Raw genomic sequence first — 288358 nt, 5'->3', positions numbered from 1 at the left:
CCACTGGAGGGGAGGAGCGTGTTGGGAGGGGAAGAGCATAAGCCTTAGAGCACAAGCCTCTTGGCTCTGTCCCTCTGTCCTAGAAGGCAGGGAGCAGATTCGAAATGGCACTAAGGAAATAGTGAAATGTCCCATAACACAAAATCCTGGGATTCGTTTCTTACCAGGCAAGATCGATGCCCCACTGGTGGGGGGAGGCATACTTTCCCCGTACTGGGCTGCACTGCTGTCCTGAGGACGTTTCTGGCCAGGGCTGCTTTCCTCTGGGACCGGGCCAGGGAGGCTCAGCTTTCAAGGCTGCTGAAACAGACTGGACTGGGAGCCCCACATGAGGCCTTGCCCCTCCCTCACCTTCTAGAAATACCAACAAGGTTAAGAGGACAGCAGCTCCTCTCTGCCCCTGAGCGAGGCCTGCTAAGCTGGAGTTTGGGGGGAACAGAAGGGAGAGAACAAGGAGGGGAGGGTCTCCCTCCATGGGGCAGGAGAGAGAGGCTCCCCAGGGAGAAAAGGAGTGGTCAGGGGAGAGAGGGCAGGACTTGCGAAGGCCTCGGTGGCTGGGGAAAGGCCCCCTCTCCTGTAGGACATGGTTAGGACCGACTGGCCAGTAAATCTTTGCTGCTGAGCCTCCTCCATGGCCCTGCTCAGTGAAACCTCCCCAGTGGCACAGGGTGGTCTTTTGGGGATACAGAGTTGGGGGCATGTCGGCTGGGGGTGCAAGGTGCCCCAGAGGGGAGCGTCCAAGCCATTGCTTCAGCCAAGTCTCATCAATGACCTCAAGGCCTCTGAGGCATGGCCCTCTGTGTTCCCAGGCCTGGGTCTCCCTGGTCACAGGCAAAGTGTCCTTGACCATGGTGGCAGAGGAGACCCGCGTGTCAGGCATTAGATGATGCTTGAATGCCCTTACTGCCCAAGAGGCTTCAAAAGTGGGGACCCTGCCGGAAAAAGGAAAGAAGGGCAAGAGGGAGGGAAGAAACCCACCTGAGTCTGATACTAAGCTGTGGGCTGCAGACTCCGTGAAGCCCCGAGCCAGACCCTGGGCAGGAACCAGGATCTCCGGCTTCCAGTCTTCCCACCTAGATCTGCCCCCGGGGTAGCCTCAGGAGGAAGAAGACACACACACACTGCTGGGGACAACCCAGGCTCTGGAACCAGAACACCTGGGCTCAGAGGCTGGCTCTGCCACCTGGAATCTGTGAGTCTGAGAAAGTTGTGTAGCACTTTCTGCTCTACCTCCTGTCTCGCGGATGGGACTCCCAACCCTCCCCGCAGGCTGCTGAGTTGCTGGGAGGCCTCCTAGCACGGCTGACGCACAGACGGCTCTTAGCCTGCCACAACATCCTCTCTCCAGACTGCAGTTTAGTCTTGGGCCTCAATTTGTTCAGCTACAGGATAAAAGGGTTGCATCAAATGGTCCTTAAGGTGCCTGCCGACTCTGGAATTAGCAAGCCTGTGTGCATCGGTTTGGTGACTTCGGCTGCACTCAGCAGACTTGCAGCTCCAGCTCTGCTGTGCAGAAGGAGATTTACAGGATGGAGGTGGGCAGAGGGGACCTCACGGAACTGGGGGGATGGGATGGAACCAGAGAAGGGTCCCAGATCAGGGCAGCAGGCACCACCGGACACCTTCTCAGGGAACCGGCACCAGGAGGGATCTGCAGGGTCACATCGACCTCTGGGGCCCCCACTCTGGGTCAGGAGGGGGAAGGGCACCTGGTCGGCAGGCCCAGCAGCTGGTGCTCAGGGGACAGGAAGTCCTCCTGCCCTCAGAGGAACAGACACCACAGGGCAAAACCAGCAGAAACCCCCGCCCTGGGAGACATGAAGGAAGTCCAGAAACGCTGGCTGTGATGCCAGCAACACCATAAACACCTTGACATGCCCGTGGTGTTGGGCTTTCCCTCATCTCCATAAAAAGCACAGTCTTGAAGGGTTCCACTTAATTGTGAGGTCCTCCGGGATCAAGTCCAGAACCACACACAGTGCTCAGCACACAGTAGGCCCTACAGATGCCACCAGTGGAATATTCCACTCGGCTTCAGGTCTTGCGTTAGTCAGGAAGGGCTGCCTGCTGCGGCGGTTGCAGGAGGTACGGTACCTTCACATAGTTTCTGGAGCCTTTCTCAGGAAGTGTTATGACTGTTGCTCTTTTCTCATCAGTTCACTTTTTTACATTTAAATGTGTATGACTGAGGGTATAGGGTGAGTTTTTCTTAAAAAGTAGTTTCTGAAAACACTGTATTGCAATCCAGAGAGCTCAGTTTCTTTTAAATTTCTTGTGGTGAAATTTCCAGTAAGGTAATGAGGGGTGTGACACTGTGTGTGCTGAGGTCTGACCCCTTTGACTCTGCCAGAAGAGGGGGTGGACCTGCCACAGGACCCCAAGCATTACAGGGGATGTGGGTGATCGGGACACCCCCATCCACCAGCTTGCAGAGGGAGAATGTGCAAGCATGGCTGGGAAAACACACAGCAAGCATCAGGAAAGCCACTGCTCCCACCTCCAAAGGTGACCAGGGGTCCCCGCAGCAGACCGACATGGGGTGCAGCAGCATCTGGCTGCAGAGAAGAGAAGTGTAGGGGAGAGGGTGAGGAGCTTCCAGCCAGTGCTGCAGGGGCTCCAAGGCCAATGTCTAAGTCAAGGTGTTCAGTTCTGGCAATGGACTTAACTTTTCTGTACCTCAGCCTCTTTATTTATAAAGTGGAAACAATTCTAATAGCAACTTCATCAGGGTTGTTGTGAGGTTTGACAAGTTAGTCATTTGCTGAGCACCTAATACGGATGGGTTGCTATTCTAGGAGCTTGAATGATGTCACTGATCATAATGGATGCAGACACATGTCCTCCTAGAACTTACATCACAGTGAACCCAGGCAGAGCTGCTCCCACAATGTAAGTGCTCTAGTTCTTATTCAAGTGGGAGCAACTTTCTTTTACAAACAGCAGCAGCAGCGTAGACGGCTGGCAGCTCCGGACCACTTCTGTCTGGATGCATTTATTAGGTCTGTTCATAAAGACTCCATTTCTTCCCTTTGTAGACAATGAAATTAGGGGTGAACATATGCCTTGGTTTGGCCAATGTGACATAAGCAGAAGTGACAGACAAGTGTCCTGGGTGGAAGCTTTAGGAGCTAGAGCATAGCTTACCGTATTCTCCATACCTGCAGTACTCAGGGACACATGTGCCCAGATAGGTGCCTGGGTGACTGAAAGGTGCAGATCCCCACCCCCCACCCCATGTAGACCTGCTGTGGACATGTGTCCTGCGTGAGAAATGGACTTTTGTGGCATTTGACCCCTGAGATTTGGGGGTTGGTTGTTACTGAGCATCTCACAATGGATAAAACTGATGATCTCCCTCATGTGAGCCTTGTCAGAGTTTTCCATTGTCCAGTCTTTGTAGTTGTATTTTAACAAATCACTGGAAGCATAAATGTAGGTCACCAAGCAAAAAATGCAAATGTACCAGCTCTGCCCCATTTCCTCCCTCTACACATTGAGCACTCTGGACCATTTCCACATCTTGACATCACTCTGCGTGTAAAAAGTGCCTGCCACTCCGCACCCACTTGCTACAGCAATCAAATGCCTGCAGGTTCCAGGCTGGGCTGGTGGCAGCCAGGGCTGTGTCCAGCATCCCTCTTCCCTCCAGCCTATTGAAGTTTCCAACTATGGATCCCTTCTAGTCAGGCCTCATATCACCCTGTCACCCTCAGGAAACCAGGAAGCAGCCTCCCTCACCTCTCGTCCTTTTTCGGCTCAGCTTCTCAGCACTCACTTCCTGCCTTCTCTTTCTGCATCTGTTTATTAGGCTCCCTGTGACTATTATTTTAACTCCCTTAAACCCCCTCAGCCTCTTCAAAGATAATTGAAGTCTGGCCAGAAAAACAGGAACCCTTCTGAGTATTTGAAACAGAAAGAATTTAATCTAGGGGATTGGTTACACAAGACAGGAAGAGCTGAGAAGTCGAACCATTGATAGTAAGGCAAACAGAGGTCAGCACCCGCAGGAAACCCCCATCATTCCTTGTCTGGAGGGACAGGAGGCAGAGGGCCTGGGGCCAGCCAGGGAGAGGTGGAACCACAGCAGGCTGGAGCTGGAGACTGCAGGAGGTACAGCACGGAAGACGGACAAGAAGGGAAAGAAATACTTGGACTTCTCCCTGCCTGCAGCCCTCCACCTCCTTGCAACGACTCCTACTGGCTGAATGACCTGGGGGCCCTACAGACCAAGGGAAGGGCCAGGAACAGATCTGAGGACTCTGGGTTCCTGCCATCCATCACCTGCTTCTCCATAACTCTCCCACCCCAGGGCACAGAGCTATGCTGGCTTTTCCTTTTAACTTTTCCATCCCAGTTGGTGGACACCACTGACTCAAGACCCATCTCCAATCCTTTTCTTCCTTATCTGCCTCCAACACTTTACAGGTGCTAGAAAAACTTAACAATTCACTTTCCCAGTCTCCCTGTAGCCAGGGATGGCCAAAGTTTGTGTTTTCTTGATTAATGGTAACAGACATGGCTTCAGTCACCTCTTTTCCCTTCTTATTGCCTTGAATGCTATGAAAACGTCTGGAGCTGCAGGCGCCATCATGCAACCATGAGGTTAAAAGCCATTATATTAAGGATGGTAGAAAAGCAGAAAGACAGACAGACCCTGGGTCTTTCTTTAATGACACTGTTGAGACATTAAAGCATCCTAGAAGTTTCACTTCCAGGCTTCTCCATTTGTGAAATAATTAAATGCCTTCATTGCTTAAGTCTCTGCTGGGTTTCTATCTCTGACAGATAAAAGCATTCCTAAAACAAAATCACCACCAGGCCAGGATCCAGTTCCCCAAGCTGGGATCCCAGGAGTAAGATTTACTGCCTGCTTCTCCCTCACCCTTCACGTCTCATAAGTCACAAAGTCCTGGAGATTTTTATCTCCTTGGTTTCTGCCCTCCTCCCCTCCTCCCATCCTCCCCCTAATGACTGCTCACATAATAGGTCAGGTTCTTATGGCTCCCAATCTATCTATCTCCCCCTTCAAAGTCCCTCCCACTGTAGCCGGAGGAATCTTTCTAAAATGCATATGTTGCACATTGGCTAGTGTTTCCTTTTGGCTTAAAAACTTGTGCCAGCTCCCCACTGCCTTCGGAATTAAACTGCTTAGCGAGGCAGAGCCCTCACGAAACCTCAGCCATTCCTCTGGAACTTCCCACTGCAGCCACATAGGCTGCTGTTAGAATAGTTCGCCAAAGTTACCTTCTGGTTTCACACCACAAGCCCACCCCCAACCCTCGCCCAAATGCTCCTTTCTGAAGCCTTCCAGATCCCGGCTGTCCCCACCCTGCTCTGGGGACATTGCTGCCATCACATGCTCCATGCTCCGTTGCTCTTTTCCTTCCTCCCTTACCAGAAAGTCAGCTCCTTGACAACAGGGCTGTGAGTGTTCTTCATCTCTATAGCCCCGGCACGGGGGACTTGATGAATGCATGCGGAGTAAGAGAGTGAATGAATGAGGCCGTGCATTCGGGAACCTGTGAAGTCAGCTGCAGGCAGGAGCCCATGTGCTGTGTTTTGCAGGGAGGACAGAACGGCGATGACCTAAGTCTTTGAAAACCAGCCTAATAACCCAGCTTTCTGGAACTTGGCCCAGCCAGCTCCAGGGAGGAGGACACCCTGCTCGCGAGTCGTAGATGCAGCCGGGTCCCTTCTCCTGAAATAAATTTTGTCTTCTCCTAAAATAAATTTTGTCTCAAGCCACCTGCCACTGGGGAACCATCTCCAAGCACAATTTTCCCAGAAACGTTCCATTTGTCTTGGAATGCCCCAGGAAAGGTGGCTGTGATTTCAGAGTCATCTCTGAAATTCCTTAGAGGCCTCCCGTTCCCTCCTTTCTTCTCAGAGGGTAAGACGGGTTTGCCTGAAGCTCTGAGATTGACACACCTGTCTCCCATGGGAAAAGCAGGGTGCCAGGCGATGGCCGAGTAGCCTCTTAAGGACACAAGGCACATTTGTCCTGCTGCTGAATAAATGATTATCGTGTGGATTACACAGCCCTCCTGTTATACAGCAATCGGCGCCAAAGCCTCCCAAGTCATAAAGGAAGGCATAATAAAGAATTATGGGACCCAGTAAAATGAAAATTGGAATCAATTAATTCCCTTCAGATGAGAGCTGCTCATGGAATATCCATTATCTTTGCTCTGCTGGTTGGGGGAGGAGCGGGGGTGCAGAGGAAACCCGTTTTCTTACAAGTGGCTATTGTGGCCTTCTAAAGAGCCCCCAGCACAGCTCTTGGCTTTCTCCTGTGTTCGGGATACAGGAGACGCCAGATTGCAGGCACGGTTAGGGACTCCGTGCCAGTCCCCACGACCCCCGTGCCCTCTCCACTTATGCGCTTAGACTGCTGGAGTGAAGTCCTTCTCAGCTGCAGCTGTAAAGTCAATGCAATTTTAGGTTTCATTCGGGAAACAGCAGTTCCTTAGCTGATATAGTAAATCAATTATACACCGGCAGCTGCAGAGGCCAAGCCAGCTTTCCAGGCCAGTGCAGGTACAGGGATCATGAATCACACAAGTGTCAGGAAGCTGTTGCTTGCTCAGTGGCAAGTGATGTGTCCATGAAACCTCAAGAATGGCCATGCACATGCACAGGGCTCTCAGAGCCAGTGGAGACTGGGAAGGGGTCTGGAATATAATTGACCACTTTCCTGCCTCTGTTTCTTTTTTAGTTCAGTTTTCATGGAAACTTCTGTCTGAGAAAAACTCCCAAAGCCACCTTCAAATGAGTGAAAGTCTCTCCCCACCTCTCCTTCCCACCACCCCTGCTCTTGCCCAGGCCAAGACCCACAGGCTGCCCGGAGCCCTCGAATCTGTGCCCCTGCCGCGCTGCCTTCATCCTTCCGAAGGGCGGTTTGCTCATCTTGCTCAGTCTCCAGCTTTGAAATTCCTTCAACAGCACACCCTGGCTTTCCAGAAGAAATGCCACTCCCTTTGCGACCCTGCTCTTGGCTGTCCTCCAGCCTTGGCCATTTGTTCCCACAGAGCCATTCGGGGCTCTCCCAGATGCTCCTGCACCCTACCCCTAGTCCCAGCAGGTGGCTACATGTGTGCTCCTGGCCCTGGAGGCTCTTCTTTGCTCTTCTCACCATTTTAGGAGTTTGGGTAAATGTTCTCTCCTTTAGCAAGTGGCCCCTGCCTCTTTAGACTGGAGAACGAGCCCCTTCTCTGGGACCCCCGCACCCCTGTGCATTTGTCACGTAGCATAGTCACCTGTTTGCTTGGGATTTATCAGGACTTTGACTCTGTATCTTCACTCAGTGCCCAGTAATGGCAGGAGCTTCACCGGGATTTGTGCCAGGGACAAATGAAGGAACAGGGCTTCAGGTGAAGCGCGATTTGTATTTTCTGGGCCTGATGCTAGAGGGTGCAGGTGAGAGAGGCATATGCCAAGTGGAGAACCGGGAGAAAGGCTGGGGAGGAGGGGTCCAGGAGCCAGGAGCACAGCCAGCCCTTTCATCTGCACTTTGCTGTTCAATTTGGCAACCAGGCAACGGATCTGGTCCAGGGACAATCCAGCTCTGAAACCAGCCAGGAAATACTGCTTCTCAAAGTGGCCACACCAAACCAGAAATCTCCCCATTTGGTTTGAGCAACCCCACCCCAGGATCTGTCCAGTGAGAACCCTGGAGGACAGTGGCCAGTGACATGGGGAAGAGATTGACTCAACAGGCCCAAGATCTAGGATTGAATCTTGACCCTGCCACTAACTACGGATTGGTGGGGAATCAATTTTAGCTCTTGAACCTCAGGCTTCACATCTGTGAAATGCAAACAAAGTGTGGTTGTTGAGGGGATTGAATGAGATGGTGTTTGTAGAGCATGTACTATAGTACTTGGGGGCATGGTCAGTTTTATTGAATAAAATGTCATTGTTGTTGTCATCACCCAGGAACCCAGACAAACTGGAAAAGGAATAGCAAGGCAGGACCCAGCTAACAGGGCTAGAGAGGGACTCAAGGACTAGGGCAGATGTAGGGGCCCCAAAATCAGTCATGAGAGGAATAAACTTGGGCTCCTCTTCAAGTCCACCTACCCTAGTTCTCAGCCTTAGCCACAGGGTCAAGTATGTGTGTGTTTGTTGGAGAAGGGCTCTTGGGCTGGGCTGAGAACAAGGAGGCTTAGCTAAGTGTCTGAACTTGACCTCAACCTTCCAGAGCCCAGATTCTTGTCCTTCACCAACCTCCTACCTCCCCAACTGGCCATTACGTAAGTCCCAATATGAAGCCAGAGCCATTCTGAGAGCCCAGCCAAGCCCCCAGGTGGTGCAGGGCATCTCCCCCTGCCCTGCAGGTAGCGCAGGCCTCAGCCCATCAGAGACAGGCTCCCTGCTCAGGGTGGACCCACCCATGGGGGTCACGTGCTGTGCAAAGCCAGCACACTCCTGCATGGCCTGAGGCAGCTCCTAGTTCCGCAGGGACGGCTTTTTCTGCTAGCTCGTGAAATTAATTAAACGCCTCTCTTCATTCGGGCACCGTAATCCATCACAGCATTTGTTCCTGCTTTTTTATATTAGAAAATAATGGAAATGATTCCTCAAATAATCAATTTTTACAGTTTACATTTAATTTATGAAAGGATGACAGGCCCAGTGCTGTGCCTGTGACCATGACTTTGTTTTCCATCTGCCTTTTTTTCTTGGTGCCCTTGCACATGGAGGCGAGGGGGGTGGGGACAGGCTCTGCCCATTTCTTTGAAGCAGGCCAAGCAATACCCAAGGGATCCAGGCTCAGACAGGGGCAGGGTGGAGGGGCAGGTGGAACCTTCTTGAGAACAGCCTGGGGCTCCAGCCTCTTTACTTTCTTCCAGGCTGGTCGTCCCACTCAGCCCAGTGCCCCAATAAGCCTGTGTGTTTGATCCACCTGCCTCTATTTTTGAAATGCTCTGCTGCCTGGCTGATCTCTGCAGTCAGGTTGATCAAAACATGTCAGTCCCCTGCTCAAAACCCTCTGGAAGCTCCCTGGTAGCTCTCAGGGTGAAGCCAAGCTGCTTAGCTCAGCTCACGGCTGGCTGGAGCACAGAGCTGCTTCTCACACTCTAGCCGCCCTGCAGGCTTCACACCAAGGCCTGGGCACATCTGTCCCTTCTATGTCAGATGGCTTTTCCCAGGCCCTCCTTCTGTAGCCAATCCTTCAAATCCATCCTTCCAAAGTTGGTTCCAGGAAGTCTTTCAAAACACAGTCCTCAGCCACAGCTGCCCATAGCACCCCACACCTCCGCTGCCAATTTCCCACCTGCGCCCCTCTCTGGACTATGAACCTGCTAAGGGTAGGAACCACGCCTTATTTGACTGTGTCCCCTGGTGCAGGGCATGGCATTCAGAGGGTGAGTCAGGGTTCAGGGGACTGCTGCAGCAAACTTCCACAAATGCAGAGGCTCGCAGCAACATGAAAGCATTAGTTAATAGGTCTCACCGGGCTAAAGTCAAGTGTAGGCGGGGCCAATTTCCTTTCTGGAGGCTTCCAAGAGACTCTCTTTCCTCATCCTTCCCATCTTCTAGGGGCCTGCGTTCCATGGCTCAGGGCTCCTTCCTCCATGTCAAAGCCAGCAAAGAGTGGGTCAAGTCCTCCTGTGTCACATCACCCTGCACCTTCTCTCCTGCTCCCCTCTGCTTTTAAAGGTCCCTCGTGATTACAGTTAAGCCAGAGTAACCTCCTTATCTTAAAGTCAGCTGATTAGTAACCTTCCTTTTGTGGGCCAGTTTCATCCCTCTTTACATACCACGGGATCTGGGGTTGGGACGGGCATCCTCACGGCCACCATTCTGCTGACCACAAGGATGCAGTAAGTGCACGTTGAACAAAGATGAACAAGTGAAACGAACCTATAAACTTCACAGACCACCAATATTTTTGCATCTTTTTGCCACCATGAAAAATGGTTATTGAATTCCTTAAAAGTGCTTCTTTGGAATCACATGCTCAAGAGGTGACCAGCTGAGGCTGATCTGCTCACCTCCCAAGGCCGCTGCTTTTCATCTCACATCTGCGCAGGCTGTGGTGTCTCATACGTCCCGCCTCAGCCCCACACCTGGTGCCTGTGGCCACCTCTGTCCCTCAGAAGTGGATGCCATCCTTCATGAACCCCAGAAGCACCATCAGGTGTCATCTCTGGGAGTTCACACCCCACTCTGGTGCCTTCGGTGAACTCTCTTAGCACAAGTAGGTGGATTCCACTCTAGAAACCATATATAGATAAAAATGCCAATTTACATGAAGGGGCTCTTAGAAGTTGATTACTCATTACAGAAGGACCAACCACGGGGTATCTCTAGAGGGGAGGTTTCCTTCCGGGAGCCCTTTAACGTGGAGCTGGCATGCAACTTTGAGAGTGACGGGAGGCATTGTCTGGCAGGCGTCACACACTCCACCACCCACAACAGCCAGCCAGGAAGGCAACAGAAATGGTGAATCAGGCCTGGCAAGACAGTCTGCTGCCCAAACTGAGGCAAGCATGCAAAACATCATTTTATGCTGGTAACATGAGATGTTTTGCAAGGTCCCACAATTCCATTTGGACAGCTCCTTTTACACCTAGACCAGCGCTAAGTGACTTTCACCCCACCCCTTGTTCTATGTTTTTCTTCTGGGGGAGAATTAGGACTGGTTGCTATAGCAACCAAATTATTTCTGCAAGTGCATTTTAACTTCCCTCAGATGTTCTGTTTGACAGGAACTTTTCCCTTTTGGGGGTCTGACTTAAGCAGCACTCTCTTTTTAAGCCTGCAAAGACTTCCTTTTCTGTTGCCTAAGGGTTAAGACAAACATTTACTCAACAGGGGAAAAAAATAAACTTTAAAAACAAGGCTTTTGGAAGACAGAGAAAAACAAAGTAATTACATTTCCAAGCCTGTTGACGTGCGATATTAAACTTGCAGGATCTCGGGAGCTGAGAAGTTTAGCACAGAAGTGTTGGTTCTTCTTTACTCTCTCCTATCCCGTATGGCTCAGGAAATAATGTATATTCATTTATTTTCTCACTCAGCAAATACTTACCGAGTTTTGCTGTATGCCTAGCTCTGTGTGTTAGGTGGTGGGGAGTCAGAATTGAGCAAAACAGATGTGGGCTCAACCCTCTTGGAATTGGCCACAGATGAGAATAACAGGCATTTAAACACGTCGACATTCCAACTCCGGCTTTAATTATGGGAGCAAGAGATACCAAGAAAAGTGCATAAGAAAGAAAGGGGCACTCCAGGCAGATTGGTGGTCTGGAACAGCCTCTGTTGACATTTCAGTGGAGACCAAGAGATTGAAGTTGAAACCAAGAATGTAGATCCAGGGCAGCGCCCGTAGCTCAGTGGGTAGGGCACGGTGGGTTTGAGGCTGGCCTGGGCCAGCTAAACAACAATGACAATTGCAACAACAACAACAACAACAAAAAATAGCCAGGCTTTGTGGTGGGCGCCTATAGTCCCAGCTACTTGGGAGACTGAAGTATGAGAATTGCTTAAACCCAAGAGTTGGAGGTGGCTGTGAGCTGTGATGCCGTGGCACTCTGACCATAGTGAGACTCTGTCTCAACAACAACAACAAAAAAAGGAATGGAGACCCAATAATAGAATGTCTTGGGAGACAGAGACAGAGAGAGAGAGAAGGTGCCATGTTGAGACTGCTCTGAGCAAGAAGAGAGCTTGGGAGGTCAGAGAAAGGGAAGGTGGAAAGTGTGGCCAGCTTCTCAGGAAGAGGGAAGCTGAGCGTGAGGTGGGGTGGCAGACGGGCCAGATCATGTGGGCTGGGCCAGATCCCATGGGCTAGGCCAGAGGCGAGGGCCTTGCTGCTGGGTTCTCAGTGATCTGGGCCAGATCCCATGGGCTAGGCCAGAGGTGAGGGCCTTGCTGCTGGGTTCTCAGTGCACGGCAGGAAGCGCTGACGTTCTCAGCAGAGGAGTGAAATAACTGACATTTGCACAGATCTCTCTGGCTGCTGAGGGGAGGACACATCGGAGAGAGTGTAGGTGGCAATCGTGAATGAGGAGGCTAACGGAGCTGGCAGAGGCTTTTCCAGTCATCCAGAGGAGGGATGATGGTGGCCTGTGCAGGAGGAGGAAGCGAGACAGGGACGGAGGTCGGGTTCAACACAAGTTTTGGATGTGAGACTGGCAGAATTCGGTGGTGGGTGAGCATGGAAGTGCTGGAGGGTTTGTGGCCTGAACCGTGGGCCAACAGCAGAGCCACACTGAGATGGAGAAGCTGGAGATAGGGTAGGTTCAGAAGGAGGAAATCGGTTCTGCGGCCACGGCCTCCTCCACAGAACCCTTGGATGGGAAGTCCCATGAGAGCTGGGGTCACATCTACTCAGGTCTCTGCTGTGTCCTCAGTGGTGAGCCCAGGGCCTGGCACCTGAGAGCCCTCAATTATCTGCTGTATTAATTTCTAAGGGTTGCCATGACCAATTACTAGGTGGTTTAAAACAACAACATAAACTTATGTTCTCACAGTACTAGAAGTCAAAAGTCTAAAATCAGGGCAGCACCCATAGTTCAGCGGGTAGGGTGCCAGCCACATACACCGAAGCTGGCGGGTTCAAACCAGCCTGGGCCTGCTAAAGGACAATAGCAACAATGACAACAAAAAAAACTGCCAGACGTTGTGGTGGGTGCCTGTAGTCCCAGCTACTTGGGAGGCTGAGGCAAGACAATCGCTTAAGGTTGCTATGAGCAGTGACGCCAGAGCACTCTACTCAGGGCAACAGTTTGAGATTCTGTCTCAAAAAAAAAAAAAGAAAAGAAGAAAAAAAGTCTAAAATCAGGGTATGGACAGGGTTGGTTCCTTCTGGAAGCACCGAGGGAGAATTCATTCCAGGCCGTTCTCCTGGTTTGGGTGGCTGCCAGCAGCCGTGGTGTCCCTGGCTTGTGCCTCTGCCCCCATGGTCACCCTGCCTTCTCTGGGTGTCTGCTCCCCTTCCTTCCTCAGTGGGCTTAGGGCCTACCTTAATTCCAGGAGCTCTCATCTCCAGGTCCTCAATTTAATGATATCTGCAAAAACCCTTTCCCAAATGAGCCTCATTTGCAGGTTCTGGGCATTAGGAGACAGGGATATCTTTGGGGGGCCACGATTCAGCCCACTATGCCCACCTGCATGGATGAATGCAGGCGACTGCTGCTGGACTAAGAGCCAAGGGCAACTCCAATGCTGCGTCAGAAAACAAACCCTTTGCTTTTCAAGCAGCCTTCTTTGGGGGCTGTTTGTATTAACCCTCAGTTTCGGTAAGTTGGTCATTTAGAAGTATGTCCAGAACACAGCATTGCAGGTAGAAGTGACTCACAGTTGATAAGCTGGAGAGAACTTGAGTCATAGTTAAAAGCAGACTTAGCGTTCTGAAGGTGAACATCGATTCGGCCTCATGGCTGAAGCACTCTGGTGCCCCTTTCTGCCAAGACAGACACAGAAATAAATACCTCAGCTGAACCGAGGTTGCACGGCACGGCCTCCAGGCCCGCTCCACTCTCTGGCCTTCTGTTTGGCCACACCTAACTCCTTCCAGGAGCAATGGCTGCTCCCAGCACTGAGGAGCAGCCGTGTTGCTGGAAATGTCTTGCTCAAGTTTGCTGTGACTTCCCATCCCATGCTTGGGGACAGACATCCCACTGCACGCACTGTTTCTCCACAGCTGTGCTGAAGGCCCCTTCCGGAACTACAGGGGATCAGCTGCTAAAGAGAGGGAGGTTTATTTGTGAGTCCCCCTCTCTGCACCTTTGGGCAAAGAGGCTGCAGAGAAGAGGGGAACTTCCGCAGGTCCATGGGGCCCCTGGAAGGTCCCAGGACACCCCTGCTGCCTCTCCAAGGTAACGATAGGCACTGACACTCAGGAACCCAAGGAAGCCCTCCTGAGGTCTTCTAGAAACCCCATCCTACTGGCCGTCCCCATCCAGGGTGAAGAGTCTATCTGCCCTGATTCAAGACCTCCCCAGAGAGAGGAAGGTGACGTTGCAGGGGGACAGGCAGGAAGACATCTGAGGAGCCCAGATGCCAGGCACTCCCACCGCTAGGAACAGTGGCTCCCGTACAGGGATGCACGGAGGTGGCAGGGAGGAACTGGGGCTGTCGCCAGCAAGGCCAAGGCACCCTTCCTGGGTGGTGAGTCTCTCTGATAACCAGAGCTGAGAAAGGCCCCTTCAGTGGAGTCTCTGGCTGAGCCCCCCAAAAGTGGGTGCTGCGCCTGCCGGGCTTTCCAGCTAAAGTTCTCCTGTCATTGTGTGGGCACCAGCGCTATTCTGTTAGTGCCCCAGCTCCCTGGGGCCTCATAACTCGGCTCCCAGGGGCTCCCCTAAAAGCTGCTTTGGCCTGTGCTCAGCTTGTAATAAGGTCCCAAGGCAGCTGAGTTTAAAGACACAATTATGCATTATGGATAAAGGGCAGGTCGCCCTCCCCTGCTGGCCAGCTCGGCATCTGCGCCTGCTCAACGCCTCTGTCAGCGGGCCCTGGCAGGCCTGTCCTCCCCACTGGCGCACAGGGCAGGCCACAGCACCCCTTGATGCCCGCAGTCCCAGGAACGTGGAGAGGCGCCCGCGCTGAGATCCCACTACAAATTGATGAACGTTACCGACCTGCTTCCTCCATCTGTTAGCGGCAATCACTGAGATGCTCCCAAATGCTGGGACTTGGGGGTTAGTTCTTTTTTTCTTTTCCTTTTTGCCTTTTTTCAAATATTTATGAAGAGATTTTCCATTTATCCTGACACGTCTTCTCCACCGTGGGTGTCAGCTGGGAGGGCTCAGACAACAAACTCCAGAAGGTATTTTCCCCAAAGCAGCATCTGGCTGCATTGGCAAGTGCAGCGGGCGGTTTGCTGGGAATTGGCCGAGGCAGAGGGAGGAGGAGCCACAGGCTGGCAGCCCCTGGCCCGGGCTCCCTGGCTCTGGGGTGCCCCTGGGACAGGACTAGGGCTCCCCAAGGTCTGTGCTAGCCAGAACAAACCTGCCTCTCCCCATTCAAAGTCTTTGTCTAATGCCAAAGCTCCCCCACTCTCCCATCCACACCCCTGGGTGGTGACTAGTCTGCCACAGCAGACCTACGAGTCTTCTTTGATGACAATTCTCAGTGGGGCAGGTTGGTGCAGGAGAAGGTGCTGGCTTGGCCCCCATGTGCCTGAGCTCTCCTATCCAGGAGGGCTTCCGGGGGCAGAGCCAGAGCCTCCCTCCATCTCCCAGGTGGGCATACCCTGCCTGCCTCAGGGGAAGGCAGGAAAATGGCAGCACAGCACAACCAGACCAATGGCAGAGGGAGTCAGCTCGGCAGCGGGTCCAGAGATGGCAATGGGAACCTCGCGGGATCTCCCAGGTCACTTGAGCTTAATAGCTGCTTTCTGCACTCACCCAGGGCACAACCAGCCACACTGATGCCAGAAGACCCCAGCCCTCTGTGCCCTGCTAGTGACCAGGGCCAGGCCATATCTGCTGGTGATGAATTCTGGTGAAAACCAAACACTTCCAAGGAGAACATGAGTCGGAGGCATCATGGCCTTATGCCTGGGTTCTTGCCTGGGTTGCCCATTAGGAATCACTTGGGAGCTTTAAAAAAATACTGATGCCCAGGCTCACTGCAGAGTGTCAGGACAGCTGAGAGTGGGGCATATATTTCCGCTCATAAATCTCCCCAGTCATTGTCAAGGGCATCCAGTGTTGAAAACTGTTGAGCTACGGAAAGAATATGTCCTCTGGAGACAATCCTAGACTGGAATCCTAGCTCTTTTCTTTACTAGCTGTAATCTGGAGTAAGTTACTTGTCTTCTTGAAGCCTCAGTTGCATCATCTTTAAAATGGAAATAACACTCACTACCTTTGTTTTGTTTTGTTTTGTTTTGTTTAGAGATAGAGTCTCACTTTTTTGCCCACGGTAGAGTACTATAGCGTCATAGCTCATAGCAACCTCCAGCTCTTGGGCTTAGGTGATTCCCTTGCCTCAGCCTCCCGAGTAGCTGGGACCACAGGTGCCTACCACAACGCCCAGCTATTTTTTGTTGCAGTTTGGCCGGAGCCAGGTTTGAACCTGCCACCCTTGTTATATGGAGCCGGCGCCCTACTCACTGAGCCACAAGAGCTGCCTTTTTATTTTTTAAGAAAAGATTTTTTATTTATTTTTAATTTATTATTAAATCATAGCTGTATACATTAATGTGATCATGGGGTACCATACATTGGTTTTATATACCATTTGACATATTTTCATCACACTGGTTAACATAGCCTTCCTGGCATTTTCTTAGTTATTATGTTGAGACATTTATATTCTACATTTAGTAAGTTTCACATGTACCCTTGTATTTTTTTTTTTTTTTTTTTTTTTTTTGCAATTTTTGGCCGGGTCTGGGTTTGAACCCACCACCTCCAGTATATGGGGCCAGCGCCCTATCCCTTTGAGCCACAGGTGCTGCCCAATAACACTACCTTTGTTATAAAGTGCCCAGCACCTGTAACTGTTCAACAAATTAGAGCTGCTATTAATCATATTCCATCACAATCCCATCTCCTGGGATGACAGAGTGTTGATTGGGGTATGGAGGGGTTGCCAAAAGCAGCTGGGTCCAGGAAGGCACAGAGCCTGCCCTACAGAGCAGCCGTGGGGCCTCACGCCAGTTACAGAAGCTGCTCAGTCACCGGGCAGTACCAGCCCCCTGGTGACAGCACTCCCCACAGATATAGCACCAGTCAAAGAATATTTCTCCTTGAATTTTTAAAGGATCTAGAACATTTAAAATATCTCCTCTGTGAAGCCAATTTATTCCCCATCCCATTTATCTGGAAATGGTGTGTTATCAGATTCAGCTGAGAGCAGAGCCAGATGCAAGTGTCTGAAAATTCTCTGTGCTTGGTGCTGCCTCGGGCCGAGGCAGAACGGAGAAGGCCCTGGGGTGCACTGCAGTCTGGCCAGGGAGCAGGTGCTCCTGGGCAGACACCCCAGCTACCCCTGCAAGAGGCCCCGATATCCCTGGGAGCATCGCTCACTCATTCGATAAATATTATTTATTTTAAATGATGTGCATGGACGAGGGATATCTGCTGATGTCAGACCTCCTTGCCTGGGTCCGTCACGCACTGATATCACCTTCAAATCTCACAACAGCTCCCCAGGGGTGGCAGGTGCCGCCATGCCACTATAAACGGGGGAAAGTGTTTAACTTGCCTTGGTTCCTCTCCTGAACCACACATTGCTGCACTTGTCTGCACAGGAGAATTCAAAGAGAGGAGTTTTGGCAACTGACAGCAATGATTTAGTAATGTCCTTGTCACCTGAAATACCCACATTCATAGGTTTCCAGGGGATAATATGATCCCATAAGGAAGGCCGTGTTGAGGAAAGAAACCAATATTTCTGGATTGGACAAATCAATGGGTTTATAGTACAAAGGGTGCTTGAGTCTGGTGATATCAGTGCTTGTTGGCAGATGAGGATAAGTAACTTAAATGTAATTATCAGGGAGCAAGATAATGAAAGCCATCATTTATTTAGTATGTACTGTATTTAAGTAGAAATTATAAGAGTGGAACATGTATAGAAAGAAGGGAAGAGGAGAGAGAGAGGAGTGGGTGTGGGAGGAGGGAAGGCATTTGGGGGAACCTCACTTAATGTGCGTGATGCAATGGTACATTTCAAAACTATTAGGAAATGAGTATTATTGTGATGGATGTCTTAGTTCAATGTCAGCATTTCACATTGTATATCGAAGCAGTACCCTGAACCCCATAAATGCATCAATGTACAAAGTTATGATTTAATAAAAAATTTAAAAAAAAAGAGTGGGACATGTATCCAGACCCCAAATCAGGCAACTCTTGGCACGTGGTTTACCTTCCCCAGGCCTTCGTTATGTCTTTGGTAACGTGAGTTCAATAATAGCACCTATCTCCAAGAATTTTGGGAAAAAATCAACTGAGTTCATATCCAGCAAAGCATTTATCATGGAGGTTGGCACATTTGAAGAGCCCGGTAAACATTCACTATTGACAATTTGCGTTAATGTTTTCCCTGGGCTTCTTGAATCTGCATAACGATCCCACGAGGCAAGCATTTTGCTGGTGCAGAGAGAGGTTCAGACACGAATCCAAGGCCACACAGCTGCAAATGGCAAAGCAGAACTGGAGGGCTGGGTTAGCCTGCATCTGATGATCTTCCCTTTCTACCTCATCAAAAGGCCTTAGAGAGAAAAGCAACAAAGACCCAGCAGTGATTCAGTGACCAAATCAATCAATCAATCAATAAATAAAATGAGCAGGACTACAGTGGGCAGAGAAGGCAGAGTGCAGAGTCCACAGACAGCTGTGATCCCGCAAGACATCTGCAGTATTAAGGGAGCCCTCCCACCCAGCAGCAAGCACAGCTCCAGGAGGGCCGAGAGCAACCCACACCCACCCCCAGCTGACAGGTGAGAGCCAGGGAGGCGGGACATGAAAGGGAAGGTGTGGTTCTGAAGGCCAGAGTATAGGACCGTCCCTGACCCAAACCTTTCATTCAGCAGCCAGGCACTTAGACCCAAAGTTGCACCTAAAATGCTTCCTCTTCTTTCAGCCCCTGCACAAGGCTGTTATATTTTAGGAATGAAAAGCTGTGCTTTGGTAAAAGCACAAATGACACACGTTCGTGGAAGAATCCACTGTCCCTGACCACATCCCTACCCGCCTCCACACCCCCATTTCAAACGCTTCAGCCTCTGAGCGCAGACAATTTCTTCCTTGGAGTCCTTGTCCACCCTGTGACAGTCGGCTCACTTTCAGAGGCTGGCTGTGGACAAAGGAACCTCTCGGCCTGTTTGTCCTGTAGGGTGTTTTGAAAAGAATGTTCTCAGAATAACCAGCTAACTCTTGAGCGTGCTGGGCCAGACCTTTGGCCAAGCCAGGCTGTTCGTACCAATATGCCCATCAATGTGGCTGGTTTCGGAACACACTCTAGTGGAGGAGACTGCCCAGAACAACTGCCTAGCACAACCCCAAATGGATCTGCACGGGTCTTGGTAAGCCCTTGGACTTTACTCACAATTCATAGGTTGTTGACTGGTTAACAGACAGGAGAAGGCACAGGTATTTCCGAGGGGCCACAAAGCACCTGGGCCAGGGCTAGTCCTCTGCCCTCTGCTGTGGGTCAGCACCAATTCAGCGTGGGGCAGAGGAGCCAGGAGGAAGGAGGCAGGGAGCTCCCAAAGTCGACGGCTTTTAGAACTTGTCATCAGCCCAACTCACTCCTACCTGCTCAGGAAAGAGAAAGCCTGCTCCACCGGACCCAGCTCCCAAGGTGTAGCTCTTTCTTAACTTTTCCATTCTCACATGACTTTGATAGTCATTTGAACTTGATTTCATCTGGCTAAGTATAGAGAGAAGGCAGAGGTGGGCAGAGTGGCCTCTGCACCTTTTGGGGAGTGGGGTACAATATATTAGTGGACAGACCGTGGCTACGCTCTAGCTCAGATGTTTGCACTCTATTTAGCTCCAAGTTCATCATTGACAAAATGGGGGAAAAGGTGTCCACCTTATACAATGGTTATGATTAACTAGAATGAGGCCTATGAAGTGACTGGCACCCAGAGGGCACTCAGTGGACACTGCCTCCCTTCCCCTGCACTGCCCGGAGCTGACCTGGGGTGAAGACAGTGGGTGTGCCACCTGAGCTGGGAAAAGAATGTGGGTCTCCAGCTAACCCTCCCCCCCCAAATGAATGGGCTATCCATGCTAGGCAAAGGAAATGGAATAGGCTTGAATACATAAAGCCAAGTAGCATATTCTGATCTGCACTCTCCCTCAAAGGGACCTACTAAAATACTGAAGAAAAAAAGAAAGTCATTCTTGCAGAGTGCATAATCTGGTGGGGGAAAGGCTGTCAGTACCCAGACTCTCCGGCATTCTCCTTGAATGCTGAGCAGCCTGGATGGGTTGCAGATAAGCTTCCACGCAGAGCCAGGCCCCAGCACCTTCGGGGACGCATCCCCCAGCTTTAGCTAAAGAAACCTGAAATCACTATATGTCTATCCACCTGCAATATCACCCAGGCTCCCCAAATCCCCTCTTTAAGCCCTCTGAAATCACCAAAGCCATCTGCTTTGGGCACAGAAATGAGATATTACAAAAAGTTGCCGCACAGAGGTCATTATTTCTAGAGGACAAAGGGGAAAACAAACCTTTTTAATAAAGGCTTTTGGAGCTGCAGCAGAGAAGGACCTCACTGGAGGAGCTGGTGGAGGGCCTCTCCCTTCTCCCCTGCGTGGCCCTGCTACTCTGACGTGCATGTTATGCAGCGTAAGCGGCCTAACGCTATGTTCCTCTCCCACAGCTGCTCGGGCCGCTGCACCCTGGGGTTGGGATTGTTGAGGGTTCTGAGCTCATTAAGTCTCTGTCTTCACAGGCAAAATAAAGTGAAGAATCGAGGCAATTACCCAAATGATCTGGCGAGGAGGGAAGAAACCACCTTGTGTGGAATAAGCCAGATTGGGGGGACTGGTCCAAGTGACTGGCAAATACGCCTACCCTTTCAGCTGTCCATAGAGGTAATAATGTATGTGACTACTTGTACCCTCCCTGAAAAGTCACATTTACACTGGGCAGCTCTCTGGGAAAAGATGGCAAATGTCCAGATCCTCCAGAACAAGACCAGTCCAGAGCCTCCTCCTAAGCAAGGGAAGGACACAGCCCTGCCTCAAATCTGGAAGTGTCACACAGGAAAAACTCCAGGGTCCTCAGGCAGCAGTTAAATACCATCATTTAGAGTTCTCTAATCCGGCTGAGCAGAAATTTCCAGATTTAAATTGTGCTCACCCAGGCATGATGAATGGTCTCAGACAGTCTTGGGTCTGTTCCAACTCCCTTTGCCGGCGGTCAAGTCCTTATTTGACTCCACAGTCTACACCTTCGCCACCTCAGGACCAAGCGTGGCTGCCAGCAGGGTGTTCAGAGAGGGGCAAACTGCCAACTCTCCAGTGGGGTCCCCCGAATTAACAGGTAGTAACACCACCACAGCCAGGCAGTGCTTGACCATGGCCAAGAGGCTATTTAGCATCTTTGTGTGTGTGTGGTTTTTGGCCAGGGCTGGGTTTGAACTCGCCACCTCTGGCATATGGGACTGGCACCCTACCCCTTTGAGCCACAGGCACCACCCTGTTTAGCATCTTTTAAAAACTCTGGCCTCAAAATCACCCAGACCTGAGCTAAGATCTGACCCCACAACCCTCTAGGTGTGGAATCTTGAGCAAATTACTCAATTGCTCTGCACTTCAGATTCCCCAGGCATGGTCAGGGAGTTCCATGAAACATAGTGTGAGGATTACTTGAGCCCAGGAGTTCCAGACTGGCCTGGGCAACATAGCAAGACCCCCATCTCTATAAAAATAAAAAAAAAATTAGCTGAGCATGGTGGTACATGCCTGTAGTCCTAGATGCTGGGGAGGCAGTGGCAAGAAGATCATCTGAGCCTAAGAATTGGAGGATTCAGTGAGGTATGATCACACCACTGTACTCCAGCCTGGGCAATAGAGGGAGACATCGTCCCTAAAACAAACAAAAAGCAGAGCAGCAGCAACAACAACGAAAATCTTAAAGACAACCAAACAATGAATGCAATATATGTTCCCTAGACGGTGTCAGGCTCTACTATTAAAAAAGGTAGACCGGTAGACCATTTACTGCTTGTTCTGCAAATGGCTACTAAGTGTAAGAAATGTGCAAGGCCTTCTTGACCCTCAAAACAACTCTGAAAGATGGGCTAAAGAAGTGTCTTTCTCCTGGGGGTTTGGGCTTGTTCAGATCACTCTTCCAGTTAGACCTGGAGCCAGCACCAGATGGTGACTGTCTTGGCTCCTGGTCCAGTGCTCTCTCAACTCTCTTGCATGCTCTTCTGAGAGTGGACAGGTGATAGCTGGTCACCTGCAACTCTGATGAATGAAGTTTTCTGGTTTCTCTCCCATGGGATCAAAATGAGGATTGCTTGTTTGAAAGAGGGTCCCGCCACCTGTGCGATATCTCCTCCATCTCATAGGAGCTTAGAGGAAGCTACTGCTCTTCACTCCCTGAACATCAGACTCACTTCCATTTGTTTCTCCCAAAGTCCCTGGGGAAGGCTGCAGGCGGGACCGGATGGAGGGGATGGTCCTGAGTAAGCCAGCAGCTGGCTTAAGATGTCAGTTTTCACACCATGTTTCCAGGTGCCCTGTGGGCTGCAGAGGTGGTGTGGGTGGATGGGTAGCAGCAGTACTCGGGGTCCCTCATTCAACCAGAGCAGTGCCAGCTCCTACCTACAGGGCTAACTGGTAGGAGACCTAGTTTATTTATCTTGGACTTCCATTTATAATTTAATTTGAAACAAGGATTCGATGAAAGAAAGAAAGAAAGAAAGAGAAAAAAGAAAAGAAAAGCTTACAATTCATCTTTCTGGGAGCTTCTGAGAACAGAGCCTAGACTTAATCCTTATGGATGTTAGGGACAAAGGTGGCAGCCTTTTTCTGAGCCAGAGCAAGCCATCTCACATCTGATCCACTCAGACACACACTGGGCAGCTGCTGTGTATAGAATCCCAGACCCGGTGGCAAGTGGGTAAAAGTTAAAAAGAGGTGATAACCTTTGTCCTTTGAGACTTGAAAGGCAGAATAGATATTCCAAAGGCAAACAGAGCCAACGTGTGCTATTTGAAAGAGCCAGTCTGGTCTGGGGTCCTCAGGTTATCTTCCTGTGGTGTTTTTTCCCTTTTATTTATACAATCCATTCCTTCCAATCAAACTATAATTTTTCAAGGGGCAAGAAACACCCCTCGCTCTGCAAACACATGTTTAGCACTTATCATATATGCCAGACACAGGGAAGGCTCAAGATCCAGTGGAGGAGAGAACAGTGACTCCCGGGGATCAGGGGCCCAAGGAGGTGCCACAGAGGGGCTGTGAAGTCAAGGACACCGGACCTCCTGCGAGCCTCCTGGAGGGAAGGGTTTGGAGCTGGGTCTTGAAGGGGAGGAGCCTGCAATAGCTCCCAGAAGAAGGGAGTTTGCCTAGGTTGGGACCCGGCCAGCAGCAAAGGCAATTAAGTGAAGCCAGCAGGGCTTGGGGCAGAGGCTGGCAACAAGGGGAGGAGGTGAGGGAAAACCAGCGAAGCTCCAGTACAGCGAAGGCTAAAGGAAACGAGGATATGGAGGAGGGAAACGGCTGGGGACTGCAACATTCGAACCTCATACAACATGGGTGTTCCTGGACTCTAGCGTAATGTCCCGCCAGCAGTGTGATCACTGACGAGACAGCCCCATCTTCGATGCTAACCTTGCCACCCCTCTAGAAAGCGGAGATCCTCTGTTCTCCCGAAAACTCCTCTCACTGACAGCTCCCTTCTCCCTCAACCCCAAAGTCAGGGAATCTGGAAGAGCTAGCCAGGCAGGAGCCACCTGAGTTGGGAGGTGGGTATTCGCAGGCTGGGTTGGCTTGCAGTGTCTCCCAGCTGTGACCCACATCTGGGACTTCTGGAAATCTGCCCCCAACACTTATTCCCACACTCACGCCTTTACCTTTATCGCCAGGTAAAGGCACAGATCTGCGCAAGGGTTAGGAGTGACATTCTCCGCCCCCCTTACTCCCCCCCCCCCACATACACACAGTCACACTGCACTCATTTAAGAGTCCCCAGGGCCATCTAAGGGAAGGCTGGGTGTCCCGGGTTGGGTAAGAGAGGTGGCAGGAGACGCGGCTCCCTTCGGTCCTACCGGGAACCCTTCCCTCGGCTTCCTTCGCTCTAATAACGTGAATGAATCCTGGGAAGGGAAGAGAGCGCGCGCGAGCGCGTGGAGGGGGGCGAGCGGGAGAGAAAATCCGGCTGGGGGCGAGGGGAGCGCGGGGCCGGGCGGGGGCCGAGGCGCGAGGGGCGGCGCCGAGAGGAGCCGGGAGCCGGAGCCGGGAGCGGAGCGCGGGCCCGGAGCGCGGCGGCGGCGGCGGCGGCGGGGGAGGCGCGGAGGGCGCGGGGCGGAGGCGCGGGCCGAGCGGGGAGGGCGGGCCGAGAGGGAGGAGCCCCCGGCCGCCGCCGCCAGCCCACCGGCGGCCCGGGCAGCCCGCACTCGCTGCCGCGCCTCGGAGTTTGAGCCCCGGCGCGGCCCGAGCGCGGGGTCGGAGCGCGCAGCGCGGCGCCGCCCCCCGGCCCTCGGCCCCCCAGCCCCGGCGCCCCGGGAGCGGCGCGCGGAGGGAGGAGGGCGGGCGGGCGCGGCGGGCCGGGCCGGCGGGCGGCGGACTATGAGGCGCCCACCATGGTGCGATGCGACCGCGGGCTGCAGATGCTGCTGACCACGGCCGGAGCCTTCGCCGCCTTCTCGCTCATGGCCATCGCCATCGGCACCGACTACTGGCTCTACTCCAGCGCGCACATCTGCAACGGCACCAACCTGACCATGGACGACGGGCCCCCGCCCCGCCGCGCCCGCGGCGACCTCACCCACTCGGGGCTGTGGCGGGTGTGCTGCATCGAAGGTACGGCCGGCCCCAGCCCTCCCCCCAACACACACGCACACAGAGAGAGACACACACACGCACACAGCCCGGGGCGCGGGCCGGGAGGGGGTGGGCGCGGCGCCGGCTCCGCGCGAGACACAAAGAGCCGGGGCTGGCGGGCGGGTCCCCTCGCGGCCAGCTGTACACCAGCTCCGGTCCCTCCATCCAGGAGACCTCCCCAGCACACCGATCCCACAAACTCTCCGCTCGCACACGCACACCTCCTTCCCCGCAGACACAATGAAACACGCCGAAACTCACACGCGCGCGCGTATCCCGGGACCCGTGCGATCCCCAGGGGCCGCGCCGGCGCCCCCGGGGGAGGTGGAGGTTGGCGAGGGGGCGGGAGGAGGCTGGGGTTTGGGGGGAGCGGACCGGAGAGGAGGGGAGGGAGGAGGGGGAGGGGTTGCTTGGCAACCGGTGTCTGTGCGATTGCTATGGGAACTGGCCATCCTGGGGCGGGGCCGGCCGGGGGCGGGGCGCGCCGGGGCCGCTCAGCGCTAGCTCCAGGCCCCGCCGAGGGCTGGGAGCGCAGGTGGGGGCTTGGCTCCAGCGGCTTTGGGGGGCAGCCGGGTCACCCGAGCTTGATGCTCGCCACTTCTTTCACAGGGCCGTGGGCCCGCTCCTCTCGGCACGATGGGGGCGGGGGGACAGTGAGGGGAGCGCCACCAAGTCTCTCCCAACTGAAGCAGCGAGCCCTCAGTTGCGGCCCCAGGACAGGGAAGCTGGGGTGACCTCGGCAGGAAACTGGGAGCGCTGGGGCGAGCTGAGTAGTGGAGACTGCCAGGGAGGGGCGTGGTCGCCCGTCGGGGCAGGGCGTGCGACCCCAAGATGCGGTTTGAGGCGGAGTAGCAGATGTGATAAGGTTAGATCGCCTCTGCCCCCTAGGTTGCGTCCCTCGCTATCGGATCCCTCCAGGGGAGGGGCCCCCAACGCCTCCAACGCGGAGATGCGCTCGGCTTCAGCGCCTTCCGGGCGCCCTCCCGCCCGGCTGCGGAACTTGCACTAACAGGTGGCTGTGGGAGGGGCCGTCTTGTCCCCGCTAGGTCGCGCGCAGGTCTGCCGCTCGGTTTGGCTCTCAGATTGGGTACGGATGGTGCGAGTTGGCGGAGCAATCCTTTGGTTTTTAAAAAATCCTCGGACAGAGTTTCCTCTCTTTTTATAACCTTTTCCCCGTGTTAACTCCGCCCCCCCCCCCAGTTCTTTGGGGGAAGTTCTCTCTTATACCTAGCCTTGCTTACTGCAGCCAGCCCCTGCAAATAGTTGAGCGTGGTTGGATCTTGGCGGAGGTTGTAGGGAGCTCTTTAAGCGATAGCCCTTTTCTGGCCGGCTTTGAGCCATCTGAACAGAGGCTTTGTGAAGCTGAGTCTGCTGAGCGAAGTCGAACTTCCTCCTTCCCCCCACTCGAGGCCACACTTGTTCTCATCCAGAATCTTTTTCACCTCTGTCTTCTAGGCCCACTCCCAAATAGGCTGCTTTGCCGTTTGCAGTTTGGAGCTAAATGCCAAGGCTAAGTAGAGACTTTAGGCAGCAGAAATGCACCGTCAGTAGTTCGGGAAACACAGCCACACAAAGGACCGGGTGGGCCCACGATCACACCCTCCTCTTTTCTTTTGAAAAATATCATTTTTGGTGCGCAATTGCTCAGATCACGAACACCTACTCCTCTGCTCTGGAGAATGTACCCACGTCACTACCTGCCACAGCACCAGAGTTGGATACAGAGCAGGGGCTGCAATGCCCCCATGTTCTACCTTCCAAGCCCCACTGGGGGCCATCTGCCCAGTGCAGTCAAGCCACCCGTGCCATCCGAAGGCACACGTGGACCCAAGGCCTTCCAGTTTCCGGGAGGAAATTGGAACTAACTCCTCTACTCCAGCAAGCCAAGCCTCTTTATCAATTCCTCATCCTAATTAGGATTAATGCTGCACTTAGCATCTTGCCAGCTGTTTAGTGCCGTTTGCACTCCTGTGTTCATCAAGAGAGCCCCAAGCTGATCTGGGCAGCTGGCTCCTCTGGCAGAGGGAGCCATCTGGGGGGACTTCACAGAAAGAACTGGGCTGCCTCTATCATTTCCCAAAGCTCAGGGGTCCTGAGGGCCAAACCAGGCCAGATCTGAAGGCCAGAACATCCTCCTAGGTCCCAGGGGTGGGAGAGCTGGTTCAAGGTTCCTTGTTGAGGCTAGAATCATCATGGTAGTCCCTCACCCTGGGTGGGAGCTGCCGGTTTATCTCATAAAAGCACATCAGGAGAGCAACAGCTCTCAGCTGTCTGGCACCGCCTATGAAGCTTCCACCTGTCAGCAAGTGGTCAGGGCTGAGACCTGAGCAACACTTTAACCCCAGTTCTTCCTGGGGGCGCGAAGGGAGGATTACCTCCGTGTTCAGTTTGTGGATAAAATGCATTAATTACACCAGTCCTCTTACACAGTACCCCAAAATATAATGTCCAAACCAAAATTAAAAAAAAAGAAAAGAAAAAGCGGAACTGAAACTGAGCAAATATTGCAGCAGGCAGCTAATAAAACTGTGGATGCAACAGCAGAACCCTGAAGGGTTTGCTGGCAACTCAAACACAGCAGATTCAGTTTCCTGGTTGTTTCTCATAAATGATGTCAGGCCATCAGAGCCCAGCCCTGGGTGTACTGAAGACGCCCAAGCAGACTGGCAGGGCTGCGTGGAGACTGCTGCTCCCCACTTCTGCAGGGCTGACCTCACCTCAGACTCTTTCTAGCCCCCAAAGCTGTGTCTCCCCTTCTACCCACCCCTCTGTTGGAAAGTGTCGATGCTCAAGTACGCAGAGCCTTGTGTGCGCATTGCTGTGTGGTGTGCCCACGACAGCCCTGTGTGGGTGCTGCCTTCACCCCCATCTGCAGATGAGAGAACAAGGTGCAGAGAGGTTCGGGGACTTGCCCAGAGGCACCCAGGTAGGGGGCAGCTGGGCCAGATTTGAGCCTTTGTCTCACTACAAAGCCTTTCCCACCATATCATCCTGCCTTTCCCCAAACAGCTTCTGGGTTGCCATTAAAAATAGAATGAAGTACTTGACTGCCCAGTGGAGCCCAGCTCTGAGGTCGGCTGGCCGAGGCACGAAGGCATTTAGAAGCGAGACTATGCACAACCAATACACAAATTGCATAACACATTCTTCTCTCTCTCTCTGTCTTTGTGTCTCTTTCCATCTCTCTATCTGCCTTCTCTTTCTGTCTCTTTTTCTCTCTCCTGTGTCCTGCACTGGCCTATCTCTGCTACCTGTCATCTGCCCTTCCTCCTCCTGAGACCTTCACCTCAGTCTCTATGTCTCTGGTGACACCTAGCCAGGGTTGAAGACATAGGAAAGGGATGATTTATCTTTCTTCAATCAAAGGCATCATCAATCAACATTTGTTCAGTCGCTAATGCATTTTTTAATTAGATGGGTGTAAGCATGTAGACAAACAGCAAAGAATGTACCCTGTAGGCCAGGAACAGAAGACCCCACATAGACACAGAGAGGAAGAAGAGACTTGGCCCAAAGGGCAGCGGCTGTGACCACATTCTGAGCCCCCAACACCTGCTGCTAACTCTGGAGTGCTTACCCAGTTACTGTGCTGCCATGAGGAGGGCAAACAAATGGTTCTAGCAAATCTCAGCCTCAGCAGTGCCCGTCCACTCACATGTCCCCCACGCCACCTAGCTCTGCCAGAGCATTAAGATGGCAGCCTTGATACCAGGGGTGGCCCCTGTTCCTGCTCTGTGCCAGATTTGTGTTGGGCACTGCAGGGGAAGGTACAGAGAAGGTTCTAGAACCTGAAAGTGAGAGTCCCCCAATCATGTTCACCTTCCTCACCTGGGCAGCACCCTGTACACCAGTACACCCTTTATTCACACCATGTCACACAGAGAAAAGTGAAATCTTAGCACTGTACCCTGGGGTTTGGAAGGAGAGGACAGCCATGGATGCCCCACTCCCTGAGGGCTCCAGCTGCCCCAAGCCCTGCCCGGGTGCTCACAGGTGGAGAGCTCACTCTTCCAGCAAACCTGGAACTATCAGAGTAGATCACCTGGGAAGCTCAACTTCAAACCACATGCCTGACATGGGACCATGCAGAGAGGTTTGATCCACCCACTCTAGGTACATGCAGCATGGGGCCAGAAATTTTCCTATCTGTACTGGCTTCCATTTTCTCTTGCAGTAACCCATAAGCAGCCTGTTCATTCAGGCCCAGGTGATGACAGAACAGTACTCTGTTTCCATGTGCTGAGGGCCACCAAGTTGTAACTTCCCTCTCAGGCCTTCCTTTGCCCTCTGGTGTTAATAAGACATGTAACAGCCATCACTTATTAAAGACCTTCATGCAATACTCACATTAGTTCATGTAATTGCCAACAACTCTTCAAGGTAAATAATAATTATCTGCTTTTATAGGTGTAGAAAATGAGGATTAAGATGTCTACCGCTCCCGAGTATTACCTTCCACTGCCCGGATCACAGCTGAGGTTGATCATATGAGCCCTTCTTTCCACTGCTCAGGGGTAATTCTTCATTTCAATCTTTATTTTACACAAATTTGGGAAGGGTCAGGTAAGGGGAGGGATTGTTACAAGTCAGCGCAGGACAACATTATAAAATATGGTAGACTCGGTGGCTTAAACAACAGATATTTATTTGTCATAGTTCTGGAGGCTGTGAAGTCCAAGATCAAAGTGCCGACTGATTCAGTTCCTGATGAGGGCTCTCTTTCTGGCTTGCAGATGGCCATCTTCTTGCTGTGTGCTTATTTTATGGAGAGAGAGGGGACTGGCTCTTTGGTCTCTTCTAAGGGCACGGATTTCATCATGAGGACACTTCTACTACCCTCACAACCTCATCTAAACCTAATTACTTCCCAAAGTCCTGTCTGCAAATACCATTGTTCACATTGAGGATTGAGCCTTCAACATATGACTTGGGAGGGATACAAACATGAAGTCCATAACAGGAGTGTTCCCCCTTCCTATCCCTGCTCCATAATTGGTGCTCACTCTCCAGTGGTTCTGGATGGGGCCCTGGAGGTCCCTTCTCAGATCTGTCTTCTTTTTTTTTTTTTTTTTTTTGTAGAGACAGAGTCTCACTTTATGGCCCTCGGTAGAGTGCCATGGCCTCACACAGCTCACAGCAACCTCCAACTCCTGGGCTCAAGCGATTCTCTTGCCTCAGCCTCCAGAGTAGCTGGGACCACAGGCGCCTGCCACAACGCCCGGCTATCCTTTGGTTGCAGTTTGGCCGGGGCCAGGCTTGAACCCGCCACCCTCGGTATATGGGGCCGGTGCCCTACCGACTGAGCCACAGGCGCCGCCCCAGATCTGTCTTCTCTTAATGGTCTACTCTCCATCTCTTTTCTTCCCTCCTCTATTCTTTATTCCTTTCTCTCTTCTGGAGCTAGTTGACTTAGTGACAAGAAGCCAAGCATCTAAGTCAGAGGTTCTCAACCTTCCTAATGCCATGACCCTTTAATACAGTTCTTCATGTTGTGGTGACCCCCAACCATAAAATTATTTTCATACATCTGTATTTGTACGGGGTGTATGTGATGGTTTTAGGTGATCCCTGTGAAAGGGTCGGCCGACCCCCAAAGGGGTCACAACCCACAGGTTGAGAACTGCTGGTTTAAGTGGACCCCAGGCTGGGAACTGACTTGATGGTGCCCCCTCTGAGCCAGCTTTGGAGGAGCCCCATGTCGGGGCTTCTGAAAGGCTCAGTAGGAAAATCAGCAGGTCTTCAAAACAAATCCTCTATACCAGTCTCCACAGATGGCTCAAACTCTGAGGGTTTCCAGAACATAGTCCCAGAAGTATAATATCTAATAAGAAGGGGGCTCAGGTCACCTGCTCCAGGGTCTCAGAAGGGAGGGAGACAAAGAACAGCCCAGCAAGACTGGAGCAGCAGTGTGCTCAGAAGACAGCCTGGTGGGCCTCTCTGTCTCCTCATTTGAAAATGGAGCCCGGCTGGCCTGGAGGTTTCCTCCCATCTCTGACTTTCTGCCACCCAAGCCCCAGAGAGTCCCCATGCATAGCTTCCATGCTGAATCTGGTTCAATTTGGTCTTATTGAAGGTTCATGCACATGGAGAGGGTTTTCTCCAGCTGGAAGAGCTTTCGAGATTACTGAGTTCAGTGGTTTTCAGCTTTTCCTCTCCTGAGACATGAGTGGGATGTAAGTGACCTGCCTGCCAGGCGCATTTCTACTCATTCATTCATCCATTCAGTACCTGCTCATTGAGCACCTGGTCCATGTTAGACATGTGAGCCTCCAGGTCACAGCTGTGGACAGGACAGACAGGTCCCTGTTCCTCTGGGACTGACATTTGCACAGGCACTTCCTGGTGTTGACTGGGTTCATGATGAAAGCAGAGCAGGGGTGTGTGCACCGAGGGGTTGGGGAGAGCCACTGCCAGCAGTGGAGGGATCAGGAAGAGCTATTAAGGAAGCTTGTGTTTAAACCTAAACCTAAGCCACAAAAAAAGAGCTGAAGGAAAACCTTCCAGAAAGAGGAGGAAGCAAGCCAAGGTCCCCCAGTCAGGGAAGAGCCTGGGAGCTGGCTCCAGGGAGGTTCTGAGGTCAGGACCAGGGCGAGGGCCTGTGTGATTTTACACGAGACTTCTGCTGTGGGGGGTCAAACAGGTGGGGAAAGTACTCTGAGCTATGTTTTTAGAAGACCCTCCAGCTACACGTGGAGAGTGGAGAATCCAAGTGGCAGTGGGGCCAAGAGGAGACACAGCTGGACGTGGCTGTAGGTGACCAGACTGCAGACCAGGGCTGAACAGCAGCAGCAGACACGGGAGAAGTGGGAGGGAAGACTGGAAGGGGAGCAAGGAATGAAGGGAGACTGTCCAGGTGTGGGGGCTATGTCAGGTGGTGGCACCACATCCCAAGGGGGTAAGGGAGAAGGAGTGATTGTGGGGAAGAAAATCAAGGGTTACTGACCTCGTGGGGGGTTCCCAGATTCTGTTACTATTACCTGACACTCAAATGTAGACCAGAAAGTTCCAGGGGGCATGGAACTCAGGAGTGCCATGATCTCTCGAGGTAGCCCCAGGGGGTATGGGTCCATCATCAGCTGCCCCTTACCACTGGACAGGTCTCTCTGCTGAGGTTTGGGCAGGACCATTCTTCACTGTGGGGGATAGTTGGTGTGATGTAGGAACCAATGCCCCAGTGGCACTCGTCCTTCAGGCCTGACAACCAAAAATGTCTTCAGACGTTGCCACATGTCCCTGAGGTGGGGGACACAATTGCCCCTGTGAAGAAACATGAGTCTCGGGGAAAGCGTCATTTAGCTCAACAGAGGGCAGAGTGGGAAAGCCCAATTCCTGGGAGCTGCCAGAAACACCACTCATTTCAACCTTTCAAGAAAGCATTTTTAACACAAATAAGGGGCTGCAATCCTATTATCGAGATGACCTGGTGTCTGCTTCAGGTGCTGGCTCGATCCGATATTAATAACAATACTTGCCCGGCCTGCAGCGCCCAGCACACGTCGGTGCTGGGGCTGAGAACTGCTGATACAGTCCCATCCTTACATTGCAAGGCCAAGGAAACTCAGGACCAGCAAGGCAGAGTGACTTAGCCAAGGTCATAGGGCTTGTTAGCCACAGAGCCAGGTGCAGAAGTGGATGTGGGGCTGCCCGGTTAGGGCTCCATCCCCCATATTGTCTCCCCTTGGGCAGGTGCCTGGGCCAAGGTTGGACATCAACCAGCCACCATAACATGGGACAGCAACAAAAAAGTGCAGAATGAAGACAAACTCACTCCTGCCGGTCCCTCTGTGCCACGCTCATTGCCCCTACAACCGGTGTCCTGAGTTGGGGTTATCCTGCACACACTGTCATAGAAACAGCCTCTCCCTCGGCAAGTACATTCTTGCCGTCCCCCAGGGATGTGAGGACAGCTTCAAAAAGGGAGCAAACTGGTTCTGACCCCCAGGGAGGGGCCCCAAGCACCCCCCCACCCCCGATTCTCACATGAGACCCTCTTTTCTGAACTGCAATTCAGGTCATGGTAACAGATGAAGAAGGCCTTTTTCCCTAACATATCAATTTCTTTTTTTTTTCTTTTCAGTTTTTGGCTGGGGCTGGGTTTGAACCCACCACCTCCAGTATATGGGGCCAGCGCCCTCCTCCTTTGAGCCACAGGCGCAGCCCAATATCAATTTCTTCATTTGAAAAACTTTTCAAAGCTGGGAAAATTGCATCCCATGATTTTACTCTGTTCTTCCTGCTTCAACCATAAAAGAAAAAAAGGAAGAAAGGGATAAGATAAATAATAAAAGAAGCAAGGGGCTGGGGTGGATGTAAAAATAAAAGTAGGAGAATAAGGTGGTGAAAGAGTCCCATTAGTGTGTGCAAACCTGCGGCCCAGCCAGGGGGTGGTGGCTGAGGGAGGCTACAGATTTGTCTCTGAGTGTCCTGGGGGCCAGGACAAAGAGAAGGGAATGACCAGACAGAAGTTTCACAAAGTACATATAATGAAAGGGAAATATTTCATAAGAGAAGCTCGGCTCTTTCTGATGCAGAGGCCTGGAAGAAATGATGTCCTTTATACAAGGGACATCAAAGGACATTCTATCACAGTAAAAGGGACTCCATGGAAAAGGCAGCATGAGGCAGGGGAAAGAGGCCAAGTTTGGGAATCAGACACCTTGCGTTCAAATCCCCATTTTGCCAGGGAGCTGTGTAGCTTTGGGCAGGTTAGTTACCCTCTCTGAGCTGTTGTCCATGTGTCTAGAAAATGGGTAATGAGGCAGCAAATGGGAAAGGACCCAGCGCACACCTGCAGAGTGTTTGTGAGGACATCTCTGGGTGGAAAGGGCACTGTCCCTGCTGTCCCTGGCACCTGCATTCCACGAGGCTCCTGGGGGTAAGTGGGATGTGTCCAGTGAGGTGGTGCCAGAGAAGGGACTTAGCTGCCCCCCACATTCACAGGGGACCCTTCTAGGGAAGCTCTCAGGTCTTTGCACAGTAGACAGTACCATCCCCACAGACTGGGCCCTCCAGTGGGCTCCAGAGCAGGGTAGAGGGCACCGTCATGCTATCCTTGGCACCATGTCCTCAACCCCACCCCACCCCCCACCCCCACCAAACTTCCCTGGAGTCATGCTGGGATCCAAGAGACAGAGAGGTAATTGGGTCCAAAGAATCCTCCGAGTGTGTCTTCTGCCCTAAAGTATCAGGACCACTCATCCTGGTGTGGGATCCCACGTCCACCCCCTCCCAAGATGTCTCTCCATCCTTCAAGCCAGCATCCTCTGTGGAGCCAGCCCCAGCTCTTTTCTTGGGTCTTTCAAATGTCCATGTCCCCATGGCTTCACTGCACCTGGCCTGGGAGGGCTCTGGATTCTAACTGAAGCTGCTCTTCTCCTACCCTGACACCCCACCCCCAGGGCTGCAGACCAGAGCAGAGTCTGCATTCACCACATCCAGCCCATAGAGGCTCAGCAATGCTGCTCTGCTGTCCTCCCTTGTCTCCACATCGCCCCATTTCTGAAAGAGAATATGGAAAGGCCAAGGCCAAGGTGGGTGGACTCAAGCCTCAGATAAGGCCTAGGAAAAACCAAATATCTAAAAATCATCAGTCTCCTTGGCCCACCCACCACCAGACTCTGTCTCCTCCTGGCCCCAGGGACACGGCCAAGGACTAGATGCTTGTCCCAGCTCACTGTCTCTGCCCCCCATTGGTCCACATGGAAGCATTAGCATCCAATGGCCAGCCCTGAAGTTGCAGGGACCCGGATTTGAGTCAGGGCTGTGCCACTTGTGAGTGGTGTGTATTCAGACAAATTGCCTAACCTCTCTGAACTCCAGTTCCTTCATTGTAAAGCCGGGGCATCACTGAATCAACCCTTTTGTTGAGAAAGCTTATTAGAAAATGTGCAAAATTCTCCGTTCTAGTGCCTGGCACCTTGTAAATGTTCAAAACATTTCATCACTCTCTCCTTTTTCCATGTTTCCTGAACCTTGGAAGTTTTCCCAGAGAAATAAGTTGCCCAAACTCTGGAGCCAACCTGAGCAAAGCCCATGTCAGCACACTGACCTCCAGGGTCCAAGAAAGGAGGAAGCTGAGCCTCCCCCAGTGGGGACCCTGGTGCCGCTCATCACTTCTCAGGGGCAGGACCTCTCTGAATGGCTGAGGCTGTCAATCAGGAACTGAAATAGGGGCCAGCACCATGCAGAGTCCAGGGCAGTGTGTGCCCAGTGTAACATTTTAGGGTGTGGCAAGCCTGCCGAGTACCCTAGCATGGCCCTGAAGAGGCCAAAAGGAACTGGGGAGCTTCCAGTAGCCTTGGGGCCCATATTGCTGCCCAGAGACAGAAGACAGAGCTGAGGGAGGGCAGGTGTAGCTCAGTCCACGCATCGCACCAACACTTACCGACACCTGCTGCTGCGAGCATGAGGCTGCAGCTGTGAGCTCCCCGCATGGCAGGATAAGGCCCAAGACATGGGAGGACAGTGCCAGGGTATGAAAACCGGCAGAATAGGAGTCAGGGGACCTGTGGCCTGGTCCTGATCTGCCACTGGCCACCTGGATAGACTTTGGCGTGTGCCTTATCCTCCTGAAACCTCTGTTTCTCTGCTGTCACACTGGCAAATAATACCTGCCCTTCCCTCCCTTCTCCCTCTACCCACTTCCCTTCCCTTCTCCTCCATCACTTCTCCCTCCTCCCTACAGCTCTCCTCCCTCCTCTCTCTACTTCCCTCAGCTTCCATCATCCCTTCCTCCTGCCTCAATCCCTTCCCCCTCCATCCCCTCCCTCCTCCCTCTCTTCTCCTTTCTCCTCCCTCCACCCTTCTCTCCTCCATCCCTTCCTCTGACCTCCAACCCTGCGTCCTCTCTGCATCCTCCAGCCCTCCTCTTTCCTCCTCCGTCCTTCCCTCTAGCTTCCCTCTCTCTTCTCTTCATTCATCCTTTCTCCTCCCTCCCTGCATCTTCCATTCCTCTCTGCTCCACCCCCCCCACCAACCGCAGGGTCATGTGAATTTCCAACCAGAGGACATTTGAGAAGTGCTGTGAGCAGCACAGTGGCTGTGCTGCCACAGAGGGACTCAGAGGAGATGGTGACTTCAGGCTTGTTTCTTGGAAGCACTCTTGGCTTTGGCCTCTTTTCCCTCTGACACCTTGGCAAGGATGAGCTTGCTCGTAGTAGCCTGGGCCCAGGAGGCTGTGCTACCGGCTGGCGTGATCTCATTTGGAGAGCATCTCCCCCTTCCTCCCTCACCTGGTCAGTCACTAGACCATCCCACAGGAAAAGTGAGCCTGCTAGCGCCCAGCACAGTGCTGACCACTGCAGAGGCAGAGGGAGAATCCCTTTCCAGTGACACGCCCCGAGGGTTCCTTGCACCCTCTCCATGCAGGGCTCTACCTCCGGGGCCCACTCCACCCTTGCCCTCCCCTTCTCTTCACCTCACCCCACCCAGCCCTGCCATCTCGCCCCAGTGCCCAAAAGCAGTGTCTGGCCTGCCTCCCCTCCCCACTGCCAGCTCTCTCCACACACAGCCAGGAAGACCATGGAAAATATAAACCAGAGCCTGTCATCCCCCAGCCACACACCCTTCAGAGAGGCTGCATAAGGTCATTCATTCCCTAATAACCGGTGCCCCAAGCTCTAGCTCCACCCTGCCCTCTGACATCTCCCCCTGGAGCCCCGCTGTGCGGAAGGGAGTTGGAAGGCAGCATCTGACAGTTAATAGGACAGGGTGGGGCGGGTCCTCCTGCACCCTCTGCTGGATCTGTGACCCTGTCCTCAGTTTCTCTGTGCCTCAGTTTTCTCATGGGCAACATGGAGATATGATAGACTCACCACCACCACCACCCTACTAGAAGGTCCCAAAGAAGAAGTGAGATTGCCATGGAAAGTGCACAGTGGGTGGCTGTCATTTGGAGAGCTGTCTTTGATGTCTGGGGGAGCTGCACAAAGGGCCTTCCCTTCCCAGTTCGAGAGGTGACTCAATTCTACACGCAGTAGGCAGCGTTGAGGGGTTTATGCTGAGACTCCTCCGTGGGGCAGTTAGGTTGGAGCCTAGAGATCTTCCAAGAGGCCACTGTGGTTGTCCCCGGAGTGCAACGGGGAGGGGCTGAGCTGAGGCAGTGGTGCTGAGGAGGCCATAGCTGTTGGATGTCCAACAAGAACGGGTGGATTCCAAAGACTTCAGGGTGTGGGGCTGGGGGAAGGCAGGTGAGAGAGGCAGGAAGCTGGAAAGATGCCCCGAGCCCAGCCAGCCTAACTGGACAGTGGAGCTGTTTCCCAAGACCCAGAACAAAAGAAGGGAGCTTAGCTTTAGATGAAGTGGTAACAGCGCACGCCTGTCTACAGGGCGCAGGCCGGGCTGGGGGCTCAATGTAGGATTCACCTGCTGGATGGGTGGACACCATTCCCTGTGATGAGCCACCAGACTGTCAAGGCTGAGTGCTTTGGGTTGCCTCGTGGGACAAACGGCACCGTGGCAGTGTATTTTCTGAACCAAATCTCAGGGTTCAGACCAGGCAATGGAATTATTGTTGTTGTGGGCACAAGAGGCAACCCAGGGGGCACTGGAGCCCAGATTGCTGAAGTGTTGGCGCTCAAGAAGTTGGAGGAGGGATGCTCTAGAAATGCCCAGACCCTGGTCATATGTCATGTGCAAAGGATCTAAGATGACAGGTGTCACCAGGGCTGGGACTTGTGCAGTCACACAGAGCCCTGCGCTTGGAAGGCCCCAGCTCACTTCATGCTGTGCTATCACTGTCTGGAAATTTTTTATCATTTTTGGACCAAAGAACCCGTATTTTTATTTCATACCAGACCAGCTGGTTCTGGGGACCCTGTTCTACCCTGAGAAGACTGATCAGGAGACGAGTAAGAAAGCTGGCCCGGGAGGGAGGAAGCTGAAACCAGACCTCACCTCCCTCTTGCTTTTTCTTTTCTTTTCTTTTTTTTTTTTTTTTTTTGAGACAGAGTCCCACTGTGTCACCCGTGGTAGAGTGCAGTGGCGTCACAGCTTACAGCAACCTCGAACTCCTGGGCTTAAGCGATTCTCCTGCCTCAGCCTCCCAAGTAGCTGGGACTACAGGCACCCACCAAAATGCCCAGCTATTTTTTGTTGCAGTTGTCATTGTTGTTTTGCTGGCCTGGACCGGGTTCGAACCGCCACCCTCGTGTGTGTGGCTGGCGCAGTAACCACTGTGCTATAGGTGCCGATCCTCTCTTGCTTTTTCTAAGAGCCACCCTCAGGGCCAGGCATTTAGGGGACCCCTGCTGATTGCTTGGCTTCAGACTGGATGTGGTGGGTACAGAAGACCCCAGGCACGCACACACTGTCTGGTTCTGGAGGCTCTGGGGTGCCAGCAGGAGGAATGGCGGAGGGGAGAGGGAAGCCTCAGACACACCCTGGATGGCAGGGACCCCTCCCAGGTGCTTTAACAAGACTGTCCATCTCATTAGGGCAGAGTCAGGCGAATCAAAGGGAAAATACATGTGGGGCCCCATGCACATCTGTCTCACCACAGGCTTAAAATAAACAGCAGCTCTTGGACTGGAAAGGAGGCAGGACCGGGTGGTGCAGGGCCCAGCGCCCAGAGTGAGTCAGGGTTTGAACCCAGGCTCTGTCCCTACTAGCCAGTCATGGCACCCCTGAGTCTGGGTGCTCTGTGCACCCTGTTATGCGCCTTTCCATGCTGATTTGCTGGAAGGAGTCCAGATAAAATATGCAAGTGCTCAGCGTAGGGATGGAGTAAAAAACGTTCAGTGCCTGGTGGTTCTTCTCATCAGCCAACCCCAAGAACACACTGCACGTGGGGACAGGGAAGGGGCCCAGCGTGAGGCTGCGTCTGAGAGGGCTCTTCTCTCTCAGGAGGGATCCTCCTGCCCTCTTCACCCCCAGCCCACACACCAAACCTCATGCAACGACAAGAACACGGGTCCCCAAACATTCCCCGAGGACATTTCAGGACACCCAGGCTCCCTTCCAGGGGCCAGACAGTCCGGCCAAGGCCGAGTCACCAGCTCATCATTAACATGCGGCAGGGGGAGGGCGCGCCACACTTGCTTCCGGCCCTCAGCTCTGAAAAGCCCTGATAACAAGTGCACATTGACGGCCCAGGTTCCCCAGGGCGAGCACGCTGTCCTCGGCTCGCATCTGAGCCCTCGCCTGAGACATTTTCTCGCTTCAGCAGTTTGGCATGTCATACAAAGGGGCTCTGATTTTTCCTGATGTCCAACTCCTCTTGCATGAAAAATGGCTTTGGTTGTCTTTCTGCCCACAGATTTCAGAGTGTGAGTCAAGGCCAGATGCCTGGTGGGTAGAGAGGCCCCTTTTGCTTAACTGTTTGGAAGGTCTCCCATCGTCTAGCTTGATGGCCACTTGTGGCCTGTGGCTTTGGCCCCAGGGTCAGTCTCTCGAGAGTTGCCTGCTGGCCTCAGGCCCATCCACACTCTCATACTGGTCAGTTTTTAGGGCAGAGTCAGGCCAATCAAAGAGTCAGTTGGTGACTGTTTCTGATGTGTCCCAGGGGTCCCTCCTGGGGTGGCTGCCATTCCTGCTGTCCTTGTCACCACACACACCTGGCCAGCCCTCAGCCACACAAGTCCGCCTTTTCTGTAATCCCCGGTGCCTTCTTCCCTCCTGTCTTCTCCCTTTCTCTCCTTTCTTTCTTCCTCATATTTCTAATTATTTCTTCCCCTTTTCCTTTCAAGGCAGCTGTACTTAAGCCACACCAGCCCTCTCCTGCCTCCTGTTCACGAAGGCCTTTTGAAAGTTCTCGAGGCATTTCCTAGATAAAAATGTATTATTTTAACTCTGCGATTATTAGGAGGGTTATTAAACATGAGGAGAATTCTATTAAATAGCAAATTGAGTGAGTCAAAAACCCACAGATGTAGAACCTTTAAAGATCATCTGGTATAAAATAGATGTGACTATGGTGATGGTTGGGCAAAAATACTGGAAGGAAATTTACCAAACTGTTAAACGGGTGGTCGTGGAAACCCGGGAGTGAGTCATTTCATCCTTTATCTTTTTCGAATGTTTTGTGATGTTGAAGGGGAATAATATAAGCCTGATGAAAAGAATCCCAGGCCCAGTCTCCAGATGGGTGAATGAATGAATGTGCCCCCCCATTCACCAGTGAAGGTGTTTGCTGTCTTTATTCTTGACTGAATCTAGGAATGTACACCCAGGCACCCGCCCACTCACTTCTTGCCAGCAGCATACTACAGGGCTACCTCTGACTTATAACCAAATTGATTCCTGGATCAAAGCCTTTGAGAGCCATCCACAGTTGAATCTTTATTTCCTATCAGCACAATTTACGCATTGGGTTTCCGTCCCTAGAACTCCATCTCATACAACAAAAGTGCCAAAACTGACCACAAAAGTAAGTGAAAACCAAATAAAACCCGGATATATTCCCTTATAAACTTTTATCACGTATGTAAAACTAAGTACTTTATAGAAAAGCTGTGTCGTAAGAAGTTCCCTAGGGAGAATTTTTTTGCCTGAGCCAGCCTGGCCAAGATATCTTAAAATATGAATACAATGAAGTTTGAACAGAAGATGCTTTCTTTTTATTTTTTTCTTCCCTGAGAGATCTCCCTGTGGCAAGTTTAAGTACATGCTTCATTGCACCCAAAATCCTTAAACTCTTTAAAATAAAAGATTCTTCGGTTTCAAAAATTTTCCATTGCCAATTCCGTTTGTGTAAATTCTTCAGAAAAGTCTTCGGATCATGAATACTGGAGGAAAGACAGTTTCTACTGCCCCCCTGAAATGATCCCTTGCTCTTGGTGGCAGTGAGTCAGTTGACTCTGCAAATGCCTATTGATGCAAAAGTATCAGCTCCCCCGAGTCCTTGTCACCAGGTGCCGAGAATGCCACTTTTAGAGGTGCATAGTTCAGGTAAAGGTGCAAGTTGAACACATATGGAGGGACACAGGGCACAAGACCAGCACCCTCCAGCTGAGATTCTCAAATCTTGGACTAGAACATTATTCTTTAAATTTAATCAAATTCACTGTGCTTCCGATAGTAACGTCTGTCCCTGTCTTCTTGTTCAGTGTTTCCCGGAGCTGAAAACAAACCACTCATCCCTGGCCCTTAAAAGCCCTTCGTATTCTGAGAAGCAGTTACGTCCTTCTTCAGTCTTCCCAGTTCTGGAGGAAAGGGAATGAAATTTACCTTTTTATTTTTTAAAAAAACCTGGTTACTTTCTCCAGATTGTTTCTGGCTTCAAATGCACAAGCCTTTGTGCCAAGCACCATGAAGGTGCTGGGTCCAGAGCCCCAAAGGAGACTCTTCCTCCCCACTTATCAGGGCCAGCCTTTGAGTTGCCCATAAGCAGGAAGGAGCCCGGGCTGGCCCTGCACGCTCCCTCTCCCCTTAGCTGTTTATCCATCCCAAGCTCTTGTGCTCACTTCTCTGTTTAAGATCCATAATTATGAATCATTTAAAAATAAGAGTAAATGTCTACTGAGCACTCACTGTCAACCAAATGCAATATGCATGATCTCAAGAACTTTCCATATAGCTCATGTTATTTTCATAACAGTGAGGAGTTCATGCTATTTAATTAATTAACCATAATTTAATCAGGTGCATTAGTACAGAACAAGAGCTGACACTTGCTATGGCTCTTACTGTGTTCCAGGGTCTTCCCTGAACCCTTTATATATATGTGAACTTGCTTTATCTTCAGTCACACAGGGGAGGCAGGTGCTGTCACTGCTTCCATTGTGTAGATGGGGAAATAGAGATACACAGAGGTTAAGGATCTTGCCCGAGACCCCAGAGCCAACAAGTGCTGAAGTCAGGTTCAAACCCAGGCTGTCTGGCTTCAGATTCCATTCTCTTCGTTCAGCTATAACACCCCCCAGTTGGTCACCGTGGTAGCTGTGACGTACTGAAAATCTCTTCCGTCCAGGCTTTTCAGAGTTTGCCTCGTCATCACATCGCAGCATGAGTGACACTTCTCTGGTGGGAGACTAGCCAGACTGTGACACCCACCAGCATCTGCTCCAATGTCTCTGGCTCCAAAGCCTGTTTTGAGGCCTCTCCAGTGCTGTGCTAAAAACAGGAGAGGGTGTGGGGTAGAACCCAGGGCCACAGTGCCAGAGGAGGATGCAAAGGGCAGGACCTGCCTCACAGGTGCATCCCAGGGGTCGCCAGGCACTGGCTGTGGGCTGGGCTGGCACAACAGGCTTCTCAGAGGAGGCGGGCACAGCGTCGTGACCAGAGCAGCGCACGATGCTGGGCCCCAGGTCTGACTCATGCGTACTGGGGAGGAAGGATTCTGCTGTCAGACTGTGAACAGCTTTTAAGATGGGGTGCTCTCACCAGAGAAGGTGAAAATCCCTCTGCTGAAGGCAGCTCCTTTAAGAAGACATTAGCCGTGCACTTCAAAGCCCCAGAACCCATATTCTGCAGGGGATGCCACCCGCCTGCAGGCTCTCACACCCAGATTCTGATTGTTGCCATTCACGTGGTGACTCCCAGCTCGCACTAGGCAGCTAGAAAAACGGCCTCATGATACGGAGTGCTTCCATTCATGTCCTGTTCAAATGCAGGCGGAACCTACTAGGGCGACGCGGTTGGGAGGTGGCTGCCTTCGTGGGGTATGGACTGACGGGGCACAGGAGGGAGCCTCCGGGGGAGAGGGCATGTTCTACACCATGATCTGGGTGCTCGTTTTACACATGTAAAACACTTGATCTTTGAGCTGCACTCTTAGGATTACCCTTCATATATTATCCTCAATAAAAATTTAAAGCAAATTAATATAAGTCTGAGGAAGCGAAGACTCCCAGGTGGCCTGCCACCAGCCCACGCCTGCCCCTCCAACTGCTGGCCCGTCTTCTCTTCAATCCTAGTTAGTAAAGCAAATCCCCCTGGGAGTGTATGCCCCTAGTCCTGTGCTGAGTGCCAGGAACTCCAGCATCCCAGGAACGCTGTTTGACCCTGGAGAAAAAGATGTCACTGTGTCTGTGGATTCTGTGACTTGGAGCTGTTCGGGATGACACGACCTCCTCCTTGCTCCTGCCTTGCTGATCCCTTGAGAAGGGGATTCCAATAGTCCCAGAGGGCAGAGCAGCAGAGGCAGAGTTTGACTTGAATTCACCTTGAGCCTGAACTCACCAAGAACAGCCCTGGCTACTAGGCTGGAGTCCATGCTGGCAATAAGCCAAGCAAGTTCTGGGCACCCAAAGAGTCATTCATTCATTCACCCAGAAAATCCTTATTGATGGCCTGCTACTTACCAAGCAGCATTGCAAGTGACAGGAAAGTTATTTACACAACAGCGAATGAAACAGATAGAAATTCATGGCATGATTATATTGTCGGGGGAGGGGCACCGAGTTGAGGTTTATGGTGTTAAACTGGCGCTTGTCACTCTAGGGTGCTCTCGATTCTAGCCAGGGAAAGTCAGGGAGAGCTTCTCAAAGGAGGTGGCATTTGTTCTGTGTCTTGCAGGATGTATAAGAGTCCCGGGCAGGGACTTGCACGTGTCATTCATGTACACACACACACACACTCACACACTCACCTTTGCATACTTTGCTCATTCAGCATGGAGCACCCAGATGAAAAATAGAACCCCATCCTATCCCTCAAAGAAATCAGTGTCCAGAAGGGAGAGGGGAGACAGGCGGACAGCCTACTGGTGCAGTTCTACACAGAAGTGTGATGGCCGAGAGCAGACGCAGCACAGAGAAGAAGGCCCCTAGGCCTGGGGGGTGGCCTTGGGAGTGTTTCTGGTGGCAGCTCAGTGAGCAAGTTGAGAAAGATGAACACACCTTTGCTATGGAAAGAAGGAGGAGGACCGTGTCCCCACAGATCCTGGGCAAAGGCATGGACATACCGCACAGGCTCTCAGACATTCCATGGTTATCCAGCACACACCGTGTCTCAGAACACAGGGTATGTTCCAGAAGGCCTAAGAAATTTGGCTCTGTGGAAGCAGAAAGCCCCATAGGAGAGGAGGCCCAGGAGCTGGGGATGGGGAGGTAGGCAGGGCTGGAGGCTAAAAGGCCCATCCTGCCTCCACACTGTGCCCCCTTGGCCAGTGTCTCTGGTTGAGGCTCTCACCAAGAGGGTGTCCAGAGTCACTGTGTCCTGAGAGCCCACTGGACTCTCCCCCATGGGGTGACAAGGGCAGCAGGGCGGAAGACAGGAGACCTGTCAGGGGGACCCTGGATGAGCCAGAGCAGGGGAATCAGGACAGTGAGTGGAGGAGAGGGAGACTTGCGGTCAGCACGTGGGAGCACAGAGGATTCAGATGAGGCTGGACGGTCAGCTTCAGGATGAGGGTGCAGGCTGGGCGGGCCTGACTGCTGCTGCACCAGTTAGAGTAGATCGCTCGAGGCTCTCAGCTCTTCTTAACTCATTTCCTCACTACTTAACTAACCTCAATGTACAGAGGAGGAGACCAAGGCACAACCTGTTACGGGAACCCCCTCAAGCCGTGGAGCTGGGCCGGGGTTTGAATCCAGGCAGTCTGGCCCCAGGTGCCATGTCCCAGAGCACCACACATTATGCCTCTCGTGGCAGGCAGGCCCCGGCCTTCTAGATGCAGGCTGAGAGCCACAGACTTCTTTGGGGTTGTGGGAAGAGCCACGCAGGCTGGTGCCTGTTTCCAGCAGGTTATGGGGCAGCTCTGTGCCCCAGGCCAGCTCCTCCCTGAGGCCTTCTCAGCTCCTTCCTGGTGGGACCACGTGTGCCAGCTGGCCGGCCTCCCCACGCTGGCCATGTCTCCATCCTGCCGTGCTGGCTGGGAGAGACCTTGCTGCCCACTTGCTGTCTAGAGACCACTAGCTGTCAATAGCCCAGGACTAAGCCCTGGAGGACCAAAAACACAGTGATAAGACACGCTACAACATGAATGAACTTCAGAACGATCATGTCACATGAAAGATGCCAGACACAAAAGCCCACTATGAGTGTGCTAGGGTTATTGTAACAAGTTTACACACAGTGTGCGGCTTAAACAACGTGAATGCATGGTCTCATGGTTCTGGGGCCTGGAAGTTCAAAGTGTCCCAAGTGGTTAGTTTTTGCCAACGGCTGTAAGAGAAACCCTGTCCCTTCTGAAGGCTGCGGAGAGAGAATCTGGCTTTCGGTGGGCTGCTGGCCATCTTTGCTGTTCCTTGGCTTGTAGAAGCATCTCCTTCATCTCTGCCTTCTCCTCGCGTGGTTTCTCTCTGTGTGTGTTTCTCTGTGCCCAAATTTCTCTTTTTATAAAGACACCAGTCACACCGGATTAGGGCCCACCCTAGTGTCCTCATCTGAGCCGTGACTTCAATGACCCTATTTCCAAATAAGGTCACATTATGAGCTACTGGGGGTAAGGATGTCAACACATGAATTTGGTGGGGGGGCGGGGAGAGAAACGATCACCCCTTAACAGCCACATCTTGTATGATTCCATTTGTATGAAATACCAGATATATTCACAGAAACAGAAAGCAGATTGATTAGTGTCTGCTGGAGGCTGGGGAGAAAGGCTGGTGAGGATGACTTCATGAATACAGAGTTTCTATTTGGGGGGATGAGAATATTCTGGAACTAGGAAACAGGGGCTTAGGAAGATTAGGTAACCTGCTTGAGGTTGCCTAGCTGCTAAGTGGTTAAAATGGGATTTGTTCAAAAGTTTGTGTTCTTTCCATTACAGCTGAGTGTGAGTGGAGGTTTCTCCTTGGACAAATTATTCAGATTCTTTGAGTCTCGTTTTCCTCATCTACAAAATGGATCAAATATATCAACCTCATCTTCCATCCATGTGAGAATTTGATATGTGTTAAGAGTCATGGTACATTCTTCGTGCTTATTTAATGCTCATTATTGTTACTCCATCAGTCAGTCTATCCAAGAACACAGAAACCACTCTGTCTTTCAGACAGAGGAATTTAATACAGGGAGTTGAGCACCCAGGTGGGGGAAGCACTGAGAAGTTCAAATGGGAGAACCAGGCGGTACTCAGATATGACTACAGAAAGCCTCTCCCCTCCCCCTGTGATGGAGAGGGAACAAGCGAAGGCTGTTTTACTGGAGGCAGAGGCCAGGGCATCCAGCAGGTGCTTGGCTCATGGAGAGAGGTGGGACCACAGAGGGTGGGATTTTCCAGAAGGAATCAGACCCCCTGAGAAGATACAGTGCTTCCAGAAACTGTCCAAAGAAGAGGGGGAGAAATACCCTGACTTTCCCCTCCTCTCACTCTCTCTTTTCATCAGAGCCTCCTACAGCCCACACCTACCCAGAAGCACAGGCAAGGGAGCCTGGGAGGTGCGGCTCCAGGGGTAGAGGGGAGCTCTCAGCTGTGGGTCTGGCTGGCGAGCCATGTCATGGCTGGTGTGATATGTTCTGCATGACACTGGCAGGTCCAAGATTGGACACAGCCCTGGTGTATGCACACCACAGGTTTGCTTCAAGAGAGGGCGGCAGAGTTGCAGCACAGTGTGCGTGCCTCATGGTTGCACACCCTTTCTGTCTGCATATGGCACATGCAGCTGCACACAGTGTGGCCACAGAGCCTCAACCCTGATAGTATCCAGCCTGGCTGCATGAGTCCGTGGGCAGCTCCTGGGAGCATGTGAGCCATGGCACAGCATCTGAAGCTGCATCTGCCTGTGGCCCAGCCCATCCTGTTGCCGTGATGGGAAGGCCGAGGTGGAACCACATGCACCAAGGCTCACAGTGCTCCCTCCTGGTGCCCTGTGACTCGGCAATCTGGTTACCTGAGCCAGTGTGTGCACACACGTTTCTCCTCCGAATTGCTGCCATAGAGAGAGAGGACAGAGCAGCCACACGGAGAGGAGGAGAAGGCCCTTGGAATCTTCAGCACTGGGTTTTCTTTGAAGTGGGGAAGCAACTTTCCTGTCCTCCTGAGAAACCCAGCTCTGTCATTAGGGACGTTGCTGCCTCTGCCTCTTGGCTTTGCAGGTCAGCCTGGCCTCCTGCAGGGCCTGCCTCCCACCACCTGCGTCCTCGCCTCCATAATTCATTCGGCTCTTACATCTCTCACCACGCAGACTGCACCAAGCAGGTCGTGGTCCCCACAGCTCTCCAGATGAGACTTCAAAGGGGGCTCTTTGCCTCTCTCAGGCCAGAACATTACAGAAATGTGGGGGGAGAGGGGCTTCCATTTCTGGTTCCCTCATATATAAGGCATTGAAAAGGCGGGCGAGTTAGTTGAGAAAAGGATGCTATTGAGGACTTTGTGTTCCCTTCCCAACATCTTTAGCACTGGGGGTGTTGTAGATGCACTTGTGTCCCCCCAGGAGAGATCATGTTGAGGCCCTAACCCCTGGTCCCTATGAAAGGGACCTTATTTGGAAATAGTGTCTTTCAGGTGTAATCAAGTTGAGATGAGGTCATACTCCATTAGGGAAGGCCCTAACCCAGTAGAGTCGGCCATTATGGAAAGAGGAGGAGGCCACAGCCCAGAGGGAGGAGGCCACAGCCACAGAGGGAGGAGGCCACAGAGAAGATGGAGGCAGAGATTGGAGGGATGCACCTGCCAGACAAGGAATGCCAAGGACTTGGCAGTGGGATGGGGGGACACCAGATGCTAAGACAGAGGCATAGGATAGATCCTTCCCCAGGTCTTTCAGAAAGAGCACGACCCTACTGACCTTGTTTTGGGACTTCTGGCCTCCAGTACTATGAAAGAATACATTTCTGTTGTTTGAAGCTACCTGTTTGTGGTACTTGGTTATGGCAGCCCCAGAAAATTAATACCAGGAAATTAATTCAGCCTTGCAAGTACCTACCAAATTAACCAGCCTCCTGAAATCCTTTCCATGTTGCTCTCCAAAAATGGGTGACCTCAAGTGAAAGAAATGTGATTTTTGTTAGTAACTGTGTTGACAACTGCAAGGTAGGCTACAAACATAGATGCCTCTGTTTATTTAACCCTCCCATCAGCTCATGACGTAAGTACTGTTACTCTCTCCATTTATAGTTGAGTCTTAGAGAGGTGAATTAGTTTCATCAAGGCAACAGGAGCATTTTTATTTCTTTCTGGGTCAGTGGCTATTTTCAAAGCTGGACTGGACTCCTGCAGGCAAAATGAACTTGTTTGGGTGAGATATATATTCATTTCCTATACTTAACAAATTACCAAAACTTAGTGGCTTAAAACAAACACAGATGTATTATCTCACAGTTTCTGTGGCTTGGGAGTCTGGACACACTGAGCCTGCTCAAGTGTCCCAAGGCTGCAATCACAGACAGTATCAGCCGTGTTGCTTTCCTTTCTGGAGCTCTGGGTCCTCCTGTGAGCCCACAGGAATTCTGTGGCAGAATTCAGCTGGTTGTGTTGTGGCACAGAGGCTGCATTCTCTTGCTGGGTATCAGCCAGGGGCCTCTCTGTCCTAAAGGCCACCCACAGTCCTTGCCACACAGCCCCACTTGCGGCTCACAGCATGGCTACATGCTTTCTTCCAGGCCAGCAGGAAAGTCTCTCTGGCTTCTCCCCCTCCAACCACCTGCCACAGCAGAGTCTCACATTACATAATCTAATCATCATATTCCCAGGTTCCACCCACACTCCAGGGGTGGGCATTATACAGGGTGTGCAGCAGGGGTGGGTGTCTTGGGGTCTATCTTAGGATTCTGCCTGAGCAGAAGGGGCTTTGGTGAAAAGGGTGAGCTCAGGTTAGATGAACTTGACTTTGAGTTCAGGCTCTATCCCTCAGAGGGGGAATCTTAAGGAATTTTGTTCTGTACTCTTTAAAGCCGAATCTCTTTATTTTTAAAAGGGGGACAGTAATACCAGACTCACAGGGCCGGTATGAGGATCAGACTAGTTAAACCATAAAGGGCTGGCTGTTGCTAGGAGCTCCGTCATGGCAGCTCCGCCTGTCCCACTGTGGTCCAGTTGGAAGGCACTTGGTCCTGGAGTTGGACAGCCTGCCCAGGCTCCAGCCTGACCTCAGTGCCCCTTCCCCCTTTTGCCCCAATGCTAAGATTCACAACAGCTTTCCCTGGTGAAAGAGGAAGATGAACTGAGATCCCCAAAGAAAATCACTTTAGAAAGGCCTCTCCTTCCTGTACTGTGTGAGGCGTAGCTCTCCTCTTCCCAGAGGCCAGAGGGACTCCCCTGCCCCCTTGGAGCTGAGCCAAGCAGTGGGGATAGGGGTGCGGTGTGCAGGGCAGTGGCAGATGTCTCTGCTCCTCTGCAGTCACTACATGGGTCTTTTAGCAGCTTCACTGTGTTCTTTCTACTGCAACCCTTGGGAGAGTCTTCAGTAGTCTCGTGATGGGCAGGAATGCCAACCTACAAGGGTGTGTTTTGGTTGTTTTGGTCCCCATCCTGATGTGACGCCTTCCAGACCAGGGATGGACCGGCCCCCATGTGTCCACCCTGGATATGGCCTGACAGCTTCCAGCCATATATATGTGAGCAACCAGGAAGGCAGCTGCAGCTCCAGGCCAGAAACCTTGTGAGTTTCATGGCCAGAGCCCTGATGGCCTGTGCAGGGATCCTGGAACCAGGGCGGGGATGTGCAGGCAGAGCTTTCTTCAGCACAGCAAAGCAGAGTTCTGGTTGACCTGCTGTCTGCTTTCCATTTTCTGCCTCATCCCCACCACCTTTCCACCCACTGGAATGCCACTGGCCCCTCCCCGGGGGAGCCTCCTGCCCAGCCCACTCTGTCCATCCCTTAGGACTCACCTTGAAGCCCCCTTCCCCACGGAGCCTGGTCCATCTCTGGCAGGAGCTGTGCCTCCCTTCTCTGGACTCCTGCAGCACTGGGTCTTCTGGACTGTGGTTCAATGTGTTGTGCCATGTCACAGGGTACCTGGCTGCCCCCACCAAGCTCCCAGAGGCAAGAGACAGCTTGGAGTCCTCTCGGGCCCCCAGAACACCCAAGTCAGTGCTCTCAGAAAACGTTTGCTGTGTGAACGAACAGATCCAATGGATTGGGAACAAAGCAAGAGTGGGGACCCCACATTGGGCCAATCCAAGGGTCTCTGTGTGGAAAGTTGTGACAAATTGAGCAACAAGAGCTTATTTGGGTCCTAGCCCCATACGTGCCATTCATTCATTCAGCTGGCCACGAAGCACAGGCTCTGCCAGGCACCAGGATGTCAAGTTGGGCGGTTCTTCCAACCACACAAGATGGACCTGGCCCTGCCCACCACCACGTCCACCTTACTCGGAGGAGACTGGGTCTAAAAGACAGCTCCACAGCAGCCGTGGTTGGACGGGGTGGCAGGTGGGAGCTGACTGTTCGGGTGGGTTTCTGGAGCCTGGTTCAGAGATCCCTGGCACAGTGGAGGTTTCCTGGCAGGGTGGGGGCCCGATGTAGGGTTTGCACAGCTTTCTCAGTCCTGGGGCCCAGGATCCCTGGCCGAGGACAGCATCACAGGCCCTTCCTAGTCTCTGAGTCTCATTTGTATTTGCCTTTCTGCATCATTTTTCCTTAAGAGGATCTGTCTAATTACAAAAACTTCAGTGCTCAAGAGAATCAGGATTTGCCTGCATTTGGGCCATAGATAAAAATATCACCCAAACTGGCTTTCTGGAAGCCCCTCTGCATGGGGACTCATAGTGGAAAGGTGGGTCCTTAGGCAAGGTGGGTTTCTGGGACTTGAGCAGGGCTGGTCCACGGGGATAGAATCAGGGTTTCCTCCTGCGTGAAACTGTCCCACTGTCCCCAGGCCAGTCCAGGTCCCACAGTACGGTTTGCATTTCCCCTCCTTTCTGCATTGTCCAGCTCCCTAGACTGTTGGAAGATGTGCACATCAGCCTAACTTTCTCGATCCCGGCAGTCCTAATGCCTATCAGCAGACGCAGAACCCTCAGAACCCAGCTCCTGCTGAGTTTCCCAGAGGGAGCACCCACGCCTACATCCATCACCCCCACATTGGCAGCTATCCTGGCTCATGTCTGATTGGGACTGGCTGTGAGAGCCCTGGGGGTGGCACCTGTAGCCCTCAGCCAACACCCACTGGGCTCACCAACCCTGATCCCCCACCCGGGGCCTAACAGGCTGCCCTGGCTCCTGTTTGCATGGGCCTGAGGCCTGCAGTGGGCTTGGCACTTGCCGGGAGGCTCCCTGTCATTATTAATGAGCATTGGCAGCAGCCTCACAAATTAGGGCTCAGTTGGAGACACGGCTGGGCAGGCAGGGCCGCTGGCTTGCAGGGCTGTGTCATCCTCGATGCTGGAAGAGGTTTGGTGCTGCTTCTGCTGTCGTGACCACTACAACCACAAAGGGGCTTCATCTTCCCAAAGCAGAGGTCATACACTGGGGGCAAAAGGCCACTTCTTCCCTTGCTGAGACCAGGTTGTGGCCAAGAGGCCACGATCATCTGTCGACTTCCTTCCCATCCTGTGTGACTTACATGCCTATCCATGCACAGGCACGCTAGCTGGCCCTGTCATTTCAAGAACAAATGCATTAAAAAGTAACCATGTGAGGTTAGTAATAATTGCACTATCTACATGCAACTCTTAACATCTCCTATAAACCTCCAATAACGCAATAACATTTATCTAAAAAGAAAAGGGGCCAAAGCATTTCAGAGGCACTGAGGCTTCCAAAGTGGACATGTAGGAAGCACACATGGGAAGAGGAACTGCCAAGTACACACAGCCCATAATGGTCTGAGCCAGACTGCCAAATTGACCCCCGAGTGGCCCAGTCCTGGCAGCCACTGAGCATGTGAGCTGAGTGTGGTTTAAGTGGAAAGCATGCCCTTTGGAACCAGATATTAATAATGAAGTTCATATCTTGGCCCTCTCCACTTGCTCTTCATATCACTTCCCAGGGCCAAAGTTTTCCCCTCCGTGAAATGGGAACAGCGGTACCGTCTCCTGGATTTGGGGGAGGATTCATTGAGAGGACAGCAAATGTCATTGTCCATATACAAAGTCTGCTCTCAGCTTCTCCTCTGTACCTTCTTTGGGGCTGTTGGAGGGTCGGGAGTAAGTGGGTGAATGACCCTTCCAGGACAGGGTAGCATGAGGAATGGGGGAGCCATGGTGTTGACATGGGAGGGCAGAAGGCTTTCGCCCCCTGCATTATCCAGAAATCCAAGGCCTTGGGATGTAGGTGAAGAAGCCACCTTGCAAAAGACTTTAGACTCCATCTAACATCTTTTTCTTTAACAAATTCCTCCCGGGTTCAACTTCAAATCAAGTTTAATCTGGTGTCTGAAAATATAAAGGCCAGAACTCAGAATCATTAGACACAGACGTCTCAGGCCTCTGAGGATGTGCTCTGGCTCCCTCCCACGCTGCCCTGGGTCGTGGCACCCTGACAAGCTTCATTTTCCGGCTGTTATTTGCGCCACTGGAAATGGGGTGTCACTGGCTTCTGTCCACTGACAGGGAGTTCCTGCTGACAAACTGGAGAATGTACTGTTCATACGTCTAGATCCGGATTTCAACTGGGAGGAAGAACAGAGTAATGAATAATGAAAGCTTTGTGATCACACGGTAGCTTCTCATGGAGCCCAAGCAACCTCAACTTTTGGTCCTGGCTAAGCAAAGGGGGGGTCCTGGGAGGGTGGGTTGGAACCCTGCAGGGCTAGGGTCTCCTGGGTTCAGGCCAGCACTCGGGGTGAGCCAGAATTTCTTTGGAAATATATGGACTGTAGGAATTTATGACAGTGAGTACCATGTTGAAAATGGGATTGATACAGACCTCTGGGCTTTCTTCTTCTTCCTTGTTGCCAGTAGTCCCACCTGTTTACAAGGTGAGGATTTTTATGTTTTTTAGAATCTGTTGAAATAGAACTTGTCTGACATTTGGGCACCTTGGATCCCTAACTGTAGTTTTCAGAGTGTGGCCCATGGATTCACCCCTAGAACACTCACATTTATCATGTTACATTCCAGCCATGCTTCCCGGAGTGACTTGTTGACTTAGGAGGCTGAAGACAAGCAGCTCATTCATTCCACCGGCCCCTCGTGGACAGCGGCATTGCAGGCCCTTGCCATTGCTTCTCTGGTGGGGAGGAAGGAAAGGGACAGAGTGGACTTTTTTCTGCCTTTTCCGTGTGGACACAGAGCCAAGGAGCCAGGAGAGAGCAGTGTCTCCCCCACCCCCCAATGTCTCCAGCCCCACAGAAACCCTCACTGGAGAAAGAACAGCAGTGCAATTCACCCAACGTGAATCAAGCAGAGACTAAGTAGGAGCTTGAAGTTCAAACATAAATAAGCCTCCACCTCTGGCTCAGAGATGAGACACAATTCAAATGTGATGCAAGAGGCTGCTGTGACAGGGGTGTGCACAGAGTATTGTGAGGACTCGAACGGGAGAGTGGGACAGGTCCAGGCAGGCTCCTTGGAGGGGGAGGCTTCTGCCCTTCTGAGAGTTCATGTGGTTCAGAACATGAATAAAGGACCCTGAAAGGCTCAGTGTTGCTGGAGAGCAAGACCGGCAATCAGACACAAAGGGTCAGCTGAACCGGCCGTGATGGCTGGCATGCCCGGCTTCAGCCTGTAGCATCTGGAACAACGCTGATGGCACTGTGGCCAAAGTCATCGGATCCCACTGGCAGGTGGTTTTGCAGGAGGCGGTGACAGGGATACCAGCAAACCCCAAACTAGGGAAGGGTGGCATGGACAGGAAAGAGGAATGGATCTGGGCATCTTTAGGAGGTGGAATGGCAAGATTGGCTGGAGGATGACATACAGGCAGGAGGGAGCGGGAGGACCAAAGACACCCCCAGTGAGGACAGTGAGAGGAGGCTGAGGGTCCCCGGGGCAGATGGCAGTTTAGCTCAGGTCTTCCCGAGTCTGAAGTCCCTGTTGGGCATCTAGGTGGAGATCTCCTTGCGGGGTGGAGTGCCAGGGTCTGGGAGGAGGCCATGTACTAGGAGTCACAGGGCAGATAGAATGGTTAGAACCATGCCTGTGCAGAGGTCACCTGCAGGAACCAGGGGATGGAACAGAGGATAAACTGCACACCCCGTGCCCCTGAGGAAAGTACCAGACAGGGTGTGATTAGGAGAGCATGGGCGGGAAAGGCCACGGTGCAGGAAAGTCAACACATGTGAGAACCGCAAAGCTCGAGGATATGGTTGGGCTGTTTCCCTTGCAACGTCAGGGTTCAGGATGCTTCAGGGCTATTCTTGACAGAGCGGTATTGGGAGAAGACTCCATCTTGGCCACAAATTTGAAGGCCCTGTGAGCTGAGGCAGAGTCCCAAGGCAAGGTCTCAGATGTCTCACTGATCGCCAGGGCACCTGTTTAATGGGAGCCTTCCTGGGCCTCAGATTGAAAACCACTGGCCAAGTGCAGCAGCCTCAGCCGAGTTTCTGCCCTTCAAAAGGGCACTCACTGCCCCAAGTGTCCCCTACACCCACAGGCAGGACACTCCTTTGCAGCTGCCCCTAGCCCCGCTTCCTGCCCTTTGGTGGGTATCCAGGTCATGGTCAAGATCAGTTCATTGGCAAACAACCTGCACCACCACCCCCCGTCCTCTACCCCATCTCTGCCTGCTCACCTAAGCCTTTCAGTGCACATTTCCAGGGAGACACGTCTATCATGGGTGTCCAGGGTGGCACAGAAACCTATAAAGGGGAAGGGTGCTCCCAAGTGGGTCTCGGGGGTTGACAGAACATTCTGTCTTGTGGCCTGGGCCTCCGTCAGCCCTCACATCTCCAGCTGGTGTACGTATGTAGTTATTTATGTGTAGTTCTTGGGGTGACAGAGCAGAGCTGTCCGGACAGTCAGGCCCCAGACCTGCACTCACTACCCAGACAGCCCTGCGCAAGCCCCTGAATCTCTCGGGGCCTTGGTTTCTTCATCTGTAAAATGAGCAGGTGACAGTGGTGGCACCCACATGAGAGGGTTGTGGTGCAGACTAGATGAGCTAAGACATAAAGTGCATAGGACAGCAGTGACCTCAGGAAGTGTCAGCTGCTGTCATTATTGTCCTTGTTAATAGCAGTCGCACCTGTGGTCATGGGAGCTAATAATGGTAGTTAACAGCAGGGCAGCTGCTTCACCCCAGTGGGCACACCCCAACAGGCTTCAGTCCCGGGTGCCTTCCTCATCTCTGAAACTAGCAAGAAACAAGGACAATTGCTAGAAATATTAGTATGGACAGGGCCCCACATTTGGGGTGTCTGGCTGGAAGGCTTCATCTAGAACGGATTAGGGAGAGCTGGCCTCTCTCTCCCCAACTGGCTTTCAACTCACCTGGCAAGGGACGGTGGGTAATAGATTAAGAGAATTCAGATGAAATTAGTGATACCCGAACCTTGGTCTCTTTCCTAATCAAATGATGAATGTGGCTCCCACCACCTTGTTCCACCTGGCTGCCACCCCGCCTTCCCCAGCAGAATCACGCAGCCTTTGGGAGTCTCCACTATTTCTTTGTGTCGTTTACCAGCATTTCTCTTGCTTAATGGTGGGGAGCTGGAGTAGAGCTTCCCATTAACTTTTATCCTCACCATAAACAGCCTGCTTAACTCATAGTGGCAATTGTTCTGCACTGTTCCCGAGGGTTCTCCGCCGTCTCGCTCCCAGCCAGTCTGCTCCCGCATGTCCCAGCCTACGAAGCCCCGTGCATCGGTGCCCTGCTGGACCTGTGGAGGGACGGAAGCTGGCTTCTATATTTTATTTACTTTTCACTTTTTCATGCAAACAAAATCCCCAGGCCTTAGCTGCAAACCTCCAGGAGAAAGCTGAGCGGAGTGGGCTGGGCCAGCTCCTGCTGGGTGCCAGCAGCTCAGGCTATGGGCGTGGCTGTTGGGATAGACTGGACAAGGGACATGGGAAGTCAAGTGATAGCCAGTGGCCAAGGCCCCCAGGCCAGGAGTTAAGTGGCCCAAGGAAAGCTACCATGGAAGGGGGCTGATGTCTCCAAGCTAGTACTGCTTCCAGGGATAGTGGTGAAGGAATGATTAGTTTGAAGATGGTTGTGATGGCAGAGACAAATTGGCCTTGGAGAATCCTCCCTCTTTGCCTCAAGTCAGCAGATGAACTTGAGTGAGACCTTTGTCACAGAGACAGGATTCTGACTGGCTTCCCAGCCTCCACTCCGTCCTCCACCCAGGAGGGAAAAAACCTTCTAAAACGCAAATCTGATCCTGTCAGGGTGCTGGCTTCACACCCTCACATGGCTCCCAGCCCCCAAGCCTGCCACCTCTGTCCCCTCCCCAGTTCTAACCCCACCCCAGGGGCCTCCTCTTACATCCTCAGACAGGCTCTGACCGTTTGCCCCTGTGCCTCTGTCTGCAACAACCACTGTCTCTTCACTTTGCTGATTCCTGCTCTGCCATCGGGGGTGGAGTGTTGATTCCCTGATGGCCTCCCTGACCCGGTGACAGGCTCCCCCAGGCTCCCTCATGCCATGAAGGCAGAGATGGGATGGCTCTGGCTCCGTCGGCACCATAGCTGGTGCCCAGCACAGTGCTGGGCACCTGGCAGGCCATCGATGTGTAAGTGTGGCTTGAATTGAAGGTCAGACTGGATGACAGTGTCCACAGCCACTCTCCCAGTCCTCAGGTGGCCCTCGGGGTGGGGGCGGAGGAGATGAAACTGACGCTTCTCTTTGGCTCCAAATGGAATGAAAAGTACATGGTCTAAAAATAGCAAAACTCTTCCTGGAAAGCCCCCAGTGGGCTAGGTATAGGCAGGACATCGGTGCCCCAGGGGGCTGGAACAAAAGGATAAGGACATCAGGTATGGCCACTTAGGCTGGGAGCTCCACGGTCTTGCCTAAGCCGGTGATATGGTGGCTCCCCACCAAGTGACCTAGAAGCACCAGTTTCTCCAGGAGGTGATGGAGAATTTTCACCCGGTGTCTTGGACTACAGGTGTGGGTGGTAGGGGGAGGGGTAGCTCTGAAAGAGCTGTTTGCATCCTCTGGGGTACTCGTGGAGTAGACATGTGCTTCCAGGGCCCTGCCGCGCTGCCAGAAAGCACTGGTGACCTGGCAGGTGTGGACCTCTCTCTACCTCCATCTTGCCCCTCTTCTCCCATCCTCATGTAGAATAGGAAGGGAGGGAGCAGCACAGTGGTGACAGCTCTGCTTCTCAGTCTGACAGAAACAGGTGACAGTCCTGGCTCTGCTACCTGGAGCAAGTTGCTTAACCTCTCTGAACCTTGGCTTTCTCATCTGTAAAATGGGTTTATAGGAGCTCCTACTTCATTAAGTTATTTCTGAGGCTTAAATAAGAAAATGGAAAGAGCTTAGCGCAGAGTATTTCAGGGAGCTTAGTCCTCAACAGAAGCCAACCCTTATTAGTCCATCAGAAAGGGGACAAAGGGAAAAATAGGCTCACTTTGCTGGGCCTTCTAAGAGGAAGGGAAATTTTGCTCATTTTGGAAGCCACAATGTCACGGGTGTATGAGAACAAGAAAGAGTCTGTGTCAGTCCTGATAAGGGGACAAACCTGGCCTGCTCCCTTCCGACAGTAAGACCAGCTGCCTCTTTGTCACTAGAGCAGGGCTGATTATAATAACAGCTTACATATTTTAAGCACTTACCAGGCATGGTGGCATTTAAGGACTGCATCAACTTGTTTAATCCCACACACTGCCCCCTCTGGTGATTTCCATTTATGATCCCCATTTCACAGATGGAAAAAATGAAGCAGGGGTCATCTTGGCTAGTCCCTGAGTAGAGCACTGTGCTAAGAAAAATTTAGTCTGTGACCAGCAGGCAAAAGCCCTGTGATCAATTAGCAATGTCTGTCACAGGCATGGGAAGGGAGGATTCAGCTCCCCGCAGACCATTTATTCACCATCAACCACCCACGGCACTATCAACATTTGGGGCTAAATCATTCTTCACTGAGGTAGGTGGGGGCTGTGCTGTGCACTGTGGGAGGTGCCCACAGGATGCCAGTAACATCTTGCCCTGCCCCACCCCAAATTGTGGCAATCAAAACTGTCCCTAGACATTGCCAAATGACTGCTGGGAGGCCAGCTCACCCCTAGTTGGGAAACTTAGAATCAAGAGACCAGCATTCAGGGGGTAGCTGTGTCAACCAGCCTGTCACTGTGGAAATGGCACTTTACCTCTCCAAGCGTCAGTTTCTTAATGTGTAACACGAACGGGATGAAACAGATGGTCCTAAGGGTTCCTTCTGGAAGTTTATACGATTCTCCACTATGATTTGCCCTCCCTCACCCAGTCCTTTCAATTAAAACTCTCAGGTTATTGGAGCATAACTTTCCAGAGATCTGCAGAGGCAAACCAGCCGAAACGCCTTGGATCTGCAGAGAGCTATTTCGCCTCTTGTGGCTCCATATTTGCTCCTCATTAGAAGGAAGAAAGAAAGAAGCAAAGAAAACAAACCAAAAAACCCCTCCAACCCTTGTATTGAGATTTCATGCAAGCTGCAGTTACCAAGTGGATGTGAGTACAAGAATCACAGGGACAATAGCTGAACGCCCATTTCCCTGTGTTAGAGCAGGAAATGAGTATTGGTTGGGGAAATCTCCCCGGCTCTGTTCAATTATGAATCTCGGCAGGAAGCCTGGAAAATCCCGGCCCACTCTGGAACAAAGTGGTGCAGGAGGTGCAAGGTTGGCACGGTGGTCCTTGAAGAACTTGCTGAGCCAGATGAGGACCCGCGAGAGAGCAAGGGGCAGGGTAGGTGGGACCCAGAGCCAGCTCCAGGGTCCTCCCAGCAGGTTGTTTTACAGAATGGCAGCTCTGGTGCAGGGGGAGACTTCCCAGGACTTGGGTCATTGATGGCCAGCTAGTGGGAAGACTTTTTTTTAAATCAAGATGGAAGAGAAACTACCATTTCTGGGGACTCTTCTCCCTGCTGGGCACAGGGTGCCATTCTTCCTGTGGCAACTGCATTAGGCCTATGGATATATAGACACAGCAGCAGGGATGCTGTGAGATTGGCCACCTGACCCAGCAAGTGCTTTCCCAGTACGCCCTTCAGCCCCTCAGGTCCCTGAGACCTCAAGACATGGGTCACACAGCTCCCACGTGGGGACTGGAGCTGGCTTCTAGCATTCCTGTCCTCTGATAGAACATCTTGCCTCTCCGCTACACTCTGGGCCTCTCTATGCTCATTTTTGTGTCTTCTAAAGTGTTACAGACCTGCCCTGAGGAGTGAGGTAGAGCCCCGGCTGCTGCGCCAATGGCAAGTATGTTGGAATCGCCTTCTCACTAAGGTGTGACTGGTTAGGGTCAGGGCTCTTCTGGTTGCAAGCACAGACTGACTTCTGCAGCCGGATCCAGGACTTTATTGGAAAGATGTGGAGGGGTCCCAAAGGATGGAAGGGGAGTTTAACAGCCAAGGCTTAGGAAGGCATGAGCCAGTAGCTTCTGTAGTTGGCGTCATGGACCACTGGGGAACACCCATTTTTGACCCTGGGTCTCCTCTGACTCTGATCCAAAATCCAAACTCCCAAGGGGAGTTGGTCCCAAGGGGCATCTGATTGATCTGACTTAGGCTAGAGGTATGCCCAGGGTCCTGGCTGAGGGCAGGCCATGAAATGCAGGGCTGGAGGAGGTTCTTTGTGAGGGACTCATCCCCAAGAAGGGAGCTCCCTGTGGGCATACCCCAGAGGGGCTCCAGAGTCCCAGGATGGACGGAGTGCCAGGCACATGGTCCACTCCTCCCCCCCACTTTCTGCCCCTCTCAACTGCTGCCCAGCTACCCACAGCACAAGATCCTTAGAGTCCAGGACCTAGAGAGATGCCTCTGTTTGCCAGACTAACTTTCATCTCCAGGTTATAGGGAGAGTTCAGAGGCAGAAATTGATTCCCTCCAAGAATCTCACTAGCTAAGGGAAGATGCTTGAACCAGAATGGGTCCCCTAGCTGACTTTGTGCCACAATCCAGCCCCATCAAAATAGGTGCCATCTTCCATCCACTGCTAAAGACAAGGGTGAGTTCTCCCCCAAATCCCCAGCCCATCCCCGCACCACTCCAGCCCACCCTGTTGTGGGGAGACGCCTCTCACACCCATGGCTCACCTGGAGATGGGGCACCTGCCCCACCACCTGCTTCTACAGGAGAGAGCTGAAGGAGGAGACTCGTGGCCCAATCACTGTGGACCCTGTTCTTTACTGTTGGGTCTGAAACAAGGCAACTTAGGCCCCAAGCTGCTCAAGCAGCTCTCTCCTATGACTGGCGGAAGTGAGGAGCAAGGTAGGCTGCACCCCAGTAGGCTGACACCATCCCAGCAATGCCCTTCCCAGGCCCTTGTGCTCACAATGTGAAGGAGGTGACCGGAGAGAGCTTGTGGTCTCCAGGCAGCTGCTGCCCCTCTAGGCCTAAAAGAGGACACTTAAGGCCCAGAGTGGGGCCCTCAAGCCTTAACAGCCCAGATACCACCCAGCCAGCCTGGGAATGGAAGCCTAGACATCTAGAGCCTAGAGGGTCTGGAGCTCCCTGTGTGAGTCATGAGTGTGAGGAGACGTTTCTAGCTTCAGCAAAGCTCCTGGGGACACCTCAGCCCACAGTGTGGTGTTCAGACCCCTTACTGGGCAATTCAGGCCTGCTCCTGGACTGCAGCCCCCAACCTGCTTTTTCAGCCTCAGTAACCTGGGTCCCATCTGTGAAATGCTCTGCAGCCCTCCCAGACGTCTCAGACACCCATCCAGTACCTACCCTCATTCTTTAAAACCCCACGGACCTGCTGCTTCCCTCATAGTGAGTGTCAGTAAGTCTTTTGTTCTAAGGTAATGTGTTCACTCCCCTCCCCAGCTAGGTCAGAGCTCCCCCAGCCGGATCCACAGGGCCTGGCATCCATAAATAAATACTGAATCAGAAGAAAGAATGGACAGAGAGTGGAATGGATGGACCATGTTTATATAAAAAATAGAAAAACCCAAACAGAGCCTAGAGGGACCCTGAGCGTCTTGATGACTTTAAGCTGTGGCCGTCAAAAGAGGAAACAGGTGTGTGTGGAAAAGCTTCCAGCAGCCACTGGTGTGGTTGGTGGCATCATTTGTCCAAAGAGACTTGGGTGCTACCTCCCAAGCATCTGGCCGTGCAGAGGACATGGAGGGGCCTTCTAGCTCCAGTCAGAAAACAATCTGGTCTGAAGGCATCTCTGAGAAATGAGGTATTGAAAACTATATACTCACTCTCATGATACCGTCATAACTTATCCTTCTCAAGGTGCTTTGACCAACGTGGGACTCTTGGGTTCTCATATCAGCTCTGAAAAGTTGTAAACGTATTTCTGCCACTTTCTGAATAAGAAGCAGCTTTTCCTAATCCCTGCTCTGCAGCCTGGACCAGGATCCTTGGGTAGATGCTGTCTGAAACTCTGGGCTTCCCCTTAAGAGCCCTTTCCTCAGTCATCACTGGATTCCAGAAGGACAGGCCACATCTGTCTTATTCCCTTATTATTAATTATTGCTGCAACAGAAACATGCCAAAATGTATAATGCCTGAAACTTAATAGGACTTGATTTCCTGCTCACGTAATAGCCTGAAGTGGGTGGCCCTCTTAATGGACAGCTGCCCTCCACGTGTGATCAGGAACCCAGGCCTTTCCCATCTCATGGCCCCACCATCCCTGTGGCAGGTGGGGGAAGTTAGTAGGGATGGAGGGGCACTCCCACTGCTCTCAAGCCTCATCCCAGGAACAGATCACTTTCTATTGGACAACTTGGTCACATGGCACATCTAGCTGCAAGGGAAGCTGGAAAATAAAACATAGCCTCATGTCCAGTAAGAACAGGGGATACCTTCTGGAGAACAGATAGTCCCTACATCTCTGAGTCCTCAGGATGTAGCACATATTTATTGAGCAACTGGTCCTGGGGGCAAGTAGCACATATTTATTGAGCAAGTGGTCCTGGAAGCAAGTAGTACATATTTATTGAGCCCGTGCTCAATAAATTAGATTGAGAAACTGTAGGTCATAGTGGCTTAACAGGGTCTTGCAGAGAGTCACTAATGATCAAGAAGCTAGGGTGCCCCCCGGAACATCCAGCCCAGCCTGGACTGCTTCTCCACGCCTGGAGTTTTTCTGTAGCAGAGGTTTTCCCAGCAGTCACCTGGCTGTGGCTGGAGAGTGGCCAGCCTGTAGGAGACCTGAGTGCTCCAATGGGGAATTCACAGTTATTGGGGGGTTCTTTGGAGATAGACCTGGAAGTAGAGGAATTATGAGGGGGACCTCTAGAGGAGATTATGTGAAGCAGGAGGAAGGATGGGGTGAAGAGCTGAAGGGTAGGAGAACTGGGGGGCCTGAGGTGGTGGCAGCAGTGGGGAACGCCATCTCATGTGCCTGAACATGCATTTTCCCCTAATCCCATGCTAGGGCCCTTCCTCTAATCCTTATGCTGAAGTCCTAACCTCAGCACTTCAGAACGTGATCTTATTTGGGATAAGGTCTTCATAAAGGTGATCCATTAAGGTGAGGCCAGTAGGGTGAACCCTAATCTAGTAGACTGGTGACCTTATGAAAGGAGGAAGTTTGAACACAAATGCACACAGGAATAATGCTGTGTGGAGAGAAGGCTGAGGTCGAGGCGATGCTTCCACAAGCCCAGGAACTCCAGGCATTGCCGGCAAACACCAGAAGCTAGGCAGACACGTGGAGAAGACTTCTCCCTCATAGCCCTCGGGAGAACCAACACCATCTGCACCTTGACCTTGGACTTCCAGCCTCCAGAAATGTGTGACAATACATTTCTGCTGTTGATTCTCCACTTCATGTTAAAGCAGTCCCAGGAAACTCACACACCCAACCTCTCCATGCTAGAATGATCTTGGCCAAATCACTTGGCCTCTGGTCTGTCGTCTGTAAACACATGTAGGGCAAGAGCCAGGGTCTCCACACCATAGGCATCACACGGCCATGTGACTCCCTGGCATCATGGACCAGGGGTGGTTTCACGCCTCCTTGCTGCCTTTTTTCCCCATGAAGGTCCCTGTAGGAATACATCCCGAGGGTCTTCTGACCTCAGGTCACCCCATCTGAGTCTGCTCGGGCTGCTATAACAAATACTAAAAATCGAGTGACTTATCTATAACAGAAGTTGTATTTCTCACAGTTCTGGAGGCTGAGAAGTCCAAAATCAAGGCACTGGCAGATTCAGGGTATGCAGAGGGCCTGCTTCCCGTAGATAGTGTCTCTTGCTGTGTCCTCACCTGGTAGAAAGGCCAGATGAGCTCTCCAGGGTCTTTTTATGATGTTACTCATCTCATTCATGAGGGGTCCACTACTCTCCTTCCAAGGGCCCCACCTCCTAACACCTAACCTTAGGGGCTGAGATTTCAACATATCAGTGGGGCAGGAGGACATAAGCATTCCAACCACAGCACCCCAAGGAGATGGTAAAGTCCCATGTCCTTGGCTTCCATGAGAGACCCTCACCCTTGCTCCAGCCCTTCTGCTTCCACCTCCCTCATTCTTACCCTCCAACCACACCAGGCCATCTGTGTTCCTAGACGGTCACACGTTTGCTGCCACTTTTCTCTTCATTGACATTGTCTGTCTTAGCACCTCCACTACACACAATGGCTCCTACCCAAATCCCAGCCTTCCCCCACAGCCAAGAACCACCCCGGTGGCTGCACTCGTCCTCCCTGAGCACTCACTGTCCTGCCTGGTGCAGGGCCCAGGTTGCCACCCCTTTCTCCAGAGTCTCTGCCCCCTAATGAGGGGTTATTGCAGCCTGAAGCACTGGCCAATACCCTTAACCCAACAGTCCGATCATAGTGTCAGAAGCCCAGCTCCAGCCAGACAGAGCTGCCTGTAGCTCTGAGAGCGTACTGTGTCCTCCCGGGTGAGCAAGGTGAGGGTTTGGGCTTGAAAGGCAGGTGGGCCGAGTTCAAATCCCAACTAGGGCACTTAGTAGCAAAGGAGGTTAGTAATCCCACCTACCTCATAGGGGTAGTATGAAGACTGACTTAATAAGCGCCAGGTGCTGAGTACCAAAGCTACTCACTGCTGCTCTTCCATCTCCTCCTCACGGTCAGCCTGGCTGAAGCCCTGCCACCTCCTCCACCAAGGTCATTTCTGGAATGGTCTGTATTCAGTCCTCCAGTCCTACCAGGCTGTACCTCCCCTTTCCCACGGGAAGAGGAGTGGAGTGGGGTGGGGCCCAGACCCGGGTGGTTGGCTGAGGACAGGAGGGCCCAGGTTCTCTGAGCACCTATGATGGGCTCCCTCTGAGACACAGACTTGGTCCATCAGACCCTTGGACCAGGGCTGTGACCCAAGTACAGCCACTCACTCCACAGCGTATCGTCTGTGAAACCTCTAACGTGGAGAAGTGAGATGGCTGCTGTAAATCATGGCGAAGTCACATAGGTAGCTCTCCAGAACGATAATCATCCTTTGGTTATTTTCAGTTCCTAAGAGAATCCAGATGAAGCAGGTGAAATGGTTGGCCCTCACGTGGGTCTCATCCTGCCATCCTCTGGTCTGTGTGGCCTTGGTAAGCCTTCCTTCCTGGTCCTTGGCTGTATCAGGGGTTCTTTTCCTCTCCTCCTCTCCTGTTGACCAGGGAAGGAGGGATGACAGGGAACCTTGAAGGGGGTGTCTGTCTCCAGACATGGGCTCCACACCCTCCTCTCACGCTCAGCTTTGAGCCCAGCCACAAATTCAGGCCACAGTCTGCAATGCCTCATGTCCCTTCCCCTGCCTTCTAGCCCACGGTACCACCTGAGACACTGGTATGCATTTATTTTATCTTCTTGTGTTGGCAGCTGCCCCCCAGAATGGGAGCTCTGAGAGTGTGAGGACTGTCACTCAGGCTGGTAGCCCCAGCACTAGATCAGTGCTTGGCACATTGTCATGTGCTCTGGAAAGATGCTGTCAGAGGCTGAATGAATGATGCTCAAGCTGAAAGTCTGCTGAGGACGAATGAATGGCGCATGAGTGAACAGAAAGGCCCCGCTCAGTCTCATGCCCTGCTTGCCCCTTTTGCTTTATATCCACGTTCATCCCACCCTAGACCGGAAAGGGGTCTGGAAATGACAGCCCCGCTGATCGCGAGCCGCCTTCCTTCCCAAGGCCTGGGGATTCCCATTGCCTCCCTGTCTCTGTCAGGAAGCCATTTTCTTGACGCTCACGGGTGTCTCTTGATGGCCCTCTGGTTTCGCTTCCTGTTCTGTCTTGAGCAGATGATCCGCAGGGCCACACTGCTTGTGGAGCCCCTGTCCTGCCTCCGTAGAGCATTCTTGGGAAAGCAGCAGCCTCGAGGCAGCGAGGGAAGAATGGACAAGGATTCGGGAAGCTGGGCTCTCAGGGCCACCACTCTGCACACCAGGTGTCTCCAGAGCCTCACTTTCCTCTTCTGACAAATGGGGCCAAAACAATGTTGTTTCCAAGCTAGAATGTTCATTCGCAGAGGGCCTTGGGGGAAGCAGGTCTTTGATATCCCTACACCTCTTCCTTCCATCTTCAAAGGTGCATCAGTGTAGAGGTGAAAGGGGCCAAGCCATGGAACATGCTCAGCACATCCATCTTCATCTCAGCCTGCCCAGGGCTTTCCGTGTGTCCAGGTGGCCATCCTCGGGGACAGGCATGGGGGAGGAGAAGCAGCGCAGAGGACATCTTCAGTTGAGTTGATCACCGCCTGTCTTGGTCCTGCAGGGACTCACTCCTTTAGAAGCAGTGGAGAATGGACTTCAGAACGGCCCACCCCAGGGACCAGTCCTGTTCTCCACTGCTCAGAGGTTGCCCCTGGGGTTGGTAATCCCTCCAACTTCAGATGCACGGTCAGGGCACTTCCCGCAGGCAGGCTGCTCAGTGCCAGGGGCAGGAAGCCAGAAAATAATTGGTGCTGCTGAAGTGAGGTGTCAGAGCACCTGCGTGGAGGTGGCTGCTGCAGCTGTGTGTGGCTGGGAAGAGAGGTGGGCTCAGAGATTCCAGGGGCACTCTCAGCAGGGGCCTGTTTATGGGGATCAAATGAGGTAACGCTAAGGAAATGCAAATGATAAAGGATTTCAGGAATGATTGCCATTAGTAAGTCATCCTCTGACATTCTTCCCTCCAGGATTCCCTTAATTACATCGGGCCTCTGAGGAAGCCCATTACAGAGGCTTATGGCAGGTGCCAGTGGCCCCAAAATGGCTTAGAGGGTGACCAGCACGCCATGGTTTTCCCAGAACTCTCCTGATTTAGCACTGGAAGTCCTGTCCTATGTGGTAACTTGAGCCCAGAGCTCGCCTGGAGGTAGCTTATCTTGGGTGACCTCCCTGTGAGTCCCCCAGGTTGGTCACCTTGCTGTACTTGGGGGCTTAACCCCAGGGCATGACCTTCCAGAGGTCACAGAGGGAGAAGAGGCTGGAAGACTCACCCATGAGAGACTAGCATGTCCCCAAGCGCTCCGCGTGGTTCACATCTCCACCACCAGCTCCCATGTCTGAATACCTCTGTGGTCATTTCAGACCCACCACCTCATCTTCACTTCCAATCAAAGAATCCAGTCTCTTTTCTTAGTTTCTTTTATTGATTCATTTTCAGACAGTGTAGAAAATTCAGAAAACACAGAAGAATGCCAAGAAGACATATGTAATCCATTCATTCCCCTTGTCACCCAGAAATAAAAGACTGGACATGTTCGGGGATATTACTTTCTGGATGTTTCCTGTGCCCACAGAAATCACTCTAATAAAAGCGGCCCATTGTGTGTGGAGATGAGATGAGTGGGCGTGCACATATGCATACTCACTCCTGTTCCTTTTCTCCACAAAACAGTCACAGGGCCTTAAAGCAGGAGCTGCTCCCTCTGGCCCAATTCCTGGGTTTTATAGGTGATGGAACAACTTGCCTGAAGCCATGTGACTAACTACAAAGGCACACACTGGTCATTTCCTGACCCTCAGGAAGGCCAGGGCCACAGCGTGCTTGGGATCATGGGCCAATAGCTCTACTATTCAACCACTCAGGATCTCAGAATTACCCACCTTACATAGCTCTCAATAGATAACACAGCAAACAGCCGGTATGTGGAGAGCGAACGCGTGTTGTGTGGATTGGAAATGGCTTTCTCTCTTACTTTTTGCATCAGCCATTAATTTCCTCCCTGTTAAATGCCTTAGGCCAACACTAACAAAATTAAATGTGACAGGGATAAATGTGAAGTTCTTAGAGCTTAACACACCACTCCACAAAAACAGAGCCGGGGGGAGTGAAGTAACTCTCATGCAAAGGTCCTAGGAGACTGAGTCCAGGGTTATACCATGTCCCATCAACAGAAGTATGGGGAGCTAGAGAAGAGGAGGGCGGTGCCCATGCGCTTTGGGCTGGCCAGCCCCGGCCTGAATGTTGGGTTTGGTGGTGGGAACTGCACATCTGGCACCAAGAGTTGGGAGCAGACCCAGAGGTGGCAGCCAGCGTGAAGAAGGGTCTTAGAGACAGCAGTGAAAAATGGCTGAAGGTGTTTGACCTTTTAGGGGCCTATCCCTTATTCTTACCTTTAGGGGCAGAGAATAATCCCGTTCACTCTCCATGAGGCCAAAGACAGCCCATGCCCTTCTCCTCTGCAGGCGTGTTGGTAACTCATTCAGGGGCGAATGAGTGAACAAGCACGGGGACACTGCCCGGCAATAAGGCAGAACAAGTGATGGATACACACAACCGCTTGGGTGAATCTCAAGAGAGTTATGCCAAGTGAAAACAGTCAGTCCCCAAAGGTTACATGCTGTATGATTCCATTTGTAGAACATTCTTGAAATGACAAAACTACTGAAATGGAGAACATCTTTACAACTGTCTTGGGTCAAGGAGGGAATGAGGCGGGAGGGAGGTGGGCAAGGCCATGAAAAGGTCTCAGGAGGGACCCCTGTGGGGATGTGAATGTTCTCACTTGAACTATCAAAGTCAGTGTCCCTGGTTGGGATATTGGACTATAATTTTGCAAGATGTTTCTATTGGGGGGAACTGGGTATAAATGGTGCTTGGATGGCTCCAGTATTATTTCTTACAACTGCAGTTCTCTCAAGAAAAGCATAATATTTTTAAAGATGAGGGGACCTCATGTATATGTGTGTGTGTATGTACAACTTCCCACAAAGATGTGGGAAGTTACATGGCAACTGAATGGTCTTCCACTGAAGAACAAATCTGAAAGGAGAGATTATCTACTTTTTCTTTTGTAACCTCTTGCAACTTGTTCAAGGTTTGTAACCTCTTGTTTGACTTGCCCCAACAAGCATGTGTGACTTGGTCATTCTGTTTAGACCCATGAAGTAACCAAATAAATAAATAAGTAAAGTGTGAGGGGAGCGGAAGGAGTGGTGGAGAGAACGACCTAGCCCTCCCTATCTGGGGAAACACTTATTCCGGGTCCGCAGACATCTGGGGTGTGGAAGCCAGAAGTGAGGGAGGTATGGCTGGCCATGCTGGCCTCTATGTCCAGCCTGTCTGTCCTAGCGGTGCTCTTTCCTCTTACTCACAAACCCTCATTGTCCTCCACCAATTCAGCTGCTCACGAAAGAACAGAGGATGGGTGATTTCTGGGTCCAGCCGAAGCAAATCTCCCCTGAGCCACCACTTAGGGCCAAAAAGCACCTGAAGTGACTTTCGATTGTTAGCTCCTGAGATCCCCAGGAGATAAGGGCTGTGGTTATGCCCATTCTGCAGATGGGGAAACTGAGGAGTTAACTGTGTTGCTCAGGCCGGATCCCGCACAGAGGACGCTGTCAAAGCATGTCCCATAGGCATCACCTCTCAGGCCCTCACTCTGTCTCGTCACCACCCCTGACTAGGCCTTGAGGCCCAGGTGCATTGAGGAATCTGGGTTGGACTGAGCACCCCAGCACCTGCAGGAGCCCAGAAGAGGGGCGTGCTCAGGGACAGCCATCTAATAACCAACAATTTTGTGACCAGGTGGCAGAGTGGCCTGCTCCTGGCTCACCAGGGATCTCTCCCAGCTTCTAGCTAGACGGTGTGTGTCTGCAGCAGACCTGGCTGCCAAGACTGTATGCTCCTGACCAACTGAGAGCAGGGGTGCTTGGGGACTGCTGCAGGAAAAGAATTGGCCCCAGTTGGAAACTGTCCCAGTATAGGCCACCCAGGACAGAAGGCTGAGCCAGCCATGCAGAGTGTGGCTGGCAGACGGGGTGTGACAGAGACAGCCTGTGACCACCCACTTTCCACTGGCATCCAGTTCTGTGCTGGGCATCCCAGACTGAGGGAAGCAGAGGAGTGGAGAGCTGAATTGAAGATTCTGAAGGGAGGTCTGACCTGTCCTCCTGCAGTGACTAAACTACCCAGGGGGATTTGCCTGCCACCCTGGGAAGGCCGCGTCTCAGAGTGGAGAGGAGAAAAACAGGAAGGAGATGGTCTCAGCCCTTCCAGAAGTTTCTCTCACTCCCTCTTCTCTTCCTTCAATCACATTGAGTCAGGGGCCTGGAACCTGCACCCGCTTGAACCTTAGGAGGCATTCCCTGTAACGCTGGTTTGAGAGAGAGAAAGAGTCTGACCCTGGACCCTTGCATGCCTCACTCCACTGCCTAGAAGGCTCCCCAAGCCCCATTCCTAGCACACAAATTCTTTGTTGTTTTTCATGATGGAGACGAGAGTCCCCTTGGTAGGAGATCCCACCTCCTGCTTGCTTAGGGCAGGACTGCTTAGCTAGCTCCTTGTCAGTTATCATGGTGTGACCCTTTACCCTCCCGGGTGTCTGGACTTGGACCATAAGCGATATGGTCACCTCTGGGGGATATCCTCGGTCTGTATCTCTCCCGTGCCCCCACCAGACCCGGACACTGCAGCTGGCCTCTTCTCTCTCTGTTCCCAGGGCCCACACAGAGCTTCACAGGAATGAATGGACCAGAGAGCCCGCAGTACATTTACAATGTCCTTTTCCTCTTCTTCCCTCTAGGGATCTACAAAGGGCACTGCTTCCGGATCAATCACTTCCCTGAGGACAATGATTATGACCACGACAGCTCGGAATATCTCCTCCGTGAGTGTCAGGGAGGCCTGGCTCCCTTTTCACATGTCTGGGGAAAGGGTGGTGGATAGGCAGCTGGAGGAATGATGGATTTTTAGAATGTGAAGAGGGTGCTTTTCTCAGGGTGCTGTAGTCACTCTGGGATTGAGAAGAGGTGAGTTCAGAGACTGGGAGAAGAAAGCTTTGTTTAACACTACCTGGAACACTGGGTATCCCAGTGGGGTTACTTGGCTGAAGGGCCCATGCCTGGGGAGACCCTCGCAGAGCTGGGAGGATACTGAGCGTGACTTTCCCCCTCCTGGGGCTGCTGGGCAAGGCTTGCTTCAGAGTTGCTGATTGGCTGAAGGTATAGGCATCCCAGAGGGGGTGTGGCACCTCAGCACATTGCCCTGCTAGGGCTGGGCCTGGCCACCTCACCCCTCCATACTCCCCAGCACCCTAGTCCTGAAAATCAGATAAATTCGCACACCAAGACAGCTTCATGGGGTGCTGAGATGCCTGAGGAGGAGCAGAGGAGGGTACAGGGGCAACCTCTGATATGTGGGCCTTAAGTCTTTCATGACACCCCTTGCCCCCTCCTCCTGCCTGGGTCGTGTGGCTGGGTGGGAGCCCCAGACTAGAGCTGAAAGTCACAACGCATCCTGAACTCTAAAGGATACCCCAGCCCACACCCTAAATCCAGATCTCACCCCTGGGCCTGTGAATACCTCTCTGGGAGGAAGGAGAGAGCTATCGCTGAGCAGGAGCCTGGAAATAAGAAAAACAGCACCATGTGGAAGTCATTTTCCCCTTTCGCATTAGCCAAGACACAGGAAGAGCTGCTCCCAGCAGCACCTCTGGGGCTGGGGCCCAGCCTTATTTATGGAGAATAGATACCAGCGCCCTCAGAGGGAACACAGTTCACCCTGCGCCTGCTCATGGATCGCTTTTTTCTAAGAGAAAGGATTTTGATTCTGAGTCATCTGGTGAAACAGAACAGCGCAAGGTTCCCATGGCGCCTGGGGCAGTGTTAGGCTGCTCCGGCCAGGCCCAAAGCCTGAAATAATTTGATCAGCGCTTTGCCTCCCGTCCCTCCCCACCCCCACCTTCCCCTCCTCCTGCCTGTCTTCTGGTTCTGCTTACTATGGGCCCATGCTGAACCAAGCAAACGAGATTCCCACAGGGCCATCACAGATAGTTACGTGGGGCACACACTGCACAACTCACAGGATGTCCCTTGACATGAAGGTATGAATGATACCCTTCAAGTTGTGGAGTACGTGGCTTGCGCAGCCATCTCCAGGGGCCCTTGGCGCTCAGCCCAACTGGGTTGGCTCAATTGGAAATCAACCCTAACTCAGAATCTGCCATTCTTTGCCCAACCCAGCCCCGTGGTGGGGCTGCCACGAGAGAGCCTGTTTCTGTGGTGGCTCCGCCGTGTAGGTGTGGTTTAGTGCCAGCCCGGAAAGGCCCAAGGCTGTGCTGCTTTGACACGCCCATCCTTTGACAATTCAGGAAGAAAGTCACCTGCCCGCCATGCATCCTGTAGCCTTCCAGAGAAGCCAGGGTTGCGATCTTTGTCACAGGGCTTCCTGAAGGCCTCCAAGTTCTTGTGATGCTCCTGGGATTCTGAGGAAGGAGGTGCTGGGAGAAAAAACTGCTCCCTCTCCGTCTCCCATGGGAACTGGCCAGAGGTTAAGGGCATTGGCACTGGCTGTTCTTTACCTGTCTGTCCCTGTCCCACTCGTGGCCCCAGAGCTTTGGGATCTCTTTCTGGATTGGCCTCAAGACGTATCAGCACCCTCCCCCCCAAAAAAGACACATCAGCCCAGAGGTCAGCCTATTTGCTTCTGGGGTTCCCAGTAGGAAGCAGACCTTATGCCCAACCAGGGAAACGAAAGGCAGACCATTTGAACAGGTATGGGCAAGGTTAAGGGAAAGCCAGGAGGAGCCCTTACACTGCCCGACCTGCACAGGGAGGGAGGCACCTGTGGGAACCTGCAGGAGGGGATGTAAGGACAGGGCCGCCTGGCAGGGCTGTGGCCATTGTGAAGAAATGCCACCACTTCATCCGCAGTCTGGCAGCGACAGTGGAGGATTCAGACCACACACCCAGTCCCCTGGAGTCCAGGGCAGGATGGAGAAGGGTGGAGGGAGGGTCTGGAGGTCCTCGGGGAGCACACAATCCTGGGAGATCTGCTAAGTGATTTTCCCAAATAGAGTGATGGTGACAGCACAACAGCAATTAAAGCTCATTTGGAAAGGACAAGTTTCCTTAAGTGTATGCTGTAGGGAGAACAGCCAGGTTCATTAACAAGTCCAGAGATGCCCACAGTAGAGCCCGGTTGACGCCTCCTGGCCTGTGGTCTCCAGCTTCTGGTGGAGCTGGGGGCTGTGGGTGCAGAGCTGACTTCCCAGGTGGAGAAATGGAAGTGTGTTTCCACTCAGGGGCTGCAGAGACAGGGATGTTTAGCCCTAAAACTGAGCTCTGCACGTGTCTTTGATGGCCCTTTACCTGCAGAGTGCAGGTGCCTGTGAACTTGGAGCTGGGGGTGGAAAAGGTCAAGGTCATAGTCATCCTGGGCACCTGGCTTGTGTTTCCCAGGACACTCAGATTCTCGGCATTCCAACTTCTGATCTATCTCTGTCCAGACTGTGGATGCCAAAGATACGTAGAAGCACAGGAGAGGGGTCTCTGGGGGCTGACATGTGCAAAAGGTGAGGGTTCACAACAATTCATTTATTTACTCATTGAACAAGTTCCCATGGGCCTACCATGTGCCAGGCACAGCATTAGACACACAGGCTACATCAGCAAAGCGGACCTCTGCCCTCACAGTGCTGATATTTTGGTGGAGAGCAGGTGTTCTAGAGAAGGTATAACAGAAGGCTCCACCGTGGGGCTGTCCGCAGGACAGCCTGTTCCGGTGGCGGCTCAGCTATGCAGGTGTGGAGCACCAGCCCGGGCAGCCCTGTGCTACTCATACCCAGAATTTGACAATTCAGGAGAGAAGTCGACTGCCAGACCCATATTTTGTAGCCTTCCAGAGTATCCAGGCTTGTGGTCTTTGTCACTTGTCACAGGGCTTCCTGAAGGCCTGCAAGCTCTTGCAATGGTTTGCAGGCTTACGGCCCAGGGCTTGAGGGGGCCACACCCCATATCCTGCCTGCCAACTCTCCCACAGGCCCCGCTACTCCTCCCCATCTGGCCCTGGTGCCCCTTTCCAGATTCCACAGTTCCAGTTAGTGGATAATTTCTGTGCTAAGCCACAAACTGCTGGTATCAGAACTACCAGGAGTCCATAGTGTGCCTGAGGGTGAGTTAGGAGGAATTATGGGTCTCCGACTGGACAAAGATCCTCACCAGGGCTTAATATGGCCAGTGGGGCAAGGGCTGGACTTCAGCCTCTCTCATCCCTCAGCCACCTGCTCTGTGCCCAACCTGGACCACTGTCCACAGCACTCCCAGCTGCCTCTGCATATCTAGAGCTCAGGAATAAGTCTGTGTGGCAAAGGACAGGTGCTTCCATGACTTACCTGGGCAGATGGATGGCTCTGAGCCTGGCCCAGGCCTCTTGTGATCTTAGAGGAACTAGTCTCCCTTCTCTGGCCCCTCTGATCGTCTGCAGAACAAGGGCATCGTGGGGGATGGGAAGACTGACCCCAGCTTTTCTGGCCAGCACAGCTCAGAGGCATATTTCAGAAGCACACAGGAAACCTCTTCCCAGAGTCTGCTGCTGCCAGAGGCAAAGAGAGGACCCGGGGAGGAAGAGGTGCAAGAGAGAAGAACTTTATTTAGCGCCCCCAGACAATCAGCTCTTTATGAAGCAGGCCACACATTGGTGTGTTCACAGAGGAGACAAACCCTGCCTTCAGAGGCTGAAGGGCCTGAAACCAGCTCAGCTGGCTCAGGAGGGCGGCACCTGCCAGTCCTCCCCCGCTCACTGTCCCCTGCTGGGGCCATCAAGGGTCCAGGCAGCCAGATTGCCACTAGGCTGGGGGACAGCAGGTGCAGGGGGAGCCTGAGCCTGGGGCTCCTCCTTCCCAGCCTGACCCACACCCACCCCAGACACTAAAAGTGGAGGGGCAGGACCCTCTGCTGTGTGCTTTGTGGTTTCCCACAGTGACCTTCTGAGGGGTGTGTTTCACTTCCCAGCACTGCCGTGAAGAGTGACCACAACCTGGGTGGCTTATAACAGGAGTTTGCTGTTGCAGTGTGGAGGCCAGAAGTCCAAAGTCAAGGTGTTGATTCCCAGAGCCTTTTCCCTCTGAAGGCCCTGGGGGAGGGCCCTCTTTGCCTCCTCCAGCTCTGGTGACTGCCAGCTCTCCCTGGCTTGCAGCAGCATCACTCCAGACATCTCCGTCTTCACATGACTTTTCCCTTCAGGGGCTCCTCTGCTGCCCGTGTCTTCTCCTCTTAAAAGGACACTTGCCATTGGGTTCAGGGCCCACCTGATTCACCCAGGACAAGCTTATCTTAGAGATTCTTTTTTTTTTTTTTTTTAAAGTGTGACACATACCAAGGCCCCATCTTGGAGATTCTTGACATAAGCACATCGGCAAAGACCCTTTTTCCAAATAAGATCTTACTCATAGGTCTAGGGGTTAGGATGTGGACATATTTGGGGGAGGCACAATTTAGTCCCATATGGGGAGGTATTACTACTATGCCCAGGTTACAAAAGAGAGGACTGAAGGTCAGCTGGTCTGCTGGATAACACAATCTACAACCTCCCATTCTGCCCAGCCACCTCCTTCCCCATGACCTCAGACAAGTCGTGAACTTGCACACCCTCGTCTGTCACGGGGGAATGATGAAGATAATAGTCACTTAGGGAGCACCTAATACAAACACAGCCCAGCGCAGGATGCTGGCGCTGCCATGAGCCTCCATCCACAGGTGGGAAACTGGGTTTTAGAGCAGGAAGAGACTTGACCAAGGCCACACAGCCGGAGTATCGGGGGTAGGGCCCACACTCAGACCCACCTATGGCCACGGTGTGCCCTCGACCACTGACACTCTGAGAGCTGCCGCCCAGGGATGCTGCTTCCCAGCCTTCTGCAGGCTTCATGGAGACCATGTCCATGAAAGGGCTTGGTGGCCAGTCAGGTGTCATGGGAAGGCCACACAGTGCAGTGTTTTCATGGCTATCACTGGGACCCCCTGGTGTCCCTATTTGGGGAGAGGTTCATTGAGACGTGGGCAGATGTGACTCTGGGCCACCTGGCATCGGGAAGGTCAGCAGCAGGCCTGCAGCCCTTGCTTGTATCTGGTCCAGGTGCCCCCATGAGCCTCGCGTGCAGGGCTCCTGTTTGTCCGGGAGGACAGCTGGTCTCACTGCCCTCTCTGCTGTCCCCTCCCGGCCCAGGCATCGTGCGAGCCTCCAGCGTCTTCCCCATCCTCAGCACCATCCTGCTTCTGCTTGGAGGGCTGTGCATCGGTGCCGGCAGGATCTACAGCCGCAAGAACAACATCGTCCTCAGCGCCGGCATCCTCTTTGTGGCTGCAGGTGAGCACCTGCCTGGGCTGCCTAGCTGGGGCAGGAGCTGGGGACACCGTGGTCCGTGGATCCTGGGGGGAAGTGGTCCGTGCATCCTGGGGGGAAGTGGTCCGTGCATCCTGGGGGGAAGTAGCCGGAACATGCGAAGCCAAGACCCAAAGGAGTTGGCAGGTAAAGACAGGGCAAGGGCGCAGAGTGGGCGTGAATGACCACTGCACAGCAAGATCCTGGCAGCCCCTTCCATCCTGACTGCCCTGACCCTCCTAAGGGCAGGTTAAGGGAAGGCTAAGGGAAGGGGAGCAACAGAGCCACACCCACCGCCCTCAGAAAGAGTGACTGAGAAAACTGCCAGAGACTATGGGTGACAATGACATGCCATCTGCACAGCAGGTCCAGAGGGTTTAACACCACCCACTCCTCTGAGCCTCAACAGAGGCTGAGGTGTGTCTTGCAGCTGGTTCGAAGGTCATGGCCAGTCCCATGAAGGACCCCGGTTTTCTGCCCTGAGTCCCTGGGGTATGTGGGGACCTTCTGCAGTCACCTGCAGGCAGAGCCCCTTGCTAACTCCTGATGGGTGAGTAGCACCGGGCAGGTCAGAGAAAGGCACAGTGGGGTCCCCAAGAGGAGAGTCAGGAGCTGCTGATTTCTTAGGCCTTGTCCTGAAAATTAAGTGTGAGAAATGTTGCAGTTTTTGGCCAGGGCTGGGTTTGAACCCGCCACCTCTGGCATACGGGGCTGGCACCCTACTCCTTTGAGCCACAGGTGCCGCCGAGTGTGAGAAATGTTACAGAGCTCATGATTCTTTCCCAAGTTCTTAGCTCTCTGCACGGTCCTCACAGGTTTTCACATTCAGAGCATCTTTTTATCTTACGCCAGGCTCTCCAGCCCAGGAGTGTCATCCCTGGGTCTTCACAGGGAGAGGTCCATTCGTGCCCATAGTGGTGGTCGTGGTCAGAGCAGTGGTTGTGGTGCCCGACCCCCCTCTGCTGAGGATGGGGCAGGCCTGGCCTGGGGCTGACACAGGTCCTCAGGGACACCCCACTCCCACCTCATGTTCCCCTCAGGTTTCACCTGGGGAGGGAGAGGACGCCCTTCCATGTACATCCTGGAACTAAGTGCCAGTGCGGTCAGCTCTTGGGCCAGGGTGGTGGAGCCAGGCTCTGGGTCCCAGTTCTTGGGCATTTCCTTCCACACCTGTCAGCTGCCGTTTCCTTCCAGTGCCATAAATAGACATGTGCGCAGGGTGTGTGTGTGCGCGCGTGTGTATTTGGGGACAGGTGTATGTGTAAGGAGTTTGGTATATGTGTGTGTGTGTCTGAGGACTGTGAAGGGTCAGAAAGGTAAAATCCAGGTTAGTGGTGATGTACCAGAATAGCGTCTTCATGGTGACAATTGTTACATGGTAACACAAGATATTAACATGAAGGGAACCAAGGAAAGCATGGTGGCTCATGCCTATAATCCTAGCACTCTGGGAGGCTGAGGCAGGTGGATTGCTTGAGCTCACAGGTTCGAGACCAGCCTAAGCCAGAGCAAGACCCTGTCTCTAATAAAAATAAAATAAAAAATAAAAAAACTGAGGCAAGAGGATCTCTTGAGACCAAAAGTTGGAGGTTGCTGTGAGCTATGATGTCTCCATGGCACTCTACCCAGGGCTACAGCTAAAGACTCTGTCTCAAACAAACAAACATTTCTGGCCACACAGAAATGCTCACAAGAAATGCTTCACTGCAACGACAGCCAGCAAGGATAGGATGGGAGGTGGGCTCAAGTCTGTCTCCCCGATTGAGAGTCAAGTTTGTGACTGGGAGGGCAAGGGAGAGGGTTTAGGGATGTTGGTGTGGCTGGGACTGATTGGAGGGCTGAAAATTGGACCATTTGGTAACGGATATTGAGGTGGATTTTAACCCCTGGTCTTCTGGGCCAGCAGACCCCTCATTTTTGAAAGAGTTCTGGTAGTCAGGCTCTAGTCCTGCCCTGGTCTTCTTGGTTCCAAGAGGAGGAATAATCCGTTTCATTATTGCCTGTGCCTTGCGATCTGGGGCTCTGTTATACCTACAACAGAGTAAGTCTCATAGGGCTGGTCCTGCAATGACACTTGGGCTTTCTTTGCAATTTGGGGGTAAATCAAAAATTATTCAAAAATGAAAGTGTATTTTTTTTTTTTTGGCTCAGCACCTATAGGTCAGCAGCTAGGGCGCCAGCCACATACATTGGGTCTGGTGAGTTCGAACCTCGGGTTCAAACCCAGCCTGGGCCTGCCAAACAACAATGGCAACTACAACAAAAAAATAGCCAGGCATTGTGGCGGGCTCCTGTCCCAACTACTTGGGAGGCTGAGGCAAGAAAATTGCTTAAGTCCAAGAGTTTGAGGTTGCTGTGAGCTGTGACGCCACAGCACTCTACCCAAGGTGACATAGTGGGACTCCATCTCAAAAAATAATAATAAAAATAATAAATAAATAAATAAGTAAATGTGTATTTTAGGTTTTTCAATGTAGATATCCCATGGCCAGCAGTTTCACTTCAGGAACCACATCCCATAGTTGTATTCGTGCGTGCATGCAATGCTAGGGACACAAGGATGTCCAAGGCAACGTCACAGCAGAGGGCAGGGCGCCACCTGAACGTCCCCCAGCAGAGGCCTGGTCAGATGTCCACATGGGGGTGACCTGTGCATTAGATAGACAGGACAGCTCTTCATGTACTGATAGGGAACCATCTCCCTGATTACTACTTTTGTTTTGTGACAGAGTCTCACTCTGTGCTATGGTGTCATAGCTCATAGCAACCTCAAACTCTGGGCTCAAGCGATCCTCCTGCCACAGTCTCTTGAGTACTGGGACTACAGGCACCTGCCACAACACCAGGCTAGTTTTTCTATTTTTAGTAGAGACAGGGGTTTTGCTCTTGCTCAGGTTGGTCTCAAACTCTTGAGCTCAAGCAATCCTCTTGCCTTAGCCTCCAGAGGGCTAGGATTACAGGTGTGAGACACTGTACCTGGACCCCCTGAAGTACTAGTAAGTGAAAAACCCAAGGATATTGAGCAAAGGCAAGCATGGTGTGTGTGTGTGTGTGTGTGTGTGTGCCAGACAGAGATTCTCTCTGAAAGGATATAAAAAAGAAGGTAACAGTGGCTGCCTTCAGGAGGGGAACTGGATGGTATGATCATTTCAAAATTACTTACTTAAAAGAACAATTAGACAGAATGGGGAATGGCTGCCCACTCCCTGGCCCATCAGTACAGAGCGGATCTAACTTCAGCCTCTCTCTCTCCCTGGCCCCTCTCCCTGTTTCCCTTTCAGGCCTCAGTAACATCATAGGAATCATTGTCTACATTTCCAGCAACACAGGCGACCCAAGTGACAAGCGAGATGAAGACAAAAAAAACCATTACAACTACGGCTGGTCTTTTTACTTTGGAGCCCTGTCTTTTATCGTGGCTGAGACCGTGGGCGTCCTGGCTGTAAACATTTACATTGAGAAAAATAAAGAGTTGAGGTTTAAGACCAAACGGGAGTTCCTTAAGGCTTCTTCCTCTTCTCCCTACGCCAGGATGCCGAGCTACCGGTACCGGCGACGGCGCTCGAGGTCCAGCTCCAGGTCCACCGAGGCCTCGCCATCCAGGGATGCGTCTCCCGTAGGCCTGAAGATCACAGGGGCCATCCCCATGGGTGAGCTGTCCATGTACACACTGTCCAGGGAGCCCCTGAAGGTGACCACCGCTGCCAGCTACAGCCCTGACCAGGAGGCCGGCTTCCTGCAGGTGCACGACTTCTTCCCGCAGGACCTGAAGGAGAGCTTCCATGTCAGCATGCTGAACCGCAGGACAACCCCCGTGTGAGGCCCGGCCCTGCCTGAAGCTCCGGCCTCTCCCCAGAACGGCTCTTTGTGTCTCACAGGAGGGCGTGTGAGATGGACGGATGGACCATGAACTTCAGCCAAACGCAGCCCTCCCTGGTCCCCAGAAGGCATCGCAGGCTGGCTTCGGGCAAAGGAAGCACCAGGAGACTGGGCTTGGGCTGTGGCAGAAGCTGGAGGCTGACTTGATCCCCAAAAGGGGGGAATCAGATGCCCTGGGGTTTCCAAAATGTCCCAGGAGCTTTCTGGAGGCTGCCCAGCCTTGACTAACTCGGGAAAACAAAATCGAGCCATTACCTCTGCTTGGAAACAAATTTTGCCAGAACAGGATTTCAGGGCTTTCCCGCCCTGTCTGGGCGCCAGGCCACAGGAAGGCTTTGCCAGGCACAGGGGGCATCTGGAGTTTTGTCAGCTGCTTTTGAACCAGAAGATCCTGTGTCTTTGAGCCCAAAATGAGGACACTGAAGCTCACCCCCGTCCCCCTCGTCTCACCTTCTCTCTGGCACTTTGGCAGCAGCCTGTTGTTGAAAACAGTTCTTTGGAGGAGGAGAAAGTTCTGCAGCCAACTGGTGCTTCAGCCTCTGCGCCGTCCTTGGGCTGCTTCCCGCAGGACTGTGGAAGAATCTGAAGTAAAGGCTGGGGGCTGCTGTTGGCTCTCCTGTCTGCTTCTGGAAGTTTCCTCCTCACTCAGCATGGGCAAGTGAGACACACTGATCAGACCTGGGAGTCTGGAGGATCCCACAGGTCAAAGAAAGGCTGCGTCTCCCTCCCCACTGACCTGAGGAGCAGCCCTGTCCCTAGTGGTGGGAGCCCCAGGGCACAGGTGAGACAGACCTCTGACTAGCATTTGGCTACATTGCAAGAAAGGAAGACCCAAGGGCCAAAAGCGACCAAAAAAGAAAAAAAATTAGGGAACAAACATCTATTTGCTAGGTGATTATGAATCATGATTTATTGCAAGTCGACGCCAGGAGAGCAAGTTACATTCCTTTCCTCGTCCTAAAAATTAAGCAGTAACACGTCCCCTGACTCCTATTAGTGTAATTTATTCAGCCACCTCCTAACAGGACACAGTGGAGAAAATTTGGATAGAAGGGCCGAGCTGGGCTTTTCTTCCTCCCCAAAGAGGGAAATCTCAGCACTTTGTTCAGAACTGAGGACGTGGGCTCTGTGTTTTATAGTTTTTCCAACCATTTTTTTCCCCTCCTGAAATAAGCAAAGAGCATGGAAGCCTGTCCAGGTTTGGAAGAAAAACTCTCTGGAACATGGAACTTACCCTCTTTTATATAAAACGTGCTTTCTAAAAATAAATCATTTCTTACTTTTTGAGACTTCTTGACCAGATCTTGGGACAGTCATCTGTGATCCCAGTAGCTGTTGTACTTAGAAGTGACGAGCAAATTCTTACCTCAGCCACCTGCTCACGGAGCCCATGGGTGGACTCGGCCCCTAGGAGTTCAGACCGGGGTCCATGTGGCCTGGTAATGACATCATCGTCCTTCCCACCTTCCTTGGCCCCCAGGAGAGGACATGTCCACCTGTGGTGGCCCCAGCTGACTGCCCCTGTGTGCCAGTGAGCTGGGATGAGAGGCGTGCCAGGGCCCCTCCGTGCCTGCTGGAGACCCTTTGCTCCCGCTGCAGTTGGCTTTGTGTGGTGGTGTGTCCAAGCATGCAAGTGGTGAACACTGAAGCGTCAGGGCTCGTGGCCTGCCCCTGCCATTGACCAATCCTGTCCCCACCACCACCCCACGCCATGACACAGCCTTGCCAGGCTGAAGGAAGGGCGCACCATCCACAGCCCCATGGCCAGCGAGGCCCTGACAGTCCTGTTCTTTCCACCGGCAAGGCGGCCTGGCTGCTTTGTTCCTTTGTTTCCTCTCCACACCACAAGCCCTTCCCCACTGCCCTGGAAGTTTCTGTAATTCCATAGAGAAAGCTGTGTTCCAGTGAATCCTACCTCTCGCCAGTCCCAGGCAGAGAACGCACGCAAGGCCCGCTCTAGGGACCAAGGAAGACGACAGGGAAGAGCAGGGAGCAAAACCACCTCAACGCTGGGGCCTTCACAGCCTCCGCCACCCCAGCCGGCCTGTCTCCGGGGCCCTGGAGTCTGGGCCGCCCCTTCCTCCCGCTGCACCTCAGACCTGGCGCCTCTCCGCCCACCCCCCCCAGGAGCGCGGCCTGTGCCTGCCTCCTGCCCCTCCTCCCATGCCCTTCTGCCCCTGTGTGTTCTGCAGTTAAGCCCCTGTGAATCCTGTACCGACTACTGGTTTTGGGTTGTTAGTTCTGTCTTTTTTTTAATTAAATAAAAACATTTTTAAAACGTTCTCTTCTTGATGTGGGGAGGCGGGGGAACTGTCCTTAAGTCTTTGTGGGTGTTTAAGGTAAACAGTGTCCCTGGGTCTGGGGTCACTGTGGGCCTCCCAAGAGGGAAGCTGGGGCTGGGGAGAGGTGGACTCTGCCTGGCCGAGGCCAGGTTTTCTGGCTTTATGCTGAGTCACTGGCTCCCTGGTACCATGGCTGGTTTTAGCTTCTGGGTGGTGCCATCGAGGTCATCAAGGTGCCTTGTCACCAGTGAGCTGGGAGACCAACAGGCTCCCTGCATATAGTGTGGGTGCCTGGACAGCTGAGCAAGCCAGGCCCATCCTTAGAACCTGAGTGGGGAGGTCAGCTGGACAGAACCACAGCCTCGAGGCCCTAAGTTGCTGGTGGTGTTCCAGAGGAGCTCACTACCCAGCGCCCCCTCACCCCACCTCTGCCCGCCCCGATTCCGAAATGATGAGGAAACAGCAGAGCCCTAGCACTAGAATGTGAGCTTCCTGGTGGGTAAAGACAGACAAAAGGACATGGCTCTGGTTATGGGCCAAACGGGCTTCCTCCTGCTGTCCCTGGACCAAGTTACCCAAATCTAGGCCGGGCAGCCAGCCACCTCAGCCTCTGGCCACAGGAAAGAGGTAAAGGACAGAGAGAGACACCAGAGTGACCCCTCTGACACTGCACAGCCCTGGCCAACACCTGCTGTAACTGCCAGGCTGGACGTCAGCCTTCCCTGGCTTAGAGAATTGAGGAGGGTGATAACCAGTGACTTCTCCCAGTTTTGCAGCCCTGGGGACCTTTGCTTCCATTATGTGTTATCTTGTCTTCCAGGACTATGACCTTGAGTTTTTTCCTGAGAGCCACAGGCTTCGCAGCTCCTCGTAGAATCAGAAGGCACCAACTATTGAGTCTACTTCAAGAGAACCTAGGTCTCACGGAGGCTTTCCCCACCGTGGCCCTAGTAAAAGGTGCTGAGCCAGGAGGCAGAGGCCCTCTGTGGAGTCCTGCTGTCCACACCCCCATAGCAGCTGCAGTGAGAAAGATTGAGATCAAAACCCAGCTCTGCTTCAGCTCAGAGAGAGGCAGTGCTGGGCAGGTCACCCAACCCCTTTGAGGGCCCCATTCCCTCAGGTGAGGAAGGTGACAGCTCCCACCAGGGCTGCTGGGAGAATGAACTAAACTTTAAAACAAACAAGGAAGCATTCATGAGTACCCCGGCTCAGTGACATGCGTTAGAGTGAGTGTTCAAGAATGCTTGTTGACAGATGACCCTCAGTCCCAAAATGGATTGTTCTAGAACAGCCCTAAGAGGACATGCTCTGAGAGCCATACCCATGGGGTGCCTGTACCCACTGCACTTTGTTTTGGGAGAAACCTGTCCGCCAACTGTGCCCAGAAGAGGCCCCCAACATTTCTGGGGGGCTCATTTGTTTCTACCCTCAGGATCCCCAGACTGTCAAGAAGAGGTGGGCAGGCCTTGGTGAGTGGTTAGGCAGATTCCTAACCTTACTGAGGTTCCATGAAGGTGATGCAGGCTGCAAGAGTGTACTCCCAACCAGCTCCTGGAGGCCCTGGGAGCCTGGCTGTACCAGAAAGGGTCCTGTGCTGGGTCCCTATGGTGGGACCACAGGAGCTAGCACCAAGGAAATGCCTGGGAGAAGAAGGGGGCCTGGGGATGGGGGAGGGGCAGGGCAGGCCTCCCTGTAGGGAGCTCAGAACCAGCCATGTGCCTCAGCTCCCCACATTGATACCCAGTATAGCACCCCTAGCTGCCTAGCCCTAGAGATGAGGGAAGGTGAAAGGGCAGAAAGCTTGTTCAGGAACCTTCCAATCAAGAAGGGAAGGTGGGGCCGATACACCTGAGGCAGGTATTTTTAAACTTGCAGCTTTCGCCAAAACCGCTGGTGCCACCTCAGGAACAAAAGCCTGCAATTGGACCAAGTCACATCGTTGTTCTTACAACTGCACAAGAAGGGGCTTGGAGGGACCTTTGTCCCCAGTAAGGATTCTGGGACACCCAGCACCCATAAATTGAATTGCAATAGCCAGATCCACTAAAATCAAAACAACACCTGTGCTTTCCTAATTCTAAGATTAGTAAAATTTACTCTTTAAAAAAAACCCTGAAATATACAGAAAAGCAAAAGAAGAAAAATGTATCGGCCAAAATCCCACTACCCAAGAAATCAGCATCGTTAACATTTCAGTGCCCCCACATGTAGGGGGTATGGCTTAATACCTCGCCTCTCCCACCGTGCTTTCATCAGGAGACTCTTCCTGCATCTCTAAATATTCCTCCAAAACATATTTTTAATGGCTCCATAAAACAGAGATGCCACCACTTATCTAAACAGTGTCCCATTGCTAGACACAGCTTATTTGTCCCCACACCCTCCTCACCCAGATCTTAAGTGGCATCTGAATGGGGCCAAGGTTCCACGATGCTTCAGCTGCTTTCAATTAAAATCTGGTGATTTGTCTACTAGGAACTTCTGACCTGACTTCATCAGGGCTCAGCCGGGCACAGTGGCTCACTCCTGTACTCCCAGCACTCTGGGAGGCCGAGGCAGGAAGACCACTTGAGCTCAGGAGTTCAAAACCAGCCTGAGCAAGAGCAAGACATCACCCTCCTATTAAAAAGTATAAAAAATTAGTGGTGAGCCCAACCCAGGAATGGATTAACAAGCTGTGGTATATGTATACCATGGAATACTATTCAGCCATTAAAAAAAATGGAGACTTTACATCCTTCATATTAACCTGGATAGACGTGGAAGACATTATTCTTAGTAAAGCATCACAAGAATGGAGAAGCATGAATCCTATGTACTCAATTTTGATATGAGGACAATTAATGACAATTATGGTTATGGGGGGGAACAGAAAGAGGGAAGGAGGGAGGTGGGTGGGGCCTTGGTGTGTGTCACACTTTATGGGGGCAAGACATGATTGCAAGAGGGACTTTACCTAACAATTGCAATCAGTGTAACCTGGCTTATTGTACCCTCAATGAATCCCCAACAATAAAAAAAAAAAATTAGTGGTGGGCACCTGTGGTCCCAGCTACTCTGGGGCTGAGGCAGGAGGATAGCTTGAGCCCAAGGGTTTGAGGGTGCAGTGAGCTGTGATGAGGACACTGTACTCTGAGATGACAGAGTGAAACTCTGTCGCCAAAAACTTAAATTAATCAAATCCAGTAAAAAAAGATTGGGTCTCTGTGTCTACCCCCAAACCCAGCTAGAAGCTGGTCCACAAGTACTCTGAGTATCTGGGCTATGGACGTGGCAGCCTTTGCTCCCCTCCTCCAACCCTGCCTGGAAGCCAGTTCCTCTCAGAAGGCTGAGGCCGCTTCATCCCACCAAACCCCACATTTCACCAACTTCAGCCACCAAAAATGGAATTCCCTCCAGTCACCGCCCAGTATATCAGTTAGTAGGGCTGTGTGACAGATTATCCCAAAATGTGGTGGCACTTAAACAACTATCAAATATGCTCAAGGATTCTTGACTTTGCTTGAGGGGGAGACAGGGCCAGGAGGGTTTTTCTGAGCATGGTCAGGGACCTCAGCTGGAAGCCTCCATGGCTGAGGGCTAGGATCATCTGGAGGTTCATTAACTCACATGTGTGAGGGTTGATGCTGGTTCTTGGCACAGACCTCAGCTGCTGTTTTCAGCCTGAATGACTACATGTGGACTCTCTGCGTGGCCTGAGCTACCTCGCAGCATGGTGGCTGGGTCCAAGGGCAGGTGTCAAGAGGATGAGAGAAAGGTGGCAGTCTCAGAAGTCACATAGCATCACTTTCACTTCATTACATAAGGGCTGGAACAGGCCAAAGTCCACTTGGGTTCAAGGGAAGACGAATTAGCCTCCACCTCTTGACAGGGAATGCCAAGGGTCTAGAGCAGCGGTTCTCAACCTGCGGGTTGCAACCCACAGGAACTGTATTAAAGGATCGCGGCATTAGGAAGGTTGAGAACCACGGGTCTGGAAGAACATGTGGGAGCAGAAACACGGCTGTGTCATTTTCTACAATGTGCCCCCTCATCTCTGGTACCCTCACCTGGCTCTAGGCCAGTGGTTCTCAACCTTCCTAATGCCGCGGCCCTTTAATACAGTTCCTGTGCATTGCAAACCGCTGCTCTAGGCCCTTCTGCACCCTCCAGCCTCCCTTCCATCCTCCGTCTCCACTGTCTGGAACGCCCCACATCTCCAAACCTCTTCGCTGAGGCCTCCCTCCACCTCAACCAGAGACACTGCTCCCCCTGGGTCCTCCCTGGTGACAGCTGCCCTTTCTTGTGGAGAGGCTCCCTGCCCGAATTCCAGTGTAGACTCCTGGTGGCCAGCCCCAGACTTAGCCCCAAGAGGTACATGGGTAGAGAGAGAGCAAGGGTCCCGGGGCCCTTGGAATCCAGGGAAGGGCTGGGGCTGACATACCTGAAACAGATATTCTTAAACTTGCAGCTTTCTACAAAACTGACCACTCTTGCCTCTGAGGATGTCCTCTGTTCTTGACTCTGAGACATGACCCTCCTGGTTTCCTCTTTTTCCCTGCCTTTTCCTTCTCGTCTCCTCAGGGGCTTTGTCTCCATTCTCTGTCCCTCAAACCTTCGGCCTCAGGGCTCCTGGAATCCTCTCCCCTGTGCCTTTCCACACCCCCTGAGTGACATCATTCTCTCTCACAATTACAGCTACTCACTTGGGATAATGACCTCTAAGCCCATATTTCTAACTTAGATCTTTCCCCAACTTCCAGACCTCCTCTCAATGTGCCTGCAGCAAACTGCTCTTCTCTCCCAAAACCTATTCTTCCTTCTTCCACGGGAAGAGCTTTAGCCTGTGACATGGCCACCCAGCTAATCTCCAGGCCCTTGGGAAGGGTCATAGGTAGGAGCTCTTGTCAATTCAAGTGCTTTGGAGAACCCTTTTGTCCAGTGCTTATAAGGAAATCATTTGACTTAAACTCCCATTCTTTCCCCCTTCTTGTGGTCTAGAACCTACCACATCAGTGGCCCACCCTTGACCTTGCACATGAGGATGACCCTAGAAAGGGTGTCCAGTCTGTGGCCCATGGGCTGCATGAGGACTGTTTTGTTTACCTGTGGTGTTGGATATCACTCCCAGAGTGAGAATAATAAGGAAGAGGGTCATTAAGGATTTCCATGTGCTTATAAAACGATTACTCTCTTGGCTAAGAGAGAATCACCATTATCTTGTCATTCTGGTCCACGCAATGACAAGATGTCTCCTGGTGCCGTCCAGACCACAGGCACCAACTCTATAGATGCCTTGCCCCTGTGAAGTCCCATAGGCTTGTTCTGAAGCAACAGACATCAAGTCTCTGTGTATGTGTCCCATAGGCATGCATACATTGTTGCATTTAACTGTCATTATAACCCCCAAAGGAAGAAAGGATCCTCCCTCCTGAGTGAGCAAGAAAACAGGGGAGAAAGGTGACCTCTCACAAGGCACAGTTGACACAGTCAACAACCAAGCTGGGATTCCAGGCTATGACTGTCTCTTCCACAAAGCCTGTGCACTTTCGCTAGCAGCTGTGTGCTCCAAACATCCGCCACTCTACTACACTGGCATGAGATTTGCCACATCCTAGGTAGCACCTGTACAGTTGTTTAACTTTTTTTTCTTTCTTTGGAAAGACAGGGTCTCACTCTGTCACTCTGCTGGAGTGCCGTGGTATGATTACAGCTTGCTGCAAACTCAAATTCCTGGGCTCAAGTGATCCTCCTACCTCGGCCTCCTAAAGTGCTGAGATTACAGGCACGAGCTACCCTGCTTAGCCAATCTTTTTCTTTAAATTGATGGTTTTCATTTTGGTCTTGCCCTAAAGAAATAATATTAACAGAAGCATGGTTTTGATGCTTCTGATCCACATGAAAAGATGTACGAAAGTCTTAAAATAAAAAATACTTGTTCCGGTGTGTTCGCCTCCCCTAGGGGTGAACAGGTGCACTGTGAGAAATATGCCTGAGGGCAGAGCCCTCAGGAGGGGCTCCTGAGATTCAAGTGCAGCCCCTAGCCATCACCTGTACTAGGGCCATGTCCTCCCCAGAGCTTCACTCCCCACGTCCACTCAGGGTGAGCTCTGTCCCAGGACAGCCTTGGTCACCTCAATAGTTTATAGACTCTGCAAGGGCAGGGAGAGTGGCTTTCCCTGCTTTGGGGAGCAGGAGCTCAAGTGGAGGCCTAAACTACACCTCCAGGCAGGCAGCTGGCGGTGGCCTCTGCAAGCAGAAACAGTCTGTTTGAAGGAGCTTTTGGTAAATAGGGAAAAGAAAGTAGGCTTCCAGACAGTCCCTGCAGTTGCCAGGCTGAGTAGTTTGATTTACACAAAGAGAACTTCAAAAGAAAAGGCCATCAATCTTTAATGCTTCCACTGTGCGGGAGGACTGGGAACCCCTGTCTGGGGCACAAACCTGCCCCTCACTGAGGGGAAGTGCAGCAGCTTTGCTCAATTGCTGCCCCCTGCACCCAAGGCGTGGGTCTTCTGATGGGCCACAATGTCACCAGGGCTGTTGTGGAGTGCCCATTCAGGGCACTTTCCCAGACTATCAGAGCCTCTTAGCACCGGAGAGCTTAGAGTGTCCACCCCTACCACACCAGGTGATCCAAAATACATTTCTCCAAATGACACCATATTTACTTGTAATGCCAAAATTAAATAGCTTCTTGTGAGATATTCTGTCTTAAAACACCAGTACCTTCTTCTGGCTCACAAGCTGCTGCTTGCCTAGTATGAGGACCCCAGATGCCTGGGTCCTGAAGCTGGGACCACTTGGGTGGCATGATGGGTCCCAGAGCCCATGAAGGCCCACCCATTGTAGACAGTCATTCTCTGAGCTGAAGCAGGGGTAGTGATAGGTGCCTATAGAGGTGGGGACCAGGAGGGAGATAGAGGTGAGGAAGGTGGGGAGTGAAGCTCTCAAGAGAGTATAATCTGGATGGGAGACAGGTTTTGGAAAAGCAAAAGTTCAGATGAACTGTGATGACCAGAGCCTGTGGCTGGAGGAAAGAGGCCTCAGCTCAGCTCAGCTGCTGTCCACTGGGTGATCCTGGTTTGTCACATCTTCTGTTTGGGCTACAGATTCCTTGCCTGTCACAATAGATATGTTAAGGTTCCTCCCAGCTCCAACCATCAGTTAAAACTCTGGGCTCTGGGTTCTGAAACCTGGCTTTACCATTTTCCTGCTGTGTGACCTTGGATAAGTTACTTTGTGTCTCTGAGCCTCCATGAGAATACGAGTGGCGCTCATCTCGTGGATTGGCATGAAAATTAACTGTGATGTAAAGTCTTAGCAGGGTCCTGGTAGGTAGTACGTCTGCACTGAAAAATGAGTTACTATTACTGTTATTGACATTCTGTGATTCTAAGGCTGGCCAGCTGACTCTACCTTGTGGGTAGAGTCTTTCTGTCAACTCTGTCACCTGGGGCCATGATTTAGATCTCAAGGCCCTGCCCAACGCAGGGATCTATCCCTGGCCACGCTTCAGCCTCTCAGATGCACACAGTGAGGGCCACCAAGAACAAAGTGATGGCAGAGCCTAGAACGGATGTAGGATCTAGGTCTCGACCCACAGGAACTGCATTAAAGGATCGCAGCATTAGGAAGGTTGAGAACCACTGATCTAGAGCCTTGGGACCAACCTGAAGGTTGGTGGGCAGGCAGAACCCTCCTAGGATGGTCCCGAACCATCACATGTTCTCTGTTGTATTTGTGCACCCATGAGCCTCCTAATTGTCACCTGCAAATCAACTTTCTCATTCTTTTTTACTTACATGCTGACTGTGTGAATGAAAACATGCCTGGAGGATTGTCATCACCCACCTTTAATGCAAGGCAGAGCTAAAAACAGCACAATGAAAGCAGAACTAGCGTCAAGTCCATCGTCTTCGAGCTGTTCTCTCTTGGTTTCAAAGGGCAGTTTGTGAACCTTAAAGACTCACGGGGCCCCAGGTAGAGCTTTTCTTCTGGACCCAATTGCAGGGATAGAAAGAATTAAGAAGAAGGTCATGTTCTCCACGTTGGGTAAGGCCAGGGCCGGCAACCCCCTGAAATCTTCCTGCAATTTAGGGCAGGGCAGAGGATGAGATGAGGCTTGACTGAGAGGTGGGCTACAGAGATCCTGGGCAGGGTCCCTGGGGTATCCTGAGACAGGATCCTGGGTACCCTGGCCCCCAGGATGAGAACTCATTCACCTTGTCCTGGTGAGACAGGAAGACTGTGTGGTGAGTGTCCTTGGAGTCCCCTGGCTGGCCAGGTGCGGCCCTTCCTCCTTCATCCCAGAGTAACAAATTCTCACAAGTCTGGTGTCTCTGGTGTCACCCTCGCCTCCTCCCTACTCAGGAAGCCTGAGCTGTCACTCCATGGAGGTCTAAGTCACCATCTAGGGCCTTCTTGCCTTGCCCCACCCTGGATTATTTCTGGCTCCAAGAATGGAAGAAAGCTCTGAAACCAGAGCTGCAGCCATTCTCAGAGACACGCCTGGAGGCGAGCATTAATAGAAGCCTCCCTCAGGCCCCTGACGCATTTGGGCAGCTGCTCGGCCCAGACCAGTATCCCTCAGCCCCAAGGCCAGCCCCTCTGGCTCAGCTGGGCACACTAAACTTAGCTTCCACTCCCAGCCCAGTAACCTCTGTCACTGCCCCAGCTGGGCTGCCACCTGCACTAAGAGACACTGCCACCAGACACTGCCTCGGCGACCACCATGTCCCAGACCGAAACACTAAAAGTCCGCGTGACCCTCTTCTGCATCCTGGTGGGCGTCGTGCTGGCCATGGCAGCTGTGGTGACTGATCACTGGGCCGTGCTAAGCCCCCACATGGAGCACCACAACACCACCTGTGAGGCGGCCCACTTTGGCCTCTGGAGGATTTGCACCAAGCGCATTCCCATGGATGACGGCAAGGCCTGTGGACCCATCACCCTGCCTGGGGGTAAAGTACCCACTCCCTGCCCTTCCCCAGTTCCTGCCCATCCCAGTGCCCCAGGAAAAATGGTCCATGAGAAAGAAGACAGGTTTCTCTGCCTCAGCCCAGAGCAGCCGCCCAGCTCTTCCTGCCCAGGGAAGATCCGAATTGCACAGGGCCAGAGCCAGGTTGTAAGAGGAGGGCAACCTGCTCAGACTTGGGGCTTTTCGCCCAGAGCAGGTAGCTGGGCAGATGGGACAAGAAGCTTGACAAAATAACTGCGGGCCATCAGACCAGGCCCTTCTGGGCCCAGCCTGGCCACTCTCCCCCTGCACAGACAGGCTGGTGACTCTGTGTCCTCGGGGTGAAAGGACCCACAGGGCTGGCAGGTATGTTCCCCAGCAATCAGGCAGGAGGGGGGACAGGATTGGCTACAGAATTTTCAGTGACCCCAATTATGAAAACGCAAGGTCCCTTGAATTTCAGGGATTTGGAACTTAGCCATAGCAGAGCATAGATGCCGGCCTGAGCCCCTGTGGGCCGGAGGTCTGCAGCAGCTGCCTGGGGTTGCACGTCTGTGAAGCAGGAGGTGGGTCCTCTGTGCATCCTCCCTCAGGTCAGCCCCCTTTGGAGTTACAAAGCCTCTCCTCACACTGTCATTTAAGCATAGTCCTCAGTTTCCCACCCTGTGTCCAAAGCCCAAGTTGTAGGTGAGCTCCTTGTCGAGGGTGCCTGGCCTCAGCGTGACCAGCCTCCATCCTGCAGATGGGGAGCCCTCCACATTCTCAGCACACCAGGGTGCGTGCTAGAGGAAAGAGCACTGCTGGAGCAGGGGAGGCCTGGCCTTCTCGTCCCTGTTGCCCACTGGGCCCCTAAACAACCATTCACAGAGGTCCCTCCAAGGTGGCAGTGGACCAGGGTGTGTGTGACGTCCCGCCTGATTCTCAGAATTATCCCCTCTTTGATCAGACCAGGTGTTCCTTGAAACCTGCCCTTCACGGGTTCCAGAGCTGAGTGCCCAAAGCCCCTGCAGTCTGCATTTCAGGCAGCGAGCCCAGGTCCCACCCGCTCATTTCTCTGCTTCTTCTTACTTCCCTGCTTGCTCCAGGGAGCCCCAGCCTCACTCACCTCCTTGGGCACCCTGAAGGCTCATAAATACACAGCTGTCTTAGAAACACCGAGTCCTGGTGCTGAGGGCTTTGACAGGCATGGGCATGTGCTTGCAGGGTATCATGTAGCCCAGACACCCCTGCCCCTCAGCCACTGTGAGCGCACCCGTAAACAGATGCACCATCCAGCCAACTCCCCTGGGCAGGGCATGGCATGGCAGGGCAGCTTCTTCTGGGACAACGTGGGGGGACACACTGTTATAGTTCTCCCTGCAGGTCCGTGGAACCAAGTGCCTTTTAAAGTCAGAGTAGATGAGCAAGCAGTGAGCTGAGTCCACACAAGGAGGAGACAGGCAGGTGAGAGGTGACTGGACCAGCTGCAGGGGACCAGCAGGCATTTCTTGGCCCTGAGTCTGACCAGAATCTGTCTTTGCCCTCTCATCCTAGGCCAGCCATGAATCATACTTCCCAAGCTTGTGACACTAAGCACTACTTTCCCCTAATAATCTTCCAAAGTGGGTTCCTGCCTTTTTTCCTCTCCTTTTTTCTGCAAATGGATGTCTTTGTCCATCCCCACCTGCCCTTCTTGTTTTCCCTGGGACCACTCTTTTCTGGAGGAAGGATGAGCATTTATACATGTTTGCTCATTTATTATTACCAACAACAATTTGGCACACAAATGTCGCACTACGTGCCAACTATTGCTGGAAGTGCTTTACATGTATTAACTTTAGATGGCATCAGAAAAAAAAAAAATGACAGAGTAAGAACTTCCTAAAATCTTCTCCTCCGTGAAAGCAATGAGAATGTTGGCAAAAATTGTCAGAATCAACATTTTCAGAACTCTAGAAAATTGCAGCAATCCAGCAAGTGCTTATTCAAGAAAAATGGGCAAATCTTAGGAAGACTAGTGAGCTTTGTGGTATTTTAACTCATCCTATTCTCATCTCCCCTCCCCCAGCTCTGTAGTAGCCTTGAAAACAAACATCTCACAATCACAGTGGAGCTGATAGCCACTGAAGGGGACAGAACAGGTGTTGAGTCTTTTTGAAAGCCACATTCCCAAAGGAGTGTTTTGACTTGACTGGTAATTCCCTAGACATCCCCCATGCAAAGCTGTCTCTTTTTGATCTGACTCCAGCTCTTCCAGGGCAAATAGTTTTTCTTCCTAGGCAGGCATTTGTTGAAAACAGTTAGAGACAATTGCTTAACGTCATGGCTGCCTGAGGCAGTGCAAAACAGGTGGGGCAAACAATAGGCTAAACAAAAAGCTGGAGAATAAAATGTCTCTAGGTCTCAAAACTTCAACATATTCCTGGAAATCTAGGAGGCCATGTGTAGGTACAATGCTGTGTACTGCTCAGGAAGGATCTAAAAAGACCCTAAGCTCTCGCCTCTGCCTTACCTTCAGACTATGTAAGCAGAAAGTGAAGGCTAAGACAGAGGTGTAGACTGTTTGGCTGAATGTTAAAGTCATGGTCCAACATGTGCCCAGAGCCCCACAGGAAATACTGGGGGATATTGGTTCCAAGCATTTGGGATATCTTAGTTAATTGGCCACTAAACTAGGTGAATAGAAATTTCAGTGGTCACATGTAACAAAGAAGATAGATTTTACAAAATTAATTCAGAAGTATCACTAAACAGTAATAGGAAAAAACCCTCAAGAAGGGGGAGCATCTGATTTTCAGAGTTATTACATTACATTGTTTAAAAGTACAAGGCATGCAAAGAGCTAAAATAGTATGGCCCAAACATAGGGAGAAAAAGAAGTCAACAAACCCCTAGGGAAACCTAGATAGTGAACTTACCAAAGACTATAAATCAGCTATTTTAAGTATGTCTGAAGAACTAAAAGAAAACCTGTATTAAAAAACTAAAAATGAAGATGATGGTTCTGAGTCATGAAATAGAGAATATTGAGAAAGAGACAGAAATTATTTTTAAAGGACCAAATAGAAATTCTGAAGTTGAAAATTATAGTAACTAAAATGTAAAGTTCACTAGAGGGACTCACTAGCATATTGCACAGGCAAAAGAATGAATCAGTGGACATGAAGCTAGGTCAATTAAGATTAGCCACCTTGAGGGACAGACCAAAAAAAAAGAGTGAAGATGGCCAGACAAGGTGGGAGGATCACTTGAGGCCAATAGTTTGAGACTTGCCTGGGCAACATAGCAAGATCCTATATCTAAAAAACAAAAATTAACCAGGCATAGTGACATGCACCTATAGTCCCAGCTATTTGGGAGGCTGAGTTAGGAGGATCACTTCATCCCAGGAGTCTGAGGTTGAAGTGTACTATGACAACACCACTGCACTCAAGCCTGGGTGACAGAGCAAGACCCTGTCTCAAAGGAAAAAAAAGTGCATATAAATACAGTTCCTAAAACTTCTGACCCAAGTCAGCCCAGAGTCCAGCTAACATGGCATGGTTTGGGGCAGCTGGGCCAAGACCTCATGCAACTATAGAGGTGTCCCAAGGTCTTATTCAGCCATAGTTAGAATGCCAGAGGCTCTGAGGACAGGAGTTATCTACGAGTGATTTTTCCACTGTGCCCTAACAAGACTCAGAAGAACTTCCATATAAAAGACCAAAATCTGAGGTCAATTCCAATGACTCCAGAATCAGAGTAGAGACTTCCCCAGAATACCATATGTTTGAAATCCCAAGTGAATCCCAGAGAGGTCATCCCCTGTGCTTAGGCAGTAGTGTGGTCACAGCTCAATGTAGCCTAAAACTCCTAGGCTTGACCCTCTCAAAGTGCTGGAATTACAACCATGAGATACTGTACCCAGCCCAGGCTCTGCCTCTTCAGAACAAGGCAGCAGCCTGGCCCAGTGTCCCCTTAATCCCTAGCAGTCCACCTTCTCTCCCAGTCTTGGTACAGGGCCTGGGGCTATGTGAACAAGCCTAATACTCCCAACCCTACCAATTCCAGGGGCTCCCATCACCTCCCTTGTGAGCCCATGATGGAGGCCAGGCCTTGATCAGACTTCTCTCCATAAAGGAGAATTGCTTTGAAGCTCTAGGTCAGGTGCCAGGACTTCTCCTGCCCATTTTATAAAACTCTTCAATCAGTAGGGTTGGGAGAAGTCACAGCCCACAGAAACCACTGTCTGGAGCCGATAGAACTTCTTTTATCAAAAAGCTAAAGACAACCCTGGTATCAATGCAAATAAGAAGCTTCTTCTCATCTCTAAAGCACCATTCCGTTGGTTTTGAACAAATTAACAGATTATCGGACTGGGTGCAATGGCTCATAACTGTAATTCTAGCACTCCAGGAGGTCGAGGCAGGTGGATTGCCGAGCTCAAGAGTTTGAGACCAGTCTGAGCAAGAGCAAGACCCCATCTCTACCAAAAATCAAAAAAGTAGCTGGATGTTGTGGTGGGCACCTGTAGTCCTAGCTACTCTGGAGGCTGAAGCAGGAGGATCACTTGAGCCAAAAAGTATGAGGCTGCTGTGAGCTATGAGACCATGGCACTCTACCCAGGGTGATAAAGTGAGATTCTGTCTCAAAAAAAAAAGGATTATTTTTAAGTTATTAAAAATCTCCACCACCCACTAGGGCCCAGTATACTGACTCAGTCTCAGTGGGAACCCACAGGTACCCCTAATCCTACAACCTAATCCAGCTACCAAAGAAAGATCCCCATTAACTCAAGTTCAGCTTGGAGCTAGACATGGCTTCTGCTCCAGTTCTTTGAAATTAGCACACAAGGGTGGCTCTGAAGAGCTACCCTGTTTTCCCAAAAATAAGACAGTGTCTTATTTTAAGGTGTGCTCCCAAAGATGCGCTAGGTCTTATTTTCGGGGGACGTCTTATCTTTCCTGTGAGTAGGTCTTATTTTCGGAGGATGTCTTATTTTCAGGAAAACAGGGTAGTAACTTTCTCCACCAGAACATTTGGTTTGCGAGACTACTCCATCCAGGCAAGCCTGAGAGCTGAGTTCTCCATATTTTTTCAGGAATAACTAACTTAACACTTTTAGATCACTCTGTCTTACAGAAGCAGGAGGGTTGACATCACCATAAGCCATTTATGAAGATAAAGGGAGGCTGCAGGAACCCAGGGTTCCTATCATCCAGATTGTCGCCCCGGAATTACTGGAAGGGCTTGCTTCTTCCACCCTGTGAAGGGGCTAGAGACCATGGAGGCTAAGCCATGGGCTCTGAGCTTTGCACAAGTGTCATGGAAACTAGGGGCCGGGGCAAAGAGACATCAGGGAGGCAGAGGCAGGCAGGCTCCAGCTCTGCACAGGGTCTGCACAGGACTGTCACTGTCCCTTCCTCCAAAGCCCCTCAGGGTCTGTCTCAGATGTCCTTCCTTTTTAAGTTGTCCTCAATACTCAGTACCCAAATACCACCCACCCAGTCAAAGGAACAGGAGCAGGGAAGGAAGGGGGCTCCCAGCGGGGTCTGCCCATCTGAATGGGACCCTATGCCTTTCTTGAGTGATGCTGGCAGAAGTCTGGCTAGATTTGTCCCAAATGAGACTTGGGTCAGATGTGCCCCCTACCCCACGGGGGCCACTAGGGACCATGAAGAGACTTGGGGTGTCCATATGGCCCTGAAGTAGATGCTTCTCCCAGGTTCAAGGCCTTGTTCATCTGCTGAATCCAAGAGAAGAGATAACATTGCCCATCCTTCCCCAGGCCTCAAGTTAGCCACACCAGAGTGAAGCTGAGGTTTCCCAAAGCTCTGAGATGGAATCTCATCCACGGGGCGCTCTCCCCAACCCCCATTCAGGGACATTTAATAGAGGGGAAAAGAAAAGGGGAACATTGCAGCTGCACCTGCACACATCTGGCTCCTGCAGACATAGTGTCCGAGCTGCTGGCAGCAGCGCCAGTCAGAGCCTGGTGTCCATGTGGCAGGGGGCTGACAACCCAAATACCTCCTCTGCAAGAGTCACCTTGGCAACCCAGAGGGCCAAATAGCTGTGCCCCAGCAAGGCCTTCAATGCCCCTTATCTCATGGGCCTCCTCTGGAAAAGATTTTAACTCATAGATTGCAAGTAGTCAGGGAGGCAGCTGACCGTGAAATACACTTGAATTCAGTCAATTCTGACAACTGGAATTGGCCCTTAAAGAATGAAACAGAAACGCTCCTTTGTCCAGAGGGAGACACGTGGAGACTTACGACATAGCAGGGACCAATTTGAAGCAGTGACTCAAGGGGATCTATAGCTAATAACCTAACAAACAGAAAAGGTTTGCATTATGTTTTAAAATAGCACCGGATACTGTGAGAGAGAATAAAGCTGCCTGAATTCTGACATCACCACCAGCAGTCAGACACCCCAGGTAACTCGGTTCAAAAGGAAAGTGATTTAAATATAGAAGCTCACAGAGAAAGCTGTTTACTGCGAGGAAAATTTACTGCTGCTAAACCGGACCCCATCTCCAGGGGTCATTTCCTCCCTCAGCCTCAAGAGAGGCAGCCATCCTCACTCGGGAGAGGGAGACTCGTAGGAGACCACAGGATTAAGTGGCACGTAGAAGATTTAAGTCAGACAGAAGGAAGCCTTTACCCTGATGAGAATGACAGCTTTGGCACCTCTGGTGCTTTTCCAGAAGAAATTAGGCATCAAGTGCCTTGTGATCATGCAAATATAGCCTTGAGGGGAAAGAAATGGATTCACAAACTAATCACCATCTAAACTAGAGGAGGACGTGTTTTTCTATTGAGGGTTATGAGCCCACAGGAAAAAGAAATCAATGAAGGGCCTCACATAAATAAAAAGCAACCTAATTTAGTTTTTTCAAAAAACATAATATTATAAAGCCCACCCATCTACTTTCTAAATCAGAAATAAAGACTATTAAACTACGTTCAATAAGCAATAAGAACAAGCTTTGATTTTACAGTACGTCTATCTAGTTTGAAAGCGAAGTTGTATTTTTAAATCAGCGTGAATTTCTTTGTACTTAGGCCTTTCCCTACAGCCATCAGATCCTGTTTTTTGGTCTGATTGGCCACACCCCTTCTGTGGCTTTAATGACCATCAAGGAGGCCAAGCAGCTTCCCAGGGAGGTCTTGTGTGGGCTGCCTCTACAGCCACAGATACCGAGGGCCCAATGACAGGATGAGATGGTGCCGTCGGCCCTCACATGGAGGTCCTGCCTGCTCCTCAGCCCATCCAGCCAGCCACTCAGGAAAGTCCTCTGCAGGGCAATTTTAGGGGCCTGGAGTAGGGGTTCCCAGCTTGCCTGAGCATCAGAAAACACTGCTGTCCAGAACCCAGTGAATCCAGGTGGGTCTGGATTCTGATAAAAAAAAAAAAAACACAGCCTGGATTTTGGGTTGATCCAGGGTTTCTCAGTCTTGGCACTCTTCTGTTTTTTTTTTTTTTATTGTTGGGGATTCATTGAACGTACAATAAGCCAGGTTACACTGATCGCATTTGTTAGGTAAAGTCCCTCTTGCAATCATGTCTTGCCCCCGAAGGTGTAGCACACACCAAGGCCCCACCCCCCTCCTTCTCTCTGCTTTTCCTCCCCCCCATGACCTTAATTGTTGTTAATTGTCCTCATATCAAAATTGAGTACATAGGATTCATGCTTCTCCATTCTTGTGATGCACTAAGAATAATGTCTTCCACTTCCATCCAGGTTAATACGAAGGATGTAAAGTCTCCATTTTTTTTAATAGCTGAATAGTATTCCATGGTATACATCGTTAATCCAATCCTGGGTTCGTGGGCATTTAGGCTGTTTCCACATTTTGGCAATTATAAATTGAGCTGCAATAAACAGTCTAGGATCTATAGAGAACTCAAATTAATCCACATGAAAAAAGCCAACAATCCCATATATCAATGGGCAAGAGACATGAATAGAACCTTCTCTAAATAAGACAGATGAATGGCTAACATATGAAAAAATGTTCATCGTCCCTATATATTAGAGAAATGCAAATCAAAACCACCCTGAGATATCATCTAACCCCAGTGAGAATGGCCCACATCACAAAATCTCAAAACTGCAGATGCTGGCGTGGATGTGGAGAGAAGGGAACACTTTTGCACTGCTGGTGGGACTGCAAACTAGTACAACCTTTCTGGAAGGAAGTATGGAGAAACCTCAGAGCACTCAAGCTAGACCTCCCATTTGATCCGGCAATCCCATTACTGGGCATCTATCCAAAAGGAAAAAAATCCTTTTATCATAAGCCTTGGCACTCTTGACATTCTGGGCTGGCTAATTATATGTTGTGGGGGTCTGTCGTCCCTGCTGTAAGGTGTTCAGCAGCATCCCTGGCCTCCACTTTCCGGAGGCCAGGGGCATACTTCTTGCCACCACAATGTCTCCAGGCATTGCCCACTGCCCCCCACGGGACAGACAGAATCAGGCCCGCTGAGAAACAGTGTTTGGCCTTTTGTCAGTCACACATCCTGCTCAGCCTGTAAAATGACCAGAGCCTGGCCCTCAGGTATGGGGCTCAGAACCGCATTGATTCTTCTAGCCTCAGCTCCCTGAAGATCTTCTGGCCTCTTCGGCAACTCCATTATCCCATTGAGGTGTTGTGCTAAGGGTCAAAGAAAGACATTTCAGTCCAGATTTAGGATTTGGGAAGAAGAGAGCCAGCCAGAGCCCCTGATGCCCAGGAGGATGGTATCACTCCCTCTACACCCAGCCTCTGTCCCACCTGCAGACCCCTTCTCTCGACTCACAGGCTATCTCCTCCTTTGCAGAGAAGAACTGTTCCTACTTCAGGCATTTCAACCCAGGCGAGAGTTCAGAGATCTTCGAATTCACCACTCAGAAGGGTGAGCCAGGCTGGAAAGGGGGATGTGGGACAAAAAGGAGCTCAAATTGGGAGGCGCCCGTAGCTCAGTGGGTAAGGCGCTGGCCACATACACCAAGGCTGGCAGGTTCAAACCCTGCCCGGGCCAGCTAAAACAACAATGACAACTGCAACAAAAGAAATAGCCGGGCATTGTGGCAGGCGCCTGTAGTCCCCACTACTTGGGAGGCTGAGGCAAGAGAATTGCTTAAGCCCAGGAGTCTGAGGTTGCTGTGAGCTGTGACATCATGGCACTCTACCTAGGGTGACATAGGGAGACTCTGTCTAAAGTAAAAAAAAGGTGGAGGGGGTTCAGGTCACCAGCCACTGAGCCAGAAAGCCCAGTGCTGACTTCCTATGCCCAGCTAGGAGCAACCCCGTCCTAGCGCTTTTGGGCAGCAGCCCTGTCACCTCCATCTGGAGGCCCTGAGACAGCAGCTCTCTGTCTCCAGGTGCCCAAAGTGTCCACTCCTCAGTGTGGGAGAGCTGGACAAGCACCACTTCCTGGTAGGCACCTACGTAGCACAGGAACACAGGCCCAGTGAGCCGAGGGCCACAGGCCACTGTGGAAGTGGAGCAGGAGCTCAGGATCCCATGATGGTCACCAGGCAGGTGGGCCAGAGTCTGCAGGGACAATCTGAGTTCCTCCTTGCCCAGAAATCTCTCCTGAGAACCTGGAGTGGGGAGGAGGAGGACAGAGTGTGCTCACCCTTGCTTGGAGGACTGCAATCACTGTGCGTGGGCATGCACACACAGACACACTAACACACACAGACATACACCAACACAGAGACACACCCACAGACACACACACTAACACATACTGACACCCAGATACACACACGGAGACACACACTAACAGAGAGACACTAGCACCCACAGACACACATTTATACACTAACCCCCTCCCTGACAGACCCACACCCAGCACAGACAAGGCTGCTTGTCAAGCCCAGGCAGGCCACCCACAGCGGAGGCCTCTCCTCCTGCCCTGTCACTGGGAAGAAGGTCACTGCTCAGCAAAGGTCTCAGGCCATGCGCCTCTGTCGCAGCAGGGACCAGTCACTGCCCGACCCACGCGGAACCGCGGGGCAGAGTGAGAGCTCGGCCTCTCGCAGGCGGCTTCCCCGCATGTGACAGGGGGCACTGTCGTGCCGGGCTACGCCAGTGCTGAGGGCCTTGTGTCCGCAGAGTACAGCATCTCAGCGGCGGCCATTGCCGTCTTCAGCCTGGGCTTCGTCATCGTGGGCACCGTCTGCGTCCTGCTGTCCTTGGGGAGGAAGAGGGACTACTTGCTGCGGCCCGCGGCCATGTTCTACGCCTTCGCAGGTGCGCGGGGCCACCCTGCCCCTGGGGCCTGGGGAGGGCATCTCCCGCTGCATCCAGAGCCACCTTGCTCGGGGCCCTCGGTGACTCGAGGGCACTTGGAGGCCGCGGAGATTCCCTGGGGAGCAGGTGACACAGTCCGGGAGGGACGCGGTGGGGGAGGGGCGGTGACATCAGCTAGGGACATGGGAGTGGGGGATGGGGACGGGGCGGTGACATTAGCAAGGGACACGGGAGTTGGGGAGGGGGCGGTGACATCAGCCGGGGACGTGGGGGTGGGGGCGGGGGCGGCGACATCAGCCCGGAGGCCCAGTGGGCGGCAGCGCTGAGTCCCGCCCCGGTCCGTCCCCAGGTCTCTGCATCTTCGTCTCGGTGGAGGTCATGCGGCAGTCAGTGAAGCGCATGGTGGACAGCGAGGACACCGTGTGGATTGAGTACTATTACTCTTGGTCCTTCGCCTGCGCCTGCGCCGCCTTCGTCCTCCTCTTCCTCGGCGGGCTGGCCCTCCTGCTCTTCTCCCTGCCTCGGATGCCCCGGAACCCCTGGGAGTCCTGCATGGACGCCGAGCCCGAGCACTAGCCCCGCGGGGGCCGAGGCCTTGGGCCCAGAACCTTCCAGAGAGGCGACGGGCGTTCTCCCGGGTCCCTGTCAGCCTGCGAGGCCACAGACGGTCGCAGGCCACTTCCCCTCTCTGAGCTCTTCTCGGGCTGTGACAGGCTCCTCCGGAGGGCGTGGACAAGGCCAGACCTGCCCAGGTGGACGGTTTGGAGCCCCCGCCTCCCGCTGAAGCTGGACGTGACCCCACTTGGCCGGTTGTCTCTGATCAGCTGGCTCCAGAGGTCCTCTGTAAACTTCCCAGGGAGGACCTGTGCTCACGTGGTAGTTCCGGGTAAACAGCCAACCCCTCTCACCCTCTCCTGTGAGCCCCACATCCCCTCCTTGGCTCTCAGGAGCCCTGAGTAGCATTTTTAACTGGGTAGAATCTGACTGTGGCTTAAAATAAAAGCTCTCAGAAAACTTGCTTTTTCCTTGTGCCTTGCATAGAAATTGCTCAGATCTCTGGTCACACAGCCCAGGGGCCCCTGACCTTAAAGAGGAAGGAAAATGTGTGGCCCAGATATGTTGAGGACTTTTGTGGGGACAAGGGGGGAACCCATGTGGCTTAGGGGTTCTGACTTCCAACTTGTATCTCTGGGTCCTGGAATTGTTTGGGGGAGAAACTAGAAACTTTCTGATGAAGCAAGGGTGTTAAAAATAGGAGGGATTATTTCGAGAGTCGCTGGCATACAGTTGCCAACGCAGCGCTAAAGCAGCCAGCCACAGGTGTCTGATTTCTGAAGCTGGATTTTTGTTGCAGAGGACATGAGGAAACAGAGCTTAGCAGTCAGACACTCAGGCCCAACCGGGGTGCCACAATTTGCACTCTTCTGCCTTCCAGAACCCCTTGGTTTTTAGCTAGCCTTCCGAAATGGTAGTTAGACGTGGTTGGCAGATGGGACCCTCGTATTCCTTGTTTGGAATGCCAGAGATTCCTTTTGGAGTTTATTCTTCTAGACCACAGCCCACGGGCTACACCTGGTCCACCACCTTTTATTGTGTGGCCCTCAATCTAAGAGTGGCTTTCACAGTTTCAATTTTTTCTTTTTTAATCAAAAGACAAATAGCCAGGCATGGTGGCTCATGCCTGTAATCTCAACACTCTGGGAGGACAAGGCAGGCAGGTTGCCTTATCTCAGGAGTTCAAGACCAGCCTGAGCAAGAGTGAGACTCTGTCTCTAAAAATAGCCAGGCGTTGTGATGGGTGCCTGTAATGCCAGCTACTCAGGAGGCTGAGGCAAGAGGATCACTTGAACCCGGGAGTTTGAGGTTGCTATGAGCTAAGATGTCATAGCACTTTACCAAAGGTGACAAAGTGAGACACTGTCTTAAAAAAAAAAAAACAAAAAAAACTCATGACACATGAAAATTATATGAAACTCAAATCTCACTATCCATAAATAAGGTTTTATTGGGTCCCAACCACACCCATTCTGTGGCTGCTTTCGTCATGACAGCAAGTATTTGCAACAGAGATCTTCCTGCCTGCAAAATCAAAAATGTCTGGCCCTTTATGGAAAATATTTTCTGACCGCCGTTCTGAAGTGAAGCCATACACTCATGAGCCCACCCATTAATCTTAGCTGCTCCCATCTGGGAAGTGAGGGAAAGTTACTTGTCCATTACTTCAACTTCCCTAGAACAACTGAGAAGAAAAAAGCACGAGTCTTGGGCAGTGGGCATGGTTGGGTTCACGAAGATTCTTCTCTGGGATCTCAGGGGCCTGGGCTGGACTTGGAAGGGTGGCAGAGGGACTGTCCCCAAGAGGCAAAGATCAAGTCTAGGCGCAAACTCACTCCAGAGAAAGGAGAACAGGAAAATGGAAGTCCCGGGCAGCTGGGGACTTAATGCTTATGAGTAAGAAGGGAGACAGATGACTTCAGCCCACAGACAGCCATCTGGGAGGTAGATACTGTCGCCACAGAATCAGACTGGTGTGCATGTTATACTTCCCCCTGGATGTCTGTGTCTCTCGTCCCCCTCCACCCCCCACACACAGTTCTGAGTGCAATAGCCACTGCTCAGAGCTGCTTACAGAATCTTGATGCAGACCAGAGAGTGGAGGGTGTCTTCCCCCACCTCTGTGGAGAAAACAAGAACACAGAGAAGCAAAACACACCCTGATACCAACAAACAAATCAACCGAATCAATGAGGGAAACTTTTCCCCACATCCCAGCCACTGCTGCTTGCCAGGAAGGATGTGGGAACCGGCAGTTGGTCAGCCTTGCCCCGTTGGGTCTGGCTGAGGACCACAGGCCTGCACATTGGGCCTCACAGGGGTCCTCAAACTTTTTAAACAGGGGGCCAGTTCACTGTCCCTCAGACATTTGGAGGGCCGGACTATAGTTTAAAAAAAAAAAAACTATGAACAAATTCCTATGCACGCTGCACATATCGTATTTTGAAGTAAAAAAAACAAAACAGGAACAAATACAATCACACCACCTCATGTGGCCTGCAGGCCGTAGTTTGAGGACCCCTGGGACTCCAGGCTCTGCTCTGCACACAGCTGTGGGCCGACCACAGAGCAACAGTGCAATCTGCTCTGCTGCCCGAGGCTGGCCTCACAAATCCATGGGGATCTCACTTCTTGTTTAAGTGTGTGTGAATTTAACAGTCACCAAACTCTGGTGTTCCATAACACTTTCACCTTCTTAGCATTTTTACATCCATTATCTTCCCCAAGGTAAGGAAAGTAGCAGATACAGGACTAGTAACTAGGACATCAAGATAAATATTGCAGTGTGATGTTGTTCAAAATTTGTGACAAAACACATAAAATTACCATCGTGTTAAGTACACCCTCGTGGTTGTGCAACTGTCACCACTGCCCATCTCCAGAACTTTTTGTCATCCCAAATTGAAACTTTGCACACTTTAAATACCCACTCCCGATTTTCTCCCCCTCACCCCCGACCCCCTGACCACCATTCCACTTTCTGTCTCTATGAACCTGACCTCCTAGGTCCCTCGGACAAGGGGAATCAGACAGTATTTGTCTTTTTGTGACTGGCTTGTCTCATTTGGCATCGTGTCCTCAAGGTTGTAGCAGGTGTCAGAACTGCCTTCCTTCTGATGGCTGAAGAATGTCCCCTTGTGTGTGGACACCACGTTTTGTCTACCTGTTCTTCCCTGGATGAACACGTGGGTGGTTTCCACCTTTTGGCTATTGCGAATAATGCTGCTATGAATTGCAGTGCTCTGAGTCTCCGTGTTCAGTGCTTTGGGATATATTCTAAAGGCAGTATTTTTAAAAATCAAAATTAATGTGAAATAGCTACCATGAACATGATATTGAAAATTTTTTTTTTTTTTTGTAGAGACAGAGTCTCACTTTATGGCCCTCGGTAGAGTGCCATGGCATCACACAGCTCACAGCAACCTCCAACTCCTGGGCTTAAGCGATTCTCTTGCCTCAGCCTCCCGAGTAGCTGGGACCACAGGCACCCGCCACAATGCCCGGCTATTTTTTGGTTGCAGTTTGGCCAGGGCCGGGTTTGAACCCGCCACCCTCGGTATATGGGGCCGGTGCCTTACCGACTGAGCCACAGGCGCCGCCCATGATATTGAAATTTTAAACAGGACGGGATCCACAATTGTAAGAGGGACTCTATCTAACAAATGCAAACATTGCAACCTGATTCTTCGTATCCTCAAATGAATGTGAAACAATAAAATTTTTTAAATTAAAAATAAAAGTTGAATAGAGACAGGATCCATATTACCGATTTTTTTTCCTTTTGTGTCACACTCCCATGAGTGGGTATAGCACTGGCAGGTAGCCATAGTTACCCCATTGTACAGAGGAGAAGCTGAAGATCAGAGCAGAGCTTGCTTACTTGATTAACTGGCACAGAGCAGAAATTAGAACCAAGGCTGATGGTTTCCTACCTGTCTAACCAGGCCTCTTATCAACCTTATTTGGCTTCTTCCCAGGCTATAGGGGCCAGGAAGGTGCAGTGATGTCTCACTCTTTTTCTGGCTAACATATGGTAGGGCCGCCCAAGTAGCTTGGCTCTTAATCCCTTCTAGACACTGAACATTTCAAGGGTCTCTGTGTACCTCTATTTCTTGCTGGCTGCCCTAAAGAAGAGGGGGTTTAATCACATCCTACTGCAGTATTTGCCCTGATGGTTTCTTGCCCCCCTTTGGACCAAATATTTTATCTACAAATCCATTTATAATTTATACCCTGCCTGCTTTCAGAAAAGATAAGCGGTGGAGACAAGGTGTTAATAAATCCATGGTGTGGAACGTATCTATTAAACCGATGATTGGAATTCAGGCTGGGATCCAGCTGCCCCAGCCTCCCCAAGCCTTCATTTCACACTCTCGCTCAATCACAGCCACTGAGGCCAGAAATTAACCACCACATGAAGCATTGATCCTACGCGGTGAAGAAAGTTAATTAAGGTCATTGCCATCACAAGGAATGACGCTTTCTGTTCTTTTGACTTTGCTCTCAATGAGAATTTTTGCCAGAATGTGAAAGGCCAGATTTCTTGGAAATTTTCATCATTCGGGGTTTAGAGTTGCCTATCTGGGCTCACAGGGTAATCCTGGGAGATGGGGAATTTGTCTGCAGAATCACAGCCTGAGAGTTCTTGGTTCTAATCATGAAGAACTCAAAAAGCATGCGTCCAAGGCCCTGACTTAAATGGCCAACCCCTTTCTCACCCCGCCCAGCTAGGCGGGTGTGGTCAGAAGCAAATTGATGCTACATTTCAGAGTCTCAGAGCAACCAAGCACATGTCCCAAAGCATGGATGAAGCCAATAAAAACAGGGACACAGTTTACCTAGAAGCGTCCAAGAGGTAAAGAGGTGACAATGGGTGACCCTCTCCATCGGGGGGAAACGAGAAAAGGGAAACAAAACAGCCACGGCCCATGTGGCTTCAGCGAGTGGGAGTCAGAGAACCAAGGACGGATGTGATAGCAGGCAAGGCAGAGACTCAGGAGGGGTTATTCACGTCCTTAAGCCCCTGCCATGTACTGGGCTGTAGGGCATGGGCCTGGTGGTAGAGTAGGAAGTGTTCTAGATGAAGGCTGTAAAACTTCTCTGGGCCTCAGTTTCCTCATCTGTCAAGGTCACACCAGCTCATGTTAGACTATACACATGGTAGACTGGCTCACGGTTAATGTTCCTCCAGCTCTACTGTTCTCTGGATCTATTAATACAAAGAAATGGTCCTATGGTCTGGGAAGAACCACCGAAATACACTTGCAGTGAGGTTGATGACAGCGTTTAACCTATACCAGGCATTAGGCGAAGCACTCAACCCCAAGTTCTCTCTTAACCCCCGAGACAACCCCGCACTTCGGGTACTATTAGTATTCCCATTTCACAGGTGAAGCAGCAGAGACTTGGAATGGCTGTGCATCTAACCCAAGGCCACACAGCTAGTAAGTAGCAGAGCAAAGACTCAAAACTGTGCTTTTTCTGCTTCTAGAACTGAGTCGTTAGCCCTTTGTCTGTATCATGTGAATTCATTGCCACTGGGTCCCAATTTTCCAGAGAGACTAAGGGTTCCCAAAGGTCCCTCATAAGCTGGGCAGAGATCAGGTTTCAGTTTATTCTAACTCATATGAAAACCAGCATGTACCTGTGTGTATTACACACACCAGCGTGGTGCTTTCATTTTGAGCCCTCCAAAGAGTTAAAACCTGTGCCATAATTATCTCCCAAGGAGACTAGTTCAAACAAGTTTCTTCAGCCCTTTCTCTGCAAACATTAAAGCTTCTTATATGTGGTTCAGAGATTAGAATTTTTGTTCTGTTTTGGTCTTTGTAAAATTCAGGCCTTTGCATGTCTGCTCAGATAAAATGGTACAAGCAAGTATATTATTGTTTGTTTTTATGAATCATAATATTTGCTTGTCCTGTCCAATCAAAACCAAATAGTGTCTGATTCAGCTATCAGCATCGCAGCTACTGTCTTCCATAAATTCCTATATCAAATGTGTGTTCTTCAGAATACCACGATTGCTCTAATGAATTGCTTTTATAAGAAGCTGTTATAAATTTGGATTTCCTAAGTAAATGTATAAAAGTAAAATGCCAATCTGCCTTATATATTTACGTTCCTAACACACGATTTTGTTAAAGAAAAAGGATCCAGTTGCCTAACATTTTTAAAAACCACAGACATTTGATCTTCGGATGATATTTAAGATTCTTTCTAGCTATGTTCAGTGAAGTCAATCATGCAATTAAAGCTGATAGGCGTTCAAAAACTAAAGATCTCCTTAAAATAAAGTTCACGATGTTCATCTTAGGGGTGGCAAGGGAAGGCTTCTGAGAAGGTAGTCATCTCTGTGAGATGGGTGATGGGGCAGAGACTCAGGCAGAGAGAGGCAAAAAGATGATGGGTGGGTGGTAAATGTCCCTTCTAAATCTCCCACCTGACCTTTCTTTTTCAATCTACCCCGTTTCCCCGAAAATAAGACATCCTCCGAAAATAAGACCTACTTACAGGAAAGATAAGACATCCCCTGAAAATAAGACCTAGCACATCTTTGGGAGCACACCTTAAAATAGGACACTGTCTTATATTTGGGGAAACAGGGTAGTTTCTGGAAGTTATTCTCTGTATCTCTGGTCAACGGGTTTACTTGGCTCTCAGTTCTCAAGCCAGGCAGTCTGTCTTCTGCCCCACCATGCCACTGAAACTGTCCTTCTGGTGGTCACCAGCCGCCTCTCACTGGCCAGCTACATCCTGCTAGACTTTTCTGTAGCAGTTCATATTTTTGACCTCTGTTTCCTTCTTGAAATTCTGTAAAATTTCATGCAAATTTCCATTGCACAATGTTTGACTCCTGCCCCTTCAGCTCAGGGGTCTTCTCCAAGGCGCCCTCTCACACCACAGTGACTAAGGAACTCCATTCATTCCCAGGGCTTCAGCGTCTATGATCATGGCTCCCAGCCCCTGTCTCTTCGCAGATAGCAGATCCAGTGTATGGCCTTGCTTTTTGCAGGCACTTTGCTCCCCAGGGGTTCTAAGCCCACCTCCAGTGCCTAAGTCCAAACCCAACCCATCACTCTTCTTAACCAAACCATCTCTGCCTCTTCTGCTCCCTCATGTCACTGGCGCCCTTATCCCTACTGCCCTAAGCCAGTGTGGCTGTAAATCCTCTGACTGACTTCTGTCTTGCTCACTGGGCCAAGCCTTATAGAGTCTACTTAGGAAATGACTTCCACAACCACCCCATCTTCTTCCTCCCCCAGAGCACTGCCGAGGGACTCTCTTACCCTCTCTGCCTCTCGAGACCTCTGGCCACCCTGGGGAACGTCCGTTTCTCCAACATACCAGCCAGTGGGCATCTCTCTCACACAGGATATCCGTGAGTTTGATCAATTCCTGCTGATGCTGTAACACAGAACACCAATTTAGTGACTTAACATAAATTTATTCTCTTATTCTCTGGAGGTTAGAAGTCTGAAATGAGTCTTACGAGGCAAAACCCAAGATGTCAGCAGACATGGTCACTTCTGGAGGCTTCAGGCTTCCTTGCCTCATCCAGTTTCTAGAGGATGCCAGCTTCCCTCGGTCTATAGCTGCATCACTCCTATCTCTGTTTCTTTTTTTTTCTTTTGTTTTCTTGCCTCAGCCTCCCAAGTAGCTGGGAGTACAGGCACCCGCCACACCACCCAGCTAGTTTTTTGTTGCAGCCATCATTTTTGTTTAGCAGGCCAGGCTGTGTTCAAACTCGCCAGCCTGGGTGTATGTGGTCAGTGCCCTACCCACTGAGCTACGGGAGCTGAGCCCTATCTCTGCTTCTTCTTTTTTTTTTTTTTTTTATTTTGGCCAGGGCTAGGTTTGAACCCGCCACCTCTGGCATATGGGACCGGCGCCGCCCATATGTCTGCTTCTTAATGACACCTCTACTTCTCTGACTCTGACTCCTCTGCCTACCTCTCCTAAGGACTCCTGTGATTACACCGCCCCTCCCCCAGATAATTCAAGATAATCTCCCTAAGATCCTTCTCTTAATCACACCTGCAAAATCTCTTTTTCCATATAAAGTGACAGATCCTGGGAGTAGGATATGGACACATATTCCCGGGTTCTGAGGATTAGGATGGGGACATTTTCCATCTACCACATTATCCATAGTGTGTGCTGGGCTAAGCACCGTGCTAGGCTAGGAGATAAAGAGGAATAACTCACGGTCTGTCCTTCAGGAACTTGGAGTTCAAAGGTAGATGATTTTAAAGTAAAGTGTGTTCAGATTTGGGAGGGGTCCTTGGAAGCACAGAGAGGCGTGTGGCCTGCCTCCTGTAACCTACTGAAGCCCTACTTCTTCTGCAGGGCCCAGCTCAGATGTCACCGGGTGACGCGTTCTCCAGCCCCTCATTACAGCGTCCATGCTGATCAATGCTTTGTTCATACTCCCAGAACTTACCTCATCCTGGTAATGCTTGTTGGACCCGTGTGCCTTGCTGATCATAAGCTCTCTGAAGACAAGGCCTGTACTATTTTCTGAATCATCCTTGCAGCTAGAACCTCCTCTGGCCCCGGGCCATGTGCCGCGTTGTGTAAGCGCAAGAAGGGTGGCGGGAGAAAGGCCCCAGAACGCTGCCTAGAAGACTCAGAAAACAGAGCAGAAAGGGCTCTAGAAGCAAGAAAGGAGCACGGAAGAGCTCACTGGGTGCTGTTCCCTGGCCGCAGGTGTCTGCAGTCAGGGTGACTTGTTGCCCCACTTGGCCTGAGTCGGATTAATGGCACTAAGCCAGGTGTGCCCACCACAGCAGAGCCCGCAGCTGCATCTCTGAGATGAGTTTTCTGAGCTAGAACACTGACAGCCTTAAGAAGACAGAGATTTCCCAGAAGGTAAAATATCATCTTTAATTAGACTAGATCACATTTTTCCCCCCAAACAGCTGATCTTCCAACACACTGTTAGCCAGACTAGCCCAGCTGGGTTACTGAGGTCCTCGACAGCCACCCTGAGATTGGATTTATGGAGATAAAGCCTATTCGCTTACCCACCTTCCAATAATTCCGTTACTTTTGTGCCCGGTGATGACTGCTTTAAACCGAGCTCCAATGCTAAGAGGATTGAATCTGCAGAACTTTCTCTAGGAAAAGAAGCCTGGGCCTAGAGTGCCCACTTCGGTTTAGCTTTGCCAAAACAGGCAAATGCCTGAATTCTAAACAGAGGAAAGGCTTAACCAGTTGGCGGGGTTGAGGACTTAACTGGGTGCCAAGACAAGGCCACCTACTCTTATGACTTCAAGCCTTTCCCTTTAGGCTCCTGTGCATGTGAAGGAAACAAAACTCAGGGGACTAAATGGAACATTTCCGAGTTTTCCTTTGCAAGGTCTCTGCTCCTGCATCCAGACAGTCACCAGTGTTTCTGTTCAATCAGGGAGCTAATGATGAAACCACATTCTCCCACGGCTCCCTCTGCAGGGGGCATCTCCAGGGAGCCCAGTGGCCAGCCGGCTCCACCCACCTTCCAGAACCCTTGTAGGCTCCTCAGGATCACCTAACCAGTGCCACTTTGTTGTCAGAGATTAGCAGCACAATTTCCGGAAAGGTTCAAACCAATTTGCAGAGCAGCAGTTTTAATGAGCTAAGAGTGGGATAATACCACGGGTTTTGCAAGCTGCAGCTTCTATTTGATTTAATTACCTTCCTCTGTGGATTTAAAATCAACCAGAGCTTCAGACAAAGGGGGATTTCATCACGTTCCCAGAGCTCTGCACGTTAGGTGTGTGCCCACGGACCAGGATATGCTAAAGCAGGCAGCATCCATCAGAATTGACATAACCATGGTGAAGCTGTCAAAGGAAGGGCTTCAGCAGTGATACGGGGTAAGACAAATACTCGTGAATGCTAATGCTTTGTTGCTGCGCAGAGAGCTGTGTGGAGTGGGTGGGGATGTCACCCCACAGGAAAGCTTGTTCCCCTTCACCCAAGACCATCACTCCTGCCAAGCATTGTCATCTGGCCACGCCGTGTTGGCAAAGGACGCCAGTGGGGAAGGGAGAGCGTCTTTAAGCTTTTCTCTCAGCTCTTTTCTCTCCCAGAGATCCTGGGCTCCAACTCAGGAAATGTTCATTGAAGGCCTGCCTTGTAAAAGGCACAAGGTTGGCACTGGCATTTAGAGGTCCGAGGACATGATCTCTGCCACCCAGAAGCTCACAGGCTCCATCACACAAAAACTGGAATAAGTTATAAAGCTTAACACAAAAACTGGAATAAGTTATAAAGCTTAACTCTAACCACAGAGACAAAAGGGGCTAATTTCAACTGAGGAGTACTTGGGTGGTTAGATGTACAGAATCTTAAATATTCATTGGATCTCTGCTAAGTGTCCCTGGGGTTTGGAGCTTTGAGGGCCAAAGGGCATGCTCCAAAGAAAGAGATGGACAAGAAGTCGGAGGGCTTGTTCAGGAAGTCACGGTGGGTGATCTGCTATAGCCTGGGGTGTGCAATGCTCAGAACAGGCCTTGGGGGCGGAGGGGACTCCACTAAGCTGAGACATTTCGGATGTGATGGAGAACCACTGATAGCTTTTTGGAAGAAGACTGGCAAAATCTGATGTTTCAGAAAGGTACTGGGTGCAGTCAGGAGGAGGAAGGGGAAGTGAGGCGATGCAATCAGTCATGGGCCTCTCCAAATCTTAAGAGGATTTCCATGCACCAGGGAGCTGATTTGTTAGGACAATACTATGTAAACCAAGCAGCAGAATCAACTCTAGACTAAAGGCTCCGTGGCTGCTTAAAGCCATCTGCAGGGGTATCTGAATGTTTCAGTTTAACTAAGTCAAGTACAAACAACACTCCACTCGCACACAATGTGTCCGTGGGTGTCTTTGCACCCCCATGCTTGGCCTGCACTCCACGCAGAATTTCCACCGTGCAGTTTTGATGAAAGGAAATGATTATCAATTACATTTTCACACTAACTTTCATACTACTATCATTCTCAGAAAAAAAATGCTTCAAAGGGTACCAATATGGCGTGGGGGCACAGGAATTAACCCCCGAGGGAGTCAGACTGGCATTTCCCACCAACTCTTGGGCCCTGGGTTACTTCATCTACAGCACAGAGCAGCTCAAGGAGTCCTCCAAATCCATTTGATTTATATGTAAGGAAGTGTTTTCCTTCCCAAAATCCAGAGAAGATTTATGTCGTATCCTATCAACTCAAAGAAAGCAAGATACCTAGCTTAAAATGGATTCACCACAGTGAATACAAATTATAAACTGTCTTTATAAAAAAAAAAAAAACTGGCCATCCTATCTACTTTGATTTACAAATTTTAAGCACAGTATATTCAAGCTTGATTTATGGTGCCATGTTAATAGGATGTTAAAAATAAAATAGCCAGGGCACACAAAACCTTCTGTGACCTGCTAATGCTTCTCAAAATCACATCACGGCAGGTGCAAAGATTATTTCCCTAACAAAAATAAGACCCTGACTCAGGGCAATTTTCTGCCAGCTAGCTTTTTTTTTTTTTTGGATAGTGTTGCCATACACTACTGTGAAGTACACGGTTATACACAAATAAGGCCTACATAATATATTGATAGAAGGTAGGTTGATGAGTTCTCAAATTCTAGGCCACACAAGTCCAATATTAAGTGACTTGCTAAGAGTAAATCATGACAATTTTTAAAAATTCATAACATCCAAGTTGAATGACGATTTGAAAAGGGCTCACTGACCACTGGTGATCTTGTAAACTTTGAGGCAGCACTGTAAGCCTTTAAGGATTATGCTCCTGCTGAAATGTGAGGATTTAACTAAAAACACAAATTTCTGGAGCTATAGATTCACAACTGAGTTCTCAGTCACATTAGTTAATTTTGCCATTTTAATATTATCAGTAAAATTAAAGTGCTGCCCTTAATTTCTGTCAACCCTTTCATCTTAAAAGTGAAAGGAAGCAGAGAATGACAATTCACACATAATAAACACATCTCCAAATTATTAAAAAGGCATTTTATTATAAATACATTTTAGTTGTAGCAGTAAAATACATTTTGTGTTACCATGAATCTTTTAAAACAAAAGAACTTCACTGAGACAATGATCACACTGTAGGAACTGTAGACCCCCAAAGTGGAAAACGTGTTCTATGGAACCAAAGTGGCTAACGTAATTCCAAAACTAAGTTAGAAAAGACAATGAAAGAAGAAAATAAAAACCCTAGAGAGTGGCTTTGGGGTTATTTTATGGTACAGAGTCATCTTTTACTTCTAAGGATAAACTCTTTTAGGTATTAGAACCTCTTAGATGAGGTATCATTTACTGCAAAGAAAAAAATAATTTTGTTAAAATTTTCCCATAAATTATGCTTAATTAGATGGCTGTACAACTGGTACTTTGAAGAGATGAAAAACGGACCACCTCAGTTTTCTATAGCTTCCCTTAGGAAGACTTTCCAAAAAAAGACCCAGTATGAATTTGCTAAGTAACCGATCCTATGAAGTTAGCTAACAAGTTTAGATAAGAACTATATGAAGCATTAAAAAAAAAAAAAATCCTGTGTCACTAATAGCAGGACCCTTTAATAAAATGTGAAACCCATTACCTTCATAATTTAGAGGAGAAGTGTTTTAATCACGGTATTTACCTAGGATACACCAACTACATATAACCAGTACCTTCATGGGTTTTCAAGAGTCAGGTGAAATGAGTGGCACAGAATCAGATACAGTACAATGTCACATACATGGATTTGTAGGAAGCTGGCATGGTCTGGACCAGTGAATATCCAGGTCACTTCCTCTGTAAGGGGGGAGGCTGAGAAGCATTCTCAGGTGTAACTGACACTTTAGGACTTGAACCCAGACCGAAGAGCCCTCTGACCTACTGAAAGATATAAAGAGGTCTTCACATACAAGGAATCGTGCAAAGCAAAATGTAAATAAACCAAAGCTCCCAATAAGCTGGGACTGCATAAAGGAACCTGTGCTGATATATAAACAATCCTCACCAAAGGTCAGCACGCCTTTGAAGTAGAAGTACTGTTCTAAGAATCCCAGAGCCGGGCACTCTGCGATGGCCATCTTGTGACTTCTACGCCTAAGTCATTCTATCTTCTGTTTCCTTGAAAATAATTTTTTTTCTTTCTAGTATCTCAGTAAATTCAACACCAAACTAAAAACCAGAAGCAGAGCCCAATACCCCCAAGGTGCAGCCCAGGGTGAATATTAAAACAACAACAACACGCAAACTCAAAAATACCCAAAGACCTGTCAGGTTTATTATACTATAGGCAGTTTCATTCTCAAAAATAACTTGCTCATACATGTGCACCTATGATTCATGAGCAACTCATGCTGTGTAGATGGTAGATCCCCCTAGACTGGCTTGCAAACATATATAGATTTTTTTTTTTAAGGTAGCGAAGTAATCAATGACAATTACTTATATTCTGCCAGGTGTACTTGACGCTCTCCCTAATACCTGCGGGCAGGGCACAGAGAAGCTAAGATAACTTTGTTAACCTGAGAAACACATAATTTCAAAAACAGATCTTTTGCTCTCACGTTCCCCCCAAGGCGGGGGGGGGGGCATAAAAGCTAAAGAATACATTATTGGGGGATTATCTATTTTTTCAATGTTCCACGTCACTGCCATCTTAGGACAGGGACTCCCGTACTTTAGTGCCTCGATAAATGCAAAGTGCATTCTCGTGACATTCTGATGGCTTCTTCCCAGGATTCTCGTTTCCATGTGTATGGGTCATCAATAGTGACTCTAAGCACTCCAAACAAGGGCACAGCTGCCCGGCCAAAGCCCAGGCAGCGGTGCACACAAAACCAAGCTCACCCTAGAAATCACAAAGCTCCTTCACCCGCTGTGGAAGAGCAGCACAGACCTCGGCAGGGGTGAGGAAGAGGGGTGGCAGCCAGTCCAAAGGACAGAAATCTTTCTTCATGAATGTTCTACTCATGGCATCAGAATTATAAAAATGTCTCAAGAGCTCAGTTTTTTACACTGAGTAAATAGATGACTGGTTGAAAAGACCTTCAGCCTTCCGGTCTCTGAGACCTTCAGCGTGGGAGACTCATCAGGTCAGTGATTCTCACTCCAAGTGTGGTTCCCCGGCCAGCAGCATCAGCATCACCTGAAAACTTGTTAGAAATGCCAATGATCAGGCTCAACCTAGAATCAGAAACTCTGGGGATGGGGTCCAAGCAATCTTAACAAGACCTCAAGGTAAGTCTGATGCTGGGTAAAAGTTTGAGAATCATCACTCTATCCTGTTCACAATTCTAAAAATCTTAAAACAGGACAGATTTATAAATGGATACTACTCAGTGACTTCTGCTCTGTGTTGATACCTACGGAATTTGCCACATTCCCCCTTCTCAAATATTAAAAAGGTGTTAGTGAAAACAATTGTTTCATAAATCAAAAATTTCTTAAAAGGTAATATTGATTTCCCCTCCTATACATAGTTCTAAGGCAGGCAATCACATGCTAGTATGCAAAATAAAATACAGAAGAGACCTCATATATGAGGTAGAAATAGCTAAGACTCCCCAAGAACATAATGAAAATTTCATAATATTGTTTAATGAACTCATAGAATTATATAAAACTTACTATGCTTTATGCTTAATATTTGTATCAAAATAAAATCTCTCTGTTGAACAAATTGCAAATAAAGTCTGGTCTAATACTCTGATTACTGAAACTATATGAATATCTCTGGGTTTTCTTCACACTCCAGTTTTAGAAGCTTTAGACTACCACTGCGTAACTGGGTTTGGGATTTAACCAGAATTCTCATTTCTAAGTCTAGATTCTTCTACTAGTGACCTCTCTTCAAAAAAATTTCAGAAACTCTGGTGACTGTTTCCTTATAGTTTACTCCAAAGGAGGTATTTTCAATCAGTTCAAAATTTTTAAATTTTAAATTGTTTTTAATCTGTTTAATCTCACATTCTACTTTAAAGTAATAATATAATGCCCTTTTCTGAATGTGTCTTATAAGAATGTTAAACATTATTAGTCAGATTTACTCCTTGGAATAACAGTCATGGAATTTGCTAATTAAACAGGTATGAGAGTAATAAGTGTGAACTTAGCAGCTTTATGGTAAAGTCTCAGCAAATAAATGTCCATCCTCCAGTAGATGGGAAATGCGAGGAGCCTATCACGACAAGCACTTTGCAGACGAACGTGCCACACACTCTTTCAAGATACCTTTATAATACGTGACAGACACTACCACGTGAGATTTTGAACAAGACATCATAGAACATCACCCATTCATTCTAATTTCTAGAAATTTTGAATGTGGATCAGATGGCAAAAAGGAAAGAGACAAATCAGATCCATTAAGACATTCACCTTGAGGTTCAGGAAGACACAGTGTGATGTTAGAAATGAAGGATTTTCACATATTAGCAAGAGATAACGTCTGGTAACTCATGAAGGCAAATTTGACTACCCTCGAGGAACGGGAAAGAATAAAGAGGATGGAGAACCTAAATAACATTTTAAAGCAGCAATTTGTATCTCAATATATTTACAGTTTTAACCTTGGATTTTTATAGACTTTTTCTGGGGTTCTCTTTTTAAAAACTGTAAGACAATGCTATAACAGGTGTCTCTTTTTAAAGAACGATGTCAGTAAATCTAATTTGTTTAACAATAGTCAAAATATGAAAATTCATCTTGAAATTGTTCTTCACAGCCTGACTCTTAGCCAAGGTGGCTAGAGATTCATTTTTTTTTTTTTTTATGTTTATAGCTTTGCTCTGGAGGTGAAAAATCTTAAAACACATAAAATCAGCTACACTAGAGCAACCTAATACTATGTATTAATTATCTCAAAGTTAGGAAATTCAATTAGTTTTCTCTGCAGTGTCAGTGTCTCTGCGAACAAGGAGAATATTTTCGTAAGTAGGTCTCAGAGACTGGCGTGTTTAATTATGTAATGCTTATTCAATGGGAACTCCGCCTGTTTTACTAGTTCTGCAATTCTTTGAAATGAGAAGAGCAGTTACTATTGACACTGCACCTGAACTTATTTCAGACTCTCTGATGAAAAAAAAACAAAACACACGCACACACAAAGAAGTTTGTTATTTCATGTGTGCAAAATGGCTTGGATGGAAAGCAAACCTGTGTGAAGAAAAGAAAATTAAGGTCATGTTAGTTTAAACGGTCAGTGATTAACTACTGATTAATCAAAAACAAAGCTCTGCTATAATCTGGCGATGCATGTGTCAAATTGACTACTAAAACTCTTTTTAAAAACACACCAGAAAACATTCATGCTAGATGGAATGAGGCTCTTCAAACTTTAAAAAAAAAATTCATTTTTAGATTGCTGAGAAAAAAAAAAAATTAGCATGATTACTCTTGTGTTATAAACTGTACCACCCAAAACAACTTCTGTAAGGTTAAAAAAGGAAAAAAAAACTCAAGTAGCACTGAAATCGAAAAATAAAATGAATAAAAATTCTGGTAGGAAAAAAAAAGAAAGGAAACTTCAGAGAAATACAAAGAACAAAGAAGTAAAAAAGACATCATCTGAACAATTAACCTCACTTAGAAGAAATCTATCTGTTCTGAAGAAAAGCGAGTTGGTAATACTTGGTGTTAGCCAAGAGTTACCAAATTTTCCAGAAAACAAACAAACATATATATAAAGGGTTCCATCTGGGCTCTAAGCTTGAACCTAGTATATAAAATAAGTTATGTTTTAATGACCTGATTTGTGGAACAGTTGCTAATACTTCTACTCAAATAATATCCAAAGAACATCAACTGTATTCATCATAAGCAAAGCCTCGTTTCAAGAGAAACTTGCGATGATTCTTTAAGAAAACTTGCTCAGAACTGTTCCAAGATACCATGTGTAAGTAACAGATTCTTAGAAGCGCAGTTGGAGAGATGGCATTGAGTAATGCTGAGACAGAGTGAGCTTGTTAGAGGTCAACATAAGCATTTCATCCTGAATCTAAAGAGGATCAGATGGAAACAACACCTAAGTCCTTGACATAGTGTAGCACAGGAAGGAAGTGAGGAACACTCAGACACGTACAGCAGAGCAGGGAACTAAAAAGTAGCTACGGTTTTTAGTTTTTTAGGAATAACTGCTTAGAATGAGGATGTCACAACAACTTAACAGCCTCCTTATCCAAAGCATCCATCATCAATATAGTATTTATATAAGGTGGTAGGGTGTACACATGACCCTTAACTAAATATAAATATAAATAATTTTAAAACTGATATTTTTTTTAAAGATTCAAGTATGGAAAACAGAAAATTAGGCCATAACCTCATGACAAGGGGTTAACTGAAAGCCCTAACTTTACAGTTCTATCCTGACACTATCAAAATGCTTTGAACATTTACCTGGCTTGTGTTCTTCTAGTCCTACTTACTGGGGTGGGATGGGATGGGGTGTGGGGATCACTACTGAAGAGAAACTTATTTTTCAGAGATATCCTCAGATCAGGGAGACCTAATTCCCATTCTTGAGTTTTGTCATAGAGTTGGAAATACACAGCTATATGGCAACACTTTTTCTTCTTTTCTTCCAACTACAGTATGTTGAGTGAGATTTGACACCGCTAAGTGTGGGGCTGTGACTTGCTGGCTCATTTTTCCATCTGTGATTAATGCTAACCATTAACATGTCTGCAGTCCACAGGGCCACGCGCGCCACCTTACACAGAGGCACAAGGCCTGTAGTATGAAGCCACACACGAGTGAGCTGCACACACGGAGCAGAAAGGCAGAGCTGAGTAACAGAAGTTCACCTATCCTGTCGCTTGCTAACCATTAACCAAAGGCACTCTTTTCATCCCAAATTGTCTAAGGGTTAAAGGGAGTTGAAGCTGGCCAACAAAAACTCGGTTCCAATCATAGAAGAGAAGTAATTTTTCCTTACCCCTCCTACTTTCAACCCAGTTTTTAAAATGTACTTTTTGAATACAGGATGGCCTATCAAAAGTAGTCTTCCAAAAACTATTTTTGAATGGACCATCATTAAAGTTGGGTTCATTTGAAATGTTCTTCAGTCTCGTCTTATTTTTTTAAAAAGTTTATATTGTAGTTTCAAGATATCTCTGAAATATAAAAGTAGTACTACAAGATCAGGAAAATGGTAAGGACATGCATTGCTTTGAATGTGTGACAAGACCACAAGTTTTAAGAGGGTAACATTTTCCTTTGGATTTTACCAAAGTTCATTCAAAACAATTTTTAGACTATAGAATATTTAAGATTGCTCTTTAAATTTTATATTTTTGTACAAGTTCAATAGGGATATTTTAGAAGAATCAAAAGACATGAAAAACAAGGGTAGTTTTCTGCCCCAGATTTTGATGAATTTTGATACATTTTTGACAAACATGTTTCTTCTTTAATGATGTTCTTCAAACAAAAAAGCTAGCAAAATATCTGAATTGCCATGTAGAATGTCACATTTTTAATGTAAACATCAAATAAGGTACCAAAATTTTCACTGGAAGGGGGGGAAAAAAACCCAAACCTTAAAGCGGCACAATTCTTTACCACTGGAGAAGGGAAAGCCAGGTTACGAACATTTACACATGCATAGTGAGAAAAAAGGATTTTACTAAATTCACGCATTTTTAAAATAGTTATCAAGTCTACTAAGCACCAACAATCCTAAAAATTTTTCAGCTTCATGATTTGTTTAAAAAAAAAAAAACAAAACACTATCAAATTAACATTAAAACCAAGCTTGAAGTGTAGCTTGTCCAAAAAATAACTAAGTATGCCAATGCTTTTTCACATTTAAAAAAACAGTGGCATACAAAATACACCTGCAAAGAATGCCTTTAACTCTATCCTACGGTGGATGGAGATTTCAACAGCACACCATACGTAGTCTAAAACCATCAAAGTTTTAGAATGCAGCATCATGTCATCAAAATAAAAGCTGGTAAAACTTAAAGTATTCAGAAGATGCTGCCCCTTTATTTTAAAAAATTTTAAATGAATTTAAGCAAAAATAACATACATTTGTACATCAACTGGCCATTTCTGGTACAGAAACCCAGCATATGGTAATATTATTGAATAAATGTAAATGCTACTTACAATTTTTGTTCTTTTTAAATACATTTTAGACAAATGTTTTTCTTTTTTTTTATAGTTGCACAATTAACCTCTTAGCTGCTAGCTTGATGCAAACATATGTAACAATACACAAATTTAAAAATATTTTTTATTCTACATAAAAGCTGTCAAAATTCTGACTCACATCAAAAATGCAAAATAATGGAATATACGTTTAAAAAATTAGTTGCAAGTCTAGCAGCAAAGCAATTAAGTGAGAACATATTTAATATTAAAACAAAGGGAACTGTGCATCTATAGATGAAGTTCAACTACCTTAATTCTACTGATACAAACAGAAATTAAAACATTTTCCCTTCAGGAAAAAAAAAGTGATTATTTAAAATAGGAGTAAAAGCCATTGCTGCCCGATGAGCTCCCCAGGCTGAGTTCCTGGAACAGAGACAGAGGGTCGCTACTCTTCTTGGCCTGCTCAGGAGGGGGCCTGGGCTTGGGAGGGGCCCTTAGAGCGCTGGCATAGGACATGGCGGGCTTGCCCCCACCAGCGCTCTGGGGGCTGCTGCTGTTGGCTGACTCCGCAATCTGCTTGTTGGGCATGAGGGGTGGGAACTGGCCGAGATGCTGCAGCACGCTGTAGTTAAAGGAACTGGACACCTCGAGGTTTTCTGACTTCAGCTGATCCTCAGGGGGTTTGACAGTCTTGGGTGGAGCTAAAAACAGAGAAGAGTGACACTGATTTTAGGCGGAGCCCAGTGCTATTCATGCATCTCATTCACTCGGCGTCATAACTGACTCTCGTCTCCAGCAATTCAGGGACAGCACAGCCACACGGATAGACAACTTCTGCCACAGGACACTGAGATCACAACACATCCAACCAAACTTCTTGTCTTAGAAACACATGAAACAACTGTACTAACTGCAACAGCTGACATATAAAAACTAAAGGTCAGGCTCGGTGCCCGTAGCACAGTGCTTACAGCGCCAGCCACATACACCGAGGGTGGCGGGTTCGAACCCGGCCTGGGCCAGTTAAACAGCAATGACAACTGCAACAAAAAATAGCCGGGCGTTGTGGTGGGCGCCTGTAGGCCCAGGTACTTGGGAGGCTAAGGCAAGAGAATCGCTCAAGCCCAAGAGTTGGAGGTTGCTGTGAGCTGTGATGCCACAGCACTCTACCGAGGGTGACATAGTAAGACTCTGTCTCAACAACAACAAAAACTAAAGGTCAAATTTGAAGGCTTGCTGAGAAATAAATAACTAGTTTGTGTAACTGTATACATCTATATTTATTACAGTAACAGTTCATGGTTTGTAAATAGGCACTTTTTTTCTTAAATAAAAATGAGCTGATATCCAGACTCGAGGTCAACAAGCTTTTATTTTTAACCTAAGTCCTAATCCCATCACATTCAGTTTGTTTAAAATGCTATCTCTTTTAGTAATCTATGTTGAGTAACATGGAATGGGGGTGGAGACAGGTGTCAACTACCTCCCATTTCCTACAATCTACCTGTATAGATCCTTTAAAATTTGACTCCATCTTTCCTAATTTTACTGCTCACTAAACCATAGCTTGTCTTCAAATATTGCTTTGATTCTCAATCTTTTAAAAATTTAACATTGTATTAGATTATAGACATAATACATATTCACTGTGGACAATTTGGAAATCACAGAAAAGTACAAAGAAAAAATAAGTAATTACACTTCCAAATATCAGAGGTAAGCCTTAAATGGTTAGTATATCACTTAACAGAGAATATTTTAAGACGATCTCTTAAATTTAGTTTTAGAAATTTTCATTGTAGCCAATTTTTCATCTTTACAGGCTGTGATAAATCTTATGGTTTTTTTCTTTCAAGAGACAAAGTCTTGGCTCTGTCACCCAAGCTGAGAGTACAGTAACCTGATCACTGTAACTCTGAACTCCTCACTCAAGTAATTCTCCTGCCTTGGCCTTCCAAGTGGCTAAGAATACAGGCACATAGTCTAATATATATATATATATATATTTTTTTTTTTTTTTTTGGTAGAGGTGGAATCTGTATATGTTGCCCAGGCTGATCCCAAACTCCTGGCCTCAAGCAATCCTTCTGCCTTGACCTCATAAGCACTGAGATTACAGGCATGAGTCCCCAGGCCCAACCAAATATTTCTAAATCTTCAAGACTATTGCCTTAAGAGAATTTCCTAGGAGTATAATGACTGGGCCATACGGTATATACGTCATTAAAGCTTTTGATAACTATATCCAAACTGACCTACAGGAAGACGCTGCCCATTTACACTCAGCCAACAATGTTTGCCCATTTCCTTATGTAATCATAACACTAGTGGTGTTACTTTTTTAAATCTTAGCCTACTTATAGGTAAATAATTAGCATTTTTTAGTTATAATTTGCATTGCTTTTGACTTTGTGAAGCAAAGCTATTCAGATAGCTTGAATCAAACTGACAATTAAGTGACAGAAAAGTTAATTTCTATCTTTAATTACACCACTATATTTTAGGGTATGTGACAATGGCTTAACCTTTACACTAACTGATATAGGTAGAAACACTACAAAGGTGAAAATACCAAAACAAGAATGGGAAGCATACTTTAGAAGTCTACTCTGAACAAGGCAGGAGGTTAGTGAGAGACAACCGAGGGAGCTGTGAGTTAGCCCGCCTTGTACTAAGCTTTCTCCCGACCACTCCAGCATCTTTAAGGGTAAATGTCCACACTGCACGTTCAGCACTTGATTTTATGTTATTTGACTATTATTCATGAGCTAATAATTAATGTGTTGCATAGACGGTGAAAGACTTGTTTCCTCACTCCGTGTGTCTATGTCTTAAAGAAAGGGTCCCACTCACGTTCGCTCATTCTTGATCTAAACTGAACCAAGAATGCAAAGATTCCTTCTCCTAGAAATGTGTGTGTGTGTGTGATGGAGATAAACAGAGAAGCTGAGACTTTCAGCTGGACTACATGGAGTCAAGGTACTGTGGCAACCCAAAGCCATTTAAAAATACCTGGGCAGAGCCATCAGAAGACTTCTATAAAGAAAAGCAGAAGAAAAGAGCCAGTACCCAGAAGAAGCCAGAGAATCCTAGGGAAGATGTTATGATCACTACATCTTGTAGCTGAGAGCCCAATCAGGGGTCAGGCACTCTGTGCTGTGAACCTTACACAGATTATATATAGATACCAGAAAATACCCAGTTCCCCTCCTGAATCCAACTGGCCTTCCTGGACCTATTTCCAGTAAAACTCTTTTTACTTGAGCTAGTTTGGGTTGGTTTCTGATTCTTACAATCAGCTGTAGCTTAAGATAATCACCAAATACAGGGAACTCAGACACAGTATTCCCCTCCCTTGATCTCAGATACTTAGTGAAGCTGCTCTATCCCTGAGTTCAAAGTAAGTAAAAAAAAAACAAACAAAAAAAAAAACAGAAACCATAAGAAATCCTGCTAATTTCTTTTTGAAACCCAAATTACAATGACTCATAGACTCTAAAACTCACCAGTGATGCTTAATGGCAGCTATTTCAGTGACAAAGTTTTAAAACCATTTTAACATCAGCAACACAGTTGTTCAGTATAACATAAACTAGAATTCAGAGGTTAAGATGAGAATGCTTCATTTTTCAGTCTTATTACTTCATTTACTCAATGTGCTAATTTTACAGCACTATTTTAGAACTTTAAAAATTCATAAAATAGTTCAAAATTATTTTAAAACATTTAACTCTTTCTAGAACACTTACCACTTTTCCCTCTAAAAGTCACTGATTTTGTGAATAAAACAATTGCTTTTAAGAACATCAGTTTAAGAAATATTTCAATATAAAAGTGACCTACACTGTCTAAAATAATATATAAAAAAACATGGTTTTTGTTGTTGAAGGACTTATTATTTTTATTTAATTTATTAAGCTTTATTTAACCATGTTCTCATTTTTATAAGGGTTTAAGATGTTCTCAGGGTGGCACCCATAGCTCAGTGGGTAAGGCACCGGCCATATACACCGGCCATTTACCAGCCCGGCCTGCTAAACGACGACAACTGCAACAACAACAAAAAAATCAACAACAACAAAAATAGCCAGGCACTGTGGTGGGCACCTGTAGCCCCAGCTACTTGGGAGGCTGAGACAAGAGAATTGCTTAAGCCCAAGAGTTTGAGAGGTAGCTGTGAGCTGGGATGCCATAGCACTCTACCGAGGGTGACATAGTGAGACTCTGTCTCAAAAAAAAAAAAAAAAAAAGTTTTCAATTAAATAATATTTAGAAAATAATAGTTTTTAGAGGCAGTTTAACCTAATGCCTGCAATTCTGATCTAACAATGATATGAATGTAAGATCTTTATTAATTTATCATCAAGATTCAACAAGAGAAACCAATTCTCTAAAGTTATGAATTTTACTAATCTTACAACTAATACTATTTTACCTAATACACATCTCTATCTAATCTTGGTGCAAACGAACATCCTCTGATTCCAAGCATCTATATTCATTATCTCCTTACTCAGCAAGAATTTACCAAGAGCCTAAGGTGATGAAATGGAATTCAAAGTTCAGAAAGGTCAAAGACATGGTCACTGCTTTCAAGCTTACAATTTAATTGTAGAGAAAACACATCCATATCAAACACAATGATCTCTTTTAAATTTCGAGACAATATAATTCATATAAGAAGTGTTCTGCAAGCTAAAGATACAAGCCTCAAACTTCAGCAAGTCTCTTCTGTGATGATTACGCTCTGTCTGATGCACCAACGCTACATTTCTCTGAAAGAAAATCTAACAAGTTGTGCTTCAGGACAGTGATTTTGAATTAACTGTTTAATACTGAACTGTTACTTTCAATTAAAAAAAAATACTACAATCTGTCCAAGCAATGGAGAAAACAATCATTTTATATTTGCAGAAAAGACGCCATAAATGACACAAGCTTTGGGCATTTGTTCAAGAACTTTCCACTTTATCAGCTCAGCTGAAGATTTTTATTCATTTGGGTCAACAGCTACCCTAAAACTTAGGTTAAAAGAAAAAAAAACAGGAGAAATGATGTTATCAAAACAACCAAAAATAACAAATTATCATCAGTCATACATAATCTGGTTTTTTCTCAGGAAATTCAAATATGCTAACTTGAGTGTATTTATGTCAGATCGTAAAATTACAAAGCAGCTCCAGGTAAAATAAAGTAGCTTACACTCAACAGGTACTAAAGAATGTTTAAAGGTTAAAATGAAAATGTCTTTTACCAAGAAACAAAAGCAAAATCTTTAAATTTTTTTGCCCTACCATGTCCATTGTTCTAAAAATATGCTTGCTTATATGGGACATACTCAAAAATGGGTCAGTCCAGAAACAATAGATTCACATTCTAAAGATGAACACAATTAATTTCAAATACAAAGTTGATGCTGCCAGGCAGAAATTTACCACACAAAGATCTCAGACTTGTTCACAAAGATCAATGTCTTGCCTACAAAAGAAGGAATCAGAGACTCAAATGGTGTAATTAATTTCTTCACATTCACTATAAAAAAGAGAATAAAGGAACTATAAAAGTGCATTCATGTTCAAGGATTTAGACTTCCTAATGTACAGTACAAGTTCAGAGGGCCTGGTCCATTCCTATCCTTTTTATGCCTTTTGTGTTCTTTAGCAATGGAGTTCTCAGCTTAGTAGAATCTAAGGAATAAACAAAGGATTTCTAAATGCCAAAATGGTACACTTTGCTGGTTTCTCTCAAAGCTATACTCTATTAAATAGCAAACTGTCAACATTTTATTGATAACAAACCCTTGAAAACTGATACTGAAACCAACTGATACCAATTCCCTGAAGAAACAAACAACAAAAATAAACCAGAAACTTTTCCCAAGCGAAGATATTTCTATCTACTTAGAAATCATTTGAAGTTCCATTTCTTCTTTCATTCACTCACAGGTCAAACGATCAGTTTTCAAATATAGATATATGTATGTCTACTAATGTTCCAGACCATAAATATGGAATCGATATAGTCCTGAATTAATAAGTATACCTGAGACACACTTGCGAGCCATGAGCATTAAATACTGTTCAAAGATAACACTGCAAGTGGGGCAAAGGTAGAAGAAAAATTTCACAAATACCCAGGAGCTGAGGAGTTAAAATTACCGAGTCTGCCACCACCAACTCTGTCTTACCTATCAACTCTCTGGGCTGAGCTGTCCTGCTGGATCCATTGCACGGAATGTTCTGATAGGGAGCAGATGAGGTGGTGTTTACCCAGGACTCCGGGGATGAGAAGTTGAAAGAAGACTGGCTACTGTGGTCCTGAAGCTCTTTACACTGGGACAGACTGTCTTGAGGAGCGCTTACTTCTTCAGAACAAGGCTGGACTGAGCTCGATGAAATTCTTCTTTGGTACAAGGGCCGACCAGGTCCTCTGGGCTCATACTACACACAAAAAAAGAATGTTTCATAAATCAGTGCATCCCATTCCTCAGCCTTCTCCCTTTTAGCTCCCTAGCAATCTCCTTATATTAGGTAGAAATTCCTAAGAATATTCTCTTCTGTGCCTGTAATACCCTCCCTTCCCTTATTCCACTGATAAAAAAAAAAAAAAAAAAAGGCAGCCTGCCTCTGGACATGGTATCAGGAGACCTGGGTTCAAAACTCAGTTCAGTCTCTTACTACCTAGTCCTATGATAACACATGTCTGATTTCTGATTCTGTTTTCTTGTCAGTAAAGTATGAGAGTTGAATTAGTTGTCTTAGTTCTAAAATTCTGTTGGCATTTTAAGTAACAGTAGATCAACTATGAAGGAGCAGATTTGCTTAAAATTACCTGGGCAAAATATAATCACAAGTCAAGTAGATCATTGTGACCTTGAACAGAGTCATCTATTCTAGACTTACCTTTTGGACTCTAGCCTTCATAACTTTTCAAATTATTTTTTCTTAGACCTAACTACTCTTGTACAACATAAGTCCTCCTGACTGGACTTTACTGCCTTTCTTCTGATGAATCTTCGATTAACATATAATACTCATTAATTTCTTCAAAAATATCTTTAAGATGTTTAAAACCCAATAAACTTACTCCTCATATTTTCTTCTCCCTTAAACTCCCCAGATGTGCACAATCCAAATTCCTTTAACCCTCCCAACAAGATCTGGCAGCCATGCCAAGATTTTTTAATTGTTACCTTATTCTTGTCAGACTCTTGTGGTGGATATGAAGTGCCAGTTGTCATGGCAGGTGGTGTAGGGTAGTGGGTAGGTATCAGACTGTCTAGAGCCAGATTATCTAGGACAGACTTCAGGCTCTGCCTTTTGCTACCAGCAGTGTCACCTTGGGCAACTGACTTAACCTCTTGGGAACTCCATCTGTAAAATGAGTTACCCACAGTCCCCACCTCTTGGGATTGCTAGGAGAATTAAATGAGTTAAATGTGCACAGCATTTAGAATAGTTCCTGGCACAAAGGACAGGTTCATTATTACATAATTGTTTTAATATAACATATAAAGATAAGATTCCATGTTCAGTCTCAAACGACAGAACGGAATGGGATTGGCTTTTTTGAGCTTTTCTGGTTTTCCCCAAGAATAATAATAAATTATAACTTGCTATTTAGTTTGTGGTCGCTTATGGTTCTGGGAAATCTTTCTTTTATTACTGTTTTAGCAATAACTAGAAATCAGAAACTAGAGCCAAGATTAAAAAGAAAAGGGAGAGATGAACTGGCATAGTAGGGGGATGTTTTCTTTGTAACATAAAAGAATATAAGTGGACACTATGAGATCAATTTACATGGGAGGAAATTGTAAGGATAAAGATTGAGAATATATGGTCAAAACAGATGAAGCCACTAGGATATAAACCAGGAAAAAGAATGGATCTGGGCCGAATGCCCCTGAGCAGACAGCAGGCAAGGGCAGGAAAGGGGCAATTCTCTGACTATGAGCTGTGACTGGCCAGGCTGTTTCTGCATTTCCAAAGTCTGGGCCACCGGATGAGGAAGGCAAGAGGTGATGCTGCCACCTAGTTCATTTCTTTTCTCAGATATTTTTAGAATTCTTTTGTCTTTAAGTATACTACCTAAATTCATCTTTAATTTTACTCTGCTTTAAAGGCAATTGTTTTCAATGGCCAAATAATTCTGAGTTTGATTCTGCTTTTCTAGAATATTAACTATCCTAATTAACTTAGTATCAACTAGGAATTTAACCAGCACATTCGAATTTCTTTGTCTGGATTAAGGTACTGAGTAGAATAAACTGCTTTCTAAACCGCTTTATTTCTCTGTGCCCAGACAACCCCTTAATGATTTGATTGATCACAGTGTGTCTTTTTTTATCAGGGTTTGTAATGAAGACAATTAGTTCTTAAAATTGAAATGAAGAGTTTCTTTTTACTGTCATCCCCTGAGTGGTTAGCCCGGTCACAATCTGCAGGGGATCACACTCTAAAATCTTTATGTGAGAACACAAAAGTATAAAACTAACATCGGTTATGGCCTCAGAAACAGTAGGTTGTTCCTGGTGATGCGGAACACTAAATATACTCACTTGAACTTCAGGCATAACGTTATAAGAGCTTTTTCATTAAATAATGAACACACACAATCTAGTTACAATGAACAGATAAATGAACCATAAAGCTTAAATGAGAAAAACCAAAAATCAGAAAGAAACGGAAAAGTGACGAGACGATATTCAATTGTACTTTACGGAAAATGTGTATCATTCTGTATCTTCTAAACTAAAATTAAAAAACCACTGAGCTGACACTCATAGCGGGATCTGGTGAAGTGAAGTGTTATATGACATATCTGTAATAGTTTCTAAGCAATTATCGACAGAGATGAATTACATTAGGAATATAATCCATTCTTAGTTAGGAAAAAACCCTAAAACCCGAAATTCCTTTAATGTTTTTAAAATAGATAGATTGAAGACATATATATATATATATATATATATATATTTTAAAAAGGTCTGTTGGTACATCTATTTCATAGGTATACAACATAAAGATAAATGCATAAAAAATGATTTGCTACTTTGGAACCTCTTCTAAAACATAATTTGAGTACAGGCTGAGAAACCCTAATGGCAAATGAATAAAATAGTTTATATACCAAATAAATCACACCTTAACAGTTCTATAATTTCCAGCATACAGATCCTCTACACTGGTTTTATTAGATTTACCCCCAAGTATTTCATTTTTCTTTGTGCTGTTACAAATGGCATTGGGTTTTATATTTTGGTTTTCAATTGTACATTGCTAGTGTACAGAAATGTTACTGATTTTTGCATGCTGACCTAATATCCTTCAATCTTGCTAAATTCAAGATTTATAGGATTTTTGTTGTTTGTTTTTTGGAAGACTCCTTGTTTTTTCCCATTGACAATCATGTCATCTGTGAATGAGGACAGTTTTATGTCTCCCTTCCCAATCCCTCTGTCTTTTATTTCCTTGTCTTATTGCACTGGCTAAGAATTCCAGCACAATGTTGCCTGTTCCTAATCTTAAAAGCATTCAAGGAATGCTTGAGCATCCAAGTCTCTCACCATGATGTCTGATGGTAGCTGCAGGATTTTTACAGCTGCCTTTAACAAGATGAGAAAGTTTCTTTCTATTTCTATTTGCCAAGAAATTTCCTCAACAGTAGAGACACTGCCTTTGTGAAATGTATGTGGGTTTTTGCCCCTTATCTATTGATATGATTGTGTGATTCTTCTCTTTAAACTGTTAGTATGGTGGATTACCTTGATTTATTTTCAAATACCACACCAGCCCTACTTTCTATGGATAAGCCCCACATGGTCATGGTTTGTTACTCTTTTCATATGTTGCCAAATTCAATTGGCTATTGTTTTTTTGAGGACACTTATATTGATGTCCAATGTAAAATTAGTCTGCAGTTTTCTCTTTTCTCTTTTTTTGTACGGTCTTTATCTAGTTTTGGTATCAGTGAGCACCTGCTGTTTGATAAAAAAAGTGGTGCCAACAAAGTTGTGGCACTTTGTGGCAGACTCAAGGCTGCCACAAACCTTCAATTTGTTAAAAAAAAGTGCTATTTGTGAAGCACAGTAAAGCAAAGTATGATAAAACAAGGCATGTAGGTGCCACTAAAATTAATGTAACTTTGCGGCGAAATGCATTACAATCAGTTTAGGTCTAAAGAAAGAAAAGCACCATTTGAATTATCTTATAGGCAAAGGCACTTATAATTTACAAACAGTATTTTCCCATCAAGCAATATTTTCCTACATCCCTACACAAGATATTAAAAGACATACTAGAATGAACGCAATGTAATACACTAAGAGAAAAAAGTCAGACTCACTTCTGTGACATTTGAAGCTATCTTGATCTATCTGGCTCTTGTGAAATAGTCAAATCCATTATAGAGCAGATACCTCTTACAATGAGAAAATGTCAGTTTGGGTAGGAAATAAAATAGTTCACAGTAAAAGTTTATTCTTCAATTCATAACTATTTGCATTATCTCTGAAGAATCTTAATTACTAAAATTAAGTAAATTTTACAACTTTTTTTGAAGGCGGGGGAAGTAAAGCCAGAGAAATTTTGTTTTATTCATAGAGAATACTGAGAAATTAAGTATATTGCTGATAGTTAATTTTCTGATATTTGAGAACTAAATTATTTCAGCAGTCGAAAATTTAGCAGCTAGAACTAGATCTATTTCTAAACTCAAAAGTCCTAAAATGAAACCTCTCCCTTTCTATCACCCCCCCCCCAAAACAGGGACATTTTATACAACTGAAGATTTAATCCTCTGTTCTCAAGAACACACTCTTGTTTCCCCCCACTGCCCACATCTAGTTCTGTGTACTTGCAGTCATTTCTCAATTTCCAGGCATAAATCTTATTGAAGAGCATGAGGCTGAAGTCAAGTGTCTCAATTCCACTTTAATTAACAACTACTTCAGTGCAAGTCTTCTGACATCTTTTCAAAAAAGAGAGGTAAATGATCTCTCATTTACCTCAACCAAATGGTCTCAACTGGTTTGAAAGTTTTAAGATTTATTTGAAATTCTTAAATAAATCAAAATCTTTGCCAATGAGAATATTTTACCTTTTTATTATGAAAATGTTCAAACATAATCTATCAACATTAACAACCACCAACAATTCGATATATTTGCTAAAATATGACAAGTACGATGACAAATCTAAGCCTGTGTAAGTGATTTAAATTCAGAAAACTAGCGCATACTAACTGCAATAAAAAGCATTCTGGGCAACAAGCTTAAAATGTCCACCCACCCACCCCCAACCTTCCTGCTCCCAGGGAACTTCCTATGCAATAATCGAAAGAAACGCGGCTCCCCCACTAATCAAACATTTTACAAGAAGATCCCCAGGCTGCAAAAGAAGAGTATTTCTGGCAGAAAAAGCCCTTTGTATTTCCATCAACACTTCAGTCTTGCGGGCCTGGACACCTGTTTAAATATAAAAACTATACTTTTTTTCCCTTCTGATCTTATTTCTTGACTTTTTGTTTCTGTAGCTTTTGCCCTGATCTCAGGCTTTTTTCAGGAAAAGACCACGCCCTCTATACACATCTCCAGCCAATCAGATTGTTCTTTTACTTTTAGATGGCAACTTTGTCAATGACCACACTCAGTTTTAATTTTAGAGTCTTCAGGTCTTAAATAATTTTATTATTATTGCTTAAAGGCTTGTTCAACTCTGTTAGACTCTGTCAGAGATTCTTGCAGAGATTCTAGGTTCAGTATCAATTCCATCCATGTTTGGAATGTATTTTATAAATATTCTTTGTGTTGGACTATGAAATCATTACTGTACTAAACATATCATTATTTTCAAATTCTCCTGCTAGTATTTCTTTCTAAATGCCAAAATGTAATGCTAACATTTCAAAAGTCATTCAATATATGAAATCTAAATAAGGAGAAAACCTAAATTACTAAATTCTTATACAAATTTCTACTGTTAAAGATAGCTGTCAGCTTAATGTGAGAATTCCTAATTTGCTTACCACTGCCTTATAAAATGTATCTCTAACATGAGGGTAGCAAGTCATTTCACGTGTATGTGTATAAATAAATAACTGGGGGAAAGGTCAGCAACTTAATTAATTAGGGCTCTGTTTATAATTACACTATCAAAGCTAATCACCAAGGAAGAGCTAAATGCTCTAGTGGAAGTTCCAAGTCTCATTAACTATGGTACCAGAAACTTTAATTAAAATAGAACATCTCATTTAAATTAGTTTCAATAATTTAAGCATGAATGGAGGCCTAATTTATTAATTTGTTGATCACCGTCTCTGTTATATGCATTAGATGGTTTATTAGATACCATGCATCACCAGTCTCTGAGAAGAGGCGTCAGAGAAGAGAACAGTATTTCTACCTGGTTAAACAAGCGAGTCAGAATCTATCACCATCTACTTCTAAAGTGAGAATAGGCAGAACATATCAATAATCTACCAAGATTATCACCTTCAAGCTACATTTGTACAATACTTTGCTCCATAAAAGGGAACTTAAGGGAAGGAGGAGATGATTAGACAACGGTATTGAAATCAAAACTATCAACTAACTTCAAAACCAGAGTTGTTTGAAGGGAAGAATGAAAATGAATAGATGGTTCTAAAGTGTCTTTGTTCTCAAAAGCCAACATACAGAATAAGAAGTATTTCAAAGTAGATAAATCAAAGAAGCATACATGTCATCTCTGAGATGTCATTAAGAAAATGTCGATTTACTGAAAGCTGATCAAAATGAGTGACTTACAAGCATTCCACTTTTATTAGAAAGCCTTTGCAATAATGTCATCACTGTAACACAAAAATGCGCAGCTTCATAAACTAATTCTGGGACTTTTACAGAGATGCTTTCAAAAGGAATTTTCCATTCATCACTTAGGAACACTTTCAATCAAACTATTATATTTGGATACACTTCACTGTCTATTGGGAAGCACATTGTAAACGGCAAAAGCTTTGCTTTGTACAAGCATCACAAAATACAAAAAACTAATTCAAAATGGATAAAAAAAAACAAGAACTAAGTGTACAAACTAAAACTATAAAACTCTTTGAAGGAAATATAGAAGTAAATCTTTGTGACCTTGGATTAGGCAACAGTAATTTCGTTACGACACATGTCACCAAAGAAAAAAATGTACTGTACTTTGCCCAGATTTAAACCTTTTATGCATCAAAAGATACTATCAAGAAGGTGAAAAAACAACCTACAGAGTTGGAGAAATAACTGCAAATAATACATGAGATTAAGAGTCTAACATACAGAATATATTTAAAAACTCTTATAATTTAGTAACAAAAGGACACATATTTTAAAAATGGCTGAAGCGCATGAACAGACATTTCCCCACAGAAGATACACGCACGGCCAGTAAGCAGGTGAGAATGTGCCCCACAGCATTAGCAACTAGTGAGATGCAAATAAAACCACAAGGAGGCATAATGCACATCCACAAGGTTGGCTATAATTTAAAAAAATGTATGTGGAGAAACTGGAATACTCATACATGGCTGGTGAGAATAAAAACTGATGCAGGAAACTGTAGAAAACAGTTTGGCAGCTCCTCAAAAAGTTAAGCCCACGGTCACCATATGACCCAAGAATTCCACTCCTAGATACACACCTAAGAAAACCAAAAATAAATTTTCCCACAAAAAAACTTGTTCTAGAACAGTCACAGAAACATTACATAAATAAACAAAGGGAAATAACCCAAATGTCCACCAACTGATGAAGAGACAAACAAATGCATATCTGTAAAATGGGATGTTATTCCTTCATAAAAGGGAATGAAGTATTGATAAATGCTACAGTGTGGATGCATTTCAATTGCCAGATACAAAGTCCGTATAATATTTGATTTCATTTTTATGAAATGTCTCTAGAGACAGAAAATAGAGTAGCAGCTGCTGGGGCTACAAGTAGGGATACTGGAGTATAAGTGCTTAATGGTTATGAGATTTCTTTTAAGGGTGATGAAAAATATTGTGAGTATACTAAAATCCATGAAACTGTACATCTAAAATGGCTAAAATGGTGAATTTTATGTTACATAAGTTTTATCATAAATCGGTAGTAGATAAAACATCACTTGGAAGGATAACCCAAGATGGCAGCCGAGTAACAGCTTCCCTGCAACAGGGTACAGTGAGTCGGGGGAGATAAGACTCCAAGCATCCCTGGCTGGTGGGATCTGCCTATAATCATCCCTTTGAGGATACAGGGAGTCAGCAACGGGCTTTTGGACCCCAAGAGGAAGACAAAAACAGTGGAAAACTGGCATGTGGTTGCGTGTGTCTGATCGACCTAATCCCGCCGGCAGCCGTAAGTACAAGCAGCAGTGAGACTGCAAACCGGAAAGGCCTTACCTGTGAATTGTTTCGGTGCTTTTGGACTTGGCACTCAGTTGAACTGCCTTTGGAGAGAGCTTGAGCAGGAGTGCGGAGAACTTTGGGCATTGTCTAGGGCCCCAGACTGAGCCGCTGAGCCGGATGGAGCTAATAGTGTTCGGCTGTGGGCCGCAGGGAGCCATTGTGAGAGAACTGCCCCGAAAAGCTCCACCCTCAGGGTAGCAGAGCAAGGATCCAGCGGTAGCTAGTAACCTAGGGACTGAACTGCCTTATAGCATTAACCCTCAGGGGCAGAGTGAGACCAGTTTTGGCACACTGGAGCCTTGGGCTGTTGCTCTGGGTAGATTGCCGTGGCGTCAAAGCTCATAGCAACCTCAAACTCCTGGGCGTGGCACCATCTGGACCTCCATAAGAGCTGCGCCGCAACCCCCAACTGGCGACCCGAGCCTGCCAGGTCTCTGCATGCCCTGACCAGGAACTGCGGGAGCCACACAACCCTGCGTCCTTCCTACTGAACCATCCCTGCCTCCACACTGGCCCGCTCATCTGGCCAGGGACTCTGGTAGCTACGTGCCCTCCAAAGCCCTCCCTGCCTCTGCGCAGAGCCCTTCTCCTGGCCAGGGACTGCTGGAGCCTTGGGCTCTCTGTGCCAAAGTCAATGGGTGCCAAGCACTCCCAGAACTGTGTGCACCACCTCCCACCCTGTTGCTGGATATGGGTGTGTCACACTCGGGAGCTGCTTCCACAACCAGAACTCCCTGGCTGGGGCAGCCCCAGAGGAACTACACAGGGCCACTCCCTACAAAGATCTAGCAACAAAAGAGTGATCCCACTGGGGTCTAATCTTGGAGAGACACCTCCCCAACTCTGAGGACGGCCAGAGGCAACAATGAAAAACAATCATGAGGCGAAATCAACAGTAAAACTCTGGCAATAGGAATAATCAGAGTAGATCAATTCCCCCAAGGATCAATGGGGCAGACATAGCATAAGATCCCATGCACAAACAAATAGCTGAGATATCAGAAATCGAATTCAGAATCTGGATAGCAAATAAGATCGAATTAGAATTCCAAGCAGTAATGCAAAAGACATCTCAATAATTCAACGAATTCAAAGACCAAATGACCAAAGATTTTGACACATTGAGACAAGAAGTTGCAGCCCTCAAAGATCTGAGAAACACAGTAGAATCCCTCAGTAACAGAATGGAGCAAGCAAAAGAAAGGATTTCTGACATTGAAAACAAAGCTTTCGAACGCTCCCAAACTCTCAAAGAGGAAGAGAAATGGAGGGTAAAAACAGATCACTCTCTCAGAGAGCTCTGGGATAATTCGAAGAAAACCAATATTCGTCTTATAGGGATCCCTGAAAGCGACAAAGTGGCTTCACAAGGCACAGAGTCTCTTCTCCATGAGATTATGAAGGAGAACTTTCCAGACATGCCAAGAGATTCTGAAATTCAGATAGCAGACAGCTTCAGAACTCCAGCACGACTCAACCCAAATAAGCCATCCCCCAGACACATCATAATCAATTTCACTAAAGTTAATATGAAGGAGAAAATTCTGAAAGCAGACAGACGAAAGAAAACCATCTTAGACATCCAGTGTGTCAAAACCGGTCTCACTCTGCCCCCTGAGGGTTAAGGCTGTAAGGCAGCTCAGTCCCTGCCTTTAGCCTGCTCAGTCACTAGGTTACTAGCTCCTGCCCAATCCTTGCTCTGCGACCCGGAGGGCGGAGCTTGCCGGGACAGTTCCATCACAATGGCTCCCTGCGGCCCATAGCCGAACACTATTAGCTCCATCAGGCTCAGCGGCTCAGTCTGGGGCAAGAATATTAGAATAACTGCAGATCTCTCTGCTGAAACCTTTCAAGCTAGAAGAGGATGGTCATCGACTTTTAATCTCCTAAAACAAAATAACTTTCAACCCAGGATCCTGTACCCAGCTAAACTGAGTTTCATTTATGACAGAGAAATTAAATACTTCAATGACATTCACATGTTGAAGAAATTTGCCATAACTAAACCAGCTCTCCAGGATATTCTCAGACCTGTCCTCCATAAAGACAAGAGTAATCCTCCACCACAAAAGTAAACCCGCCCAGAAAATTTTGATCAAATTCCAACTTCCACAGTCGCAAAAGGATTAAAAATGTCCATCGGACTCTCAAAAGGCTTATCAATATTCTAAATTAATGTGAATGCTTTAAATTGTCCTCTAAAGAGGCACAGGTTGGCTGACTGGATACAAAAACTCAAGCCAGATAATCTGCTGCATACAAGAATCACATCTTACATTAAAAGACAAATATAGACTCTAGGTGAAGGAATGGTCATCTATACTCCAGGCAAATGGAAAGCAAAAAAAAGCAGGCGTTGCAATCCTATTCGCAGACGCAATAAGCTTTAAACAAACCAAAATAAGGAAGGATAAGGATGGACACTTCATATTTGTTCCATTATCTTTTTTTTTTTTTTTTAATTTGGCCGGGGCTGGGTTTGAACCCGCCACCTCCGGCATATGGGACCGGCGCCCTACCCGCTGAGCCACAGGCGCCGCCCAACACACTTCGTATTTGTTAAAGGTAATATTCAATATGATGAGATTTCAATTATTAATATTTATGCACCCAACCAGAATGCACCTCAATTTATAAGAGAAACTCTAACAGACCTGAGCAACTTGATTTCCTCCAGTTCCATAGTAGTTGGAGATTTTAACACCCCTTTAGCAGTGCTGGATAGATCCTCCAAAAAAAAAGCTAAGCAAAGAAATTTGAGATTTAAACTTAACCATTCAACACCTGGACTTAACAGACATCTACAGAACATTTCATCCCAACAAAACTGCATACACATACTTCTCATCAGCCCACGGAACATACTCCAAAATCGACCACATCCTAGGCCACAAATCTAACCTCAGCAAATTTAAAAAAATAGAAATTACTCCTTGCACCTTCTTAGACCATCATGGAATAAAAGTTGAACTCAATAACAACAGGAACCTGCATACCCATACAAAAACATGGAAGCTGAACAACCTTATGCTGAAGGATAGATTGGTTATACACGAGATTAATAATGAAATCACCAAATTTTTGGAACAAAACAACAATCAAGACACGAATTACCAGAACCTCTGGGATACTGCAAAGGCAGTCCTAAGAGGGAAATTTATAGCACTGCAAGCCTTCCTGAAGAAAAAGGAAAGAGAGGAAGTTAATAACTTAATGGGACATCTCAAGCAACTGGAGAAGGAAGAACACTCCAACCCCAAACCCAGCAGAAGAAAAGAAATAACAAATAGAAATAGAAAGAAATAATAAAGAAAAGAAAATGAGAGCAGAATTAAATGAAATTGAAAACAAAAGAATTATACAACAGATCAATAAATCCAAAAGTTGGTTTTTTGAAAAGATCAATAAAATAGATAAACCTTTGGCCAACCTAACCAGGAAAAAAAAGAGTAAAATCTCTAATTTCATCAATCAGAAATGGTAACGATGAAATAACAACAGACCCCTCAGAAATTCAAAGAATCCTTAATGAATACTACAAGAAACCCTACTCTCAGAAATATGAAAATCTGAAAGAAATTGACCAATATCTAGAAGTACGCCACCTACCAAGACTTAGCCAGAATGAAGTGGAAATGTTGAACAGGCCTATATCAAGTTCTAAAATAGCGTCAACTATACAAAATCTCCCTAAAAAGAAAAGCCCAGGACCAGAAGCCTTTATGTCAGAGTTCTACCAAAACTTTAAAGAAGAACTAGTACCTATATTACTAAACCTCTTCCAAAATATAGAAAAAGAAGGAATATTACCCAGCACATTCTACGAAGCAAACATCACCTTGATCCCTAAACCAGGCAAAGACCCAACAATAAAAGAAAATTACAGACCAATATCACTAATGAATATTGATGCTAAAATACTCAATAAGATCCTAACAAACAGAATCCAACAACACATCAAAAAAATTATACACCACGACCAAGTGGGATTTATCCCAGGGTTTCAAGGCTGGTTTAATATATGTAAATCTATAAATGTAATTCAGCACATAAACAAACTAAAAAATAAGGACCATATGATTCTTTATATTGATGCAGAAAAAGCTTTTGATAATATCCAGCATGCCTTCATGATCAGAACACTTAAGAAAATTGGTATAGAAGGGACATTTCTTAAACTGATAGAGGCCATCTACAGGAAACCCACAGTTTGAAGGAATATCGTATTGAATGGAGTTAAACTGAAATCATTTCCACTTAGATCAGGAACCAGGCAAGGCTGCCCATTGTCTCCATTGCTCTTTAACATTGTAATGGAAGTTTTAGCCATTGCAATTAGGGAAGAAAAGACGATCAAGGATATCCACATAGGGTCAGAAGAGATCAAACTTTCACTCTTCGCAGATGATATGATCGTATATCTGGAAAACACTAGGAATTGTACTACAAAACTTTTAGAAGTGATCAAGGAATACAGCAATGTCTCAGGCTACAAAATCAACACCCATAAATCTGTAACCTTTATATATACCAACAATAACCAAGCTGAAAAAATAGTCAAGGACTCTATTCCTTTCACAGTAATGCCAAAGATGATGAAATATTTGGGAGTATACCTAACAAAGGACATGAAGATCTCTACAAAGAGAATTATGAAACTTTAAGAAATGAAATAGCTGAAGATGTTAACAAATGGAAAAACATACCATGCTCATGGCTCGGAAGAATCAACATTGTTAAAATGTCTATACTACCCAAAGCAATATATAATTTTAATGCAATTTCTATGAAAGCTCCATTGTCATATTTTAAAGATATTGAAAAAATAATACTTTGTTTTATATGGAACGAGAAAAACCTTGAATAGCCAAAACATTACTCAGCAAGAGGAATCACGCTACCAGACCTGAGACTGTACTATAAATCGATAGTGATCAAAACAGCATGGTATTGGCACAAAAACAGAGAAGTAGATGTCTGGAACAGAATACAGAACCAAAAGATGAATCCAGCTACTTACCGTTATTTGATCTTTGACAAACCCAATTAAAAACATTCAGTGGGGAAAAGATTCCCTATTTAACAAATGGTGCTGGGTCAACTGGCTGGCAACCTGTAGAAGATTGACTGGACCCACACCTTTCACCATAAACTAAGATAGACTCTCACTGGATAAAAGATTTAAACTTAAGACATGAAACTATAAAAATACTTGAAGAAAGTGCAAGGAAAACTCTTGAAGGAATCGGCCTGGGTGAATATTTTATGAGGAGGAATCCCCAAGCAATTGAAGCAGTATCAATAATATACTACTGGGACCTGATCAAACTAAAAAACTTCTGCACAGCCAAGAACATAGTAAGTAAAGCAAGTAGACAGCCCTCAGAATGGGAGAAAATATTTGCAGGTTATACCTCCAATAAAGGTCTAATAACCAGAATCCACAGAGAACTCAAACGTATTAGCAAGAAAAGAACATGTGATCCCATCTCAGGGTGGGCAAGGGACTTGAAGAGAAACTTTTCTAAAGAAGACAGATGCACGATCTATAGACACATGAAAAAAAGCTCATCATCCTTAATCATCAGAGAAATGCGAATCAAAACTACTTTGAGATATCACCTAACCCCAGTAAGAGTAGCCCACATAACAAAATCCCAAAACCAGAGATGTTGGCATGGATGTGGAGAAAAGGGCACACTTCTATACTGCTGATGGGAATGCACACTAATACGTTCCTTCTGGAAGGATGTTTGGAGAATACTTAAGAGACCTAAAAATAAACCTGTCATTCGATCCTATAATCCCTTTACTAGGTTTATACCCAGAAGACCAAAAATCACAATATAACAAAGACATCTGTACCAGAATGTTTATTGCAGCCCAATTCATAATTGCTAAGTCATGGAAGAAGCCCAAATGCCCACTGACCCACGAATGGACTAGCAAATTGTGGTACATGTATACCATGGAATATTATGCAGCCTTAAAGAAAGATGGAGACTTTACCTCTTTCATGTTTACATGGATGGAGCTGGAACATATTCTTCTTGGCAAAGTATCTCAGGAATGGAAGAAAAAGTATCCAATGTACTCAGCCCTACTATGAAGCTAAATTATAGCTTTCACATGAAGGCTATAACCCAACTATAGCACAAGACTATGAGGAAAGGGCCAAGGAAGAGGAAGGGAGGGTGGAGGTTATGGTGGTGGGAGGGGCCACACCTACTGTGCATCTTAGAATGGGTATAGGCAAAACTTACTAAAGGCAGAATAAAAATGTCTACATACAATAACTAAAAAAATGCCATGAAGGCTACGTTGAACAGTTTGATGAGAATATTTCAGATTGTATATGAAACCAGCACATTGTACCCCTTGATTGCACTAATGTACACAGCTATGATTTAACAATAAAAAAATCACTTAACTGAAAATTACATTACTACTCAGTCGTAATTTGAAATAATGTCAGATGTCTGTCATCTCTTCAAAAATACAGTTCCAAAATTCCAGATCCCCAAAATATATACATACAGATACCAATTCATCTTTATTATTCTATTACTTACTTTAGGATTCTGAAATAGCAATTAAGTCATTTTAATGACAGTTATTACACAGAATGAATCAATTAATGAATACTGGAACAATTTGATCAAATTACCTCTAAAACGCTACAAATAAGATAAAGCTTTCCCTAGGAAAGCTGACTTTTAATCAGCATCTATAGCAGGGAATTTGTAAAACCTGAATTAATTATTTCTAAGGACCTTTAGAAATCATTTAGAAACTGCCAAAATGAATTTAACATCAAAAACATTTTCCATATATGAAAATTAGAAATGTTTATCTTGTTTTAAGAAGAGATCTAGGATTGATAATAACCACAACCAGCTTTACACTTTCTTACCTTTAATCACTGCAAACTTACTGGAATCAGCAAGATGGGTTTTATAGTTTTGAAAGTTTTATAACCTGAAATTACTAATTTTTTCGTATCAATAAAGGTCTAAAAAGATGCTCTGTGGAAATATCTAAGAATTTTAAGATAAAAATTCAATTTACCTTGCCCAGACATCCTGGGAAAAGGAGGAAAAAAAGTGCCCTTACCATATAGGAGTAACTAAGTACATGGAAGACCATGGGCTGTATTTGAATTTACCCAGCATCACCTCCCCATGAGAAGAAACCATCACAAACAAGTTTTCAGAGTCTGAAGACCGGTGGCTGCTGTTTATTGAGTAGCACTGCCTTGGTGGTCTAGAACTGGGCTAAGTGTTCTGCATCTAACTGCTCCCTAGAAAACCCACAGGAGGACTCATTAAAACTTTAGGCCAGAGGCACAGTAATTTAAATAGCAAAAGGAAGTGAAAAAAAAATTAGTGCAAGGAAACACATACAAAAAGACACTCATAAAGAAGAATCAGCAGAAAAATCCTGGCAATATGAAGTACCAGTCCAGAGCAACCCCTTCAAGGGACCGTGAGGTAGCTACTGCAGAGGATTCCACCTATAAAGAAATGTTAGAAATGATAGAAGGGGAATTTAAAATACAGATGATGAAGACGATGAGGGAAATTGCTGAGAAAGTGGAAAATAACCAAAAGGAAATCCAAAAACAGAATCAAACAAGAGATGAATGATATGAAGAATATAGAAAGGATTCAGCAGAGCTGAAGGAACTGAAGCAGTCAATTAGGGAACTTAAAGATGCAATAAAAAGTATCAACAACAGATTAGACCATGCAGAAGAAAGAATCTCAGAGGTAGAGGATAAAGCTCTTGAGATAACTCAGATAGTTAAAGAGGCAGAAAAGAAGAGAGAGAAAGCAGAACGTTCACTGACAGAATAATGGAACTTCATGAAGTGTTCAAACGTACGAGTTATGGGTATCCCAGAAGGGGAAGAAGAATACCCCAAGGAATGGAAGCCATTCTAGAGAATATTATAAATGAAAATTTCCCTAACATCACCAAAGATTCTCACATACTCCTTTCAGAGGTATATGGGACCCCTGGCTGCCTCAACTCTAAATCGAGCTTTTCTCCAAGACACATTGTGATGAACCTATCTAAAGTCAAGACAAAAGAAAAGATTTTTGCAAGCTGCCAGGAGTAAACGCCAACTGACCTACAAGGGCAAATCCATCAGGGTGACCACAGACTTCTCTAATGAAAATTTTCAAGCCAGAAGACAATGGTTATCTATCTTTAATCTATTTAAACAGAACAATTTCCAGCCCAGAATTCTATATCCAGCTAAGATAAGCTTTGAAATTGACAGAGAAATCAAATCTTTTACTGATATGCAAACATTGATGAAATTTGCCACAAGACCAGCTCTACAGGAAATACTTCAACCTTGAGCGGCGCCTGTGGCTCAACGGAGTGGGGCACTGGCCCCATATGCCGGAGGTGGTGGGTTCAAACCCAGCCCCGGCCAAAAACTGCATAAAAAAAAAAAAAGTAAATACTTCAACCTGTTCTACACACTGACCATCATAATGGACCTTCAGCAAAGTAAACACCAGAAATTAAAGGACAGAACCTAGCTTCCACAATGATGCAAAAGACCAAACTAAGCAATGGACTTTCACATAGTAAGATGAATAGAATGTTACCACATTTAGCTCAATAAATGCTACCATATTTATCTCCATAAATATCAATGGCTTGAATTCCCCACCAAAGAGGCATAGATTGGCTGATTGGATTAAAAAACACAAGCCAAAAAAATAAAAAATAAAAAATAAAAAAAAAAATAAAAAACACAAGCCATCTATTTGCTATCTGCAGGAAACACACCTCACATCAAAAGACAAATTAAAACTCAGAGTTAATGTTTGGAAGTCAATTTTTCAGGCAAACAGAATTTAGAAGAAAAGAGGGGTTGCAATCTTATTTACAGATACATGTGGATTTAAAGCAACTAAAGTCAAAAAAGATAATGATGGTTTATCGCTTTAGAAGCCTACATTCGAAAAACAGAAATAAAGTGCATCAACAAACTCACAAGCCATCTTATGGAACTGAAAAAGAAAAACAATCTAAGTCTAAACCCAGCAGAAGAAAAGAACTATCCAAAATTAAATCAGAGATTAATGAAATTGAAAACAGAAGAATCATTCAGAAAATTAATGAAACAGGAGTTGTTTTTTTGAAAAAATAAATAAAACAGATAAACCTTTGGCCAGACTAACTAGAAATAAAAAAGTAAAATCTCTAGTAACCTCAAGCAGAAATGATAAAGGGGAAATAACAACTGATGCCACAGAGATACAAGAGATTATCTCTGAATATTACCAGAAACTCTATGCCCAGAAATTTGACAATGTGAAGGAAATGGATCAATATTTGGAATCACACCCTCTCCCTAGACTTAGCCAAGATGAAACAGATCTCCTGAACGGACCGATTTCAAGCACTGAGATCAAAGAAACAATAAAAAATTTCCCAACAAAAAAATGTCCTGGTCCAGATGGCTTCACACCAGCATTCTATCAAACCTTCAAAGAAGAGCTTATTCTTATATTGCAGAAATTATTCCAAAAAATTGAACATGTTTTATGAAGCAAATATCACCTTGATACCAAAACCAGGAAAAGACCCAACTAAAAAGGAGAACTTCAGACCAATTTCACTAATGAATATAGATGCAAAAATTCTCAACAGAATCCTAGCCAATAGATTACAGCTTATCATCAAAAAAGTCATACATCATGATCAAGTAGGTTTCATCCCAGGGATGCAAGGCTGGTTAAATATACATAAATCCATAAACGTTATTCACCATATCAACAGAAGCAAAAACAAAGCCCATATGATACTCTTAATAGATGCAGAAAAAGCATTTGATAAAATCCAGCATCCTTTTCTAATTAGAACACTGAAGAGTTTAGGCATAGGTGGCACATTTCTTAAACTGACTGACACACAGCTAGTATCTTACTGAATGGAGTTAAACTGAAAGCTTTTCCTCTTACCCTGCTTCCCCAAAAATAAGACAGTATCTTATTTTAAGGTGTGCTCCCAAAGATGCACTAGGTCTTATTTTCAGGGGACGTCTTATCTTTCCTGTAAGTAGGTCTTATTTTCAGAGGATGTCTTATTTTTGGGGAAACCGGGTAGAACTGGAACCAGACAAGGTTGTCCTCTGTCACCTTTACTATTCAACACAGTGCTGAAAGTTCTGGCCAATACAATTAGGCAAGACAAGAAAATAAGTTCTAGTCAATACAATTAGGCAAAACAAGAAAATAAAGGGCATCCAAATGGGAGCAGAGGAGGTCAAACTCTCCCTCTTTGCTGACAATATGATCTTATACTTAGAGAACCCCAAAGACTCAACCACAAGACTCCTGGAAGTCATCAAAAAATACAGTAATGTCTCAGGATATAAAATCAACATCCACATGTCAGTTGCCTTTGTACATGCTAATAACAGCCAAGATGAGAAGCTAATTAAGGACACAACTTCCTTCACCATAGCCCCAAAGAAAATGAAATACCTAGGAATATACCTAACAAAAGAGGTGAAGGACCACTATAAAGAAAATTATGAAACCCTAAGAAAGAAAATAGCAGAGGACTTTAACAAATGGAAGAACACAACCATTCTCATAGCTAGGAAGAATCAACATTGTTAAAACGTCTATACTTCCCAGAACAATCTACTGATTCAATGCCATCCCTATTAAAATACCAACATCCTATTTTCAAGACTTGAAAAAAAAATGACTCTGTGTTTTGTATGGAACCAGAAAAAACCCCGGATAGCTAAGGCAGTTTTTAGTAACAAAAACGAAGCTGGGGGCATCACCATACCAGATTTTAGGCTATACTACAAAGCCATAGTGGTCAAGACAGCATGGTACTAGCACAAAAACAGAGACATAGACATTTGGAATTGAACAGAAAACCAGGAAATGAAACCAACAACTTACAACCACCTAATCTTCAATAAACCAAACAAGAATATACACTGGGGGAAAGACTCCCTATTCAATAAATGGTGCTGGGAGAACTGGACATCCACATGTAAAAGACTGAAACTGGACCTGCACTTTTCTCCACTCACAAAAATTGATTCAAGATGGATAAAGGACTTAAATTTAAGGCATGAAACGATAAAAATCCTCAAAGAAAGCATAGTAAAAACACTGGGAGATATGGGCCTGGGGAAAGACTTTATGAAGAACACTGCAATGGCAATTGCAACAACAAAAATGAACAAATGGGATTTAATTAAACTAAAAAGCTTCTGTACAGCTGAGGAGACAATAACCAAAGCAAATAGACAAGCTACAATGGGAAAAGATATTTGCATATTTTGAATCATACAAAAGTTTAATAACTAGGATCTATAGAGAACTTAAATTAATCCACATGAAAAAAGCCAACAATCCCATATATCAATGGGGAAAAGAGATGAACAGAATCCTCTAAAGAAGGCAGATGAATGGCTAGCAAACATATGAAAAAATGCTCATCGTCCCTAATTATTAGAGAAATGCAAATTAAAACCACCTGAGATATCATCTAACCCCAGCGAGAATGGCCCACATCACAAAATCTCAAAACTACAGATGCCGGCGTGGATGTGGAGAGAAAGAAACACTTTTACACTGCTGGTGGGACTGCAAACTAGTACAACCTTTTTGGAAAGAAGTATGGAGAAACCTCAAAGAACTCAACCTAGACCTCCCGTTTGATCTTGCAATCCCATTACTGGGCATCTACCCAAAAGGAAAAAAACCCTTTTATTATAAAGACACTTGTACTAGACTGTTTATCACAGCCCAATTTACAATCGCTAAAATGTGGAAGCAGCCTAAACGCCCCTCAACCCAGGAATGGATTGGCAACCCAGGAATGGATTCCATACATATACCATGGAATACTATCCAGCCATTAAAAAAAAATGGAGATTTTGCAGCATTTGTATTAACCTGGATGAAGGTGGAACACATTATTCTTAGTGAAGCATCACAGGAATGGAAAAGCATGAATCCTATGTATTCAACTTTGGTATGAGGACAATTAATGACATGGTGGGGGGTGGGGGAAGGGGAGAGCAGACAGAGAGAGAAGGAGGGAGAGGGTAGGGGAAAGGAAAAGAAAAGAAAATTGTGACTAATTCTCACATAAATTGGATTTAATTGTGAGCAAAGTACATTATTTGAACAATAATTTTTAATTCAACTTGTTAATATGTTGTTTAGGATACTGCATCCTCATTTATAAGTGAAATATGTTTGTAATTTCCCTTTATAATAAGATATTTTTTCCAATTTAATAAAAAAAATGCAATTTACCTTAAAATGCTTAGTTTAGCAGAGTCAGTTTTATGTTAAACACCTGCAAATTCTAACATCTGGGAATCAGACTCTCATTGCACATCAACCTTCTGAGTCTATCACACCACCAGGATGAGTGACGGAAGGAGCCCAGCCAGCACTGGGAACTGACCCCTTGCTGAAAAAGCCAGCATCTCTGGAAATCTCCAATTAACAAGTTTGTAATTTTTTTTTTGAGACAGAGTCTCACTATGTCACCCTGGGTAGAGTGCCATGGCGTCACAGCTCACAGCAACCTCAAACTCTTGGGCTTAAGCGATTCTCTTGCCTCAGCCTTTGTCATTGCATTTGTCATTGTTGTTTAGCAGGATTCAAACCTTGTAGCCTTGGTGTATGTGGCTAGTGCCCTAACCACTGAGCTATGGGCACAGAGCCAACAAATTTGTAATTAACATGTGTAACTTAAAAGTAAAAATATGAACCACTGAATACCATTTCCTCAGATTAGGAAAGACAAAGCTGCTTGAATAAATAGAGTCCTCAGACATTCAGAGCAGCCATAAAAGACTCTTAAGGGACTTCATGTTTCAACAACAGACACCATTCTATAAGATCTGGAATACCACAATAAGAGGGCAGTAAGTAAAATAATTTCCAAGAAAGGATTATCTTTTTTTTTTTTTTTTTTTGAGACAGAGTCTCAAGCTGTTGCCCTGGGTAGAGTGCCATGGTGTCACAGCTCACAGCAACCTCAAACTCTTGGGCTTAAGTGATTTTCTCACCTCAGCCTCCCAAGTAGCTGGGACTACAGGCGCCTGCCACAAGGCCCGGCTATTTTTTTGTTGTTGTTGCAGTTGTCATTATTGTTTTAGCTGACCTGGGCTGGGTTCGAACCCACCAGCCTCAGTGTACGTGGCCGGCACCCTAACCACTGAGCTACGGGCACTGCCAGAAAGGATTATCTTTAACCGATTATTAAATTCAGTAAATTTTGTCTATTGCTGTTCTCAAATCAATAAATCAATTTTCAACAATCAACTAATCCCAAAATGAAAAAAGGAAACTAAGAAGAAAGACATTACCTCTTCCAAGCTAGGGAGTGAAGAAGAAGATACTGCTCGAGATGACAGTGGGTGAAATGGCTCTTGACCAATAGCATGTTGATGATTCTGTATTTGTACAAAAGGGTTCTGTGGTGGCCTGTGAGGCAGTGGAGGTAGGCCATAGGGAAAGCCAGGCCCCATTAGGTGATTCTGCTGCAAGTTAGCAAAAGTCCATGCTCCGTCAGGTGCCAGGTATTTCAGGGGAGGTGGGGCAAGGTGTTCAGATGGCAACGAAAAAGGCGAGCTGAATATTTGGGGTGGGAGGCGCTGTGGAAATGCTGGGTTGTTGGCTACTTCAATGTCTCTGCTGTTGTCATTAAAGTTAGAAAAGTGGCTACTGTGGTCTGTACCGGATGAGGGAGACGGGACTGCTGGTGGGCTCCTAGTCTGCACTTGTCTGTATTGCAAAAGTCTTGATTGAGGTGGTGGCATTTCAGCTAGTTCCCGTGTTTCACTTTGATCACGATGAGACAGTTCTCTGATTAAGTCTTGAAACCTATAAGAAAATGATGAAATATGAGGAAAAGACAAAAGAAAGGCTCCATCACAGTAAGGAGAGCTTAGCCAACTACATATGTAATTTCTACAAATAAAATCATAATACTAATAAGCACGAGTATTAATTAATCTCAAATGTAAGCATTAACACTCAACAGATGAGAACTAAAGATATTAAATGTGCTCACTTACCTGATTTTCCCCCCTTTGTATTAAAAACACTGTTTTTGTCTCTGCACTCCTTTGATAACTGAACGTTATAAAAGGTCACTATGGGCTAGGCACCTGTAGTCTCACCTTACTAGGTAGGCTAAGGCAGAAGGATCACTTGACCCAGGAGTTTGAGGTTGTCATAGGCTTAGGCTGATGCCATGGCACTCTAGCCTGGGAAACAGAGCAAGGCTCTATCTCATGAATGCATGAATGAAGAAAAATACAAGGTTGCCATGATGGTGGACCTTATTCAGAAGGAATTAGGAAACATTTCATGGCATTCACATGACACTGGCCATAAAAGCAAGCTTACAGTTAGGACCAAACAATTATAAGTAGATATAATTGTAAAAAGATAGAATTGTGTGCAACTAGAAAAAACTTAATGGAGAATTTTTAACTTTTAACTTTTAATTTCCAGCTTACTTTTGTCTTTACTCATTCTTTGTATTATTACTAAATACAAACAAAACACCTATCACAAAGCTATGATTCTCGTCCAGAAGAGACCACAAAGCAAGGGACCCCATTAATTTACAAACCAAATTAGATCATCTATGCCTAGGTCTGTAAGAGTTACTTCTAAATGAATTGTCTGTATTTTAGAGTAAATCAAGGAAATTTTGTAGCATAGTGCTAAAAAGCCTGCATCCCATTTCTTTGAGGCAGTATTCCAAGTTGAAACTAAAAAAAACTAAATTAGAAAAAAAAAAAAATTGCCAGGGGGGTCATGTTCTAGAGACTATTTTCAGTCTGCTTTAATACCTTGAATATGTTGTCTCTGCTTCATCTTCGGCACTGCTGGTGAGCTTCCAGTCTGCCCTCACTGGCGGCTGATGCAACCCGAGCGGTGGCTGAGGAAGGTGCTGGAGGTGAGGGTGGGGAGGGTGCGGGTACGGGATGCTACCCTGGCTGAGATAGGCGTGGTGCTCGCTCCACTGCTGCAGCCGTGCCTGCTGCTGCCTTAATGACTCCAGGGCTACACTCCCATGTATTCGATCTGCAAAAACGTTGTGAAAAATTTAAAGTTTTCATGAGTTTGGGATTTTAAGTTAATTTTTCCTAGAGTTTTTAACAAACAGATTTTCTCCACAAAGACAAAGAAATAGCTACAGTTTGGTTTTGGTAGAAAGTAAATGTTTTCTAAATTTGCCAAACACCAGAGTTAGGATAATGACGACTCTTCCAGAACCATGAACCTGATGTCAACTGAATACTTCCTTATCATGCATCATTTGGAACTGGAATCTGATTATTACACTAAATGATTGATTTTTGCTGGCCTTATCTGAAGAAATGAATCAATTCTGACCCAAACCAACACTGTGTAACATGTGTCATTTTAGGTAAATCATCTGAATTTCTCACATCTACCATTACTGGGAAAGCTTACCTAATGCCTCTCCTATAGGTAATGCTGGGGGGTTCTCATCAATGAAGTTATTCAGATGTGCAGGAAGAATGGGGCCGGGCTGTGCAATGGCTCTCAGAGGGCTGTGGCCTTCTTGCAGCATGGGAGGGGGCTGCTGCTCAGGAATCACAGTCTCTGCAGGAGGAGTCTGTGGTCGATGAGAAACTGCATTATTAAAAAAAGCACTGCTGGGTCCTGCCTGATACGCAGGAGAAAGCTGAGGCGGTGGCGGCTGCTGAGGCTGCTGGGGCTGCTGAGGCTGCTGAGGCTGCTGGGGCTGCTGGGGCTGCTGGGGCTGCTGGGGCTGCTGGCTCAGCTGGTTCTGCTGAGGGACTACCTGATTTGGTGGAGGTGGCATTTGATTTGGTTGTTCAGGCAAACTATTCTGCTGCTGATTTAACAAGGTGTGCTGTTGTGGAATTGGGAATGGCGGTCTTGGTAGCTGGGGAAGGGGATGGAAATGACGATTAGGGATTGCATACTGCGCACGGGGAGCAGGAAGGGGAAGATTTATGTGTCTTGGGTTGAGATTATCTTTGCGAGGAAATTTGGTATTGGGATAAATAACACCAGGACGTGATTCAGGACTTCTGTTCTGTGGATTTGATTCCAAATCAACCTAGAAAAAAATAAGAAGGCTTTTTTAACTGCAGAAGATCTGAATTCTGTGACTTTCCATCTTTTCCCAATCCTACCCATATAAAGGATACGGTACATTCTTATCAGTGACAGCAGGAGTGCTGGGTGCCCACTCATTCATTTTCTCCCAATAAAATAAGGAAATATTTTTTAAATTAAAAAAGATAACACAGAAAAAAAACCAGCATATTAAATTTGAGTCATGAGGGAAAAAACTGCCACTTTATTACTATAACCATTTTAATTCCTTTAAAAACATTTTTAATTTCACACTTGCTTCCTTAGAAAGCCATTTATTTCCTTCTGACATATATCATTAAAATGTGTTCTTTCCTTCTGATTTTATTGCTTTTATGCATCCAAATTATTTTCTCAAACTTACCTATATTAATAAAAAAAATGTGTCGCAATTAAAACAACTTTGAAATGAACAATGAAATAACCAGTTTGGATGTCAATTTTTGCCATGATATAACGACATTCTTTACTTTAACATTTATTATGATCCTTCCAAGGACACTGTGCCTGGTGCTGACGATTAAAAAAATCAATAAGAGGACTTGGCCTATATCACTAAGAGCTTAGAGAAGTGGTCTATAAACTATGGCCCCCCTGCATCCATTCCCAACCCACCAGATTTCTGTCAATGAAGTTTTCCGGAACACAACCACACTCACTCACATGTTGTCTGTGGTTGCCTTACACTACAATGACAAATTTCAACAGCTGCAACAGAGACCATATGGGCCACAGAGCCTAAGATTTACTATCTGGCTCTTTACAGTAGAACCCTGCTAACCCCTGGTTTAGAATCCAGTAGAATATTGACATCTAAACATATAATCAGAGGGACTGTAGGAGGATGTGTTCCCAGTGCCTCAGAAAACTGAAGGTTTCACAAAGCCGATGGCATTTGAGTTGAATCTTACAAAAAGAGCTGGAATATTCCAAAGAGGAGGGAAGGATATTTCAAGTAAAGGTAACAGCTTATGCAAAAGTTGAGAGAAGGGCAAAGCACGGCAAATTTGGGAAACATGACAAGTTTTGCGTACACAGAGCTCTGACTCCACTTGCTTATGTGTTAGTTTTCCCTTCTTGACATAGGTGAAATGACAAAAGCTCAATTTACACAAGAGCCTGAATGATTATAAGACTGAGTACATTGTTTTTAATTCTATAAACAGCAGTAAACTACCCAAGGTCTTTAAGCTAGGGAATATTATCATCCTTCTGAAATGTAAGTTAGATCTTTAGTAATGCCAATGTGAAAAATGAAAAACAAGGTAGAAAGAGGCAATTTGTCTTTTCAATCTCTGTCAAAAACTCAGGGAGCTGCTTTGGCCTATCCATCTCCTAACAAATTTCAATGATGAAATAGTCTCTGGGGATTGCAGAGTACTTGCCTCACCCAAGACTCTCAAGTTCCAAGTTAGCCATGGAACTGGCCACTCCCAACAAAGCAGAACAAGTAGCTTGCTCCTGAACTGCAGCGGGGATACATTTGGTGACCACGCCGTTGCAACAAATGGCTGTGGTGCCAACTGTACCTCAAGTGCATCCTCATCTCTAATCGCCGACCTCGAATGGACTGCCATTAAACTTGGCCAGTTTTAGGTCTTTAAGATTACTGGGTGCATATAAATAATTATCTAAGAAAAGCAGCAGGAAGGATGACAACTGTGTCCAAGTTTTCCCAAGCAGCTGCAATGCCTGCTCTTCAGATGCCTCAGAACCTGATGAAACTTCTTTATAAACAAGTATTTTCCCCCATAAATCTCCATCTTTTTAATGAATGAAATTACATTCACCTGGGATAACTTTTTTCCAGAAGATAATGTCAATATACTCTGATCACATGAGGAATACAGTGACTTGATGTCAAGGTTGTTTGTGAATAAGCTGCCATTGTAACCGCCTCCTTCCTTCTGACTTTGACATAGGAAACTAGGTCTGTGTCTTAGAAATTTAGATCAGGGCCATTAAAAAAAAAAAATGGAGACTTTACATCTTTCGTATTAACCTGGATGGACGTGGAAGACATTATTCTAAGTAAAGCATCACAAAAATGGAGAAGCATGAATCCTATGTACTCAATCTTGATATGAGGACAATTAATGACAATTAAGGTTATGGGGGGGGGAAGCAGAAAGAGGGATGGAGGGAGGAGGGTGGGGCCTTAGTGTGTGTCACACTTTATGGGGGCAAGACATGATTGCAAGAGGGACTTTACCTAACAATTGCAATCAGTGTAACTGGCTTATTGTACCCTCAATGAATCCCCAACAATAAAAAAAAAAAAAAAAAAAGAAATTTAGATCAGGACTACACCACTACAATGCGCTCACTAATTAGGACAGAGGACTGGAGGGTCTGAAGAAGTCTGCATCTACTACTGTCAGAATTAGGTCAGAATGAGATTCTCTTCTACCACTTTTCTCTTAATACTCTTAATACTTGAGTCAGAGGAAAATATAAGTTCTTCCTTCTTTATTTTTCCTGGGCCTCAAGCACTAGGGTGGTAAAGAAATGAAACATGCTCATCAGATTTCAAGTTCTCTAACAGAGAAGAGTCTTAACAGAAATTTAAAAACAAGAACAAGAGAGAGACTTGGCTATCTTGGCTTCACTGACTGCCTCTGGCAGCCTTTGCTGCTGGCGCTGGAGCGGCATCCTGACATGCCATTGGTTCTCTCCACACCCTTTCCCAAACACACACTACTCCTACTTTCGCTGCAGGGCCCCTCTTATCAATCAAGAGGGTACCTCGTTCATACCGCAGCTCCTCCAGTGGGTACTGAATCCCTCCAGATGTAGAAACTGTGAGTCAGAGATGTTTATGAGACATAAGTAACCGCACATAGAGAATAACAGTTGCTGAAAGCTAGGCTGAGGTTGGTGAGGCAGATTTGGAAGTCATTATCATGAAGTGGGTAGTTAAAATCACGGATTGGACTTATTTATAGTAACTAACCATAGACTGCAAAGAGACGTGGGACAATGACAGAACTCTGGGAAATCCCAACTTAAGGACTGAGGACAGATGGGAAAGCGTGGCTAGGAATTTATAAAAGAGACAGAAGGCCACGTTAGAAAGGTATGTGGAAAGTAGAAATGTGTCAAAGAAAACAAAAGAAATAAGATGGTCAAAGGCAGAAGTAGAAAATAGTGCCAAAAACTAAGAAAAGTCAAGTAAGACTACATTTGAAGTACGCTCTGAAGGTGTGGTCACTTGGAGTTCAATAGTTTCAGTGAAATGTTGAGACCTACAACTATGCTATGTGGGTAAGGAACAAACACGAGAGGAGGTACGAAGGAGACACACACAGGGCAGTGAATGTAAAGGAGACGAAGGCAAAACAAAGTCTCTTTTTCTTTAAAGTCTGTCCATCAGGTTACTTACTCTGGAAGAGATATGAATATCTTGTTGGTTGAGGAGGATGAACCAGTGGGTAGGAAGTGTCTAAAGATAAATGAAGAGAAGAAACAAGGGTCTACGAGGTGACCAGAAAAGGAGAAGTCAGTCTTCATAGGAACCTCCCTGAGAGACAGGTGGCACAGAGGGAAGGGTGATCAAGGCTACAGAAAAAGTGGGAAGTTTAAGTTTACCAATGAATGGGATGAAATCCTGATGATGTAAGTCACCTCCTGAGGATAAGAATAATAATCAAAGGCAGAAGGTAATCAGCTTGAGAAAAGCCACTGAAAGAACTGGGGGACAGGGGTTTGGTATGTGTGTAAGAAATGCAGGGAAGCCCCATGGTTCCACTGAGATTGGAAAACATGAATTTCCAGTGGCACTAATTCAACCAATGAGTTGATCCTCTCTAACTGGTTCACAAGCACATAAGTAGAGAAAGTAGACGAATGGACAAATGATGAGTTAAGCATTTATACAGTGGGTGTAATGAGAGAGGAATGCGCAGGACTAGAGAAGTTGAGCCGTCCTTCTTCGCTGTAACAGCTCTTCCCAATCAGAGATAATGTTCAGTGACACATCTGTAGCTCTGTCTTCATTTACTACTGTATCATAAAAAGTTGCTAAATTCAGGTCTATCATTGAGTAATGGAATTTAAGAAAGGTATACTGATAAATGCAGTAACAATCCAAGAAAAGGTGAGGGAGAAGGGGCAAAATGACCCACTAAATCTCTGTGAAACAATACACATAAAAAATAAATGTTAAAAGGCAGATACTTTTCTATAAAACATCAGGATTCCAAGATGACCATATCACTCAATCCATGAAAACAAAGCATTCACTAAATGAAAGCAGCATACCTGTTTTGGGTCTGTAGGCTTTTTCTCTGGTGTTCTAATCTTATTAATTTCTGGTCCAGGATTATTTGTATCACTTTTACCTGAGAAAATATTTTAAAATCCTTATATGTTTTCTCCAGTAGACATGACATTTCCAATGACTATTCAGCATTAAACAAAGAAGCAAAGTGCCGCCTGTGGCTCAAAAGAGTAGGGCGCCGGCCCCATATACTGGAGGTGGCGGGTTCAAACAAAGAAGCAAAATACTTTAAACATTTTTCATCCATTATTATTGATTTATATTACTACTTGGGTTTTGTTCTTAAATTTTCAGAGTTACAGTCTCTCTGCAAGTAAGAAAATTTATAAATGAAGCAAACCTCATTGACAAGGCAAAAACATAATGAGGGAATAACCTTAAAATATCAAATAATTCCAAAGGAAATTGCCCAATCTCCAGGAATTTACAGCTTTTTTTTTTTTTTTTTTTTTTTTTTGAGACAGAGTCTCACTTTGTCGTCCTGGGTAGAGTACTATCCCATCAGAGCTCACAGCAACCTCCAACCCTTGGGCTCAAGCGATTCTCTTGCCTGAGCCTCCAGAGCAGCTGGGACTAAAAGTGCCCACCACAACACCTGGCTGGCTATTTTTCGAGATGGGGTCTTGCTTTTGCTCAGGCTGGTCTCCAACACCTGAGCTCAAGCAATCCACCTACCTTGGCCTCCCAGAGTACTAGGATTACAGGCATGAGCCACCACACCCGGCTAGCTTCATTTTCTTAAAATAGACATTTTGAAGATCTTGGCATTCTTGCCTATTTATGAAGGTGCAATTCATTGATCATTTACAAATGCAAATTAAGTGAAAATCCAAATAATGTGTCAGTCTAATTTAGTAAAGGAATCTAAACATAATAAAGATATTTAGAAAGGAATGTAGTTACAGTGTTTAAAAATAATAGATATCAAACTAAATATAAGCGAATAAATAGTTGAGGAAACAAAATTAAAATGTTTTAAAAGTATAGTTATAATATACAAATAATTTCCCACATGTGAAAGGCTTTTAATCTACATAAATTAACTCTAGATAGTTTAAATTCCTTGATTTGGGTTCTTGTTCAAAAATAGTCTTTTAGGAATGCCACTGGAACTCTGTAAATTATCATGCCACAACGACCTTACCAATAAACTTTAAGACGTGTTTGAAATGAAAAATTCACTGTATAGAATTAGCAGCAGAACACACATTGCAGAAGAAAAACCTGGCAAACTTTCTGAAGGCACAGCAATAGAAACTACCCAAAATGAAACACACAGAGAAAAAAATAATTTTTTTAAAAAAGGAAAAAGCATCCCCAAACTGGCCAGGCATGGTGACTCATGTCTGTAATCCTAGCACTCTGGGAGGCTGAGGTGGGAGGATTGCCTGAGGCTAGGAGTTTGAGATCAGCATGAGAAACATGGTGAGGCTCCATCTCTAAGAAAAATTAGAAAATTAGCAGGGCATAGCAGCAAGAACCTATAGTCGCAGCTCCTTGAGAGGCTGAGGCAGGAGGATCACTTGAACTCAAGAGTTTAGGGTCATAGTGAGCTATGATAGACAGCCACTGCACTCTAGAAGAATACATAAGAGAAACATCTTTGCAACCTTGTGTTAGACAAAGTTTTTTAGACACAACACCAAAAACACGATCTATACATGAAAAAAATGAATAAACTGGACTTCATCAAAAACAAAAACTTCTGCCCTTTGAAAGATTCTATTAAGAAAATAAGGTCAGGCACAGTTGGTCACACCTGTAATCCCAACACTTTAAGAGGCCAAGGCAGGATGATTGCTTGTTATCATGAGTTCAGCCTTAGCAACATAGCAAGACCCTGTCTCTACAAAAAAATAAGAAAAGAAAGAGGCTGGACATGGTAGCTCATGCCTGTAGTTCTGGATACTTGTCAGACTGATAAACATGGATCACGTTAGCCCAGGATTTTGAGGTTGCAGTGAGCTATGATTGATTGTGCCACTGCACTCTAACCTGGGTGACAGAGAAGGAAAAGGCAAGCCATGTTTTCTGGGAGAAAATATTTTCAAAATATGTATCTAATCAAAGATTTGTATCCAGAACATATAAAGAAATCTTACGACTTAACAAGACAACCCAATAAGAAAGTGAGGAATAGATATGAAAAGACCTTTCATCAAAGAAAAATATACGCATGGCTAATGAGCACAATAAAAAGAGAGTCATAATCATTCATTTTAGGGACACGCAAATTAATACCACAATGAGATACCATCAGGATATCCACTAGCAAATGTAAAATTAAAGAGACTGGTTAAATCAAGTGCTGGTGAGAAAGTGAAACAACTGGAAATCTTATATTTTACACTAGTAGAAATGAAAATGGTTCAGCCACTTTGGAAAATAATACGGCAATTTCTTATAAAGTTAAGTATGCACTTATAACATGCCCAGCAAACTCACTCCCAGGTGTTTATCCAAGAGAAATAAAAACATATGTTCATTAAAGTGTTATTCAAAAAGCCAAAAATGTGTGTATCCATTGATAAATGGATAAACACATGCTTTGTGTCCATATTGTGGAATACTAATCAACAAACGACTGATGCATACGACCCGAAGAGACGTCAGAAGCCATAAGCTAAGTGAACACAGCCCGTCACAAAAAACTATATACTATAGGATTTCATATATATGACATACTAAAGATCAAATACAGGGATAAAAGTCAAATTAGTGACAGCCCAGGGTGGAAGAGGATGGGATTGACTGCAGAAGGGCAGTGGGGGAACTTTGTGAGGTGATGGAAATATGGCGGTTTGGCGGTTGTTAACAACTCTGGGTATTTGTTAGAACTTATCAAATGTACATTTTTAAAGGATGAATTTTACTGCATATAAATTACACCTCAATAAGCCTGACTAAAAATTAAAGCAGATAATTTTTTCTTATTTATAATTCTAGCAGACTTATATAAGAAATAAGCTGTAGGGCGGCACCTGTGGCTCAAAGGAGTAGGGCGCTGGCCCCATATACCAGAGGTGGTGGGTTCAAACCCAGCCCTGGCCAAAAAAAAAAAAAAAGAAAGAAAGAAATAAGCTGTATATCAATTATCCCGTAATAACATTAATGTTTAGTATACTACAAAATATTTTGTGTGAACAAAAATGTTTAGCAAGAGAGGAGCATACTTATCAAGTTTAAATGACTGCCATTTAAAACACTCTAAGTGTTAAAATTTAATGCTTTCTCAGGAAATCAGTGGTATCAATCATAAGTGGTAGGGTTTAACCTAAACTAACTTCTGAAATTACACATAAATTTTCTCTCTATCCACACATATGTATCTTCTGGAGACAGGATCTATGGTTTTTATGTTAGATTCTCTCTCATGGCTTTTATAGTCCATAAAAAAGTTAACAATCTGTTAAAGGAACTTTCTAGATGGCAAAACATGTCATCAGTTTAGGAAGCACAGCAACAACTCACCATTTCGATTTTGCTCATGTTGATCCTTCTCCTGATGCGGATCCTGCGGCTGCCCTATGCTGACAGGTGGGTGATGTCCAAGGCCATAAGGTATTGGAGACCCTCGTCCATGTGTCTGTAATAGGTTCATATTATAGGCCATCGCTGCCTGATGTGTAATAATTCGAGGATCAACTGCAAACCTACCCTGGTATCCTGTCCATGGTACCTAAGGTTATCACAAGGAATAAAATAATTGCATTAGAAATGCTTTGGAAGGCAAACTGCTATAGCGTGTTTGATTAGAAAAAAGCAAACACACAGAGAAATGAATAACTACAGAGTTGATACCAAAAGTACAACTGGCAGAATTATTACTATGCATTAACTGGCAAAAAAAAAAAATCCCCTCAATCTTTAGTAGATGAGAAAAAATGGATCATTTTTGAGGTTAGGAAGAAACAGCTTAACTATTCCTTAAGGCATTAAATCATTTTGTAGTCTTTAATCATTTCCCCTCAATATTAATGTATACATGCCACAGATTACCATAACAATTATCTTTTAAAGTCATAGCTATGTAATTATTTACATAGTTTAATAGACTGAATAAGAGAACAGGGGAAACGTTAAGAAAGAATTTAGCCTCAAAAAAATAGGTATTCCAACTTAATATGAATAAGCAAATCATTTAATGCTCATTATTATAGATAAAATTCAAACATGTCATTACTTTAAGTAATGCTTTAGATTAATTCAATTCTATCTTAAAACACAGAAACAGAAAACTTGTATAGGTGTGCCTAGATATATAATCTCTGCATATTAACATAAAAGGAATAAAAACAATGACATCTGAGCTGTTACTATTATCTTATCATAATATAACTATTAAATTCAGACTTTTAGAAATCTGATAAAATATGCCCCTTTGACCTAGTAAAGTGAAATATGAATACCCTAAGGGACTTACTATTTAAAGCAGATGATGCGTAATGTTGCCAGGCTGTCTGGGAAGAAATAACTCAGCTAATGTCTACTGTCTAAAGTCTATAGGGAACAGGCAGGAATTACATATTTCTTACTGACAGTCATTCCCCTTGGCTGCCATGACTGTGAACTATCATGACCAATGTGACCAAGAAATGTTTGCATTTTGAGCATTTTCCCATTTTGAGCTGTGGGTAGGGATGCTACCTACACCTCAAAGATCTGTGGCAATGATCACCTTTACCCAAAATTAGAGTAATTGCCTTAAATGAATGAAATATTCATATATCAGCAAATTAACAAAATATTCCAAAACCTTAAAGGAAATAAAAATGAGTTTATACAGAAGATGGAAGCCTTCTAAAAATCTATAGTCTTAGAGAGGATTCAGCAATGTTTTTAAGTAGCAGTAAGATTTCTTAAGACAGGAAATTTCTCTGATAAATTTAGATCACAGAGAACTAGACTAATCCAAGCTTCTTTGCCTCTTTAATCAACTATTTCTCGGGAAGTCTGTGACTTATGCAAAAGTAAAAAGTAAAAGCTAAAAACATCACTTTACAAAACAAGAGACCAATTTATCAGCTCTGTTAACTTTTAGCCCAATTTTCCTCAGTAAAATATTTTAGAATCCTAAGGGCCAAGGGGGCGGGGAGATGGAGGGGCCCACAGGTGGGATGGTGGCTCATGCTCGTAATTCTAGCACGCCAGGAGGCCAAAGCAGGTGAATCCCTTGAGCTTAGGAGTTCGAGACCAGCCTGAGCAAGAATGAGACCCCCATCTCTACTAAAAACAAAAAAATTATCTGGGCCTGGTAGCAGGCACCTGCATTCCCACCTGCTCAGGAGGCTGAGGCAGGAGAATCACTTGAACCCAGGAGCTTGAGCGTCTAGTGAACTATGATGATGCCACTGTAACAGAGTGAGACCCTGTCTGATAACATAAAAATAAAAAAGGAAGAAGACGACCACCAAAGGCTTCTAAATCTCCAATTTATTGATGTTTAAATCGTTACTGATAAGCTGGTCAATTTCACACTTTGTTCATTTCAAATTTGAAGGTTAAAGATAAGAGTTACTTTACAAGAAGCTTAGGGGCAAAAAATAAAGAAAAACTGGTAGAATACTATTTGGGATTGCCATCAATTTAGTGAAGCCTATTTTACTTTATCTAATAGAAAGTATCTCAAATGTCCACTTACAGGTAAAGGCACCGACATAACTACATTCCCTCCGTAGACAGCAGGTACATAAAGAATACTTGTCCCAGTATGAGGATCTATTCTTTGAACAGGGCTTGGAGATTTTCCCAAGTTTGGGTGAGGTCCAAGAGGGGGTGGAGGAGTATATGCTCTAATAGGATTGCCAATAAGTACGGAAGGATTGGGCTGAACTGAAAAATAAACAGAAAAAGGATGCACTCAGTAGCTGTACATATTCACCTAGGCAACATAATTTAAATCATCCTGTAGCAAAATGTATTTCCCAGGTTTTCCATATGATATCTAATAATCAAAGAATTGTCATGTGGAAGAGTAAAGCATATTAAAAAACAAAACTATTTTATAATGTCCCCGAAAATTAGCTTGAGCTATACAAAGTATTGCTTTTTATAAACTGGCACGATTGTAAACTGTCTTTTGAGGAGCTGGAGTGGTATCTTTCAGTAGAGAAAACCATGTACACAATCTTAGTAAGTAGTCTTCTAAGACCAAGAAAACATACACAACTCTTCAGAATGAAGTTTTGACCTGCAATTGTAACACAACAACTATAAAATGAAGATTAAGTAATTATGATTTTAAAAGCATAATTCTGTAACATCTAAAATCATTTAAATAAACATAATCTTGAAACTTATATGGCCAGACATTTGTAGGATATATTTTCTGAAAAATTACGTGCATAAAAGGCTCAAATGTTTTTCCTCAGAACCCTAAGATAAGGGCTCGGCGCCCATGGCTCAGTGGTTAGGGCTCCAGCCACATAACACCGGGGTTGGCGGGTTTGAACCTGGCCTGGTCCTGCTACAACAATGACAACTGCAACAAAAAAATAGCCAGGTGCCTATAGTTCCAGCTACTTGGGAGGCTGAGGCAAGAGCATCGCTTAAGCCCAAAAGTTTGAGGTTGCTGTGAGCTGTGATGCTATGCCTCTCTACTGAGGGTGACATAGTGAGACTCTGTTTCAAAAAAAAAAAAAAAAAAAAAAGAGAAAGAAAGAAAAACCAAGATATGTACATTAATACATACAAAATCATTCCTTTTCTTGGTGCCTTTTTTTTTTTTTTTTTTTTTGTAGAGACAGAGTCTCACTTTATGGCCCTCAGTAGAGTGCCGTGGCATCACACGGTTCACAGCAACCTCCAACTCCTGGGCTTAAGCGATTCTCTTGCCTCAGCCTCCCGACTAGCTGGGACTACAAGCACCCGCCACAACGCCCGGCTATTTTTTGGTTGCAGTTTGGCCGGGGCTGGGTCTGAACCCGCCACCCTCGGTATATGAGGCCTGCACCTTACCGACCGAGCCACAGGCGCCGCCCCAAAATCATTCCTTTTCAAAAATAACATATCAGTGTACCAACATGACCTGATGTGTTGAATGAATTAATTGAGGTTCCAAGGTCACTGCGCATGTGTGTGTGTGTGTGTGTGTGTGTGTGTGAGAGAGAGAAAGAAAGAGATACCATTATGCCCCTTTTTCTTTCTCATGGTGAAATTTATTTTATTTCCATCATAAATACAAGTTTTGATAGGGTTAATTTTTCCACTTACCAATTCCATCATTCTGAAAATGATCATTCTGGGTATGATGGAGGCCTTTCCCCTTTAAAGAAAAATACAAATGTGTAATAATTTAAAAATGTTTGTAATATAGAAAACAATAACCATTTTCCTAATCATACGCAAATTAATGTATACATCAACATTGAAATTTTAAAACTATGTCTGTAATTAACAACTATTAGACTGCTTTAATTAACAACTATTAGACTGCTTTAAGCCAACTTTCTTTTTAAACATTAGGTCACGGCCACCTCAAATAATTATTGCTGGGCCTCAAGTTTTCTCAGTTTTAAATTAAGGGCATCTAAAAGTTTTTTTTAATGAACATTTTTATGAAAAGAAATATGCAATCTACGTGACTGAAACCTGAATTCTACTCCTTTGCAGCTTCTCTACAAATTTTCTAAGAATTATATGACAAAACACAAAAGTTGTTTTTCAAAGAAAAAAAAAACCATCAGGGCGGCACCTGTGGCTTAGTGAATAGGGCGCTGGCCCCATATACCGAGGGTGGCGGGTTCAAACCCAACCCCGGCTAAATTGCAACAAAAAAATAGCTGGGCATTGTGGCGGGCGCCTGTAGTCTCAGCTAGTCAGGAGGCTGAGGCAAGAGAATCACCTAAGCCCAAGAGCTGGAGCTTGCTGTGAGCTGTGATGCCACGGCACTCTACCAAGGGCAACAAAGTGAGACTCTTGTCTCTTAAAAGAAAAGAAAAAAAGGTCAATCTTCACTTACTGAAGATGAGAACCTTTTAAAGGTGGTTTGGGATTTATGATATTTTGAGTATAATTTGTGGTATAAATTTAGTAAAAAACAACAAGAAAAGAGGCACTGTCATAATTCGGTTAGATAATCTAGCTAATTGCCAGGTAGCAATATGGCAATATATATCAAGAGCATCAAAAATGCACATACTTTAACCCAATCATTGTATTTCTGGGAATTTTTCCAAATATAGTAATCACGGATTCCCACACAGATGTCAGTCACATGTTTATATGTGGAATAGATGTAACAATCTAAATTGTTGTCCACCAGCGGAGCATTTATTAAATAAGCAATGACAAATTCATGTAATGGTATATTAGCCTACCACTCAAAGTAATGACTTTGAGCAGAAGCAATATTTGAACAATGGTTCTAAATTTCTGGACTTTGGAAAAATATTCTTTCTCGGGCGGCGCCTGTGGCTCAAGGAGTAGGGCACCGGTCCCATATGCCGGAGGTGGCAGGTTCAAACCCAGCCCCGGCCAAATAAAAAAAAAGAAAAATATTCTTTCTCTTCCCACTGACCAAATGTAACACATATCAAGCCAACCGAGGAAAAGCAGCACATTATGATATATTTGTACATTATATCTGGTAACTAAAAGGGGGGTTTCTATAGCAGGAAGAATAATTCAATCTTGACCAAAGCAAAACTACGATGGTGTTTCATTTATCTACTTTTTTAACTATCAGAAACATCAAATATTCAGTTCAGCAGTAAACACTGAAGGTTTAAGGTCAACTGAGTGAGAAGGGTACCAGGATCTAACTCTTAAGTCAGAAAAAACAGCCACAGAAGAATCATAGTTGGCCAATTAACCAAAAGAGAAAAAATGCTCACAGTGGTTAGTACCAGCCACAAAGAGCTAACTTCAGAGGATTAGAGAAGTGATAAGAAAAGTAGGCAGGGGCAGCGCCTGTGGCTCAGCGGGTAGGGCGCCGGCCCCACATGCCGAGGGTGGTGGGTTCAAACCCGGCCCCGGCCAAACTGCAACAAAAAAATAGCCGGGCGTTGTGGCGGGTGCCTGTAATCCCAGCTACTTGGGAGGCTGAGGCAAGAGAATCGCCTAAGCCTAGGAGTTGGAGGTTGCTGTGAGCTGTGTGATGCCACGGCACTCTATCAAGGGCGATAAAGTGAGACTCTGTCTCTACAAAAAAGAAAAGTAGGCAGAAAAAAAGGAGAATAGTGAAAAGGAGAAAATGGCAAACATCCAGATGGCAGAGGGAAGGGGAAAATCAGAAGCAGGAGCAATTAGAAGTGACAACAAGAGCAGCAGTGGCACGTACGCTGACACAAAATAGGAGAACCAGTGACACAAATAAAAGACATTTCCAAGGGGGTGACAAGCCATTTAGACTTCTGATGCTCCAAACCTATCCTGCTAAGGGCCCATCGACCAGGGATGATCGCCGAACATGGAGAGAAGACCCAGCAATCTAGTCACTGTGATGCAGAGTGGCCCTCTGAAAAGATGTCCACACCCTACCCCAATCCTGTGAATATGTCACGTTAGGAGGCAACAGAAACTCTGCAAATATTATTAACGTTACAAATTTCAAATAGGAAGATTATCTCGGATTATCTGGGTGAGCCCAGTCTAATCACATGAGCCCTAAAAGCAGAGAAATTTCTCTGGCTAGAATCAGAGAGATGAAGCAGACAAGGAATGTAACAGAGATCCTGAGGAAGTGAAGGATTCAGTGTTCCACTGCGGGCTTTCAGATGTGATGGACACATTCAAGAACTGGTGAGAGGGCCCTAGAAGTTGATAGCCAGCAAGGGAACAGGACATCAGTCCTACAACCATAAGGACCTAGTTTCTGCCAACAACGAGCATGAGCTTGGAAGGAAGTTCTTCCCAGAGGCCCCAGATCAGGACCCCGTCAGTCAACACTTTGATGCCGGCCTTGTGAAATCCAGAGCAGGAAAACTAACCAAGCCAACCCGGACATCTGACCTGCAGAACTGTGAGATAATAAATTTGTATTGTTTTAAGTCTCTACGTTTGTGCTAATTCATTATAGCAGTAATAGGAAACAAATACAAGGAGTAACCATAGTCTCGGGCAGTGGTTCTCAACTTTCCTAATGCGGCGAACCTTTAATACAGTTCCTGTGGGTCGTGACCCACAGGTTGAGAACCGCTGGTCTAGGGTAATCCTATGATGTAAAGCTAGAAGCACGCTTAACACAATACACATTAGCACTGTAGGTGCTGCGTGGCATTCTAAATTTTAAAAAGCAAATAAGGGCCTATCATATAAAAAGAAAGCAGCATGTCGATAAGCATTCTATATGGTTCAAGTATAGGATACAATCCTTAAGCATACTGCATTTTGACTTCACAGGTACCTACAGAGTAGCAAATTTACTTGGTTTATATAAGATATGCAGCGTTTGGTAGCTTATAAACAAAATAATGCAGCAGTAAGCTAGAGCTAACCATATATAAAAGTCATTTCATAATAATACTTCCAAACTAATTTCATTCTGCTAATAAATCTCAAAAAGTAGTATATCTTTGGTAGAATGCTAACTAATGCCAAGATTTTATAAACAAATGTAGTTTACATCATCTACCATGTATTCATTCAAATATTTACTTTTTTATTCACTCATTCATTTTTATCCATTTATTCATCCAACAAATATTTACCAAGGGCCGACCATATGTCCACCCTGGTCAGGCACTGAAGCTACTGAGGTAAATAAGACAGACACACTTTCTGATGACTAGACAGTGAGACACAACATTAGCAGCCAGATATAGAAGGTAAAAACTAAGTAACAAACTCAAATCTACAAAATAATGCTACCATCTTAAAAGGATCTATTTTAATATAACCCATCCTCTGAGTAGTTTTTATAGCATGTGCAAATGAAACTGGTCCATTATAGTACAGTTTCTAATCACTGCTCCCAGCAAATGCCCTAGGAGTAACAGAACAAGACAGGCAAATTGTTTTTCTATGTGCTAAGTCTGTGGGTTCACATGAAATATGCCATCTGCTAGAAATGATGCCTCGAGAGGGGGAGACAATTCAGGTCAGCTAGGACTACCTGCTCCGGGATCCCCTAATACTCTGCACCTTGGCTCAACCTTTTCACAAGACTGACATCTTAGTGAGGACAATAAAGTTCTTTGACTGCTAGGGCTATGTTTTGTTACCAATTACAGTCCTGAAAAAGCAGCTCTCAGAGTATTTTTAACCATCATTTAGCCTACTAATGATTTTATCCACATGGAATCTTACTGAGATTTTAGTCTTTTTCTAACATTAAGGATACCCATTTTAATATTACGTACATCCAGAACTGTGTTAACATTAAGGAAACAACTGCATGGCTTAGCATCACATTTTCAGAAACATAATCCCTTCCTACTAATGAAATGAATTCCCTTTCATCAAAAGATGCTAACTGGAAAAAAAAAAAAAAAAAAAGATGCTAACTGGAATTTGTTTCAAAATTCTCCAGTGTGTATGTGGTCAAGGTGGGGTAGGATATAAACAAAACAAATTAATCTTAATAAAGCTGGATGACGGGCTTCATTGATTCATTATTCTCTCTACTTATGTACCTTTTGGAAATTTTCTATAATACAAAGTTATATTTTTAAAGACTCCAGTATAAATTCAAACCTTACAAAACAATCTAATGGAGATTAAATACAATGCTGAGGGAGGAGGGAGATATGGTAACAAGATATACCTTATTTAAAAATACTGATTTTTATATCACGTGTATAAATAATCAATAATTTTAAATAACCAGGCACATGGACAAATTGGTGACCCACTACGTTTGCAACACTGAAAATAACAGAGGGCCTCTATAAGATCAGTGAAGAAATTTTTCTTAACAGTTTAAAAAAAAAATTGAGGGGAGTTGGCCCCTTGGCCTTTAATTACAACAATCTTCTCATTGAAATAAAAAAAGCCACAATACACTCTACCGGATGCACCACAACCATTATTCATTATTAATTGACTGGGCACCGCTATGTGTAAAATCTACGGCTAGCCACTAGGGGTCATAAAAAGTATATAGAATAGGATTTTTGTCCTTTGAGCTTCACTCATTCATTTAAAAAATGCACAGTGGCTCACACCTATAATCCTAACACTCAGGGAGGCCACGGCAGGTGGATCCCTTGAGCTTAAGAGTTCAAAACAAGCCTGAGCAAGAGCGAGACCTTGTCTCTACTAAAAAAAGAAAAATGAGCTGGGCATTGGACCTACTTGGGAGGCTGAGGCAGGAGGATCACTTGAACCTAGGACTGCTGTGAGCTGGACTCACTCTAGCCTGGGCAACAGAGTGAGACTTTGTCTCAAAAAAAAAAAAAATTTTTTTTTTTTTCTAAGCACCTATTATGAGTCAGATATCGCTCTAGGCACAGAGGTGAGGACAGTGAATAATACAGGCAAAAGTCTCTGCACTAATTGTACTTAACTGCTAGTTTTGACTTGTTTGCCAATCTCCTTCTATCTCCATCCATCCAATAATCTCCTGAACAAAATCTTCCAATTCAAGGCAGAAACTTGCATGCACCTTCTTCTTCTGAACTTCATGCCTTTAACCCCCTCAATGCTGCTACAGGGGGCTGCAGGCTAATTCGCTTACCTACGCTTCTTTAGCACCCACCATAATGTCAGGCACATGGAAGACATATAATTGTTTGACAAATAAATTAATTCTTTAATAGTTTAAGCTTTAGAAACCTAGAAGATTCATTTATGCAGAATGCATAATCCCCTAAAAATGCCAAATTGTCAAAGCATGATTGCACAGTAGATACATTTTCATTAAACTAAGAATACACAACAGGATATTAACAACAGCAATGCTCTCCTCAGCTTAATACCTAGTTAGCTAAAAGATTTTCAAAATATTAAACCATGAATTATTGCTTACATATTAGGTTCTACATTTATTTATGTGAAACCCAAAACTGATCTACTCTTTTAATTTATGTCAGTAAGTTTAATATCATGCTAATGACTATAAATACACAAAACACTGGAACAAGTACTAAACATGTTGTCCTCAGAATTTTTTTCAAGACAATAAAGGCAAGCATTTTCTTGGGCACTCTAGCAAATAAGCCAGCTGTCTCTGTCCAAAATAATACAGTTCAAAAGTGGAAATGGCCTTGACTCCCCCACCTCCATTCCCTCTGACTGGACTCCTTCTGTTCAGCAAATACAGGTTGAAACCAATGTAAAGAATCTTTAAGAAATCAGCCGAACTTTCTCCCTGTGTCAAATATCACTTCAAGTGAATCAATATTCAGTGAAGGATTGAAATTATTTTCTTTATACAAATTTTATAATAACACTATTCCCTATAAAGAATATGTGATAAGGGCATGTTTTTAGTAAGTGTGATCATCTGTTCAACTGCTTTGTTTTATTCACATCTCGATAAAACAAGTCTGTTAGCAGAGAGGACTAGGAGGTTAGATTAAAGGATACCAGGAGTTGTCAGCTACTTAAAAACTTTTTGAGAATGAGTATGACATTAAACATGGCTAAACACCATGTTATATTTTCACTTACATGTCCAAATCTAACAAGTTCCTTGCAGAAACTGCTTGTCGCCAAATGTAACCTTCAATTCCAATATTTAAAGAAACTTGCAGCCCAATAAACCTTTGGCACTTGTTCGCTATTCTCCCTTTAACCTCTTCAATGTCATTAACAGAGGCTTTACCTTTGGTGGTGATTGCTGCGGTTTGTTGGTACTCCCTGAATGCTGCAGTCTTAGAGCCCGAGGGATAAATTCAGGTGCCAGTGGATTCAACACATATGTCTTCTTTAGTTCTAAAGCCTCTAACTGGGCCTTGATCTGTTCAAAAGTGATTCCATGTAGACTATTGTTTTCATGGCACAGGGCAATAAACCGCTCCCAAAATTTCCTACAGAAAAGATTTAGAAGATGAGTTTACATTTCAGTGGATGCAATCACAGAACATAAATAACTAAAGATAATTCAAATTCCCCTCCTCCCCCACCCCCCAAATCCTTAAATTCAATAGTTATCTGACTATGATCTATATATAATCTTCTACCAGATCTCAATACCTTGAAAGTTTGATTCTGAAACTACAGTCATGTCTTGTATTACAGTACATACAAAACAGTCTCTCAATTAATTTTGGCTCATTGATGCAAGTAATACGGTCAATGTTCAACTATCACGCTAATCCAGAGTGATGTTTTTGTTATCCACATGAGTGAGTGCAGGCTTCAAAAACTGATGGTAACTTGTTTTATGCAAAATTTATACTTCTAGGCGTACTTAAATGTACATTCATATAGTATACACATACTATATGTAATTCAATAGTTTACATAGTTCAAATCATATAATTCAAATGAATTTATATATACGTATATATCTATGTATTTGAATTATAAAGTCCAAAGTAGCCTAGAGCTGGATGACCAAGAAAAGGCAACTCAGAACATATTTTGAGTCACAAAGTAGACAATCCTCATAGGATTCTTAAGAAATAATTAACAACTCCTATATTTTTCTTTTATTTAACAGATGATTATCACGAACATAGCTTATAACATTAATTTACTAAGTTTAAGGGTTCAATGAATGATGAAAATATAGGAAGGTGGAATACAAATTTTAATGCTGATTATTCATTTCCTAATCAATTTAATAAATATGAAAGGAGAAAAATACATTTAAAACTTGTTGCATTTGTATACTGTGGTTCCTAACAGTTTGAAAATTGACTGCTAAATACTAAAATTATGAAATACATATTATAAAAACAACATATGAAAAGCTTTTAATTTTAAATGACTATTATAAATATGCATACCTATGTTTAATATGAGGTTCAAATAATGTTTTATTATGCTATAAAAGATATGTGATATGGTTTCTTCCCAAGTTGGTGTCCTTGTGTCCAGGTGGACAGCAGGTAATCAAGATGGCTTCAAGAAGCATAAATGGAAAGGTTTATGTTATAGAAGTTAGTAAATGAATGGGAACTGGGTTATTAATATATTCATAGAACTTTGCAGAGTTTAATTTCAAACATATGCCTTCTAACTTTTATTGGGTGTTCTAAAGAGGAGTTTTAGAAATGGGTGCACAAAAACTTTAGACCTACAAGTAAACAACAGGAAAGTAAAAGTGCTACAAAATATTAAATATGTATTTCTGACCACAAGATTACAGCTAAGAAGGTAAATCCATTCAGTTATAGAAAGTGTGTTGTCAAGAAATGTACACTGAAAAGCTGTCCTTTATTTTTATTTTTAAGAATCCTTCCGAAGGGAAGAATTTTTTTCTCATAGTTAACAGGAGAAAATGTAAGGATTATCTTATACAGTACACAGGATCTAAAATCCATCTCCTTTCCCACACTTTTAGTAGGAATAGCCACAATATTCAATTGCATGAATGTTTATCAATACAATACAATTGACTACTATCTAGTCTATTCATAAGGAAGTTCTTAAGTCTGATGATAAAGTATCAGTTTCACAGAGTGGCATTTCGTGTTTGTTTTGGACGTTAAGACAAGGAAACAACGGATTGGCTTTTCCTCTACCTAGGTCAGTTTTTAATATCAACTCCTTATTACACATTTTCATTTTCAGCTTAAACAGTCAAAATGCTAGAATCTGCTTTATTTTTAAGCCACTTTTTAAAACTGCACACCTTGTTCCTATACTGCCCTCAAGGGCCTCAGCAGCATTAAACAGGATTTCAACCAGAACCTTCAGACAACCTCACACTTCCCAAGAAGCCAGTATAGGAAGATCTCAAAGAAATAGCCTGTGAACTAAAGGATACCATTTTCAAAGTAACACTGAACACTTACTGTAAGTTAATCAAGCTGAACTACTTCCGAAAGTAACCTAAAATTTGCATGTTAAATTTGACATCTTTTTATTGCCCCATTGATATAGCAAAATAGTCAACAACATAAACTCTAAAAAGTAGACTAAAAACCTGGCTCTGTCACTTAGCAGCTATGTGACTTCATCAAGTTACTTAAACTCTCTTTATACCTCGGTTTTCTCATGTGTAAAATGACACACTAGCAGTACTATTATTACTTATTATGAAAAGACTTTTATCACTTCTAAACTTTCAGAGAAATGGGGTTTTTTTTTCTTTAAAAAGTCTTAGTTTTAAGCTAAAAATTTTCCTTTTTCTCTCAGTGCAGGCTCTTTTGAAGACTATTCACATTGCCCTTGAACGCCACATACTTACTACACATGACATTAGGAGGCATTTCTGAATACGCATAACCGGAAGATCACCTGAGAATTTCAACTACACCCAGAATCAGGGTAAGAATTCACCACTATCGTTAAAGGTGTCATCAATTCTTAGCCTTCTCGCTAAAATGTTAACATATTATTATGTTGGTACCGTGTTTTTTTAGTACTATTGGTAGAAAACCCAGGTGTACCTCTACATTGTAACGGTAATTAGATATTTCAAAGGACTTACAAGTAACGTTACTTTTAATCACTGCATAACACAAAGTTTGATTTTGGTTTTACGTTAACCTTGCTTCTAGGGTCACTGACAAAACACTGAAAAATCACTTGGTATCTTGGGTCATGCTCCGTTGTGTACATACACGTAAACACACATCTCTATACATGCTTTTCACTGAGTAAATGCAACGTGCTAATGAATATATGCAACTAAAGAGAAAACCTTGACCAGGCAGCGTGGCTCATGCCAGTAGTCCTAGCACTCTGGGAGGCCGAGGCAGGTGGACTGCCTGAGCTCAGGAGTTCGAGACCAGCCTAAGCAAGAGCAAGATCCCATCTCTAAAAATAGCCAGGCGTTGTGGTGGCGCCTGTGGTCCCAGTTACTTGGGAGGCTGAGGCAAGAGGTTACCTTGAGCTCAAGAGTTTTTAGTTGCTGTGAGCTATGATAGCACAGCACTCTACCAAGGGTGACAAAATGAGATTGTCTCCAAAAAAATAATAAATAAATAAAGAGAAAACCTTCTCCAAACATGCTGGTTTGGGAAAACGTTTATCACTCTCCTCCGGGCCTCCCCCCACTCAGCACAGGTTTCCTTGTGCATTATCTGTCACTTCCTGGAAAAGACAGCATCACCCAGAAAGAAGAGCAGCTGTTTGAGTGAACCACATAAGAGCTAGGTGACCCTGGACAGATATTTAAAGTCTCTGAATCGGGCTGCCCATAATATGCAAATGAAGTACCCACAGTGCAGGATTGCTGGGATGACTGAGTACGGCAATGTGTGTCAAGTGCATAAACCAGCACCCGGTACAGAGAAAGCTGTCAGTAAACAGCAGCCACTGTATTAGTATTTACCAGTCTGCCAAGGGAGGAAGGGATGAGTTTACCACATTTGATTGAGGTTAATAGAAAAGTTCTGTTTAAAAATACCTTACAACAAAAAAGAATACATGAATGACTGACTCCTAAACTGAGATAATAGAAACTGTAATTACTCCTTGAGAACTTACTGAAATTTAGAAATAATCACACTAGTTTTTGATAAACATCAAATGAAAAAAGCATGAGAAAAGTCCTAAAGAACTCGAACTACACAGAATTCTTACAAAACCCAAGAATCATAGTCAGTCCTCCAGGTTTACTTGTATTGTGAAATTAAGTTAAATTCAAATGAAAGTAGTGAAATGAAAGTTTAAATATCCATATACATGTTTATTCCCTCAACAGTTTCTAGTTGCATTTAATACATGTTATCCCATTTTATACATGTTTTAATATATTCAATTCTAATCAAACTGTATGTGTTCTCACTTATCAAATGATAAATAATAAACAAAAAATGGTAAAATACCACAGCAACATTCTATCTAACCAAATATACTTTCAGCAAATAGTAAAGTAACTAAAGTAAAACTCTCAGGACATAAGCCAGATTAGTAAACTCCTTCACATGCTTAGTTGTAGTCATTTGTAATACAGAATTAACTTAGTCCTCCTTCCAATTTTCTGTCACTGGGGACTATAAACAAATGGCAATCTATTTTCAAAATATGAAATTAAAAACATGTTACAACAGACTTGTTTATAGATAAATAAGTTATAGACCATTCAAGCTTTTTTTTAAAAGAAAAGGTTATTTTTTGTAATGTAAACACAAATTAAAATTCTGACTCCTCTGTTACTAGCTTTCCCCTATAAAGGCTATTAACTTCATTTGGGGTCTGAAATTCTCTACTACATGAAGATTATTCTTAAAGGTCTCAAACAGAGTCTCTCTTCCCATAGAATTGTTTTTCCTGCTAAAATGTGAAAACAGACAATAAAATCTATAATGCAACAGAAAATTTGGTTTAAAGAATACTCACGTCCTAACAGTTCTGTCTACTTTAATTCTAACATATCAAAATAATAATAATAATCACCCAAGGCAGATTAGAAACTGTCTATATTTCTTTCTACTATTCTGAACTCACTGTGACAGGTACTAGCATATTTGTAACATTTTAAGTAATTTCTAGTGTATTTCTTTCTTTTTCACAAAATAATATAAATTTCTGTTCAACTGCTTTTCTTTTTTTAATGCTAACACAATTTTTTAATACTCAAAACGCCAAAGCTTCTATTACTGGCTCTATACTGTTAAAATTCCTATTAACTGGTATAAGTCATAAGTATATAAAGAGAAATTTTTTGTTTAGGTTGATATTTAACCACATTTTAGTAACACTTGTTCCTTATAACCGAAGTCTAACGAACACTAACAATGCTATCTAAAGACACGTGATGACTACTTCTAACCCCCTTAATTTTAAGAGCCTTTGGACTAACCCAATATAAAGAATTATCTACTTGAGAAACCTTGAGAGATCATGACTCCAGAAAGAAATTCATCAAAAATCAGAACAAGGAGGGAAAAATGTGGGGCATCGAGTGATATAAAATTTAATATCCCTCAGAGATACACGCATTACACAAAAGCCCTCAGGACGCCTGCACTATTTGTTCCCTCTTCCTAGAGCACCTTCAACCCGGAGAGCCGCGAAGTCTATTCATCACCTCACTTCCACAGTCATTTTCCCAGTGAGGCCTGGCCTGACCAGACTACGTAGAACCACAGACCAGTCTGTCCCACCTCATTGTTCCTAATTTCCCTTAATTATTTCATTTCCACGTTGAATACTACATAGTATCTTACTTAGTTTATTATAGTCTTTTCTTCACCAATAAAGCCTATGCCCTACCAATAAAAGAAATGCCCCACAAGGGCAGAGATTTGTTCACTGGTGTACCTTCGGTGACTAGGAGAGTGCTTAGAATACAGGAGGGACTCAGGGAAACAGCTGCTGAATAATGGCTGAGTGCATGGATACACAACTGTGCATGTAATGAAGTGATCTAAAGTAATATACTTCTGGGTTCCCTGTTTAATAAACCTGATTTTAATTAGCCAGGAGGTCATAGAAACAATGTACACACAGGGATACAAATCACTTCACATTTCCCCCTCTGAGGTCTCAGTCTGTAACACATAGTTACCTGCATCTTCCAACAGAGCACAGGGCAATGGGGTCACCCACCACAGCAACCAGGGACTGGGCTCTCGTGATGGCAGTATTGAGAAGCTTGTAGTTAGACAAAAAACCATAATCTAAGTCCTCCGTGGAATCTTCCAGAAGTTGTTCTTTCTTTTTAATTGGCGTCTGTTTATGTTTACAAGTATGTCTTGTACGTACTGTGCTAAGAAACAAAACTCTGAATTGCTTTCCTATAAAAATAAAAGTTTAAAAAGACTTAAGATTGTCATTCTGAACCACTGATATAATAAAAGCATTGCATTTTTTTAAATGTAGTTGATAAATAACAGATATGGGTGAGTATGTGGAGAAATTGAAACCCTTATGCGTCGACAGTAGGAATGGAAAATGATACAGCTGATGTGGAAGACTGTAACAGGTCCTCAGAAAATCAAGCATAGAATTACCACATGATCCAATAATTCTACTCTTAGGTACATATCCAAAGGAACTGAAAGCAGAGACTCAAACAGATACTTGTATACCCAACTTCACTGCAGCGTTATTCACAATAGCCAAAAGGCAGAAGCAACCCACGTGTCTACAGATAGATGAATGAATGAACAAAATGTAATATGTACATACGATGGACTGTTCAGCTTTCTAAAGGCATGAAATTTTGACACATGCTACAACATGGACAAACCTTGAAGATACTACGCTAATGGAATAACCCAGCCACAAAAGCACAAACACCATATAATTCCACTTGCACGAGGTACCTAGAATGGTCAAATTCATAAAGACAGAATATAGAAGGGTGATTGCCAAGCACGAAACAAGAATGGGGAATTACTGTCTAATGGGTACTGAGTTTCAGTTTGGGAAGATGAAAAAAGTTCTGGAAGTGGATGGTGGTGATGGTTGTACAATAATGTCAATGCACTTAATGACACAGAACTGCACATATAAAAACAGCTAAAATTTTAAATTTTCTGTTATAATATATATAACCACAATAAAAAAAAAATTCATGATATTGCTGAAAACAACCTTAAAGATTATCTAGTCCCAGGTCCCACCAAAAACAGGGAGGCTTCCTTAAGGCAGAGTCATCTAGCCTCTGGCCAACCAGGATAGACACAGCTGATTCTATAATGAGCCTCCTACAGAATCTAGTTTATGCAACATTTTTCCATATGTGCTTCTTACAGTAACATATCTATTCCTTTATTCTAAGACAAGTTTCCAAATATTTGAATATAGTTTTAATGTCAGTCCTTAGTCTTCTCTAAGCCAAACAATCCTAGTTCTTTCAACCACTTCTGACTCTTACATGGTAGTTTCTAGAGACCATTAACTATCGTAGGTCTCCTCTGGGTGCTTTCTACTTTACTACTAATGTTCTTTCTAAAATGCTCACCCCAATTCTGTATATTACCATCAAACCTAACATTGTATTGAGGCTTTGTTCGTGCTGACATCATAGTGTTGCTCTGTATATTGAAAGCACAAATTTTATAGCAATTACATGATAATTTAAAAGAATCCCTGGTAACTATTCACTGTGGAATGTCTATAGATAAAATCTTTGTGAAGAAAGTAGTCCTCGGACCCAGCATGTGTTGTATGCTACTGTGACTGCAACTCATAGCATAGAGATATTACATGGCATTTATTCAATTATGGTCATAGAAAAAGTCCGTTTGTTATTCTTTTTTTTAACTATAAAAACGTAATAAACATGTAAATGAGCTCAACCTCTAATTGCTAAATTTGACATTAAAGAACTTGGTATTAAATGAATACATAATTGCTTGTTCTGAGTGTTAAAAACTATGAACACACTTCAAGATTTAAGCATTTGAATGACTTAATTCATTTCAGTACTTACCTTGAACATTTAGCACCCTTTCTACATTAACATCAGATAATCGCTTTTTCCGAAGTTCAGCTCGTATCCTGAACACTTGATCAGCATACGGCGTCACCACACCAATACTGCCGTCGTCTAACTTCCCCCATGCTACCGGCCACTTCCTTCTTAATTCTTCTACACGTTCTACCACTTCAAACACCTTTAAACAAACACACATAGATACATTAAAGTTAACACTAATGTTCAGAGAAAAGAACACAGTAACTGAAATAGATTTATAAAGGACCTCATTTTAGCAAATGCCATTTAAAAACCACCTATATAAATGGGATACCACTTTGCTAATGTAAACAGAGTAAGAATAAAAACCTTTACACTTTAAACAGTAAAATTCTAAAATCGTGCAACCAGTGAAAACAGGAAAATCAGAGATAATGCAATTGGGCCTTTCCTTTCACCAGTCTCCCATTCTTAAATAGGGACAGACTCAAATTCCTGTGTAGGACAGAAGACAGGAAGACTGTGACCCATATCCCCAGGATGTCTCAGTCTAGTGTACTCTCTCCAGATCAGGCCAATGAAACCAATCAACCAACTAGAAGATTCCTGTAATCTGTGCCATTAAGTCTCAGCAATAAAAGGTGTAAGCACTGCCCTTACCGACCAGCCAGCAGCTGACACCAAACCACCGCTGGGACTAGGCCAAATTTAGATCAGAGACACAGACTTTCAGAATTCAAGTGGTACAAATTCAGCCAAAACATTCCATTAACCTTGCAATAAAGTAATGCCACATTTTATGCAAATGGATTTCTTGGATCCCATTGTGACAGAGTTTAGGGTTTGGTCTATTGAAATTAAACAAATTTATCAAACAGTTCCAATGTTTACTATAGTAGAGGATACAAAGATTGATAAAACATGTTCCTTGCCTATTACAAGATTACTGTCTATTTAGAAACGAGTCACAATAAAATATATACGTGAGGCAAGCACGATAGAAGTTCAGTCAAGATTCCATATTTGATAGAAAATGCTGGTCTATACATCGAAGCTCAATGAATTTCAAGGAGGATAAATTCAAGTAGATCCGTCCCCAGACACATCACAGTCAAAATGCCAAAAGTCAAAAGTAAAAATAAAATCTTGAAAACCTCAAGAGAAAAACAACTCTTGACTTAAACTGGAATTCCAGTAAGATTGACAGATTTTTCCACCAGAAACAACAGTCTAGAAAGCAGAGGGAAACATTTTTCAACATGCTGAAAGAAAAAATTAAACCAATAATCTTATATTCCACAAATCTTTCTCTCAAAAATGAGGGCAACATAAAGACATTTCCAGATAAACAAAAACTAGAAGATTCCTTATTAGCAGACTCCTCTTACAAGAAATAATAAAGAAAGTTCTTCAGGCTGAAAGCAAGTGACACCAGTGATTCAAATCCACACAAAGAGGGCTGCTAAGGGCAATTATGTAGGTAATTATAAAAGTATAACAGCATACTTCTTTCTCCTCTTAGCTGATTTAAAAAAAAAATGCATAAACCATATGTATATAACTGTATTATGAGGCTGTAACATATACATAGGTAATACATTTAACAATAACAGCACAAAGGAAATTAGATGGGAAATGACACCAGATGGTAACACAAATCCAGAGACCAGTAAAAAGAATCAGAAATAATAAATAAGAAGATTAATACAGCAAACTCTATTAATAGGCATCTGTCCTTTCTTTCAGAATTTTTGAAGACATAAAATTATATAAATAATTACAAAAATGTATTGTTGAGTTTGTGATATATATAAATATATATTTACATACCTATAGGTTTAATATATGTAATGATAATAGCACAAAAAGGAAGAGAATTTAACTGTGTAGTTTCTATAGCTCATTGGAATTAAGTTAGTATAAATTCAAAGTAGACTATGGTAAGTTAAGATATATACTGTAAGCCCTAGAGAAACCACTAAGGAAACAACTCAAATATATCATTAAAAAAAGAAAATTAAAGGAATAAAAAATGTGACACTATAAAATATACACTTAAAAAATACATGAAAGAGAAAAAAAGCAAAGTTAAATCTAACCATATAGATAATAACATTAAATGTGAATGGATTAAACAATCCAGTCAAAAGGCAGAGACTTTTCAGGCTCGATTAAAAAAAAAAAAAAAAAAAGTTGGGGCAGCACCTGTGGCTCAAAGGGTTGGGTGCTGACCCCATATGCCGGAGGTAGTGGGTTCAAGCCCGGCCCTGGCCAAAAACTGATAAAAAAAAAAAAGCAAGATCCAATGACATAATGCCTATAAGAGATACACTTTAGCTTCAAAGGTATAAAGAGGATGAAAAATATATATGCATGCAAACAGCAACCATAACTGGGGATGATTATACCCTGTTTCCCCGAAAATAAGACAGTGTCTTATTTTCAGGCTGAAAGCAAGTGACAATGTCTTATTTTAAGGTGTGCTCCCAAAGATGCGCTAGGTCTTATTTTCAGGGGACATCTTATCTTTCCTGTAAGTAGGTCTTATTTTTGGGAAAACGGGGTAGCAACACCTAATGAATTGACTTTAAACCCCCCCCCCCAAATGTTACTAAAGAGGGACATTTTGAAATAATAAAAAGGTCGATTCATTAGAAAGCTATACCTAACATTTATACATACATATAATTATACATTCTCCTAATGGATATCATGCTTTCCTCCATACCTCAGTTCTCACCAAACCTGATGGGTTCTTTGTTTATAATTACACCACTCTGTCTACCTCTCACATCATGTTATCTTACGTTTATTTGTTTTCATGGCTTGTCCCTTCAGACTGAATTTCTCAAGGTTAAGAATCATATCTTGGTGCTCGGTATTTATGGGGTTTTTCCAACTTGGTATTAAATTAAAATCATTATTATTGAGATATTAGTTCTGAATCAAGATAAAAGAATGATCTTTCTCAGTCTCCTACCATTTTGACACAAGTTCAAATGATACACAAAGCACATGATGTACAAGCAGAAGCACATACAAAGGAGGTTTTAAAATGTGTTTCCCAAACAAGGAGAACTATACACAGCAAAAATGCCATGAGTATTCAGGTTTTTAAATTTCATTTTTAATTCTAACTTTTAAGTTTATTTTTATTTTAATGCTGTATAAGAATATCTTACTTTTCTAACAATGAAATAAAAAAGCAGTACATTTTACTCAGAATCTTCACAAAAAAAGAATGTCACTTTTCCCCTGTCAGCGTAGCTGGTGCCACCTGCTCTGCTCTGTAACACAAAGTAGATTGAGTTTCACCTTTAATTTACAAGAAATGTCCAAGACTTCCAAAATTTTTCACTGTCCGACTATGCCTATGCTGGTATCCAAACTTCAAAATGCCTACACTGGTGTTCAGCTCAGTTCAACAAGAATTGGCTTTTACCCCTTGTAGAAAGAACCCCTGAAGCAATGTGTCTCAGAAGTGTTGACTGTAGTAACTCACGGGGGTGAAGAGAGTGATTCAACAACTATGTTCTGATGAACTTCAAGTGGCTTGAAATTTTTCTAAAGTTATATATTTAATATTTAAAGGTCATATAAGTGTTGCCTTTGTGTTCTTTTGATATGAAAAAAATGTATTTTTCCAAATATTTTTGGAGTAAAATTCACAGTCCAGGAAGGTGCACCTTATTTATCCTACCTATAGCTTATAGGTTTCTTAGGAAAAACACCACATAACTGTGTAGGAAGCCTGTGGCAAACATCACCCCTAACTCAAATCAGGTATTAAGGCTCCTCTCTGATCCTTGAGGACCACAGAGGCTTCTGGATTTCAGTCCCTCCCACTACCATGGCTGGTTTCCAGGCCAGTGACTCCCAACCTGAGTGCAAAGATAGTAAAGGAGACCCCTAGAGTTATTTTCAATATTTCAAATTTTTTTTATAAGTTTACCTTTTCCTAAAGTTAAATGGCACAGACCAAAATGTCAAGTTTCTTTGCTTTGAGCTAGGATTTTATCAAGTAAGTACTGTTGATTTTCCTGTACTAACTTGTAACTACAGGCCTCTGATCAATTTTTTTAAAGGAAAAATTAATTCCTACTACATAATAAAAGCAATTTCTTTGTAAATAAGATAGGTAAAGCATGAGATTTAAGGGCAGTGGAGATCAGAGATGGAGAACCACTCCCCTCACGACGCGTTCCCCTCTCCTCAGGTTTCCTGAAATCCAGAACTCCGCTGCCTCTGGCAGCCAGAAGCTTAACCCCCAGGTTTCTGGCCTGCCAGCTCTCAAAGACTGCCATTTTTTTGTCTGCTGCATGATTTGAACCTTCATACTACCCAAGTTCTCGCTGAACTTAAAAAACCAAGAACACTAAGACAACTATGTTAGCTGGAGCACATAATGGGAGAGCAACTTCGCTATCTGGGTGTGTGTGATCTCTGTGGAGCACAGGATTCTGCAATTCCAATCTTACTCATTTAAAAGGATACCTGATTTGGGTATGCACTATACACTTTTATCAGAGCTTATTTTAGACACCCAACGATAATGATTTATTTAAGAAGAATGTTGGCTTTTCTAAAATTGAAATCACGTACTTTACATTTTATCATAAGACAAAAAGTAAATCAAAGTTTTTTTTCCCCATAGGAGATTCATCTTAACACATCAATGTTGTACATAAAAGAATAAATTTTACATACTATTTTCATGCAAATGAAGTCAACACACAGTAAAATGTCAACCCAAAATTTTAAATAACTGCTCAATAAAACCAAACCCTGTGACTGAGAAAATGTTAACAATTTGCAAAAAGAAACTAAGGTACCTCTGCGTTATTATAAAAAGCTGTACTATTTTTTTCTTGTACATCTTCCCCTCGTGCTGTAAAGAAAGTGAGTGGGTAGAAATCCTTGTGTGCTGGCTGCTTTCCACTGGCCATCAATTTGCCCTCATAGAAAAGTTCAGAGGTGTAACTGCAAGAAAGACAAAAAGAGAAAAAAGCAGTAATTTATCATCAAAATTAATTTCACCTACAAGAAAAAAAGTCAATTCTAATAATATTGTTTTATGGCCATGATTAATCTTAGTCCAAATATCTGATACTTATGATGCCAAGAATTTCTCCAAAAATAGCGATAGCAATGTAGGCTCTGGGCTTAACACTATTAAGTGGATTGATTTTTTTTTGGGGGGGGTGGTGGTGGTGGTAATTGTGTTAAGTATGAAGCCAGAATACAGAAAGAAATAATGACAGTTCAAAACTAGAAGAGACTTTTGCTCTATGAAAAAAGCTCCCACCATTATATTTTCTTGGTTCATGTCTATTTTTATTTACGTGGATCTTCTGCAGACATTTACCACATGATGTTTTGTTCAACAACAGACCATACATACAAAGGTGATCCGATAAAATCTTATCATAAGACAAAACTATACTACCGTATTTTTACTGGATCTTTCCTAAGTTTAGATATGTTCAGATAGGCAAATATTTACCACTGTGTTACAAGCGTCTGCAATACTCAGTACAGTAACGTGCTGTACAGGTTAGGAGTCTAGGAGCCATAGGCTATAGCTGACGTATACATTAGTCCAGGCCATCTAGATTATTGGAACTAAGTATGCTTTATGATACGGTGTTTACAGGACAAAAATCACCTAATGACACATTTCTCAGAACATACCTGTCAATAAGTGACTGTCATTACTGTACTCAGACATGCAAACACAGATACGGACACAATGCACACAGCTGAAGGACAGTGAAGTCTTCAAGTGAAAAATGAATCCACTTTATTGATAAAGATACCATCCAGTACTTATCACTGACTGCAGCAAATGATTGGCAACAATAAGAGGAATCACATTTTGAGACACTGATAAAATTATATCTACCCAGGTGCTTGTAGAGAAACCTAGAAGTGGTTTTCATATGACTAATATAATATTATTAAATTATACTAAATTTATTTATTTATTTTGAGACAGAGTCTCAAGCTATCGCCCTGGGTAGAGTGCCATGGCATCACAACTCATAGCAACCTCAAACTCTTGGGCTTAAGCAATTATCCTCCCTCAGCCACCCAAGTAGCTGGGACTATAGGCGCCCGCCACAATGCCCCATTATTCTGTTGTTGTTGTAGTTGTCATTGTTGTTTTAGCTGGCCCGGGCCGGTTCAAATCCACCAGCATTGGTGTACATGGCCAGTGCCCTACCCACTGAGCTATGGGCACTACCAAATCATAGTAAACTTTTTTAAAGTCTAAGTATGGTGTGGGTAGTGACTAGAAAGATGTGGAAAGAGACTTTCCAGAAGACTGGGAATGTTCTGTTTCTTGATCTGGATGCTGGTTATATGGTGTGTTTAGGCTGTGATATCCACTCAGCTGTCATTTATAATATGTTCATGTTACAGATGGACACTATATTTACTAGAAATCTTCTAAAGACTTATTAAATGTTCTAAAGACTTATTAATAAGTTTCACGGTTTTGCTCTCTTTCTTCTTTCCTTCCTTCCTTTCTTTTAAAACACAATCCTTGTACTTGTACATATAACAGCCAAAGACATATATGCAAACCATTATATTTTGGGGGAATGCATTTATTATAGCATATAGCTTTTCACACAGATTACACTTTTAGTCACAGAAAAATAATGTCATAGCCAATGGAACCTATTTGTGAAAAATTACAACCCTGACCTTTAAAGCGGTCTTTTTTGTTGTTGTTGGGTTTTTTTGGACAGGGTTTCTCCACTTTGCTCAGGGTAGAGAGCAGTCTGCAACCATGGCTCACTGCAGCTTTGCACTCTTAGGCTCAAGCAATTCTTCTGTACCACCCTCCCAAGTAGCTGAGACCAGAGGCACACAGCACCACACCCAGATAATTTTTCTATTTTTATTTGTTTATTTATCTATTTATCTACCTATCAATTGATTGACTGAAGAGATGGGGTCTTGCTATTGCCCAGGCTGATCTCAAACACCTGAGCTCAAGCGATCTATCCACCTCAACCTCCCAAAGTGCTAGGATTATAGGCAAGAGCCACCATGCCAGCCTGAAGTGATCTTTTATAGGCATAAAATTAAATATATCCAATTAGCAGTATCTAGAAAAAACAAATTTTAAAAAAAGTTTTAATTAAGTATAACTTGCAACACTAGGGACATTCTGTAACTCTGTTGGGAATAATCAGTCCCTAGGAACAGTGCGGTTTTGAGTTCCCTCCCACCAGACCACGGGAAGTGTGAGGCACAGGGAGCAGTTCACACCTACTTGATGATAGCTTCATGAGAGCGGTAGTTCTCACATAAGAGGATCCTACATGGAAACTCAGCAGGGTAATGCTCATAGAGCCTATCAAGTAATGAAACATGGAGGTTTCTCTCCCTGGCAAACTCGCTGTAAACAAAAGGACTGAGCTGTAACAGACAAACATATAGAGAAAATTTAACTACATACACAGTAGTATTTTTTAACCTACTTATAAAATGTCTGATCTGTAAAAACTTCTGACATACTAAGACCTCTGCATGGTAAATGCTAGAGCAAGCAAAACCGATAATATTGTCTTGACCAATTTTACTACTAGTAAAAATTAGGCTAAAATTTCTAACCTCATTGCTTTACACCAACCTAAACTTTATAGTTTCTATTTACAGGTTAATAAAGGGCTCCTCTACCATCAAAATAAATAGCTACTACTTCAATAATTGCAGGATGCAATTCTTTGCATCACTGGGCAAGTCCAAACAGTTGTTTCACTAAAATTGATCAATTATCTGAAATGATGAGTTGGTAAGACACCCATACAGCCTATGACTTAAAGAATTATTTTTAACAGTTAACAAAACAACCCTCTTGATGTCAAAATATAAGGGACCATAGTCTGTTATGCCTTTTACTACTAAAGAACAAAATTAAACTAATTTAGGCAAAAAAAAAAACAGAATTTGTTCCTCTCCAGTCCATTCTTTCCTAGATATCTTGATAGCTATAATATTGAATCAACTATGGCAGAAGAGAAAGAATCCAAAATTGCAACTCTGTAAAATAGATGTCTTAATAGAAAAAACTGTATTTCTCTTTCTTATTTAGAAGTATTCAAACACATAAACTCCTACATATTCTTTAAGATTTTTACTATAATTTTTAATCAAGCCCTCTATTTTCTATATCAAACACTGACCTTTCAGAAAAATAAATATTAGAGACAGAGTTGATAAATTATAGAAAGAATCCTTTAAATTTTGTTACATAAAGAATCAGATATTGATACTGGAAAGAACTGAGCTTCAAGTTAATAAACATAAAAACTGTATCACTGATGGGCTCTCAATCTCTCCAACTATCTGTCCAAAGAAAACAGAGTCGAGAGGATAGTTATTTTTCTTCAGAATATTAACAATTTTTACTATTAGTACAGAACTATTTAAAGCACTTAAACTAAAATATATGGCACAATTTCATAGGGTGTTTTAGAAAAGAAGAATATTAAACATCAAAATATAACTAAAAGTTACTTTCAGTACAATGACCCAGGGGGCATTTACCTGCATGTGATCACCAGCCAAGACGATCCGAGTATTTTTAGTTGCTAATGCTAGAGGCATAATGGTTTCACACTCCATGGCTTGGGCAGCTTCATCTAATAAAATATGGGTAAAAAACCCTAGAAAGTACAATGTAAACATAGTAAAGCCTATTTCAACAGCAATAAAAGAACTGAGAAGTACTGTAGTTATTTTCCTTTCTGCTAAGCAAACATTTAGTTCTCTAATCTGAGTTGTGTGTGCTTTTAACACCTATTCTCAACTTAGACAACGTCAATTTTAATCAGCATTTTAAAAATAGAAGTTAAAAGGAATAATTATTTTACTCATTAAAAGATAGGAAAATGCATCTGGTGCCAAGAGCCCAAAGACTAATCATTAAATCAGTATATACAGAAAAGATTTTTAAAGTACAAGAAGTACAAAAGCTTTTGACCAAAGGAAGGACAACTAAACACTGACGGCCCCAAAGCCCTTTTGCTATTTATTTGGAAAAACACCAAGTATAAATAAATGGTATTGTAATTCATAAACAACTTTACTCAAAACACACATATTAGACATTGAGATAAAGAAAATCATACCCCAAATCTAACAATATAAAGGAGAAAATTATAATCAAACTTGGACCCGTTAAATCTACTAAGTGTAGAATATAAATGTCTTAACACAATAAGAAAATCCGGTGAAGGCTATGTTAACCAGTTTCATAAAAGTATTCAAATTGTATATAAAACCAGCACATTGTATATTGTAATTGCATTAATGTATACAGCTATGATTTAATTAAAAAAACCCAAAGACAAAGAGTATCTTATAATAGCAAATTCATTAATTTGATTAAGTTTATTTTACATTATTTATATAACTAATAACTAATAAAATAATTATAAAATAACTAATGTAAAGTTATTTTACATTATTTATATACTATAAACATATATATAAATAATATTGTTACATATGTACTATAAAAAATTATATAATTTCTTAGTCTAAGATGCTACCCTAATCTAAAAAGAAATTACTGTTCTTCAGGCTCGGCGCCTATAGCACAGTGGTTACGGCGCCAGCCACATGCACCAAGGCTGGCAGGTTCAAGCCCAGCACGGGTCAGCTAAACAACAATGACAACTACAACAAGAAAACAACCAGGCGTTGTAGTGGGCGCCTGTAGTCCTAGCTACTTGGGAGGCTGAGGCAAGAGAATCGCTTAAGCCCAAGAGATGGAGGTTGCTGTGAGCTGTGACGCAACGGCACTCTACCAAAGGTGACATAGAAATACTCTTGTCTCAAAAAAAAAAAAAGAAGTTACTGTTCTGCAAAAATAGTGAATGATAACAAAAGTGCACATTATCAAATGTTCCCCAGATGCAAACACCTCAGTGGGAGGAATCTCATGTCTTGGCTGGTGCTGCCACTCACACTAGGCACAGGGTTCTGCATGCAAGGAGGAAAAGGTCCTTTGCCACTAAGATTGGGAAAAGAGGAAAAAATCTCCTTGGTGTCTCAATTTAGAGAAGGAAAAAGGTACCCCCTATTGCTAACTCACCAGAGTAAGAAGAAGGGGTCTCTCTCCTTATTAGATAGCAAAAGATACAGAATAGTTTTTCAACAGAATGGAAAAGTTATAAACTCTCTGGAGTCCAGTGGCAGTTGGCTCGGGAACCTAACCTGTATTTCTATCTCTATGAATATCAGAAAGTTCCAGACAATCTGCTTATATAACTTTCTAAAGCAACCTGTTTTCGGGTTGAGAACTTCTCAAATCTTACTGGCTGGCAGTAATAACCATCAGCATCATCCATTCAAACAAATGGCTATGGCTAAAGGTACCAATAACTAGTGTATATTTACCAACAGTGGCCCAAACATGATATAGACACATGCATTTTTCTCCCTGTTGAGGAGAATTTGTACTTTTGTTCTACAAGATTAATTAAAGATAATGATTACATAAAAAGGATCCAACAGAAAAAACTTGGACATGGAGAAAAATCTGTTTTCCTAAGATAAAATTTTAATTAAATAGAGCTAGGCTTGCATCAAGAACTAGATAAATCATGAAATTAGTATGATATTACTTAAGCTAAAAAAGGTAACTTAAATTAATCAGACTGACTTAGCCTGAGCCTTCGTTCTCCCATCTGTAAAATAAACTTCCACAGGGTTGATAGCGAATTAATGAAATCAAGTATAAACAACATTCAGAACAAAGGACCTAGTTAATTTCTATTAAGTATCATTCTAACCTCTAGCTTCTCAAAGCCATTCTTTACTCTTTCTCACAAAACTATACTATTTAGAAGGCTTTAGATTCTAATCTACATGGCAAATATGCAGAGTATAATCATAAAGTAATGAGACTGATTGTTAAATAAACATACCAAAATTTACATTTCAAATAAGTGTTGTTCCATTCAAAGAAGTCACTTGGGATGAAATATAACTCATTCCAATGATGCTGCCACTGTTCAAAAACATTTTTGAAACTCTGCTTTTGTAACTGCCCTCACCAGCCAGCTCTGAGCTGCATGCACAAGAAAATAAATCTCATTACACGAGAGGCATGTCTCCTTCCTTTTTAAACTCCTAATGGTATTGCTCAGTTTGATCACCTACCTGATTCATCAGACATGTCTCAGAAATATCGGGAAGTCTTTCTATAATTAAATCTACTCTCGATTTAAACAAAAAAAGTTTGGCCACCACTGCTTCATTTAAGATAAACAGAAGTTTATCAAGGGCCTCCAGGTGTCTAGACCCTGGGCCAGGTGCCAGGAATACGAGGTGAAGAGAACACTCTCTGCCTTCCAGGGACTCAGATGCTCAAAGAAATCTGTCATTGGCTCGCAAAGCAATTCCAAAAAGAGACAGCAAAAAAGTGTTGAGCAATGGCAATAATTATAATTTAGCAATAATAGAGGAATATTCTTCTAGAGCCACTCCTTTAAAGCTACACTACTTTTTGATGGTTATGTTCCGCCTTGTTTACCAGACAACTTATTATCTCACGTCTGTTAAGTTCCCAGAACATTAGTTTGATTTTACATAGTTCCTGTACTTAAATATAAATATAAAAAATCCTACCATAATTATTGTCTCTATACCATACAATGCAAAAGTATCTATCACAAAAACTTAAGAAAATTGTGAAAAACACCAACACTGTCCAAATTTGAATTCTTCACATGATCATAACTACTACCTGATGAATTAAAGAACAAATGGAATGGCAGTCACTAAAATATTTAAACTAGTTTTTTTTTTCAGTAAAGGGCCACACCACATAAATGCACATACATATGGGCCATGCAGTCAACCTCTGCGGCAATAGCTCATCGAGCTATTATAGCATGAAAGCATCCACAGACAATGAAATACATTGGGCATGCTAAACACATGGGCATGGCTATGTTCTACCCAATAAAACTTTATTTACAAAAACAGAAAGCAAACCAGATTTGGCCTATAAGGTATAGTTTGCCCACCCCTAGTCTAAACTGAATTCATAAGCCCTGAACTTGTTGAGACACCATGTGTCCTGAGTCGGCATACCAGGTTCAAGGTCCAATTGACAGAGGTACTGGGAAGTGTTCAATGTAACAACAACCACTCGATGTTTAAGAATATCTTCTTTCTGTGGCATCTGAAAGGTGGAATGTGCACTTGAGATCAAACAGTACTGATGCACAACTGGGTGGACAGTCTTTACCCAGCGATTTCTGAAATATACCCTATAAAAGAAGATCATATACGTATTTCTGATTTACATTTATCAACACCTTTATAGTATATGATAATTAAAATACTAACGTTATTTTAAGACATTATCTAGAAATGAACAAATTTGATAGCCATTATTAATACTCTTCTAGAATATAATTTAATAGACAACTGTCATTAAATCTACTGTGACTTCCGTCCCCACAAAATAAAATTTAAACAGAAAGTACATGCACTACCACAAAATAAATATATAGTTATTTTTAAGTGTTCATCTTGCAACAGAATGACACATAAACATAAATTTCATAAGCATCACTCTTTTTTCTTTTTTTTTTGCAGTTTTTGGCCAGGGCCAGGTTAGAACCCACCACCTCCAGTATATAGGGCCGGCGCCCTACTCCTTTGAGCCACAGGCGCCGCCCAGCATCACATTTTTTTAAGTTCAAAACATTTCCATTCTGGAACTGCATTTTTATAGAATATTCTTACAGAAATAAACTGAATGTATATTTTAATGATTTGTGCTAATAAAAAATAGTGAATTGCATACTTATATAGAAATTTGAATTTACATTTTACTTTAGAATATACTATTATAACTATACTTAAATATACCAAGGTTCTAGAATTTTAAAAACAAATTTAAATTGTGATCATCAGAAAATCTTTAAAATGCCTTAATCTCTTCCATTAAGTGAAAAAGAAAAATACTAATAGGCTTCGTGCAACAGATTACTAAAATAATATAGAAATGACTCGCCCGTCCATCCACCTACACAATCATCTCTAATCCACTCCTACACCTAAGATTTTGGGGGCAGCTACCATGTTCCAACATAGAGGCAGATCACACAGGTCTTGCAAGCAACCATAAAGCCTTTGGATTTACTCTGAATTTAATGAAAACCATCAGAAAGTTCCAACAGGACAGTTCTATGACATGACTTATGCTGTTGAAGGATTAATCTGTTTCTCTGGGCAGAATATCTAGGGGTACAGGCATGAACAGTGTGCTGGCACATGTTTAACAACTGGTTAGGAGACAGGTGTAATTCGTATTGTTTGCTGATTTCTATGGTGTGAAACTACTATCATGGCTGATTCCAAGCTACAGCATGATGTCACATGCACATCACCAGCTCCTACAAGCCAGTACAAGTTGGTTCCAACACACCACTGAGGAGGGTGAAGGTTAGAGCAGGAGTGGAAGCAAAGAGACCAGTTGGGGAGTTTAGCGTAAGGGTTTGGGCAAGAGAAGATGGTGGCTGGGAGGGAACACGGTTAGTAGAAATATGGGAAAGGGTCAGATTCACTAAATATTTTGAGAGTAAGGCTGACAGAATTAATGATGAACTAGATGTAGAATTTAAGAGAAAGCATGACTGTATGCCTTTGAAACTAGGACTGATGGTAATGTTTACAAAGGTGGTGAAGAGAGAAACCCATTTAGAGTGGGAATTGAGATTATCTTCAGTTTTAGAGATATTCAGTAGATGTCCAAGTGGAGATCTCCAGTAAGCAGGGTGGTATGTCAGTTTAGAGTTTCGGAGACTGCCTGGGGCAAACTATGTACCATCAGGGCAATACTAGACCTGAGACTGGCTAGGTGCCCGTAGCACAGTGGTTATGGCGCCAGCCACATACACTGAGGGCGGCGGGTTTGAACCCAGCCCAGGCCAGCTAATCAATTGCAACAAAAAAATAGCCAGGCATTGTGGCAGGTGCCTGTAGTCACAGCTACTTGGGAGGCTGAGGCAAGAGAATCACTTAAGTCCAAGAGTTGGAGGTTGCGGTGAGCTGTGATGCCACAGCATTCTACCCAGGGTGACATAGTGAGACTCTGTCTCAAAAAACAAATAAATAAATAAATAAACCTTGAGACTGGATGAGATCATCTGGAGAATAAGAGCAGACAAAAAGACAAGTGGAAAGCAGAAAGACTAAAGGACCACCCCGACCTTTAGAGGCTGAGGAGAGATGAGGGATCCAGGAAAGGAGACTGGGAAGGAGCAGAACTCAGGAGGGTCTGGGATAGTGGAAATAAAACCAAGACAGTATTTCAGAGAGAAATAGGAGTAACTGTGTCCAATGCCGCTAAGAAGATGAGTAAAATGAGGCTTGACCACAGGACGTAGCAACAAGAAAATCAATACGATGACCTCAATATGACAGGTTTGGAGTAAAAGTAGAGGTGGAAATCTTGTTAGCCTGAGCTTAAGAGAGGAAGTCGGGGCAAAGAGTACATATCAACAACCACTTAGAAAAACTCTGCTTAAAGAAATGCAGATGGGGTCAAGGTAAGTCATTGGTTTTGTTTTTTCAAATAATAAAGTATATCTGTATGTTATAGAGAAAAAAGAAGGCAGAAGAGGAGAAGGTCAACAGAGGAAATGAAGAGAGCTCATTCATAAGTAGAGGAGGAGGCCTTAGAAGGGAGCAAGAACGACTTAGAATGGAGGAGAAAGTAGTTACTTGAAAGGTACAAGTCAGACAGATCTGTCGAAGGGAAACTGTGTGTGATCCTAGCACTCTGGAAGGCCAAGGCAGCCAGATCATTTGAGGCCAAGAGTTTGTGAGACCAGCTTGGGCAACATAGCAAGACCCTTTCTCTACAAAAATTATAAATAAAACAATTAGCTGGGCATGGTGGTATGCATCTGTCATCCCAGCTACTCAAGAGGCTGAGGCAGGAGGATTTAATTTAGGAGTCTGAGGTTGCAATAAGCTATAATGACACCACTGCACTCTAGCCCAGCCTCCCAGAGTGCTAGCATTAGAGGAGTAAGTCAGTGTACTCAGCCAGTTTATTTATTTTTTTAATTTACATAACACGTATGTTTCATATATTTCATATATATAATTTAGGGAAATGTCAGTAAACATCAGGGGAAACTGCTAAGAGTCAAAGGTGCTTGCCCTTAGAAAGCATGTTTGGTGGGCAGTAGCCCAGGTAAGAAAAAACGAATTTTTGCTAGCAACATTAACATACAACGTGACCTTTTATAATATTGTATGTATGTGAAAGTACAAATCTAAAACAACAACTATCTAATTATAATCATTACAGAGGAAAAAATTGGTAATATTTGAATTTAACCTTACTTATCAATGACTTTTTAAAATCTAATTAAAACTCTCTAGTTTCTCCCACTTAAAAAGAACCTTCACTTTACTCATCTTCATCCACTGCCCAATCTCTCCCCTGACTTCACAGCCTCATTGCCCTCTCCATTACTACCGCCCCTACTCCCTGCTTTGATGATTCAACGTGGCTTCACCACCATCCACTCAAAGGACGTAACTTCCACGCCACTAAATCGGGTGGACAAACGCTGGCCCACGGCAGCCAGTTCTGTGCTCTTGCTCCCTTCCAACACACCCTCTTCCCTCACTTCCATGACTCTACGCCCTTCCTAGCCTTCCTCTCCAGCTCTCTCCTCTCCCTGAGAACCTGACAATCTCATCCCTGTGCACAGTTTCAATCATCACCAATGGTCTGGTGACACACATTTCCTCACCTCTGCACCTCACAATGCATGTCTCCTCAAGGCAGTTTCCAAGGCAGCTCGAATGTTCAAATACAAAAAATAATCTCATGATCTTCTCCAATCTATTCTAACCCTCCATGAAACACTCAAAATAAGATATGATGCCACTGTACTCTAGCCTAGGTGACAAAGCGAGACCTTAATACCAAAAAAAGGGGAAAACTACAGACCAGTATCTCCAATAAACAAAGTATGCAAAAATCCTCAATAAAATACTAGCAAACTGAATCCAACAGTACATGGAAAGGATAATTCACCACAATCCAGTGGGCTCCATCCCAGAGATACAAGGACGACTCAACATATACAAGCCAATAAATGTGATTCACCACAAACACGGAATTAAAAACAAAAACCATAAGGTCATGTAGATGCAGAGAAAGTATATGATAAAATCCAGCATCCCTTCATAATAAAAAACCTCCAAAAAACTCAGCCTAGAAGGAACATAACTCAAAATAATAAAAAGCATATTTTGACAAACCCATAGCCAATATCGTACTGAATGGGGGAAAGTTGAAGAAATGGGAGAAGACAAGGATGTCCATGTTCACCACTTCTGTTCCCTAAGAAATGGGAGAAGACAAGGATGCCCATGTTCACCACTTCTGTTTAACACAGTACTGGAAGTCTTGCAGAACAATCAAGCAAGAGAAAGAAGTAAAGGAGATTAGAGAAAAAGAAGTTAAATTATCTCCGCTTGCTGATGATATGATCTTACACCCAGATTTGATAAATAAATTTAACAAAGTCTTAGGCTGTAAAATCAACTAAAAAAATCAACAGCATTTTTATACAGAGTGGACATAAAGTTCGTGTGTAATTTAAAATAGATAATTAGGCTTGGCGCTTGTAGCACAGTGGTTATGGCGCCAGCCACATGCACAGAGGGTGGCGGGTTTGAGCCCAGCCTGGGCCTGCTAACTAACAATGACAACTACAACAAAAACAAAATAGCCAGGCATTGTGGTGGCGCCTGTAGTCCCAGCTACTTCGGAGGCTGAGGCAAGAGAATTGCTTAAGCCCAAGAGTTTGAGGGTGCTGTGAGCTGTGAGCTGTGATGCCACAGCACTCTACCAAGGGGGACATAGTGAGACTCTGTCTCAAAAAAAAATAAAATAGGTAACTATACCTGTAGACCAATAGAGACCAAGCTAAGAACCAAATCAAGATCTCAATCTCATTTACAATAGCTGCAAAAAATAAAATTAAAAATACAATATAATACAATACCTAGGAATAAATTTAACTAAGAACTACAAGGTGACACAAATGGAAAAACATCCCATCGAAAGTCCATATTGCCCAAAGCAATCCACAGATTTAATGCAATTCCTATCAAAATACTGACATCATTTTTCACAGAATTAGAAAAAATAACTCTAAACTTCATATGGAAACAAACAAAAAAGGAGCCTGAATAGCCAAGTACTATTCATTTTACTTAAGTAAAAATGACAAAACCAGAGAAATCACATTACTTGACTTCAAAAAATATTGCAAGGCAATGGTAACCAAAACAGCATGACTAACATAAAAGTAGACCCACAGATCAGTGGAACAGAATAGAGAACCCAGAAATAAAACCATACACCGACAACAATGTGATCTTTGACAAAGCAAGCAAAACACACTTTGGGGAAAGTACACATTAGTCAGTACAGAAAAATGAAACTAATACCTCTCTCTCACCATATATAAAAATTAACTCAAGATGGATTAGAAATTACAAGACCTGAAACTATAAAAATACTAAAAGAAAACCCAGGAAAAACTCTTCTGGATATTGACCTAGGCAAAAAATTCATGACTAATACCTCAAAAGCAAATGCAAGAAAAACAAAAATAGACAAATGGAATTTTATCTAAAAAGCTTCTGTACAACAAAAGAAGTTTTAAAAAGAGTAAATAGACAGAATGGGAGAAATTATTTATAAACCATGAATCTGACAAACCTACAATATACAGAATTTACAAGCAACACAAACAACTCAGCAAGAAAAAAAGCAAACCACCACCTCAAAAAGCAGGCAAGTGAGGGTGGCGCCTGTGGCTCAAAGGAGTAGGGCTCTGGCCCCATATACTGGAAGTGGCAGGTTCAAACCCAGCCCCAGTCAAAAACTGCAAAAAAAAAAGGCGGGCAAGTGATATGAACAGGCATTTTTCAAAAAAAAAAAAAAAAAATTACAAATGGCCAATAAACATATGAAAAAAATGTTCAACATCACTAATCATCAGAGAAATGCATATTAAAACCACAATGATGCCTGTAGTCCTACCTACTGTAGTCCCAGCTACTAGGCAGGCTGAGGCAAGAGCATCACTTGAGCCCAAGAGTTTGAGGTTGCTGTGAGCCAGGATGCCACGACACTCTACCCAGAGCCACAGAGTGAGACTCTGTCTCAAAAAACAAAAAATCAAAAATAAACAAACAACAACAAAAAAAAAACACAACCGGCTTGGCACTCGTAGTTCAATGAGTAGGGCACCAGCCACATACACCAAAGCTGGCAGGTTCAATTCTGGCCCGGACCTGCTAAACAACAACGACAACTGCAACCAGAAAGAAAAAAAAAATAGCCGGGCATCAAGGCAGATGACTATAGTCCCAGTTACCTGGGAGGCTGAGGCAAGAGAATGGCATAAGCCCAAGAGTTTGACATTGCTGTAAGTTGTGACGCCACGGCATTCTACCGAGGGTGACATAATGAGACTCTGTCTCAGAAAATAAATGAATAAATAAATAACACAATAAGACACCATCTTACTGCAATTAGAATGGCCATTATTAAAATAAAAAACAATGGATGTCGGCTTAGATTTGGTGAAAAGGGAATAATTATATACTACCCTGTTTCCCCAAAAATAAGACAGTGTCTTATTTTAAGGTGTGCTCCCAAAGATGCGCTAGGTCTTATTTTCAGGGGACGTCTTATCTTTCCTGTAAGTAGGTCTTATTTTTGGAGGATGTCTTATTTTCGGGGAAACAGGGTATTGGCAGGAGTGTAAATTAGTACAAACTCTATGGAGATCAGAGAACTAAAAGTAGACCTATCATTCAATTTTATAATCCCACACCTGGGCATCTATCTAAAGGAAAAGAAATCATTATATCAAAAAGATACCTACGCTCGTGTATTTATTGCAGCACAATTCATATTTGCAAAGATATGGATGAAATCAACCTAAGTGTCTATTAACCATTGAATGGGTAAAAAAACATGTGGGGTGTGTGTGTGTGTGTGTGTATGGAATATGGAATGCTACTCAGCCATAAGAATGAATGAAATAATGCATTCTGCAGCAACTTAGATGAAAATGGAGGTCATTATCCTACGTGAAGTAACTCAGGAACAGAAAAATAAATGCAGCTTGTCCCCGCTTACAAATGGAAGGTAAGCTATAGCCACACAAGGACACACCGAGAGGTATAATGGACACTGGAGATGTAAAAGGGAGGAGAGTGGAAGGGGGTAAGGGAAGATGGGTACCATATACACTATATGGGTAATAGGAATAGGTACAAAAGCCCAGACTTCAAAGCTATACAATATATACATGTACCGGATACTGGAATTCAATTGGTACTCTCTAACTCTACTAACATAAAAAAAAAGATTTACATGTATTCTCTGTACTTTAATTTTATGCAACATTTAAAACACATCTCAGACTTTTTAAAACCAGAGAATTGATAGTGACATAAGATACCTGCAGGCTCACAGTATAAAATATAAGCAATATTAAATTACAGATTAATATCAATTAATTTACAGATTTTTCCAGAAACAGACCAATCCCCTGTCCCACATGAATTCTAACGATTCTTAAAATAGGAGATAGTCTGATAATACATAATTTTAATTCGCTAAAATTTTATCCACATATTAAAATCACATGCAAAATATTACCTACGATAATATGAATCAGAAAGACTTGATACCAGAAAAAATTTGTTTTTTTAAAGATGAATCTAAAAATAACAAATACCTTCAATTTGCCTAGAAAGTATTGACTGCTCACCTTCTCCATAGATAACCTCTATCTTCTAAGCCATAACTTTGCCAGAACCTAATACTGATCTTCAGAACCATATACAAAAAGAAACCATGTTTTCCCCCGATTCCATTTTTAAAATCTTCTAATTCTAATGAAGAAGCAAAAACTGAAACTACACATGATCTAAAATGGTTTCTAAAACCTCCACCCCCAGATACTTTAAGCTCAGCTCAACTCCTGTCACCTATTAGAATTTTATAAATTTTAATCATAAGTATGTGTATTTAAAGACATTGACTATTCAACGTTTATGACTATTTTCACATTATGGCATTCTCCAGGGCCTGGTCTAGACTATACTGTGAAGACGGTAAACTCTTTATCAGCCTTGCTCCCTGGAAATGCCAGTCCTCATGGTCATGTGCAGACACCTAGTGCCCTCTGGTGTTCCTTCCCCTGCATCCTGGAACAACTCAGGTAAAGTGAATCATCCCAGAATATTCAGTCATTCCAATTTTCTCTATTTCTCTCAAATTGATCCTGTTTGTTGTCCATTAAGAAAATTATAAATTAATCTGAGTTAATGTAGTAATAGATGATGCTAATAAATCCTAACAAGTCAAAGCATCAATCCTCCTAGGAAATATATTAGCAAGTTAACCCCTTTCCCAAAGAAAAAACTATGGTTTAAATGTAGGATGTCATAAAGAAAATACAGCAGAACCTCTGTCAGCTGACCGTCCAAGGGACTGTAACAAACTTCTCAACATATGGAGGTGGTCAACATAAGGAACGAGGCCTGCTGTCCTGATATGTATATGCGGTGCATGTCTGGTCTATGAGAATTAGGTCAACTTAAGGAGGAGGTCAAGGTAGGGAAGTGATCAACTACAGAGGTTCCACTGTACTTGAGGAAGAAAGACTTTTTCTCAGTTTATAGTGTTCACTAAATGAAATAACATGCAATTTGTATTTGAATATACTGTATTTAAATATTTTTCCATCTTCTACTGAATGATTCTTGAGACAGACAGGTGAGATTTTCTGCTAAAAGACAACTGTCTGTATTTGGGTCACTACAACTGTAGACCTTACCTATTTGAACATGACCCCTTATTTTAAACACATACATGTACCACATGTATTATAATCTCCAAAAAATACTTTTACATGAAAAATGCTAAATATAACCTAGCCAAATAATGAATTTTAATGCTCATCAACTAGTTCTGTAGTCCCAAATGTCAACCAAGATTTAAGGGGGCTTACTTCATTGTTTCCAAGACAAATGAACGTGATAATTGAGGCTGTCACTTTTCCTACATCATACAAACACACGCACGCGCGCGCGCGCGCGCGCGCGCACACACACACACACAGGCAGGCACGCATGATCTACCAATAATAAAAGCAAAGAAAACATACAACTTATCTCCAATAAAGTAAAAACACACACAGCAAAAATGCTAGCTACTCAACTTTGACTTATAAAAAGATTAGAATCTGAAGTAAACTACTTATTGATGGATTTATCCTCCAATAAATGTATTTTCATTTATAGTCATTGTATACATGTGACATTTTCTTACTAACACAATTGGATTCTACTTAAAATGATTATTTCTGAATATGGCATAAAAACCTGTGTTAACAGGCCACACCACTTTTTTTTTTTACCTCTTTTGTTTATATTTAATGCAATTCTAAAATCATTCAAATGGCTTTGGTTATGGTTATTGAAAATTAAATACCATCATTTCATTTTTCCATGCCTGGGCTCAAGTAGAAATAAAATGTTAGTGAGTTATGATTCAAAAGTACAGTTAAAAATTAATTTATAAACAATAATTGTATTCAAACCACCTAGGGCATGACATATTAGTTTGTAAAATGGCAAAACTAAACATTAATTCATATAACAATGAAAGCAAATGGTATAATAAACAACCATTTAATGATTCTTTATTGTTTTCTGAAGAAAAGGATTTTTATTCCCCCACAATCCTGCATTTAAGTGCATTTCACGTCCATATATACTCAGAGGACCTTTCTCTGTGAGCCTAAAATTTTCTTTGACACTTTAACTCTTAAATGGTAGCAAAAAGTTGTTAAATACCAATCAATTATACTTTGATGAAGGAATCATTTCAATATCTCATGTTTCTCTAATGTGTTACGAAATTACCTGTATGATCACAGTCAAATTTTTACTTCCATAAAGAACTGTCACTGCATGACCACTCTGCCATGCAAAATAGGCTAGAACTTAAATTAAATTTGATTTAAGTTAATCATATTGATACTATTTCATCACACTAGCTTTTAGAGGTACATATCAGAATCAACTCAGATTGAAACATTTTTATATACAAAACTTAAAAAAGGATGTCTTTCTCTTTGCTTAATGTTTTAGAAATGAAAGCTCAAAGGTTTTTGCATTTTTCCTTAATTTAAACGGTTTCATCAAAAGACAACCTCCAAATTGCCAAATGCCAACACCAAGATTTTGGTATTTCCAAAGTTACTAAAATCTTTACAGACACCTTTTCTTAAGAATAATAAAGTATGATACAGATACATAATAAGCCTTAAAAAAATACCTGAGAGGTCTTGCCTGGGGATTGCCTGCTTCTACATATGGATGTAAATAATCCTTTATGTAGAGATCAGCAGCACTATTAGAATGGGTGCAAATGAGAATCCTGCTGAAATAAATGGTGCAAATAAAAATAATGATAAAACACAAAACTATTCAAGCAGTATAATACAAAAAAAAAAAAGCAGTGGCCATCTTAATATACATTTCCCTTAGCCTACTCAGTAATCCCTGACATTATTCAATGATGCCTGTAGGAAATTATATTACTCTTTATGCTAAAAAGGAAGTTCTCTGAAATTATTTTTTTAATCTATCATATAAAATATACATTTTTTAAAACCCAACTCCTTTGTCCTTAACAGATATCACAATTCTTTAGCAGCCTAGAAGTATTCATGACTATTTAAAAACTATCATTTTCTATAGTGCCAATTTTTAAAAGCAATATGTTTTAAGAAAATTCAAATTTTAGGGGTTTGGGCTTTTCCTTTTTTCCTTTTGTTTTTAACATTTACGAGCTGAATGAAAACTGTCTTGCTGGCCCTTGTTTTGTATTTACATGAGAACAGAGGTGGTGCCCTATGAGTGAAACATGAGCACACATGTTACCCTCTCACCTAGTCTCCTGTTGCTGCAGAATATGTTTGACGGCCTGAGCTAGCGTGAACGTTTTGCCTGTCCCATAGGGTCCGATGATAAGTACAGGCGGCAGCTGTATAGAAAGTGGAGTGGTTATGGCCAGAACTGCCTCTTTCTGTTTTGCATTTAGTCGAGGATCCAACTGTTCATCCCATTGTCTACAGAAAATAAAAATTTAAGTTATTTTAAACACATGCTTATTATTAACGAACAGAACGCAACACACAAGTATTCTGAATTTCGCTGAACCATTCAAACTACTGAAAAAAACATAGCATCTGTAAAAACTAATGCTAGCCTTTTAGAAAATTACGGAACAGAGTCAATGTAGGGTATTTTACTATGTAAATCATAACTAACTTTATCTTTTCCTACTCGAAGTACAAAAATATTTTGGTAAATAATGTAAAGAAACCACATGCTTCTAATCTAGTTGCTCCCAGGTCTATAAGTATTAATGGCAATGTTTCGAAAACATATTTTCCCTCTGTTACATAGAAGCATCAGAAAACTTTGTTCTGATAATAATGTAGTGGCGGTTTCTTTGCACAACAAGTAAAATGCAAAAGGGAAATAAACTGGACTACAAAATCTAATCCACTGACAGTTCTCTTAGTAAGGCTTATAACAAGAAGAAAAGAAAAAAACTTGTATGTTCCAGATTAAAAGATACTAAATTTTTACAATCTTAATTTAGAAAATAGCTTTTTTTTAGAAGATATCAAAGCCAAATGAAACGAAACATTTTCTAATATTTACACACACACACAGAACACACATATACCATACTTTCCAAGCACAGAACACCTGTCACAGCAGCACAGACGAGCGCTGTAACAAGATCTATCTGACTAGCACCCTTCTATGGTGCTACTGGCTAAGTTTTGAAGATTTAAATGGACAGCAGATACTGAAACAGATCAAACCAAGTAGAGAATCAACAGCATTCTTTTTCACAACTACAATTAAAACACTAAATATCAAAACAAAGATGGTAGAGATGTGAACCAAAATGGGAAGGGTATGTAAAGAAATTCGTAGAAAATTTGTGATCATAGTGCCTACAAATTAATCCTGAAATAGGACAAAGTTTAGACAAGAAAATCCCTTTGTGAAGCAAGTTACAGAAAAATCTTACTACTTCTAGCTCTTAAAAAATTATAACTGATGTTATGACAGATAATCTCAAACCAACAAAATTCTCTTTAAAATATATAAAACATTAGAATATAAACTTTGGCCATATAAACATGCCATTACTTATTTTTCTGGAGTTTATAAGTTTTTAAGTTAGAAATTTTTAAAAAAGGACTTAATGCCTGTAGCTCAAGTGGCCAGGACACCAGCCACATACCAGAGGTGGCAGGTTCGAGCCCAACTGGGGCCTGCCAAACAGCAATAACAACTACAGCCAAAAAATAGCCCAGCGTTGTGGTGGGTGCCTGTAGTCCCAGCTACGTGGGAGGCTGAGGCAGGAGAACTGCTTAAGCCCAAAAGAGTTTCCAGTTGCTGTGAGCTGTGACACCACAGCACTCTACGGAGGGCGACATAATGAGACTCTGTCTCAAAAAAAAAAAAAAAAAAAAGAAATTAAAAAAAAAAAGAACTCTGATGAGTGACACTAGAATTTCAACAAGCTGTTCACTAATCTCTAGCATTTTATCTCAATATTAACCAGCTTCTTTGCTCATAATTCTGCTAGTACCTACCAATGTTCTATTCTCTATAAATGAGAAAACTGCCTCAGATGATCTCTGAGTCCAGACCTAAGGTATGGGGGGCACTGTGGAATGGTGCCCCAAGCCATTCACACCACCTTCTCCCCTGCCGCCATCTACTATGGAGCCTGGTCAAGTACAACACTCCATTCCCAGCCTCCTTTGTCAAAGACCCAACACGGGTCAATTAGCTGTGGGAAAATGTCCCTGCAAAGGGCTTCTATACCCAATAAAACAAAAACAAAGATTCCCTGTCAACAGTTTTGTTTTTTTTTTTTAATTAAAGAAAGCCCTTCTGCTGACTAGAAAAAGCTTGTGGTAAATAAAACTATCACAGTCATCTCATAAACACGAGGCAACAAGCATCAAGAAGAAAACCAACATGCTCTACAAGGCAGAGATGGGGGAGGCACGGCTCCTTGAGGGCACTGCTGAGCTCCTACACATCCCTGGGCCAGCTACTTCTGAGCTTACAACTCCACTTTTTCAAGCCACCGTTACTTGAATGATTCTACGAATCCTGAACCCAGTGGTCTCTTTATCTGTACATGGAAGTAATGATGCTTGTATCAGATGGTTACTTTAAAGATCAAAAGAGATAATATATGCAAAGCTGTTTAGAGTAATAAAAGCGCAATTAAGGTTAGCATCTATTACTATAATATTTTCTGAGGATTCAGAAAAATGAGATATTACTAGACTAGTACACACTTTTAAAAACAAAATCCTTAAAAAGCCTTCTAATCTGTCAAATCTTGGGACTTTAATGAAACTTAAGAAGGATTCTGTTAGGTTGAAAGGGGCTCAATTTATTTCTGCTAATGTTGAGATCTGTCATATCATTGCTAAACAAGACATAATTTACACGCATAGGGTGGCGCCTGTGGCTCAGGGGGTAGGGCGCTGGCCCCATATACCGAGGGTGGCAGGTTCAAACCCAGCACCGGCCAAACCGCAACAAAAAATAGCCGAGCATTGTGGTGGACACCTGTGGTCCCAGCTGCTTGGGAGGCTGAGACAAGAGAATTGTTTAAGCCCAAGAGCTGAAGGTTGCCGTGAGCTGTGACGCCATGGCACTCTACCGAGGGCGACAAAGTAAGACTCTGTCTCAAAAAAAAAAAGGTTACATGCATAACCATAAATCTAAAGAGATTAATAATAGACTTACATGTCTAATTCTTAAATATGGAAATATGTCTTTTATTTATATAGCCCAGTGGTGGGGCATCTGTGGCCTTCTAAATCCTTAAGCATGGCTTTTTGACTGAACCCAAATTTTATAGAATAAATCCTTTTAATAAGGTCCTACACCAAGTGTATGGTCCCCCATGATCATACTAATGTACACAGCTATGATTTAATAAATAAATAAATAAAAAGGTCCTACACCCCTGATATAGCCCATTCTGCTTATCAATTGTTTAAGTGTAATAAATGCTTCAAAGCAAATCAGAAACGTCATCAACATTGGTTGTCACAGTAATTTCTGGCCATGAATGACAAACATTTATAGAAAGTCAATGAATAAAACAAATTGTATTTATTTATTGTACCACCTGCTCAATCAGGGAAAGAAGATTTACAATATACATGCTAAGAGTCATCTCTGATTTTCACAATTTAAAACAAGGTCTCTTCAAGTTTATTCTGAATAAAATTTCTTTTAATCCCTGAACCAAATTATATCAAAGACCTTTCTTCTCCTGACCTAAATCACTGTTATAATTAAATTTATAGATTGAATCCTCAAGAACAATTTTTCAACTTTTATTTATCTACCTATTCCACATTATTTCAGGGAAGATTTTAAATGGCCAATGCTTTCTCAGTATGTTCTTAGGCCCAGATTAGTCAGACCCAGACCTTTTAATTACTGTTTAAACTACAGTGGCAGAAAGTCTTTTCTTGCTTGAAAGTTTTCTGCTACTTTACATTTTCTTAGTTACTTTTGTAGCTAACACTTACAGTCAGTAACATCTGACTATACTATATACAACATAATTTTCATAAGCGAGCACGTCAAATAAAAATACCCAAAGTTTATTGATATGACACCACATCTGAAACACTAATTTTCAGCTTGGTGCCCATAGCTCCGTGGGTAGGGCACTGGCCACATACACTGAGGCTGGTAGGGTCAAGCTCAACCCGGGCCTGCTAAACAACAATGACAACTGCAACCAAAAAATAGCCAGGCATTGTGGCGGGCACCTGTAGTCCCAGCTACTTTGGAGGATAAGGTAAGAGAATTGCTTACGCCCAAGAGTTTGAGGTCGATGTGAGCTGTCACGCCACGGCACTCTACTGCTAAGGGTGACATAGTGAGACTCTGCCTCAAGAAAAAAAAAAAAAGAAAGAAAAAAGAAATCCTAATTTTCTTTTCTTTCTTTTTTTTTTGGTGGTTGTTGCAGTTTGGCTGGGGTCAGGTTTGAACCCGCCACCCTTGGTATATGGAGCAGGCGCCCTACTCACTGAGCCATAGGCACCTCCCCCTAATTTTCTTTAAACTTAAAATTCATAGTAACTTAAATGTGTCAAATATGAATAATGAATATGCAAGACCCCACGAGTGTTCAAAGACAAATAGAACATGGTCCTTTCCTTTACAAAGCTCAGAGTTGAGCAAGAAAAGTAGAAATGTATCCAACTGACAAAAATTAATTTGAAGGAAATTATGCTCAAAAGCACAAAACTAACTGAGCCTAGCACATGGCAGGTACTTGATAAACACTGTTTCAATAATGAAATGAAAGAATCAGGTTCTCCTCGAACGAGAGAGTGCTGGAGCTAGACGAACTTGAAGGACAGGGAGGTCTTCAACAGGCTAAGAATGGGTATGGATTCTTTCAGAGACAGGAAATCACTTACAGAGACAGGGCTAATGGAGAAGGGAAAACGGGGAGTTGTTTAACAGACATATAGTTTCAGTTTTGCAAGATGAAAAAGTTGACTGTACAATAATGCGAATATATTTAACACTACTGTACTGTACATTTTATTTTTATTTTTATTTTTGTGGTTTTTGACCGGGGCCAGGTTTGAACCCACCACCTCCAGCATATGGGGCTGGCGCCTGACTCCTTTGAGCCATAGGTGCTGCCTGTACTGTACTTTGTGAATGGTTAAGATGGCAAATATTAGGATTAGGGTGCCAGCCCCATATGCCAAAGGTAGTGGGCTCAAACCCAGCCCCGGCCAAAAACAGCAAAAACGAAAAAAAAAAAAAAAAAAAAAGATGGTAAATATTATGTGGATTTTACTATAATTACAAAAACTTAAAGAGTAATGAAACAATAAGGAAGCTAATAAATGTAGAGAAAATCAGACAAACTTCAAGGCAACTCAATGTGGCTAAAGCATAGTGATTCAGAGGGCAAAAAGAAGGGTCAAACAGAAAAAAGTAAGAGCAATCTGAAAAGAAAAAGCACAGTTAAGAAGACCTAGCAGGGGTGTCCGATCTTTTTTTTTTCTGCTGCACATTGGAAGAAAAAAGAGTTGTCTTGGGCCACACATTAAATACACAAACACTAACCAAAGTGGATGAGCAAAAAAAGGCCCAAACATAGTATTTGCAAAGTCTGACACCACAGATAAACAAAGCAGGCCTCAAGTAATCCACATGCAGCCACAGACTGCAAGCTGGACACCCCTGTAAAAGCTGTGGATTAGGCTGCTCGGACTATCTAGATAGCAAGGGAAACCTTTAGAAATCTGTGAGCAGTGAGATGACGTGATTATTTTAGAAAACTAACTTTGAGAGAAATTTGTGGATGGACCCAGAGCACAGGGCCATAGGTGGCAGGACGGAAGACCAGCTAGATTACTAGAAGGCTACTGAAACCGCCCAGGCTGCGGTGAATGAAAGGAAAAGGGGCATGAAGAGAAGAGAAGCTGCGCCAAAGGAGAACTGAGGAGACGCCACGGGATTTTCACAAGATCACTGACGGCTTTCAGGAGAGTCAGCTAGTGAAAAACAGAGGTTATAGAGAGACTAAGAATACGAAGAACATGCAGACAATTTCCTCTCAAGGTTTTTGCAATAAAAAGAGGGGACAGGACAGTGAGGGTAAGGAAAGGCCAGGAGAAATGCCCCGGGGTTTGTGTGATCCTGGCACTCTGAGGGCCAAGGAGAGTAGATCGCTTGAGCAAAGGCAGGTTTGTTCTGTCCTGTTTTAGGGCCAGAAGAAATGGAATGTGAGGGGAAGTAATGCAGCCCCTCTTAGGCCTTGCCCGTTCTCCACATGATCCTCTGCGCTCACTCTTCCCAACTGCCAATTGAATTCTGACACCGAGGGTGACCTTGGAAACCACTTCCTGAAGATCCCCCAGCCTGTCAGTCACAGAAAGGTCCCACTACCATGACTGAACTGACACAGTGAGAAATAAACTTGTACAGAACCACTGAGAGTTTTTAAAAAGGGGGTGGGAGGTGGCACAAGCTGAGCATGGGTCGGGGCCAAGGGATTAAGACCCATGAAAAGATGGACAACAGAGGCTTGAAGCTACCCCTGCTGTGCACACTTGAAACAAAATGCAATTCAATTAAATGTAAAGACACCAAACAGAATTTAAGCAGAACAAGGTTTACACAACCATCATATCTGGAGAGCAGTTTCTGGAGTACTATCCTACTTTCTCCATTTCACTAAATCTCAAAAATGTCTTCCAGATTCAAAAATTATTTTAAATTAACTATTTGAACCACTTTAAAAAGGAACTATTTTCCCATTCAACTTCTAGTCAGAAATATCCCTGAATTGCTTGGCATCCTATCAAAGTAAGACTGCAGAGAAAAGTAAGGAAAGTGAAGAAAATACATGATGAAGTTCAAATGTTCAGTCTAAGTGTTCTTGGACTCTCTTTTCCTGACTAATAAAATATCTCCTGAAGAACCCAGGCAAACTTTCTGATAAAAGTATGCTGAGTCATTTGACACAGATATTCAATTTCACATTAAACTTCCTTTAATGAGAAATCTCCTTTTGTACCTGTTGGGACTCCAAGGTATGGTGGGAGTCATACTGATGTCTGGGAACAAAACCCCATTGTCCTTGATCCTGTCTAGTGCATAATGCATTTCACAGAGGGGTAATCGATTCAATTGGAACTGAAGTTCAACCTGAAACACATGAAAGAAATTTTTCTTAAAAAAGACATCAAAGTAAATATCATTGCTGTAGTTCACTGGAGTAGTTCATGAAGGCAACCATTTGGGGAAACAAGCTTAGAGATTCTTTTAAAGTGTAATCATATTCTAATAAGAATAATTATAAATATTTTCTTTGTTAATCACCAGATACTGTATCAAGCACTTTACATGGATTATCTCATTTAATAGTTCTGATGATTTATAAGCTATCATTAGCCTTATTTTATTTATTAAGAAACTAAGGCAGGCCGGGCACAATGGCTCACACCTGGAATCCTAGTACTATGGGAGACCAAGGTGGATAGGTCACTTGAGGGCAGGAGTTTGAGACCAGCCTGAGCAAAGGGAGACCCAGTCTCCACTAAAAATAGAAAAAATAGCCGGGTGTTGTGGTGGGCACTTGTAGTCCCAGCTACTTGGAAGGTTGAGGCAAGAGGATCTCCTGAGCCTGTGACATTGAGGTTGCTGTGACCTGTGACGTCAGAGGGCAATAAAGTGACACTGTGCTAAAAAAACAAACAAAAAAACAAATAAAAAACAGGCATTTATAAATTACTTAATCTCTAGATAAAGATTATCTGATTCTACCATTCCTAAGAATGTATTTGATAAAATCCAAACATCTGTGAAATATCACATCTTGAGTAATAACTAGCCCTGTGACACTGCATCAATTTACTGTGAATGAGTAATATTCACCAAGTTTTGTGTTTAAAAGAAAAAAAGACTAGCCTTCCATATGGCAGAATAAAGACACAATTCACCTAAAAATTCATAAAGAAAAATAGAGCCAGTGCAGACACAACTGCAGATGAAAGATGTCCCAAAATGTAACGTAAGTAGTTTTTTTCTCTGTTATTCTATCAACAATTTAAAACTAATCAGAAAGCTCAACCTGGTATAAAACTGGAACATTTCAGATGTTACTTAAAGAATCAATTTTCTCTGGAAGTTACCAGAGGTCCAATTTTCAAGCTACCAGTTAAGTTTTCAAAGTCAGTTCCATTTTTATTTATGGTAGAAGGAAAACAGAACCAGAGGAAAGATATCACCTGGCAATGACAGAGTCTACAGACAACCATGGTTCAACTGTCACCTTCAAGTATACCTGTGTGTCACAATCAGGCCGAAGATTAAGTTCTTCACAGCATTCCCTGGATATCCTTAAAAATATATATTCTTTTGTTTTTTCTTCAATAGTAGCTTCATAAACCTTCTCTTTGGTTCCCTGGGTCTGTACTAACTTCTCTTTAGGGACTGGTAATAAATAAACAGCATTGACTTTGGTCATCACCAGTCGTCCAGCCAAAGTATCTTCAGAAAGTGTTTCAGTAAGCTTAAAGCGACCAAAAAGTTGTCCATTCTGAGCATACTTTGCACCTCCAGAAACTCCAGTGAGCATGAAGCTTGCTAGAATCTGCAATTGCACTTTAAGGTTGAACCTAAATCAAAAGTAGAAGACTAGTTTGAATATTTCACATCAAAAACGTAACAACTAGAAATGTAAAACAAAATAAATCAAATATAAACATACCAAAAATTAAAAGTTGGTATCAATTCCACTTTGTTGAATTATATATAGTATAAAAACTATTTACTTTCTGACTTTGAGCCAAAATAGAAGCAACAAAACTTCCCTTAATGTGAATGAACTCCCATGCAAGTTACATAAAGACACACATTTAGTGGTGTTGAAGAACAGCACTTCAAAAAAAGCCAGAATATTTCAAATGACACTAAACATGATTTTTTAATAAAATGAAATATTATGCATTAATTTAAATGAAAGTCTGTTTGAACATACTGTTGGGACATTTAAATCACCTGGAACCAGAAGAAAACACATTGAAACTACTACAGAGGACTGGAAACAGACTGATTTCCAAGGAGATCTTACCAAAATATTTTAGCCATGAAATTTCTCTTTCAGTAATGTTAATAACCTCTAGAATAACTTCTCATTCGTGGAGGGCTCGTGCAGGAATTACGGAAGGAGTTCAAGCCTGTCATATCAGGCTTGAACACTCAAACTTCCATGTATTCACGTGAGTGTATGAGAGTATGTGTGAAAGAAGACAGAGAAACAAGATCAATTTACACAGTGGGGTAAGAACTATGGGGTGAAAGAAAAATTTAAACGGACAGTTCTGAAGTGGTGCTGTAAGAGGGAAGGCAGTGCAGGAAGGAGTAATGGGAACATTCTGCACTTCTTCTTAGAAGGGTGGTCTTGGACCAGGTTGTATTGCTGTAACAGAAAACCTGAGACTAGGTCATTTAAAAAATGCATTTTTTCCTTCCAGTTCTGTAGACTAGGCAGTGCACGACGGAGGGGCTAGCATCTGGTGAGGGCCTTCCTGCTGCACCCCCACAGCGGAGAGCAGAAGAGCGAGAGAACGCAAACAAGAGCAGAGGGCTGAACTTGCTTTTGTAAAGCAGCAACCCGCTCTCACGATAATGAGCCCACATCAATCCGTTTATGAGGGGTCAGCCTCACAACCCAACCTTTTTTTTGATACAGTCTTACTTTGTCACCCTTAGTAGAGTGCGGTGACGTCACAGCTCACAGTAACCTCAAACTCTTGGGCTTAAGCAATTCTCTTGTCTCAGCCTCCTGAGTAGCTGGGGCTACAGGCACCGCAATGCTGAGCTATTTTTTAGAGACAGGTCTCACTCTTGCTCAGGCTGGTCTCGAACTTCTGAGCTCAGGCCATCCACCCGCCTCAACCTCCCAAGTGCTAGGATTACAGGCGTGAGCCACAGTGCCCAGCCAACCTAACCATTTTTTATTGTCTTAACTCTTAATACTGTCCCAGTGGCAACTAAATTTTCAACAAGATTTTTAGAAGGGACATTCAAAACAACAGTCTTGTGTCCCTGGTGCCCCCAAACTCATATCCTTCTCACATATAAAATCTATTCATCCCATCCCTGTAGTCCTCCAAAGTCTTAACTCTTTTGAGCATCAAATCAAAGTCCAAAGTCTCAACTAACTGAGATACAGATGAGACTCACGGCTTGATTCATGCTACGGCAAATTTCCTCTCCAGCTATGAGCCAGGGAAATGAATCAGTTACAGGCTCCCAAAATACGACAGTAGGACCACAGACCAGGGTGGGGACCCGCAGCCTGAAGGACACAGGTAGTCTTCTACGTCCTAAGTACAGCTGTGTGACCAAAACCAAATTCTACCCAGCAAATCCCTTTATTCTGATTAATATAGTTTTGCTCATCTTTTGTATTTTTATTTTTAAAATGGACATATTGTATTTAAAATATCAAAGAATAAAATAAGTTTCAATGAAATACTGAGCTCACAGGTTCAAAATCAGCCTGAGCAAGAGCGAGACCCTGTCTCTAAAAACAGCCGGGCATACACCTTCTGGGAGTAAGACATGATTGCAAGAGGGACTTTACCTAACAAATGCAATCAGTGTAACCTGGCTTACTGTACCCTCAATGAATCCCCAACAATAAAAAAAAAAAAAAAAAACAGCTAGGCATTGTGGCAGGCACCTATAGTACCAGCTAGTCAGGAGGCAGAGACAAGAGAATCACTTGAGCCCAAGAGTTTGAGGTTGCTGTGAGCTATGATGCTATAGCACTCTACCAAATGAGACTCTGTCTCAAAAAAATAATCCTCTCAGATTGACTGGCACAATTAGAACATTAGTAAGCCACAAGGGCTAAAGCAGGCATCCTCAAACTTTTTAAACAGGGGGCCAATTCACTGTCCCTCAGACCGTTGGAGGGCCGGACTATAGTTTAAAAAAAAAAACAAAACTATGAACAAATTCCTATGTAAACTGGACGTATCTTATTTTGAAGTAAAAAAACAAGACAGGAACAAATACAATCACACCGCCTCATGTGGCCCGCAGGCTGCAGTTTGAGGACCCCTGGAAAGTGACAGCTGCTCCACTCATGATTTTGTTCTAACTTCCCCCACCTGACTGGGGGAAAGCGGCTCTCACCTGTAATCATAGCACTCTGGGAGGCCAAGGTGGGCAGTTTGCTTGAGCTCAGGAGTTCCAGACCAGCCTGAGCTACAACAAGACACTGCCTCTAAAAACAGCTGGGCATTATGGCTGGCACCTGTAATCCCAGCTACACGGGAGGCTGAGGTAAGAGAATCGCTTGAGCCCAAGAGTTTAAGGTTGCTATGAGCTATGACGCCACAGCACTCTACCACGGGTGACAAAATGAGACTCTGTCTCTAAATAAATAAATAATTATTTCCTTGCTTTGTGATACTGCAATATCAACATTAAAGAAATTATAACACTCATGAGGACCACAACTATTTTAAATTAGAGAGAGAAGCATGAAAGGTTACTGCAGAACTTAAAAGCTTAAAAGTAAAAGCAAAGGCAATTCTTTCAAGCAGCAATAAGCCCGGAAACAATGCAACTGAAGCAACTTATAAAGTAGCTTATATACCCAGGAAAAAGGGAAGCGATTCAGTGATGTGGAAATGGTGAAAGAATGCCTTGTTGAAGTTGGAGGATGCTTAGACCTCAATAACGTCTCAAACAACTGCCCCTTTCAAGGAGAACCATTACTGACTGGCAGCCAGAATTAGCCATCCACTTAACAGACAACTTCATACAATACTTCTACATACTATTCATTTGCTTTGGATGGATCAACTGACATGCTCAGTGCAGGTTTTATATTTCATTCGGGTCATAACGGAAGATTTTCTTTGCTACAAAGAGTTACTCACTTAGGGCACTCCTGTGAACAGAAAACGGGAAATAGGTATGTTCAACAACTTTCAAGATAAATCTCACTAAGTCAGACTGGATTTGATCAATTCAGTGAGTGTATGTACAGATGGGATACTTCTCATGACAGGAAAGCAGGAAGGGTTGACACAGCGTTGAGAGATCCCATGCTCTCACTTCTTTTCGTTGTAACTTGCATCAGCAACATGTCTGTGCTAAAGCTACAATTTTAAGTAGCACTTTGCAACAAGTTATACATATTGTTAACTATCTTTCTGCAAATGCAACACGACATAGTTGGTTTTGTAACATGCTAAAGTTGAAAGACCAGGTATTCAGAGCAGATTTGCAGTATCAGTTCAAAATGTGTTGCCTATTTAGTAGGGACAGGCCTTAGCCAAAATTTTACCTCTGCAAGAACAGACAGTTAAATTTTATAATTTCTATAGGAATGCTGATAGTTAAATTTTATGAAGAACAAAATCAGTAATGTGAATTACTGAAAGATGATTCATTCCTATAGGAATGCAGCATTTCCATGTGATATGTCAAATAAAAACGGCTTAAATATGTCTTTGCAAGGTAAAACTAAGTCTATATACGCTTTGTGGCACAAAAATAATCCAAGCTTCTTCAAAAGGAAAAAAATCCAATCCTTCTTCAAAAGGAAACTTCAGGTGAACATTTTCCCTAGTTAGAAAAGGTCATTGACGAGCAGGGTGGTATACGCGAATCATGCAGCTGTTATAGGGCTATTAACTGGAGAATACAAGGAACAGCTGGAGCCACTGAGAGCCCATCAGTGATACAGTTTCATGTTTATTAAAACGAAGCTTAGTCCTCTCCAATATGAATATCTGATTCTTTATGTAACAAAATTTAAATGAATCATGACATCGCACTCACATTAGCATTTTAGCCTCACCTAATTGATATCACCAAGGCACCTAAAGATCTACAGATGGAACTGACTGAACTCTCAGTTGAGGACATTTTAACATCGTTGTTTGATGCTAAAAAAGATCCAATTGAAATGTGGGGAAATGCAGTAGAATGTTCGCACCTTCAGCAACACACCCCCAAAATGCTTTCTTGTTTTCCAACCACTTATTGCTGCAAATCTACATTCTCCTACCTAACATAAATCAGGATGCACTTAACGTCACAAGTGACTGATAGCCACCTAGAGAGCAACTGCAGCTGCAGACTCCGTGCTGCAAGCAAACATTCAAAGGCTTTCAAATAAAAAGCAGATGCAAAAAAAGTCATTAAAAGGTTAACTTTAAAATTAACAAAGTTTTCATTTTTTGAAATTAAGTCACAATAGATTTTCACAAAATAATGTACATTTTTAAGTATATCTAAATTTATGCAACCTTCCAACATATAAAGTTTCCCCACCTCTAGGATAGACATTCCCATTCCAAAAGAAGGAATAACTGATTCCAAGTAAGTTCAAAACTTAAAAGGAAAAACAACATTAAGTCTTAAATCTAAAGAATAATGTCCTGTGACTCTTTGTCCCATGTCCTGGATACCCTGAGGTGGTGGTTGGGCTCAGGCCCCAGGCACCCCTACCCTCATGGCCTCACTAGGCTCAGTCCACCCAGCACCTCTCATGTGTTGCAGTCTTGCAGCTGCAGGATTCTCAGCGTGGAGTTGCATGCTGGTGGCCCTACAGTTCTGAGTCTTGGGAGCTAGCCCACTACTATGACTCTATGAAGGTGAAGTGGGGGCCTCACATTCACAACAAGTCTCTGCTGTCCAATATATCCCTTAAAGTCCAGGTGGCAGCTGCCGTGGTCCGAGCACTCACACACCCTACACATCTGCAGCATCAGCATTACATGACCCTCACAGACACCTGGGCCCCCGTGAGCCACGTGGGGGCTGAGGAGCAGGACCAAGGAGTACAGCACAGGGATGAAGGGAGCAGAGCCCTCAGCAGCACTGACAAGGAATGCTGAGGGCCTCTCTGGAGACTTTGCCCTGGGGTCCTAGCTGGCCACAAAGATGCCTGAAATGCCTTCAGGTTATTCTCCCATCCTCTCTAAAAGAATAGAACCTGGCTTCCTTCTACCAACATCAATCTCATAGCGAAGGGTGGTTGGACCACTCCTTTAGTATCCTCTCCCAAATACACGTTTTTATTCTTTACATGACCAGGCTGAGAATTTTCCTAATTTTCTATTCTGCTTCCCTTTTATTTATAAATTCCACCTTTAAATATTTCCTCCTTTCTCCCATTTTGCTGTAAGCAACCAAATGCAGCTATGCGGCGCCTTGAATGCTTTGCTGCAGAGATACTTCTCCTGCCGATATCCTAGATCGTTGGTCTTAAATTCCACCTTCCATAAAGCCCCTAAGGGGGAACACAACTCAACCCAGTTCTTTGCAACTTTATAATACAAATGGCTTTTACTCCAGTTTCCATCTGAGACTGCATCAGAATAGCCTTTACTGTTCATAGTTCTCCCAGCATTCTAATCAAGATCACTTAACTCACCTCTAAGAAGTTTTAAAATTCCCTACAGATCTCCTCTGCTGAGCTCTCGTTAAGAATCGCCCATTATGCTCTATGTATGGCGATCTAGGCTTTTTTCTAGCCTGCTCCTCCAATGTTTCCAGCCTCCATCCATTACTCAGTTCCACACAGTCCAGTGCTTGGGAAGCCTCACTTCTCAGGGCCAATTTTCTATCTTAGTCCACCTTGTGTGGCCATAACAAAATACCCAACACTGGGTAATTTACAAATGGCAGAGATTTCTTTCTTACGATTCTGGAGGCTGGGGAATCCAAGGTTTCAGAACCAGCATCTAGTTGAGGGCCTTTATGTTGTACCATCCTATAAGCCTTATAGTACAAGGGAAGGTAGAAGAGCAAGAAAGGGCTGGACTCCCTCTGAGAGCAACCCAGGCTCCCAGGAACAAATGCACTCTCTTGATAACCACATTAATCCATTTATAACGTTTATAAAGGCAGAGTTTCATGGCCTAATCACTTCATAAGGTCCCGCCTTTTTATTTTATTGTTTTAAAAGAGAAAGTCTTACTCTGTAGCCTAAGCTAGAGTACAGTGGCATCATCAGAGCTCAAACTTCAACTCCTAGGCCCGAGCAAATCTCCTGCTTCAGCCTCCTGAGTAGCTAGGACTACAGGTACCAACCATCATGCCTGGCTAATTCTTTTCTATTTTTTGTAGAGATGGGGTCTCGTTCTTGCTCACTCAGGCTGGTCTCAAATATCTGCCCTCAAGTGATCCTTCCACCTTGGCCTCCTACAGTACCAGGATTACAAGCATGAGCCACTGCCACCCAGCCAGTCTCACCTCTTAATATCATCCCAATAGCAATTAAGTTGAATGTGAGTTTTAGAGAGGACATTCAAATCCCAGCAAGGTTTAGAATTTTTGAATGTGCCCAGGTGTGGTGGCTCATTCCTATAATCCTAGCAATTTGGGGGGACCAAAGTGGGTGAATCACTTGAGCCCAGTACTTTGAGACCAGCCTCAGCAACATACTAAGGCCCAAGGGCGACATAGTGAGACTCTGTCTCAAAAAAAAAATTTTTATTTTTATTTTTCAAAGCTATACAGTAAATTTCACTTCTTCTGATTTTGGACTGTATCGAAAATCAACCAAAGTAATAAGACAATCCCTGGGTACTAAAGCAGAGCAACAGAAGAGAAATCTTACCCACAGAAGCAACACTCATCTGGATGGTGACATGCAAACTCCACACACGCGCAGCCTGTCCTGTCAGCTGTGAGCACGGAGAAGCCAGCAGGCACAATGACTCGAGCTGGAGCAAGGAGCAAGACTCCTCGACTGTGTCTGGGCACAGCACTACCCAGTTTAATGAACATAAGAGCTTTAACTAAAGTCAATTTCTTCTCAAAATGTATCTCTTAGAATCAAACAGATTTCACTTCCAAGTAGAATCATTATTGAACCCCCCATCAACATATGGCTGAGGGTGAGAAAAGTAAAATAAGCAAATAAATCTCCGAAGAACATGTTCGGAAACTTAAATGACACGAAATGGAGTGTTACCCTTACCATTTACACTCATCTTACACTAAAACTTAGGAAGAAATCGTCATTTCTGCACTGCTCTGTACAATCACCTCTTTAAAAAAAGATAAACTTGATTATTAAATGCAGCCTCAAGCCAAAATATATTTTGTCTAGCCTTGAAAGCCTTCAATCAACTTTCAAGGAAGAAATACTAAGATGACCATGTAACAGGTACAGTCCAATCCTTAACAGTATGACTTCCCTTGATACTTTAGTGACTCGTAATATTCTGCTAAAATTGTCCAAGTTCACCGGTACATCCTGTGGACTCTGGGAAATACCTACCAATCACGTGGTAGGTCTGACTACACCATCACAAAGAGGCACATCTCAGGACACACAGAACACACTGATTACTATCAATACATGTCCCAGTCATTTAGAGAAATGAGTCCATTTAGCCACACCATTGTTTTCTATCTTTAACTGTGTCTCAAAGCACAAATATACATTCTTCACAATTCTAATATATACGTGGGCTTGCTCTGATGACTGAACAAACAAGTCAGATGACCCAATCAGACACCCTAGAGCATGGCTCTCAAGGGCCAGAGGCTGTTTTTGCATAGCCCTTGACTAAGAGCAGATTTTACAAAGAAACAAAGAAGAAATGCAACCAAGAGCATGTAGGGTCTAAAAACCTGAACTACTTCCTATGTAGCCCTTAATCTACAGCAGATGTTTACTAAGCCCTGCACTAGATCACAGTTTAGTAGCTGCATACAGACCTCCCCAAATCCATTTTTGAAAATATGTTAATTATGTTATTGGTACTTAATGAATTAGAAATCGAATGTGAATTAAATTCAATGCAACATTAAAATGCACATAAATATTAAGTTAAAGGAGGAAAAACAAAATAATCTTTTTAAACAACAAATGAAACTTTGTCGAAGACTTCTGAAATCCTTTACAATCTATGTCTGTTATTTGCTCCTTATCTACCTGCTAACAGATGCCCTCTGAAAACTCTAATGACTGACAGGCTCTGTATGTGTACCAATTCTGTATTGCACTTTACTAAATTTTATAAGCACGACCAATTCACAAGTGTAATTTACCAGCCTTAATATCCAGAGTTACTTCTGGGTAAAAGTAACCCAATAACTATCTACTTGTCAGGTGTTACACACGTAGCAGGAGCGTCCCACTTCTACGTTGAAGCTCCTTCAAACCTCTTGTGTCATTAGCATTTATAAAATATCAAAAGTGATCCTTCTGATTTGTATTTACTTCATAAATACCCATATCTGAGTCAATAACTATAACCTAATTTTAAAGATGAAAAATAGAGAAAACTCAGATGTTCCAATAAAGACTGTACACTCCCCCACTGCTGCCTTACCACCGTCTCTTCTTTCCATATCTAAGAGTATTTTTACACCAGGAGCACCAAGTGCTGTCACTGATGATGTTTTCATAAGAGGTAGATGTGGTTGTTATAGAACATTTCCAAAGTAGAAAAAAACATTAGAACATAAAAATCACCTATAATTTCACCAACAGAACACTTTTTTGACATTTTTATATAAAAATAATTTTATGTATATTATATAAATACACAAAACTAGAATGGCAGGGTGTAAGGTTTTCTAACTAGCCTACTTTCTCCTTTCATATCAGGAGGATAATATGAGCATTGCCACTCTATTAAGAACATAATTTCAATGGTTGCGTGGGTGTAACATTCTGTCATAGGGCTATACGCAACTTATTCTTCACTGCCCTTTGAAAGACGTTCTTGTATAGGCATCCTTATCTTCACCTCTGATTCTCTTCTTCAGGATGACTGCAGGTTACACAGAACTACCGTATCAAAAGATTCCAACTTTCTTAATACAAATTGTCAAACGGCTCTCTAGAAATATCATACCAACTTAGTTTGCCTCCAGTGGCTCATTCATGTGGCTGATATTTTCAAGACCCTTGGATATTGGCTTAGAAAGCCCTTACAAGGTACTCTTAGATTGATCTTTCAGTCACTTATTTCCTGACCAGTGTCTGACCTCCAGCATTTTGTAAGGTTTCTTCTCCTTTCCATTCAGACAAATTTCCATTTTTAAAAGATTATTTTTAATATAATAATCCATAAGCTTTATGATTTATAAACTTTAATAAAAAATTATTAAACAAAATTTAATATGTAACTTTTTCTGAATTCCTAATATGATACTCAAAAAGAGGCTCCAAGATATGGTAAGCTTTTAAATTCTATTTTATGTCAATATTTATGATTTATCATAGTGTTCTCGCCTAAGGAAAAGGAATCCTGATAATGTAAATAATACACATGCATATTAATAACATGAATAAGATACATAATACAAACCACTTATTATTTAATAACTGGTGATTTCATTAGAATAGTCTACAGACACAATTAATAAAAGCCCTTCAAGAGACCATCAGTGGTCCATGACCTAAAGTCCTAGAGTAATGAAAAATACACTCTGACTTTGTAAATTTTACATGTACTTAATTTGAAATTAGGTACTTTTAAAAGTTAGAGGACGTTCAATCTATAAATAGAGTAACACAATGTACTTGTAAGTTTTCACTTTTACTTTTCTGAATATACTTTAATGAGTGTTCATTATCTTACTAATAATACTAAAAATAAGGTACCAACTATAAAAAATAAGGTACCAACTTAGAAAAGCATGTTTTCTAAGATTGTTTTTCCTAAAATGATTCAAATAAGCTTTTGCTTTAAGCATCTGGGGGGTTTTTTGGGTTTTTTTTTTGGGGGGGGGGCGCAGGGGTTGGCTCAGGCAATTCTCTTACCTCAGCCTCCCTGGTAGCTGAGACTACAGGTGCCCACCACAATGCCCAGATACTTTTTTTAGAGATGAGGTCTCGCTTTGGCTAAGGCTGGTGTCGAACCTGTGAGCTCAGGCAATCCATCCATCTCGGCCTCCCAGAGTGCTAAGATTACAGGCATGAGCCACCGTGCCCAGCCTAAGCACTTGGTCTTAATATGAGGCACAGGAATAAGATATAAAATATGTTAAAGTATTTATAAACTCCTATAAACCTATTTAATTACTATCAGTTTTCCTGAAGATCTAAATGATATCATTCTTAAAATAACTTTTCAAAATACATTATTTCTGTGCTCGCTTCGGCAGCACATATACAAAATACATTATCTCTCTGTTTTTGTACTTTTAATTCAACAAATATCCATTGAGTGCTTGCTATGACTATCAGTAACTGAAAGCTCCTCAAGAGCAGGGACCACAGATGTACATTCCTCACAGGTGCAAAGAGCTTATCTCCCAGATGCTTAGGAAGGTCAAACTATGCACTGAACAGTAGGGATACTAACTAAGATGAGCACAACACAGTTCTTGCCTTAAGAAGCTCACACATCATATAAAGATAGAATACAGCTACTGAGTAACACAATGTACTGCCTGCCTTTACTTAGGCATACTTGCATTTTAAAAATTAAAAGTACCATCCAAAGAGAAGATTTTTTTTAAGTGTTTCTAAAGTAACTTACTTGCTGACTTCTTTATACTGGGCTATCTCCTCAATATAAAGAAGGTCATGCAACCGTGACTGATAGTTGCTCTTGGTCAATGATTTGTCTAAAACAGACTGGGTAAATAGCTGGTCAGCAGAGAGAGGAATTTGGTATCTGATAAGAAGGCTCTTCTCCAAATCAGTAGTTTCATTAGGTTCAAAATCTATAATAGTCTTAGAAGAAGAATCCCAGCGCTTAGCTGTGGTTACTAGCTGTTGCTTTGCATGCATCAGGTATTCGAGATCTAAATGGAAACAAAAAACACATTTATAAAGAAACATAACATTAAAATTCTCACATAATATACATTTTGTTAATACAATTTTATATGCTAAAGTTAAAATTCTTCGAAACAATAAAAAACCCACTGACATTTTCCCCATACCAGAAATTGTTTTTTGTCTATTTTAACAGAACATTAATAGGAATCCATATTTTTTTTAATTTTTTATATATATATCAGGCTGGGACATGTCAGAAACAGTTATTATCATTTTAAAAATATGTATTAACATTTAGAACTTAACTCTTCAATCAAGAGAAATCTGATCTGCAGGAAGAAGACATAAGTTCTTCACAAGATAAGTTTTATCAGGAGATAATCATTTTTCTCCTCCTATTACTAATACCCTCCCCCATTACAGAAAGAGAAAAATCAAAAAAACTACAAAAGTTGAACTATTTTCTTACGTGATAAGGCACAGCAAAACTACATATCTAAAAGTCGACTTCATATAAACAAAAATCTTTTTTTAAAAGACTCATGTAAAACACTGTTAATTCCTCAATAAAAAGTGACACAAAGTCATTCAAATACCATTTCTAAAATATCCAGTTAAGCCTCAGTTAAATTATACTGTAAGTAGGGCACAATGTCAACACGAATGACTATTCACACTCTGACATTTCTGGAAAAAATGTAGAATACCACCAAAGGGTGAAATCCACAGTAACATAAACTCTGAACACTGAGTCAGCTCACGCAAAATGAGTGCATACTACTTTTCTATTGGGTGAAACACACATAAACCCATAAAAATGAAACTTAAAGGGGAAAAAAAAAGTTGTTTGATTCATTACACCAAGATTCTGTTTTAACATAATTGAAAAGATGGTTTCATAATACAGGTTAAAATTTTACAAAGAAATAATACCAAGTTTAGACAAAGATAAGTTAGTGTCCGAAGTACACGGACAAGTTATCCTAAACTATCTTTGAAATAAGAACATAATGCATAATTGCCATGTCTTGCTTAATGGGAAATTTTACATTTAAATGTTACACACCGATTATAAACAGATAAATTTAGTCATCCACCAAGGGAAATTTCTCAATAGTAACAAGTAGACTGTTTTACTATCTTAATAAAAAATAAAAACCAAAAATATAAAGGCCCTAATTTCTAAACTTTGCTCCTTGAAAAGGCAGTTTTACATGCTAATTTCCTTATTTCCCAAATGGCAACACAAATACAACTATAATCATCAAAATGTCAAGACGGTTTGCTCTTTAAAAACTTGCACAAATACTATGGATTAATGATCTGTTTTTGCAATATCCTCACAATCAGAAGTTTTTTTTTCTCTTTTTTTTTCCTTGCAGTTTTTGGCCAGAGCTGGGTTTGAAACCGCCACCTCCGGTATATGGGGCCGGTGCCCCACTCCTTTGAGCCACAGGCGCCCCCCACAATCATAAGTTTTTTAAAGTATACTAACATTTTCTTCCTAAAGCATCCTAAACTTGAAACCTGCCTATTCACTCATTAGATCATAGGTACATAATGTATTTAAATCTTACAAATGCCAACACTCCTAAATGATCATATTCTCATTAAAGATTAGGTGCTGGGTGGTCAGATGTGCTTCGTGAGGGACAGATGATGCCTGAACGCTGAAGGAGAAACCTTCCAGAGAACCAGCACAAAGATTCTAAGTGGCGACCCTGAAACTAATTAATCCTCCTAAATCTTAAAACCTGAGGATGACATAGAACAAGCATAAATTTACAAGAAGCAAAGGAAGAAAACATATTTATCTGGGAACATTTCAGCTACACTTTTGACTTGTCCACAGGCACGAGAACTTAAAGAGCAAGAGGAAGTGAAAGGAAAATTAGGGCAAGGAAACAGATAAAAGAAATCACCCATGAGGAAGAATCAGCAGAAAACTCCAGGCAACATGAAGAACTAGTCCAGAACAACCCCGCCAAGGGACCATGAGGTAGCTACTGCAGAGGATTCCACCTATACAGAAATGTTAGGAATGACAGAAAGGGAATTTAGAATACACATGTTGAAAACAATGAAAGAAATGATGGAAACAATGAAGGAAACTGCTAATAAAGTGGAAAATAACCAAAAGGAAATCCAAAAACAGAATCAAATCAGAGATGAACGATATGAAGAATATAAAAAGGATATAGCAGAGCTCAAGGAAATGAAACAGTCAATCAGGGAACTTAAAGATGCAATGGAAAGTATCAGCAACAGGTTAGACCATGCAAAAGAAAGAATTTCAGAGGTAGAAGACAAAGTTTTTGAGATAACTCCGATAGTAAAAGAGGCAGAAAAGAAGAGAGAGAAAGCAGAACGTTCACTGTCAGAATTATGGGACTTTATGAAGCGTTCCAACATACGAGTTATAGGAATTCCAGAAGGGGAAGAAAATGCCCCAGAGGAATGGAAGCCATACTAGAGAATATTATAAAAGAAAATTTCCCAAATATCACCAAAGATTCTGACACACTGCTTTCAGAGGGCTATCGGACTCCAGGTCGCCTCAACTCTAACCGAGCTTCTCCAAGACACATTGTGATGAACCTGTCCAAAGTCAAGACAAAAGAAAAGATTCTGCAAGCTGCCAGGAGTAAGCGCCAGTTGACCTACAGGGGCAAATCCATCAGAGTGACCGCAGACTTCTCTAATGAAACTTTCCAAGCAAGAAGACAATGGTCATCTACCTTTAATCTACTTAAACAGAACAATTTTCAGCCCAGAATTCTGTACCCTGCTAAGCTAAGCTTCAAAATTGACAGAGAAATCAAATCATTTACGGATATACAAACATTGAGGAACTTCACCACAACAAGACCAGCTCTACAGGAAATACTTCAACCTGTTCTGCACACTGACCACCACAATGGATCAGCAGCAAAGTAAGAACTCAGAAATTAAAGGACAGAACCAAACCTCCACACTGATGCAAAAGATAAAACTAAGCAATGGACTCTCACAAAATAAGACGAATAGAATACTACCACACTTATCAATTATCTCAATAAATGTTAATGGCTTGAATTCCCCACTGAAGAGACATAGATTGGTTGACTGGATTAAAAAACACAAGCCATCCATTTGCTGTCTGCAAGAAACACACCTGGCTTCAAAAGACAAATTAAAGCTCCGAGTCAAGGGTTGGAAGACAATTTTTCAGGCAAATGGAATTCAGAAGAAAAGAGGAGTTGCAATCCTATTTTCAGATACATGTGGATTTAAAGCAACTAAAGTCAAAAAAGACAAAGATGGTCACTTTATATTGGTCAAGGGAAAAATACAACAAGAAGACATTTCAATTCTAAATATTTATGCACCCAATTTAAATGCTCCCAGATTCTTGAAACAGACCTTACTCAATCTGAGCAATATGATATCTGATAATACCATAATAACAGGGGACCTTAACACTCCTCTTACAGAGCTGGACAGATCCTCTAAACAGAAATTAAACAAGGATACAAGAGACTTAAATGAGACCCTAGAACAACTGTGCTTGATAGACGCATATAGAACACTCCACCCCAAAGATAAAGAATATACATTCTTCTCATCACCCCATGGAACATTCTCCAAAATTGATCATATCCTGGGACACAAAACAAATATCAACAGAATCAAAAGAATTGAAATTTTACCTTGTATCTTCTCAGACCATAAGGCACTAAAGGTGGAACTCAACTCTAACAAAAATGCTTAACCCCACCCAAAGGCATGGAAATTAAACACTCTTCTGTTGAATAACAGATGGGTGAAGGAAGGAATAAAACAGGAAATCATTAACTTCCTTGAGCATAACAACAATGAAGACACAAGCTACCAAAACCTGTGGGATACTGCAAAAGCAGTTTTGAGAGGAAAATTCATCGCTTTAGATGCCTACATTCGAAAAACAGAAAGAGAGCACATCAACAATCTCACAAGAGATCTTATGGAATTGGAAAAAGAAGAACAATCGAAGCCTAAACTCAGTAGAAGAAAAGAAATATCCAAAATCAAAGCAGAGATCAATGAAATTGAAAACAAAAGAATCATTCGGAAAATTAATGAAACAAGGAGTTGGTTTTTTGAAAAAAATAAATAAAATAGATAAACCATTGGCCAGACTAACGAGGAATAGAAAAGTAAAATCTCTAGTAACCTCAATCAGAAATGATAAAGAGGAAATAACAACTGATCCCACAGAGATACAAGAGATCATCTCTGAATACTACCAGAAACTCTATGCCCAGAAATTTGACAATGTGAAAGAAATGGATCAATATTTGGAATCACACCCTCTCCCTAGACTCAGCCAGGAAGAAATAGAGCTCCTGAACAGACCAATTTCAAGCACTGAGATCAAAGAAACAATAAAAAAGCTTCCAACCAAAAAATGCCCTGGTCCAGACGGCTTCACTCCAGAATTCTATCAAACCTTCAAGGAAGAGCTTATTCCTGTACTGCAGAAATTATTCCAGAAAACTGAGGAAGAAGGAATCTTCCCCAACACATTCTATGAAGCAAACATCACCCTGATACCAAAACCAGGAAAAGACCCAAACAAAAAGGAGAATTTCAGACCAATCTCACTCATGAACATAGACGCAAAAATTCTCAACAAAATCCTAGCCAATAGATTACAGCTTATCATCAAAAAAGTCACTCATCATGATCAAGTAGGCTTCATCCCAGGGATGCAAGGCTGGTTTAACATACGCAAGTCTATAAACATTATCCACCATATTAACAGAGGCAAAAATAAAGATCACACGATCCTCTCAATAGATGCAGAAAAAGCATTTGATAAAATCCAGCATCCTTTTCTAATTAGAACACTGAAGAGTATAGGCATAGGTGGCACATTTCTAAAACTGATTGAAGCTATCTATGACAAACCCACAGCCAATATTTTACTGAAGGGAGTAAAACTGAAAGCTTTTCCTCTTAGAACTGGAACCAGACAAGGTTGTCCTCTGTCACCTTTACTATTCAACATAGTGCTGGAAGTTCTAGCCAATACAATTAGGCAAGACAAGGAAATAAAGGGAATCCAAATGGGAGCAGAGGAGGTCAAACTCTCCCTCTTTGCTGACGACATGATCTTATACTTAGAGAACCCCAAAGACTCAACCACAAGACTCCTAGAAGTCATCAAAAAATACAGTAATGTTTCAGGATATAAAATCAATGTCCACAAGTCAGTAGCCTTTGTGTACACCAATAACAGTCAAGATGAGAAGCTAATTAAGGACACAACTCCCTTCACCATAGTCTCAAAGAAAATGAAATACCTAGGAATATACCTAACGAAGGAGGTGAAGGACCTCTATAAAGAAAACTATGAAATCCTCAGAAAGGAAATAGCAGAGGATATTAACAAATGGAAGAACATACCATGCTCATGGATGGGAAGAATCAACATTGTTAAAATGTCTATACTTCCCAAAGCAATCTACCTATTCAATGCCATTCCTATCAAAATATCAACATCGTACTTTCAAGATTTGGAAAAAATGATTCTGCATTTTGTATGGAACCGGAAAAAAACCCGTATAGCTAAGGCAGTTCTCTGTAACAAAAATAAAGCTGGGGGCATCAGCATACCAGATTGTAGTCTGTACTACAAAGCCATAGTGCTCAAGACAGCATGGTACTGGCACAAAAACAGAGACATAGACACTTGGAATCGAATTGAAAACCAAGAAATGAAACTAACATTTTACAACCACCTAATCTTTGATAAACCAAACAAGAACATACCTTGGGGGAAAGACTCCCTATTCAATAAATGGTGTTGGGAGAACTGGATGTCTACATGTAAAAGACTGAAACTGGACCCACACCTTTCCCCACTCACAAAAATTGATTCAAGATGGATAAAGGACTTAAACTTAAGGCATGAAACAATAAAAATCCTCCAAGAAAGCATAGGAAAAACACTGGAAGATATTGGCCTGGGGAAAGACTTCATGAAGAAGACTGCCATGGCAATTGCAACAACAACAAAAATAAACAAATGGGACTTCATTAAACTGAAAAGCTTCTGTACAGCTAAGGAGACAATAACCAAAGCAAAGAGACAACCTACACAATGGGAAAGGATATTTGCATATTTTCAATCAGACAAAAGCTTGATAAGTAGGATCTATAGAGAACTCAAATTAATCCACATGAAAAAAGCCAACAATCCCTTATATCAATGGGCAAGAGACATGAACAGAACTTTCTCTAAAGACGACAGACGAATGGCTAACAAACACATGAAAAAATGTTCATCATCTCTATATATTAGAGAAATGCAAATCAAAACATCCCTGAGATATCATCTAACCCCAGTGAGAATGGCCCACATCACAAAATCTCAAAACTGCAGATGCTGGCGTGGGTGTGGAGAGAAGGGAACACTTTTACACTGCTGGTGGGACTGCAAACTAGTACAACCTTTCTGGAAGGAAGTATGGAGAAACCTCAAAGCACTCAAGCTAGACCTCCCATTTGATCCTGCAATCCCATTACTGGGCATCTACCCAGAAGGAAAGAAATCCTTTTATCATAAGGACACTTGTACTAGACTGTTTCTTGCAGCTCAATTTACAATCGCCAAAATGTGGAAACAGCCTAAATGCCCACCAACCCAGGAATGGATTAACAAGCTGTGGTATATGTATACCATGGAATACTATTCAGCCATTAAAAAAAATGGAGACTTTACATCCTTCGTATTAACCTGGATGGACGTGGAAGACATTATTCTTAGCAAAGCATCACAAGAATGGAGAAGCATGAATCCTATGTACTCAATTTTGATATGAGGACAATTAATGACAATTACGGTTATGGGGGGAAACAGAAAGAGGGAAGGAGGGAGGTGGGTGGGGCCTTGGTGTGTGTCACACTTTATGGGGGCAAGACATGATTGCAAGAGGGACTTTACCTAACAATTGCAATCAGTGTAACCTGGCTTATTGTACCCTCAATGAATCCCCAACAATAAAAAAAAAAAGATTAGGTGCTAACTATTATCAAAATAGCAAGGATATACATAAATTTTGTCCCTAATTCAGAAGTCAAAAAGAAATACAGCAATGTTACAAACCAAATAACCAGCTCTTTAAAAATAAATAAAAACTAGGGCAGTGCCTGTGGCTCAGTGAGTAGGATGCTGGCCCCATATACCAAGGGCGGTGGGTTCAAACCCAGCCCCGGCCAAACTGCAACAAAAAAATAGCCAGATGTTGTGGCAGGGCGCCTGTAGTCCCAGCTACTCGGGAGGCTGAGGCAAGAGAATCACCTCAGTCCAAGAGTTGGAGGTTGCTATAAGCTGTGTGATACCACGGCACTCTACCAAGGGCAATAAAGTGAGACTATCTCTACAAAATAAATAAATAAATACTAAATTCTATGTAATAGTGAAGAATCTGTTTAGTATGTAGTTTTAAAAGGAAGCCTAGGCAGGTATGGTGGCTCATGCCTGTGATCGTACCACTCTGGGAGGCCGAGGTAGGAGATCACCTGAACTCAGGAGTTGGAAATCAGCCTGAGCTAAGTGAGACCCTGTCTCTACTAAAAATAGAAAAATGAGCTGGGCGTTATGGTAGGTGCCTATAGTCCCAGCTACTCAGGAGGCTGAGGCAAGAGGATGGCTTGAGCATAAGGGTTTGAGGTTGCTGTGAGCTATGATGCCACAGCACTCAACCCCAGGCGACTGAGATTCTATCTCTAAATAAATAAGTAAATAAATAAATAAAAGGGCGTCTAACTACTCTTTCAGGGTGAGGAAATTATATTTAATAACTTTCTTAATTTTACCTTATTGTAATTAATTTAGACTGTGCCTAGATAGATATTATGCTCACACAGTTTATTTCCTTTTATTTCAAAACATTCTGGTTACATGGAGGGCTTTTGTGCAGTTTAAGTCAAACCTGTAAGTGTTTGTACACTTTAAAAAGTCACTAGTTATTCCTCACTGATGTCTAAATAGCTGAGACAATAAGAAATGTAAATTGATGCAGTTTTGTTTTTAAGAAAACTTTCTAATTCACCCATTTAACATGCTAACCAAATTATACAGAACATCTTTCTACTCTGGGCTAAAAATATTCCAAGCTTTTAGGGGAAAGTGGCATGAACAGTGTTATTTGCTTTTCTCATTTTATCAATACAGTATCCGATTCCCACCCTGATTTTATGAAGCTCCTAAAATTATATGCTTGTATCAAAATATCACATCAACTCCATAAATATGTACAATTATTATATATCCATAAAAATTAAAAAAATTAAGTGTCTTCAGCAGGTACCACAACAATTTGAAAACAATTTTCAAACCATGTTAAATTATATTTATTCCTTTTTTTTTTTAATGACTATAAACACAGCACAGGAAAGGGGAAAGCAGGGGGAGCAGAAAGAATCTTGAAAAACATGCATGTGCCAACATCAAAAAGTCTCAAGAACTACTGATCTAAGTCATTAACTCAAAAGTTAAACATAAACTGCGGCAGGTGACGACTACTGATGATACATTTTACAAAGGTCACTTTTCTTTCCCTGCTTCATCTGAATTTCAGTCAAACTTCTGGTCCCATTCCTCTTGCTTGTAAGAAAAAGCTATGAAAGCTGTTTAATGGCCCACCTAACTTACAGTGATTAAAGGTCATTAGGTCTTAAAGAGAGGAGGGAGGAGGGGTCACTTAGGTTCTTTGCCACACACCCTAACCCCCACGTGGCACATGTGTGCCTGCTAACATCTAAGCAGGCTCAGGCACTACTCAGGGCAGCCTGAGCCGGTTAGTATGCACTTTTCTTCAACCTAGAATAGTTAAAGTCTCAAATACATGGGGAAGATAAAAAGTGAACAGGTTAGGATCAATATTTATAAAACCATTTAGAGAAAGTTTAACATGGACTTATTAACCTACTCCTAAATAATAAATCCCAAAGCAAACCTGACAGAAATTACAGGCCTATAGAATTTGTCACCCAGGAAATGTGGTAGGCAGAAACTATACATACATTTTAAGAGAAGTCCATAAAAAAAAAAAAGGAAAGATAACTCTAGAATATACCTAATCATTTGAAGATAACATAAGGGAAGGGCTGTCACTGCCAAAAAACAGAAATCAAGGTTGAAATAACTCGTCTACCACAAAATACACTTCCCAACTTCCCTTGCCCTTCTGATACTGAGAATAGCACTGCTCCCATTTTAACCACGTATTTACTACTCTAATAAAGCACCCAAAGAGTGGGTTTGTTTCTTCTTGAAGTATGTAGTATAGTAGACTTGAAAAGTATCTGTAGCAGGACCTGCAGAATAGATAAAAAGACAGAAGGGAAAACAGAATCCAGTTTTAAAATGTTTTCTGAATACCCAGCACAAAGACTAGAAAAAAAATCCACATGTGCCAATATCAAAAAATCTGACATAAGAGGCAAATAATAACTGGATGTTAAATATGGAATTTATTAAAAACAGCTATGTTTATCTAGGACTTAGAGAATAAGATGAAATCCTTCCTAATTCCAAAATCAGATACCACACTCCTTCTTAGAAAATATTTTGGTCTGTGACTTCCCAAGTTAACAATAAAATAAAATTCCAGAGTAATCCAAACCCCCATGCCAGCTCTCTATTCCAATAGCCTTCCTTCCACCAAACCTGCTCCATGGGAGATGAATGTCTGTCAGTTTGCCCCTGTTTTCTGGCCCTATTTCCTTTTCTCCTTTCTAACAACAGCAGTTAAACAGCAGGCCAATGGCACACCTCATACTTTTTACATGTTTCTACTTAGTTACATTTATCTTTTATTAACAAACTATATTAATCTACTTTTCTATTACTTTTCTGATCCCATAAGATTATATAAATAGAGATATATACTCTGGTCTTAATTTAGCAATAACTTTAGCAGTTGGGAATAATTTTTAAGTCATATTAAATGTTAATGCCAATACTAACATATGCTGCTAGACTCAACTAGAGAAATGTATAGTATCAAGTTTGCAAATTTAAAGGAGTTGATTTTTAATATGTTGTTTCCAAATATACAAAACAGAATTCCAAATCAATTTTCTTTCTTTCTTTTTTTTTTTTGAGACCGAGTTTCACTATGTCACTCTCGGTAGAGTGCTTTAGCAGCATAGCTCACAGCAACCTCCAACTCTTGGACTTAAGCGATTCTCTTGCCTCAGCCTCCCGAGTAGCTGGGACTACAGGTGCCAGCCACAATGCCAGGCTTTTCTTTTGTTGCAGTTGTCGTTGTTTAGTTGGCCCGGGCCAGGTTCAAACCCACCAACTTCTGTGTATGTGGCTGGCACTGTAACCACTGTGCTGCGGGCGCCTAGCCTCCAAATCAATTTTGCCAAAGAAAAGTTTTCCATTCATCAAAGTTGTAGTAGAAAGAATATAATGCAGTTTGTTTTCTAAACAAGGAGAAAACTCACTAACTTCCTTCCTCTGTTAATGCCTTTTGCCACCATTTCTGAGAAGTACTTATTTAGTCCAGAAAGATTTTTTTAAGGGTAAGGTGCAGTGGCTCACACCTATAATCCTAGCACTCTGGGAGGTCGAAGCAGGTGGATTGCTTGAGCTCAGGAGTTCGAGACCAGTCTGAGCAAGAATGAGACTCCCCCACTCCCACCCCGCCCCCGTCTCTGAAAAAAAAAAAAAACAGCTGCACTTTGTGGTGCACACCTGTAGTCCCAGCTACTCGGGAGGCTGAGGCAAGAGGATCACTTGCACCCAAGAATTTCAGGTTGCTGTGAGCTATAACACCAGGGCACTCTACCAAGAGCAACAAAATGAGACTCTGTCTTAAAAAAAAAAAGTGCAGGGCACAGTGTCTTTTTCTGAACCTGAATCTTTTCAACAAGGGAAAAACTAAAAAAGCAAAGTTAAAGTTATATATATTTCCCTGAAAGTTTACAGGATTGCCATAAGTGACTAAAGGGAAAAAAATTCATTCCTCTGGCCTATAAAACTATTTATAGGAGTATATACATATCATGACAACAATGGGGAAAAAAACATTCTTTCCCCATGGTTCAAACTTGAATTAATTAAAGTAAGTAGGATATTTAGTTTAATACTGAACAGTGAATTAGAGAAATAAAAATTTTGCTATACAACTTGATTTTAAGTTTCAAAGAGTAGTATACAAATGTAGCTAAGTTCCCCAATCAAATCAGTCTGACAGACACTGAGAGCCCTTACTCACATGAAGCGTCCTGTGACTCTTCAAAACTTACTTCTACGTGGGTACCATGGGTAACCAGCGTTGCTAAACTTATCTGCTCATCTGTCCCATAGGTATTACTGTGAATTTCAGTGGGAGACCAGGCTGGCTGGAGACCAAATTAGCCAGGCTACCACATTGTTACCAATTTAACTTATCTTGCTCACAATGTCTCTGAATGTTCTCCGCACAAGGATTCCAGAAAAGGATACAAAATAGGATGCTGGCATTTTACATTTTTATCATTTCAGAATATTTTATAAAATTGTGATTTCACATACAAAAATTTTGTGCCCCAACATTTTTTGCTGACAAAAACGCTGCTGTGATAATAAAAAACACTAACCAGTACTAAGAGAGAAGCAGGAAATAAATATTATACTATTTAAATTCTGCTTTCTTTAGAATTCCATTAGGGCTCTCTACAATCACAATGAAACAAATGGAGTCATACAATTAAAATGTGAAGAACTTAACAGAAACTATACCCAATAACATCAATTTTAAAAGTAGGAAAGTAGATAAAACTAAAAATTAGCAAAAGTTAGGTAATTTGAATAATGATCAAAAAAAGTTAGCCAAATGGCATCTAGCCTGCCTAACCTATATTTAAATTTCTTTCTACAATGTTCTAAATCTTTTATCAGAAATACATTCTATAAACTTTATATTGTTCTCTTATAATATTTACTTTTCCTTTGTCCTTGAAAAACAAATTTGGTGTGAAATTGTTTTAATGTTTCCAAATTAGTTCAAGAAAATGCTTAATTTTTTCAATTACTTTCCATAATATAACTACTTAAAGGTAAAACCTTATTTAAGGAAAAACGGTCAAAGATATCAAACTACAAAGAGGTCACTTAAAAAAGAAAAAAAAAGAACAATATATTATACAAAAGGAAGAGGATGTCCTTATCTATATTAATCCATTCTACTAACTGGATGAAATATAAAATTTATTATATTCTCAAAATGATATATTAGAAACAGCAGAAAGAAGACATTTGATTCCTTCCAGTCACCAGACTCAAAACATAAGTCATCTTGGACAATTTTTCAACCCCTATGTTACATTCCCTTGCCAAGATCTACAGGTGCTATAACTTGGGTCTTTAAGATCTGCTTTTTGGTCCCTCTGCTAACACTCTTGTTCCAATCCTCACTTAAAAAACAAAAACCAGGCCTGCCATGGTGGCTCACATCTGTAATCCTACCACTTTGGAGGCCGAGGCAGGATAATCACTTGAGCTCAAAAGTTTGAGACCAGCCTAAACAAGAAGGAAACCCATTTCTACTAAAAATAGAAAAATTAACCAGGTGTTGTGCCAGGCGCCTATAGTCCCAGCTACTCAGGAGGTTTGAGGTTGCTGTGAGCTAGGCTGACACCATGGCACTCTAGCCGGAGTAAAAGTGAGACTCTGTCTTTAAAAAAAAAACAAAACGCCCCCTCCCTCTTTTTTCCTACTTTCTTCATCCTATGTAGAAAAGCCCAAAATGATCCTAATCATGACTAATGATAAAAATTATAGCTACTACTGACTAAATGCTCGCCATGAGCCAGATGTTGTACAAGGCTTATTTCAAGTTCTCACAGTTCTCTTACAGATAATACAAGTCCCATTTCAGAGCTGTTTCCCCATGAAGCTCAGAGATTTTAAGTATTCCGCCCAGGGTCACACAAGTAACAAGCAGAAAATGAGGATTTAAATCCATTTTATTTGCCTCTGAATTTTGTCCACTGCTCTTCCTTTCCAACTAGAAAAGGAAAGGCAAAAGTAAAAGTAGTCAAAGTCCCTTCACTCTTCTCAAGCCCATGGAAGTGCCCTGAAATCCTCTTCATCACTACTTTCTCTGATTATCATCTATTTTAATAAATAGTATCAATTTCTTTTACTTTTTATTGCAGACATGTAACATTTTTATTATTAATTAAATCTCTTAAAGCTAGTTAGGATTCTTGACAATAAGCCTACAAGCTTATTCCTATGGGAAAACAAGTCATGAGCTATAAGCCACCAATCTAAAAGGAAACTTTTAAAAAAAACAACTGACACGCAAGCCAAGAACATCATTTTAGGTATATTTGAGAGCAGTGGATACATGCTGATCTCTATTAGTTGAATCTCCTTCCAGTTTAAAAAGGCTGCTTCCTAGTAGTTTTTGAGGTCTGGTCTCTAAAAGGAGCTTACTAGTGTAGCAAACTGCAGCACGAAAACCAAATCCAGCCCTTGTTCTTGAGAATAAAGTTTTAATGGAACAGTCACGCCCATTAGCTCATGTATTGCCTATGGCTGCTTTCTCTACAATGCTGAGCGGTAGCTGCAACACAGACCATGCGCCCTTAAACTCCTACAATACAGTACACTGACTACGCAGGGGACCGTAACACAGTGGTCAACATACAGAGGTCATCAGCATAAGGCATTTCTATTGAGTACGTGTCGTGTATGCCTAGTCTAAGAAAACTAGGGTGGTAAACTATGAAGGCTCTACTGTATTTATTACACTATCCAGCTGTTTTACAGAAAGAATTTGCCAATCCTATGCTAGTAGATATAAACCAAATACTTTCTGTCAACGATCATATCTATTTGGGTATGGAATAAAACATATTCTGATTCCAAAGAGTACTGAGAAGATGCCAAAAATAAATACTACACAATAAAAACAAGTAAAAGAGATCAGAGTGGAAAATAAGGGAAAATTAAGTATGGGTAACATATAAGATTTCACCTAATTGTTAAATTTGTACACAAATGTTGCTTTAACCTTACTAGCAGCTAAAGTAAAGAGGTAGACAAATCAATTTCGTCTGCTCACTACGTCCAAAAGATAAAAATCCTAGCATGTTCATAAGAACAATTTCTACGTTCTCATGAATGGGACATCGTGGTACACAGTGAATAACAACCTCTACAATATAGTTAGGTATAGTCAATACAACAGCAAGTTTCATACAACTCTGCTATATGGTTTGTTAAATATCTAGTCTTTGTTAAATAAAATAAACCACCTATAAATCCAACCAAGAGCCAAAGAAACAGACATTAACATGACCGTTCCTTTCCTTGTCTCGTCTTGGCATAAAATTCAGGTATAGGCAGTAATGTGACAACATACAAAGTAATTCGTCATGTTTTGCTTACATGTTGAAAACAGGGACAACTTCTCAAAAACACAGCAGATCCTATTAAAAGGCGTCTTGGTCTCCTTAACACTAGTGAATGTGCAAACTGACTTATGAAGGCTTATGTGTAGGACTTTTCAGAGATAACGTGCTAATATTAGCCAAGTTATCTGACGGTCAGTAGGACATGAAAATAAACGCTATAGGTATATACACAATTACCGTTAAAATGATATTCTACCTAAACTAATATTCAAAGATTCTACTATGCTAAAATCATCTTACTTTAAAGTGAAATTGGTAGACCAAAACAGACCTGATCATCTACTCATAACAAGTTTGGGGAACCTCAAAGTTCAAGCTTTGCCTGATGACTAGCTGAAGAGAACAGGGCATAATGTGAACCACTTTAAAGCCCACTACACCGTAAATGAGTTGATAAACTGGGATTTTTCTCCTTATTATTCCTTTCCTATCCATGGCATATTTAGGGGCCAATACATTATCTTTTAATGTTGTCTTTAATACATCGTATCAGGGGAAAAAAGTCTAAATATTACCTTCTGTAGAAGCTGCATCAATCATTACTCTTTGCATGAGTACTGGTTCCAATCCAAAGTCGAAAACTATGGTTTGGCGAAAAGTTCCAAATATTTCTGTGTTAAATGCTATCCCGACTTTATACACGTAATGATCTAATCCATTTTGGGCCATCTTTCCTCCTATCCATTCTTGACAGTTTTCTGGGACTTCTTGTGATACCTGGGTAGTACTATCTCCGGCAGATATTGCAATGATACTAAAATGAGGACGATGAGCATCATAAAGCAAGGCTACCCGATACAGCATTCTTGCAGGCTACAAGGAAGTTAAAATAATTCATTGAGTACAGGGGGTTAAAAAATCCGATTGTAATTGGGCTCTTCAATGAAAATACTTCCATAAGGGATTCTTACTTGCCCATGTTTCTAAGATATAATGTTAAAAACCCAAATTGTGCTCATAAGCCATTTAAGAAAAAAATCAGAATGGTATTTTAAAAATCAGTTGTTAAAATGATATATTTATGCTACATCACTAACCTCCCTGCTCTATGATATGTTCATCTTTCATTGTGGCAAAAATTATCACCCTGCGTAACCATCAACCTCCAACTTTCTATATTTTTCGCCTAAAAAGGTTTGATGTAGCCTCAGGTAGGAAGCCTTCACATGAGGACAACTTCTTCTGAAAGCACTGGATCGGGTTCAAGGCCGAAGCTCAATGTTCTTGAATTTTTCATCTCGATATACAAATGGTGTAGCAGAAGAAACAACACCAAAAAGTACATAAAACTTTTCCATTGTGAATATTCACAGAAACTTTTTACTCTACTTCAATCTTAAACTTCGACTATTATAATTTAAGGTGGGAATCACATCAGAAAACATCCCATCTTAAAAACCCACTGTTACATAATTTGTGACTTCATCAAATCAAATGCCAAATAAATTGTCAGTGTTTAAAAAATCTTAGAAATGCCAGATTAAGTAATCAATTTTTAAATTGTTTATTATAAGCCATGAACCCCATCCTATGTTCCAAGTTTGGGAGACAAGATGTCCAAGCTCTCTTTACCAAATAAATAAATAAGCATCCTAAACATCTACAAAGATCCTATCTCAAAAGTTTGAAAAAAATTACACTTTTAATGATCGAAATACAGAAATACACCATAGCACATTATAGAAACTATGCACTTAGATCAAAACATTTTCAGTGCTCTTTTAATACAGAGATTTAAAAGTCAAAAAAGGGTTTGAGAAAACTGACCAATTTTTATTCCTTAATTAGTACAAAATTCATACCTTACAAGTGAGAGCAAAGGTCCATGTCTGGTGAGACTTTTTGGTGTTGACAGTAACTGACAGGTCAGGATTGTGCTCTACCTTTACTCCTTCTATACATTCACTAAGCTGAAAACAGAGAGCGGTTCGTATCATGTGTCTGCTACTGAAAGCACAAACAAAAACCTGCAGCATGGGAGGTAAATGTCAACGGTAAAGATGACCAAACTGTTTGTCAAGCTAAGTATTTTTGTTTTCTACGTTCATTTTCCGTTATTTTGAACAAAACGTTTTGCTGTTTTTAACTGAACATTTTCAGTTATTTAGAACAAAATCTAATAAAGGTAAAGTAAGAGAGAAGCACCAGCACAAATGGCAGGCAAAGGCTGCCCAAACGAAGGTAATTAATACAGCACAAGCAACTCTCCCAACAAATGCTTTAGTTCTGCTCCTTATTTCAACAATTGGGTCTACTCTTGCTACTAAAAACATCATTTTAGTAGAACCAAGTTCTTCATATAAAGGTAAGGAAATAAACCAAAAAAAAGCAAACATAAAACTCAAACAAGTTCATTGTTTAAGACAAACAAACAAAAAGTGTAGTTTATGTTCCTCACCACTTTCTCGGGAGATAATGAATTCATCCATTTTTCTATCAAGGTTTCCATGTAACTGCCTGAGAGCTGTTTGTTCTCATTTTGCTGCTTCAGTTTTATCAGCCGCCAAGCGTATCTTTTTTGCCATTCTGCTAGTTCTTCCTGGGAATGTGCTGAAGTACACTGGGCACCATACCTACAGAGTCCTTGCTCTAAAAATCTAAGTAAAATAGGAAAGACTGTTTCATTATACACTTTCTTTAACCTTTTAAAAGATAAACTTCCAGCATTTGCCCTGCGGCTTCTTCAATAACAAAAACAACACTTCACCTCCTGAGGGGCCGTGTTTATCACACCGTCTTAAACAAAGGAGGGAGGAGAGGGTGAGGCAGCATTTACAACAGCTAATCAAACTTCTCCCCGTGTTTGCGCACTTTCTTTGGAGTAGATCCTAAAGCAAAAGGTATTCATGACTACCCCCACAAAGGCACTGAAAAGTGGCTTCCTTGGTAAACTAAAGGCTCTGTCAGACAAGGCCTCTGAGAGTAGATACTTTTTAAAGCAACACTGACATCAAGTGGATCAGCTCCTCACGGACAGATGCACCCCACTTCCCAAATGACAAGATCTACAGAAAATTTTCCACACATGGAAATTTTAGTCTGAAAAATAATACTAAAAATGCCAATTTAAGGCTTCTACTTTTTACTTTCTAATGTAGTGCTATATTACTATTACCTATGTTTCATTAAAAATATTGGACCATATTAATTTCCCTGACGTTTTAAATTTGAAATAAAAGTTTTATATCAGAGTCATAAATTTACTCAGCAGTCACATTAAATTCTTCAAAGGGGCAATGTCATAAATGATCATTCTAAAGGACACAGAGTTAACGATTTCTCAACATTTATGACTCAGACAATTCAGTGATCAAAACAGATGAAAATAATAGATTTGCCCACTAACTATTTTTAGAAGTCTTAAATACACGGCAAAATTACAGGCAAAGACTGTAATATATTTAAATGACATCATTTGAATATGATTTAAAAATTGGGAAAAGACCTTTTGGGAGAAAAAATGAAAATTAAATTACGAATATCAAAATGGAGACAAGAGAGATGTTAACAGACTATTCTTGAACTGGAGAAAATAAAGACAGTAAGAAACGTAAAATGAACTACAGCACAACATAAATTAACAAATGCTTAGCCGTATTTGAAAAGGTGAGTGTACTTAAAGCTTTTCCTGATGGTACTAACTTAAAATTAAACTATTTATTAAATTCTCTTCCACTTCAAAAGGCACACTTAAAAGCATGTGTTTGTGTTTCTTTTAAATATGTCTTAATGAGCTTCTTTGCTTTAAATTATTTCACTAAAAAAGGAAGGCTCTATATTCTCATTTGGACTATAAATTTTTTCATCTTTCCTTTCATAGGTGCCACTAGGATTTTCAATATTTACAACTTTTCTAATTTCTACTCCAAAATCAAATCTAGTATCTTGACTATTCCATCATCAAGACTGCACACCAAATTTCCTTCATTATCAAAAGCAATCTACTACAGTGAAAATTTATATCTATAATCCCACTAGTTAATAGTTCTTATAAAAAAAAATCCAGAGTTCATCTTTTTAAGTGTGACTTTAATAATTCTTTCCACATTAATACATAATTACTTGATTTTGAAAGCTTAGTCCTTCGATATAAATTACTCATAAATTCTATATAAGAATTCCAGAAAGAAACATATTTTTCAGAAAAGTTATTAAAATAATTTAGTATTTCTTTATCTATTTCATGCTCTACTTCAATTACATAAAGTAATGTCAACTTCACTCACCATTCCCTAAGTAAATTTCACATTCACAAGAGACCAGCAATTAAGTCTCACCATAATAATACAACAGGTATTATAAAAAACTTTGAACAAAGTTTTAACTTTCATTTAGATCTCTGTTGTTTATATTCAAAGAAGGCTCATGGATATGGTTTTACCTTTTATTATTAAATGACAATCACTTTTATGGCCTCTGTTTCAAAAGAAAATAAACCATTTTACTCAATAATTATACTTTTATATTACTTTCTTTAAATTTGAATCACTACTAAAGTAAAGGAAAACTATCCTATCAACAAAGACATGTCATTGGTTTAAAGAAAAAAATTCACATTACCTTTTACACAAAGTATATTCCTCGCTGCTTGTGATTCCCCTAGGTGGTGGGCGGAAATGCCAACCATTACAAGACCCTAGGGAGTAATCAGGATATAGTCTTATCATTTGAGGCTAGCTAGTAATTGTGATATTTTAATGTGTAAGAAATACTACAATCCCTCCAAACACATCATCCCAGATGATGTAAAAAAGGACACAACATACTTGCCTCTTCCAAAAAGGTAATCTACCAATGGATTAAGTTAAATCAATCACCTATATGAAACAGTCTTCAGCAATCCCTGAAGAGGGAAGACTGGCTTGATTTACTCGACAATAAATCAAGCTGGGGATCTTGCATCTGACCTAGCAACCGCTTCACTAACAACTCAAGAAGAAAGGCTGGCATGCTTATCATTTCTTAGCCATGGGATGTATGTCTATTAGGAATTCCTTCAAGAATAAAAAATTATTGTATCCTAGAAGGAAATCCCAATAACAGATTCTGCTACTGCATACTGAGTAGGAAACTACAACTCACCAACTGTATCCTTCAGGACTCCTGTGACAAGTGTCATAGTATATGATGTAATCCCTTTTAATAACTTAAAGTTCAAAAAGTTGAATTTGGAGATAGGAGCTAAAAAATAACATCTGTTTATTTCTAAATACAATAAGCTTTGATCTATGCAGATAAGAGGTTCCAAATAAGTCAAGGAAAATAAGGATTAAGAGAAAAAAGGCTAGAGCTATAGAGGCTGAGCAGCACTAAGTTTTCAAGGACCTTATAACTATTTTCTATTTTTTTACAAGTCACTGGGCCCAGAAAATAAAAAATATTCAGTCAGGTTGAATTTAAAGCTGTGCTTCATCCCTTACTGATTATGTGACTTTGGGAAAACTACTAAACCTTAATAAATACCAGTTTCATCATTTACCAAAAAGATGAAAAAGGCCTATAATAAATGAGTACACATTTTGTGAAAGCCACTACCAGACAGCATTTAGCAAAGCCAATGAACATTGGTCTCTCTTCCTTCTCCTCTGGCAAGAGAGCAGAGGAGAGGAGGTCCCAGACTTTTATTAGAGAAAGAACAACTCAGCTTACGGACCAGAACTTCCAAAAAGTAATAATTGTAGTAGCCTCAGGTAGAGAGAGAAGAAAACTCCTCCCTCTACAAATTACTCAGAAAGATGTTTAAATTTAGTCCTACGTGGAGACAAGATGACGGACTAGATGACTTCTGGAATTACCTCCTACCTCCTTTACACCATTAGTCTATGAGGTGCCAGAGAGAAAACTGCTTTTATCCACATGTACTTCCTAAAATTCAATTTTTATGTTCTCTCCTATATCTCCACCTATACATACGTAAATTTTCTCCCAGTAATCAAGAAAAAAAGCAAAGCCCAGAAACACAGCTACCATAAGTGACATAGAGTTTGGCACTTACCCTCATCTAAGTCTTCCACATGATATCCAGAGAGGACATTACAAGATGCTGTCTGCAATTTTCCAAATGAAAGACAATTTTTAAATAAAAAAATAACCAAATAATGGCAAATTAAACTCAACATTAAAAAAAAGATGCAGTTTGAATACTTATAAATTTTTAATAACATTAATATGTTGCAAATGATATTTTTGGTCTTTGTTCTCTGTTAAACTGTAATGTGAAAAGATGTATTTATAAGGCCCTCATTAAGAGGGCCGGTGGAGACCCTCTGGGTAAAAATTAGGTAGGGACAGAAGAGACATCTGAGTCCCCAGTCCTGAGGGGGCAGGACTGGGCAGCACCTTCCATCCATTCATTCATTCATTCCACTCTCCTCTTCCTGACACCTAGAAAATGACCCATTACAGAAGTGCCTTTTCCTGCAGCTAAAATCACACTTCCAGTTTGGGCCCTGGGGGCACTTTCTGCTCAAGTCTCCCCCACCTCCCACTCTGAGACGAGCCCTTCTCCCACAATGGAATCCAAGGCTAGGGATCCATTCATTCCATCATGCTCCAATAAACCCCCAATCTGTGCTTCTGGCTCTAACTTTACCCTAAGCTCTGGATACCCAATTTCAATCAAATACCAACCAAAGCACTTTTTCTGAACTGTCGTGTCACATTTTGCATGCTGGATCATTGTCAACTACGTACAGACCTGTTGTCAATTAGCTCCAACTGCCTTTTTCTATTCCTGCACCTCGCTGAGTACCTGGCACGTAGTAATGGGTGCGCAGGAGATATTGGATGGATGATAACCTAAGCACTTGAAACACAATATGCCCAAAATTCATCAACTTTACCCCAAACCTAATCTTCCTTCAGTGTTCCTTATCTGGAACAAGTTAATGGATTTGTCTTCCCCAGAGAGTCAGACTGAAATTTTGACTTCCAACGAACTCTGAGGAGTCTCCAATCGTCCCCAACCAGGTCTAGAATATCTCTCACATCTGTCTCATACTCTCTCCTCCCGTGGCCACTGCCCCAGGTAGGGACCTCATTAGCACTCACCTCAGTTATCACTGACCCAACTATTTGCCAGTCCTTTCCTTTACCAAGTCACCTTTAGGTCTTTACTCAGCTGTCCCCATCCTCTAAACCCAACTCCTACATTTCTGCCTCCAGAATTTCCCCCCCAGAGTATTCTCCTTCCCTCCTGCATTTTGTTACAGCACAGGCTGCCCTGTGTACACTACACGGTAACTATCTGCATCTGCAACTGGCCTGCAACTACCCTTTCATGGATACCCCACCTTTCCAGAGGCTTGAACAGGCCAGGTGTTCATTAAATAGTAAACTGAATCAGAAGGAGACAACAGTATCCCAACGTGAAATTTGGAATGCTTGCACTACAGAAAGAATGTTATAAATTCTAACTGGGTATAACTGAAACAATACCATGACTATAATGTGTGGCTGATTCAACTGGACATTTTAGGTTAGGCTTGAACTAAAACAATATAATACTATTTCTAAAGGACAATGCCTTTGGATTCTTAGTCAAGTACTTACTGATACGTTTTCAAAAGAAAACCCATTCTTTTTGTAAAATGAAGGACTGAATATGAGGATACATAGACAAATAAATCAGGAGACAAATAATATTCATATTACAAGCCTTCTATGCTTCACAGAAAAGATGAAGAGATCTCCTTATATTCTACAAGCAAGGTCTACAGCCCAAACCAGCACCTAAAATGTGATTCCATTCACATAGCGCACATAAATATAAAAGCTACAAATTCACTGCAAGTACGAATTTTTTTTTTTTTTTTGAGACAGAGTCTCACTTTGTCACCCAGTAGAGTGCCGTGGTGTCACAGCTCACAGCAACCTCAAACTCTTGGGCTCAAGCCATTCTCTTGCCTCAGCCTCTGGAGTAGCTGGGACCACAGGTGCTCACCACAATGACTGGCTATTTTTTTTGTTGCTGCAGCTGTCATTGTTGATTTTAGCAGGCCCAGGCTGAGTTCAAACCTGCCAGCCTTGGTGTATGTAGTCGGCACCCTACCCACTGAGCTACGGGTGCTGCCCAAGTAGGAAAATTTTTAAATATCTCTTCTTTAAAATTAATCAAAATAAATTTATCAATTTAGTATAAGAAAAAGGAATGAAAAAAAGTTTTTGTCATAAAAATCAAACCTAAAACACTTAATAATTGTTGGAAGAGAAAAACACATGGTGCCTTTCACCAGGCAACATCTGAGAAAACAGCCGGAGCATGCCTGTGCCGACACAGCACTTCTCAGTCTGGGACGGGGGCACAGCACAGCCTCATCCAAGAGCCCGTGAAGTGAGCTCAGCCGGGCTGAGTATTTGGCTCTCACAGACGTTTAGAGTCTAAGGGGCTGTGTTTGTTTTTTAAGCACTCTTTTTATGTGCTCATATCCCAAAACAAAATTTATGATCATCAGTCTTTACTGATCCCGTCAGGGAAAACAGCCAAAGATTACACTGCTGCAACTCCTGTAAATTTACAATCAAATTTATTGATTAGATGAATTTTAAATTTCACTAAAGAATATTTATTGCTTTGTTTTCATGAATCAGCTTTTAGTTCCAAGTCTTTACTCTCATCCACTAGCACTTACTAGTTGAATACCACCACAGTAACAAATTGTTACTAGTTTTTATTTTACTTTTATTTTTTTACTTTTTTTTTTGAGACAGAGTTTCACTTAGTTTGTACCCCTTGATAGAGTACAATGGCGTCACAGCTCATGGCAACCTCAAATTCTTGGGCTCTAGCGATTCTCTTGCCTCATCCTCCCAAGTAGCTGGACTACAGGCGCCCGCCACAACACCCGGCTATTTTTAAACACGAGGTCTTGTTCTGGCTTGGGCTGGTCTCAAACTCTTGAGCTCAAGCAATCCACCAGCCTCGGCCTCCCAGAGTGCTGGGATTCCAGATGAGCCAACCGTGCCCAGCCCATGTTACTATTTTTAAATTCACAGAAAGGTAACATTACAAAATGAAATGGCCAAAAAAGGGACTAATAGCAAAACAGTTTCTTCATCCAACTTGTGTAATCCACTACTGACTTCTTTACTGTTTGTTGGTATGAACTGGATCAGGTTATTCAATTTGGAACAGGACGGGATCCACAGGGCTCAGAGTTGATGCCTCTGTCTCTGCACATCCCCTCCACCTGTCTCAAGTGCCCTCCATCTCACTCTCCTGGAGACCAGCACCTTCTTAACTTTCAGCTCTTGGCTTAACTATCTCAGTCCCTGACCACCCAATCCAGTTTATTCTTCTTTGTTAGACCACCTACCTCAATGTAAATTTACACCTATGATTGTTTAATTAACACATTTCTTGTCTATTTCCTCCCCAACACTTTTACCTCCAAGAGATGAGCACCATAGACATCTTGTTTACCGCTGTATCCCTAGCAGCAAGCACAGTACCCAGCACACAGTAGATGCCAATCAATCACTTTACAAGCGATTCCATTTATGATAAAAAGCTGACACAATGGCTATTTTTAAAAAAGAACATCTAAGTAAAAATATTTTTACTTGTCTATATGAAGAATAGAAATTTGAGACTTACAAGGCTCTGGGCCTTTTATGTGCCACTGTTATTCCTAGCTTCCCATGTGTCCTGCAGAGCCTTCCCCAGAGCACACTTTGGTTCATCATTTACCCTTCTATACATTAACCCCACTAAGCCCATATCCTAAAAATAGTCCTTAAGTCACAGACTTCCTTCACTTGCTTAAAAAAAAATACAGAAACTTGAGGAGCATCCTATTTATAATGAAGTAGTTAGAAACTAAAATTTTCCAGCCATCTTTCCATTTGTTGTCCAGAGACAACTAATAAGAACTAGAGACAGAAGACCTGGGACGCTGAGGACACAGGAGAAGAAGCAGAGTCCTGAGGGTGGCCCTGGGGGTACAGGACTAGGTCAGGAGGTCCCACTGCCCCACCTCCATGGCCTTGTCACAGAATTTCCCAAATTTTCACACAGAATGCTTGCTAGCCAGAGTGAGTTTAACTCTTCCAAAAAGATCCACTGCAATATTCTTACCTCAGTTTCTGTGAGCAGTGTTTTTAGTCTTGTCAAATCTTTCGTTACCATCCCATTCTGAAAGGGTAAATAAAAAAAAGAAAAACTACTAATTAGTGTGTTAGTTCTTTGCTATGGCAATGTGGCTCAATTCCTCTATTGTTTCTGAAGTCTATCTGTAAAAAATGTTATCCGCCATTAGCAGTAAGAATAAAGCTACATATCAATAAGAAAAATCACAAAGGTTACCAAAAAAACGCAACAGTGTGACTTTTCTAGTTAAGTACAAATAATGTATTCATCTCACATAGAGTTTTAAATCGGTTTAATGAACTACCACTATAGAGCAGAGAGTATAAGTGAAGAGAAAAATAAAAATAGGGTGGTGCCTGTGGCTCAGTGAGTGGGGTGCTGGCCCCATATACTGAGGGTGGGGAATTCGGACCCAACCCGGCCAAACTGCAACAATAAAAAAAAAAGAAAAAGAAAACTTTAACTTTTTTCTCTACGACTAATGAATTTCTATGTACAAAATAGTGAATGCAAATAGTTATCCAAGATTCAGAGAAACTGAAACATAGAGCATTAATAAAGTTATTGAAGGGAAATATTCACTTTTCTGAAATTCAAATTGCAGTTGATATTTAAAAGCAGATTACTTTTGACTAATTTTACATTTAAAAACCCAACAGGTAAAACTGTGATATGCTTAATTCATATAGAAAAGTCCTTTAAAGACAGAATTTCCTTAATAACAAAAAAGAGATATATCACTTACCATCTATTTAGAACTAAATAAATAGCTATGCAATTTTGTTACATTAATAATGTATTTTAGCTTTTAAGTTCATTTGTGAATTGGTTAAACTAATTAAACAATTCACTGCACCATAATTCCTTAGAAAAAGACTAAATTATTCCTTGAGATTGGCCAATATATTACATTCAAAAGGATACCAAGTACTTTCCTAATCTTTTTTTGCCAAATATATTTATTTGCGATGTAAACACAACTCTGCTCCAGATTTTCATAATCTATATCAATGCAAAAAAACACAATCTATATCAATTCCAGAATTCATAGTACATGGCAAAGTATGCAAATACTTTCTTGCTTTTACTGTTTTTCATTATGATCTCCAAAAGAAAACAGCAAATTTCTTAACAGTTTACCAACTGGTAAAATAAGGTTACATCTCTTTTCGTCCGATTTCTATAGTTTATCAGTCTCTAAAGTTTCAAAAAGTAGTTTTTCTATTATCTTAGTCAAAACTAAAAAAATCTAAAAAATTAAATGCAGAGTCAGGTGCAGTGGCACAAACCTGTAGTCTCGGCTACTTGGGAGGCTGAAATAGGAGGATCATTTGAGCCCAGGCATTCAAGGCCATAGTGCACTATGATCACACCTGTGAATAGCCACTGCACTCCAGCTCGGGCAAAGAAGCAAGATGCCATCTCTTAAGAATGAATGAATAAATAAATAAATTCTATATAAAAAAACCTATCCCAAAGTCTGATTAGATAACTCCAGCAGAGTGGTTGTAGGTATTAATTTGCATATATATCATCTTTAGAAATGAAAGAAATTATTACTTAGTTGAGATAGATTTAAACATTTTATAACATAAAACCCTGTAAGATCATATAACCACATGGGAATCCTTACATATTTCCAAGTTCTCTTAAGTTATATCTTTAAAGAAAATCATTTAGTTATCTTATACTTTCAAATTACTTACAAGTACCTGCAATTCTTATAAAAATTATCACAAATGACAAGAATCCAATGTCTAGACATCAGTTTGTTCAAGACAAATGAGTACTGTACCTCAAGAGATTCATGAACTTTGATTTCTCAGACGAAGAACTATAGAAAAAATACACAGCTTGTTTTCCCCACAACACATCTGGGTGTCACATAGTCTGTCTGCAGGCGCACAAAATAAGAGCTCATCAACTTACCAGGGACTCTCCTGTCAGTGACTTGGCAAGAATGGCGGATACAGGCTGGAGCTTTCCTTTCAGCTGCATGCAGTAAAGCACAGTCCGAAAGGCATCGTCTCCCTTGGCCAGTCCTTCTCCCAACACTGCCACCAAAGAACAGCCAGTGTGAAACATTTGGCATTCAATGGGTTTTTCTTGATTAGAATATTAACATGCTATAACAAGCGTGACTTCTTTATCTGCTGAAAGAATAACTTCTAATACTAGAGGGAGGCAGTAGTGTGCCAGTTCTGTCCAAGACTTGCACAGAAGGACAAGAAAAAACATGTAGCAAAGAACTTATCAAACCTCCTTTAGGCGACTGGCAGTCAGGATCACACACAAGTCACAGGGAGAAGCAATCTTAAAGCTCTCCAGGGAAGAGAGCACCACTGTTCAATCTATGGTTTCTGGGTAAATGAGGACTCTTAACTATGCATTTACTAGCTGAGTGAAGTTCTCACATTCTTGGCAGAGACACAAGGCCCTATGCCATTAAAATGCATAAGAACAGAAATGGCAAATCTCAACGTTAAATATTCCTAAGCAATTAAGAATTAGCCTTTTTCTTTTCTTTCTTTTTTTTTTTGAGACATTGTCTTACTTTGTCCCCTTTGGTAGAGCGCCATGGCATCTTAACTCACAGCAACCTCAAACTCTTGGGCTCAAGCAATTCTCTTGCCTCAGCCTCCCCAGTAACTAGGACTAAGGGCCCCAGCCACAATGCCCAGCTATTTTTAGAGATGTGGTCTGGAACACCTGAGCTCAAGCAATTCACCTGCCTCAGCCTCCCAGAGTCCTGGGATTACAGGCGTGAGTCACCACACCCGGCCTAAGAATCAGCATTTTGCAAAACCAACAAGATTAACTAAGAATCCAATCATACCCCATGATTGCACTGATGTACACAGCTATGATTTAATAAAACAAAAAGAAGAAGAAAGAAATGGGTGGCTCCTGTGGCTCAAAGGAGTAAGGCGCTGGCCCCATATGCCAGAGGTGACAGGTTCAAACCCACCCCTGGCCAAAAACTGCAAAAAAAAAAAAAAAAAGTGATAATAAAAAAAAAAGAGCAAGACCCTGCCTCTATAAAAATAATAATAATAATGACAATAATAATAAACATCTTTCTGTATATATTCTTTATTGAGTCAGATTACTAAAGTGAAAGTTGCAGTCTCTGTATGTAAGGCTTTTTTCAAATTCTTTTAGTTTGATGCAACCTGCTGACTCACTGCATCCATGTTACAGATCACTCATCTACTCAACTGTCGCTGGAAATCTGCTATGTACAGTAAGTGAATGAGTGCAATGAAGTGTGGCAGGCATGCCTGTGGCTCAGAGGAGTAGGGCACACGCCCCACATGCTGGAGGTGGCGGGTTCAAGCCCAGCCCCAGCCAAAAACTGCAAAAAAAAAAAAAAGTGCAATATGTATTAATGAACGTCCTAAAGACTGTCTTAAGCATCTTATAAAATTCCCAGGTAACCCTACGTCTCCCTCAGAAATTACTAGTCTCAAACTATTCAAATATAATCTTAGGCAAGTCACTTTATTTCTCCAGACCTCAGTGAGGCCATCTGTAAAACAGAAACATATATAAATGAAATAATGTAAGTAAAATGTTTTGAAGAAAAGCAATAATCCTCCTCAGGTCTAAATTAGTTAACATTTGCTAAGCCTGTTTCCTCCTCTGTAAAATGGAGGGGACAATGGCTATCTTAGAAGTTTGTCGTTGGGCAGCACCAGTGGTTCAGTGAGTAGGGCGCCAACCCCATATACCAAGGATGGCGGGTTCAAATCCAGCCCCAGCCAAACTGCAACTAAAAAATAGCCAGGCGTTGTGGTGGGCGCCTGCAGTCCCAGCTACTCAGGAGGCTGAGGCAGGAGAATCACCTAAGCCCAAGAGCTGGAGGTTGCTGTGAGCTGTGACGCCACAGCTCTCTACCGAGGGTGACAAAATAAGTCTCTAAACAAAAAAAAAAAAAAAAAAGAAGTTTGTGGTAAAGATTTACTATGCTAATTATATAAAACATCTAGGACAGTCTCCTGCATAAGAGTTCTATATATATATTGCCTTTCCCTTCCAAAAATTTTAAAGCAGTATTGAGAACTGTTAAGGAAATATCTTAGTTCCTTTTTAGTAAATGGGATACTATAAAACTAGTTGTCAAGAGCTAAAAAAAATTGGGAGAATAAAAACTCTAAGAACATTTCAACTTTAGGTGATTAAGCCATGTTTAAATTGTACTAAATAACATAATATTTCATAAAAGTTTTTTGGTTGGGTACAGGTGTTTGCTATACTTTATTTTGCAAAGGTCCTTCCATTACATTGGTGTTTGAACGTCTCAGTATTTGTCAAAATCATGTTTCCCTTTCCTCTGTCTTCCTTTTAGACAAGAAGCAGGGCTGATGGACGTTCTTCCTGCCGTTTCCTTTCAAAGCAGTTCAGTTTATGTCGCCATGGATCCCATATGAAGAAAGTCAATAACTATAGACTAAAAGCTCTCCTGCTTCTTTATCCTATAATAAAATTAAACGACAGTGCTACCATCTTGGTCCCTTATTATCTTTAGTATCTTAAAAAAGTATGGCCTACTGCCATTATTTAACTTGTCTCAGCTACAATAACTGACCTTGCCAAAAGTGGTAACATTAGAAATATAATCTAATCTTGAACAGTTGTAAAAAAGTTGTAATTCACTGCAGATTAATTCTCTTCCCACCAACTACCTGTGAGACTCTCTGTGCAACACAGCCTCTCAAACTGAATTGCTCCCTTCTGCCTGTCAGGAGTCACACAGTTGGAAGTCTGTACACCTCAGCTGTGTCACTACATTCAAGCCCCTAACCCCTCTCAGGCTTAAGTTTTTATAATATTTTCTAACAGTTGGAATATGTCCTAGAGAATGTTCTGGACTAGAAACTGAATAAATACTAAAGTAGTATTCATTCAACTGTTTCAGCAAAAAGGTCTTCATTAATGGTTTGATAGTTTCTGGCTATCATAAGAAAAAGATTAACAATTAAAAGGTAATGCCTATTAAAAATAAGTAAAATTAAAAAGTAATTCTCCTTGCTTATAAAAGATTACTGACAGGCTCAGCATCTGTGACTCAAGCAGCTAAGGCACCAGCCACATACACCTGAGCTGGCAGGTTTGAATCTAGCCCGGGCCCGCCAAACAACGACAGCTGCAACCAAAAAAAAAAAAAAAAAAGCTGGGCATTGTGGCAGGCGCCTGTAGTCCCAGCTACTTGGGAGGTGGAGGCAGGAGAACTGCTTAAGTCCAGGAGTTTGAGGTTGCTGTGAGCTATGATGCCACAACACTCTATTCTACCTAGGGCCACAGCTTGAGGCTCTGTCTCAAAAAAAAAAAAAAAAACAAAGATTACTAACAAGAAGAAAGGTAATCTTAAAACAAGCTTAAAGTACAGCATTTTTTTTTTTTTTGAGACAGAGTTGCACTTTGTCGCCCTCAGTAGAGTGCCATAGCATCACGGCTCACAGCAACCTCAAACTCTTGGGTTTAAGCGATTCTCTTGCCTCAGCCTGCCAAGTAACTGGGGCTACAGGTGCCCGCCACAATGCCAGGCTATTTTTGTTGTTATTGTTGCAGTTGTCATTGTTGTTTTAATTGGCCAAGGCCGGGTTTGAACCTGCCAGCCTCAGTGTATGTGGCCGGCACCCTACCCAATGAGATATAGGCGCCACCCCAAATGTTGAATATTAAACTCTATTTTTTCGAGATATGACCATATTATTTCTTTTATCAAATCTTTAGTTTTTTTTAAAGTGCTTTATTGGTTAACCAGTGTGATGAAAATATGTCAAATGGTCTATAAAAGCAGTGTATGGTGCCCCATGATCGCCATTAATGTACACAGCTATGATTTAATAATAAAAATAAAGTGCTTTATTGAAGAGCTTAGACTATCAAAGTATTTTTTCCAAGTATTTTCAAAAGAAATGTATTCATTACCACATCAACTAAATCCACTAGTCATTAACGAAGTGAAATCATTCAGTGCTCAGTTATAATCATACTCTCAGAAACTTCAGGAACTGAATCAAAATATGAAAATAGATTCCCTTCCAAAATATAAGCTATTAAATTTTGACAATAAAATCACTTGCCATACATACACATACATATGTGTATATACACACACACTGGAGAGGAAGAGCAAAAGTGTATAAACAGACTATACACTATAGAAGGCCTAAACTAAGTTATTAACTGATGTCAAAATGACCATTTACTACAAGTATCAACAAGTGTAACAACCAGGAACCCAGTGGGAAACCTATCCAAGTGTCCCTTTGGGAGTTTTCCCCACTATCACTCTCCTCCTCCTCAATGTTTCCCCTGGTCTCCTTTCTTCTAACTGTAAAAAATGAATGGTTTGTAGGACATGGGAGCTAAAGCTTTTGTGGCATTTTATTTCCCTTCTACCAAGGTCTTTTACAGATAAAATGTTTCCTTTATAAAACGAAGATGAAGAATAAAAACCTTTAATGTTATTCAAAATTAGGTATCACCTAGACCTCTTTTGAATATTTCATCTCCAGGTTTAAATGATATGATATACTTTTTTTAAATCCCTGGTTTCTTTCTTCTTTCAATATGTGGTCTTTAATCTAGCCACAAAAGTTCTTTAGGATATCTCATATAGCCTCCTCGGGTGTACAATGAGCTTTAAAGTTAAAATCTTATTATTTTTGCAAGGACTCTTTTCTTCAACTACAGTTCATTGGAAAGACACATTGACTTCCGCCTTCTGAATGTTTTCATGCTGCAGAAATACAGGTCATTTCTTTGTTTGTTTTCAGTGTTCCACTTTAAATTGTTATAGCTAATTCTTTTAATGTCCCTCAATTTCCTCATCACTATACAAATATAAAATAATTACATACAGTAAAAAGCTGACAACACAAGTAAGCATAAAAACAAACCTGAAATCTGATTCCCTAGAACATCATAAAAGGTTTTTATTTCATTCATCTACATGCTTGAATAAAGTTTTTACTTAAGGCACAGTTAAAATGATATGTGCATGAGAAATAAAAAATTTGTTGCCTTCAACTTCCCCTTTATAAACCATCCTAATTTCAGAGGTACATTTATTGTATATTGATAGCAAAGTTAATCCCTGTTAATTGTTCAACAAGTAGATTAAGATGCTTTTTCTACAGAAAAAGATGTTTAGCTGTACTTTTTCTTAAAACTCCTCCATTGCCACTGACCCAACTGCGGAAGTCAACATCTTGCCCTCTCTGCTGTAAACACTCTAAGGAAATCCTGAGCATGGAAAAATCAGGACGTTTTCAAATCCTCTGCTAAGGCACTCCCTCCCTTCATTGTTTCCATGATTAATTTGCTTGCTTTCTTTTTTTCTTTTTTTTTTAATTAATTTGCTTACTGAGAAAGCTCATTTTGGCTACTCTTCAGACAGTTTTCCTTGCCTTATGTCAAAGAGCTCGCTTTCAGGTGTTCACAGAAATCTTTAATTTCAGTTCCCCCTTGGTACAGTATTTACCAAGATTTTATAAGGCAAAGTACCATTCATTTAAAATCTCCTTTTCTATATAAATGCAATACAGTTAATACAAAATTAACACTAATAAATATTCCATGAGTCAAAACCAACATGAAATACATAAAAAAAAATTATGATTAGAGCACTCTACATAAATCAGAAAACGGCTAGAGCAAATAGTCATACAACCATTATGAGAATCCTGCAATTTAGTTTATGTAAATTCAAAGACCACTAAACATCACTTCATACCAAAAAATGATTTGCATATTTAGAGGCTAACAGTCCTCAAACTTTAACTTTTCTGATTTGTATTGTCCCAAAATTAGTATTCCTGTAACTTAACTTTGTATTCTTGTCAACTAAAATAGAACACATTCATGTAAAAATAATTAATAGGCATTATGGGGAAATTGAAAGTGAAAGTCAAGATACCTTCCCATAAAGCCTTAAATTCTTGTTGCAGAACAAGCTGTGGTACAGCCATACTACTGGGCAATAAAGATTTGCTACACACAATGGCCGGGATGGATCTAGAGACAAAGAACAGATTAGTGGTTTCCTAGGCTTAGGAATGGTGGTGAGAAAGGTGCTGGGTGCGACTATAAACAGACAGCATCTTGATGATGAGACAGTTCTCTATTTTTATTTGTTGGTAGTTACATAAATCAACACATGACAAAATGACACAGAATATACACACTTGTACTAATGTTAATTTCCTGATTTTCATACAGTTCTATAGTTCTATGAGATGGAACCACTGGGGGTAAATGGGGCCTCTCTGTACTATCTTTGCAATTTTCCTTTTTTTTGAGACAGCATTTCAGTTTGTCATCCCCTCACCCCCAGTAGAGTGCCGTAGCGTCATAGCTCACAGCAACCTCAGACTCCTGGGCTCAAGCAATTCTCTTGCCTTAGCCTCCCTAGTGGCTGGGATTATAGGCGCCTGCCACAATGCCCAGCTATTTTTAGAGGCATGGTCTCACTCTAACTCAGGCTGGTCTCCAACTGGTGAGCTCAGGTGATCCGTCCACCTCAACCTCCCAGAGTGCTGAGATTATAGGCGTGAACCACCATGCCTGGCCCTTATCTTAACAATTTTCCTGTGACTCTTAATTATTTTGAAATAAAAAGTTAAAAATAAATCAGGAAATAAAGCTTATATAATACATGACATTTTAAAAAACATTTAATGTTTTCAAAAGAAGATAGACAAATTACCAACACGAAAAAATGCTCAATGTCATTAATCATCAGGAAAATATAAATTAAAACAACAACAAGAATGACTTTTATTAAAGAATCCAAAAAAAGAAAAAATAAGATGCTGGCATGGATGCAAAGATAAAGGAATGCTTCTACCCTATGGCGGGACTGCAAATGAATACAACCTCCATGGAAAATGGTATGGAGATACCTCCAAGAACTAAAACGTCAACCTATCATTTGATCCAGGAATCCTACTACTGGGTATTTACCCAAAGGAAAGGAAGTCCTTTTATCAAAAAGACACCTGTACTGGAATGATTATTATAGCACAATTCACAATTGCAAAAATACAGAATCAACCTAAGCGCCCATAAGTTCATGAGTGGATTAACAAAGTTCATGGTGTATGTACAACAAGGAATACTACTCAGCTGTGAAGAAGGATGGCTTAAGGCCTTTTGCAACAATTTGGATGGAACTAGAGACCATTATTTTAAGTGAAGTATCTAAAAAATGGAAAAATGAATACCGCATATACTCACTATTAAACTGAAACTAACTAAAGAGCATGCATGCGCTTACAGGAAGTAAAACTTAACGGAAATCAAGAAGAGGGGGAGGAAAAAAGAGGGAGGGGCAAAAACCTACCTAACAAGCCGGGCGTTGTGGCGGGCGCCTGTAGTCCCAGCTACTCGGGAGGCTGAGGCAAGAGAATCGCTTAAGCCCAGGAGTTGGAGGTTGCTGTGAGCTGTGTGAGGCCACGGCACTCTACCGAGGGCCATAAAGTGAGACACTGTCTCTACAAAAAAAAAAAAAAACCTACCTAACAGGTATAATAAACACTATCTGGGTGATGGGCACACTTATAACCATGACTCAAGCATTATAAAAGTGCTCCAGGTAACCAAAAATATTTGTACCCCATAATACTGTCAAATAAAAAAAATTAATGTAACCGAATGTAAAGTATAATGAATTAAGAAATGTTAGTGAACTGCATGCCTATTTTAAAAGCCTCAGAAATAGAAAAAACACTGAATGGACTTGAACATCCAATTTTTGTCTCCACTTAACAGTGATCCTGAGCCTCAACTCTTTCATTTCTAGAATAAGGCTGGGTGTGGTGGCTCACGCCTGTGATCCTAGCACTTTAGGAGACTGAAGCAAGAGGATTGCTTGAGCTTAGGAGTTCCAGGACAGCCTGAGCAAGAGTGACATCTGTCTACAAAAACAGAAAAATCAACCGGGTATGGTGGCTCCAGGCTCTAGTCACAGCTACTCAGGAGGTTGAGGCAAGAGGAGAATGACAACTATACAAAAATATAGCCAGGAGTTGTGGCGGGAGCCTGTAGTCCCAGCTACTTAGGAGGCTGAGATAAGAGAATCACTTAAGCCCAAGAGTTTGAGGTTGCTATGAGCTGTGACGCCACAGCACTCTACCGGGGGTGACATAGTGAGATTGTCGCAAAAAAAAAAAAGGTTTAAATTCTTTTTTTGTTTTGCTTTTGCAGTTTTTGGCCGGGGTTGGGTTTGAACCCACCACCTCTGGTATATGGGGCTGGCGCCCTACTCCTTGAGCCACAGGCACTGCCCCCCCCAAAAAAGGGGTTTTGATTGATGTTTATAATGACAAAGTTTGACCTACATATTACATGTAGTACAATATTCTTTTAGTTGATAAGAATATTTTGATTTCACTTTCTCCATTTACGTCCTTCATTCTTTTAGTATTAAAAAATGTTCCTATATAATGGATATTTCAAAGGCAGAAAAATAGTCATTATCTCATGGAAGTTTTCCTATTATGCCAAATACAATTTGCATTCAAATAATGAAAACTAACTTAATCTCCTCACACATCCAGTAATCACTGGCTTAGCAATCTTCAATACCTAGACACACATATAACACACATATAACCTTGGCCAATATTCCCAAATATCTTTTTCATATGAACAACTGAACTGAAAACTGAAAACCATGAACTTAGAGACTACGTATTTTATTTTCAAGATGCTCTTGAGTCTTCCCACAGACTCTAGTTCCTATTCTAAACCAATCAGCCATAAAATACATTTGGGGGATGACCAGTAAATCTGATTATGCATCTGGTTTTAGGTATTATTAGGGAATTACTGCCAATTTTATTAGGTTAACAACAATACTGCAGTTATATAGTAATGGACTTATTTTTTAGATGTATATTAAAGTATTTAGGGGTAAATGTCATGACATCTAATTATTTTAAAAATATTTCCGAAAAAAATGAATAAATATGGAGAAACTAATTGTTCGAACTTGTGAAAATACGAATGTTTATTACATTTCTTCTACCTTCCTGTATGTTTTAAATGTTTCATTATTAAAAAAAAGGTTAAGATTTTAAATTTCAAGACAAAGACAAAGAAATCAATTTCTGATTTCCTACCCCATGGTAGGTCAGAAGCAGCAAGCAGAGAGGAGGGGGAGGGTAGTTGCAATGAGGCATGCTGAGAGTTGCAAGGACTGCAAACTGATAGCCTGACGTAAGAGAACAGACATCAAGACTACACTGTTCATAAAATGCAAACAGAAGAAGTCAACGGTCTGGAGTGCTAAAGATAGGCGCTATCTGCAGCTATCCTTGGAAGCATCTCAGCATTACAGTAAAGCACTGCAACAATCAACAAAAACCAAGGTTCTCGGTCTTGCTTCTTGTTAGTAACTGACTACCTCCCCACAGTATTTTATCCCACACAAAAATAATGTTACTAAAAAGTGAAAAGAGGAAAACAATACATACAATATCATAACTTTATTAACCACCAACACACACATATAACCTTGGCCAATATTCCCAAATATCTTTTTCATATGAGCAACTTGGTATATACTATTTATGCATTTAATAAAAAGTGACTATTTTCCAAATTCATACTTTTCACATAAAGAGGAACAAGGAATGTACAAAATGTAATTAATGAACTCCTTCCTTATTACAAGCTAACCAATGTTTCACTTTTACACACAGCACTGCAATGAACACCACTCTGCATACAACTCTTTTCCTCTTTGGGATTATTTACTTGGGATAGTATCCTAGAAATAAGATTAGTGGGTCAAAGATTATGAACTATTACCAAGCTGCATTCCACTCCATACTCCACCAAACCACAAGAGCATACTTGTTACAACTTTATCTTACACTGGTTACGCTTTTATTTTGGTAAAACAAAAGTTGTAAAACAGTACCTACATGTAAAATGCCACGTAAAACAACAGAATGTTAACATTTTTACATATGCTCCTTTGCCAATGGCACTTACAACTCTGTGACTTTTCTCAAGTCACTTAACCTTCCAGGACTTTTGTTTGTACATTTCCAAAAATAAGAAGACTGCATCAATTTCCCTCAGGGGATACTAAGAACACCACCTGCCCCCCACATTCATAAACAGGAGCCATGTTCACAAGTGCTCCTACCCTGGCAGGAAAGTTACCATCCAAATCAGGTACTAACTACCACAGTAAGGTTCCTATTTTAAATATTATAAACACTTTTGAAATTAGAAGGGGGGAATCAAATTTTAAACATTACTCGATTAAATAATTCAAAAATTTCAAATCAGAAAAAAAGTCTTATTTTTAAACATACCGTTCCTACAATCTTCATCAGCTTGCCCATAGTTTTTCTGCAAAATAAAAGACACAAGATAACTTTTAACAGGGATGTTATCAAAGAGAAGCTCTGCTTTGTTTCCAAGTTTAATCATTAACGCTATGAATTTAACAGATACTCTCACAGAGCACAGCTAACTGGTGTGCTGTCTGAGGGCTTGTTTCACAGGACTCTGCAAACCAGCATCAGAATACCCTTTCCTAAGTCCAGGAGTCTGTTCCTACCACAGGCCTTCTCTGCCTTCAACTCACCAGCACCTCCTTCTCAGCCAATGGCTTTACTGAGAAAACTGAAGCTTCCAAAAGAGAATTTCCACTGTCACCACCATACGGAACCGCTCCCTGCACATACTGTTTTCCTTCCACCTGGTAACCAGAGAAACTCTCTGTGCTCCTGTCTAAAGTCAACTCTACCACTTACACAGACGCGCTCTACTGCCTAGGCAAGAGCAGCACCCAGAAGGCCTCCTCAGTTTCTCCTTGAGTTGCTAATGTTTCACGTTAACGTATAACATTCCTATAAACGAATATGCTGTTACTTCTCATACCTAAAAAAAAAAAAAAAACCTCGGCTTGGCGGCTATGGCTCAGTGGTTAGGGCGCTGGCCACATGCTCTGCGGTTGGCAGGTTCAAACTCGGCCGGGGCCTGCTAAACAACGACAACTGCAACAAAAAAATAGCCGGGCCTTGTAGCAGGCACCTGTAGCCCCAGCTACTCAGGAGGCTGAGACAAGAGAATCACTTACACCCAAGAGTTTGAGGTTGCTATGAGCTGTGATGCCAAAGCTCTCTACTGAGGGCGACATAACGAGACTGTCTCAAAAAAATAAATAAATAAATAGAAATAAAAGTAATCAAAAAAATTAAAAAATCCTTTTTACTTTTCTTTTTTTTCTTGGTACCTCTTTGTAGCAAAACTCCTCAAGAGTTGCCAACTTTATTTTAGTTCCTTTCCTCTGATTCTCTATTAAGTCCCCTTTATCAGTTTTTCACCCATCACTCCAAGGAAGCTGCTTTCATCAAGGTCACGGCTGACCTCCACTGTATCCATCTGGACAGAGATTCTGCATTCACGCGTACCCATTCAGATACATTGCCACATCTCTTCCCAGCCACTGACACTTCTGAACTTTCCCTCCCTTTCAAACACTTTCCTCCTGTGGCCAGCAGAACACTGTACTCTTATTTTTCCTTTACCTCTGGGGTTGCTTCTCAGGTTCTTTGCTGGATCCTCCTCTTCTTCCCAACCAACTAACACTATAGGATCGTAAGACTAAGCCCTCAGTCCTCTCCTCTACCAAGACTCACTCCCTTGGTGACCATACCCAGCTCAAACATTATATAGCATCTCCATCCCAAACTCTTAATCTCCCTCTCCCAAACTCCACACTTGCACATGCAACTGCTTACTCAGCACCTCCAGCTGGATATCTGAATGATATCTCACATCCAATTATGTCCAACACTGAACCCCCCACCTTCCCCACAAAATCTACCCCCGCCCCCACACTATTGCCTTCTGACCAGAGTTAAAGAAAATTCCATTCTTCCAATTGCTCAAGACAACAAAAGCTGAGGTCAGTAACCATGACTGCTCTCTCGCATTCCCTGCATTCAGTCCCCATTGGAAACCTTATTACTCCTATCTTCAACTTTCGACCAGAACCTAGCTACTTCTCACTAGCTCTACTGCTAACACTTTGGTCTGAGCTGCTCTGGCCTGGATTATTCCAATAGTCTCTAAACTAGTCTCATTGCATCTACTTTTATCCTTTTATAGTCTACCTCAACACAAAAGTCAAACGATTCCTGTTAAATTAGCTCATACCACTCCTCTGCTCAAAGCCCTGCCATACCTCCCCACCTCACACAGAATAAAAAGCAAAGTCCTTACAATGATCTGGGGCGGGGGGGAATGGTGGGGGGGGCACCCAGGCTCTGACCCTCTTACATCTCCCCCGGATACATTCTACTCTATCCTGCTAGCTCTTACTCAAACACAGCAGGCCTGCTTCTGCCTCAGGGTCTTTGCACTGATTATTCCCTTTTCCTGTAGTACTCTTCTTCCAGAACTCCACATGGCTCACCCCCTTACCTTCTTATGACCTCCTCAATAAGGCCTACCTTGACCACCCTATTTAAAATTGCAACCCTATTTCTACCCCAGTAATTCCAATCTCCCTGGCCATGTTCTCCTCCTTCCTTTGTGCAGATAACTACCTTTTGAGAATCTAGTGTTTATTATTTATAATGTCTATTGTTTATTGTCTATCCCCCCAGTAGAAAAAGTAGCAAAAAGAGGGGATCTTTCTTTCCTTTTTATCCACATACCATGTACCTAGAACAGTATATTGCAGATACTCAACAAATATTTGTTGAATTAGTCAATTATCCAAAATGCTATGCAATAGTATAATTTTCAAAGGTTCGAAAACATACTTGCTTGCCATAAAAAATATCCAGCAATCACCAGCCACTTCATTCACATCTCTTCAGCTCATTTGCATAGTCTACACTCGGTAAAAAGGCCACTTTAATAGAACCTAGCATTGGCTTATCAACAGTGTCTACTTACCAGTTGCAAGAATGAGGCAATTCTGTAAAGAAGACTCTCAATTTTGATGCGTTCTATCTCCAACGGACAAGGCCCCGCGAAGTCTGCCATGGAGCACTGGCCAAGAGAAAGAAGGGCCTCTGTACAGTGCTTGAGGGCCATTTCATAGTCCTGCCTCTTAAGTGATTCACATGCTTGTTCACATGACTTTTCAGCTCTTCTGTCTTCCATGACTCAGAGACAAAACTCCTAAAGACAGGGAGAAAGAAGAAGAGAATGCTTTTAAAACTTATTAATTATGAATTCTAGTGTCATTCCTATCTCACCTGGCTTAATTATCTATCTGAATAGTTACTCTCCACTAGCCTTTTGATCAAGGTCACAGCTAAGCAGCAGCTATTGATGCTACAAAAATCTATACTTCTCTTTGATATTTTATGAAGTCTTTACTAAGATCCAAGCCAAATGCCATCCATAAGCCAGGATCATGCCAACAATACATCAAATACATAAATGAGCCAAATCTGCAAGTGAAACTTGACTGTAAATGTTACAAGGTATACAACAAACCATAAAAGATTATTCCCTTTCTTTAACCAAAGGTGCAGAAATCTCTCCTATCCAAACCTCCAAATTTTAGTTTCCCAATTTCAGTCTCACAATCCCCTGACTGTGACTAAAGAAAATCAAAATCTATACCATGTAAGACTTTTTCCCACCAATTAAAAAAATGGCTGCAACTGTTTGAACTGCCCATTAATTCAATTCAGCAAACATTTCCTGAGGGCCAGGCCCTGTAGCAGCACTGAATGCAAACATGGGGACTGTCATCTCTGCTTTCAGGAAACTCAGAATCTAGCAAGAGGCATAAAGCACAAGTGAGCAATTACAAAAAATAAAATTCTTATTCCATCCGCCTAAAGGTATGACCTGATCTCAAAAAGTGAATAGGAGTTCACCACATACATGACAGAGAAAGCAAATTCTGAGAAGAGTTCAAGCGGAATCACCAAGGGAAGAAAATACGCAGCTTAGACTCAAGATACGTCAGAGAAGCTAAATGGGCTATGAATGACCTCAAAGTGCAGAAGAGGTGAGGGCTTTACTCCAGACAGTGGAGCAGATGGAAGGTTTTTAAAGAAAGAAAGAACTTATCAAATGTAAGTCCTATGAAGAACTAGCTAGAAGGAGAAGAAACTGCAGGCTTGCAGCAGGCGAAGAAATGATAGGCATTGCCACTAATGACACCACTGAAACAGCCTAAGTAAGAGACCGAGAGAGCTCACTCATGACTTCTCCCAAGCTCTGTCACTCATATAGCAAGAGCAGAAAACCTGGACGGAAAAGACCTAAATCCTTTGCCTGACATTCACAATATTGCTTTAAAAGGTTGTTCTTGCTAAGCCCTCAACACCATGTCTGTCAAACTTGTGTACTGTTTTTCTTACCTGCACCCACGTATTCGCTCCCCTGCTCTTTCCCAACTTCCACCTTACCAGCTAGCCTTGAGGTGCTTATCTGTCCCTTCTATCTCTCTCCAGCCTGCATATATGCTCTGTGCCAATCTCCCCTGCTCTGCCCCCTCCCCTCCTAGCTGTTCTGTAGCCATCTGCTGCCCATACACGGCCATGCACAACGCAGGGAGAAAGTCACTGACTGGCAGCCAACAGACAGCAGCAGTGTGGCAAGATGACAGACATCACGAGAGGCCTAAGCCCCTTCAGCCTTTGAGATTTACCAAAAACTGGAGAAACACCCAAAGCACGAGATGAGGAAGAATTCAAAAAGGATTTCAGTACTATCTGTTAGCATTTGTTCAATATGGATGACATATAAATAAACATATATAGATACAGATATGGATATTTATATGGAGTACAAAATAATACTCTCTACTTTTCTCAGTTTGGAATTTGTTTTTTAGTTGGATAAACAAGTTTATTCATAAATTTAGTCAATATACATAATTGACCTAAAAACTTCAATAGAAGGATAAAATTTTAAAACCACTTAGAAGGCCATCTCTGCGAAGTGATTTTCCCAGGACAGTAACCAGATGTAACCTAACCCAACACCATCTTAACCAGCAGAGGTTGAATGAGCTGGAGCTATGTGTGCCTCCCCCACAGCAAGTTTACACTAAGGGTTGCAATACAAACTCCACAAGGAAAAGAACTTAGGAATCATCTCCTCATGCAGAGAAGCCAAACTCAACCTAGTTATGAGACCAACCACAACACAATGAAAAGCTGCACTAACTAGTTCTTCAGACTATTAACAGATGATGCTGGTGTGACTAACTTGTATTTCATTCTAGAGCCCTTATTAATAAAATCTTCTTATAAATAAAATCCTCCAATTAGTGTTTGCACCATCAGCTAGAGGGTTAGTTAACACGTGGTAGATTGAGGACTTACGCACGCAAGGTATAATGCGCATAGCACTTTACTATTACGAAAACAAGTGAAGTCTAGTTAGGAGAAAACAAACTGGGCTCTAAATTACACACACCTTAATGACAAGATTTCCCACCACTTGTGAATGTAAAATATTTAATTTAAAAATGTTGATACTAAAATATATAAAATAACTATTATAAATGCACAGTGTATTCTGTAGCTGCCAGGTTTACTTTTTTTTTGCAGTTTTTGGCCAGGGCTGGGCTCAAATCCGGCACCTTTGGCATATGGGGCCGGTACCCTACTCCTTGAGCCACAGAAGCCACCCTACTTTTTTTTTTTAAGGAAACTGTAAGTTTACACTGTGATTAAGACTTGTATCTTCACCCTTGAAAAAGCCCACATTCTATCACAGTGATGCATGGTCAGACTTAACAGCCCCAATTGTTAAACACTTGGATCAAGTTACAACCAATTTTATTGCAAAAGGACCCTGTACACATTTATCAATTCTAGTACCTAAATAGCTACCCAACAAGTCATTAACATACAGAAACATGCATCATGAGAAGCAAGATATATCACCCATCCCTTCTGCATATCAGCAACTTGTCACTCCTGAGCAACAGTGCTCACATCACTGAGGTCTGGGGACAGTCGCTTTTTGCATTCATCCTGAGAGAAAGATGGAATGACTTCAGTACAAATGCAACATATTATAAACAATTTCTTACAAAAAGTCACAAATTAAACCAAAGCATTTTACAGAATTTACTACAAAACACCATAAAAACTGCCTTCACTTAAGCTCTCTCTCCCCATCTCAGGCGAGCCAACTGGCCGTCCTTGGGCATGATGGTGGCTTTCTCTGCGTGGACTGCGCACAGATGAGTAACTTCAAACAAACCCACCACGTGCGCTTCACGAGCCTCCTGACGCGCACAGATGGCCGCACTCTGAAACCTCAAGTTGGTTCTGCAATCCTGGGCGACCTCCCTCACCAGCCTCTGGAAAGGCAGCTTCCAAATGCACAGCTCCGTGGATTTCTTATCCCCACGAATCCCTCAGAGCGCCAGGGGGCTGGGCCTGCAGCGATGAGGTTCCTTCACCCCGCAGGTAGAGGGCGCGCTAGTCCTGGCAGCGCTGGTGGCCACCTGGGTGGGGGGCGGGGGGCCTTTCCCGCCAGTGGATTTACCAGCAGTCTGCTTGGTTCGAGCCATTTTCTTACACCCCGCCGGTAGAGGGCGCGCTTGTCCTGGCAGCGCTGGTGGCCAGCTGTTGTGGGGGGTCCTTTCCGGACAGTGGATTTACTAGCTGTCTGCTTGGTTCGAGCCATTTTCTTTTAACCAACGCAGAAGTTTTAGGCCACTTCACAGAGCGCGGCGCCACTTCTGGTGCCCAATAAAGAGCTGTAGCCGCCGAGCAAAGAAAGGATGCTGTCCCAACGACCGACCAAACTGCTCTCTCAGTTTGGATTTCTTTTTTTTTTTTTTTGCAGTTTATGGCCGGGGCTGGGTTTGAACCCGCCACCTCTGGCATATGGGGCCAGCACCCTACTCCTTGAGCCACAGGGGCTGCCCAGGATTTCTTTTTTTTTTTTTTGCAGTTTTTGGCCGTGGCAGGTTTGAACCCCCCACCTCCAGTATATGGGGCCGGCGCCCTACTCCTTTGAGCCACAGGCGCCGCCCTCAGTTTGGAATTTTTAATTAAGAAAACACAAAACAGGCTGGGCACGGTGGCTCACACCTATAATCCTAGCATTATGGGAGACCAAGGCAGATGGATTGCTTGAGCTTAGGACTTCAAGACCAGACTGAGCAAGAGTGAGACCCCATCTCAACTAAAACCAGAAAAAAATTAGCTGGGCATGGTGGCAGGTGCCTGTAGTCCCAGCTACTGGAGAGGCTTGAGGCAAGAGGGTTGCTTAAGCCCAGGAGTTTGAGGTTGCTGTGAGCTATGATGCCATAGTACTCTAGCCAGGAACAACAGAGTAAGACTCTATCTCAAAAAAAAAAAAAAAAGTAAAAATACAAAACAAGGTTTAAAAATTACAGCATATTTTAAAGATTTACATTTAACAAATTAACACTTTTAATATAAAAAATGAAATCTGGTTGTGTTTAATGGCTCACACCTATAATCCTAGCACCCTGGGAGGCCAAGAAGGGAGGATGGCTTGAGCACAGGAATTCTAAGACCAGCATGAGCAAGACTCTATCTTTATCAAAAATAGGAAAATCAGTGGCCTGTAGTCCCAGCTACTCAAGAGGCTGAAGCAGGACTGCTTGAGCCCAGAAGTTCAAGGTTACAATGAGCTATAAAAACACCACTGGCCTAGGTAACAGAGTGAGACTGTCTGGTAAAAAACAAAAAAGAAAGAAAGAAAGAAATCTAATTATGTTATTAACAAGGTAGCACAACAAATCTTTAGAGTACTATATCCTTTACATAGTCTCCCTTTAAATTTCTTTAGCTTTCTTTCGGTGGGATATTAATTCCTAGTTTGATTGAAGGGGACTTAAGTCGTAGTTGGTACTTACACCCCTTACACAAACACATATTGATATGGGTGAAATCAATTATCAAACAAAAAATCGAAAGTAATGATTTCTGTATTACTCTAGTGACTCAGGCCATTAGACACAGGAATGATATTACAAAATAATTACCAAGTTATGATATGGACCAGATATAAAATATCAACAGGATTGACATTTTGGGCTGGATAATTTTTTGCTGTGGGGCTGTCCTGTGCATTGTAGGATGTTTAGCAGAGTCCTTGTTCTCTACCTATTAGAAGCCAATAGAACATCCCCTGACTTGTGACAACCAAAAATGTTTCCAGACATTAGTAAGTGCACTGGCATGGGGCGAGGAAGCGGGGATAGGCCCCAGTTGAGACCTACTGATACAGACAACGTTTGCTTGTCAGATAACAACAATACTAAACATAAAAATCCATGGATACCAAAGACACTAGGATTAGCAAATCTTCCATGTAAAACTCCCAACCCACAGCTGGACAAGCACAAAAAGAAGCAGTAAGAAAAGTAAAGCTAGTAATGCGCAAGCGAAAATCTTTCCTTGGGAAAGAGTGCAGCACAGTGTCCCAGGGCACACACAAGGCGTCAGAGGACCTGTGTTCAGAATTCACCAGCCACGTCACCAGCCCAGCGTGGTCCAGGGCAAGTGACTTAACATGGAATGTCTCAATTTGCTCCCCTCCAAATGGATAAGAAAATAATACCCACCTCCTAGAGTTATTTTAAAGATTAAGTGAAATAATGCATATAAAGCACTTTAAAAAATGCCTGGCATATAATAAGCGTTCAATAAATGTTAGCTATTATCTCCCTAAAATTTCAAATTTTCAATTTATACTAAGTTGAAATCACTTTATTTATCTAAACATACAATACTATATCGAAACCAAATATCACTCTATGTAACCACTTTACCTAATTGACAGAGGAATTATTTTCACTTATTTTCTGGAAGTTTTTTTTTTTGGTTTTTGGCGGGGGCTAGGTTTGAACCCACCACCTCCGGCATGTGGGACTGGCGCCCTACTCCTTGAGCCACAGGTGCCGCCCTTTTTCTGGAAGTTTTGTGTGGAAGATTTGCTAATACTAGGACCTTTGGTGTAAACTTATAGTGATTATGCAATAGCCATTGGACAAATACGCACATTTGTATGTCCTGCTGCCTGGCTGGACATAACAGCAGGATCTCAGGGCAGACACTGACTAAGCTGGGTCTCTAAGAATCTCTCCCATGGGAACAGAGAAGGAATGGAAGTCACTGGAGTTCAGTTGCATGCACTAACGTAGGAAGACAACATTCAACCCCTGCTGAGGTTCATCCCCATCTGCCCTGATTCTTTCTCTTCCTGTTAAAAATTATCCAAACTTTCACCAAATGAATATAAAACATTGTAACTTCCTGCAAACTCCTATCCCTGCAGGGAACGTTTACTTGGAGGATGTGACTTCACAGGCAAGAAAGCTGAAATCAGAAACCAAGACTCTAATCCAAATCCTTTAACTCTTCTGATCTGTTGCTGACCTATAAAAAGACGAATACCATGTAATGGACGTTAGCTGTTTTGCCAGCCGGTGCCCCCACCCTTTCCTAGTAATAAAAGCCCACAATTTCCCTTTGAGAATTCACTTCTCCCCAACTTTTAGTCAGTGTGGTTCCTGAAGAGCTAACTCCCCAGGCTCCAGGGGGGCATGTAGCAGGAACTGGCCAATCCGAGCCTCACAGCCCTCAACGTGGGGTTGGCTCAGGGTAAGACATATGATTCATGAGAGCCAATGAGACACCCAGAGACTTCTGCTAAGGCTTCTGGAAAAAAAGACAGATGCTTTTTCCTGCTCCATCTAAACTCTTAGAAGCTACAGGAGTTGAATTATACTGTGGCCATTTTTCTAACAGACTATCAGCAACTAAAGTCTTCACAGGAAAAGGCAGAATTGATTCATGAGGAGAAACTGAGCTTTGATATATCACTTAAGCCCTGAATCCAGCTAAGTGTGCCTGGACTTTGCAGTTAGGTAAGCCAAGAAATTTTTTCCTACTTAAGCCACTTTAGGTTGCTATTTCAGGCAGTTAAAACCACGTGAGTCCTAACTGAGATAGATAAATATATCTATATATAGGTGAAATTTGATCATACCAAATGAGCTGATAATTGTCATGTAAAACAGCATATATACCTGATTATTAATAATACTTCTCATAAGCTATTGATTACTAATAACAGATAAGTATAAAGAGAAAAAAGAAGTGTGATATTTGATTATTTTACATCTTAAAAATATAATCCCAAAACATTTGTCTTAAAAACTTTATTACAGAGTTACTTCAGTACTAATAAAAACAACAAGCTTTTTCAGAATGCTCACTGGGTGACAGATGCTATATGTAATTTAATCTTCATAATGACCCTATAAAGTAGGTATCAGAATTGTTGTTACTATGATCATTACTATTCACAGGTGAGGAAACTGGAGCACCGAGTGAAGCCGACCCGCAGTTACAATGCGAATAACAGAAGCAGGATTTGAATCCAGTATGACACAGCTCTTGCTTTTAACTATGACACTCATTCTGAGCCCACGAGCAATCAAGGTCCTAATGTTATGCCAATGGAGTCAAAATTCAAATTTCAAGCACTCCTAAAAGCACCAAATATATGTGAAAATCACCATTTAATTTTGGAACAAAGGTTGAAGACTAATTTCCTACATAGTTCTGCATGAATCTGTATTAATAACTACGATGTTAGTGATTATCATTTTTAAAAGTGTAAAAGAACACACAAACTTAAGCCAGTTATCTCCTGGATTAAGCAAAAGTACTGTGTCTCCACTAATATACTCCTCCACTAATATATTCCTCCACTAATATACTCCAAGAATAAGGAGTATATTAACTAGCAGTATCTTTCCGTAATATAACATTTGTACCCTTCCACAAAAGTCAACTTGTCATCTCTTAAGTTACTTCGCCGCTTTCATACAATAGAAACTTGTTTTACCTTAGCACAACCCAGCAAAAGAACAAAATTGATAAATTGGACTTTATCTTTTTTTTTTTTTTTTTTTTTGTAGAGACAGAGTCTCACTTCATGGCCCTCGGTAGAGTGCCGTGGCCTCACACAGCTCACAGCAACCTCCAACTCCTGGGCTTAAGCGATTCTCTTGCCTCAGCCTCCCGAGTAGCTGGGACTACAGGCGCCCGCCACAACGCCCGGCTATTTTTTGGTTGCAGTTTGGCCAGGGCTAGGTTTGAACCCGCCACCCTCGGCATATGGGGCCAGCGCCTTACTGACTGAGCCACAGGCGCCACCTGATAAATTGGACTTTATCAAAATTAAACATTTTTTTATACTGTGACAAACGCTATTAAAAAATGAAAAGACACGCTAAAAACTGGGGGCAAAATATTCACAAATCACATATTTGAAAAAGGACAGATCTGAATACATAAAAAACTCTCAAAACTCAACAATAAGAAAACAATACAGGCTCTGCGCCCATAGCTCAGCAAGTAGGGCACTGGCCACACACATCAAGGCTGGTGGGTTCAAGCCCAACTCGGGCCTGCTAAACAATGACAACTGCAACCAAAAAATAGCCGGGTGTTGTGGAGGGTGCCTGTAGTCTCAGCTACCCGGGAGGCTGAGGCAAGAGAATCACTTAAGCCCAAGAGTTTGAGGTTGCCATAAGCTACGATGCCACAGCACTCTACCCAGGGTGACAGCTTGAGACTCTGTCTCAAAAAAAAAAAAAGCTGGGTAAAAGATTTCAACAAACACTCCATAAGAGGACACAATCATGGCAAATAAACACGTGAAAATACGTTCAGTGTCATCAGCCATCAGGAAAAAGCCAATTAAAGCCATGATTAGATACAACTAAATACCTATTAGAAGAGCTAAATTAAAAATCCTGGTAACATCGAGTTATACAGAGTAAGGTGAACTCTCATACATTGCTAGTAGAAATAGGAAATGGTACAGCCACTTTGGAAAAAAAATGTGCAGTGCCTTATAAAGTCAAAATATGTACTACCTATTGTTGATATGATCCAACAATCCTTCACAGCTACAAAATAGAAATAAAAACTATATTTACACAAAAATCTGTTTATAATAGCTCTATTCATAATTGCTAAGAACTGGAAACAACTCAAATGTCCTTTTCTTTTTTTTTGAGATAGAATCTCCCTCTGTGGCCCAGATAGAGTGCAGTGGCGTCATCACAGCTCACTGCAACCTCAAAGTCCTGGGCTCAAATGATCCTCCTGCCTCAGCCTCACTAGTAGCTGGGACTACAGATGCCTGCTGCAAATGCCCCACTAATTTTTCTGTATTGAGTAGAAACATAATCTCACTCTTGCTCAGGCTGGTCTTGAATTCCTCAGCTCAAGCGGTCCTCCCGCCTCCACCTCCTGGAGTGCTGCGATTACTGGCCACCATGCCCAGTTCAAATGTACTTTAATGAGTGAGTGGGTAAACAAACCATGGTACCTCTTACTACTCAACAATAAAAAAGGAACAAGCTTTCAATACATGCAATAACTTGGATAAATCTCAAAATGTTATGCTGAGTAAAAGACCCAATCTCAAAAGCTTATATACTTTATTTTTCCATTTATATGACATTCTCAAAAAGAGAAAACTATAGGAATGAAAAACAAATCAGTGGTTTCCAAGGGTTATGGGTTACAGAGAGGTAACTATAAAAGGGTAACAGGGAACTTTTTGTCATGATACTGTTCTGCATCCTGACTGTGCGGATGGCTGCACAAACTATACACAGGTTAAATTCATAAAACTGCACACCAAAAGAAAGTCAATTTTACTATATGTTAACTTTTAAAAAAAATTTTAAAAATTACATTTGAAAATTAATCTGAATGTCGCAATTGATATAGTTTTTAAAAGCTGAAAAGAAGTAGCTAGAGAAGCATAAGTATGTTGTTAACAAATGGAAAGCCCATGCATTTCCTTCTTGCATATGTAGGTTTTAGAGACAAGAATGGAGCCTCGGAAACAATTTCTCCAAATGGAACAATCACAGAGTTCACTTGGCACAAAATGTAGGATACTTTTGAAGAATTCCATCATAGCTAGATAGCTGGTCCAGGACCAGAACTCAATGTTGGAAGAAAAATGAAATTAACAGTACACCTCAGAGGCAGCTGGCAGAATGGCCTGGACTAAGACACTTTCAGTAATAGGTAAGAAGGCATCATTCTCTTCCCACTCTGAACCTCTGTCTGTAAGAGTACATGAGCGACCACCAGACCTCCCTGAAATCAAGGCATGAAACGTACTTTTATTAAAATATCAATTATATTCCCTACATTAACTTCTCTTATTAACGTAGTCATGGTCTTCTTTGATCTCAGAAGACCTAAACCCTTTTTTCCATTGAAGACTGACTTTAGGGCAGCACCTGTGGCTCAGTGGGTAGGGCGCCAGCCCCATATACCGAGGGTGGTGGGTTCAAACTCGGACCCCGGCCAAACTGCAACAAAAAAATAGCCGGGCGTTGTGGCGGGCGCCTGTAGTCCCAGCTACTCGGGAGGCTGAGGCAAGAGAATCACCTGAGCCCAAGAGCTGGAGATTGCTGTGAGCTCTGACACCAAGGTACTCTACCGAGGGCAATAAAGTGAGACGGTCTCTAAAAAAAATAAAAAATTAAAGACTGACCACCACAATGCCCAGCTATTTTTAGAGATGAAGTCTTGCTGTGGCTCAGGCTGGTCTCAAATTTATGAGCTCAGAGCAATCCACCAGCCTTGGCTTCCCAGAGTGCTAGGATTATAGGCGTGAGCCACCTCGCCCAGCCCTAAAGACTGACTTTAAAGACCAAGTATAAACTGTGATCAATAGCAAGAACCCGTAATAGTAAATAAAATTTGTTCAATCTAAATTCAAGATCATTTCTACATCTGTTTTATACATTTGTCTCTATTAGGAAAATAATTATCTACCTCAAAATTAACTTAGGTGGAATGAATCAGACTTCATTTGTAAAGGCTTAGAAGACTGAAGAGCTAGGCTAGAAATGACTGCTATCTACTTTGACAGAAATTACTAACATCCATAATTGCTCCTTGATCAGACCTCAAGATATCTTTACTTATTAGACTATATAAACAATAAAATTTAAAAGATAAATCTAATAAAAATGCCTATTTCTTTATATAACAAATCAAGTATTTAAATGAGAAGGCTTGCTAGAAAAAATTGGAGACTCACGTTTCTTTTTAAGTTAGTAATTTGCCTTTAATCTTTCTAATACATGATTATTTTCCCTGTGGAAACTCAATTATCCTGAAACTATCAGACTATACTAGAAAGTAAGTCACAATATTGTGTCTATATTGTGACAAAAGAAAGAAAAGTCAGAGTGATATGTTATTAAAATAACCCATATAGGTGTGATGGTTCATGCCTATAATCCATCCCATCATTCTGGGAGGCCAAGGCAGGAGGATTACTTGAGGGCGGAGTTGAAGACTAGTATGGGCATCATAGAGAGACTCTGTCTCCACAAAAAAAAAAATGTTTTTAATTAGCCAAGCATAGTGGCATGCACCTATAGTCCCAGCTACTTGGGAGGATGAGGTGGGAAGCTGAGGTGAGGTTTGCTTGAGCCCAGGAGTTCCAGGTTACCATGAGCTATGATCATGCCACTGCACACCAGCCTGGACAACAGAGTGAGATACTGTCTCCTTTTAAAAAAGAAACTTAATAAAATTAAAATAAAAATTTTAACATAACCCACATGATGGGTTATGATGATCTACCCCAGTAGAACAAGAAAAGCATTTCAGAACATGCCCTTTCCAACTCCCTGAGCAGCAGGGCTTTGGGGTGTTTAACATGTGTCATGTCGTGCTTCCCTGAAAAGGAAAAAAGTTAAGAAGCATTACTTTAGAGATGTCACAATGGCTCCAAAATGCCTATAAAATAACATCAAAGCTCACTACCAGATATCCACGCCACCCACAATCTGCCCATAATCAAACTCTACCACCACCCCCAAGTACAGAATCAAACTCTGACAATACTGTTCCCTCTCCCCGAACATCCTTTCCTCTCCTTTCTCTGAACCTAAATCCTACCCAACTCTTAATGAGCACTTTAAGATGCTGTCCTCTCAAAGCCACCATTATATTAGAACTCTGAACTTCTTTTGCAACTTTTTTGTATGTCTGAAATTATCCTGAAATTAAAAGTTCATTATAAAAATAAAAGATATCTCTGGGTGGTGGGACTACAGTTTTTCTATTCATCTGTATAATTTTCAACCGACAAATTTCATTGTCATGGAAAACAAAAAGACGTAGTTTCACAAGACTGAAGTTAATTTGCTCAGAGATCAAAAAAAAAAAAAAAAAGACAAAGTTGAAGCAGCACAGTAATTTGGGAGTTAATTCCTATAGAATTATTTGGCCTCTTAGTTATCTATTATCTTGAATTAACTATATTGTATAAGATGCCTTATCTGCCCAATACAACTATTAATATCTTATTTAGGGCAGCGCCTGTGGCTCAGTGGGTAGGACGCTGGCCCCATATACTGAGGGTGGCGGGTTTGAACCCAGCCCTGGCCAAATTGCAACAAAAATTAGCCAGGCGTTGTGGCGAGTGCCTGTAGTCCCAGCTACTCAGGCGGCTGAGGCAAGAGAACCGCCTAAGCCCAGGAGTTGGAGGTTGCTGTGAGCTGTGACGCAACAGCACTCTACTGAGGGCAAGAAAGTGAGACTCTGTCTCTAAAAAAAACAAATCAATAGTCAATATCTTATTTAAAAAGCGTCCATTTTATATCCTTTTTTTTTTTTTTTTTTTAGAGACAGAGTCTCACTTTATCACCCTTGGTAGAGTGCCATGACATCACAGCTCACAGCAATGTCCAACTCCTGGGTTTAGGCGATTCTCTTGCCTCAGCCTCCCCAGTAGCTGGGACTATAGGCGCCTGCCACGACGCCTGGCTATTTTTACAGTTTGGCCAGGGCTTGGTTTGAACCCACCACCATCAGTATATGGGGCCTGCGCCCTGCTCACTGAGCCACAGGTGCCGCCCCATTTTATACCATTTTTATTCTATGACAATCATTCAACTAACTAAAGCCATTAAATAAAGACTCTAATTAAATTTCCCAAAGGGATAACCTAAAATAACATAAATGCCAAGCATTCCAAGAACTGTCCTATACCAAATTCACTTCTCATTAGCATGCCATGTCATAAAGAGGAATGTTGTTTTACCTTTAAATTCAACTGCTTTTATTCAAACTGGAATTTGTGATGATTCTATGGGATATCCAGGCAAAATATTCTGGAAAGTAGTTTATGTATTGTACTGTACTTAATATTCAGCCATATTTACATTCTCCTCTAAAACATAAAATTACTGACGATGCAAGAATCATCAGAAGAGAAACTAAGCCTACTAAAAAGAAATCTAGATATTAAGATCATCAACCATATTCTATTTTGAATAATCACTTTCATAAAGAGGTAAATTATCCTAAATTCCAGAATAAATGGAATTCAACATAGCAAAGTAAAATGTTTCAAACACATTAAAGAAATATCTTGATGGACCATCTGTTTTAAGTGATGAAAATAATTTTAAAAAACCAAATTTTTAAAAAATTGTATCAACAGCTAAAATTGAGATTTTTTTCATCAATTACTTTGATTTTTCCTGACCCATTTTTCAAAATTGCCAGTAATTCTGGAACTAGCCTTCTTAGTTTTAATAATTCCAAATTATTTCTTGAAAAGTTTGAGCCTCTTCCCACATCATTTAACATGTTTATTGAACAATAAAGATTTAAAGAAACAAAAAAGAAATCTATATTTAATAAGCAAGCAAATTATATACTAAAAGATTGACTTCAAGAAGAGGTTACTTCTTGCCAAGAAAATTTTATTATTATAAAACATTTTCTAGGCCAGGCGCAGTGGCTCACACCTATAATCCTAGAAATCTGGGAGGCTGAGGCAAGTGGATTGCTTGACTTCAGGAGTTCGAGAACAGCCTGAGCAAGAGCAAGACCCCATCCCTACTAAAAATTAAAAAAAAATTAGCCAAGCATTGTGGCAGGTGCCTATAGTCCTAGCTACTTGGGAGGCTAAGGCAAGAGGATCTCTTGAGCCCAAGAGTTTGAGGTTGCTGTGAGCTATGACACCACGGACTCTATCCAGGGTGACAAAATGAGACTCTGTCTCAAAAAAAAACCTTTATTCGGGCGGCGCCTGTGGCTCAGTGAGTAGGGCGTCAGCCCCATATGCCAAGGGTGGCGGGTTTAAACCCAGCCCCGGTCAAACTGCAACAAAAAAAAAAAAATAGCCGGGCGTTGTGGCGGGCGCCTATAGTCCCAGCTGCTTGAGAGGCTGAGGCAAGAGAATCACGTAAGCCCAAGAGTTAGAGGTTGCTCTGAGCCATGTGACGTCATAGCACTCTACCCGAGGGCAGTACAGTGAGACTCTGTCTCTACAAAAAAAAAACAAACCTTTTTTCTATTCTTTATATTTCTTCATCTTTTCTTGCAGATTATCTGTGTAATATATAATCAATTTATAATCCAAAACAGTTGAGCTTGTTAAATAAGACATAAATCAATATAAAAGAGCCAACTACAGAATTAAAATAAAAGGATACTACCACCACCACATCATCCTCCTTAAACGCTGTCTTCCATTTCCCAACAGATAATATTCTAAAACTGTATTTTCAAATCAGATTTTGAAATTCAGAACAAAGCTTTCTACAGAAACAGTATTAAGAACAGAGATTAGAGTCGGGCGTGGTGGCTCACGCCTATAATCCTAGCACTCTGCGAGGTTGAGGCAGGTGGATTGCTTAAGCTCACGAGTTGGAGACCAGCCTGAGCAAAAGCAAAACACTATCTCTACTAAAAATAGAAAAACTGAGGCAAAGAGGATTGCTTGAGCCAAAGTTTGAAGTTGCTGTGCACTGTGACACCACGGCACTCTACCCTGGGTGACAGCTTGAGACTGTCTCAAATAAATAAATAAAAAGAATAGACTACTGGGAACATATGAAGTAACAAAAGCAAGTTACAAACTAATATATATAGTATAGTCCCAAAAAATTATAATCGCATTTTTATAAAATATGTTAAGTATTAAATATTTTACATAAAAAAACCATGAAGGATAAGAAACAAAAACAGTCTAATCATGAGGAAAACATCAGAGAAACCCAAATTGACAGCCCTGCTATTAATACCTGACTAGTACTCCTTAAAACTACCATGAAAAGGCCAGATACAGTGGCTCACGCCTATAATCCTAGCACTCTGGGAAGCCAGGGTGGGTGGATGAACTCATGGGTTCAAGACCAGCCTGAGCAAGAGCAAGACCCCATCTCAAAAAATAGTCGGGCGTTACGGCAGGCGCCTATAGTCCCAGCTACCTGGAAGGCTGAGGCCAAAGAATCACTTAAGCCCAGGAGCTGGATGTTGCTATGAGCTGTGACGCAAGGGTACTCCACCAACAGTGACAAAACAAGACTCTATCTCAAAAAAAAAAAAAAAAACTACCATGAAAAACAAGAAACTATCACAGCCCAGAAAAGACCAAGAAGACATGATAATTCCATTCAACGTAAGATTCTGAATATATTCTGTAACAGAATAAGGACATTAGTGGAAAAACTGGTGACATCCAAATAAAGTCTGAAAACTAGTTAATAGTAAAGTAACAATGATGGTTTCTTAGATTTGACAAAAGTGCCATGGAAATATAAGATGTCAACAATGGGGGAAACTGAGTAAAGATTATATTAGAACTCTGACCTTCTTTTGCAATTTTTTTGTATGTCTAAAATTATCCTGAAATTAAAAGTTCATTACAAAAATAAAAGATATCTCTGGGTGATGGGACTACAGTTTTTCTATTATCTGTATAATTTTCAACAACTGACAAATTTCATTGTCATGGAAAACAAAAAGACACAAGACTCAAGTTAATTTGCTCAGAGACCAAAAAAAAAAAAAAAAAAGACAAAGTTGAAGCAGCACAGTAATTTGGGAGTTAATTCTATTTCTCTTCATTCTGGACCCCATGCAGAGACCCAAGAACACATCCCATAAAACCCTTCAATTCTCCTTACTTGCAAACAGGCAATGTTTAAAGTCACCATATTACTTTGGCTTCACCATTTGCTTCAGTGTAATTGATGTGAAGAGAAGAAACACCTGAAATATTGACAGCTATTGAAGTTGGACAGTGAGTACATAGGGATAGATTATACTCTTTGTATGTCTGAATATTTCCATAGTAAAAACTTTTTAGGCCAGCTTGGGCTAGGGTGACTCCCGCCTATAATCCAGCACTCTGGTAGGTCAAGGCAAGTGGATGCTAGAGCTCAGGAGTTTGACACCAGCCTGAGCAAGAGGGAGACTCCAGGCGTTGTGGTGGGCGCCTGCAGTCCCAGCTACTTAGGAGGCTGAGGCAAGAGGAACTACTGAGCCCAAGAGTTTGAAGTTGCTGTGAGCTATGGCACTCTACCCAGGGGTACAGAGTGAGACACTGTCTCAAAAAAAAAAAAATATATATATATATATATAAATTAAAAAATAAAGTCCTCAATCCCCAACACAAACTCTGCCACTTCAGCTCTCTACAGAGCACTGCTTCCTGGGTAAGGAAATACCACAGCTACCCCTTAACATTTCTCAGTGTGAGACAGAGAAGAAAGTCCTGGACTAGGAATCTGGAAGCTTTCACCTTGGCTGTGCTCTAATTAACTGTGGGATTAATGATTTAATTAAATGATTAATTAATTTCACTGATTTCTGATTTCTGCACCCTCTGGACCCCAAAGTTCCTTTGCTGTTGTCCCAGTAAATCTCTAATGTTCCTTCTAGTATTAAAATTCTGATTTCAACTTTCTACTAGCTCCTTAAACTCTACAAAAAAAAAAAAAAAAAAACAAGCTCACCTTTATTCTTAACTCCTAAGACTTCTTCCCCCTGACTTCCCTATTCTTGGTGTCCCATTCTTCCAGCCACCCAATGATAAAAAAACCACAACCTTATCTACACCTTGAAATATAAAACTGTTCCCCTGGCTTGGTGCCCATAGCACAGCAGTTACGGCGCCAGCCACATAACACCGAGAGTGGCAGGTTTGAACCCAGCCTGGGGCAGCTAAACAACAATGGCAACTGCAACAAAAAATAGCCAGGCATTGTGGCAGGCACCTGTAGTCCCAGCTACTGGGGAGGCTGAGGCAGGAGGATTGCTTGAGCCCAGGAATTTGAGGTTGCTGTGAGCTATGATGACACCATAGCACTCCTGCCTCAGCAAAAGAGTGAGATGAGACTCTGTCTCTAAAATAAAATATAATTGGCTTGGTGCCTGTAGCTCAGCAGCTAGGGTGCCGGCCACATACACTGGGGCTGGCAGGTTCCAACCCGGGTCAGGCCTGCCAAACCACAATAACAGCTACAACAAAAAAATAGCCAGGCATTGTGGCGGGCTCCTGTAGTCCCAGCTACTTGGGAGGCTGGCTGAGGCAAGAGAATAGCTTAAGCCCAAGAGTCTGAAGTTGCTGTGAGCTGTGTCACTACAGCACTCTACCAAGGGCAACATAAAAACTCTGTCTCAAAAAAAAAAAAAACTGTTCCCCACCTCCACTCTAACACACTTAATCGGTCACTACATCTTCTTACCATTCAACCTCCAAAATATCTCTTGAATCTATCACCTCCTTTCCAAAGCCACCAACTCAACTCAAGCCTTCATCAGCCCTTCACTTAAACTGTTACTGTGAACCCAACTAAAGTGCCTGTTTCTAAATTCTCCTCCCTACAATCCATCATACTTGTCCTTAATCTGACATTTAACATCCTCCAAAACCCAGTCCTGATCTATTGACAGCCTCACCTTCCATTATGTTCCTTCATTTGGATACACAGTTTCCTAACATCGACCACATTTCTAACACAACCCCCAGACCTCCTAGAATGCCATCTTCTTTCTAGTGCTTCTCATCTTCATTCATGGGAGTATGATTTAAATGCCACCTCTTGGCCCGACCAGGTGGCTCACACCTGTAATCCAAGTACTCTGGGAGGCCGAGGCCTGTGGATTGCTGGAGCCAGAGTGAGACCTCATCTCTAAAAAAATAGCTGGGTGTTGTGACAGGCGCCTGTAGTCCCAGCTACTTGGGAGGCTGAGGCAAGAGAATTGGTTGAGTCCAAAACTTTGAGGTTGCTGTGAGCTATGATGCCATAGTACTCAAAGTGAGACTCTGAAATAGCCACCTCTTCAGTTGAAGTGTTTCCTGATATCCCCAAGGGGGCAGTATCACTCCCTCCACTTAATCCCCCAGCACCCCTATGGACCCCTTTTATAGCACCTATCAAATTTCTATCAGCCCTTTCATTTTTTGCTACCCCTATTCTTTATACTAGATGATTAGTTCCATATCAATAGGTGTAATGTTTCAGTCATCCTTGTATCCCTCAGAACAAAGTTTCTCAAAGAGCGTGCCATGGGGCAGCGCCTGTGGCTCAGTGAGCAGGGCGCCGGCCCCATATGCCGAGGGTGGCAGGTTCAAACCCAGCCCCGGCCAAACTGCAACAAAAAAATAGCCGGGCGTTGTGGCGGGCACCTGTAGTCCCAGCTACTCGGGAGGCTGAGGCAGGAGAATCGCTTAAGCCCAGGAGTTGGAGGTTGCTGTGAGCTGTGTGAGGCCACAGCCTCTACCCAGGGCCATAAAGTGAGACTTTGTCTCTACAAAAAAAAAGAGCATGCCATGGCACACTGGTATGCCAGGAGTGAATTAAAGATGGACTAATAGTGGAGGTCTTCTCAGCTCTCCAAGCCAGAATCTCCAATTGGTCAAGACTCAATCTCAAGCAGTCTCCTGTTTTAACCCCCGTACATACCACGATGATGAATTAGAACCACCCAGAGGACACAGAGGTACTCAATGGATGCCCAACAAATACTTGCTGAATCGAATCATGGAATAATCCATCTGTTCCCCTTCAACTGCTATCCCCAAGATCACTTACCATGTAGACCATACTCTTCTTATTACTAAAGTTCTGGTTATCTTTTTAATAATTACCTATTTTTAGCCTTACCATCCAAAGCCCACAATAGTTATTTGTATAAAGCAGCAAAAGATATGAATAAACAATTTACCATGAAGAGACTCAAACAGTTAAATTCAATATTACCTAACAAAGAAATGCAAGAGTCATGTACACAATTAAAGTCACAAAGAATTTGAGGGAGAAATGAATTTTTTTTTTAACAGAGTTTCACTTCATTGCCCTCGGTAGAGTGCTGTGACATCATAGCTCACAGCAACCTCAAACTCTTAGGTTCAAGCAATTCTCTTGCCTCAGCCGCCCAAGTAGCTGAGACTATAGGCACCCGTCACAACGCCCAGCTAGTTTTCTGTTGTTGTTGCAGATGTCATTGTTGTTTAGCAGGCCCGGGCTAGTTTCGAACCCGCCTGCCCCGTTTTACACGGCAGGCGCCCTAACCACTGAGTACGGGTGCCGAGTCCAAAAATTTTTTTTTAATTAGCCAAGCATAGTGGTGCATGCATGCCTGCAATCTCAGCTACACAGGAAGCTGAGGTAGGAGGATTGCTTAAGCCCAGGAGTTCAAGGCTACAGTGAGGTATGATCCTGTCACTGCACTCTAGCCTGAATAACAGAGTCAAACTCTATTTCTTAAATATCATATGAAATCTGTAATGTGAAAATGTTTCATAATCTAGTAAATTAAAAAAATCAGGGGGCGCTCCTGTGGCTCAGTGAGTGGGGCGCCGGCCCCATATGCCGAGGGTGGCGGGTTCAAACCCAGCCCCGGCCAAACTGCAACAAAAAAAAAAATAGCCGGGCGTTGTGGCTGGCGCCTGTAGTTCCAGCTGCTTGGGAGGCTGAGGCAAGAGAATCGCGTAAGCCCAAGAGTTAGAGGTTGCTGTGAGCCGTGTGACGCCACGGCACTCTACCCGAGGGCGGTACAGTGAGACTCTGTCTCTACAAAAAAAAAAAAAAAAAAAAAAAAAAATCAAATTATGTGCCATAATTAAAAGTGAATATATATATATACTTCAAAATGGAATGCCAAAAGGAAAATCAATCATTTTAGAGTAATAACCCAACATTGCACAATTTATTTAATATCAATTCATTCACCATTAAGAAAGTCAGTTCCACTAGACAAAAGAAACAGAAGGGTTCCAAGACACAAGCTGAAAGTCTCAAGTAGAGAATCACCCCTTCCTTCTACTGCTCACTTTGATCTTGACTGTGAGTTTCCATGCTCTCTTGGATCATGATAACCTGTGAAGACCCCTGACCCGCGTTTTTCAAGGACGAGCAAACTGCCTCTATTGGTTTTCTGATAATCCCCATGAACCTATGGGGAGCAAATCATGCAAAACAAGCATATACTCAAGAAACAAAGAACCTCTATCACCATATATTAATTTAACAATTAGCAAGCAGCCAAGCCAAATTTTACTGCAAACCCTAAAAGTATATATAGTATTTCCACATTAAAGGCTCTCAGATTCTCAAGGCCAATTTGCAGACTCAGCAGTAGACTTTATCAGTTAAAAGGCAGTTACGGACTTACAGATAAATCAAAGAACTAGGGGCCAAGAGACCTGGTACAGTTAAAAGGAAAAAAAAAAAAAACTAAAAACTGTTTTTTCTTTCTTTTTTTTTTTAAACTACAAAAAACACAAAACTAAAAACTCTAGCTTAAACCAAGCAAGTAAAAAGCAGCTAGGGGATAATCTTGTAAATCTTACCCAGACAGAGTTCAAAAAGCAGGATCGCAAGTGACTTTACTAAGAGCTGAAACCTTCTGTAGATGAAGATGTCTAACAAAAGACTAGTACTGAAAATGTATCAAAAAATTTTAGCACTGATATCTCACAAGGACAATATTAAAAGTCTTCTAATTTTTTTGTCTGTAGTGTTAACATTTTCTAAGTTTAATAACGAAAGACTAAGATACTTTAATGGACCAAAAAGATTAATTATTGTGAAATTACAAAATACTCAAGACTAAATTGTCCTTAATTAGCAAGCATTTCAGCAAAAGATAATCTGAAGGACTAATAGTACAGATGGAAGGAGTACAACCATTAGGGGAAAAACTCAACCTTTTGTTTCTATTGATATGTTTAGAATACAAAAATACAGACCTATAAAGTCACTTAGGACCCTACCTACACATTGCTGGTAACGGGAAAAATAATTCAACACCTAACCAAGTTCATCGGAGCACAGGGTGACTACCACTCAAGAATGTGGACACAAAAACTGAAGGATCTCTCAAATTCCAATCACATGCAGACAAGTTGAGCCCCTACGCAGTTACTCATCATTCTGAACAGAAGTGGAAGATTAACCTACCCTCACATCTCTTCAAACAAACTAGTCTCACAAAGCCAGCAGGCAGAGTCTCTTCAGAGTCTGTGCATCACCCAGTCTATTCCAAAAGTAACCAGCTCAGTTAAGACCTGCCTCTTCAGGTTACCACCGTTTCACAACACCCTTCATCACTCCACCCTGTCCCACATCATCCTTTCTGTCTAGATCAAGTCTCCTTTATCTCTTTTTCAGGCATTACCAAGTTCCTATTTTCTAAACAAGGATCTCCTAAACCTTGCTTACCTGCAGTTCACTGCACTGGGTATCACCCAAATAGCCCATCAGAGCTCTTTATAATTTCTGAAAGAGAGAAAAGGAAATCTTTTAATACATACTGGAAATCACCATTCACTGATTCATCAGTTCTGAAGCATTTGCGTCCAATATTCACAGTATATGGTCTTTTGGTCCATAGGGGTTCAATACAATGTAGCACAACCAGCACTGGACCAACAGTCCTGAGATAAGCGTCGACAGATAAAAAAGGATGGTTTAATGTTGCTACTACTGAGCTGCGTGACCTTGGATAGGTTACTTAATTTCTCCAAAACTAAATTTCCTTATCTGGAAAAGAAGTCGCTTAGAGTAGCTAGAAGTAGCAGAGCACTGGCTTTCCAGAAAGAACACCAGCCCCTCTTTTTAGGGGTCTTGTGATATTACATTAGGTAGTTCACATTTAAGTTTCCTCCTTTGCAAAATGGAAATAAAAACTATCTTGTGAGGTGTTATGCAAATTAAAGGAGGTAATGAGTTATAAAATGCCCATTGTAAATACAATATGCAGCTTATCAAAAAATTCAACAGAAGGTAACTTGTTACCATGATTATCCAGCCCCAGTCCTAAGACTATATGAGTTCAATTCACAAATATTTTCTTAGAAGATCAGCAAATCAAAATTCTACCAACATAACAAGAGAATTAACTGTTTTAGTGTTTAACTCATAATTGGATTAAAGTTATCTGACACTGATAGCAGTTTAAGATTATCACTATTACTTAACATCACAGGAAATAAGAACAGAACAGCCCCTGCACAACTCCCAGACTCTGGTTCAATGACCAAGCCTCTCCTGATGTCTCACTCTACTATCACTACTGCCAGAATATCTCAAGAAGAGAAAAATCTTCCAAAAGCTAAATGACACCCAGCTGTTTACCACAGTCAGCTCGGAGAAGCAGGGCTAAAGATGGAGGAAGGAGGGAAGAAAAGGTCTTGTTGTTACCTTTTTTTACTTTATATGCCTAAGTATTGCTCAAAATTTGTTTATTATAAACATGCACGAGTTTTGCATAAAAGTGATTTGTAAAACTTTACTAAACATATCGCCTACTGACAGGAAGACCATGTTAACTGGAGTATTTTCACCACCACAAGGAGAACTTTCAAGCAAAAAGGCAAATTCAGCTGTGCCAAGAACACCTAAAATATGGCACATAAATAATAAAAATTACAAACATTCACACTTGAGAATGGTTTGCTCAAAAATATGCCATGCACTCTCTGACAAATCATTTTATGATAAATTAGGTTCTTTTTTGTTCAAAAGCAAGATAAATATATAAGCTCTGGTTTTACCAGACAACTTTCTGCACTTATTTGGAGAAACTGACCTAGTACAATTTACAGGAATAAACAAGTTGGTAAGACTGTTGGTATTAAGTTAAAAACTTTCAATTTCTCTTAGATAATTGACAGCTTAACAAAATAATTATTATATTACACACTTAAATAAAAAGGCTTCAGGTTGTTTCTTCTTTGCAAGAGAGTCTCACTGTGTTGCGTATGTCACCCTGGGTAGAGTGCCCGGGCATCATAGCTCACAGCAACCTCCAACTCTTGGGCTTAAGTGATTCTCTTGCCTCAGCCTCCTGAGTAGCTGCGACTACAGGCTCCCGCCACAACTCCCAGCTATTTTTTGGTTGCAGTTGTCACTATTGTTTACTAGTCCTGTTGTATGTGGCCAGCGCCCTAACCACTGAGCAATGGCACTGAGCCCCCATCTTCATGTTATTTCCATAAATATTTTTAGAAAGACAAATAATAACTCTATTAGACTTGGGATGACTCAAAAGTATTATCCCAGCCACCCTCAAAGTAATAAGACCACTGTGTTTTATGCTTCTTTTGTTCAATGCTATAGAAATAATCTGACTACACTCATCAATTGAAATGAACCATAAACTGGTGTGACTGCACTCTCCACACACTTCTCTTCTAGAAAACATTGCAGGTCAGCACTGGTAGCTCAGTGGGTAGGGCACCGACCACATACACCCAGGCTGGCGGGTTCGAACCCAGCCAGCCGGGCCAGCTAAACAACAATGACAACTGCAACAAAAAAATAGCTGGGTGTTATGGCAGGCACCTGTAGTCCTCGCTACTAGGGAGGCTGAGGCAAGAGAATCGTTTAAGCCCAAGAGTTCGAGGTTGCTGTGAGCTGTGACACCACAGCACTCTACCCAGAGCAACAGCTTGAGACTCTGTCTCACAAAAATAAATAAATAAATAAATACTAACCCTAACAATTTATAATTTTTTAAATAGTTCTTCTCCCTGTCTTAGATTACTATTGATAAACTTGGCCCAAAATCTTTGATATATTAGAACAGGCAACAGACCTTATTTCTTGTACTAGGCCTGTACTTGGATCTTATATATAGTCTGACAAACAATTATAGACTTATCTACATTCGATATTAATGCCAAGCCTACTGCTTAAACAGAGAATATAGACACATTTATAAGATCTGGTCTACTTACTTGTATGTCCCTCTGTACTATTCTTAGCCTTTCATGAATATGCTGTAGATTTTGAAATTATACAAGGCCTTTAGGTAGGAATTGTTGTTTTGGTATCACTGCTCTCTCCAGTGAAAAGTGGACAATCCATAAATATATACAGACTTGACTTTAAGACAATGTATTTGTATATTTAATACTAGAAAATAAAGTCTTCCTAACAATTGCAAAACTCGTTTACCAGATGGCAGTAGTAACTCCCAAATACTACAGCCTTACCTAAAAATGATGTCCTAGCTTTAAAGGACAGATTAAAAAAGCTGTCTTTATTCAGCTCAAAGACACAGACTGTGTAACAAGTTGTTTGGTGGCCAACCACTAACTCCACTTTAAAATGAATACAAATACTTCACATGGTCTACATGTGTGAAAACTGTGGAAAATGTCTTAATATAATTCAGGCCAAACAACACTAGTCATATAAGATTACCTACTTCTGGCTGGGTACTCATGGCTCAGTGGTTAGGCGCCAGTCACATACACTGAGGCAGGCAGGTTCGAACCCAGCCCAGGCCTGCTAAAAACAATGACAACTTCAACAAAAAAATAGCTGGGCACTGTGGCAGGTGCCTGTACTCTCAGCTACTTTGGAGGCTGAAGCAAGAGAACTGCTTAAGCCTAAGAGTTGGAGGTTGCTGTGAGCTATGACACCACAGCACTCCACCAAGGGCAACATAGTGAGATTCTGTCTCAAAATAAGATTTCCTACTTCTAAGCTGGGCACAGTGGCTCACATCTGTAATTCTAGTACTCTAGGAGGCCAAGATAGGCAGATCACTTGAGCTCACAAGTTTGAGACCAGCCTGAGCAAGAGTGAGACCCTGTCTCTACTAATAAATGAAAAACTGAGGCAAGAGGATCACCTGAGTCCAAAAGTTTGAGGTTGCTGTAAGCTATGATGCCATCGCACTCTACCAAAGGGTGACAAAGTGAGACTCTGCCGCAGAAAAAAAAAAAAACAAACAAAACCTACTTAATATTCAATTTTAGACTATAAATGAATATCTCCATCAGCAAAAAAAAAAAAAAAAAAAAGATCACTGGTTCCTCTTCACAAAGTTATCTGTAGTTTTCAAAAAATAAAAAGTTCAAATTAGGAGGTCTCAGGCATGAATATGCCTCTACTTGCAAACGGAAAATAAATTTTTAAATTCACATTTGCTACGTCAAAAATAAAAATAACAATTATATGTAATACACACAAGCACTGCTTAGTCTCAAACACAAGCAAATGTGGTATGTGAACTTACAAAAGAATTTTGGTTTATATCCACCTTCCTTCCCCAAGTTTTTTTTTTTTTTTTTTAAGGCAAATGTCAATTACATCCCTCAATCTAGAAAAAAAAATAAAGTACAGTTCATTCTTCTTAAACAGATGTCGTGACAGATATGAAATGATTGTGAGAGGATTTCAAAATCCAGAGACAAACGTGTGTTAAAGGGGAATTAATTAGCCATAATTACTTACATTTTACATACAAAGAAATCATGGTAAAATATGTTTAAAGTTGAGAGAACTGCTTGTAAAAAATGCAAAATTAGCAAACTTTCCTCCCTCTCCCTACCATAGAATACTAACTATTCATAAACGTATCAATAATATCTTTTAAATCCAAAGCATTACAAATTAAACAGAACACTTTCAATTCACACACCACCTGTGATCAAACACACAAAAGGCAAACTAGTCTCATCCCTAATAAGCTAAACAGAACTCAACACCCTCATTTTTATTTCAAAATAGTTATTAGAGACAAATATTACTCTATTTTTCAGAAAATGAAAGCAGGAGTGAGTAATATGCCTAAAATGATTATTTCCAATGGAAAGGGTGTACTTTACAAAAGTAGCACAAACCATGGACACACAAAATGCACACACCCTAATACTAAATGTGGAGTGAGAGGCACCCAAACACAGATAAAATGAAGACATCCAATTAAAGTTACACAAGAAAATTTGAATAGGAAAACTATAATTACTCCTGGTGAAGATAATGATCAAGAATAGCTGCAAATAACATTCTCTGGATAAGTTCCACTATTTTTGAGTGTGTTGGAGCCACTAAAAAGATTAGTACACTGGACAAATTTTTCCTTTCTAAACCCAGCCCTGCCCATACCCATTTGACTGATATATTTGGACAATAAAGATGGCCCCATCGAATTAGTTTCAGCCTCACCCTTTAGAGTTTGTTAAAATAAATGGAAAAAGGGAAATCATTTTTAACTGAAGGCTCACCTTACACATCTCACCAGCACTGTAGTTCATTAGTGATCAATTACTTCATCCAATTCCTGAGACAAATAGAAAAGTAAAATGTGTCTATATAATAAGCAGTAATAAACTTTATCAGGAGCAAACACTTTATCAACCTGAGGTGAAAGGGCAGCTAAATTCCAAATGGAAAAAGTTACCATGGTACGGTGTGCAGCACTGCAAATGTCTATTTCTTTTACCTTAAAATAGAAAAAAAATGCTCTTAAAATCAAAAATATAATAGTCATCTTTGGGGCCAAGGAAAGGTGGCTTGCCTCACGCCTGTAATCCCAACACTTTGGGAGGCCAAGGCGGGTGGCTTGCCTGAGTTTATGAGTTGGGAGACCAGTCTGAGCAAGAAGCAGACCCCTCTCTCAAAAATAGCCAGGCATTGCAGCAGGCGCCTGTAGTCCCAGCTACTTGGGAGGCTGAGGCAAGAGAATCGCTTGTGCCCCAGAGTTTGAGGTTGCTGTGACACCTGGGCATTCTACCGAAGGTGACAAAGTGAGACTCTGTCCCAAAAAATAAAGTCACCTTTTTCAGCACTGACTGACCTTACTTTCAAAAGAAAGAGAAATGAAGGAGAAGAAACTTCATTAACATGAGTTTAAGAGAGGGCAAAATTAAGAACAAACAGCTCCCTCCTTACCCCACTCCAGGAATCCACCGTCTCTGGAGTTATACTTTTTATTATATTAATGCTTTGTGTGAAAAGTGTAAGTTGGGAGGGAGAAGGCATAACAATTTTTGAGTTGCAAACAAAACGTGACGATCCCAATCTGAGAAGAATCAGAAAACCCAGGTTTCCAACCCTGTCTGAAGGATCTTCAGCAAAGGTAAGGGTGCAGAGGGCTCAAGTAATTTGGGGGAGAGGAATCAAAGTTCTCTACGTTCAGAATGTAGTCTCCGAGCCCTTGAAAAGGAGACCTTAAAGGAATCTCCAGGAAGAGACTGTCTGTCTGTATTTTTGTTGATGTGCTTGTGGGCCAAAGAGCATTTCCGAGGAGGGGGCGGGGAAAGGGGGGAAGAAAGTGAATCTTAGCAGAGTGCCCTCAGCGGGGGAGGGAGGGGGCGCACCCCGACCCACTTTTCCCGAAGCCCACCCGCTGGCCCCCGCCCCAAGCGCTAGAAGTCCGAGTCCCAAGGGGGGAATCGAGCGGGGCGTGGGAGGCCCGCATGTTCCCCACCCCCAGCCGCGACCCGGAGGAGGGGATCGTGCAAGGAGGCTCGACTTCCCCTCCTCGAGCGCCCAAGGCTGGAGAAATCTCCCGCAGGCTCCCGGCCCCGGCCTGCAAGGCCCCCTCCACGGCCTGGGCCCAGGGCGCTGCGGCCCCCTGCGGAGGGGAAGGGGACCGACAAGGGGAAGAAGCTGTAAACAGCCCCAGCGTCCGGGCCTCGCCTCGAAGAGCACCCGCTTCCCAGGCCCCGCCGCGGGCCGTCCGGGACCCCAGCCCGCCCCGGGACCGCCCTGCTCGGAACCCGGGATACCAGAGGGGAGTCGGGTCCCCTCCCCGAAAGGCTCCGGCAGCTCACGGAGCGGCCCTAGCAGCAGAGGAGGGGGAAGTCAGGACTTACCTGTCATTACTTTCTACGCCATCTTGGATCCACTTGTCAACGTCCCCACAAAGCATTATGGGTAAGAAAGAGCCTTTAAAGTGACTCCCCCTCGGTCCCCGACTCCCGCCTCCCGCCGCCGGCGCCGCCCCCTCCGGCCGCGCCTCCCGCCCGGAAAGTTGCCCCGGGTGGCCCGCCGGCCCCGGCGCCCACAGCCCGGCCCCCTTCCCTCCTCCCGGCTGTTGGCATTTAAATTCCAACCCTGCTTTTTAAATGTGGCTTTGGGTTTTTCCCCTTTTCTCCTGGCGCTGGCCTCCCTTCCCCCTACCGCCGGCCTCCACGCTGGTTCCTTTTGCCCCGCCGCCCTCCTGCCCTGGCAAGCACCCCATGTCTGCGTTTAATCAGTCCGAGGTTTCCCTGCCGCTGGCAGCGGAGAGTTGCTCATTGATTTATTTATGCGCATGGATGTGAGCGTTTTGCTCCACATCCCGGTGCACGGAGGCGGGCTCCTGCGGCCGCGCTTCCCGCGCCGGAGCAGCCTGGTGTCGCCGTCGGCCCGGCACAGGGCACCGGGAGCCCAGACGCCCTGCCCATCACTCCCGCATGCGGAGGCAGAAATGTGCCTCTACCCCGGCACAGCGGTCCGGGGCCGTCGGGCCCCGGGAACTGGGCCGACGCCGTGTCCCCGAGTCAACTAGCGTCGAAGCACGATATTTTTTAAAAAAGAAAGGAAGAAAAAAAAAAGCCAAATGCAACTTTTTACCCTTGTTTACTCGGCCTCCCGCTGCCTCCTCCTCTCGCCCGGTAACTTGATCCGCGACCCCCTAGGTGGGGGGACCCCTCCCCTAGGAATGCGGGCTCCGCCGGATCCACCCTGTTAGAGTCCGGGCTGTGGACTGTGACTTCCAGGGGCAGGTAACTCGGGGGCGCTGGCTGCCGGCTCGGGGCGGGGCGCGGAGGCGCGCCAGGGCTCGGGGGAGGGTCCCCGGGAGAGTCCGCGGCAGGGGTAAGTGCGCCCTCCCTGGTCCACCTGCCGAGTCCCAACCGGGTGGCAAACCCAGGCGGCAGGAACCGCGAACGCCGCACGGGTTTGCGGGACTCATGCAGGGGGGCTCACTGAGTCGCGCAGCTGCCACCCAGTGCGCTGGAGGTACAAGGCACCAAGGCTCAGCCCGCGTCCCGGCGACCAGAGCCAGCACCCGGCAGCCCACCACCCAGACTAATGCCCGCCGGCTCTGTAGGGGCAGCCGAGCCCGCTTTAGGTTGCGCGAGGCGAGCAGATCACCCAGTCGTGGCCCCTGGAGCCCCGGCGTGCAACTGCTCAGGACCCCCCAGAAATGGAGGGGTTCCGCACTTGCTCTCTCCCTAGAGCTTCTAGTCTCTGTTTTACTGACTTTGGAGGCCTACTGTGATTGTGTTTTTTTTTTTTTTTTCCTAAACAAGTTTTTACAGCAAGGAGGTGTCCCAAAGAAAAGAAAACCCTCCAAGACATCAATCCTTGCGAAACTGTATTCGGTACAAAATGCAGGTCAATAGCTCTGCAATTAGAAGAAGGCACAGGCATGGGCATTAAACCCCCTTTCAGTGCACAGGGGCCTGGAGCCTTGGATCTACCTTAGGGTTTTATGCGCTTCTGGACACTAACTGCCCCTCAAGAAACCTGGACAGTTGCATACACGAGCCCTGCCCCCAGGGAGCCAAAAACTCCACCAGGCAATTGTCCCAGCCAGATGAGAAGAGTGGGGTGTAGTCTCATTAAGGCATTGGCCCTGGGGTCACTCGTGAGGGAGGGAATGAGGTACTGAATCACTCTGGGCACAGAACAGAGTGTTCTGGGGAGGAACCTCCCCTGACTCACCCACTTCTCAGATCCCAATGAGCTGGGAAATGGAGCCTGGAGCCAGGTTCTTAGACCATGTAGCTCAGGTAAGCCACATGAGGCTCTGAGCTGGGTTGGGGGAGCACATTCCAGACCTTCTGCCTCCTGCTGGAAAATGGAAAGCCCCTCCTACCTAAAGAAGGCTCCAAAGTCATCACTTCCAGAGGTACCCCAGTTGCCCCTTTTCTGGTTCCCCTTTATGCACGGATTTTACATGGCACCCTTAACTGTGTGGTATGAGTTTCCTGTAAGAAAACAGTAAGTAAGCTGAGGGCAAGGACCGTGCCTCCCAAACATGTCTTTGATGAGCAGCTTTGTTTGCCTTAAGAGGCCTTGACCCAAAGAAGTGCCCAAATTACATGACTGCCCCCAGGGTGCATCTTCATCCCCCTGTGCTAAGAGGCCATCTGTGGTCAGAGCTTGGATAGCCTCTTTTCTCTGCCTCCACTCTGCCCCCTACAGTCAGTCCATTGTACATCTGACCAACCCTGTGACATTTGTGAAATGTAAATCAGATCAAACCACTCTGGCTTAAACCTGCCAAAGCCTTCCCCATCACACTTGGAATGAAACCCAGATTCCCAACCATGGCCTACAAGCTCCTG

The 288358-nt window shown here is 43.5% G+C and overlaps 3 protein-coding genes across 6 annotated transcripts; 2 read left to right on the top strand and 1 right to left on the bottom strand.

The window, feature by feature from the left end:
* The first annotated feature begins 24004 nt into the window (after nt 1–24004).
* On the top strand, nt 24005–80913 carry CACNG4 (calcium voltage-gated channel auxiliary subunit gamma 4). Its single transcript, XM_053569146.1, has 4 exons — nt 24005–24457; nt 69190–69273; nt 74610–74750; nt 78047–80913. Exons 1-4 carry the CDS (start codon nt 24238–24240, stop codon nt 78583–78585), a joined length of 984 nt encoding a protein of 327 aa, XP_053425121.1. The 5' UTR covers nt 24005–24237; the 3' UTR covers nt 78586–80913.
* An 8563-nt stretch (nt 80914–89476) lies between these two features.
* On the top strand, nt 89477–101088 carry CACNG1 (calcium voltage-gated channel auxiliary subunit gamma 1). The gene is made up of 4 exons (XM_053568794.1): nt 89477–89865; nt 98649–98723; nt 99932–100069; nt 100419–101088. Exons 1-4 carry the CDS (start codon nt 89637–89639, stop codon nt 100643–100645), a joined length of 669 nt encoding a protein of 222 aa, XP_053424769.1. The 5' UTR covers nt 89477–89636; the 3' UTR covers nt 100646–101088.
* An 11518-nt stretch (nt 101089–112606) lies between these two features.
* Nucleotides 112607–286744, bottom strand: HELZ (helicase with zinc finger). Of its 4 annotated transcripts, XM_053568793.1 has the most exons (34): nt 285896–285935; nt 284303–284358; nt 279504–279560; nt 257912–258139; nt 255313–255349; nt 244904–245028; nt 242963–243019; nt 238883–238934; nt 237448–237523; nt 235286–235484; nt 234690–234797; nt 233403–233700; nt 218198–218465; nt 207001–207334; nt 205732–205862; nt 199004–199183; nt 198388–198492; nt 188070–188248; nt 184512–184630; nt 183235–183380; nt 180782–180929; nt 175965–176148; nt 174093–174321; nt 168288–168492; nt 161795–161846; nt 160224–160414; nt 158054–158261; nt 154564–154643; nt 149984–150265; nt 149629–149794; nt 149001–149235; nt 147504–148020; nt 125898–126150; nt 112607–120411 (listed from the first exon to the last, which is right to left on the bottom strand). In XM_053568793.1, the coding sequence occupies exons 4-34, from the start codon at nt 258119–258121 to the stop codon at nt 120077–120079; spliced, it is 5709 nt and encodes a 1902-aa protein (XP_053424768.1). In that variant the 5' UTR covers nt 258122–258139; nt 279504–279560; nt 284303–284358; nt 285896–285935; the 3' UTR covers nt 112607–120076. The 4 variants fall into 4 exon arrangements, with proteins under 4 accessions (XP_053424768.1, XP_053424766.1, XP_053424765.1 ...); XM_053568791.1 differs by lacking the exon at nt 285896–285935 and adding an exon at nt 286638–286744 and having other exon boundaries at nt 149629–150265; XM_053568790.1 differs by having other exon boundaries at nt 149629–150265; nt 285896–285944.
* Nucleotides 286745–288358: the final 1614 nt, after the last annotated feature.

This window comes from Nycticebus coucang, chromosome 18, assembly GCF_027406575.1.
Source record: "Nycticebus coucang isolate mNycCou1 chromosome 18, mNycCou1.pri, whole genome shotgun sequence".
NCBI classification, from domain to species: Eukaryota; Metazoa; Chordata; class Mammalia; order Primates; family Lorisidae; genus Nycticebus; species Nycticebus coucang.
Note: the sequence above shows the minus strand (reverse complement) of the source record. Positions and strands in the feature narration are given on the sequence as shown.

What these genes read in the sequence shown, in the direction of transcription:
- CACNG1 (XM_053568794.1), top strand. Translation starts at nt 89,637, where the DNA reads ATGTCCCAGACCGAAACACTAAAAGTCCGCGTGACCCTCTTCTGCATC. An exon ending in CGAATTCACCACTCAGAAGG is followed by an intron (nt 98,724 to 99,931) that starts GTGAGCCAGGCT and finishes TTGTGTCCGCAG; the next exon opens with AGTACAGCATCTCAGCGGCG. An exon ending in CATGTTCTACGCCTTCGCAG is followed by an intron (nt 100,070 to 100,418) that starts GTGCGCGGGGCC and finishes GTCCGTCCCCAG; the next exon opens with GTCTCTGCATCTTCGTCTCG.
- HELZ (XM_053568791.1), bottom strand. Translation starts at nt 258,121, where the DNA reads ATGGAAGACAGAAGAGCTGAAAAGTCATGTGAACAAGCATGTGAATCA. An exon ending in CATTATCTCCCGAGAAAGTG is followed by an intron (nt 234,798 to 235,285) that starts GTGAGGAACATA and finishes CTCTGTTTTCAG; the next exon opens with CTTAGTGAATGTATAGAAGG. An exon ending in GGCCTGATTGTGACACACAG is followed by an intron (nt 205,863 to 207,000) that starts GTATACTTGAAG and finishes CATGTGTTTCAG; the next exon opens with GTTGAACTTCAGTTCCAATT.
- CACNG4 (XM_053569146.1), top strand. Translation starts at nt 24,238, where the DNA reads ATGGTGCGATGCGACCGCGGGCTGCAGATGCTGCTGACCACGGCCGGA. An exon ending in CAGCTCGGAATATCTCCTCC is followed by an intron (nt 69,274 to 74,609) that starts GTGAGTGTCAGG and finishes CTCCCGGCCCAG; the next exon opens with GCATCGTGCGAGCCTCCAGC. An exon ending in CATCCTCTTTGTGGCTGCAG is followed by an intron (nt 74,751 to 78,046) that starts GTGAGCACCTGC and finishes TTTCCCTTTCAG; the next exon opens with GCCTCAGTAACATCATAGGA.